Source organism: Bufo bufo, chromosome 1 (genome assembly GCF_905171765.1).
Source record: "Bufo bufo chromosome 1, aBufBuf1.1, whole genome shotgun sequence".
In the NCBI taxonomy this organism is placed as follows: domain Eukaryota; kingdom Metazoa; phylum Chordata; class Amphibia; order Anura; family Bufonidae; genus Bufo; species Bufo bufo.
The window spans coordinates 324383406-324671763 of record NC_053389.1 but is presented as its reverse complement, the minus strand read 5'-3'; the positions used below and the strand labels follow the sequence as shown (position 1 = coordinate 324671763).

The 288358-nt window shown below is 44.4% G+C and overlaps 1 protein-coding gene across 1 annotated transcript; it reads right to left on the bottom strand.

Moving 5' to 3' along the window:
- Positions 1 to 59370: 59370 nt before the first annotated feature.
- GABRA6 (gamma-aminobutyric acid type A receptor subunit alpha6) lies at positions 59371 to 188731 on the bottom strand. The gene is made up of 9 exons (XM_040404793.1): positions 188691 to 188731; positions 188446 to 188567; positions 188153 to 188220; positions 183177 to 183397; positions 179939 to 180021; positions 175265 to 175408; positions 166789 to 166941; positions 164656 to 164909; positions 59371 to 59661 (listed from the first exon to the last, which is right to left on the bottom strand). The coding sequence occupies exons 1-9, from the start codon at positions 188729 to 188731 to the stop codon at positions 59371 to 59373; spliced, it is 1377 nt and encodes a 458-aa protein (XP_040260727.1).
- Positions 188732 to 288358: the final 99627 nt, after the last annotated feature.

The window sequence follows — 288358 nt, the reverse complement described above, 5'->3', positions numbered from 1 at the left end:
GCCCCTGTCAGCAATGCAGAGCAAGGGTTCATTCACGGCAAAAGGGGGTACATGTCACCCAGGAATAGAACAGAGGATTTTGAGAGATTTAGGCCCCTGTCACCCAGGCACAGCAGGGGTTCATTCACGGCAAAAGGGGGTACATGTCACCCAGGAATAGAACAGAGGATTTTGAGAGATTTAGGCCCCTGTCACCCAGGCACAGCAGGGGTTCATTCACGGAAAAAAGTGGTTCATGTCACCCAGCAATACAACAGAGGATTTTGAGAGATTTAGGCCCCTGTCACCCAGGCACAGCAGGGGTTCATTCACGGCAAAAAGGGGTTCATGTCACCCAGCAATACAACAGAGGATTTTGAGAGATTTAGACCCCTGTCACCCAGGCACAGCAGGGGTTTGTATACGCCAAAAATTTAAAAATATCACCAGACAATTGAAAATAACAATTTTTTCAATTTAGGGCACTAAAATTGCTTTTTTTTTTTTATTAAAATGGCTCTAAAATAGTCCTTGAAAAGGCTAGAGGGATGAAAAAGGCAGTAAAAGGTGCTTAAGAGCATGGCAACTGCTCTGCAAACAAATGTGGATAGGGAAATAACTTAAAATGAAAAATTATTAACCTGCAACTCAGAGAAGGAGGTGGATATGGAGTCAGAGGTTGAGGAGGCGGTGAATGTGGTGTTGTAGGTGGAGGCAGCAATGGAGGAGGAACAGGTAGCCATTGCCAACAATGTTTTTATTTATTTTTTATTGGGTAGGTAGCCCCCAAAATATTGGGACAAATAAAAAAAAAAGAATCATTGCACTTGACTTGAGTACAAAAATGTATGTTTGATAATGGTATAAATGTCTATTCTGCACAAGGTACAGACAAGTCTTGTGGGTTCCAAGCCTGGTTCATTTTAATGAATGTGAGCTTGTCCACGTTGGCTGTGGACAGGCGACTGCGTCTGTCTCTAATGACGCCTCCTGCCGTGCTAAATACACGTTAAAAGAGTACACTGGCTGCAGGGCAGGCCAGCACCTCCAAGGCATACAGGGCAAGCTCTGGCCATGTGGACAATTTGGAGACCCAGAAGTTTAATGGGGAAGAACCATCAGTCAGTACGTGTAGTCGTGTGCACAGGTACTGTTCCACCATGTTGTTCAAATGCTGCCTCCTGCTAACACGCTCCATATCAGCAGTTGGGGCCGGTTGTTGCGGAGAGGTGACAAAGCTTTTCCACATGTCGGCCATGCTAACCCTGCCTTCTGAGGTGCTGGCGCTGACACAGCTGCGTTGGCGACCTCTTCCTCCTCCCCTGCCTTCGACTTGTGCTTCCACTTGTCCCCCTGGGTCAGTCGGGAATGCCCTCAGGAGCGCGTCTACCAGCGTGTGCCTGTAGTCGCGCCTCTTCCGATCACGCTCCAGTGAGGGTATTAAGGATGGCACATTGTCTTTGTAATGGGGATCCAGCAGGGTGGCCACCCAGTAGTCAGCACACGTTAAAAGTCGTTGTAGTCGCTCATGTGTGCCAGGCTGCCCAGAGGTAAGGACAAGCTGTCCTCTGTGGGAGGCGTATCGTCTGCATCCTCCGTATCCCCCCAGCCACGCACCAGTGATGGGCCCGAGCTGTGTTGGATGCCACCCCGCTGTGAACATGCTTCATCCCCATCCTCCTCATCCTCCTCCTCCTCGTCCTCCAGTAGTGGGCCCTGGCTGGCCAAATTTGTACCTGGCCTCTGCTGTTGCAAAAATCCTCTTTCTGAGCCACTTCTAAAAGACTGGCCTGAAAGTGTTAGAGATGACCCCTCTTCCTCCTCCTCGTCCTGGTCCACATCCTCTTCCATCATCGCCCTAAGTGTTTTCTCAAGGAGACATAGAAGTGGTATTGTAACGCTGATAATGGTGTCATCGCCACTGGCCATGTTGGTGGAGTACTTGAAACAGCGCAACAGGGCACACAGGTCTCGCATGGAGGCCCAGTCATTGGTGGTGAAGTGGTGCTGTTCCGCAGTGCGACTCACCCGTGCGTGCTGCAGCTGAAACTCCACTATGGCCTGCTGCTGCTCACACAGTCTCTCCAGCATGTGCAAGGTGGAGTTCCACCTGGTGGTCAACTCGCATATGAGGCGGTGTGCGGGAAGGCCGAAGTTACGCTGCAGCGCTGACAGGCGAGCAGCAGCAGGGTAAGAATGCCTAAAGCGCGCACAGACGGCCCACACTTTATTCAGCAGCTCAGACATGTCGGGGTAGTTGTGAATGAATTTCTGCACCACCAAATTCAGCACATGCGCCAGGCAAGGGCTGTGCGTCAAACCGGCTAGTCCCAGAGCTGCAACGAGATTTCGCCCATTATCGCACACCACCAGGCCGGGCTTGAGGCCAACTGGCAGCAACCACTCGTCGGTCTGTTGTTCTATACCCCACCACAACTCAAGAGCAGTGTGGGGCCTGTCCCCCAAACACATCAGTTTCAGAACGGCCTGCTGACGTTTACCCCTGGCTGTGCTGAAGTTGGTGAAGGAAGGTCTGTCGCTGACCGGATAAGGAGGTGGAAGAATAGGAGGAGGAAGCCGAGTAGGAAGAGGAGGCAACAGGAGGCAAAGAATAATGCCCTGCGATCCTTGACGTGCGCCAAACAGCTCTCTGCCTGGGGCCCAGCCGCCACTACATTTACCCAGTGTGCAGTTAGGGAGATATAGCGTCCCTGGCCGTGCTTACTGGTCCACGTATCTGTGTTTAGGTGGACCTTGCCACACATGGCGTTGCGCAGTGCACACTTGATTTTTTCCGATACTTGGTTGTTTAGGGAGGGCACGGCTCTCCTGGAGAAGTAGTGGCGGCTGGGAACGACGTACTGTGGGACAGCAAGCGACATGAGCTGTTTGAAGCTGTCCGTCTCCACCAGCCTGAATGATAGCATTTCAAAGGCCAGCAGTTTAGAAATGCTGGCATTCAGGGCCAGGGATCGAGGGTGGCTTTGTGGGAATTTACGCTTTCTCTCAAAGGTTTGTGAGATGGAGAGCTGAACGCTTCCGTGTAACATGGTGGAGATGCTTGGTGACGGAGGTGGTGTTGTTGGTGGCACATCCTCTGTTAGCTGGGCGGCAGGTGCCAACGTTCCTCCAGAGGTGGAGGAAGAGGCTGAGGCAGCAGCAGAAGAGGGAGCAGGAGGAGCCTGAGCCCTTTCTTGGTTTTGAAGGTGCTTACACCACTGCAGCCCGTGTCTCGCATGTAGATGCCTGGTCATGCAGGTTGTGCTAAGGTTCAGAACTTTAATGCCTCGCTTCAGGCTCTGATGGCACAGCGTGCAAACCACTCGGGTCTTGTCGTCAGCACATTGTGTGAAGAAGTGCCATGCCAGGGAACTCCTTGAAGCTGCCTTTGGTGTGCTCGGTCCCTGGTGACGGTGGCCAGTAGCAGGCGAACAGTTTTGGCGAAGGCTGCTCTGCTTTTGCACCCTGCTCCTGCTTTTGCTACGCTGTTGGCTCGGACTCACCACTGCCTCTTCCTCCGAACTCTGAAAGTCAGTGACTTATGCACGTGTAATCACAGATGTGCAGTATATCAGAGGTTTTTTTCACCCTAACCAAATAGCTGTATTTCTGTCCTAAATGTGACAGTGACTTATGCACGTGTAATCACAGATGTGCAGTATATCAGAGAGTTTTTTCACCCTAACCAAAAAGCTGTATTTCTGTCCTAAATGTGACAGTGACTTATGCACGTGTAATCACAGATGTGCAGTATGTAGCCAAAAAGCTGTATTTCTGTCCTAAATGTGACAGTGACTTATGCACGTGTAATCACAGATGTGCAGTATATCAGAGGGTTTTTCACCCCAGTAAGAAAAAAGCTGTATTTCTGTCCTAAATGTGACAGTGACATATGCACGTGTAATCACAGATGTGCAGTATATCAGAGGTTTTTTTCACCCTAACCAAATAGCTGTATTTCTGTCCTAAATGTGACAGTGACTTATGCACGTGTAATCACAGATGTGCAGTATATCAGAGGGTTTTTTCACCCTAACCAAAAAGCTGTATTTCTGTCCTAAATGTGACAGTGACTTATGCACGTGTAATCACAGATGTGCAGTATGTAGCCAAAAAGCTGTATTTCTGTCCTAAATGTGACAGTGACTTATGCACGTGTAATCACAGATTTGCAGTATATCAGAGGGTTTTTCACCCCAATAAGAAAAAAGCTATATTTCTGTCCTAAATGTGACAGTGACTTATGCACGTGTAATCACAGATGTGCAGTATATCAGGGGGGTTTTTCACCCCAGTATGCCAAAGCAGGATTTCTAGACTTAATGTGACAATCACTTATGCACGTGTAATCACAGATGTGCAGTATATCAGAGGTTTTTTTCACCCCAATAAGAAAAAAGCTGCATTTCTGGCCTTAAAGAGGACCTTTCACTAGAATAAAAAAATGTAAACTAAGTATACAGACATGGAGAGCGGTGCCCAGGAATCTCCCTGCGCTTACTATTATCCCTGGGCGCCATTCCGTTCTCCCGGTATAGGTATCTTCATATGTTCGGTTCAACTGGGTGGAGCCTGCCGGCGTCTCCTTTTCCCAGGCTGTAGCACTGGCCAATCGCAGCGCTCAGCTCATAGCCTGAGAGTTGTTTTTTTTTCTCTCAGGCTATGAGCTGAGCGCTGCGATTGGCCAGCACTACAGCCTGGGAGAATGAGACGCCGGCAGGCTCCACCCAGTTGAACCGAACATATGAAGATACCGGAGCCTATACCGGGAGAACAGAGCAGCGCCCAGGGATAATAGTAAGTGCAGGGAGATCCCTGGGCGCCGCTCTCCATGTCTGTATGCTTAGTTTACATTTTTTATTCTAGTGAAAGGTCCTCTTTAATGTGACAATCACTTATGCACGTGTAATCACAGATGTGCAGTATATCAGAGGGTTTTTTCACCCCAGTATGCCAAAGATTTATGGCCTTAATGTGACAATCACTTATGCATGTGTAATCACAGATGTGCAGTATATCAGAGTTTTTTTTTACCCTAACCAAAAAGCTGTATTTCTGTCCTAAAGGTGACAGTGACTTATGCACGTGTAATCACAGATGTGCAGTATATTTGAGGGTTTTTTCACCCCAGTAAGAAAAAAGCTGTATTTCTGTCCTAAATGTGACAAGCACTTATGCACGTGTAATCACAGATGTGCAGTATTTCAGAGGGTTTTTTCACCCTAACCAAAAAGCTGTTTTTCTATCCTAAATGTGACAGTGACTTATGCACGTGTACTCACAGATGTGCAGTATATCAGAGGGTTTTTTCACCCCAGTAAGAAAAAAGCTGTATTTCTGTCCTAAATGTGACAGTGACTTATGCACATGTAATCACAGATGTGCAGTATATTAGAGGCATTTTTCACCCCAGTAACCAAAAAGCTGTATTTCTGTCCTAAATGTGACAGTGACTTATGCACGTGTAATCACAGATGTGCAGTATGTAGCCAAAAAGCTGTATTTCTGTCCTAAATGTGACAGTGACTTATGCACGTGTAATCACAGATGTGCAGTATATTACAGGCTTTTTCACCCCAGTAACCAAAAAGCTGTATTTCTGTCCTAAATATGACAGTTACTTATGCATGTGTAATCACAGATGTGCAGTATATTAGAGTCTTTTTTCACCCTAACCAAAAAGCTGTATTTCTGTCCTAAATGTGATAGTCACTTATGCTGGTCTAATCTAAGATGTGCAGTATATTAGAGGGGTTTTTCACCCCAGTATGCCAAAGCTGTATTTCTGGACTTGCAGATAGCCTATGCTGGTGCACTATCGTTGCATAAAATGGCTGCCGATCAGGTATTGATATTGATGAAATGAAGAAAAAAAAGTTCGTTTTCAGCAATAGTTGGCTCAGGGCAGGCTTAAAAAAATTGTGCACTGCACCCACAAAACACTTTTTCTGTAGATCGCTGAGTACATAAACCAGTTCTTGATAAGATTGCTCCCTGATCTCTCCCTCACAGCAGCTGCAGCCTCTCCCTACACTAATCCGAGCAGAGTGACGGGCGGCGCTAAGTGATTCCAGCTTAAATAGAGGCTGAGTCACATTCTGCAGTTGGCCAATCACAGCCATGCCAATAGTAGGCATGGCAGTGATGGCCTTTTGGCACAAGTAGTATGACGCTTGTTGATTGGCAGCCTTTCAAAAAGCGCCATAAAAATCGCCGAACACCGAACCCGAACCCGAACTTTTACGTAAATGTTCGGGTCCGGGTGCCGAAAAACCTAAAGTTCGGTATGAACCTGAACTTTACGGTTCGAGTTCGCTCAACTCAAGCCTCTATACGAATTCAAGAGAAATAACTGCAGAAGTGAAATGAGAATATATTTTTCTTCTTGTACTGAACTACATCCCTATATGCTTTCACCAGAAATAACTGCAACAGTGCAGTACATATATATATATATATATATATATATATATATATTTTTTTTTAAATAAAGTACTCCCCTATACATTTTTTACCGAAATAACTGCAACAGTGCATTGCTTATATATATATTTCTTTTTTTACAGTAATACGCCCCTATACTCTTTGAACAGAAATAACTGCAGAAGTGAACTGAGAATATATTTTGCTTGTTTTACTGAACTATGCCCCTATATGTTTTCAACATAAATAACTACAACAGTGCAGTGCGTATATATTTTTCTTTTTTTACTTTAATACGCCCCTATACGCTTTCACCAGAAATAACTGCAACAGTGTAGTGCGTATATATTTTTCTTTTTGGACTGAAATGGGCCACTATACGCTTTGACTAGAAAACAATAAAGTACTCCCCTATGCGCTTTCAACAGAAATAACTGCAACAGTGCTTTGCTTATATATTTTTCTTTTTTTACTTTAATATGCCCCTATACGCTTTCAACAAAAATAACTACAACAGTGAAGTGCGTATATATTTTTCTTCTTTTACTGTAATATGCCCCTATACGTTTTAAACAGAAATAACTGCAACAGTGCAGTGCATATATATTTTTTATTTTTTACTGAAATATGCCCCTATACGCTTTCACCAGAAATAACTGCAACAGTGCAGTGCGTATAAATACAGTCAGGTCCATAAATATTGGGACATAGACACAATTCTAAAATTTTTGGCTCTATATACCACCACAATGGATTTGAAATGAAACAAACAAGATGTGCTTTAACTGCAGACTGTCAGCTTTAATTTGTGGGTATTTACATCCAAATCAGGTGAACGGTGTAGGAATTACAACAGCTTGCATATGTGTTTCCCACTTGTTAAGGGACCAAAAGTAATGGGACAATTGACTTCTCAGCTGTTCCATGGCCAGGTGCGTATTATTCCCTCATTATCCCAATTACAATGAGAAGATAAAAGGTCCAGAGTTCATTTCAAGTGTGCTATTTGCATTTAGAATCTGTTGCTGTCAACTCTCAAGATGAGATCCAAAGAGTTGTCACTAATAGTGAAGCAAGCCATCATTAGGCTGAAAAAACGAAACAAACCCATCAGAGAGTTAGCAAAAACATTAGGCGTGGCCAAAACAACTGTTTGGAACATTCTTAAAAAGAAGGAACGCAACAGTGAGCTCAGCAACACCAAAAGACTCGGAAGACCATGGAAAACAACTATGGTGGATGACCGAAGAATTCTTTCCCTGGTGAAGAAAACACCCTTCACAACAGTTGGCCAGATCAAGAACACTCTCCAGGAGGTAGGTGTATGTGTGTCAAAGTCAACAATCAAGAGAAGACTTCACCAGAGTGCATACAGAGGGTTCACCACAAGATGTAAACCATTGGTAAGCCTCAAAAACAGGAAGACCAGATTAAAGTTTGCCAAACAACATCTAAAAAAGCCTTCACAGTTCTGTAACAACATCCTATGGACAGGTGAAACCAAGATCAACTTGTACCAGAGTGATGGGAAGAGAAGAGTATGGAGAAGGAAAGAAACTGCTCATGATCCTAAGCATACCATCTCATCAGTGAAGCATGGTGGTGGTAGTGTCATGGCGTGGGCATGTATGGCTGACAATTGAACTGATTCTCTTGTATTTATTGATGATGTGACTGCTGACAAAAGCAGCAGGATGAATTCTGAAGTGTTTCGGGCAATATTATCTGCTCATATTCAGCCAAATGCTTCAGAACTCATTGGATGGCGCTTCACAGTGCAGATGGACAATGACCCAAAGCATACTGCAAAAGCAACCAAAGAGTTTTTTAAGGGAAAGAAGTGGAATGTTATGCAATGGTCAAGACAATCACCTGACCTGAATCCGATTGAGCATGCATTTCACTTGCTGAAGACAAAACTGAAGGGAAAATGCCCCAAGAACAAGCAGGAACTGAAGGCAGTTGCAGTAGAGGCCTGGCAGAGCATCACCAGGGATGAAACCCAGCGTCTGGTGATGTCTATGCGTTCCAGACTTCAGGCTGTAATTGACTGCAAAGGATTTGCAACCAAGTATTAAAAAGTGAAAGTTTGATTTATGATTATTTTTATGTCCCATTACTTTTGGTTCCTTAACAAGTGTGAGGCACATATGCAAACTGTTGTAATTCCTTCACCGTTCACCTGATTTGGATGTAAATACCCTCAAATTAAAGCTAACAGTCTGCAGTTAAAGCACATCTAGTTTATTTCATTTAAAATCCATTGTGGTGGTGTATAGAGCCAAAAATGATAGAATTGTGTCAATGTCCCAATATTTATCGACCTGACTGTATACGTATATATATATATATATATATATATATATATATATATACATATACATTCTGTAATACACCCCTATATACTATAAACAGAAATAACTGCAACAGTGCAGTGCGTATATATATTTCTTGTTGGACTGAAATAGTCCACTATACTTTTTGACTAGAATACAATCAAAGAGTGAAGTGCTTATATATATATTTTTGTACTTCTGAAATACGCCCCTATACACTTTCACCAGAAATAACTGCAACAGTGCAGTGTGTATAAATTTTTTGTTTTTTCTGTAATAAGCCCCTATACACTTTCTACAGAAATAACTGCAACAATGCAGTGCGTATATATTTTTCTTGTTGGACTGAAATAGGCCACTATACGCTTTGACTAGAAAACAAAGAGTTCAGTACGTGTATATTTTTCTTGTAGTTCTGAAATACACCCATATACGCTTTAAACAGAAAAACTGCAACAGTGCACTCCATAAATATATATTTTTTTTTTTATGAATTACGCCCTTTTACGCTTCACCAGAAATAACTGCAACAGTGCAGTGCATATATATTTTTCTTTTTTTTTACTGTAATACACCCCTATATACTTTCAACAGAAATAACTGCAAAAGTGAACTGAGAAAATATTTTTCTTGTTGGACTGAAATAGGCCACTATACACTTTGACTAGAAAACAAAGAGTTCAGCATGTATATACTTTTCTTGTAGTTCTGAAATACGCCCCTATACGCTTTCAACAGAAATAACTGCAACAGTGCAGTGCGTATATATGTTTCTTTTTTTTATGAAGTATGTCCCTACAAGCTTTTAACAGAAATAACTGCAGAAGTAAAATGCATATATATATTTTCTTTTTGAACTGAAATACGCCCCTATACGCTTTCACCAGAAATAACTGCAACAGTGCAGTGCGTATATTTTTTACTTTTTTACTTTAATACGCCCCTATACACTTTAAACAGAAATAACTGCAACAGTGCAGTGCATAAATAATTTTCTTTTTTTAATGAAAAACTTCAAACTGGTCTGAATGGTAGGCAAGGCATTCAATTCAGTTTTCAGGTCTATTTATATAGTATTCTCTTGTTGATTCCTGCTTCTATTTGTTAAAAGTTGACCCTAGTTTGTTCTTCAGATATGCGCAAAAATAGAGATTTCCTATGGGAAACTTTCTAACGGCTGAACTGTAAAGTGCAAATTCAGCAGAAATAAATAGATAGTATACACATACAGTCAGGTCTATAAATATTGGGACATCGACACAATTTTAACATTTTTGGCTCTATACACCACAATGGATTTGAAATTAAACGAACAATATGAGCTTTAACTGCAGACTTTAAACATTAATTTGAAGGTATTTACATCTAAATCAGGTGAATGGTGTAAGAATTACAACAGTTTGCATATGTGCCTCCCACTTGTTAAGGGACCAAAAGTAATGGGACAGAATTTAACTTTTTAATACTTGGTTGCAAATCCTTTGCAGTCAATTACAGCCTGAAGTCTGGAACGAATAGACATCACCAGACGCTGGGTTTCATCCCTGGTGATGCTCTGCCAGGCCTCTACTGCAACTGTCTTCAGTTCCTGCTTGTTCTTGGGGCATTTTCTCTTCAGTTTTGTCTTCAGCAAGTGAAATGCTTGCTCAATCGGATTCAGGTCAGGTCAAGCATTTGGCTGAATATGAGCAGATAATAATGCCCGAAACACTTCAGAATTCATCCTGCTGCTTTTGTCAGCAGTCACATCATCAATAAATACAAGAGAACCAGTTCCATTGGCAGCCATACATGCCCACACCATGACACTACCACCACCATGCTTCACTGATGAGGTAGTATGCTTAGGATCATGAGCAGTTCCTTTCCTTCTCCATACTCTTCTCTTCCCATCACTCTGGTACAAGTTGATCTTGGTCTCATCTGTCCATAGGATATTGTTACAGAACTGTGAAGGCTTTTTTAGATGTTGTTTGGCAAACTCTAATCTGGCCTTCCTGTTTTTGAGGCTCACCAATGGTTTACATCTTGTACATCTCTGTATTCAATCTGGTGAAGTCTTCTCTTAATTGTTGACTTTGACACACATACGCCTACCTCCTGGAGAGTGTTCTTGATCTGGCCAACTGTTGTGAAGGGTGTTTTCTTCACCAGGGAAAGAATTCTTCGGTCATCCACCACAGTTGTTTTCCGTTGTCTTCCGGGTCTTTTGGTGTTGCTGAGCTCACTGGTGTGTTTCTTCTTTTTAAGAATGTTCCAAACAGTTGTTTTGGCCACGCCTAATGTTTCTGCTATCTCTCTGATGGGTTTGTTTTGTTTTTTCAGCCTAATGATGGCTTGCTTCACTGATAGTGACAGCTCTATGGATCTCATCTTGAGAGTTGACAGCGACAGATTCCAAATACAAATAGCACACTTGAAATGACCTCTGGACCTTTTATCTGCTCATTGTAATTGGGATAATGAGGGAATAACACACACCTGGCCATGGAACAGCTGAGAAGCCAATTGTCCCATTACTTTTGGTCCCTTAACAAGTGGGAGGCACATATGCAAACTGTTGTAATTACTACACCGTTCACCTGATTTGGATGTAAATACCCTCAAATAAAAGATGACAGTCTGCAGTTAAAGCACATCTTGTTCCTATGGGAATGAGGAAGTCCTTGCTGATCCCTTGCTCACTACAGAGGGTGTGGAACAGGCTGAAGGAGATCCTTAAAGTCCCCGGTCCGTTTGTTTTAACCCCTCTGTGGGGGAACAGGGGGCTGGAGGAATTCTTCAAAATTACAGATTTTGGTTATTGGTCACGAAATGGCATCAATAGGGTGTCTCACCTTTTTCATGTAGGCCGTTTTAAATCACTTTCGGAATTTGGTTTTACCGATAGTTCACCATTAGATGTATTTATGTATGCACGTTTGAAACATATATTTGAAGCCTCTAGGAATGGGGGTCGTATTTTTCCACGAGAGAATATATTCTTTGATTACTGTGAAGCTCAGAAGGATGAGAAGGTGAAGATATCTAGATTATATGCTTATACTCCGAATGGCACTGGCAACTGTAACACCTTTTAAAAGCCCAAGTAAATGGGAGCAAGAGTTGAATTGCCCTCCTCTACAGTGGCCCACTATCTATAGGAATGTGAGAAAGGCGACAGTTTCCAGTGCTCATAGATTAATTCAATTTAAGATCCTCCATAGACTGTACTATACGCCCAAAACCCAAGGAAAATTTCCCCAAAATAGGGACCGGGACTGTTGCTGCCCTAAATGTGGATATGTTAATGCGAACTATGTCCATTTGCTTTGGAGCTGCAGTAAAATAAGAAAATATTGGGATGAGGTTTTCTCTGCCCTACAAAAGGAATATTCAATGAACTATAACCCGGGGATCTTGATAGTGATCTTTGGAGATTATGGCTCAGAAACGGAAGTCCCCCCCCAGGTTAGACGGATTTGGATGAGAGGATTGATGGTAGCGAAAGCTATACTGGTCAAGTATTGGGGTTCTGTCTCCCAGCCCTCGTCAAGGGAGTGGGGTCTATACCTTCAACAAATTAAAATATATGAGGATATTGAAAGGAATCGGAGAGTTGCACGCAGAGCTACGTAGATATATCTAATGTATTTAATGTATTTAATGTTCATAGTATGTTACACTTGATTGAACGGAGGGGACGACAGCCAATGGGGGGGAGGGATATAAGGTTGTTTATGATTGTTACATTATATACACTGATGTGATTAATATTGGTTTATGTACTAATTTTATGTTTTTCTAAAATAAAAATAAAGATAAATTTAAAAAAAAAAAGCACATCTTGTTCGTTTCATTTCAAATCCATTGTGGTGGTGTATAGAGCAAAAATGTAAAAATTGTGTCTATGTCCCAATATTTATGGACCTGACTGTATATGTACCACTATTAAGTCTTTGTACAGCATCTATAATAACTTACAAGAGTCTAAAAAAGACAGAGAAAAAGTACAAAAGAAAAGGTGATAGTTCAGAAAAAAAACACCCTTACACCACCACCACCAGCCTGCACAGTGGTAACAAGGCATGATGGATACATGTTCTCATTCTGTTTATGCCAAATTCGGACTCTACCATTTGAATGTCTCAACAGAAATCGAGACTCATCAGACCAGGCAACATTTTTCCAGTCTTCAACAGTCTTCAATTTTGGTGAGCTCGTGCAAATTGTAGCCTCTTTTTCCTATTTGTAGTGGAGATGAGTGGTACCCAGTGGGGTCTTCTGCTGTTGTAGCCCATCCGCCTCAAGGTTGTGCGTGTTGTGGCTTCACAAATGCTTTGCTGCATACCTCGGTTTTAACGAGTGTTTATTTCAGTCAACGTTGCTCTTCTATCAGCTTGAATCAGTCGGCCCATTCTCCTCTAACCTCTAGCATCAACAAGGCATTTTCGCCCACAGGACTTCCGCATACTGGATGTTTTTCCCTTTTCAAACCATTCTTTGTAAACCCTAGAAGTGGTTGTGCGTGAAAATCCCAGTAACTGAGCAGATTGTAAAATACTCAGACCGGCCCGTCTGGCACCAACAACCATGCCACGCTCAAAATTGCTTAAATCACCTTTCTTTCCCATTCTGACATTCAGTTTGGAGTTCAGGAGATTGTCTTGACCAGGACCACACCCCTAAATGCATTGAAGCAACTGAAATGTGATTGGTTGACTAGATAATTGCATTAATGAGAAATAGAACAGGTGTTCCTAATAATTCTTTAGGTGAGTGTATATACCAGCTAGTCTGGTGTTTATATATATATATATATATATATATATATATATACACACATACATAAACATACCCACATATAAACATACTAGCCGGTATATATATATATATATATATATATATATATATATATATATATATATATATATATTGGCCGATGAATTATATAATTGGAGTTTGTGCAGGCTGTTACATTTAACCCCTTAATGACTGGGCTCATATTTTGCATGAAGAGTTGATGTTTTTATTGGTGCAATTTTTGGGTACATATGATTTTTTGATCAATCATTATTACACTTTTTGGGGCAAGGTGACCAAAATTTTTATTTTATTTTTGCACATGTTTTATTTATTTATTTTTATTGCTTTCACCTGAGGTGTTAAGTCATGTGGTATCTTTATAGAGCAGGTAGTTACGGATGCGGCAATACATAATATGTATACTTTTTCTTATTTACTTAAGTATTACACAATAATAGCATTATTGAAACAAAAAAATAATAATATGTGTTACTGTCTCCATAGTCTGAGAGCCATATATATTTTTTGGACCAATTGTCTTAGGTAGGGTCTTAATTTTTGCAGGATGAAGTGGCAGTTTTATTGGTACTATTTTGGTGGGCATACATCTTTTTGATCACTTGGTATTGCATTTTTTGTGATGGTAGGTGACAAAAAATTGTCTTTTTGGAACTGTTTTTATATTTTTTTTACAGTGTTCCCCTGAGGGGTAAGGTCATGTGATATTTTTATAGAGCAGGTCATTATGAATGCAGCAATACCTAATATGTATATTTTTTTATAATTTATAAAAATTTTACACAAATATAAGCATTTTTCAAACTAAAATAAAATATGTTTTAGTGTCTCCATAGTCTGAGAGCCATAGCTTTTTTATTTTTTGGCAGATTGTCTTATGTAGGGTATAATTTTTGTGCGGGATGAGGTGGCGGTTTGATTGGTACTATTTTGGGGGGCATACACCTTTTTGATCGCTTGGTGTTGCATTTTTTGTGATGGTAGGTGACAAAAAATTGTCTTTTTGGAATTGTATTTATTTATTTATTTTTTTACAGCGTTCACCTGAGGGGTTAGGTCATGTGATAATTTTATAGTAAAAGTAGGGTAGGTAGAGTAGGTCATTACGAACGCACCAATACCTAATATGTATAATTTTATTATTTATTTAAATTTTACACAATTATAAGCATTTAAAAAAATAATAATAATGTTTTAGTGTCTCCATAGTCTGAGAGCAATAGCATTTTTTGCGGGATGAGATGACAGTTTGATTGGTACTATTGTGGGGGGCACTTGCCCTATCGCTTGGTATTTCACTTTTTGTGATTGTAGGTAACAAAAACAATAATTTTTTTGGCAATGTTTTTTTTTTTGTGTGTTCACCTGAGGGGTTAGGTAAGGTGATATTTTTACAGAGTAGGTTCTTACGGATGCAGTGATAACAAACCTGTTTAGGTTATTTTATTTTATAAATTTTTTGTAAATTATAAATATGCGTATATGGGAAATTGTTAGATTTTTTATTTAATTTTTTTACACTTTTCTTTTGCACTTTTGCATAGTTGGTTCTTGAAGATCCAGTGTGTCTGAGGGTTCTAAAATACACTGGAGTACACTGTATAGTGTACTGCAGTGTATTTTCCATTCATAGGAAGCCTGAGCAGACTGCTGCCTCTGGCAGTAGCCTGTCAAGCTTCCATACCATGGCAAGGCTGGATGCCTGTGTATGGCGTCCAGTTGCCATGGTAACCATCACACACTGCCACAGCAGAGCAACCTCTGCTGGGAGGGGGGAAGGAGGGAGCTCCCTCCTTCTTTTATGTGGAATCCGGAGCCTGCCGCGGCAGACAAGCGAAGCGCTGGGAGGTGAGGGGATGGGGGACGGGGGAGCTTCCTCACAATTAACCCCTTCCATTAAGCGGTCCCTATGGACCGCAGCAAGGTAGGGGTTAAACGGCAGACATCCACTGAAGTCCGCAGTTACAGTAGATTTACAGCTCTATATTACAGCTGACAATCTACTGAACCGCTCGGCAATCCTGTTCAATTGCAGGGGAGAGGAGGGGTGGGGGTATGGACTGCCTCCCCGTCTGAAATAAACATTCTTTGACTCAGCCATCCTGAACGGGAGATCAGGGCACAGAAACACAGCAGCACAGTCCGATCTCCAAAACACTCACTGAGGGGATCGGAGCCAAGCTGCTAAACTTCAGTGCAGGGGTTTATGTATATTTCCTTTTTTTTTACACGTGGCTGGGTACCTGGTGTAATGCTTAGAACATGATTTACAGCTCTCTATGCAGGAAGTAACTTCCTGGTTCAGACGGGAGCGAGCACGCAGGGTGAGGGACTGCCCACTTCTACCTCCTCCGTCTTCTGAATGAAGAAGCTGGGAGACCTAGCAACGCTCTTTTAGCAGCACAGCTAAAATGACAGAGGGAGGACCACGACATGCAGGATCTACATGGTAATTTAGTACCTAGCCAAAAGTATAAACTAGGGCACAAATTTAAACACAATGAGACAAATATAATTATATATAAAAAAATATATATGACAGTTATCCTTTAATGTTTGTGTATGTGTATGTCATTATAAGATATTCACAGTATCCTACTTAACAGTGACCTCTACAGCGCCCTGCCCCTTAACACTGACCTTTATAGCGGACCGCCTGTCACGACCGCTATCCCAGCAGCGGTCGTGTCGCACCAGACAGAGGGGAAGGGGGACCCTTATCTATGGATGGGAAATAGAATGGCCACCCCTGACTAACCCTCAGCTGGCACCTGTCTGCCCTGATACCCTAGACGGGGTGTGAACCCGTGCGGCGAGCAGGATACCTAAAACCCTCAGTCGCCCTAACTAGACTGGACTGAGGAAAGGCCGATGGGAGCGCTAGTCACCATCACTCACGTCTAGGAAAACAACAGGGGAAGACAGCAACAAACAATCTATGGCAGTGATAGACTTATCCAGTCACGAGCAGAGAAGGCGATCCCAAACACGACAGTCCACGCCGGAACAGAGCTCCACAGCAACACCATCAAACGATCTCCTTCCAAGGTCAGAGTAGCACTGGTAGTAAGGACTATATCTGGCAATGACTGAAAGTGAAAGTGAAACTAATATAGTAGCTGGGAGTGGCAGACAGGACTCACCTGAGGAGGATGCCTACAAACTCCCAGTCAGGACAAAAAGGTTCACAAGGCAAAACCCAGATGACATACCCTGAACCACGGAGCAAACTCACAAGCTATCGCGAGTAGCAAGTCGCTGCGACCTTCTCCTCCCAGACCTGTCTGGATCAGTCACAGTCGTGACAGTACCCCCCTTTCTACGAGGGGCCCCTGGACCCTCAAGACCAGGCCTCTCCGGATGGGAGCTATGAAAAGCCCGAATGAGTCTGTCCGCTTTTATCTCTGATGCTGGAACCCACATTCTCTCTTCGGAACCATAACCTTTCCAGTGCACCAGGTACTGAAGAGAGCGGCGAACATATCGTGAGTCAACAATCTTTTCTACCTGAAACTCAAGACTGCCATCAACAACCACCGGTGGAGGCGGTAGTGGCAATGGTTCAGGAGGTTCTTCATATCTCTTAAGCAGAGATCTGTGGAAGACATTATGGATCCTTAGAGTCTGAGGTAGCTCCAGACGAAAAGCCACCGGGTTAATGATCTTAATTACCCTATAAGGACCAATAAATCTCGGACCTAATTTCCACGAGGGAACCTTCAACTTGATATTTCTGGTAGACAACCACACCAAGTCATTCACCCCAAGGTCCGGACCTTCAGAGCGCTTCTTATCAGCCGCACGTTTGTATCTACCACCAATTCTCTTCAAACTTTCTTGCACACTCTGCCACACTGAAGAAAGTGAAGACGCAAATCGTTCCTCCTCGGGAATCCCAGACGGCCCCCCCTCACTAAACGTACAAAACTGAGGATGGAAACCATATGCACCAAACAATGGTGACTTATCGGTGGATTCTTGACGACGATTATTAATGGCAAACTCGGCTAACGGTAAATAAGATGACCATTCCTCCTGATTTTCGGAAACGAAGCATCTCAAATATGTCTCTAGGTTTTGATTGGTACGTTCAGTCTGACCGTTGGACTGTGGATGGAAAGATGAAGAAAACGACAGATGAACCCCTAAACGAGAACAAAAAGCTTTCCAAAATTTAGAAACGAATTGGGTGCCACGATCCGAAACAATATCGGAAGGGACCCCGTGAAGCTTCACGATGTGGTCAATAAAAACCTGAGCCAGTGTGTTAGCATTAGGCAATGCGGCAAGAGCAATAAAGTGCACCATTTTGCTGAATCTGTCAACAACTACAAGAATAACAGTCTTCCCCGCTGATACTGGTAGATCCGTAATGAAATCCATTGACAGGTGCGTCCAAGGCCTGTTGGGGATGGCCAGAGGTAACAGACGCCCTGCCGGACGAGTATGATCTACCTTAGAACGAGCACAGGTAGCACATGCAGACACAAAATTCAACACCTCCTGGCGCCATTTAGGCCACCAGAACCGACGAGACACTAACTCAGAGGATGCCCTACTACCTGGGTGTCCTGCCAGTGTGGAGTTATGGTGTTCTTTTAGTATCTCCAGTCGTAAATTTTCTGGCACAAACAGTTTCCCCGAGGGGCAGGAGGCCGGGGCGTCCCCCTGAGCTTCCAACACCCTCCCCTCCAAACCTGAGTGTAATGCAGAGACCACCACCCCCTTTTGCAAAATGGGCTCTGTTACCTCAACATCACCCCCTCCAGGAAAACTTCGAGACAATGCATCCGCCTTAGTATTTTTTGCCCCCGGGCGATAGGTTATTACAAAATTAAACCTAGTAAAAAATAACGACCACCGAGCCTGTCTAGGGGTGAGACGTTTAGCAGACTCCAGATACAATAAGTTTTTGTGATCAGTAATCACCGTGACGGGATGAACCGCCCCCTCCAAAAAATGACGCCACTCCTCAAAAGCCAACTTAATAGCCAAAAGTTCCCTGTTGCCAATATCATAGTTCCTTTCAGCAGTAGACAATTTCTTCGAAAAGAAAGCACACGGACGCCATTCACCAGGGGACGGGCCCTGAGATAGTACCGCTCCCACCCCCACCTCTGATGCGTCAACCTCTACAATAAAAGGAAGCGAGACATCTGGCTGTACGAGAATAGGGGCCGAGGTGAATCTCTCCTTCAGAGATGCAAAGGCAGTTTTGGCTGCATGTGACCATTTGGAAAAATCGGATCCCTTTCGGGTCATGTCCGTCAGTGGTTTGACCACCAAGGAATAGTTCTTTATAAACTTCCTATAAAAATTGGCAAACCCCAGGAAACGTTGCAATGCCTTCAGGTTCTCAGGCAGATCCCAGTCTATAATCGCCCGGACTTTCTCTGGATCCATGCGGAAACCTGAATCTGACAACACATACCCCAGAAATGGCAGTTCTTTTACGGCGAACACACATTTTTCTAACTTAGCAAACAATTTGTTGGCCCTTAATATCTGCAGCACTTGTCTCACATGGACCTTATGTGTATCCAGATCCGGGGAATAGACCAGGATGTCATCAAGATATATCACAACAAATCTCCCGATAAGGTGTCTAAAAATATCGTTGACAAAATGTTGGAATACCGCAGGCGCATTAGTAAGACCAAATGGCATGACCAGATTTTCATAATGCCCTTCCGGAGTATTAAAAGCCGTCTTCCACTCATCCCCCTCTTTGATGCGAACCAGGTTATAGGCTCCTCTGAGATCCATTTTGGAGAACCATTTAGCACCAGCAACCTGATTAAAGAGGTCGGGAATGAGAGGAAGAGGATAGGGATCTCGGATAGTTATCCGGTTTAATTCCCGGAAATCCAGGCAAGGACGTAGGCCCCCATCTTTCTTTTTAACGAAAAAGAACCCTGCAGCCACAGGTGAAGAAGAGGGTCTGATGTGTCCCTTAGCCAAACTCTCCGAAATATAATCTTTCATAGCCTTCCTCTCCGGGCCGGAAAGATTATATAACCGGGTTTTAGGTAGTTTTGCCCCAGGTAATAGATTAATCGGGCAATCATATGGACGATGAGGTGGTAACCCCTGACAACCCTTCTCAGAGAACACATCCATAAAATCTGACAGAAAGGCAGGTAAAGATGTTACAGAGAGTGTAGAGCACCTACTACTCAAGCAGTTGTCCTTACAATGTTCACTCCACTCCACAATCTCCCCGGCCTGCCAATCCACCACTGGATTGTGAGTCACCAGCCAGGGAAGCCCCAATACCATAGGAGCCGGAAGACCGTCCAGGACATAACACGAGATATGCTCTTTATGGAGGTCCCCTACCTGCAGATGGATATTATGAATGATCTGAGTTAACTCTCTCTGAGTAAGAGGGGAGGAGTCGATGGCAAACACAGGAATATTTCTGCATACCGGTTCCGGAGTTAAACCCAGAGCCTGAGCAAACCGTGAATCCACCAAGTTGACCCCCGCCCCACTGTCCAAAAAGACGGAACAGATCTCAGTCTTATTGCCCGCCTCAACGGTAGCGGACAACAAAAACTGAGACATGCGTATGGAGGAAACGAATACGCCCAGACTGTTCTCCTCCGCACAATCTGGGGACTCTAGTTTTCCGGCGGCTCCTTAGTTTGTGGTCTCTTGGGTTCCGAGGGACAAACCTTTACAAAATGACCCCTCCCCCCACAACGAAAACAAACCTCTGACCTACGGCGGAACTTAGGAGGATTCACCCGTCTAGTGGCGCCCCCTATTTGCATTGGTTCGACTGGACCATAACAGACCGATCCCTGCCCTATAGAGGCCTCCGTAAAATTAAATAGTCTCTCCCTGAGTCGTCTGTCGATTCTTATGGACAGAGACATAGCAGCCTCAAGAGACCCAGGGACCTCGTATACCGCCAGCGCGTCTTTTAATTTTTCAGACAACCCCTGGCAGAACTGACTCCTAAGGGCCGAGTCGTTCCATAAGGTATCAGTAGCCCACCTACGGAATTCGGAACAATATAGTTCAGCAGACTGATTCTCCTGCCGAAGTCCACGTAGCTTAGACTCAGCCAGTGAGACCCTGTCCGGGTCATCATATACGAGACCCAGGGCTTCAAAAAACTCCTCCACTGATCGTAAGGCCGGGGAGTCTGATGGTAGGGAGAAAGCCCAAGCCTGCGGATCTCCTTGCAGGAGAGAAATTACAATGCCCACCCGTTGTTCCTCACCGCCGGAGGATCTAGGGCGTAACCTGAAGAATAACTTGCAAGCTTCTCTGAAGGTTACAAATTGGTCTCTCCCTCCTGAGAACCTATCAGGTAAAGCCACTTTTGGCTCAGGAGTACCTTGGTTACCCGTAGCAACGGTGGAACCCAAGGATTGCTGCTGCAGCACTGTTGCTTTTAATCCTGCCACTTCAAGGGATAACCCCTGTAATTGTTTCGCCAAAACCGAAACCGGATCCATAGTGGAACAGACAAAATACAAAGCAAAACAGCAAGCAGAGAAAAAAATAAAAAAATAAAAAAAAGAAATGTCATTTTTTTTTTTTTTTTTAAAAGGCCAGATATACTGTCACGACCGCTATCCCAGCAGCGGTCGTGTCGCACCAGACAGAGGGGAAGGGGGACCCTTATCTATGGATGGGAAATAGAATGGCCACCCCTGACTAACCCTCAGCTGGCACCTGTCTGCCCTGATACCCTAGACGGGGTGTGAACCCGTGCGGCGAGCAGGATAACTAAAACCCTCAGTCGCCCTAACTAGACTGGACTGAGGAAAGGCCGATGGGAGCGCTAGTCACCATCACTCACGTCTAGGAAAACAACAGGGGAAGACAGCAACAAACAATCTATGGCAGTGATAGACTTATCCAGTCACGAGCAGAGAAGGCGATCCCAAACACGACAGTCCACGCCGGAACAGAGCTCCACAGCAACACCATCAAACGATCTCCTTCCAAGGTCAGAGTAGCACTGGTAGTAAGGACTATATCTGGCAATGACTGAAAGTGAAAGTGAAACTAATATAGTAGATGGGAGTGGCAGACAGGACTCACCTGAGGAGGATGCCTACAAACTCCCAGTCAGGACAAAAAGGTTCACAAGGCAAAACCCAGATTACATACCCTGAACCACGGAGCAAACTCACAAGCTATCGCGAGTAGCAAGTCGCTGCGACCTTCTCCTCCCAGACCTGTCTGGATCAGTCACAGTCGTGACACCGCCCCCTTAACTGTGACCTCCACAGTTCCCTGTCCCCTTAACAGAGACCTTCACAGTGCCCGCCCCCTTATCAGTGTACTTCATAGCAAACTGCCCCTTTAACAGTGACCTTGAAAGCATCCCGCCCCCTCAACAGTGACCTCCACAGCAGCCTGCCTCTTTAACAGTGACCTCAACAGTACCCCATCTCCTTAACAGTGATTTCCACAACATCCCGTCCCCTTAACAGTGCCCTCTACAGCAATATCCCCCTTAAAACTGACCTCTATAGCGGACCATCCCCTTAACTGTGACCTCCACAGCTGCCTTCCCCTAGGGTGGCCAGAGGTCCGGTTTTAGGCCAGACAGTTTCATACACCCTGTCCCCTGTCCTCCATCCGGCTCAGGGCCTGGACGGACTCAGGGATGTTCTTTTGAACAGCTCAACCTCAGACAGCAGCACTGTGCTGTCTGAGAATGAGCTGTAGGGAGAAAGTCACCCTCCCTCGATCCCCTGCAGCTGACAGAAGTTGATTTTTACCTTCATTTTTTCAATCCCCGTTGGCTGGAGAGTAGGAGGGGGCATCGCTTAGCAGGACCTGGGGGCAGGGTTTTAAAGTCTGTCGTTTGATGGTGGCCTGCATGGCCACCATACCTGCCCCTGAAATGTGACCTCCACAGCACTCTGCTCACTTAACAGTGTCATCCACAGCTCCCAGCCACTTTAAAGCTGGCCTATAGCAGTAAAGAAAATGGCTGGTTTGTTATGGAAACCTGGTGTAAAACTGTGTGTATTTGGAGACTAAGGGCCTGCAAGCTTCTATTGGCTGATAAGGGTCATGTGACCAGGCTTCTATTGGCTAATGCATTTTTTTAGGAATATCTTACGCAGGGATGTCCTTTTGAACAGCTCACACTCAGACAGCAGCACTGTACTGTCAGAGTGTAAGCTGCAGGGAGAAAGTCACCCTCCCTCCCACCCCTGCAGCTTATAGTTGATTTTTACCTTCATTTTTTCAATCCCTGTCGACTGCGGAGTGGGGCCTAACAGAAATGTTTGACCTACGGGCAGGGTTCTTGAGGGTGCCCCCTGAAATATCACCTCCACAGCACTCTGCTCCCTTAACAGTATCATCCACATCTCCCTGCCCCCTTAACTCCTTAAGGACCGGGCTCATTTTCACCTTAAGGACCAGGCCATTTTTTTGCAAATCTGACCAGTGTCACTTTATGTGGTGAAAGCTTTAAGACGCTTTGACTTATCCAGGCCATTCTGAGATTGTTTTTTCGTCTCATATTGTACTTCATGACACTGGTAAAATGGAGTACAAAAAAATCTTTTTTATTTATAAAAAAATACCAAATTTGCCAAAAACTTAGAAAAATTAGCAAATTTCCAAGTTTCAATTTCTCTACTTTTATAATACATAGTAATACCTACAAAAATAAAGTTATTACTTTACATTTCCCATTTGTCTACCTTATATTTGGATCATTTTAAAAATGACATTTTATTTTTTGGGGATGTTACAAGGCTTAGAAGTTTAGAAGCAAATCTTGAAATTTTTCAGAAATTTTCAAAAACCCACTTTTCAAGGACCAGTTCAGGTCTGAAGTCACTTTGTGAGGCCTACATAATAGAAACCACCCAAAAATAGAAATACACCACTCAAGGTATTCAAAACTGATTTTAAAAACATTGTTAACCCTTTAGGTGTTCCACAAGAATTAATGGAAAATAGAGATACAATTTCAAAATTTCACTTTTTTGGCAGATTTTCCATTTTAATATTTTTTTTCCAGTTACAAAGCAAGGGTTAACAGCCAAATAAAACTCAATATTTATGGCTCTGATTCTGTAGTTTACAGAAACACCCCATATGTGGCCATAAACCGGGCACACGGCAGGGTGCAGAAGGAAAGAAATGCCATACAGTTTTTGAAAGGCAGATTTTGCTGGACTGGTTTTTTGACACCATTTCCCATCTGAAGCCCCCCTGATGCACCCCTAGAGTAGAAACTCCAAAAAAGTGACCCCATTTTAGAAACTACGGTATAGGGTGGCAGTTTTGTTGGTACTATTTTAGGGTTCATATGATTTTTGGTTGCTCTATATTACACTTTTTGTGAGGTAAGGTAACAAGAAATAGCTGCTTTGGCACCGTTTTTATTTTTTGTTATTTACAACATTCATCTGATAGGTTAGATCATGTGGTACTTTGATAGACTCGGTTGTCACTAACGCGGCAATACCTAATATGTATACTTTTTTTTATTTATGTAAGTTTTACCCAATGATTTAATTTTTTAAACAAAAAAAAAATCATGTTTTAGTGTTTCCATAGTCTGAGAGCCATAGTTTTTTCAGTTTTCGGGCGATTATCTTGGGTAGGCTATGATTTTTGCGGGATGAGATGACGGTTTGATTGGCACTATTTTGGGGTGCATGCGACTTTTTGATCGCTTGCTATTTCACTTTTTGTGATGTAAGGTGACAAAAAATGGCTTTATTTAAACCGTTAGTTTTTTTTGTTTTTTTACAGTATTCACCTGAGGGGTTAGGTCATGTGATATTTTTATAGAGCAAGTTATTACGGATGTGGCGATACTTAATATGTATACTTTTTTTTATTTATGTAAGTTTTACACAATAATATCATTTTTTATACAAAAAAAAAATCATATGAGAGCCATAGTTTTTTCAGTTTTTGGGTGCGATTATCTTACGTAGTGTCTCATTTTTTGCGTGATGAGATGACGGTTTGATTGGCACTATTCTGGGGTGCATATGATTTTTTGATCGCTTGCTATTACACTTTTTGTGATGTATGGTGACAAAAAAATGGTTTATTTAGCAGGTTTTTTTTTTTACGGTGTTCATCTGAGGTGTTAGGTCATGTGATATTTTTATAGAGCGGGTCGATACGGAGGCGGCGATATCTAATATGTATACTTATTTTATTATGTAAGTTTTAGGCTACTTTCACACCTGCGTTTGGGTGTCCGCTCGTGAGCTCCGTTTGAAGGGGCTCACAAGCGGCCCCGAACGCAGCCGTCCGGCCCTAATGCATTCTCAGTGGAGGCGGATCTGCTGAGAATGCATCAGTCTGCCAGCGTTCAGCCTCCGCTCCGCTCAGTGAGCGGACACCTGAACGCTGCTTGCAGCGTTCGGGTGTCCGCCTGGCCGCGCGGAGGCGAGCGGATCCGTCCAGACTTACAATGTAAGTCAATGGGGATGGATCCGTTTGAAGATGACACTATATGGCTCATTCTTCAAACGGATCCGCCCCCATTGACTTTCAATGTAAAGTCTGGACGGATCCGCTCAGGCTACTTTCACACTTAGAAATTTTTCAAAGTTATAATGCAGACGGATCCGTTCTGAAACATCAGACGGACCAGCTCCGAACGTTAGTGTGAAAGTAGCCTTACACAATAACAGCTTTTTTAAAACAAAAAAAATTTATGTTTTAGTGTCTCCATATTCTGAGCCATAGTTTATTTTTTTATTTTTTGGGCGATTGTCTCAGGTAGGGGCTAATTTTTTGTGGGAGGAGGTGACGGTTAGATTAGTACTATTTTGGTGGGCCTAGGCCTTTTTGATCGCTTGCTGTTGTACTTTTTGTGATGTAAGGTGACAAAAAAATGGTTTATTTAGCACAGTTTTTATTTTTTATTTCTTACGTTGTGTTCATCTTAGGGGTTAGGTCATGTGATAGAGCCGGTCGATACGGACGCGGCGATACCTAATATGTCAACTCCCCCCCCCCCTATTTTTTACCAATTTTTTTTTACTTTATTTGGGGAAAATGACGGTATTGTTTATTTTTACTTGAAACTTTTATTTTTTTTTGGGGGGGGGAAACTTTATTTTTTCAACTTTATTTTGTGTCCCACTTTGGGACTTCAACTTTTGGGGGTCTAATCCCCTTTACAATGCATTCCAATACATCTTTATTGGAATGCATTGGCTGTATGAGCAATACAGTGTCTATTACTCATACAGCTTCCGGCCTGTGAGATCCAGGGGACTGGATCTCACAGGCTCATCACAGGAAGGCAGTGCCGATGCCTCAGGAAGGCATCGCGCTTCCTTCCATGAAATCGGGTCCCCCTACAGCCCCACGGGGACCCGATGGCACCGCCGCCCGCCTCAACCTGTAAAAGCAGCAAACCGCAGGTCTGAATTAATCTGCAGTTTGCTGACACGGGGGGTCACAGGATCCCCCCACGCATTGACTCAAGGTGCCTGCTCAATGATTTGAGCAGGCAGCCCAGGGTGCACAGGCACAAGTCCAGCTTGCCCCCAACAATATGGCTACCCCAGTAGGATACATCCCTGTAGGGGCACTGCTGCGTCATCTGCCAAAGTATGACGGTAACAACATGACATTACTGGACTGAAAGGGTGCGAAGTGCGGTTAAAATGTGTAACCTGACCCCAGAACTGCGAGGTTACATTGGGAGCCCTAGAGGGTGACGTCAGGCAGACAGTGATGGTAAGACCTGACTCTGAGAGAGATACCCTAGAGAAGATATCTCCCTGCTAGAAAGAGCCCAAGGGGGGCAGGCCAAAGTGGTACAGTTACGGAGTCACTTCTTTAACCGACCCCAGCGAGAGGGCGAGACCCTGATGCAATATTCCAATGCTCTACAGAAGACACTGAATGAGATACAACGACGAGACCCTGAGGCTATGGGAGCCTTCCGGGAGGTGGACCGGCTTATACGAGATCAGTTCATAGTGGGGCACTCCAATAAATTCCTACAAGATAAATTACAAGAGATGACCCAAACAATGGCCGATATGACATTCTACAGCATTTACTTAGCCGCCATAGAGAGAGAGGAAGAGCCCATACCTACGGCAGCGAGAGTGGTGAATAGCACGCATGTGACAAGGGACCGGTCGGGATCTGAAGAATCAGAGTCCTTAAAGGATGTGGTCCAGGCCCTGCGGGCGGAATTGAAAGAGCTTCGGCTGGAAGTGTCCCAGATAAAGGCAGAACCGTCCTGGCCTCTGGAAACTGTCCCCACACCTCGTGCCACTCCACCCAGAACAACCCCGTGAGGGGGCCGGGCAGAAGAGGACCCCTCTGTTGGGTTTGCCGAAAGTACGGCCATATGGCCAGAGAGTGCCCAGAACAGGTAGTGTCTGAGCCGACGTTAAACTTCCGACCGCTGCAGTAGCTGGGCGTCCTGCGGCGGTACACCAGAAGTTAAGCCCTCTGCGTGAAGAACGTGATCTGTATGCCAGCAGCCCCGTATTAGAAGCCGAGTTGGAAGGAAAAAATGTTTGCTGCCTAGTTGATACAGGGTCAGAATGCACTCTAATGCCTTTGGAGTTCTTCGAGAGGCACTTCGGGCATATGATGGAGCCCAAAGAGGGGAGCGTCATCAGGCTGACGGCTGACGATAATAGAGAGATGGATGTTTGCGGGATAGTCTGGATGCGGGTCCGACTGTCACGACTGCTATCCCAGCAGCAGTCGTGTCGCACCAGACGGAGGGGAAGGGGGACCCCTATCTATGGATGGGGAATAGAACGGCCACCCCTGACTAACCCTAAGCTGGCACCTGTCTGCCCTGATACCCTAGACGGGGTGTGAACCCGTGCGGCAAGCAGGATGCCTAAACCCTCAGTCACCCTAACAAGACTAGACTGGGGAAAGGCAGATGGGAGCACTAGTCACCATCACTCGTGTCTAGGAGAACAACAGGGGAAGACAGCAACAAACAAACAATCTACAGCAGAGATAGACTTATCCAGTCACGAGCAGAGAAGGTGATCCCAATGACGACAGTCCACGCCAGACAAGAGCTCCACAGCAATACCGTCCAACGATCTCCTTCAAAGGTCAGAATAGCACTGGAAGTAAGGACTATATCTGGCAATGACTGCAAGTGAAACTGAAACTATTATAGTAGCTGGGAGTGGCAGACAGGACTCACCTGAGAAGGATGCCTACAAACTCCCAGTCAGGACAAAAAGGTTCACAAGGCAAAACCCCGATGACATACCCTGAACCACGGTGCAAACTCACAAGCTATTGCGAGTAGCAAGTCGCTGCGACCTTCTCCTCCCAGACCTGTCTGGATCAGTCATAGTCGTGACACCGACTGTTTGGGCAAGACATCGGCAAGAAAAGGGTCGTGCTGGTGGACCATTCATCCCGGAAAGGAATGGACGTGACCCTGGGCATGAATATACTGAGAGACCTAGATCATCAACTCTATGCCAAGGAAGGGCCGAAGTACTGGCAACGGGCCACCGCACACCGGCCTACCGAGAAGGTCTTGCCACAAATGGTGAGGAGCTGTAGCCTGAAAAAGAGTAACCTGTCCGGACGGGCCATTGGAGACGTGAGGGTGCTACGGAGGACTCCGTTGAAGATCCCACCTCGACAGGAGCGAATATTGATGCTGCCAGTGGGGGCTGGACGACGACTGAATGGACTGGAGGTCCTGATCGAGCCCGCTTATCAAGAAGAGACGCAGATTCGCCCACTGGTAGCCCGGGCCCTTGCTGTTGTGAAAGACGGATGTGTGCCTATACGCTGCTGTAATGTTGAGGACTGCGAGTTAATCGTCCCTGCAAACACCCTGCTGGCCAAAGTTTATATGTCCGAAGGGGGTATCGCTCGACAAAGGGGCTTTACGCTGCAGCTGGATAGGAGATCAGCCTGGACCTATGCTGTGGAGACCCATTCAAAGGAAACCCCAACAGCGGAGTGGAACGGTCGAGTGATCATGGCCCGTATGGGGGTGGACTACAGAACCCTGACCCTGGGGGAACAAAAGCTGCTGGAAGACACCCTCTGGGAATTTCAGGAGGCCTTCTCAAGACATGATGAGGACTTTGGGTGTGCTACTGCCATCGAACATGAAATCCCAACCGGCGATGCTGCACTGATCAGGGAACGCTACCGGCAGATCCCACCTAAGATGTATCAGGAGGTGAAAGATATGATGGCCAGCATGTTGGAGAACCGGGTGATCCAGGAAAATCAAAGTCCATGGGCTGCTCCGGTAGTCTTGGTGCGAAAGAAAGACGGGAGTCTCCGGTTCTGCGTGGATTATCGGAAGCTGAATTCTCAGACCGTCCGGGATGCCTACCCCCTTCCGTGGATTGAAGAGTCATTATTAGCCCTAAGCCAAGCAAAGTTCTTCTCAACTCTTGACCTGGCTAGTGGATACTGGCAGGTGTCGGTGGCCAAGAAGGACAAAGCCAAGACCGCCTTCATTCTACGTATGGGACTCTATGAGTTCAACCGGATGCCCTTCGGCCTCTCCAATGCTCCGGGGGCATTACAGCGATTGATGGAACACTGTCTGGGGGACCTCAACTTCGAATCAGTATTGATATACCTGGATGACATAGTAGTGTTCGGGGCTTCCTTTGAAGATCACCTCCAGAAGCTACAACAAGTCTTGGGACGGCTACGAGACCATGGGCTCAAGATCAAGCCAAAGAAATGCCAGCTGTTCCGACAGCAGATAGAGTACTTAGGACATGTGGTCACCCAGGAGGGGGTAAAACCGGCCCCCAGCAAGGTGGAGGCCGTTCAGAAGTGGCCCCGGCCAAGTACGCTACAGGAAGTACGGGCATTTGTGGGACTGGCCGGCTACTACAGGAGGTTTATACCCAAATTCGCTCATCTGGTGGGCCTGTTAAACGAGTTGCTAAGAGGCACGACTGGAGGCCCAAAGAAACGCCCTGTCAACTGGGGGCCCCGACAACAAGAGGCCTTTGAAGCGGTGAAAGAGGCGCTGGCCAATGCCCCAATCCTGGCTTACGCGCGGTCTGATACCCCATTCCTGCTGTATACTGATGGAAGCCTACATGGTCTGGGTGCCGTTTTGTCCCAAGTCCAAGATGGACGGGAGAGAGTCATCGCCTATGGGAGCCGGTCCCTAAGAGAGAACGCAACCCTGATAACTATAGCTTCTTTAAACTGGAACTACTGGCACTGGTGTGGGCCATGACAGAAAGGTTTGCAGAATACCTGACTGGTGCAGAAGTGACCGTGATGACGGACAACAACCCATTGTCACACCTGGAGAATGCCAAGCTCGGCGCACTCGAGCAAAGATGGTTGGCCCGCCTCTCTAAGTACCAATACCGCATCAAGTTCCGGTCCGGTAGGGAGAACGGCAACGCCGATGCACTCTCTCGAGTTCCAGTAGGACAGTAGACTCAGCGAGCCGATGAGGAGTTAGAGGATACTGAAACTCCTGACCTTGGCCGCTTACCTCTGTTCCCGGATGTGGCACATTCAAGTGGGGTGGCGTCTGGAATGATGCTGGTGCTGGTGAAAACGTTGACTGATTGGGAGAGAGTGCAGGATAGCTGCTGGGATTTGTGTAAAGTAAAAGAATGGGTTCGGATAAATACCTGGTCTCGGCCAGAAGAACGAGCCCTCCTGACCCCAGAGGGTCAGAAGTTGTTAAGGCAGTGGGACAAGCTGACAATTGCCCAGGGCCTCCTGTGCCGGATCATATACTTACAGTCAGAGCTGCAGTACCGGCAACAGATTGTCATTCCCATGTCGTTGGGACCGGAGGCCGCCAGGGAAGCTCATGAAAAGGGAGCTCATTTTGGGAGCGACAAAACGTTCAAGTGGCTTCAATGGCTGGTATACTGTCCAGATCTGGCCGACATGGTGGCCGCGGCATGTCTTAAGTGTCGATCCTGTTGGTTGAGTAAGAGTACTGAACAGCGGGCTCCTGTGCAGACCATCCACACCTCAGCGCCCCTAGAACTTCTCATGATCGATTATGTACAGATCGGATATTCTACCTCGGGACACTCGTACTGTTATGACAGATCACTTTACCAAGTATGCGGTGGCTGTGCCCACCAGAGACCAAACCGCAGAGTCGGCCGCCGAAGCTGTCTGTAAACACTTTATACAGGTGTTCGGGTGTCCACGGAGGATAAATTCTGACCAGGGAGCATGCTTTCAGGGTACTCTAATGAATGAACTGTACCAACTGTATGGGATTGAACGCTCCCGAACCACTCCATATCACCCACAAGGAAACGGGGCGTGCGAACGCTTCAATCGCACAGTCAAAAAGCCCAGTGGCCCGCATACCTACCTGAGTTGATGTGGGCCTATAATAACAGAGTACACAGTACCACCGGATACTCTCCACATATGCTCATGTTTGGACGAGCCGACGGGAGATTGAAGATCTCCACATGCCTAACCCGATGGAGCCCCCACTGAGAAGTACCACCGCATGGGTGCAGGAGCACCGCCGCCGGCTGACAGCAGTCCACAAGGTTGTGGGGGAGCGCCTGGGACAGGTGGTACACCCTAACCCAAGACCAGTGCAGAAAGATTGGTATGTCCTGGGTGATCGGGTGATGGTCAAAGCCAAACGGCCGTCAGGGAAGTTGGATGGACGGTGGGAGGCAGTTCCATACACGGGGAAGAGAAGGGTAGACCCCGCTATTCCGGTCTATGAGGTAGAGCCAGTAGGGACAGGGGGACCCTCACGGAACTTACACCGTAATATGTTGAGACGTTGCAATTTTGATGAGCCGGTGTGCATAGAGGGGGTGCCTCTTCACGCTCAGGGTATGGAGGAAATTCCCTCAGATGAGGAAGAGGAGGAATGGTGGGTCATCCCTGCTCAAGTGTCCACAGAGGGAACCTGCTGTGGCAGGTTTGTCACCCAGATGCAATGCTGAGCAATCCACAGCTCCTCTCTTGTCAACTATGCCTGATGTCCCCAGTATTTCTGAAACCCCCAATCTGAGAAGGTCAACGAGGCCCAATGCTGGTGTGCCTCCACAGGATGAGTTTGTATGGGGAGAGTTGCCGAGGATGACAACTTCTAGTGGGGTGGCATGTGAGATTGTGAAACAGCTATTTTTGCATAATGTTTGTACTGAAACTGTCATTTAGCATTCCGGGCACTAGAGGCCACTGTTTTGCAGCTACAGCCAGCACACTCTGGGATTTGAATATGCAAAACATATGATGACTCATGCTGATGACTCATGCTGTGTGTGCCAGACAGAGCAGGAAGTGGTAATCTGACATGGTGGAAGGATTGTGCTGTGAGGGACTGAATCCGATTCCATCCTGGCTTGCAGATGGCCAGCAGTTAATGGACACTCAAAAGAAGGAGAGTAGCTGGTATACCCTGAATGAATCCAGCTCTATTGAAAGAGAGGTTGTCCCAGGAAGACCAGTTCAGTGTGTGGACAGAAGGCCTCATCATCAAGCAAGGCCGCACGGGTGCTGAGAGGTTGGTGGCCATCCCTGGTAGGCTGCATCCTCGGGCCCAGAACGGACGCAGGTCAGTGCACCCGGTTACTGATTGTAATATATTGTGTGGCGCCTGAAGTAACAGAGACTAGCATAGGCCTCGCATTAGTTAGTTCGTTTGTTAGGATTATATCGTTTGCTAGGCTTTTCTGTACTGGACTGCAGCGCAGTTATTGACTTGCAGGCTCTGCTACGTCTGCCACCGGCTAGGGATGTCCTCTGTAGCGGCACAGCACGACTTGCAGGCTCTGCTGTGTCCCCCTTCGGCTAGGCCTGTCCAGTGGGCAGGGACATTGACTGTGGGCCCGGGATATAGTGTTTTTCTATGTATGTTTGCATTGTTTTGGTTATGTTTGTGATATTACTTTTTTGCATAAGTAAAGTTTCTGTTCTTGCATATTAAGCTGGTGTCAGTTTCGCTTTCCTTGTCTGTGACTTTGCTGTATCCTGGGGAGCCCACCCTGGTACACGGCTTACACACATATTGGCGGGGAAAAAAGCACTAGGGAGGAAAAAGAAGGGTTCTCACATGACCTTGAGAAGTAGTGGGGATGGGAGGGCTTGCCATGATTGGCTCCCTGGCTGACTGATGGAAATCACTAACCAAATAACTGAAAGTGTGAACTAGGCCTAATTGTGCAGATTTGCCTTTCAGCAGCCTCAAAACCTGGGCAGTATATGTAAGTATGCTACAGATTAATCTAGATACAGTTGCAAGAAAAAGTATGTGAACCCTTTGGAATTATATGGATTTCTGCACAAATTGGTCATAAAATGTGATCTGATCTTCATCTAAGTCACAACAATAGACAATCACAGTCTGCTTAAACTAATAACACACAAAGAATTAAACGCTACCATGTTTTTATTGAACAAACCATGTAAACATTCACATTGCAGGTGGAAAAAGTATGTGAACCCTTGGATTTAATAACTGGTTGTACCTCCTTTGGCAGTAATAGCTTCAACCAAATGTTTCCTGTAGTTGCAGATCAGAAGTGCACAACGGTCAGGAGTAATTCTTGACCATTCCTCTTTACAGAGTTCAGCAATATTCTTGGGATGTCTGGTGTGAATCGCTTTCTTGAGGTCATGCCACAACATCTCAATCGGGTTGAGGTCAGGACTCTGACTGGGCCACTCCAGAAGGCGTATTTTCTTCTGTTTAAGCCATTCTGTTGTTGATTTACTTCTATGGTTTGGGTCGTTGTCCTGTTGCAACACCCATCTTCTGTTGAGCTTCAGCTGGTGGACAGATGGCCTTAAGTTCTCCTGCAAAATGTCTTGATAAACTTGGGAATTCATTTTTCCTTCGATGGAATTCATTTTTCCCTGATGCAGCAAAGCAGCCCCAAACCATGATGCCCCCACCACCATACTTCACAGTTGGGATGAGGTTTTGATGTTGGTGTGCTGTGCCTCTTTTTCTCCACACATAGTGTTGTGTGTTTCTTACAAACTCAACTTTGGTTTCATCTGTCCACAGAATATTTTGACAGTACTGCTGTGGAACATCCAGGTGCTCTTGTGCAAACTGTAAACGTGCAGCAATGTTTTTTTTGGACAGCACTGGCTTCCTCTGTGGTATCCTCCCATGAAATCCATTCTTGTTTAGTGTTTTACGTATCGTAGATTCGCTAACAGGGATGTTGGCATATGCCAGAGACTTTTGTAAGTCTTTAGCTGACACTCTAGGATTCTTCTTCACCTCATTGAGCAGTCTGCACTGTGCTCTTGCAGTAATTTTTACAGGACAGCCACTCCTAGGGAGAGTAGCAGCAGTGCTGAACTTTCTCCATTTATAGACAATTTGTCTTACCGTGGACCGATGAACAGCAAGGCTTTTGGAGATACTTTTATAACCCTTTCAAGCTTTATGCAAGTCAACAATTCTTAATCGTAGGTCTTCTGAGAGCTCTTTTGTGCGAGGCATCATTCACATCAGGCAATGCTTCTTGTGAAAAGCAAACCCAGAACTGGTGTGTTTTTTATAGGGAAGGGCAGCTGTAACAAACACCTCAAATCTCATCTCATTGATTGCGCTCCAGTTGGCTGACACCTCACTCCAATTAGCTCTTGGAGATGTCATTAGTCTAGGGGTTCACATACTTTTTCCACCTGCACTGTGAATGTTTACATGGTGTGTTCAATAAAAGCATGGTAACATTTAATTATTTGTGTGTTATTAGTTTAAGCAGACTGTGATTGTCTATTGTTGTGACTTAGATGAAGATCAGATCACATTTTATGACCAATTTGTGCAGAAATCCATATCATTCCAAAGGGTTCACATACTTTTTCTTGCAACTGTATATAGTTTATACTCACAATAAAGATGAGGAAACCAATTCGGACTGAACCAAGCTCGGTCCAAATGTAATTATTTTTCGGACGGAAGACGAACCCGAATATTTTCAGATTATTTTCGGATAAATCTGCTAAAATACTGTGTGGCACCATTTTAGTGCTCATGTTGTTGGGAAAATAAGCACTAGGGAAGATGAAGAATTGTCACATGACCCTGAGAGGAAGTAGGGGGAGAGCTTGCCCTGATTGGCTCCTAGGCTGACAGACAGCCTGGATGTGCAAATCAGTGGTGCAGCAGGCAAGGAGATGCCCTAGCAGAACATCATTCTGTGCTGGGTTGTGAATGAGGGTGGTTGGGTCTTACAGTGTCTGCCAGGAAAACAATCAGGAACAGTCAGAAATCGATCAAACTTGAAGTCTACTGCCAGTAACAGTGAAGGGAAAGAATTACAAGAAGAAGAATTGTGTGTGTAGAACAGGGACAAGCAGGAAAGCTGTCAGTCAGGGAGTGACAAGAGAGGAGCTGAGGCTGGCTGTGCCTCCTAGAAACCTGCAAATCTCAAAAGCAGCTTCCTGCAGGGACATTACTTTTTATTTTTCCCCATTTTCACAGAAATCCTATTTTTGGGTGGGTTTGGGGAGGGGGGAGAGGTGGAATAAGCGAAAACTGTAAAACATATGTTTTAACATCAATCTATCAAAGCATATAAAATACTGTTGAGACCTATGTGTCACGTTATCTCACATATTTATTTATTTATGGCAGATGTATTTTTGACAGATGTATGCGATCAGCCATAAGACTGATCACATACATTTAACCCCTCAGATGCTGTGGTCAAATGTGATCCCACTCCCGTAACAGCGTTCTCTGGCAGATATCGGGGAATCTGTTACATTAGTGTAACAGCTGGGAGCCTCAAGCAGGCTTTGGTAGCTATTACTAAAATAGGCAGGTGGCAGCAGTGTATTGTTATATTGTAATGCTACACATCCACACCTACTACCACTACTATTACACATAAACAGCATTTCAGATCAGACCCCCATGTCACACATCAGATCAGACTCCCATTTCACACCTCAGATCAGACTCCCGTATCACGCCTCAGATCAGACCCCCATATCATATCCTCAGACACCCATATCAGATTCTCAGATTAGACAACCATATCAAACCTCACATGATACACTCCATCAGACCTTCATGTTAGACCTCCCATGTTAGATCTCAGATCAGACCCATTTAGATTTTAGATTAGACCCCATTAGATCTCCCGCAATATCAGATCTCAGATCATAGTCCCATTAGACCTCTATGTCAGATCCTCTAAGTATCAGACCTTAAAATAACTAAAGTAACTTACCTCTCCTGCTCTGCAGCTCCTCTCTAGGTCTCTTCAGGGATTCTCATCTCTCTTGTCTGTTCGGGGCCCATGCTGTACTTATATCCGACTGGCTACAGCGTTACATCATATTGTGTGCACTACGTCCTATACACAGTTAGAATAAAAAAAAGCATAAAACATGCAACATTGTGGTGTGTTTTTAAACACACTGTTTGTTAATGCAGTCAAACATGCATTTACCCATAGCTATGTATATCAGTATAACTCTGACACAATTTACTATTGCTGTCATTGCGTTCAAGAGGGGGAGAGAAAAGCAAATATTCTTAATAAATTAACAAAAGAATAGCATATTTTCCTAAATGGTCGTAGGAGACTAGGGGTGTTATATACCAATTTCCAGGGCAAGTGGAGCCACTTTGGTTTGGGTAGAATTTATTTGGGACTGAATTGAACTTTTTTATTTTATTTGGCGAACCTGAACCAAACCAAATCTCAAAAGGTTTGCTTATCTCTAAAACCAACTCTTCTATTTGTATGGGTACATTAAACAGTACAAAGTTACTGACACTATAGAAAGTGTTATTCAGCTATTCCAGGTGTGTGAATGTCAAGTTTGCCTATATTAGGCAGGAAAGATTTCTTACTGTCTGTCTAGGCAAATTTGACATGTTTAAAAACACACTGTGCTGGTACATGTCTCATGCTTTTTCATATTCCAAAGCTTCCAAAAAGTGTCGCTTATCAGAGGCAGATGATTTTTAATCACACACGGTGTTATAAGATTTAAAAAAGAATGAAAAAAAAGGGCTTTGGGGACCAAGCATCAACAAATTATGCCTTGACAGGGTAGGAATGCCTGTCAATATGACACACACAAGTGTTGATTTTCAGAATAAAAGGTGTCTCGTTATGAACAAGCCTAAACAAATTATCACTTTTAACTGGGAGCAGCAGCAATGCAGTGTTGATGGGGAAAGGGTACAGTTACATTATAGTGGCATGCCACCGCAATGGTGGCAGCAGCAGAAGCAGTATAGCATGGAACACTCAAGGGGGATGTTTTGCGTTAATGGTGGTGACAGAAGGGGATTAACAATGAGGAGCAGCAGCAGCTGAGGCAGCAGCCGCTATATCGTACATGTTGGCAGAAAGGCAGCAGCCTTATGGAAGAGGGTGGTCGGCAGTTCGCAGCAGTGGCATGATGGCGGCAGTGGCAAGATAGCGGCTGCAGCAGCAGAAACTGTACAGAACTGATGGTTGGAAAGTGGCATAAGTGGCATGATGCAGGCCACAGCATCAGCTGTACAGAAGGTGATAGTAATTAGGCAGACAGACAGCAACAGTGGCAAGATGGTGCACTGCCAGCAAGGCAATGTGTAATCATTGGAATCAGCCTGAGCTATAAGAAAATGTTGGTATTAATGCAATAATCATGTACATATGCTGCTTCATGAAATGTAACTCCCACAACTGTGTGGAAACTGAATACATGTAAACGGACAATTGAGGCTTGACGCCCAATTTCACCTTAATGCACACATGTTGATTACTGACACACCTTGGGTATTGCTGCTATAATCACATGTTTATGCTGCTTAAGTAAACTGAACCCCCACAAAAACAAAAACATTTAAATTGCAACCATGTGGAAACTGAATATACATATAATAGAAGCTTGACACTCAATTTCACCTTAATACAAACAGGTATATTGGTGTCACACCAAGGGTAATGCTCCAGTAATGACATATATGCAGCTTAATTAAAATGAATTTCCCCTTAAAAAATTAAATCACAACAGTTTAGAAACTAAATATATGTAAACAGACAATTGACGCTCAATTTCACCGTAATACAATAATTGTGTGCTGCATTGCAAAATCTGCACTTCTGATAGCAGACACAGCCAGCCACAGCTCCTGTCTTTCCCTGGGTATCAGCTGCCCTGTTTGTCCGTATTCTACACAACACACTAAAATCTTCTTTGGAATCCTAGCCTTTCCCTTCACTCTCCCTGGCAATATGCTTAATTGATTTCTGACTGTCCCTGATTGATTTTTCACTCTCCCTGACTCCTTAAGGTGTTTTATTCTGGCAGACACTGTAACACCCAACCACCCTCACTCACAACCCAGCACATAATGGCATTCTGCTACATTCTCCATTCTGCAGCACTGATTGGCTCACCCAGGCTGTCTGTCAGCCTGGGAGCCAATCAGGGCAAGCTCTTCTACCACTTCCTTTCAGGGTTATGTGAAAACTATACATAAATTGGCGCTACCAACCATTTTAGTAGATTTGTCCAAAAAAAAGCTGAATTATTCAGATTTTTCTGCCGCCCGAAAATTAGCTACGTCCAGACTGAACTTGGTTCAGTCCAAACTGGTTTGCTCATTTTTATTGTGAGTATATACTATATATCTAGCTTGATCTCCAGAATATCTCCATATACTGCCCAGCTTTTCAAGGCTGCTTAAAGGCAAGTCTGCACAATTTGGCCTAGCTCACACTTTCAGTTATTTTATTAGTGATTTCCATCAGTTATTGTGAACTAAAAACAGGTGTGTGTCAAAAACACAGAACAGCAGGAAATCATTCCATTATACCTTATTTTTGAGTAGACCCTACCGGTTTTTGCTCACAATAAATTATGGAAATTACTGATTAATAACTGACGCATGAACTAAGTCTTATGCAGTAAAATTCAGTCACCTGTATGCACTATGGCTGATACTATGTATTTAATACAGCTGGTAATATTGGCGTTATAGCTGGTGCTATGTATGTACAGTACTACATCTGGTACTATAAGCACCATGGCTGGCACTGTTACCAAATCTATTTTGTACCAAGACAAGTTAGTAACAAAGAGGTCCCTTTCAACAAAATGGCCTCTCTCACAGTGTAGATAAAAAATATTCAGTCCAGCCCCTTCCTCCTAAATTTCCTGGCTGCATCAGGGAGGGAGAAGGAAAAGACATGGCTACAGTCTGAGAGAAGAATATACTGCTTTTCTATTTTATTTCCTACTCTATTTTATGGTCTACAATTGAGTACAAATAAAAAGACAAACAAGGAGACCATGTCATGTTTTGTTAGTTGTTTTTATGTTTTCTTTTTATTATAGGGTTAGTGATCCTTATTGTTCTTATTTTAGGGGAATGCCCCTTGTCTGCTGTCCTAAACAGGTTGAATTTTTTTAAATTATTTACGTCAATTACTTATATAGTGCAGACATATTCCGCAACAATTTACAGACACTATCACCACTCACTGTCCCCAATGTGGTGCACAATCTAAATTACAAATTTCTCTTTGCTTCTCTCTCTCTCTTCCTCTTTCGTTCTCTCTCTGTAACGGTCCAGGTCTGGTTCGGAGTCTTATATTGCGACTACTTGGGGTAATTGCATGGCTGATAAAGTAGTCAGGAGGAAGCCAGTGGTCGATGCACAGGATGAGCGTCAGGATTAGAGGAGTAGGCAAATACCATAGTCAGGAGAAAGCCAGTGGTCGATGCACAGGATGAGAATGAGTATTAGAGGAGTAGGCAAATACCGTAGTCAGGAGGAAGCCAGTGGTCGATGCACAGGATGAGCGTCAGGATTAACAACAGCGCAAGAGAAAGTAGCTTGATTACAGGCAGAGAGCACAATAATCTTGCAAAGCAGGAAGTGCAAAACTGGGTTTAAATAGGTTGTCCAAAATGGGAACAAGGTGGAGCAAACCAGGTAAGCGGGAACAGAACAAGAGGCACAGGGAGCTAGGCTTCAGTTGAGCATAGGAGCTGTCCAGAAAGCTGAATAGCTCAGTTGGAAGAGCTGCCACCTGGCACACAGGAGTCCTTGGGTTCAAGTCCAGACTCTCTATATATATATTTAGACAGGGGGAGAGAGATGGCTTTATAAATAGGTAATTGATACATTTATTTAAGTTTGGGCAGTGCACATTTTAGTTTTATAGATTATTTAAGAAAACTGAACCAATGCAATCCTGAACATGGTATTTTTTATATTAGTTTGAAATATATAGAAATTAATGGAGCTGTTTGTTATTTTCCTTATTTTATTGTTGGTTGTGAGGAAAAGACACAATAAATCATAAAAGCAAATGTGAAAACAATCATATTGAAGTATTATTTCTATTGGCCATGTTTTAGTGTAGCATAACATAAAATTTACTTGCAATATAATTTAGCCTTGTCATTATATATTTAAACCATGAATATCATTTTCTATCTTGAACAATGAATTACAGTACAAATATTAATCTGATTTAATAATTGGTGAAGTCAGAAAAGATCAGTTTTTAATTCATGTAAAAAGAAATTATGAATGCAGAAGTGATACAGTATATTCAGGAAATATCTCCACTTTTGGGAGAATTGAAAAAAAAACTATTTACATTTGTCAATAGAAGCTGTCTATTTAGGGTACTTTCACACTTGCAGCAGAGGATTCCGGCAGGCAGTTTCGTCGCAATCTGGACGCAAACTGATGGCTTTTGTCAGACGGATCCGGATGCGGATCCGTCTGACAAATGCATTGAAATACCTGATCTGTCTCTAAAGTGTCATCCGGAAAAACTGATCCGGTATTAAGTTCTTTAGCATTTTTAAAGGTCTGTGCATGCGCAGACCGGAATGCCGGATCCGTTTTTCCGGTACACTTAATGCCGGGTCCGGCACTAATGGACTTCAATGTAAATTAATGCCGGATCCGGCATTCCGGCAAGTGTTCAGTATTTTTGGCCAGAGAGAAAACTGCAGCATGCTGTGGTATTTTCTCCGTCCAAAAAACGCAAGAGGGACTGAACTGATGCATCCTGAACGGAATGCTCTCCATTCAGAATGCTTTAGGAAAAAACTGATAATTTGAGCTCCTGTGACGGTGTGAAATTACCCTAAGCATGTTTTTTCAACCGTAAAGTTAAAGGGAATGATCAGAAAATTACCTATTATTAAAATCACAATTTTATTTTTTATATTTTTTATATTTTGTCTATAATCTTGCAATTTTATACTGGCCACTAGGCCAAAATTATGTTTTTATGCTTTTCTGTCTTTAAAAAGCAGCTATATGGGCTATAGACACAATGGACAGGAAGGGTTTTCAATGACTTTTATGATATGCTCTGTGACCTATGCAGAGGTCAGAGTGAGCTGATAGACTTTGATAACACCAATTGTAAATGGTGGATCCTGTCTTCTATATAGAGAGGTGTTACTTGCCATTGTAATTCTGCCTGTGTTGATAATGATAATATCTAATGAAAAGTTAGGCCTCTTTCACATCAGCTTTTGATTTTTCCATTATTCTGTTGTTCTGTTATAGGAACAGAACAACAAAAATAATGGAAGTGCTGGACTCAGCACATAACTGAAGTAAATGGAGCCAAGCAGATCCCTTCGACTATAATGGGATCCATTCAGGTTCCATTCAGGAGAAGACTTTTATAATGGAGAAAAAAGGCCAACTTGCAGGACTTTTTTCTCAGCTATTTTTTAACAAATTCTGTGACTGAGGCCCTGATGCAGTTGTGAATGTAGCCTTATCTGTACAGAAAATCAAATCATGGCCTATTCTTAGGCCTAGTGCCCAGTGTAAAAATTGCAGGAGCATATATATTTTTATTAAATATAGATAGTGACATGAAAAAAATGTAACAAACCTCCAAAAATTCAAAAAAAATATGTTTAACATGAAAACATGATTTAAAAAATGTATTTTTCTAATTATATATTCTATTTAAGAGATTATAAAAGCATAGCATAATAATTCAACACATATAAGAATACATTATTAAACATACAAATGAGTCATTTAAAGGGCTTCTGTCACCCCACTAAACAGTTTTTATTTTTTTTGGTTACTTATAACGCCTATAATGCGATTTATGCATACATACTGTAATTAATCATTTTCGTTCAGCTGATTCTGTTAAAAACGTACTTTTAAAATATGGAAATTACCTTGCTACCAGCAAGTAAGGCGTCTACTTGCTGGTAGCAGCCGCATCCTCCTATCCTAAAAACGCCCCCTCCGCATGCTGATTGACAGGGCCAGCGGACGGGATCTCTCTCTGCTGGCCCTGTTTGCATTCAAAATCTGGCGCCTGCGCCGTACCTGTCTTCAGTCGGCGCAGGCGCACTGAGAGGAGGACGCTCGCTTGGTCGCTCCTTCCTCAATGCGCCTGCGCCGGGTGTAGATGTGACATCATCGGCGCAGGCGCATTGAGGATGGAGCGGCCGAGCGAGCGTCCGCCTCTCAGTGCGCCTGCGGCGACTGAATACCGTTACGGTGCAGGCGCGAGATCTTGATAGCAGACAGGGCCAGCCAGAGAAAGATCCCGTCCGCTGGCCCTGTCAATCAACATGCGGAGGGGGCGTCATTAGGATAGGAGGATGCGGCTGCTACCAGCAAGGTAATTTGCATATTTTAAAAGTACGTTTTTAACAGAATCTGCTGAACGAAAATGATTAATTACAGTATGTATGCATAAATCGCATTATAGGCGTTATAAGTAACCAAAAAAAAAAAAAAAACTGTTTAGTGGGGTGACAGAAGCCCTTTAATAGCTTCTGTCACAACTGTGTACATGTACAAGACATTTCAAATGCAGAGCTGTATTTAGAGTTTATGCTGCCCTAGGAACTTTTAGTACCTCCCCTCCCCCATTAGTTTGGCTAAAGCTGCCTACTGATTTAAGGGTATACAGTAGCTACATAAAATGATTTTGACCATGCAGTACAAAATGCTATTGAAAATGCACTGATTGCTGTGGTTTTGTGATGTGGTTATCAGAAAACAGTGAAGAAAAATCCGGCTCACTTCAGGTGAAGTATTTTAACTTTATTCCAGGGTGATAAAATCCGTATACAAGTGTACATAAATCGACGCGTTTCAGACCTCTTGGATATGTGGGTCCTTCCTCATGACAAACATGCATATGAAATGGGAGCACCTCCTTATATATCCCAAACTAACCCCAGGTTGATAGATATCACCTGGGAGGAGGAGACATAAGGTGGTGTTCCCATGCAAATTGACCAAGTTATAAAAAACCTTTTACAAGCCAGGATCAAAACAAACGCGAGAAAGAGACTGAGGTATAAATTCTAACAATAATTATAATAAGTGGAAATCAAGGTTCAAAAAGAGCAATAATCAAAGGGTGGATACACATATATAAAGGAAAAGAAACAGCCATGACCTCATGTCAGTATTGTAAGATGAGATCATGGCGTTTGTTGAGCCCATGGGGCTGACGGGATCCCAGCTGGAAGATCCAGAAGGCCTCCCTATTTAGGAGTTTCCTTCTGTAATCTCCCCCCCTAAGCAGGCAAATGGACCCTTTCTATTCCTTTAACCTGTAATAAGGACACATCTCCTGCATGTGCAATTGCAAAATGTAGGCTGGCTGCAGAGACATTACGGTCTCTATAATGCGGCACATCGGATATGTGTCTGCGGATCCGATTTTTTAACGGATTAGTAGTACAGCCCACATATTGCAAAGGGCACATTGTACATGTAATAAGATAAACCACATGTTTAGTGTTGCAGTTGATGTAAGACTGAATATTGTATTCCTTTCCACTAGTCATAGATTTAAACGTTTTCTCAATGGTCATGTGGTGACAAATACATTTTTTGTGTCCACATTTAAAGTTACCTTTGTATTGTAGCCATGTAGCTTGTGATCTTTTTCCATCCGAGAAAAAACTAGGGCTAATAATATTGCCCAAGGTGGGCGCTCTCTTAGCCACACACTTTATTCCGCTAGACACAATTTCAGACCAGTCGCCATCAAAATTGAGAACATAAAAATATTTTTTCATAATTTTACATATGGCAGAAAATTCTTGGCTGAATTTTGTAACAAAATAAGTCGCCTGTTTGCTGTTATTAGTATCTGCTGATTGTCTAGATGCTGTAGATTGTTTGGGAAAGATTAGGGACTGTCTATTCATATTTGAGACCGTTTTAGTGGCCTGTTGTATATTCGTACGTGAATAGTCCCTACGCAGCAATCTGTCAGTTATATTGGAGGCTTCCCTCTCAAACGCCTTCTGATCGGAACAATTCCGACGGGCACGTATCAATTCACCCTTAGGGATACTATGAATGGTGTGGGAGGGATGGCATGACTGGGCTAGTAATATAGTATTCCCAGCAAGCTGTTTCCGATGGGTAAACGTGTTAACTTTGTGGGCAGAAACCTCCCCCCTCAGGCACAGATCCAGAAATTGGATCTCAGTTTCATGAGTGTGGAAAACAAATTGTATGCAATCAACCTTGGAATTAAAATACTCCATAAGCTCCGGTATGGACGCCACATCGCCAGACCATACCATTAGCAGGTCATCAATGTAACGTCCATACCAGAGCAGGCGGTCCAATAGTGGAGAGGTGTCGATGAGGAGAAAGTGTCCCTCCCACCATGCCATAAATATATTTGCAATGGAGGGAGAGAACTTGGCCCCCATCGACACCCCCGACACCTGTAGGTAAAAATTCTCACCAAACAGAAAATAGTTGTGCCTGAGGAGGAAGTCCACCACCAGGACAACATATTCCCTAAGTACCTGAGTGTAATCGCTGTAATGCTCAAAAAACCACCTCAATGAGATAACAGCTAGATTGAGGGGAATATTAGTATAGAGAGACGTGATATCAGCTGTTATCCATGAGTATCCCTCCCTCCATTCAAAATCAACGAAGGCTTGTAACACTGCCCTCGTATCTTTCAAAAAACCAGGAATAAGTGGCATCAGGGGTTGTAACAGAGAGTCCACCCACTCAGAAAAGCGCTCAGAATAAGAGCTTATACCAGCCACGATCGGTCTGAGGGGTGGAGGGAATACATTTTTGTGGACTTTGGGTAACGCATGAAAAATAGGAGCTATAGGATGTTCCACAAAAATGTATTCCCTCTCTCTAGTACTGAGACAACCACGTGACAGCCCCAACTCCAGGAGATTCCTCATTTCTGATTGAAAAGCCCTTAACCTGCTCAGGACCGCCGTACGCAGTTACTCTGGGTGGACGCGCCGGTGCGTCCTCTCGCGAGATTTCGGGCAATGCGCAATGCGCATGCGCGGGCCGGCAAAATTTAAAAGACAAGTTTGTCATCAACCTGCCAGCCAATGATTGTCGCTGGCAGGTTGATGATTTTCAAAAAATCGAATCAGAAGCCACCTAACACATTATATTCATAAATATAAGGTGTTAAATGGCTTCTGTGCTCCTCTGCTGGTCCTTTTCGTCGGTTGGTTGCAGCAGAGGAGCACACATCACTGTGAGTACCCACCAACACCCCATTTAGCCCCCAGATCACCCTCCATCACCCTCCATCACCCCAATTAACCCCTTGATCGCACCTGTCAATCACCTAGTGAAAGGGAAAAAAGTGATCAGTGTAAACTGTCACTTTTTTTTTCCACTGGTATTGATTTATAGTTTTTAGGATAGTTTAGGTCCCTTGGTTAGGTAGTTAGCGTCGGTTAGCGCCCAGCCCAACGCACCGCAGTCACTTATTCGCTGATTAGCATATCGCTAATCAGCATTTGTACTTTTATAGTATCTGTAAGTGATCAAAACTGATCACAGTCAGATCTATAATTGTATTAGTGTCACCTTAGCTTGCCCTCCACCCAAAACGCAGTGTTTGCCCGATCAGGCCTAATCGGTCGCCCACACGTGCGTTCACCTACGCCCGCCCTGCCGCAGTGACAAAATTTTTTTTGTTTTTTTGATCACTGCACAATCACTTTACAAGCGCTGCGGCGATAAAAAAAATCAGTTTTGATATTTTTTATCAATCGCAGCGGCCTCCGGTACTTCGCTAGCCTCCCCTTTGTAAGACAGGCTTGCTTTTTTTCTTGGGTAGTCTCAGGGAATACCCCTAAATTTAGTAGTCCAAATGTCAAACAGGGGGTATTATTCTGAAGAGGCCTACAGGATTCTGACCCAGTCGGATGAGGAATGGGAAACCTCATCTGACGAATCTAGCGGGTCAGAATATGAACCTGTAGAAAGCAGTGGCAGTCTGACCCAAGGTACAGACGAGGAGGTTGAGGTCCCTGATAGCACCAGGCGTACCCGGCCCCTTGTTGCTAGACCACAGGTTGCGCAGGATCCGTTTCAAGGGAAGCAGAGTGGGGCTGGCGCTGTCGGATTACGTGGTGAGGCATACACCAGCAGCGCAGCCCATCCTGGACCTAGTACCAGCACTGCCGTACAACATGGTGAAGTTGCGAGCACCAGAAGGGCAGTTGAAGCTGGTACGGTGGCACGTGCAATAGTTACCCCGTCACAGCCACCGCAAAGACAGGCCCGTAGAGCCCCTAGAATCCCTGAGGTGCTGGCAAACCCTGATTGGCAGTCCCCAACTTCAGCCGCACCATTAGTTCCCCCTTTCACCGCCCAGTCTGGAGTTCAGGTTGAGACAGCTCAGATCGGTTCGGCCCTGGGATTTTTTGAGCTGTTCTTGACTGCGGAGCTCTTGGACTTGAAACGTGGCAGAAACAAATCGGTATGCCACTCAATTTATAGCCGCCAACCCGGGAAGCTCTTATGCCCAGTCTTTCCGGTGGAAACCAGTCCAAGTTTACGAATTTAACATTTTTCTGGGCCTTCTCCTGAACATGGGTCTAACCAAAAAGCATGAATTTCGGTCATATTGGTCCACAAACCCGATTCATCACATGCCCATGTTCTCTGCTGCTATGTCCAGGACACGTTTTGAGACCATCCTACGTTTCCTGCATTTTAGCGACAACACAACCTCCAGTCCCAAATGCCACCCAGCTTTTGACCGGCTCCACAAAATTCGGCCCCTCATAGACCACTTCAACCAGAAATTTGCAGATTTGTATACCCCTGGGCAAAACATCTGCGTAGACGAGTCCCTAATAAATTTTACCGGGCGCCTTGGCTTCAAACAATACATCCCAAGCAAGCGTGCCCGGTATGGGGTCAAATTGTATAAGCTCTGTGAAAGGGCCACAGGCTATACCCACAAATTTTGGATCTATGAGGGAAAAGATCAGACCCTGGAGCCGGTCGGTTGCCCTGACTACCTGAGGAGCAGTGGGAAGACAGTCTGGGACTTGGTGTCACCCTTATTTGGCAAGGCGTACCATCTTTATGTGGACAATTTTTACACAAGTGTGCCCCTCTTCAGGCATTTGTTCCTAGAACAGATTGGCTGCTGTGGCACCGTGCGACCTAGTCGCCGGGGCTTCCCCCAACGGCTCGTTACCACCCGTCTTGCAAGGGGGGAGAGGGCTGCCTTGTGTAACAAAGAACTGCTTGCGGTGAAATGGAGAGGCAAGCGTGACGTTTACATGCTCTCCTCCATTCACGCAGACACGACAATCCAAATTGAACGGGCAACCAGTGTCATTGAAAAGCCCCTCTGTGTCAACGACTATAATGCGCTCATGGGAGGGGTGGACTTCAATGACCAGATGTTGGCTCCCTATTTAGTTTCCCGAGGCACCAGACGCTGGTATAAGAAGGTGTCTGTATATTTAATTCAATTGGCTGCATATAATAGTTTTGTTCTCTACAGTAAGGCTGGGAGAACAGGATCCTTCCTCAAATTCCAGGAAGAGATCATCGAGCACCTCCTGTATCCAGGAGGTTCCGTGGCCCCAACCACCAGTGTAGTGAGCCGTCTACACGAGCGACATTTCCCCAGTGTCGTTGCTGGTACCTCAAACCGACCGCCACCCCGAAAAAAATGTTGTGTCTGTAGCAGGAGTGGAATAAGGCGTGACACCCGCTATTTCTGTCCTGACTGTCCTGACCACCCTGCCCTATGCTTTAGTGAGTGTTTCCGGAAGTACCACACACAGGTACACTTAGCATAGGGATTGCATCTCACAGGACAGGCACACAGGGCTATTAGGACCCTTTCTCTCACAGCTGCTGCAAACCTCTCCTTTCACCTAGGATAAAGTGCATAATGTACTTTGCCACATCTTTGGGCGATTTGCACTTTGCACATTGTCCCATGGGGAAGGAGAGGTTTGTCCTATAAAAGGTAAAAAAAACACCAGTAAGCAAAAAAGTTAACTTTCAGTTCAAAAAGTTAAAAAAAAGTGTATATGTTCTGTTCAAAAGTTATTATAAAGTTAATAAAATTTATTGCGTTGCGGCCTGGTTTTTTCTTTTTTGTTTTGTTTTTTTTACCTTCTAGGTGGACCAACCGATCGACTAGCTGCAGCACTGATGTGCATTCTGACAGAAGCATTGCGCTGCTCTCAGATTACACACAAGTCGGTGTATGCGGCGCTGCAAGACGAGATTTCTCCTCTGCAGTAAAAGATACGTTTGCCGAGGCATATGAGCTGAGGAGGCGGCAGTGTTCATATGCTTTGGCAAACACTTTGTATATATAAAAAAAAATTAAAAATCCCGGCAATGATTTATTCATCCACATCGATTGATGTGAATGGAGAAATCTGGTTTGCCAGGGCATACGGGCTAAGTGGGTATGGATGTTGGGCGGAGCTCCTATGTCCTGGCAGACGCCTTTCCCCTCCTTTTTTTTTTTTGGCAGAGATTTTTTCATCCACATTGATCGATGCGAATGAAGAAATCTGTGCCGTTCATTTTTTCTTTCAGCCCAGAGGCTGAACGAAAAAAAAAAATCTCATTACCCGTATGCTAAATATAAGGAGAATAGCAGAAACTCCTAATGCTGGCCATACATGTAATGATTGTGGAGACCCTCAAATGCCAGGGCAGTACAAACACCCCACAAATGACCCCATTTTGGAAAGAAGACACCCCAAGGTATTCACTGAGGGGCATATTGAGTCCATGAAAGATTGAAATTTTTGTCCCAAGTTAGCGGAAAGGGAGACTTTGTGAGAAAAAACAAAAAAAATAACAATTTCCGCTAACTTGTGCCAAAAAAAATAAAAAATCGATGAACTCGCCATGCCCCTCATTGAATACCTTGGGGTGTCTTCTTTCCAAAATGGGGTCACATGTGGGGTATTTATACTGCCCTGGCATTTTAGGGGCCCTAAAGTGTGAGAAGAAGTCTGGGATCCAAATGTCTAAAAATGCCCTCCTAAAAGGAATGTGGGCCCCTTTGTGCATCTAGGCTGCAAAAAAGTGTCACACATGTGCTATTGCCGTACTCAGGAGAAGTTGGGCAATGTGTTTTGGGGTGTCATTTTACATATACCCATGCTGGGTGAGAGAAATATCTTGGCAAATGACAACTTTTCCAATTTTTTTATACAAAGTTGGCATTTGACCAAGATATTTATCTCACCCAGCATGGGTATATGTAAAATGACACCCCAAAACACATTTCCCAACTTTTCCTGAGTACGGCAATACCACATGTGTGACACTTTTTTGCAGCCTAGGTGGGCAAAGGGGCCCACATTCCAAAGAGCACCTTTCGGATTTCACCGGCCATTTTTTACAGATTTTGATTTCAAACTACTTTGCACGCATTTGGGCCCCTAAAATGGCAGGGCAGTATAACTACCCCACAAGTGACCCCATTTTGGAAAGAAGACACGCCAAGGTATTTTGTGATGGGCATAGTGAGTCCATGGAAGTTTTTATTTTTTGTCACAAGTTAGTGGAATATGAGACTTTGTAAGAAAAAAAAAAATATAAAATCATCATTTTCCGCTAACTTGTGACAAAAAATAAAAAGTTCTATGAACTCACTATGCCCATCAGCGAATACCTTAGGGTGTCTACTTTCCGAAATGGGGTCATTTGTGGGGTGTTTGTACTGTCTGGCCATTGTAGAACCTCAGGAAACATGACAGGTGCTCAGAAAGTCAGAGCTGCTTCAAAAAGCGGAAATTCACATTTTTGTACCATAGTTTGTAAACGCTATAACTTTTACCCAAACCATTTGTAGAACAATAAATTTTGAGAAAAATTTATATATGGATGTCTTTTTTTTTTTTGCAAAATCTTACAACTGAAAGTGAAAAATGTCATTTTTTTTGCAAAAAATCTTTAAATTTCGATTAATAACAAAAAAAAGTAAAAATGTCAGCAGCAATGAAATACCACCAAATGAAAGCTCTATTAGTGAGAAGAAAATGAGGTAAAATTCATTTGGGTGGTAAGTTGCATGACCGAGCAATTAACGGTGAAAGTAGTGTAGTGCAGAAGTGTAAAAAGTGGCCTGGTCATTAAGGGTTTAAGCTAGGGGGGCTGAGGTGGTTAATGGATCGCTGGACAGACGAGTGTAAACCCTGGTGTCACCTAACATGGTGATCCCAAGAGATCTATATAAGCCCTTGTCCAATACAACCACGGACCCCCCGTTGTCCGCCTCTCTGATAATGATGTCCTCCCTCTCCCCTAAGTCACGAAGGGCAATTTTTTCTACTGCGGTCATATTAGAATATCCCTGTGCTCTAGTAGTATCATATAAAAGACATATTTCTTTCTCTACCAATTCCTGGTATTTATCTAGAGCTGTCGATTGGGACTGGATGGGGTAAAAATGCCTATTATGTGTAGTAAAATGTGGGGAAGTATTAATGTAACCCCCCTCATCGCTGATAGCAGTTTGAAGGGAAAAAAAAATAAAAATAAAATCTGATCCGCAGACACATAGCCGATGTGCCGCATTATAGAGACCGTAATGTCTCTGCAGCCAGCCTACATTTTGCAATTGCACATGCAGGAGATGTGTCCTTATTACAGGTTAAAGGAATAGAAAGGGTCCATTTGCCTGCTTAGGGGGGGAGATTACAGAAGGAAACTCCTAAATAGGGAGACCTTCTGGATCTTCCAGCTGGGATCCCGTCAGCCCCATGGGCTCAACAAACGCCATGATCTCATCTTACAATACTGACATGAGGTCATGGCTGTTTCTTTTCCTGTCACTACCAGAGCTTTGAGACGTTCTCACAGCTCTGTTTCTCCACCCCTGTGATGATGTCACTACTAGAGCTTGGAGGAGTTCTCACTGCTCTGTTTCTCAGCCCCTGTGATGAAGTCTTTACTTTCTGTTTCCTTCCTCCCAGCTGTTCCTCCTGCGTTTGATTTCCCTGCCTTTAAATCACCCCTCCTCCTATTGTAGGGTGTGGATTATATTTCTCATTTCAGTTGTATCTCTTGCTTGAGTATCTTCACTTGTAGCTATCAGTTCACTGGACCTGTGTTCTGCTGCAGCAAGCACTCCGGATATTGCCAGCTGTCCTTGGATCCGTCTTCTCTGCGGCTGCAGCTCCTTCAGCTAAGTGTGCAGACATTGTTGTGTATCTGGTTATTTTCTGACTGGATCTGAGGTGGCCACGGTTCCCTCCATATACTGAGCAGGGCACCGGTGGCCGTGCCCCTTCCACTATTGTAGGGGTTACAGTGGTCATCAGTCTTAGGTACGCGGGCATGCCTCGTTCCGCCATTTGGATCCGGGCATGTGCTTTAGCAGCATAGGGAGAGCTTTGAGGGTCTGATAGGGGTCACCCTTTATCCTCCCTAGTTTGGGTCCGGTCAGTAGCTCTTTTTACTGTGTATACTCTTGTTGCTCACCTACAGCCGTGACATTATAATCCACCAAAACCGTCCTTTTTTGACATGGATCCGCTTTCTGGCCTGGTTGACCGCATGCAGGGTCTTTCTTTGGAAGTAGCGGATCTCCGTCAATCTATGACTCAGCTTCTAGCATTGGGCTCTGCTCCGGCTCATGGAGTCTGTTGCGAGCCAAAGGTCTCACTTCCGGAAACGTTCTCCGGGGGCAGTGAGAATTTTGTTCGCTTCAGAGAGGCATGCAAACTCCATTTTTGCTTGTGTCCCCACTCCTCTAGTAAGGAGGAGCAGAGGGTGAGGATTGTCATCTCCCTGCTCAGGGGTAATGCTCAGACTTAGGCTTTTTCTCTGCCATCAGGGGATCCCTCCCTTCGATCCGTGGAAAGATTTTTTGTGGCCCTGGGGCAGATATATGATGACCCGGATCGTGTTGCTCTGGCCGAATCTAACTTACGTGTTTTATGCCAGAACAAACTGTCTGCGGAGCTTTATTGTTCTGAATTTCGGAGATGGGCAGCTGATTCAGGTTGGAATGATGCTGCACTCCGGAGTCAGTTCTGTCATGGTCTCTCAGAGAGATTGAAAGATGCGTTTGCTTTCCATGAGAGACCAACGTCCTTAGAGTCTGCCATGTCATTGGCGGTACGCCTTGACAGGCGTCTAAGAGAAAGAAACAAGACCTCTCTGTCCAGCCATTGTCAGTCTAGGGGCAATGGTGCGGACTCATTCAGTGTGCAGGGGTCTCATCCTGTCTCGCTCCCCTCTGAGGAGGAGCCCATGCAGCTAGGTCGACTTGCCCCTGATAAAAGAGGATTTAGTCCTCAGAGTATGGTGTGTTTTTGTTGTGGGGGCATAGGTCATTTGGCAAATGTTTGTCCGTCTAGGAGATTCTTGAACTGTACTAAGAGCGATAATAAGAGAAAAACCTCAAAAGGTAGATCATCAAATTCTGCTTCATCTGCTACTTTGGGCAAAGTTGATGTAGGAATTGATGCTTTTCCTCTGACCTGCAGTTCCCATTTTCTCCTGTCTGCCAGGGTGGCGCTAGAGAGCAGAGTCATTTCTTGTGAGATTTTTGTCGATAGTGGAGCGGCCGTCAATCTTATTGACACTCAATTTGTAGCCATGCATGGTTTTCAGGTTTGCACATTAGAAAAGGATATACCTGTTTTTGCTATTGACTCTGCTCCACTCTCACAGAGATCTCTGAAGGGCATTGTTCACAATATCCGGCTAGCTGTAGGTGACACTCATGTGGAGGATATATCTTGTTTTGTCCTTAACGGATTGCCTTCTCCTCTAGTTTTGGTGTTACCCTGGCTCACTAGACATAACCCCACTATTGATTGGCAAGGAAGGCAAATAAATGAGTGGAGTGACTTTTGTAGAGAGAATTGTCTCACAGCGACTTTTGCAGAGGTGTCTACTAAAACTGTGCCATCATTTCTCTCTGATTTCTCGGACGTGTTTTCCGAGAGCGGTGTTCAGGAGCTATCTCCTCACCGGGAGTTTGACTGTCCCATTAACCTCATTCCTGGCGCCAAGCTGCCAAAAGCACGCCTCTACAATCTCTCACAACCGGAAAGAATCGCAATGCGAACTTATATCTCCGAGAGTCTCGATAAGGGGCATATTCGTCCCTCAAAGTCACCTGTGGCCGCGGGTTTTTTTTTTGTTAAAAAAAAAGATGGCTCTCTGAGACCTTGCCTAGATTTTAGGGAGCTGAACCGTATCACGATTCGTGATCCCTATGCCCTTCCTCTGATCCCGGACCTCTTCAACCAAATTGTTGGGGCCAAGGTGTTTTCCAAATTGGATTTGAGAGGCGCGTACAACCTGGTCAGGGTCAGAGAGGGGGATGAATGGAAAACGGCCTTTAATACCCCTAACGGGCATTTCGAGAATCTCGTTATGCCTTTCGGCCTGATGAATGCTCCGGCCGTCTTTCAGCATTTTGTTAATAGTATTTTCTACCATTTAATGGGGAAATTTGTATTGGTGTATCTTGATGATATTTTGATTTTTTCCCCTGATGTTCAGACCCATCAGGATCATCTTTTTCAGGTTCTGCAGATTCTGTGGGAAAATAAATTGTACGCCAAGCTGGAGAAATGTCTTTTTATGGTATCGGAGATTCAATTTCTGGGTTTTCTCCTCTCTGCTTCTGGTTTTCGCATGGATCCGGAGAAGGTCCGTGCTGTACTTGAGTGGGAGCTTCCTGAGAATCAGAAGGCATTGATGCGCTTTCTGGGTTTTGCGAACTATTACAGAAAGTTCATTTTGAATTATTCCTCTGTTGTCAAACCCCTTACTGACATGACAAAAAAGGGGGCGGATTTTTCCTCTTGGTCGGAGGAGGCGCTTGCAGCCTTTTCTAAGATTAAAGAGTGTTTTGCGTCTGCTCCCGTCTTGGTGCATCCCGATGTTTCCTTACCTTTTTTTGTTGAGGTGGATGCTTCCGAGGTGGGTGTGGGTGCAGTTTTGTCCCAGGGCCCTTCTCCTTCCAAATGGCGACCCTGTGCCTTTTTCTCTAAAAAACTCTCCCCGGCAGAGAGAAACTATAATGTGGGAGATAGGGAGTTGTTGGCCATCAAGTTGGCTTTCGAGGAATGGCGCCATTGGTTGGAGGGGGCCAGGCACCCTATCACCGTTTTTACCGACCATAAGAATCTGGCATACTTGGAGTCGGCCAGGCGTATGAATCCGAGACAGGCCAGATGGTCTCTGTTCTTCTCCAGATTAAATTTTGTCGTTACATTCCGACCTGGGATCAAAAATGTGAAGGCTGATGCTCTCTCTCGCTGTTTTCCGGGAGGAGGAAACTCCGAGGACCCGGGTCCCATTTTGGCGGAGGGGGTAGTTGTTTCTGCTCTATATTCCGATTTGGAGGCCGAGGTCCAGGCTGCCCAGACTGAGGCACCTGCCCGTTGTCCTTCTGGGAAGTTGTTCGTGCCTCCTGAGCTACGTCACAAACTCTTCAAGGAGCATCATGATACGGTTCTTGCTGGTCACCCCGGGAGTAGAGCCACGGTAGATCTCATTGCTCGGAGATTTTGGTGGCCGGCTCTTCGTAAGTCGGTGGAGGGTTTTGTGGCTACTTGTGAGACGTGCGCTCGCGCTAAGGTCCCTCGTTCACGGCCTTCAGGTTCCCTTCTCCCGTTACCCATACCTTCCCGTCCTTGGACACACCTGTCCATGGCCTTTATCACGGATCTTCCTCGTTCCTTGGGGAAGTCAGTGATCCTGTTGGTGGTGGACCGTTTTAGCAAGATGGCTCATTTCGTACCTTTCCCTGGTTTACCCAATGCTAAAACGTTGGCGCAAGCTTTTGTCGACCATATTGTTAAATTGCACGGCATTCCCTCTGATATTGTTTCCGATAGAGGCACGCAGTTTGTGTCCAGGTTCTGGAAGGCTTTCTGTTCTTGCCTGGGGTTCGGCTGTCCTTCTCTTCTGCTTTTCACCCGCAGTAGAATGGTCAGACTGAGCGCCTCAATCAGAATCTGGAGACATATTTGCGCTGTTTTGTGGCAGTGAACCCGGAGGACTCGTCTTCATTTCTCCCTCTTGCTGAGTTTGCTCTGAACAACCGTCGTCAGCAATCTTCTGATAAGTCACCATTCTTTGGTGCATATGGGTTCCATTCCCAGTTTGGGACATTCTCAGGAGGGGCTCTTTCTGGTTTACCTGAGGAGGAGAGATTTTCCTCGTCTTTGTCTACCATTTGGCAAAAGATTCAGAGTAATCTTAGAAAGATAAGTGAGAAGTATAAGCGTGTGGCTGATAAGAGACGTGTGCCTGATCCGGACCTGAATGTGGGTGATCTGGTGTGGTTGTCTACAAGAAATATTAAACTGAAGGTTCCCTCCTGGAAATTGGGTCCCAAGTTTATTGGGCCTTATAAAATCTTGTCAGTCATCAATCCTGTTGCCTTCCGTCTTGATCTTCCATGGGTTTGGAAGATACATAATGTATTTCACAGATCTCTCTTAAAACCATATGTCCAGCCCACGGTACCCTCCTCTTTGCCTCCTCCTCCGATTTTGGTTGATGGCAATCTGGAGTTTGAGGTTTCCAGAATTGTGGACTCTCGCATTGTCCGCGGTTCTCTTCAGTACCTCGTTCATTGGAAGGGTTATGGTCCTGAGGAGAGGATGTGGGTTCCGGTGTCGGAAATTAAAGCCACTCGCCTCATCAGGGCATTTCATAGGGCTCATCCTGAGAAGGTGGGTCCTGGGTGTCCGGAGTCCACCCGTAGAGGGGGGGGGGGTACTGTCACTACCAGAGCTTTGAGACGTTCTCACAGCTCTGTTTCTCCACCCCTGTGATGATGTCACTACTAGAGCTTGGAGGAGTTCTCACTGCTCTGTTTCTCCGCCCCTGTGATGAAGTCTTTACTTTCTGTTTCCTTCCTCCCAGCTGTTCCTCCTGCATTTGATTTCCCTGCCTTTAAATCACCCCTCCTCCTATTGTAGGGCGTGGATTATATTTCTCATTTCAGTTGTAACTCTTGCTTGAGTATCTTCACTTGTAGCTATCAGTTCACTGGACCTGTGTTCTGCTGCAGCAAGCACTCCGTATATTGCCAGCTGTCCTTGGATCCGTCTTCTCTGCGGCTGCAGCTCCTTCAGCTAAGTGTGCAGACATTGTTGTGTACCTGGTTATTTTCTGACTGGATCTGAGGTGGCCACGGTTCCCTCCATATACTGAGCAGGGCACCGGTGGCCGTGCCCCTTCCACTATTGTAGGGGTTACAGTGGTCATCAGTCTTAGGTACGCGGGCATGCCTCGTTCTGCCATTTGGATCCGGGCATGTGCTTTAGCAGCATAGGGAGAGCTTTGAGGGTCTGACAGGGGTCACCCTTTATCCTCCCTAGTTTGGGTCCGGTCAGTAGCTCTTTTTACTGTGTATACTCTTGTTGCTCACCTACAGCCGTGACATTTCCTTTATATATGTGTATCCACCCTTTTATTATTGCTCTTTTTGAACCTTGATTTCCACTTATTATTATTATTATTGTTAGGATTTATACCTCAGTCTCTTTCTCGCGTTTGTTTTGATCCTGGCTTGTAAAAGGTTTTTTATAACTTGGTCAATTTGCATGGGAACACCCCTTTATGTCTCCTCCTCCCAGGTGATATCTATCAACCTGGGGTTAGTTTGGGATATATAAGGAGGTGCTCCCATTTCATATGCATGTTTGTCATGAGGAAGGACCCACATATCCAAGAGGTCTGAAACGCGTCGATTTATGTACACTTGTATACGGATTTTATCACGCTGGAATAAAGTTAAAATACTTCACCTGAAGTGAGCCGGATTTTTCTTCACTGTTTTCTATTTTTTACCGCATCCAGGTGCGGCATCCGTGCACCACAGGTGATCTAACCACTACAGGTGAGAGCTGCCTTACAATTTCACTACTGTGATGTGGTTATCAGCCATGCAGTTTATACAAGAGAAATATGTTTATGTTAAATTTTGAACCTGAAATAAATGCATAGCAAATAACCATAAACTCACAAAACCACAGCAAACCCAGTAAAACTGAGTGTAGCATTTGTAGACTTTTTAATGAACTTTTAACTTTGTGGGTAAAAATATCTAATTTAGGCCTCTCTCACACGGGCGTGTGCGCCCCGTGGTCGTGCTGCAATGCACAAGCACAGTCTGTGGGGCAGCCGCAGCGGATCGTGGACCCATGGGTCCGCGATCCGGCCGTTCCGCAAAAAGATAGGACATGTTCTATCTTTTTGCGGAACGGAAGTACGGGACGAAACCCTACGGAAGCACACTGTAGTGCTTCCATAGGGTTCCGTTCCGTGCTTCCGTTCCACACCATTCTGCATCTCCGGATTTGCGGGCCCATTGAAGTGAATGAGTACGCATCCGTGATGCAGAAGGCCCACAGAACGGCACCCATGTATTGCAGATCCACAAATGCGGTTTCGCAATACAGCAACAGGGCGCACACGCCCGTGTGAAAGAGGCCTTAACCTAATGAAGGTATCTCTATCAATAAATGGTGCATGCTATGACTGGAAAAATCATAGCATGCACCATCTAGTTCTGATTTTCCTTCAGGATTCATTTACTCTAGTAAGTGGGTCTTTCAGATACAGACAGGACACGGACATCATCTGTGAGTGGTCCATATAAAAATGTGTCCATATTCATAGGCTGGATTTTAACCATTTAACATCACTTATCTGGATGAGCCCTAACTGTTGCTATGTGTATGGACACCTTTACACTGAGACCAGTGCTTGTTTGTTTTTTTCAGTTATACAGAGGGGCTTTACTACAATGGTGTCAGTGTGTGGATTATGGAATGGTCTGCAGTGTGACAGAAAGAGAAATCCTCTCTCCTAATTGGTAATGTACAGTCGTGGCCAAAAGTTTTGAGAATTACATAAATATTGGAAATTGGAAAAGCTGCTGCTTAAGTTTTTATAATAGCAATTTGCATATACTCCAGAATGTTATGAAGAGTGATCAGATGAATTGCATAGTCCTTCTTTGCCATGAAAATTAACTTAATCCCAAAAAAAAACTTTCCACTGCATTTCATTGCTGTCATTAAAGGACCTGCTGAGATCATTTCAGTAATCGTCTTGTTAACTCAGGTGAGAATGTTGACGAGCACAAGGCTGGAGATCATTATGTCAGGCTGATTGGGTTAAAATGGCAGACTTGACATGTTAAAAGGAGGGACGCTACTGCAGTCCTGGTTGCCATGGTTACTTAGCAATTTTTAGAAGCATTATACTTACCTGCGAGCTGCGATGTCTGTGACCGGCCGAGCGCTCCTCCTACTGGTAAGTGAAAGGTCTGTGCTATAAGCAATGCACCGCACAGACCTTTCACTTACCAGTAGGAGGAGCGCCCGGCCGGTCATAGACATCGCAGCTCGCAGGTAAGTATAATGCTTCTAAAAATTGCTAAGTAACCATGGCAACCAGGACTGCAGTAGCATCCTGGTTGCCATGGTTACCGATCGGAGCCCCAGCGATTAAACTGGGACTCCGATCGGAACTCTCCACTGCCACCAATGATGGGGGAACGTTATTTTAACGATGGGGGGGAGAGGGGAGGCCGCACTGGCCACCAATGAATATAATATTGGGGAGGGAGGGGGTCTGCCCCCTCCTGCCTGGCAGCACTTGATCTCTTACAGGGGGTTATGATACGCACAATTAACCCTTTAGGTACGGCACCTGAGGGGTTAATTGTGCTGATCACAGCCCCCTGTAAAAGATCGGGTGCTGCCAGGCAGCAGGGGGCAGTCGTGTACACAGTTTGTAGGATATTCTAACTTGAAGCGTCCCCATCACTATGGGAACGCTTCTGTGTTAGAATATACTGTCGGATATGAGTTTCACGATCTAACTCAAATCCAATGGTATATTCTAACATAGAGGCGTTCCCATGGTGATGGGGACGCTTCAAGTTAAAATATACCATCGGATTGGAGAAAACTCCGATCCTATGGTATATTAACTCCTGACTTTACATTGAAAGTCAAAGGGGGACGGATCCATTTGCAATTGCACCATATTGTGTCAACGTCAAACGGATCCGTCTACATTGATTTGCATTGTAAGTCAGGACGGATCCGTTTGGCTCCGCACGGCCAGGCGGACACCAAAACGACTTTTTTTTCATGTCCGTGGATCCTCCAAAAATCAAGGAAGACCCACGGATGAAAAAACGGTCACTGATCACGGACCAACGGAACCCCGTTTTGCGGACCGAGAGAAAATACTGTCGTGTGCATGAGGCCTTAAGCTGTGCGGCCGGTCTGTCTTCTCCTTCAAAGTTAGTATGGGCCATAATCCTGGGGCAGGAGGCTGGCAAACAGCCCCCTCCAAAACACTGTGGCGAGGTTGGTTTCGCCACAGTAATATTTAATTCTTTGTGTGTTATTAGTTTAAGCAGACTGTGATTGTCTATTGTTGTGACTTAGATGAAGATCAGATCACATTTTATGACCAATTTGTGCAGAAATCCATATCATTCCAAAAGGTTCACATACTTTTTCTTGCAACTGTATATATTAAAAATGTGCAAAAAAGATCATTTAAGATTACCATAAAGTAGATATATTTAAAAATACTTTTGTAGATGTTTACTTTTTACTTTCTTGAAGTTCACATATTGCTATTTAGGTCCATTGTGTCTTTCGAGAGATATACAACCCAGTATACTAAATTAAATCCTGCAAATGCCACTGGGAATAATATTCTTGCATATTGGTCTATTTTGCTAGTTCCACTTAAAGTGTTTGATGACATTCCGAGCTGTGAAAAGTCTGCAGGAGGAACATTGATTTGTGGACAGTAAGATGCATCATATGATGGTAAGTTATCTTCCAGTGATACATTTCCTTGAAAAACCATTGAGTTGATTCTTTTCTTTAAGTTGCAGTTGGAATCAGAATGCTGTAGACAGAGCAAATAGTCTAAATTAATATTTCATGCATTACTTATTGTGACTCAGTCAGTTTGGAATGGTAATAAAATCACATATGGGGACATTTATCAAACTGGTGTAAAGTAGAACTGGCTTAATTGCCCAGAGCAATCAGATTCCACCTTTCATTTTTCACAGCTGCTTTGGAAAATGAGAGGTGGAATCGGATTGGTTGCTATGAGCAACTAAGCCAGTTCTACTTTACACCAGTTTGATAAATGAACCCAATAATGCTTATAACTCTCATGTTATTATATACAGATTTACATTTGACTTTACATCCACCTCAATTTCTTAGCATTTTATAGGTTCTAATTAACTCAGTTATATATATATATATATATATATATATATATATATATATATATATTTTATTATTTTTTTGAAACATGTCATTATACTCTACTTCCACATTTGGAAACTAGCAAAATGTTGCAATTGTGGCATTTTCCCACAGCTGCCCCACTTCTCTGGGGAAGCAAGGGCACCATTACTCCCACTGATCCACTTGCTCCAGCAGCCAGAACCTGCTTACCCTTTGCTACTCACCAACAGTGGATCTGGTCGCCAAAGTCCTATATGCTTTCTGCAGGCCGCAGCCTGTGCCTCTCAACAAAGGCCTCTTTGCCTCTCTATAGGGAAAACATGCTTCCCGACTCATAAAGGACCAGCACACTCACCCTATTTGCTTTCAGCCAATGGCTTACTACTTGCTACTTGTTTGCTTTAGGTTCCTAGCTTACTGGTTTATCCAGTGAAGGTTTTGCTATTCCGATTGTTTATCTGATTTAGATTCTCTGCTGCCTGCCCTGATCTAAGTCCCCATTCACACGACCATATGGTCGCCATGCCAGTGTTGCGGACCATAAACTGCATCACCCGTGCCACCCGTGTTAACTCCACATTGTGGTGCGGACCCATTGACTTGAATGGGACATGTCCTATCTTTTGTGGAGCAAAAACACAGTTTGCCTCAGTAAGATAAAGTTCACTCATGTATGGTGATTATGGGACTATTTAAAAAAAAAAATCCTCCAAATGTATGCTTTAAACATATGCATCTCTGTAGCTAAACAAATACACATATCTGATATAGTGATTAGGGATGAGCGAATCGACTTTGGATGAAACATCCGAAGTCTATTCGCATAAAACTTCATTGTACCTTGAAACCAAACCAGAGTTCGGGAAATTATTTTTTACAGTACAAATTAATTTATGAAGTTATTAACCAAAGTCTCACGTGACTTTGCAAAGCAATAACTTCGGCTCATCTGAGCCAATACATTCTAATACTGTACAGAGCTCCTGCTCCGTACAGTATTGGAACGAAGTTTTATGTGAATCCACTTCGGATGTTTCAGCCGTAGTCAATTCGCTCATCCATAATAGGGATGATAATGTCTGTAAAGCTCTGTGGTATAAGTCTGTGCTATATCATTGAGTAAAATTAATTGAAATATCTGCCAAAAACCCTGTTGCATTGCATATTAGTAGTCCATTGCACATTTTAGTACAGTTGCGGCAACCCAATGCTGAGGCTAACTTCTACTAAAAGAACATAGATAATGATAGTCTATGGGCACATTACAATTGTCTCTAGAGGTTGAATATATCTGTATTATGGTGCTGTACAAAAAGACTTAAAATGTCAAGGACCCTACAGTATGTGTCTCTGTACAAGCTTTATTGACAAGGCTGTGTAGTATGCATAGGGGGTCATGCACGAACATATTTTCTTTCCGTGTCTGTTCCGTTTTTTTTCAGACCGTATGCGGAACCATTCATTTCAATGAATCTGCAAAAAAAACAGAATTTACTCCGTGTGCATTCCTTTTCCCTATGTCCGTTCCGCCAAAAATATAACATGTCCTATCATTGTCCGCATTATGGACAAGGATAGTACTGTTCTATTAGGAGCCAGCTGTTCCGCAAAATACGGAATGCACACGGACGTCATCCGTATTTTTTGCAGATCCGTTTTTTGCGGACCGCTAAATACATACGATCATGTGCATGAGCCCTAAGGTCTTAAAGTAACCCTTCAATTCAAGAAATAAAAAAAAACATTAACTGGAGAATGGAGAGAACAATTATATGATTATTTCCTTTTCATCTTTTTAGCTACAAATCTGCTGATTCCCAGACTCATCTTTTGTCATCCAAGCTGGCCACATAGCTTCTCAGTCCACCTAATGTATACTGTGCATCAAGACACTTTCTGCTTGTCCTTGCCTGCTCTTGGATTGACCTAGATTTACCAGCACTGCTCATGTGAGTACAACCATGTTGAATAGGCAAAGAGGAGCCCAGCAATTTGAGGGTGTATTGGTGAAGTGTATTGTTCATTCTCCAGTTAATGTGATTTTTTTTTTCTTGAACTAGAGTCGCTTTGATGTGTAAACGTACCCAAAACAAGCACATATTAAATCATTGTGGCCCATTCCATAAAACTATTTGAAGAAAGATTTAGAACAGTAGTGCATAACCATTAGTAGGAACAGTCTATATTAAATGGCAAGGGAACTTGACGACACTGACTGGTGGCTGAGACTGGTGGCTGTGGCTGAAACTGCTGGCACTGACTGGTGGCTGTGGCTGGTGGCTGAGACTGCTGGCACTGAGTGCTGGCTGTGGCTGAGACTGCTGACAGCGTCTGGTGGCTGAGACTGCTGGCACTAACTGTTGGCTGTGGCTGAGACTGCTGGCTGTGGCTGAGACTGCTGGCCTTGATCGCTTGGTATTGCACTTTTTGTGATGTAAGTTTCTTTTTTCGGAAATGTTTTATTTTATTTTATTACAGCGTTCACCAGATGGGTTGGATCACATACTATTTTTATAGGGCAGGTTTGTACAGACACAGCGATGCCTAATATGTGCATTTTTTATTTTATTTTAGTTTATACAAAAAAAGCATTTTTGAAAAAAAAAATCATGTTTTTGTGTTTCCATTTTCTGAAAGCCATATTTTTTTTTGTTTTTGGGTGATTGTCTTAGGTAGGGTCTAATTTTTTGCTGGATGATATGACAGTTTGATTGGTAGCATTATGGGGCACATATTTATTTTTTATTGCTTGGTATTACACTTTTTGTGATGTAAGGTGATAAAAAAAAAAAATTGGCACTTTTTTTTTTATGGTGTTTACTTGATGGGTTGGATCACATGCTATTTTTATAGTTCAGATCATTACGGACATGATAATACCTAATATGTGCATTTTTTTACTTTTTTTTATTCAATAAAAGCATGTTTGAAAAAATTGTTTTTGTGTCTCCATTTTCTGAAAGCCATATTTTTTTTATTTTTTGGACGATTGGCTTATCTAGGAGCAAATTTTTTGTGGGATGAGGTCACGGTTTAATTGGTGCTAACTTTAGATACATATGACTTTTTTTTATCCCTTTTCATACCATTTTTGCGGAAATTCCATCATAGTTTAAAAAAAAAAAAAATTTATGGTGTTCACCATGCGGTAAAAGTAACATGATCCTTTTAATAAATCAGGTCCTTATGGACGTGGCGATACCAAACATGTTTAGTGTTTATTTTTAAAATTTTTAACCAATTATTAGGAAGGTTTTCTTTTTTATATTTTTATTTTTTTTACTTTTTTCATTTTATTTTTATTTTTTTTGGATCAAGACCCACTTGATTATTGAATATCCAGTGGGTATGATGGCTTATAATACACTGCAGTACACAATATAGTGTACTGCAGTGTATTGAACTTACACTAGGGCCTCATGCACACGACTGTGTTTTTTTTTTTTCCGTTTACAGGCCGTTTTTTGCGTTCCATATACGGTCTGTATACGGAACCATTCATTTAAATTGTTCCGCCAAAAAAAAAAAAAAACGGAATGTACTCCGTATGCATTCCATTTCCGTTTTTCCGTTCCGTTGAAAGATAGAACATGTCCTATTATTGCCCGCAAATCATGTTCCGTGGCTCCATTCAAGTAAATGGGTCCGCAAAAAAATGGAACACATACGGAAATGCATCCGTATGTCTTCCATATCCGTTCCGCTTTTGCGGAACCATCTATTGAAAATTTTATGCCCAGCCCAATTTTTTCTATGTAATTACTGTATACTGTATATGCCATATGGAAAAACGGAACGGAAAAACGGAACAGAAATGGAAACACAAAGGAAACAAAAAAAAACGAACAACGGATCCGTGAAAAATGGACCGCAAAACACTTAAAAAGCCATACGGTCATGTGAAAGAGGCCTAAGCCTGATCAGGCTCCTGCCTTTAGCAGGAGCCTGATCAGGCTTAGATATACCACAGCAAGCCGAATGCCTGTGAAGGCGTATGGTTGCCATGGTAACCATCGGGACACTGCCACAGTGCAGCGGCCTGATGGGAGAGGGAGGGAGCTCCCTCCCTCTGTTTACCTTTCAAGCATCGGCCGCTGCCAGGGCAGAGCAGCGGCCCGATGGTTAGCCCCTCCATATAACAGTCCCTAAGGACTACTGCATGGAAGGGGTTAAACGGACAAAATCGGTACCGATGTCGGCCGTTTCAAGCAAAGTGTTAGCTGTACATTGCAGCTAACACTCTAACCCGCTGCCGCTGTGCCATCCTAAAAGGTTGGGGGGGAGGGTGCTGCGCACTCTGCATCACCTGAGCCAAGAGAGGAGCGGACGGCGGCAGAGGTATCTATGAGCAGTCAGACTGCAGAGAAAGTTGTGTGTAGCGCTGTGTACTAGTGGAGCACTGTGTCCTGATTGGATGCCGCGCATGCCCAGTGCAAAACTGGTGACACAAACACACGGACACAGCACACTCACACAGGGATTTTATTATTATAGATGGCTTAAATTGTCATTGTATAATGATGTTAGTTAAGTCTCGGGAGCACCTATCCTTTACAACAGCGCAGGCGTGCGATTTAACCTAAAGTCAGGGCCTGGCAGGATGACGTGAATGAGGAAGAATGGACCCTCTAGGAGTAAACACCCCCATTGCTCCTAGAGGTTCATTTGCATAAAAATAAAAAATACTTCTGATATATATGAATGCATAATGTGTGTGAAACTACTACTGATGTTTGAGCCATAATATAATTAGATATATTTTAATATATTATATTTTCTAAATATATAATAATATATGTAAATATATTATGGCTAAAACTTATATATTTGTTTAAATTAAATGTAGCCTCAATTTCTGAAGTGCTTAGAACTCACAACATTCTACATTACAGCCTGGAATGTAAACACTACACTATAGATCTGCATGGCCAGTTACTGAAAAAAAATACAAATTGAGACTTCTGCTGTATAGGAATACTTACTACAAGATAGCATTCTGGCCTTTATTATTTTCAATTATTAATTGCCATGTTCTGCCTTGAAGCACTCTGTGGTCCATACTTCCACTGCATTGTTTGCGAACCATAATGCACGTGTCCCAGGCTTTGGCCAGTTTTAATAAAAATATAGACTCATCAAGCATGACTCCCATAGCTGTTTATTAGAGTTGAGTGAACCCGACCTGCAAAGTTCGGGTTCGTACCGAACTTTGCGAGTTCGGGGACCCAGACCCAAACTCAGATTTTTTCACTGAAGTTCGGTGTTTGGGTGATTTTATTATTTTCCGTTATAACATGGTTGTAACGGAAAATAATAGCATTCTTAAAACAGAATGCTAAATAAAATGTCTATTGAGGGGTTAAAAATAGTGTTAGGCGAGCATGCTCGGATGAACTCCAGTTCGGCTCGAGCATCGCTATGTATGAATGCTTAATGTGTGTGAAACTACTACTGACGTTTTAGCCATAATATATTTAGATATATTTTAATATATTATATTTTCTAAATATATAATAATATATGTAAATATATTATGGCTAAAAACTTATAGATTTGTTTAAATTAAATGTAGCCTTAATTTCTGAAGTGATTAGAACTCACAACACTCTACATTACAGCCTGGAATGTTAACCACTACACCACTACACTATAGAACTTAAAAAAAAAATAATGACTTCTGCTCTATAGGAATACTTACTACTAGTAAGTATTCCTATACAGCAGAAGTCTCACTTTATTTAAAAAAATAATAATAAAAAAAATAGCTATGCAGCTCTATAGTGTAGTGGTTAAGAGTCTTGACTGTAATGTAGAAGGTTGTGAGTTCAAACCCCACCAGAAACTTTTCAGAAATAGAGGCTAAATTAGATTTAAATACACTGGGGTATCCTCAAGAACTGACTTCATATATGGACATATCTATATATGGAGTCAGAGCAGGGACTCCTAAGCTGAACTAGACTGGTGACATAATGAGCGCGGTGACGTCACCACAGGTCCTGAAGAAAAGAAGATACCGGCTGGTGGATGAGGTGAGTTTTTTTATTTATTTTTTTAACCCCTCAATAGACATTTTATTTAGCATTCTGTTTTAAGAATGCTATTATTTTACGTTATAACCATGTTATAGCGGAAAATAATAAAGTGAAGTTTGGATCCCCATTGACTTAAATGGGGTCTGGGTTCGGGGTGAAGTTCGGGTCCCGAACCTGAACTTTGACCTGAAGTTTGGCTGAACCCGAACTTTCACAGGTTCGCTCAACCCTACTGTTTATGTAATTTTAGCGACTAGCTGAATTTTGAAATCTCGGCAAGCTGTACACTTGTGATTTGTATGTCTTTTTTCCATTCTGACCTTAATAGGAAAATGTAAAAATAAATGTGGTAACACATATGAGTGTTGGTATAACAATAGTTCAATATTGTTCATATATTGCTATTTTGGTTTAATTTTGAATAGATATTATGCATATTTAGTTCTTTAGCCAGAACCAACATAAGATCCAAATGGAGAAGTGAAACTCTTTCAGCAAAAGTGTCAGAACTAGGTATGAGTGAATCAGCCTTCAGATCTTATTTCTTTGTCTGGCTCACTGAGATGGCCGCACATGCTCAGTTTCATCCTTCAACTGCCTCCTGAGCTGTGATAGGGAGACAGATGTAGCAGAATGGACAAGACTCCTGAGCTGTAGCAGAAAAGACACTCTGCTTGAGCTGCCAGCTTGATATAAATCTAGCAGAGCAATGAACGTGGATATCTCTGGATCCATGTGAGGTACAGTGTTGGTTCTAGCTTTATTTTGTACTATATGATGTCTGATTTTCATGGGATAACCCCTTTAAATTTGCAGTATATTCGATCTTGCTCTAATCATGGAGGTCTTTTGGCAGAGTATAATTAGAGCAGACTGTCTGATTAAGGGCTTTTCCTATGGGAGAAGATATCGCTGTACAATCTGGTTTATCTTCAGCCTGTGTACAGACACATTGTATGCAGAGAACCAGCTGTGAGGCACACAGTGAGAGGATGGTCTGAGGAGACTGAAGACACTCTGAGGGACTGTTTCAGCTGCACTGTGTGGGATGAGCTCTGAACTGCTCATAGGGAGGACATTGACAACATTACTGAATGCATCATAGACTACATAAACTTCTGTGTGGAGATCACCATGCCAGTCATGAAGGTACAGTGTTTTTCTAATAATAAGCTTTGGATTAACCCAGAAATAAAGGCTCTCCTAAAGGAAAAGAAAGCCTTTAAATCTGGAAACAAGGAGGAGCTTAAAACTGTGCAGAAGGAGCTGAGAAGGAAGATCGAAGAGGGGAAAACCATCTACAGGAAGAAGATGGAGGACCAGCTGCAGCAGAATAACACACGCAGGGTCTGGAAAAGCCTGAAAACCATCTCAGGTCACAAACCGGGTCAATCCAGACTGCAGGTGACTTTGGGGTGGGTTAGTAAGTTGAACAAGTTCTTCAATAGGTTTAACCAGTTACCCACCCCTCCCCTGACCCAATCCCCCATGCTGCTACAAACAGTCCCCTCATCTTCTTCCCCCACCACTACTGTCACTGCCTATTCACCTCTTAGCAACCTACCACCACTCTCCCCCTCTACACCAGAGGACTCCATCGTTCACCCCCCTCCCCACATGCCCACCTTGTCCTTCATCACACTCCAGGTGAGGAAGGAACTACAGAAAATCAAAGTACGTAAAGCTGCAGGACCAGACGGCATCAGCTCCAGGCTCCTGAAGTGCTGCTCAGAACAACTGTGTGGCATCATGGGTCACATGTTCAACATGAGCCTGAGGCTGGGGAAGGTTCTACAGCTGTGGAAGACCTCCTGTGTGGTACCAGTGCCAAAGACCTCACATCTGAAAGACCTCAGCAGCTACAGGCTGGTAGCACTGACCTCACACTTGATGAAGACCCTCGAGAGGCTGGTTCTCAACCATCTCCGCCCCCTGGTGAGGTCTTCATTGGATACACTGCAGTTTCCCTACCAGCCTGGCATCGGGGTGGATGATGCCATCATCTACCTCCTGCACCGAGCTCTAACTCACCTGGAGAGGCCTGGAAGCACTGTGAGGATTGTGTTTTATGATTTCTCCAGTGCTTTTAACACCATCCAACCTGGACTTCTGAGGGACAAGCTGGAGATGGCAAAAGTGGATGACCACATGTCACATTGGATACTTGACTACCTCACAGAACACCCACAGTTTGTTAAATCTCAGGGTTGTGTCTCTGACAAGCTGATCTGAAGTACAGGGGCACCACAGGGAACTGTGCTGGCACCATTCCTCTTCACCCTCTACACTGCAGACTTCTCCATCAACTCCCCAGGTTTCCACCTACAGAAGTTCTCTGATGACTCTGCCATAGTCGGCCTTATCACAGGTAAGGACGACTCAGGAGTACAGACAGTGGACACAGGATTTTGTGGACTGGTGTCAGCGGAACCAGCTCCAGATCAATGCAGGCAAAACCAAGGAGCTGGTTTGGTTCCAGTGAACATAAAGGGAACGGACATTGAGGTGGTAGACTCTTATAAAAACCTGGGTGTGCACTTGAACAACAAACTGGACTGGAGCCATAACACTGATGCTCTTTTCAAAAAGGGTCAGAACAGACTCTATCTGTTGAGGAGACTGAGGTCTTTTGGAGTGCAGAAGACGCTCCTAAAGACCTTCTTTGACTCAGTGGTGGCATCAGCCATGTGGTTTGTTGGGGGAGCAGCTTATCTGTGGCTGAGAGACAGAGATTAGATAAACTCATTAAGAAGGCCAGCTCTGTCCTAGGTAGGGATGAGCGAACCCGAACTGTATAGTTCGGGTTCGTACCGAATTTTGGGGTGTCCGCGACACGGACCCGAACATTTTCGTAAAAGTCTGGGTTCGGGTTCGGTGTTCGGCGCTTTCTTGGCGCTTTTTGAAAGGCTGCAAAGCAGCTAATCAACAAGCGTCATACTACTTGCCCCAAGAGGCCATCACAGCCATGCCTACTATTGGCATGGCTGTGATTGGCCAGTGCAGCATGTGACCCAGCCTCTATTTAAGCTGGAGTCACGTAGCGCCGCACGTCACTCTGCTATGATCAGTATAGGGAGAGGTTGCAGCTGCGACGTTAGGGCGAGATTAGGCAGATTAACTCCTCCAAAAGACTTCATTCTGTGATCGATCTGCAGCTGTGGATCATTGAAGTGCTATTATTGACTTGCTCACTTTTTTGAGGCTGCCCAGAGCGTTTTTAGATCACTTTTTTTCTGGGGTGATCGGCGGCCATTTTGTGACTTGTGGTGCGCCAGCACAAGCTATCACCAAGTGTATTTAACCATCGATAGTGTGGTTATTTTGTGCTATATCCTACATCAGCTGCAGGCTGAGCCTGTGTCACCGAAGTGCATTTAACCATCAACAGTCTGGTTATTTTTTGGCCATATACTACATCAGCTGCAGGCTGAGCCTGTGTCATCGAAGTGCATTTAACCATCGACAGTCTGATTATTTTTTGGCCATATACTACATCTGGTGCAGGCTGAGCCTGTGTCACCCAAGTGCATTTAACCATCAACAGTGTGGTTATTTTTTGGCCATATATTACATCAGGGGCAAGTTGAGCCTGTCACCCAGCGCCTAAAAAATAGACCTGACATTTCTATTCAACCAAATCTGTACTGTTTTAGCTGGTCAAGTTATTTGTAGTGACCGTAAAAGCACACTTTTTTTTCTGGGTTGAAAAACCATTCCCAAATTTGCCATTCTCCAAATAACTAGTTTCTGGTATTTGAGGCCTACTTGAAATCTATCCCAAAAAGAATATCTTACATTGAAGTACTGATAGTGTCATTCAGAAAAACCTAAGACACACGCTAGCTAGCGTGCTGATAGAAATCTAATACAGATTCTGCGCTGACATAAGGCCAGATTCTCTGTTACGGGACCTCTCTCCTCTGCCTGGGTGCCTGGGCCTAAATGTGTGACAGTGGCCTGTTCCAGTGGTGGGTGACGTGAAGCCTGATTCTCTGCTATGACATGAAGACAGATTCCGCGCTGACATAAGGCCAGATTCTCTGTTACGGGACCTCTCTCCTCTGCCTGGGTGCCGGGGCCTAAATGTGTGACAGTGGCCTGTTCCAGTGGTGGGTGACGTGAAGCCTGATTCTCTGCTATGACATGAAGACAGATTCTGCGCTGACATAAGGCCAGATTCTCTGTTACGGGACCTCTCTCCTCTGCCTGGGTGCCTGGGCCTAAATGTGTGACAGTGGCCTGTTCCAGTGGTGGGTGACGTGAAGCCTGATTCTCTGCTATGACATGAAGACAGATTCTGCGCTGACATAAGGCCAGATTCTCTGTTACGGGACCGCTCTCCTCTGTCTGGGTGCCGGGGCCTAAATGTGTGACAGTGGCCTGTTCCAGTGGTGGGTGACGTGAAGCCTGATTCTCTGCTATGACATGAAGACTGATTCTGCGCTGACATGAAGCCAGATTCTCTGCTATGGCATGAAGAGACTGATTCTCTGCTGACATGAAGCCAGATTCTTTGCTATGGCATGAAGAGACTGATTCTCTGCTGACGGGAAGCCAGATTCTCTGCTATGGGACCTCTGTCCAATTGATATTGGTTCATTTTTATTTTTTTTATTTTTATTTTAATTCATTTCCCTATCCACATTTGTTTGCAGGGGATTTACCTACATGTTGACTTCAATAGGGTTCGGGTTCGAGACGAAGTTCGGATCGGGTTCGGATCCCGAACCCGAACATTTCCGGGAAGTTCGGCCGAACTTCTCGAACCCGAACATCCAGGTGTTCGCTCAACTCTAGTCCTAGGTTGTCCCCTCGATCCAGTGCAGGAGGTGGGTGACAGAAGAACTCTAGCAAAATTAACATCACTGTTAGACAATGTCTCCAACCCCATGCACGAAGCTGTTGTGGAGCTGGAGACCTCCTTCAGTGACAAACTGCTGCATCCTAGGTGCACTATGGAACGTTATCGGAGGTCCTTCCTCCAAGCAGCGGTTAAGATTTATAACCACCACTGTTCCCAGAAACCCAGTAGTGATTTTTTAAAGAAAATTTTGTGTTATGTTTTTCTGTATTTTAACTTTTCTAATTACTCTTATTTTTGCTCCTGTTGTGAATGTGATTGCTGCTGTTATGCCAAAATTTCCCCACTGAGGGACAATAAAGGGATTTTCTTCTTTTCTTCTTCTATTTATGAATGATATTTGGGAAGTGCACCATATTGTCCACATACATGGAGACTTTTGGGAGGTTGGGGAGTTTACCAGATTGGAATTAAATTGAAATAAGTCTCTTTTTTTACCCCTGGGGAATACCATGGATACTTGGGCATTACACCATGGGATAAGGGTAAAACATAGGATTCAATATTTGGGTATATGGATATATATATATATATATATATATATATTGTAGGAAGTAACAAGGGGCCATCATTGATGGTCGGTACGTGTCACCGAGGATCCTGGCCTCGGTGAGGTAAGAGCCGTTTTTCTTTCCTGAAGTGTCATTATTGCTTTGCTGTCTGACACTTCAACTGTTTAGTATGGCTGTAAAGCCGATCCGGGACGACTCTTACTGGGAGTAGCCAAAGTGCTGGGAGGGTGGCTACTCCCCACGTTTTAGGCTAGGTCTTGGGAGACTTATAAAAAGCAGTCACCATTAATCAGTTGGTGTGGATTATCCTCCATTTCACAGTGAAGCTGCGGAGTCTCTGTGGTTTGGGATTTGAAAATGTGTGCCGTGCAAACGGGCTGAAAGCCGCTGATGAAAAACTGCTAACAAGGTAAATGTTTGTGTTCTGTGGACTTTCCATCCCCACTATATATATATATATATATATATACACACATATATATACACTCACCTAAAGAATTATTAGGAACACCATACTAATACGGTGTTGGACCCCCTTTTGCCTTCAGAACTGCATTAATTCTACGTGGCATTGATTCAACAAGGTGCTGATAGCATTCTTTAGAAATGTTGGCCCATATTGATAGGATAGCATCTTGCAGTTGGTGGAGATTTGAGGGATGCACATCCAGGGCACAAAGCTCCCGTTCCACCACATCCCAAAGATGCTCTATTGGGTTGAGATCTGGTGACTGTGGGGGGCATTTTAGTACAGTGAACTCATTGTCATGTTCAAGAAACCAATTTGAAATGATTCGAGCTTTGTGACATGGTGCATTATCCTGCTGGAAGTAGCCATCAGAGGATGGATACATGTTCTTATTCTGTTTACGCCAAATTCGGACTCTACCATTTGAATGTCTCAACAGAAATCGAGACTCATCAGATCAGGCAACATTTTTCCAGTCTTCAACAGTCCAATTTTGGTGAGCTCGTGCAAATTGTAGCCTCTTTTTCCTATTTGTAGTGGAGATGAGTGGTACCCAGTGGGGTCTTCTGCTGTTGTAGCCCATCCGCCTCAAGTTTGTGCGTGTTGTGGCTTCACAAATGCTTTGCTGCATACCTCGGTTGTAACGAGAGGTTATTTCAGTCAACGTTGCTCTTCTATCAGCTTGAATCAGTTGGCCCATTCTCCTCTGACCTCTAGCATCCACAAGGCATTTTTGCCCACAGGAGTGCCGCATACTGGATGTTTTTCCCTTTTCACATCATTCTTTGTAAACCCTAGAAATGGTTGTGCGTTAAAATCCCAGTAACTGAGCAGATTGTGAAATATTCAGACCGGCCCGTCTGGCACCAACAACCATGCCACGCTCAAAATTGCTTAAATCACCTTTCTTTCCCATTCTGACATTCAGTTTGGAGTTCAGGAGATTGTCTTAACCAGGACCACACCCCTAAATGCATTGAAGCAACTGCGATGTGATTGGTTGACTAGATATTTGCATTAATGAGAAATAGAACAGGTGTTCCTAATAATTCTTTAGGTGAGTGTAGTATACCACCATTCCCAGGAGCGACTTTACTTGCCGAGTAGTGACAGGTCAGGGCCAATTCCAAATTGCCTTAATTTTGTTCAGCTGAGGTTTGATAATTCTGTGCCTAATTACATACCCCAGGTATTTGGTCTCTTCTAAACCTATCGTGCACCCAGTTGGTACTATGTATGACAATGTCGTCCAGGTAAGCCGAAGCGTACCGACAATGTGAACGAAGTACAACGTCCATGAGCCGTTGAAAAGTGGCAGGGGCGCCATGCAGACCAAAGGGTAACACCTTATATTGGTAAAGCCCTTCTGGTGTAATGAAGGCAGTTTTCTCTTTGGCAATCTCCGTCAAGGGTACCTGCTACCCTTTGGTGAGGTCCAAAACATAAAAATACAGAGTTTTGCCTAACCTGTCAATAAGCTCATCCACCCGAGGCAGGGGTAATGCATCAAATTTAGAGATTTTTTTTAGTTTGCAAAAATCATTGCAGAACTGTAATGTCCCATCCGGCTTAGGTATTAGGACTATCGGACAGGCCCATTCACTTTTGGACTCCTCAATAACGTCTAGCTGCAGCATTAGCTGCACTTACTCTGCGTCGGCTTGTCGCCGAGCCTTGGGTACCCGGTACAGTTTTAACCGGACTTTTGCCTGAGGCTCAGTGATAATGTCATGCCGGATTATGGACGTGTGTCCAGGGAGGTCCGAGAACACATCCGTGTTCCGACTATTGAACTCCCTGGTTTCCTGAGCCTGTTTAGAGGAGAGGCTGTCAGCAATTTTCACTGTGGCAGCCGCTTTCCTTGCTTCAGACAGAGGGGCCGAAACTGCCTGCCCAGAAACCCTGGTCGTGGGCTGTCTTCAGTCCAGGTTTCACTATCTTTCCATGGTTTGAGCAGATTCACATGGTACACCTGCTCCCGCTTTCAACTCCCTGGCTGGTGTACCTTGTAATCTACCTCTCCAATTTTTCCAAGTACCTCATAGGACCCCTGCCACCTAGCTAGGAACTTACTGTCTATGGTTGGTACCAGAACCAACACCCGATCACTCGGGTTAATGTTCCGGACCCGCGCCTGCCTATTATATACCTTACTCTGGGCTTGTTGCGCTGCCTCCATATGCTCCCTTGCCAGAGGTAAAACTGTTTCTATCCATCCTTGCATCTGGGTGACGTACTCAATCACACTTTTGTGCTGTATGGGTTGTTGTTCCCACGCCTCTTTGGCCACGTACAATAGACCGCGAGGATGTCTGCCATATAGCAGTTCGAAGGGTGAGAACCCAGTAGAGGCCTGGGGCAACTCTCGCACTGCGAACATGATATAGGGCAGAAGAAGGTCCTAGTCCCTCCCATCCTTAGACACCACTCTTTTTAACATATTTTTTAATTTTCGTTTAAACCTCTCTACCAGGCCATCTGTTTGCGGATGATACACGGACATCCGTAGCTGTTTTATGTGGAGCAAATTACAGAGTTCCCTCATGACCTTGCACATAAACAGGGTTCTTTGGTCAGTCAGCACCTCCTTAGGCAGACCCACTCGAGAAAACATCTCCATTAACTCCTTAGCTATGAGTTTGGCTGATGTATGACGCAGTGGCACTGCCTCGGGTAGTGATGTAGTTGAGGACGACCAAGATGTGTTGGTGCCCTCTAGCGGACTTCGATACCGGGCCTACGAGATCCATAGCGATTCGGTCGAACTGGACCTCGATAATCGGAAGGGGTACCAGGGGACTTTGAAAATGTGGCTGAGGGTTCGTTATCTGGCAGGTTGGGCAAGACTTACAATATTCTTCTACCTCTCTGAACACACCGGCCAGTAAAACCGTTGTAGTATCCAGTCCTGTGTTTTCTGAATTCCCAGATTTCCCCTGAGAACATGCTAGTGGGCTAACTAACACGAGTTTGTGATAAGCCTGGGGCACCACTAACTGTTCAATGGATTCACCTCGCAGCTGGTTTACCCGATACAACATACGGTATCTTGATGAACCACACAACAGGGAAACACTGACTCTGCCCCTGGTTGTTGTGGTCCCCTATATATTATTAATACATTTTCCCAGGCTCGGGATAGGATTGGGTGCCGGTGTTGTGCAGTACCAAAATTATCCCCGGAGACATTGAGGTCTGCCAGCTCAGGACCTGGTGGCAAGTCCTCCATGTCTCCCACCATCATACATTAGGCGGTTGTCTCCCCCTCTTCCACTGAAGTGGCGGTCACCCCTACCGCTGGCCCTTCGGACCCAGGTTCCCAGGGTTTTGGGATCCCCCCTGAGCCGGGCCACTCTGCTAGGGTTACATCTGTCTCACGGGTATCGGTAACTTTCGTATCCAGCCATAGTGCCGGGGAAATCTCTCCCAATTATTAGTTCGTACTGTAATTTTGTGGCGACGGCCACCTCATGAGTCCACCTGCCGGCCACCGTTGATAGAGACCAGTGCGGTGGGATAGTCCTTTAAATCACCATGAATGCACACAACGCCGACCTTTCGGCCAGTATACTTGGCGGGCCGCACCAGGGCAGCTCTTACCAGCGACACTAGGCTCCCTGAATCCAGCAGTGTCAACGCCAGAGTGTCCCCAACTTCCAGTGGCACAGGTGGCTATTGTCTATAGTCTAAGAGGTTCCTGTGGCACAAAGCTTCCTGGCATACAATGAGTGGCGGTAGCCATAAATGTTATCCATGGATTCACCCGATGGGGACAGTCGTCCCTTATGTGTCCAGGCTCCTGACACAGCCAGTAGACCACTGGGGCTGGGTATGCAGGGGGTACGTCCCGGGCAGGTATGGCTGGCACCAGCCACCGGGTCTGGGGTGGAGATTTCCGGGGTTTGACTGGCCCCCTCACAAAAGAAACCCCCTGCAGATTTCTGGTGGCCTCGGAGCACTCCATCAGGTCGACCATCTCTAAAGCATTACCAGGAGACACCTGGCCGATCCAGTGCTGGAGAAGGTACGGCAGAGCCCTCCAGTACACATCCACCAACAGATGGTCCAGCATAGCAGTGGGAGTCAGTATGTCAGGCTGCAGCCATTTTTGCAACCGGTGTAGCAGGTCATAATATTGTGGTCTGGCGGGTTCAGCCGGGATAAATTCCCACTGATGCACCCGCTGGGCCCAGACCAATACATTTACCCCCAGTCTCGCCAGGATCTCATCTTTTATGGTCGGGTAGTTGGCCGCTTGATCATCGGGGAGATCGAAAAACACTTGCTGGGGTCCAGACGCCACGAATGGAGTGACGACCTCAGCACACTGATCTCAGGGTAACTTTTCCCTCATGGCCACCTTTTCGAACACCGCCAGATAGGTCTCAACGTCAACCGAGGGGGTCATCTTTAGGGATCGCCGCACGGACATCTGTCCGGGTATCGTGGATGTTCTGGGACGCTCCTGCCGCTTGCAACGCCATCACATGTTGTAATAGCAGCTGGTTAGTTTTCTTGCTACTGCTTGTTAGCCTCCCGCTGCTGCAAGTTAGCCTCCATGAGGGCTTTAACGACCGCCTCCATTTTGTCAGGGGTCGTAACCTTGCCGGCTTATTATAGGACAAGCACTTGTGCCCGGGAAAACCAAAACATTTTCAGGCCTGCCTCACTGCGTTTGCCTGCATCCGACACCAATTATGAGGATTTGCTCTGATAGACAGGCTAGCGGATGCAGCACAGAGGCAACTCCAAAGTCTTTAACTTAAACAGTTCAGTGTTTTATTCACACATAAGGAAAAACAAAAAGTAAAGGTTTGCAGTCTTGGTGTTTGTTCACACCATAAAAAGTCCACAGAACAAAAGCCTTCACCTGGTCCGCAGTTTTTCCACCTGCAGTCCACAGCTTTAGGGCCTGTTTCCCAGCAAGCGTCTCTCAGCCCTTTAGCACGGTACAAGTTCTCAGTTCCCAAAAACACAGAGACTAACAGAGCTCCAATGTCAGAAAGGAGTAATCCACACCCAGCTGAGACTGCTGGCCGGGTTTGATATAGGCCAGTAAAGACCCATCCTGGAATGTGGGGAGAAGCCACCCACCCAGCACTTTGGCTACTCCCAGTAAGAGCCGGCCCGGATCGACTTTACAGCCATACTAACAGCGAACAGTGTCAATCAGCACTAGCTGCCGCTGACCCTTGAAATTACCGTCTCTTACCTCACCGAGGCCAGGAACCTCGGTGACACATACCTTCCGTTAATGACGGCCCCAAGCCCCTTCCTACTATATATATATATATATATATATATATAGATTTATTTATTTTTGTAAAAATTTTCTCCTGCAGTGGATTACCAAAGAGGAAGAGAGAAGGCAGACAAGATTTATTTTGAGTACAGCTTTTTGAATTGCATTGGCAAAAAAGGTGTTCCCAAAGACTTTGCACATTTTTGGCGTTTTGCTTCTAGACTTAAAGGGGTTTTCAGGGATTTAAATATCTATGACAAATTTTAATGATTGGTCATCAATAGAGATGAGAGGAGTTTTAAAAATTTTGATTCAGCAACTTTGCAAAAATTAGCCAAGAAACTTGATTTGTTATGAATTAATTTGTCACGAATCACTATAAATCAGGTATACCCAGGCCACTCTGCCTTAGGGTATGGCCACATGGAGCGGCCATGCTATTTGGCGGTTTTAGCCATGTTGCGGTGAATAACTGCATGGCCAATTAATAATGAAGACCGCACTGTATAGCGCATCTTCATTGTTAATGGCCGCCTGGCACCTTTTAACAGGGGCTGTTGCTGGTCTGGGGTTTGGCTGGTTAGGTGGGGAAGACAATATGCATATTATTGATGTTCTTGCCTGAAATCTCCTGCAGGTTACTTGACAGTAAACACTGACTATTAATTAGCTCTGGCATATCCACTTCTCCCACCCCAGCTCTTCTTCTGCCATCTGCTTTTCCTCCTTTTCCACTTCATCTAATATTGATGAGAATATGTCATCAAGAACATCCAGATCCTCTCTCTGCAGCTTGCTGTCTTTTCTAGGACATGTATAGACTTTGGAGGATGAAAGTAAAGCCAGCAAAAGATGAGGATGGTCATAAATAAGACCGGGGGGTGTCAATCTGCTGATTGGCTGGCTACACAGCATTATGGGTAATGTTTCGTTCCCTGGCTTCTTACTTTCATTTTAATAAACATGCAGCCATTTTTGGCAAAACTGAATCATTACCACGAAGCATGAGGACATTCGCATTTGTTGTGAATAAAAGTTTTCCTAAACTTTGAACCAAATTCCTCTACGAATGCTTCGCTCAACACAATATTAGATCAGCGGGGGTCTGACACCTGAAACCCCAGCTGATCAGCTAGTTGAAGAGAAGGTCGTGCTTGTGTGAGCACTGCCTTCCCTTCATTGTTTACCAGCTCGCCGTCGACATCTTAGAGGCGAGTAGGTGTACTTATAAGAAGCCGTCACATTCACTTTTGTGGCAGGGCTCCATCTTATTCAAGTGTATAGGAATAAACCGTCCCTTTGGAGTGAATAGGACGGCTTCTTGTAATTACACCTGCTGGTCGATTCAATCTGATAGCGAACAGGTAAACAATGACGGGAAGGCTGTGCTGGCACGCTGCTGGGCCTTCTCTTCAACCAGCTGATTGGTGGGGTCCGACACCTAGCACTCCAGCCGATCAGCTGGCTGAAGGATTGAGGATAGGTCATCAATAGATATGGCCTTTAAGTTCGCACGGCAGTCGTTTTGCGGCAAATTTTGCTCGTTCGCTGTACGCCGAACAGGCGAACATATGGCGATGTCTGCCAGCGCCATATTCTTTGCACTGTGCGGAAATTTGAACCATGATACATCCATCAGGTGGGACAGGACAGCCAATTGGGACGTTTCAGCACATGGACACACCCCCTAGCCTATAAGTAAAACCCGATCTGGTTGCCATTTTAAATTCTGTTTTTTGCCAGTATAGGGAGAGGTTGCTGTGTGGAGCAGGGACAGACTGTTAGAGAGTATAGAGACACCAAACACTAGCTAATAGGGCCACAATAGTCATTTTAAGAACTGGTATAGGTGTGCTATCGATAGGTTTGACATACTGAGGGGTGTAATATACTTATAATATACTTTCTAATAGTGATGGACGAACATCTGCCGGGACGGTTCGCAAACGCGATCAAATGTTCGCGAACCACAAGTTCTTGGCGGGTCCCATTCATTTGAGATGACTACCTCTTGAAGTTCATCAAGAGAATGCCAAGAGTGTGCAAAGCAGTAATCAAAGCAAAAGGTGGCTACTTTGAAGAACCTAGAATATGACATATTTTCAGTTGTTTCACACTTGTTTGTTATGTATATAATTCCACATGTGTTAATTCATAGTTTGGATGCCTTCATAGTCATGAAAATAAAGAAAACTCTTTGAATGAGAAGGTGTGTCCAAACTTTTGGTCTGTACTGTATTTGCAGCCAAGAAATAATTACTAGAAGTGCTCAAATAGTCCCACAACATGGACAGTGACATACCAGATGTATTATTCGAATTTGCAATCTCCATTCATTTTTTTTTTTTAATGCGAAATATCGGCAATATAATTTTCGCTTATGCGCATTCGCAAATGCACTATACAGTAACCAAATGCACTATAAAGAACGTATATTGGTATATAACACCCTGCTTCAATCTGTTTTTTTGGGGGACGACTGATATATCACACCAGTAGAAATTATTTGTTCCAATGACGCTTGTCCCTCTATATACCTGCAGTATCGCAGCAGAACTGCACACAACTGCCGCACAATACAAATGCACTATAATATACTTTCTAACATATAAGTATATTATAACATTGTACAACGAAGGCAATACATTAGAATATACATGAAGATAAAACGTAACCTTTAATAATTTTACTATGAGGGTACATTCACATGTCCGTAAGTGTTTTGCGGATCAGCAAAACACGGACACCGGCAATGTGCATTCCGCAATTTGTGGACCGCACATCGCCGGCACTATAATAGAAAATGCCTAATCTTGTCTGAAATTGCGGACAAGAATAGGACATGTTCTATTTTTTGTGGAAACGGAAGCACAGATACGGAAGTGCGGATCCGCAAATGCGGATGTGGATCCGCAAATGCGGACAGCACATTCCGGCCCCATTGAAAATGAATGGGTCTGCATCCGTTCCGCAAAATTGCGGAACGGATGCAGACCCATGTTGCGGACGTGTGAATGGAAAAGATATCCCTAAAAATTCAAATAAATGAAATTATTAAAGTTAAGCAAAAAGCATAGATGTGGTAGGCAATAACAAGTGCTCGGCGGCACTAAATCAGGTGCTCGGCGGCACCAAATCAGAAACCATATGTCCTACCACAATACGGGGGGTTCCAGGGCACATGGATGAATCCAGGAGGAAAAGCAAAAAAACATCCATCCCTGGGCTAGATGATGATGTGGTATTGAAGGACAGGGTGGGAAAAGAACTGTCCCTGATATTGCCCTACAGGGGGGTGCTATTCTGGCCCTGATAGCCTAACCACAGACCACCCGCCCTGATAAGAGCGACCTCGTCCGGGACCTTACCCTATATAAAAATGGCCCTAGTAAGCCCCTAGCCCCTAGGCCCCTTACTTCCAGGTGATCACTATATAGATCTATGTGTTTTTGACTCATTATAAAAGTATATTATAAGTATATTGCACCCCTCTGTGTATCACAAATATTGATAGCACACCTATACTAGTGCTTAAAATGACTTTTGTGGCCCTATTAGATAGCATTTGGTGCCCCTAACAGCCTGTCCCTGCCCCACACAGCAACCTATCCCATCACTGGCAAAACACTAAATGTAAAATGGTTTATTTCATATCAGGTTTATTTATAAGGTAGGGGGCATGTCCTGTACCACCTGATGTATGTGTCATGGGTCAAAGTTCTTCACAATGTAAAAGAATATGGCGGGCGCAAATTTCTCCATATGTTTGCATGTTCGAAGAATCGCGAACACGAAAAGCTCGCCTCAAAACGACCGCCGGGCGAACCGCAAGGCCATCTCTACTTTCTAACATAGAAAGTATACTATAGTGCATTTGTATTGTGCAGCAGTTGTGTGCGGTTCTGCTGCAATACTGCAGCTATACAGAGGGACAAACTCTATTGGAACAATTGCAACTGGTGTGCTATACCAGTTGCCCCCCAAAAAATCTGATTGAGGCAGGGGTGGGATATACCTATAATATAATTTCTATATAGTGCAGTTGTATTGTGCTGCATTTGTGTGCAGTTCTGCTGAGATACCTCAGCTATACAGAGGGACAAACGTCATTGGAATAACTAATTGCATCTGGTGTGATATACCAGTTGCCCCCAAAAAAATATGATTGAGGCAGGGGTGCGATATACCTATAATATAATATCTACATAGTGTATTTGTAATGTGCAGCATTTGTAAGCAGTTCTGCTGCGATTCCGCAGCTATACAGAGGGACAAACATCATTGGAACAACTAATTGCAACTAATGTGATATAACATTTTCACCCAAAAAAATATGATTGAGGCAGGGGTGTGATATACCTATAATATAATTTCTATATAGTGCATTTGCATTTTGCAGCTTTTGTGTGCGGTTCTGCTTAGATACGCAGCTATAAAGAGGGACAAACGCCAATAGAACAACTAATTGCAACTGGAGTGATATCCCAGTTGCCCCCAAAAAATCTGTTTGAGGCAGGGGTGTAATATACCTATAATATAATTTCTATATAGTGCATTTGCATTGTGCATCATTTCCGTGCGGTTCTGCTGAGGTACCTCAGCTATACAGATTGACAAAAGCTATTGGAACAACTAATTAAAACTGGTGTGATATAACAGTTGCCCCCCAAAAAATCTGATTGAGGTAGGGGTGTGATATACCTTTAATATAATTTCTATATGGTGCATTTGTATTGTGTAGCATTTGTGTGCAGTTCTGCTGAGATACCGCAGCTATAAAGAGGGACAAACGTCATTAGAACAACTAATTGCAATTGGTGTGACATAACAGTTGCCCCCAAAAAATCAGATTGAGGCAGAGGTGTGATATACCTATAATATAATTTCTATATAATGCATTTGTATTGTGTAGCATTTTTGTGCAGTTCTGCTGAGATACCGCAGCTATAAAGAGGGACAAACGCCAATAGAACAACTAATTGCAACTGGAGTGATATAACAGTTTCCCCCAAAAAATCTGATTAAGGCAGGGGTGTGATATACCTATAATATAATTCCTATATAGTGCATTTGCATTGTGCTGCATTTGTGTGCGGTTCTGCTGAGATACAGCAGCTATACAGACACACAAATGCCATTGGAACAACTAATTGCAACTGGTGTGATATAACAGTTGCCCCCAAAAAAATCTGATTGAGGCAGGGGTTTGATATTCCTATATTATAATTTCTATATAGTGCATTTGTATTGTGCAGCATTTGTGTGCGGTTCTGCTGAGATACCGTAGCTATACAGAGGGACAAACACTATTGGAAACACTAATTGCAACTGGTGTGATATAACAGTTGCCCCCAAAAAAATCTGATTGAGGCAGGGGTGTGATTTACCTATAAAATAATTTCTATATAGTGCATTTGTATAGTGCAGCATTTGTGTGCGGTTCTGCTGAGATACCGCATCTATACAGAGGGACAAATGCCATTGGAACAACTTATTGCAACTGGTGTGACATAACAGTAGCCCCCCAAAAAATCTGATTGAGGCAGGGGTGTGATATACCTATAATATAATTTCTATATAGTGCATTTGTATTGTGCAGCATTTGTGTGCAGTTCTGCTGAGATACTACAGCTATACAGAGGGACAAACGCCATTGGAACAACTAATTGTATCTGGTGTGATATATCAATTGCCCCTCAAAAAACTGATTAATGGGTTCTATATACCTGCTTCCACAAATACTGCTCTTCGCTAGGGACTTTGGCATAGGGTCATTTTGAAAATGACAGGCAGAGGATGGTGCAGGCCGTTCGGCAGGGGTGATAGGGATCGGGCAGATGCACTAGGCCAGAGCCTGAGTGGGAAGTTGGAGAATGTGCGTGCGATTACTTTAAAGGACGCACCAGAGTTGGTTAAGTGGCTCACTCAGCCTTCCGCTTCTGCACCCTCCTCTTCCTCTGTATCAGCACCCTCCTCACTCTCTGCTGTGCGCACCCCCAAAGACACCACCACCACCACCATAGCCCCATCACTCGAGTCAGAGCAATTATTCTCAGAAGGTGCCAATGCGCAGCCATTCTTGACATTAGATGAGGAGGCAGCAACGTCCGCCACCCAGCGGTCTAAGTACCCAGATCAGCCCAAGGAGAGAGGTCCCCTCTGTTGCTGCCTACTCCGAGATCTCTAATGTCAGTGGTGGTGAAGGTGACAATGATGACGTGTCGATGGACATCACGTGGGTGCCCACAAGAGAGGAATAGGAGGGAAGTTCAGAGGGAGAGATGGAGCAGTAGATAGGGGGGAGAAGGAGAAGAAGCAGGCAGAACTCGCAGTGCACAGGAGGCAAAAAGCAGAATTAAAAAAATGTATCTGGAGCCATCCAACATGCACAGTCACATCTTGCGCTCCCAGGACGCCAGCACATGGCTCCGCAGTGTGGGCTTTTTTTAACGTGTCAGCTGCTGATAATAGTGTTGCCATCTGCAGCCTGTGCTGTCAACGTATAAGTCGCGGTAAGCCCAACACGCACCTAGGGACGACCGCCTTAAGAAGGCACCTGGCCTCCCATCACCGAGCCCAGTGGGAGCAATGCCGTCAGAACCTCCAAAGCCACACTCCCGGCGCTCCACGTCCTGCCTCTTCTCCTTCTCCTCCCATTTGTCCTCCACTCCACCTTCCACCGAGCCGTCGTCACGTTCATCTGGCACAAGGCAGGCTTCCGTGGCCCAAATGTTCGAGAACTAAAAAATAATGGCGCCGGATAATCCTCTTGCCCAACGGCTGACTGCTGGCTTGTCAGAACTGCTAGCCCGCCTACTACTGCCATATACATTGGTGGACTTGGAGGCCTTTAGAGAATTTGTGGCCATTGACACACCATAAAGGAAGGTCCCCGGAAGGAAATATTTCTCCCAGAAGGGCATCCCTCAACTATATGGCCACGTTCAGCGTCAAGTTAATATCACACAGTGTCGGTGCCAAGATACATCTGACCACAGACACGTGGTTTAGCAAACACGTGCAGGGAAGGTACATAACTTTTACTGCCCACTGGGTGAACCTTCTGACGGCCGTCAAGCATGTAACCTGTGGCACCCGTGTGAATTTGGTGTTACCGCCACGGATTGCATGCAGGCCTTACTCTTCTTCTCCTCCTCCTACTCAATCCTCCGTCTCCTCCTTGGCTTACTTCTCCTTTTCCACTGCTACCGCCCCTTCCGCTGCACCCCCCAAGCTCCTCAGAACCTATTCGACGTGCCACGGAGATGTTGCCATGCTGTGCTGCGGCTGTTGTGCCTGGAAGGCAAGAGCCACACCGGTCCTGCACTCTTTTCAGCTCTGCGGTCACAGACTGATCAGTGGCTAATCCCGATTAATGTGACAGTTGGTAAAGTGGTGTGTGACAATGGTGCCAATATGCTGAGCACACTGAAACAGGGCAAAATTACACACGTGTCATGCATTGCACACATCCTGAATTTAGTCGTGCAGCGATTCGTTGCCAAATACCCAGGATGTCTTTCAGCAGGCCAGGAAAATCTCTAGCCATTTTAGAAGATCTTACACGGCCATAGCTTGCCTTGCTCACGTTCAACGGCGACACCACTTGCCCATCAGACGTCTATTTTGTGACTGCCCGATACACTGGAACTCCACCTTGTATATGCTTGATAGGCTGTTCCAGCAGAAATGTGCCCTTAATAACTACTTGTACAAACTCTGCGCCAGGACAGGTTCTGGGGAGCTTGTTTTTTTTTACACCACGCCAGTTGCTGTTCATGCGCGACACATGCAGACTTATGCGGCTATTTGAAGAGATCACCAAACTGATCAGTCACAGACAGGGTGCCATCAGTGGATGTCGAAAAAATAAAAAATGGAGACAGCACGTCCGAAAGGCGGAATTTTATTCCAGATGCAACGTTTCGGCTTAGTGATAGCCTTTGTCAAGCATGAATATACACCAGAGGGTCGGAATTAAATACCCACATACAAAACATGTTTTGTATGTGGGTATTTAATTCCCACCTTCTGGTGTATATGCATGCTTGACAAAGGCTATCACTAAACCGAAACGTTGCATCTGGAATAAAATTCCGCCTTTTGGACGTGCTGTCTCCATTTTTTATTTTTTTGACATCCATCAGTTACCTTTTGGGGGGCTTTTTACCACCCCCCTGGAGACGAGCACCCGCAGCATCATCACTTAAAAAGCAAAAAGGTCAAGGACCTGTACTGAGTGGCAACATACTTAGACCCCGGTACAAACACAAGATGGCGGACATGTTACCAGCATCACAGAGGGCTGTAAAAATGCAGCATTTCCAGGCCTTTCTGCTAGAGATGCTGCATTCTGCTGTTGCGGGCACTGGCAGAGGAATTTCCACCCACAGCAAAACAGTTGCGGGTGCCAATCCTACCGCACCTGCAAAAAGAGGGCGGTTTGAAGATGTGGTGGTTATTTCGGATATTAGATCATTCTTGCAGCCAACCTATCGACAGCTGCCCTCCATATCAAGCCTCAGGGAACGCCTAGACCGACAGGTGTCCGACTACATCGGGTTAACGGCTGATGTGGAGGCTCTGAGAAGCGAGGAACCCCTTCACTATTGGATGTGCAGGCTTGACCTGTGGCAAGAGCTGGCACAATTTGCCCCGGAACTCTTGGCTTGCCCCTCTTCAAGTGTCCTGTCCGAAAGCACGTTCAGTGCAGCAGGGGGGGATCGTGGCCGATAATCACACTCGCCTAGCTCTCGACAGTGTGGACTACCTCACATTTAAAAAAAATTATTAGGCATGGATCTCGGAGGAATTCAACACCTGTGATGACCACGTGTAATTGAATTTCCTCATGCCAGCCCACACATATCCGCCACCACCCAGAACAAAGAATGGTCCTTGCCTTATGTATATGCAGTGGCATAAAAGGCCTTTTATGTTAGGTGAATGCCTTATTTTTGGGGCCTGTACTGGCCGACAGCCCGACAGTTACATATTTTTCCTGTGACCGCTTAATGCACCTCTAGCCACAGAATCAAAAGTTCTGTGCTGTCAGGTGAATGCCTATTGGCTAATTTTTGGGGGCTATACTGGCCGACAGTTAAATTTTTATCCTTTGACAGCCTAATGTACCTCCAGCCACAGAACTTAAAGTTCTTTGCTGTCAGATGAATGCCTATTGCCTAATTTTTGGGGCCTGTACTGGCCGTCAGTTACATATTTATCCTGTGTCTACCTAATGTACCTCCAGCCTAATTTTCTACCATGGAACTGTATGGTGAACGGACGCCACTTTACGGCATAAGTCTGAGTCATCTGTTAACGCATACATTTTTGGTATGCATTAAATGAATGGCAAAAATAGGATGTGAACCCAGCCCTAGTGTCAGAATAAGCACCAGTACACAGTGGAGCAGCGTGGCGGAGAGTGGAGTCCGCCATGTACTGACAGAGCGCTACCTGGTCCTGGTGGTCAGGGATGAGGACAGTGTTTCCCAAGGATCATTTTCTCCTGGGAAATACAGGGCACAGTATAATACACTAGAATCTATAAAATATAAAGATATTAGCCCTACCCCCGAATAATAATACAATTAGGTGGTCATTTATTATATAGAAATACCTCTATGTTAGGCGTATTTCTGACACAGATTGTGGCGCAAAAGTCCTTAGCACCGCAATCTGCATTTTTTTCTCGCTCATGCCAGTTCTAAAAAAGGATGGTGTGGGCAGGGAATGGGATACAGTTATGGCCATCCAGTTATTGGATACCACCGCCATACATTGACCTGATAACACTTCTGTACAGTGACCTGATAACACCGACATACCGTGACCGGATAAAAGGGTATAAGAGGGCACAGTACAGGGAATGACTAGGGGCACTAGGGGTTAATTTTTGAGGCCTGTACTTCACGAAATAAAGTTACATATTTATCCTGTGACCGCCTAATGTACCTCCAGCCACAGAACTTAAAGTTATTTGCTGTCAGGTGAATGCCTATTGCCTCATTTTTTGGGCCTGTAGTGGCCAACAGTTAAATGTTTTATGTCTAGTCACATAATCACACCCTTGTCTCACTCCTCTGCCTCTCATTATGGTGGAGTATGAACCGCATTCACGATAAGGACCTTCTAATGTCACAGGGTCATGGGACTGTGCCCCCAACCCCGTACTGTGCCCCTCACCCTGTACTGTGCCACCTATAATGCTGCATTGTGCCCTCTTACCACACCCTGTACAGTGCCCCTAGTCATTCCCTGTACTGTGCCCTCTTATACCCTTTTATCCGGTCACGGTATGTCGGTGTTATCTGGTCACTGTACAGAGGTGTTATCCGGTCAATGTATGGCGGTGGTATCCAATAACTGGATGGCCATAACTGTATCCCTTTCCCTGGCCACACCATCCTTTTTTAGAACTGGCATGAGCGGGAAAAATATGCAGATTGCGATGCTAAGGACTTTTGCGCCACAATCTGTGTCAGAAATACGCCTAACATAGATGTATTTCTATATAATAAATGACCACCTAATTGTATTATTATTCGGGAATAGGGCTAATATCTATATATTTTATAGATTCTAGTGTATTATACTGTGCCCTGTATTTACCAGCAGAAAATGATCCTTGGGAAACACAGACCTCATCCCTGACCACCAGGACCAGGTTGCGCTCTGTCAGTACATGGCAGCCTCCCTCTCCGCCACGCTGCTCCGCTGTGTACTGGTGCTTATTCTAACACTAGGGCTGGGTTCACATCCTATTTTTGCCATTCATTTAATGCATACTAAAAATGTATGCCTCAGACTGATGCCGCCGCTCACCATACAGTTACATGGTAGAAAAAAAAATTATGTTAACGTATGCATTTTTTAAATGGACTTCAGGATACAAAAATGTGGCGTGCTGCACATTTGTATACATCAAACCGATAGGAAATAAAAATTTTCTAGGCTCCAGCAAGGCACATTTTGGAGAGTTTCCCTTTAAGATGCATAAAAATGGCTCCTGATTAAAATACATATTTTTTGTGGAAATTGTTGCCAATGATCCCCCTCTGGTATATCATTGTCTATGTTGTGATTCTATTTGTGTACTTATAGTAAGTGTTTGCTGGCTGCAAATATGACCTGAAGGTTTTTCAGGTTCGCCTGCCATAAAAGTGTATGGGGCCCGCGGTGAACGCGCGTTCGCTAATCGTCCCAGCCGATGTTCGTCCATTACTAAGGGGAAATGATCCCGGCGGCAGAGCCATGGACACTTCCATACCCGGGCCAAGGCAAGCTGGTTCCTCACTGGCTTCTGTGCTCTGATGGGCAGAGGACGGCTGGGTGCTGCCGATGGCTGAAGCACGGCGTGTGTGTGTGGTGCTGATCATGTATGGGTCATGCGAGCGTCGGTAACCATGACTCTTAACAGACAAAAGGAGGATGAGAGAGCCGCTTCTAAACCCCGCCAGTCCTGCTGCCCTCTGGCTTGGAGAAATCAGCACACGGCGCGGCAGGCTGCATTACCGCAGTGTTCTTTTCCAGGCTCGATGTGCCCGATATGTAAACTGAGAGCAGACTGGTGTGGGCAGCGTGTGGAGCGCTGTGTGCCAATTGGTATCTGAGAGGTCTATTTTCCAGTATGTTTTATGTATGGAGGGCTTTGTCCAGAGATCACACAGAGGACTAAGGGTTACACTATACTAGGGCTAAAACGATTAATCAATTTAATCGAGTTATTCGACACAAAAAGCCAATGTGGTTAAGTTCCCTTGACAATTAAGATCTAATGTTCCTACTAATGTTTATGCACTACTGTTCTAGAGCCCGTTATTCTAACGGGCTTAATGTGTAGTATATATATATATATATATATATATATATTTTTTTTTATTTTTTTTATTTTTTTTATTTAGTTTTTTTTTTTTTTATTTGTTAAATGAATGAATACTTAAAATCAATAAGAGGTTTAATAAATTAATGAAAAAATATATAAACTCCTTGATTGGAAAAAAAATATGGTTCGCCAAAAAAATATGGAAATAAATTCAACAATAGAGAAATATATAAATAAAGTCATCAATAAATAAATATAAAAATGCATACATAAATAAATAAAAACATAAATAAATTAATCAATAAATACATAAATAAATTCATCAATACAGAAATATATAAATATAGTTATAAATAAATAAATATATTAACCCCTTCCAGACACATGACGTACTATTGCGTCATGGAAGCCACTGCATTCCCACAATTTGACGTAATAGTACATCATGGTGATTGGGCGGGCACCAGAGCGTTGCGCGCGCGATCACTACAGGGTCCCGGCAGTCCCTGCTAGCTGGGCCCCTGCTGTATCCACCAGCATCACTGTAAAAGCAGATGCCGGCAGATTAACCCCTTCTATGCTGCTGTCCAGGGCTGAACGCGACAAAGAATGGATTTGTATCGGGTGAGGAGCGCATCGAGTCCCCGCGCTGCTGTGGCGGGGACTCGATGTGTCAGAAGGCAGCCCGATGCGGTACAGACGCTGCCTAATCCCTTGCATGGCATTGGGACCTGCCTTATATTGGTGCCGAGGAGATCCAGCCTCAGGCTGGGTCTCCTAGGCAACCTGTTAGTGTACTACTCACTGTAGTACAAAAATAGGCAATACATTACAATACAGATGTATTGTAATGCATTGCAGAGGGGATCAGACCCCCAAAAGTGAACATCAGAAATAAAGTGAAAAAAAAGTGAAAAAAGGGTTTTTAATAAAATTTGTAAAGTAAAAAAAGAAAAAAACGCCTCTTTCCCCTTATTTTATAATAAAAAAAAAACAGGAAAAAAAATTCACACATATTTGGTATCGCCGCGTCCGTAATGAGTGACTCTATAAATATATCACATGATCCACCCTGTCCAATAAACACCATAAAAATAATAAAAACGGTGTAAAAAAAAGCCATTTTTGTCAACTTACATCACAAAAAGTGCAACACCAAGCAATCAAAAAGGCGTATGTCCCACAAAATGGTATCAATAAAACCATCACCTCATACTGCAAAAAATGAGCACCTACCTAAGACAATCGCCCAAAAAATAAAAAAACTATAGCTCTCAGAACATGGAGACACTAAAAAAAATTTTTTGATTCAAAACTGCTAATATTGTGCTAAAGTAAAATACCTAAAAAAATATACATATTAGGTATCGCCACATCCGTAACAATCAGATCTATAAAAATATCACATGACCTAACCCCTCAGGTGAACACCGAAAAAAAAAGTGTAAAAAAAAAGCCATTTTTGTCACATTACATCACAAAAATTGCAACAGCAAGTGATCAAAAAGGCATATGCCCCCAAAATAGTACCAATCAAACTGTCACCTCATTCGCTAAAAATGAGACCCTACCTAAAAGAATCGGTCAAAAAAAAACAAAAAACACTATCACTCAGACAATGGAGACACTAAAATATGATTATTTTTTGCTTCAAAACTGCTATTATTGTGCTAAAGTGAAATAAAAAAAAAAAAGTATACATATTAGGTATCTACACGTCCGTAACAACCAGCTCTATAAAAATGTCACATGACTTAACCCCTCAGGTGAACCCCGTAAAAAAAAATTAAATAAAATTTGTCACCTTACATCACAAAAATTGCAATACCAAGCGATCAAAAAGGCATATACCCCCAAAATGGTACCAATCAAACCGTCACCTCATACCGCAAAAAAATTGTCCTTACCTTAGACAATTGGTAAAAAAAAAAAAAGCTATGGCTCTCAGACTATAGATACACTAAAACATCATTATTTTGGTTTCAAAAATGCAATTATTGTGTAAAACTTAAATAAATAAGAAAAAGTAGACATATTAGGTATTGACACGTCCATAACGATCTGTTCTATAAAAAAGTCATATGACCTAATCCCTCAGCTAAAGGCTGTAAAAATAAATAAATAAAAACTGTGCCAAAACAACCAATTTTTTGGTCATCTTGCCCTATAAAGTGTAATAATGAATGATAAAAAAATCATATTTACCCAAAAATGGTACCAATAAAAACATCAACTCTTCCTGCAAAAAAACGAGCCCCTGCACAAGACAATCGGCAGAAAAATAAAAAAATAGGGCGTTTAGAAAATGGAGATACAAAAAACAAATTTTTGATTTAAAAAATGCTTTATTATGTAAAACTAAAACAAACATCATAGAAAGTAGACATATTTGATATCATTGCGTCTGTAACAAACTGCTTTATAAAAATAGTGCTTGATCTATCCTGTCAGATGAATGTTGTTAAAAAAATATATATAAAAACGGTGCCAAAACATCAATTTTTTGGTTACCTTGCCTCATAAAAAACGCAATACAGAGCAATTAAAAATTATATGTACCCCAAAATACAGGGTGGGCCATTTATATGGATACACCTTAATAAAATGGGAATGGTTGGTGATATTAACTTCCTGTTTGTGGCACATTAGTATATGTGAGGGGGGAAACTTTTCAAGATGGGTGGTGACCATGGTGGCCATTTTGAAGTTGGCCATTTTGAATCCAACTTTTGTTTTTTCAATAGGAAGAGGGTCATGTGACACATCAAACTTATTGGGAATTTCACATGAAAAAAAATGGTGTGCTTGGTTTTAATGTAACTTTATTCTTTCATGAGTTATTTACAAGTTTCTCTTTGTTTACAGCCATTGACATGTCGCCGAGGTTAACACGTGAGGAGCGGATAGAAATTGTGTTGATGTCTGGTGAACGCAGTAACCGGGTCATTGCAGCAGATTTCGATGCAAGACACCCTATGAAACCACCCATCTCCCATGCTACAGTTAGCAAACTGCTTGCTAAGTTTCGTGAAACTGGTTCAGTGTTGGATTTGCCAAAATGTGGACGCATGAAATCTGTCTCTAATGAAGAAACATCAGTGGCTGTCCTAGCTTCATTCAGCAAGAGCCCACAGCGTAGCACTCGCCGCATGTCACTGGAGAGTGGCATTAGTCGAACATCCCTTCGGCGGATTTTAGCTACTCACAAAAGGCACCCTTACAAACGCCAGCTACTGCAGCATCTCAATGAGGATGACCCAGATCGGCGCACTGAATTTTCAGAATTGGCAAAACAAAAATTGGAACAGGACCCTCAGTTTACGCAGAAGATTTTGTTCAGTGATGAGGCAAACTTTTATGTGAATGGTGAAGTTAACAAACAAAACTACCGCTATTGGTCTGACACTAACCCACATTGGATAGATCCCTCCAAGACTGTTGGAACAAAAAAATTGATGGTATGGTGTGGTATATGGGGTACAAAGATAGTGGGGCCATTCTTCATCAATGAAAACCTCAAGGCCACTGTATATGCGAAATTGCTACATGATGATGTGTTTCCCTCTTTATGCACTGAAGCTGGCACGTTCCCTGAGTTTTTCCAGCAAGATGGTGCACAACCACATTATGGGTGTCAGGTCCGAGCATTCCTATATGAACAGTTTCCTGGAAAGTGGATTGGTCGTCGTGGGCCAGTTGAATGGCCCCCAAGGTCTCCCGATCTGACCCCCTTAAACTTTTATCTTTGGGCAATTGTCTATGCTGTGAAGATACGAGATGTGCAGCACCTGAAACTACGGATACTGGAAGCCTGTGTGTCACGACCGCTACCCCAGCAGCAGTCGTGTCGCACCAGACGGAGGGGTAGAGGGACCCTTATCTACGGATGGGAATAGTATGGCCACCCCTGACTAACCCTAAGCTGGCACCTGTCTGCCCTGATACCCTAGACGGGGTGTGAACCCGTGCGGCGAGCAGGATGCCTAAACCCTCAGTCACCCTAAAGCCTAGAGTGGGGAAAGGCCGATGGGAGCACTAGTCACCATCACTCATGCCTAGGAGAACCGCAGGGGAAGACAGCAACAAACAAACTTATATCAGAGATAGACTTATCCAGTCACGAGCAGAGAGGGCGATCCCAATCATGACAGTCCACGCCGTCAAGAGCTCCACAGCAACACCATCAAACGATCTCCTTCAAAGGTCAGAATAGAACTGGAAGTAAGGACTATATCTGGCAATGACTGCAAGTGAAAGTGAAACTAATATAGTAGCTGGGAGTGGCAGACAGGACTCACCTGAGAAGGATGCCTACAAACTCCCAGTCAGGACAAAAAGGTTCACAAGGCAAAACCCAGATGACATACCCTGAACCACGGAGCAAACTCACAAGCTATCGCGAGTAGCAAGTCGCTGCGACCTTCTCCTCCCAGACCTGTCTGGATCAGTCACAGTCGTGACAGTACCCCCCTTTCTACGAGGGGCCCCTGGACCCTCAAGACCAGTCCTCTCCGGATGGGAGCTATGAAAAGCACGAATGAGTCTGTCCGCTTTTATCTCTGATGCTGGAACCCACATTCTCTCTTCGGAACCATAACCTTTCCAGTGCACCAGGTACTGAAGAGAGCGGCGAACATATCGTGAATCAACAATCTTTTCTACCTGAAACTCAAGACTGCCATCAACAACCACCGGTGGAGGCGGTAGTGGCAATGGTTCAGGAGGTTCTACATATCTCTTAAGCAGAGATCTGTGGAAGACATTATGGATCCTTAGAGTCTGAGGTAGCTCCAGACGAAAAGCCACCGGGTTAATGATCTTAATTACCCTATAAGGACCAATAAATCTCGGACCTAATTTCCACGAGGGAACCTTCAACTTGATATTTCTGGTAGACAACCACACCAAGTCATTCACCCCAAGGTCCAGACCTTCAGAGCGCTTCCTATCAGCCGCACGTTTGTATCTACCACCAATTCTCTTCAAACTTTCTTGCACACTCTGCCACACTGAAGAAAGTGAAGACGCAAATCGTTCCTCCTCGGGAATCCCAGACGGCCCCCCCCCTCACTAAACGTACAAAACTGAGGATGGAAACCATACGCACCAAAAAATGGTGACTTATCGGTGGATTCTTGACGACGATTATTAATGGCAAACTCGGCTAACGGTAAATAAGGTGACCATTCCTCCTGATTTTCGGAAACAAAGCATCTCAAATATGTCTCTAGGTTTTGATTGGTACGTTCAGTCTGACTGTTGGACTGTGGATGGAAAGATGAAGAAAACGACAGATGAACCCCTAAACGAGAACAAAAAGCTTTCCAAAATTTAGAAACGAATTGGGTACCACGATCCGAAACATTATCGGAAGGGACCCCGTGAAGCTTCACGATGTGGTCAATAAAAACCTGAGCCAGGGTGTTAGCATTAGGCAATGCGGCAAGAGCAATAAAGTGCACCATTTTACTGAATCTGTCAACAACTACAAGAATAACAGTCTTCCCCGCTGATACTGGTAGATCCGTAATGAAATCCATTGACAGGTGCGTCCAAGGCCTGTTGGAGATGGCCAGAGGTAAAAGACGCCCTGCCGGACGAGTATGATCTACCTTAGAACGAGCACAGGTAGCACATGCAGACACAAAATTCAACACCTCCTGGCGCCATTTAGGCCACCAGAACCGACGAGACACTAACTCAGAGGTTGCCCTACTACCTGGGTGTCCTGCCAGTGTGGAGTTATGGTGTTCTTTTAGTATCTCCAGTCGTAAATTTTCACAAATTTGGCACAAACAGTTTACCCGAGGGGCAGGAGACCGGGGCGTCCCCCTGAGCTTCCAACACCCTCCCCTCCAAACCTGAGTGTAATGCAGAGACCACCACCCCCTTTTGCAAAATGGGCTCTGGTACCTCAACATCACCCCCTCCAGGAAAACTTCGAGACAATGCATCCGCCTTAGTATTTTTTGCCCCCGGGCGATAGGTTATTACAATATTAAACCTAGTAAAAAATAACGACCACCGAGCCTGTCTAGGGGTGAGACGTTTAGCAGACTCCAGATATAATAAGTTTTTGTGATCAGTAATCACCGTGACGGGATGAACCGACCCCTCCAAAAAATGACGCCACTCCTCAAAAGCCAACTTAATAGCCAAAAGTTCCCTGTTGCCAATATCATAGTTCCTTTCTGCAGTAGACAATTTCTTCGAAAAGAAAGCACACGGACGCCATTCACCAGGGGACGGGCCCTGAGATAGTACCGCTCCCACCCCCACCTCTGATGCGTCAACCTCTACAATAAAAGGAAGCGAGACATCTGGCTGTACGAGAATAGGGGCCGAGGTGAATCTCTCCTTCAGAGATGCAAAGGCAGTTTTGGCTGCATGTGACCATTTGGAAAAATCGGATCCCTTTCGGGTCATGTCCGTCAGTGGTTTGACCACCAAGGAATAGTTCTTTATAAACTTTCTATAAAAATTGGCAAACCCCAGGAAGCGTTGCAATGCCTAGAGGTTCTCAGGCAGATCCCAGTCTATAATCGCCCGGACTTTCTCTGGATCCATGCGGAAACCTGAATCTGACAACACATACCCCAGAAATGGCAGTTCTTTTACGGCGAACACACATTTTTCTAACTTAGCAAACAATTTGTTGGCCCTTAATATCTGCAGCACTTGTCTCACATGGATCTTATGTGTATCCAGATCCGGGGAATAGCCCAGGATGTCATCAAGATATATCACAACAAATCTCCCGATAAGGTGACTAAAAATATCGTTGATAAAATGTTGGAATACCGCAGGCGCATTAGTAAGACCAAATGGCATGACCAGATTTTCATAATGCCCTTCCGGAGTATTAAAAGCCGTCTTCCACTCATCCCCCTCTTTGATGCGAACCAGGTTATAGGCTCCTCTGAGATCCATTTTGGAGAACCATTTAGCACCAGCAACCTGATTAAAGAGGTCGGGAATGAGAGGAAGAGGATAGGGATCTCGGATAGTTATCCGGTTTAATTCCCGGAAATCCAGGCAAGGACGTAGGCTCCCATCTTTCTTTTTAACGAAAAAGAAACCTGCAGCCACAGGTGAAGAAGAGGGTCTGATGTGTCCCTTAGCCAAACTCTCGAAAATATAATCTTTCATAGCCTTCCTCTCCGGGCCGGAAAGATTGTATAACCGGGTTTTAGGTAGTTTGGCCCCAGGTAGTAGATTAATCGGGCAATCATATGGACGATGAGGTGGTAACCCCTGACAACCCTTCTCAGAGAACACATCCATAAAATCTGACAGAAAAGCAGGTAAAGATGTTACAGAGAGTGTAGAGCACCTACTACTCAAGCAGTTGTCCTTACAATGTTCACTCCACTCCACAATCTCCCCGGCCTGACAATCCACCACTGGATTGTGAGTCACCAGCCAGGGAAGCCCCAATACCATAGGAGCCGGAAGACCGTCCAGGACATAACAAGAGATATGCTCTTTATGGAGGTCCCCTACCTGCAGATGGATATTATGAATGATCTGAGTTAACTCTTTCTGAGTAAGAGGGGAGGAGTCGATGGCAAAAACAGGAATAGTTCTGCGTATCGGTTCTGGAGTAAAACCCAGAGCCTGAGCAAACCGTGAATCCTCCAAGTTGACCCCCGCCCCACTGTCCAAAAAGACGGAACAGATCTCTGTCTTATTGCCCGCCTCAACGGTAGCGGACAACAAAAACTGAGACATGCGTATGGAGGAAACGAATACGCCCAGACTGTTATCCTCCGCACAATCTGGGGAATCTAGTTTTCCGGCGGCTCCTTTGTTTGTGGTCTCTTGGGTTCTGAGAGACAAACCTTTACAAAATGACCCCTCCCCCCGCAACGAAAACAAACCTCTGACCTACAGCGGAACTTAGGAGGATTCACCCGTCTAGTGGCGCCCCCTATTTGCATTGGTTCGACTGGATCATAACAAACCGATCCCTGCCCTATAGAGGCTTCCGTAAAATTTAATAGTCTCTCCCTGAGTCGTCCGTCGATTCTTATGGACAGAGACATAGCAGCCTCCAGAGACCCAGGGACCTCGTATACCGCCAGCGCGTCTTTTAATTTTTCAGACAACCACTGGCAGAACTGACTCCTAAGGGCCTAGTCGTTCCATAACGTATCAGTAGCCCACCTACGGAATTCGGAACAATATAGTTCAGCAGACCGGTTCTCTTGCCGAAGTCTACGTAGCTTAGACTCAGCCAGTGAGATCCTGTCCGGGTCATCATATACGAGACCCAGGGCTTCAAAAAACTCCTCCACTGATCGTAAGGCCAGAGTGTCTGATGGTAGGGAGAAAGCCCAAGCCTGCGGATCTCCTTGCAGGAGAGAAATTACAATACCCACCCGTTGTTCCTCACCACCGGAGGATCTAGGGCGTAACCTGAAGAACAATTTGCAAGCTTCTCTGAAGGTTACAAATTGATCTCTCCCTCCTGAGAACCTATCAGGTAAAGCCACTTTTGGCTCAGGAGTAACCTTGGTTTCCCGTAGCAACGGTGGAACCCAAGGATGGCTGCTGCTGCTGCCGCACTGTTGTTTTTAATCCTGCCACTTCAAGGGATAATCCCTGTAATTGTTTCGCCAAAACCGTAACCGGATCCATAGTGGAACAGAAAAATACAAAGCAAAACAGCAAGCAAAAAAAAAAAAAAAGAAAAAGAAATGTCACTTTTTTTTTTAAAAGGCCAGATATACTGTCACGACCGCTACCCCAGCAGCAGTCGTGTCGCACCAGACGGAGGGGTAGGGGGACCCTTATCTACGGATGGGAATAGTATGGCCACCCCTGACTAACCCTAAGCTGGCACCTGTCTGCCCTGATACCCTAGACGGGGTGTGAACCCGTGCGGCGAGCAGGATGCCTAAACTCTCAGTCACCCTAAAGCCTAGAGTGGGGAAAGGCCGATGGGAGCACTAGTCACCATCACTCATGTCTAGGAGAACAGCAGGGGAAAACAGCAACAAACAAACTTATATCAGAGATAGACTTATCCAGTCACGAGCAGAGAAGGCGATCCCAATCACGACAGTCCACGCCGGACAAGAGCTCCACAGCAACACCATCAAACGATCTCCTTCAAAGGTCAGAATAGAACTGGAAGTAAGGACTGCAAGTGAAAGTGAAACTAATATAGTAGCTGGGAGTGGCAGACAGGACTCACCTGAGAAGGATGCCTACAAACTCCCAGTCAGGACAAAAATGTTCACAAGGCAAAACCTAGATGACATACCCTGAACCACGGAGCAAACTCACAAGCTATCGCGAGTAGCAAGTCGCTGCGACCTTCTCCTCCCAGACCTGTCTGGATCAGTCACAGTCGTGACACTGTGCTAGCATTTCTCCTGCAGTGTTGCTATCAGTGTGTGAAGAGTCGGAGAAGAGGGTTGCATTGACAATCCAACACAATTGAACACATTTTATAAGTGAACACATTTTGAACACATTTTATAAGTGGTCAGAAACTTGTAAATAACTCATGAAAGAATAAAGTTACGTTAAAATCAAGCACACCATTGTTTTTCTTGTGAAATTCCCAATAAGTTTGATGTGTCACATGACCCTCTTCCTATTGAAAAAACTAAAGTTGGATTCAAAATGGCCAACTTCAAAATGGCCACCATGGTCACCACCCATCTTGAAAAGTTTCCCCCCTCACATATACTAATGTGCCACAAACAGGAAGTTAATATCACCAACCATTCCCATTTTATTAAGGTGTATCCATATAAATGGCCCACACTGTAGTACCAATAAAACTGGCACCTTATCCCATAGTTTCCAAAATGTGGTCACTTTTTTGAGTTTCTACTGCAGGGGTGCATGACAGGGGCTTCAAATGGGACATGGCATCTAAAAACCAGTTCAGCTAAATCTGCCTTCCAAAAATCATATGGCGTTCCTTTCCTACTGTGCCCTGCCGTGAGGCTATACAGCAGTTTCCGACCACATGTGTGGTGTTTCTGTAAACCGCTGAATCAGGGTAATAAATATTGTGTTTTGTTTGGCTGTTAACCCTTGCTTTGCTACTGGAAAAAATGAAATTCTGAAATTTTATCTCCCTTTTCTATAAATTCTTGTGGAACACCTAAAGGGTTAACGACGTTTGTAAAATCAGTTTTGTATACCTTGAGGCGTGTAGTTTCTAAATTGGGGTCATTTTTGGGTGGTTTCTATTATGTAAGCCTCACAAAGTGACTTCAGACCTAAACTGGTCCTTAAAAAGTCGGTTTTGGAAATTTTCCAAAAAATTTCAAGATTTGCTTCCAAACTTCTAAGCCTTCTAACGTCCCCAAAAAACATAATGTAATTTTCAAAACGATCCAAACATGATGTAGACATATGGGAAATGTAAAGTAATAACTATTATATGAGGTATCACTATCTTATAAAAGTAGAGAAGTTTAATTTAGAAAATTTGGGAATTTTTAAATTTTTTGGGCAAATTTGAGATTTTTTTACAAATATAGGTGAAATATATTGACAAAAATTTATGACTATCATGAAGTACAATGTGTCACCAGAAAACAATCTCAGAATGGCTTGGATAAGTAAAAATGTTACAAAGCTATTACCACATAAAGTCAGATTTGCAAAAAATTACCTGGGCAGAAGAGCAAAAACTGGCCCGGGGTAGAAGTGGTTAAGAAATTCATCAATAAATAAATAAATATATAAATAAAAAAAATCATCAAGAGAAATATATATGTTAAAAAACAACGAAGTTTGGGAGGGAGAGCCAAGGAGAGGGATTGACAAGGGACCCTTCAGCGCCTGGAACCAACGGCGGGGGTCAAGAAGTCGCTGCCGATCCAGGACTTGTTCATTTTGATAAATGTCAGTCTGTCCACAGAGTCAGTGGACAGATGGGTCTGCTTATCAGTGACCACCCCACCAGCCGCGCTGAATGTCCGCTCAGACAGTATGCTGGAGGAGGGGCAAGACAATACTTCCAGCGCATACTGAGAGAGCTCACAGCAGGTGTACAGCCTGGCAACCCAGTACTCCATGGGGTCGTCGGTGCTCATGCTGTCGGAAGCACCGACGGACCCCATGTAGTCTGCCACCATGCGGGCCAGCCGCTGGTGGTGACTGCTGCTGCTGCTACTGGATCGCGCAGACTGGTAGAACCTCATCTCACCCATAAAATCACCTACTCGGCTGAAGCTGCTTGGGCCAGCCACCTGCTAGGTGAGATGGGTGAGGAGAACTGGAGCTTGAGGTTGAGGGTTTGCCTGCTCCAGCCGGAGGATCAGACAGGCCCACAGGTTATTCACACGCGCATCCCTCCGGCTGGCTGGGATGAACTGCTCCAGTTTCCCCTTGCAGCGAGGGTCTAAAAGAGTGGCCAACAAAAATCATCCCTCTCCTTAATTTTTTGATCCAGGGGTCCCTCCTGAGGCATCGCATGATGTGGGCAGCCATGGGGAAGAGGACATCCCACTGTGACTCTTCTTGGCTGCCCGGGACCATGACATCTTGGTTCTACTGCTGCTCCCTGTGGGAGCCGCCCTACCCCCGGACTAATGGTGCCTTCAGCACCGGCTCTCCCTCCTGACCAGGCCCAAACTCATGGACATCGCCAAACTCCTCAACAAAATCTCCCTTTTCCTCCTCCTCGTCCTGGACCTGGTCTTGGTGAAGCATTGTTGCCTCTTCTTGCTCAACCAAGGCACTCTCCCCAGCCTCAAGCAGGCGATCTCGCAAACTGTCCAGCAGGAACACTATGGGGAGCACGTCATTATGGCCCAGATGCTCCCCGCTGACCATATTGGTTGCCTGCTCGAATGGGGCCAACACATGGCAGACCTGGTCTATCTGCCCCCACTCTGCATTGGTGATGTAGAGGAGTGGGTGTGATGGCCCAGAAGTGCCTTGGTCCAGCAGGTATTCTTTCACCGCCCGTCGCTGCTCCCACAACCTCTCCATCATGTGGAGGGTGTAGTTCCACCGCGTCACGCTGTCCACAATCAGCCTGTGAGGTGGCAGACTGTTGTCCTGCTGCAGTTTGGACAGGGATGCAGTGGCAGTTGGGGAGCTTTGGAAGTGGCTGGCAATCCTACGTACCCTGGCACGATGTCGCTCAACCTTGGGTATGTGCGTAGGAACTTCTGTACCACAAGGTTGTGGACATGTGCCATGCAGGGCACGTATGTGAGACTGCCAGCATGAAGGGCAGCGAGGAGGTTGCTGCCGTTTTCACAGACAACCATACCTGTCTGGAGCCTTCGGGGTGTCAGCCACTTGTGGACCTGAACCTGGAGGGCAGTCAGAACATCAGGTCCAGAGTGTCTCTGTGCCCCTAAGCTCACAATCTGGAGCACGGCCTGGCAGCAGATGTGCCCCACACTTGCATAGCTACAGGGACGCTTGCTGTGGGGCTCAGCAGTGGGGGAGACAGTGGCTTGAGGGAGAGCAGAAGTTCTCCCGTGGACACCCTGGGGCAGCACCACAAACTGAGATGCCGCCACATCTGATGATCTGAAGGTACACCCAGTGGGCAGTAAAGCTAATATATTGTTCCTGCCCATGTCTGCTGGTCCATGAATCCATTGTCAGATGTACCCTGTCGCTGACAGCATGATCCAGTGACAGGGATACACATTGTACTGGTTTAGGGCAGGTCCTGCAAAGAAATGGCGGCTGGGGACACGCCATATGGGTTGGGCCTGCTTCAACATCTGCCAGAATTGATTTACAGTCCACAAAATTGAAGGGCAGCAGATGTTGGGGCAATAACCCTTTCCAGGAGCACATTGAGTGAACGCACGCGTCGGTCCCCGGGGGCGAAGGGCGTGGTGGGTTCAAATGCGTCGGCAACCGACGGCTAGCGCCGGACGGCAGTGGAGGCGATAGAGGAGGGTCCAGAGGAGGCAGAGATCTGGCTGCCGGTACCAATACCTCTAGGAGAGGGAGTGGGGGAGTGGGAATGCATTGTTGGAAGGGGGTGGGGTGGCTGCAGGACAGTGGTAAGAGTTGCTGTCCCCTGCGCACCGCTGCTGGCTCTGCTACAACCACCCTGCATCTGTTAACACTCTCGTCAGTGGTTGACTCTCAGGTAAGGCCAGTGGTACCCAGCTGAGCAACAGACCTCCTTCTCCTCACCCTGGCATGGCACAGCTGACGGATGGCAATTGTAACATAGTCTGCTGCCAGGGGGAAGTAAGCCCAAACAGGCAACTTACGCACTGACCTCCTGTCAGATAGGGTGGTGCTGGCTTGCGCCTGTATGGGGACGGTGTGCACAGGTGAAGCCGGCACCTGCTGCTGCTGCCGCCTCCTGCTGTCATTACCAGTGGAGCCCCTGCCACTGGGATCCCTGGTGACTTGGCGCACCGTTTGCCTCGGGTGCCTAGCTTCCTCATCAGTGCTGCTGTCACCCGACAAGGGAGGTGGCGCCCATTCTAAGTCACCCTCCTCTTCATCCCCTGTAATGTCATACCCAAGATCGACCAGTGGTTGACTGAGGGGAACAGCAGACGTGGAGCCCCTGACCTGACTCCGCTGTCCCCTCACTGACGCCTGGGTCTGACTAGGTGCGTGGTTCTGTGGCTGAAACCACCCACACCAGTTGAAAGGGATGTCACTGGGGTACTGACGGGCGGTACCCCCTCCTCCTCCATCCCTTCCAAAAGGTCCTGAGCACCTGGACCAAGCTCTAGCTCACTCTCCTGCATTACCACCCCCAAGATGTCCCTCTCACTGTCACTGTCAAACAGCATCAGGGTCGATTCTTGGGGGCTGGGGGCTGGTCCTGCATGAGGCGGAGAGCTGCTGCTGCTCAGAGCCGCGGCAGTGGACTCCGTGCCACTAGCTTGTGTCACGAATGATACCACTGCCTCGGCGTCCTGAGATTAAATTAGGCGGCTGCCACGCCAGAATAAATCACGGATGAGGCGGGCTCCCCTGCCACCTGCGCCCGCCCCTCCGTGGGTAGAGGAGTGGCCCCGTGCTGGCAGCGGTCCAGCAATGAAACCAACTCCCCTACCATGACCATGGCTGCCGGCACGCCCACGTGCACTCATGATCTGTTTTAATATACAAAAAAGATATATAAGGAACATAATGATGGAATTTGTTCAAACTTTATTGGGTTGGGGACAATGGGGCAAAAAAGATAAAATAAAATATACACGAAAACCTGAAACACAGAAAAATACTTTATGTTTTTTTTGCTGACACTAATCACTACCCACACGAAACCCTAAAACACTAACCCTAAAACACAGAAAAATACTTTTTTTTTTTACAGACAAAGGACGCTGACACAAATCACCACCCACACAAAACTCTAAAACACTAACTCTAAAACACAGAAAAATACATTTTTTTGTTGTTTTTTTTCAAAGCCAAAATACGCTGACACTATACACTACCCACACGAAACCCTAAAACACTAAAACACAGAAGCAAACTTTATTTTTTCATAGACGAAACAGACAGCAAAAGCCTACACTATACTATATCTCTATCTAATTAGTGCAGAAACAGGTTACATAAAGAATGGCGTAAAAGAACAATAAAGCCCCTAACTAGAGCTTAACTCAGAAGATAACTAGATAACCTATAAAGAAACACTGAGAACTATCAAGCTAAGTATATGTGCTGCTGAAGCAAGTATATGTGCTGCCGAAGCATATATCTCTATCTAACCTACACTATACCCTGAACTGGACCCCATCAGCTACACTATTCACTCACTAACCTACACTGACTATCTAACACTAACTATCTGGATTATATATATGAGCTACTTAACTAATGTACCTAACACCCTACACTGGAACATATCAGCTACACTATTCACTCACTAACCTACACTGACTATCTAACATAACTATCTGGATTATATATATGAGCTACCTAACTAATGTACCTAACACCCTTCACTGGACCCTATCAGCTACACTATTCACTCACTAACCTACACTGACTATCTAACACTAACTTTCTGGATTATATATATGAGCTACCTAACTAATGTACCTAACACCCTACACTGGAACATATCAGCTACACTATTCACTCACTAACCTACACTGACATCTACCACTAACTATCTGGATTAGATATATGAGCTACCTAACTAATGTTCCTAACACCCTACACTGGACCCTATCAGCTACACTATTCACTCACTAACCTACACTGACTATCTAACACTAACTATCTGGATTATATATATGAGCTACCTAACTAATGTACTTCACACCCTTCCCTGGACCCTATCATCTACACTATTTGCTCACTAACCTACACTGACTATCTACCACTAACTATCTGGATTATATATGAGCTAACTATATAACGTCCTTAACACCCTGCACTGGAACCTATCAGCTACATTATTCACTCACTAACCTACACTATCTAACACTATCTAGATTATATATATGAGGTATCAGAAGTCACAGGAATTCAGCACAGCACAAAGATCACACTCCTCCCTCTCTCACAACTACATGAAACAGCACAAAATGGCTGTGGGGAGATTCTCTTATATAGTAAGGGGTAGGCAACTATCCTATTGGTTGCTAGAGAAGTTGCTAAGCTTTTGCAGCCTTCTCATTGGCTCACAAGCTAGAAGCAGAAAGGAATCATGTGTACTGTAGAAAAAAAAAAAAATTCAAATTTACGAATATATAGCGCTATATTCTAAATATTCGCAAATTCTCAAAGTGCCGATATTCGCTATTAAAATTTGCTATTCGAATATTCGCGCTCAACACTATTCAGCAGTCGCTCCTTTCGTCTTTACTTTGGTCTCTGCAGCACCTGGGGACTTCATGTCCGCCAACACACCGGCCTTAGCTTGTTCGGTCCTTGTCTTTTTTGAGTTTCCATTCTTTTCGTTGGCATTCTCATTCTTCTTGGGCACAGCAGCATAAACTTGCCCTCTTGACGACTCCTCCTCTTTCTCACTGCGGTAGGAGGCACTGGGGACTTCACCAGACTTGTAGTCTTTTGGTATTTTCTCCATAGCCTCACCCAGGATATTGTTCTGCTTTCGGGCAGGATTCAGGAGAGCCAGCCCGTCATAGTAGACCGGAACCGCATACTGGTCGTCTATAGAGTTGAGCGAACACCTGGATGTTCGGGTTCGAGAAGTTCGGCCGAACTTCCCGGAAATGTTCGGGTTCGGGATCCGAACCCGATCCGAACTTCGTCCCGAACCCGAACCCCATTGAAGTCAATGGGGACCCGAACTTTTGGGCACTAAAAAGGCTGTAAAACAGCCCAGGAAAGAGCTAGAGGGCTGCAAAAGGCAGCAACATGTAGGTAAATCCCCTGCAAACAAATGTGGATAGGGAAATGAATTAAAATTAAAATAAAAAAAATAAAAATGAACCAATATCAATTGGACAGAGGTCCCATAGCAGAGAATCTGGCTTCACTTCAGCAGAGAATCAGTCTCTTCAGGCCATAGCAAAGAATCTGGCTTCATGTCAGCAGAGAATCAGTCTCTTCATGCCATAGCAGAGAATCTGGCTTCAAATCAGTCTTCATGTCATAGCAGAGAATCAGGCTTCACGTCACCCACCACTGGAACAGGCCACTGTCACACATTTAGGCCCCGGCACCCAGACAGAGGAGAGCGGTCCCGTAACAGAGAATCTGGCCTTATGTCAGCGCAGAATCTGTCTTCATGTCATAGCAGAGAATCAGGCTTCACGTCACCCACCACTGGAACAGGCCACTGTCACACATTTAGGCCCAGGCACCCAGGCAGAGGAGAGAGGTCCGTAACAGAGAATCTGGCCTTATGTCAGCGCAGAATCTGTATTCATGTCATAGCAGAGAATCAGGCTTCACGTCACCCACCACTGGAACAGGCCACTGTCACACATTTAGGCCCCGGCACCCAGACAGAGGAGAGAGGTCCCGTAACAGAGAATCTGGCCTTATGTCAGCGCAGAATCTGTCTTCATGTCATAGCAGAGAATCAGGCTTCACGTCACCCACCACTGGAACAGGCCACTGTCACACATTTAGGCCCAGGCACTCAGGCAGAGGAGAGAGGTCCCGTAACAGAGAATCTGGCCTTATGTCAGCGCAGAATCTCTATTCATGTCATAGCAGAGAATCAGGCTTCACGTCACCCACCACTGGAACAGGCCACTGTCACACATTTAGGCCCCGGCACCCAGACAGAGGAGAGCGGTCCCGTAACAGAGAATCTGGCCTTATGTCAGCGCAGAATCTGTCTTCATGTCATAGCAGAGAATCAGGCTTCACGTCACCCACCACTGAAACAGGCCACTGTCACACATTTAGGCCCAGGCACCCAGGCAGAGGAGAGAGGTCCCGTAACAGAGAATCTGGCCTTATGTCAGCGCAGAATCTGTCTTCATGTCATAGCAGAGAATCAGGCTTCACGTCACCCACCACTGGAACAGGCCACTGTCACACATTTAGGCCCAGGCACCCAGGCAGAGGAGAGAGGTCCCGTAACAGAGAATCTGGCCTTATGTCAGCGCAGAATCTGTCTTCATGTCATAGCAGAGAATCAGGCTTCACGTCACCCACCACTGGAACAGGCCACTGTCACACATTTAGGCACAGGCACCCAGGCAGAGGAGAGAGGTCCCGTAACAGAGAATCTGGCCTTATGTCAGCGCAGAATCTGTCTTCATGTCATAGCAGAGAATCAGGCTTCACGTCACCCACCACTGGAACAGGCCACTGTCACACATTTAGGCCCCGGCACCCAGACAGAGGAGAGGTTCATTCAACTTTAGGTTGCCCCGCAATATAATGGTAAATTAAATTAAAAATAGTATTGAATGAGGAAGTGCCCTGGAGTAGAATAATATATTGTTAAGGGGAGGTAGTTAATATCTAATCTGCACAAGGGATGGACAGGTCCTGTGGGATCCATGGCTGGTTCATTTTTATAAACGTCAGCTTGTCCACATTGGCTGTAGACAGGCGGCTGCGTTTGTCTGTAATGACGCCCCCTGCCGTGCTGAATACACGTTCAGACAAAACGCTGGCCGCCGGGCAGGCCAGCACCTCCAAGGCATAAAAAGCTAGCTCTGGCCACGTGGACAATTTGGAGACCCAGAAGTCGAATTGGGCCAAACCATCAGTCAGTACGTGGAGGGGTGTGCACAGGTACTGTTCCACCATGTTAGTGAAATGTTGCCTCCTGCTAACACGTTCCGTATCAGGTGGTGGTGCACTTAGCTGTGGCGTGTTGACAAAACTTTTCCACATCTCTGCCATGCTAACCCTGCCCTCAGAGGAGCTGGGCGTGACACAGCTGCGTTGGCGACCTCTTGCTCCTCCTCTGCCTTCGCCTTGGGCTTCCACTGGTTCCCCTGTGACATTTGGGAATGCTCTCAGTAGCGCGTCTACCAACGTGCGCTTGTACTCGCACATCTTCCTATCCCGCTCCAGTGTAGGAAGTAAGGTGGGCACATTGTCTTTGTACTGTGGTTCCAGCAGGGTGGCAACCCAGTAGTCCGCACACGTTAAAATGTGGGCAACTCTGCTGTCGTTGCGCAGGCACTGCAGCATGTAGTCGCTCATGTGTGCCAGGCTGCCCAGAGGTAAGGACAAGCTGTCCTCTGTGGGAGCGTATCGTCATCGTCCTGTGTTTCCCCCCAGCCACGCACCAGTGATGGGCCCGAGCTGCTTTGGGTGCCACCCCGCTGTGAACATGCTTCATCCTCATCCTCCTCCACCTCCTCCTCATCCTCGTCCTCCTCGTCCTCCAGTAGTGGGCCCTGTCTGGCCACATTTGTACCTAGCCTCTGGTGTTGCAAAAAACCTCCCTCTGAGTCACTTCAAAGAGACTGGCCTGAAAGTGCTAAAAATGACCCCTCTTCCTCCTCTTCCTCCTGGGCCACCTCCTCTTCCATCATCGCCCTAAGTGTTTTCTCAAGGAGACATAGAAGTGGTATTGTAACGCTGATAACGGCGTCATCGCCACTGGCCATGTTGGTGGAGTACTCGAAACAGCGCAACAGGGCACACAGGTCTCGCATGGAGGCCCAGTCATTGGTGGTGAAGTGGGTCTGATCCACAGTGCGACTGACCCGTGCGTGCTGCAGCTGAAACTCCACTATGGCCTGCTGCTGCTCGCACAGTCTGTCCAGCATATGCAAGGTGGAGTTCCACCTGGTGGGCACGTCGCATATGAGGCGGTGAGCGGGAAGGCCGAAGTTACGCTGTAGCGCAGACAGGCGAGCAGCGGCAGGGTGTGAACGCCGGAAGCGCGAACAGACGGCCCAAACTTTATGCAGCAGCTCTGACATGTCGGGGTAGTTGCGAATGAACTTCTGCACCACCAAATTCAGCACATGCGCCAGGCAAGGGATGTGCGTCAAACCGGCTAGTCCCAGAGCTGCAACGAGATTTTGCCCATTATCGCACACCACCAGGCCGGGCTTGAGGCTCACCGGCAGCAACCACTCGTCGGTCTGTTGTTCTATACCCCGCCACAACTCCTGTGCGGTGTGGGGCCTGTCCCCCAAACATATGAGTTTCAGAATGGCCTGCTGACGTTTACCCCGTGCTGTGCTGAAGTTGGTGGTGAAGGTGTGTGGCTGACTGGATGAGCAGGTGGAAGAAGAGGAGGAGGAAGCTGAGTAGGAGGAGGAGGAGACAAGAGGCAAAGAATGTTGCCCTGCGATCCTTGGCGGCGGAAGGACGTGCGCCAAACAGCTCTCCGCCTGGGGCCCAGCCGCCACTACATTTACCCAGTGTGCAGTTAGGGAGATATAGCGTCCCTGGCCGTGCTTACTGGTCCACGTATCTGTGGTTAGGTGGACCTTGCCACAGATGGCGTTGCGCAGAGCGCACTTGATTTTATCGGACACTTGTTTGTGCAGGGAAGGCACGGCTCTCTTGGAGAAGTAGTGGCGGCTGGGAACAACATACTGTGGGACAGCAAGTGACATGAGCTGTTTGAAGCTGTGTGTGTCCACCAGCCTAAATGACAGCATTTCATAGGCCAGTAGTTTAGAAATGCTGGCATTCAGGGCCAGGGATCGAGGGTGGCTAGGTGGGAATTTACGCTTTCTCTCAAATGTTTGTGAGATGGAGAGCTGAACGCTGCCGTGTGACATGGTTGAGATGCTTGGTGACGCAGGTGGTGGTGTTGGTGGTACATCCCATGTTTGCTGGGCGGCAGGTGCCAACGTTCCTCCAGAGGCGGAGGAAGAGGCCGAGGCGGTGGCAGCAGCAGCAGAAGAGGCCGAGGCGGCGGCAGCAGCAGAAGAGGCCGAGGCGGCAGCAGCAGAAGAGGTAGCAGGGGGAGCCTGAGTGACTTCCTTGTTTTTAAGGTGTTTACTCCACTGCAGTTCATGCTTTGCATGCAGGTGCCTGGTCATGCAGGTTGTGCTAAGGTTCAGAACGTTAATGCCTCGCTTCAGGCTCTGATGGCACAGCGTGCAAACCACTCGGGTCTTGTCGTCAGCACATTGTTTGAAGAAGTGCCATGCCAGGGAACTCCTTGAAGCTGCCTTTGGGGTGCTCGGTCCCAGATGGCGGCGGTCAGTAGCAGGCGGAGTCTCTTGGCGGCGGGTGTTCTGATTTTGCCCACTGCTCCCTCTTTTGCTACGCTGTTGGCTCGGTCTCACCACTGCCTCTTCCTCCGAACTGTGAAAGTCAGTGGCACGACCTTCATTCCATGTGGGGTCTAGGACCTCATCGTCCCCTGCATCGTCTTCCACCCAGTCTTGATCCCTGACCTCCTGTTCAGTCTGCACACTGCAGAAAGATGCAGCAGTTGGCACCTGTGTTTCGTCATCATCAGAGACGTGCTGAGGTCGCATTCCTATGTCCTCATCATCAGGAAAAATAAGTGGATGTGCGTTAGTGCATTCTATCTCTCCCACCCCTGGGGAAGGGCTAGGTGGATGCCCTTGGGAAACCCTGGCAGCAGAGTCTTCAAACAGCATAAGAGACTGCTGCATAACTTGAGGCTCAGACAGTTTCCCTGATATGCATGGGGGTGATGTGACAGACCGATGGGCTTGGTTTTCATGCGCCATCTGTGCGCTTTCTGCAGAAGACTGGGTGGGAGATAATGTGAACGTGCTGGATACACTGTCGGCCACCCAATTGACTAATGCCTGTACCTGCTCAGGCCTTACCATCCTTAGAACGGCATTGGGCCCCACCAAATATCGCTGTAAATTCTGCTGGCTACTGGGACCTGAGGTAGTTGGTTCACTAGGAGGTGTGGCTGTGGCAGAACGGCCACGTCCTCTCCCAGCACCAGAGGGTCCACTAACACCACCACGACCATGTCCACGTCCGCGTCCGCGTCCCTTATTAGATGTTTTCCTCATTGTTCCCGTTCACCACAATTTTGAGAATGGCAAATTTGGGAATGCTTTTTCAACCCAGAAAAAAAAGTGTGCTTTTACTGTCACTACAAATAACTTGACCAGCTAAAACAGTGCAGATTTGGTTGAATAGAGATGTGAGACCTGTTTTTTTTTTGCGCTGTGTGACAGGTATAGGTTTAATCACAGAATCACACTTCTATCCGCACGCTAGCGTGTGTCTTAGGTTTTTCTGAATGACACTAGCAATACCTTCAATGTAAGATTTTCTTTTTGGGATAGATTTCAAGTAGGCCTCAAATACCAGAAACTAGTTATTTTGAGAATTGGCAAATTTGGGAATGCTTTTTCAACCCAGAACAAAAAGTCTGCATTTACGGTCACTACAAATAACTTGACCAGCTAAAACAGTGCAGATTTGGTTGAATAGAGATGTGAGACCTGTTTTTTTTTTGCGCTGTGTGACAGGTATAGGTTTAATCACAGAATCACACTTCTATCGCACGCTAGCGTGTGTCTTAGGTTTTCTGAATGACACTAGCAATACCTTCAATGTAAGATTTTCTTTTTGGGATAGATTTCAAGTAGGCCTCAAATCCAGAAACTAGTTATTTTGAGAATGGCAAATTTGGGAATGCTTTTTCAACCCTGAACAAAAAGTCTGCTTTTACGGTCACTACAAATAACTTGACCAGCTAAAACAGTGCAGATTTGGTTGAATAGAGATGTGAGACCTGTTTTTTTTTGCGCTGTGTGACAGGTATAGGTTTAATCACAGAATCACACTTCTATCAGCACGCTAGCGTGTGTCTTAGGTTTTTCTGAATGACACTATCAATACCTTCAATGTAAGATTTTCTTTTTGGGATAGATTTCAAGTAGGCCTCAAATACCAGAAACTAGTTATTTTGAGAATGGCAAATTTGGGAATGCTTTTTCAACCCAGAACAAAAAGTCTGCTTTTACGGTCACTACAAATAACTTGACCAGCTAAAACAGTGCAGATTTGGTTGAATAGAGATGTGAGACCTGTTTTTTTTGCGCTGTGTGACAGGTATAGGTTTAATCACAGAATCACACTTCTATCAGCACGGTAGCGTGTGTCTTAGGTTTTTCTGAATGACACTAGCAATACCTTCAATGTAAGATTTTCTTTTTGGGATAGATTTCAAGTAGGCCTCAAATACCAGAAACTAGTTATTTTGAGAATGGCAAATTTGGGAATGCTTTTTCAACCCAGAACAAAAAGTCTGCTTTTACGGTCACTACAAATAACTTGACCAGCTAAAACAGTGCAGATTTGGTTGAATAGAGATGTGAGACCTGTTTTTTTTTGCGCTGTGTGACAGGTATAGGTTTAATCACAGAATCACACTTCTATCAGCACGCTAGCATGTGTCTTAGGTTTTTTCTGAATGACACTATCAATACCTTTAATGTAAGATTTTCTTTTTGGGATAGATTTCAAGTAGGTCTCAAATACCAGAAACTAGTTATTTTGAGAATGGCAAATTTGGGAATGCTTTTTCAACCCAGAACAAAAAGTCTGCTTTTACGGTCACTACAAATAACTTGACCAGCTAAAACAGTGCAGATTTGGTTGAATAGAGATGTGAGACCTGTTTTTTTTTGCGCTGTGTGACAGGTATAGGTTTAATCACAGAATCACACTTCTATCAGCACGGTAGCGTGTGTCTTAGGTTTTTCTGAATGACACTAGCAATACCTTCAATGTAAGATTTTCTTTTTGGGATAGATTTCAAGTAGGCCTCAAATACCAGAAACTAGTTATTTTGAGAATGGCAAATTTGGGATGCTTTTTCAACCCAGAACAAAAAGTCTGCTTTTACGGTCACTACAAATAACTTGACCAGCTAAAACAGTGCAGATTTGGTTGAATAGAGATGTGAGACCTGTTTTTTTTTGCGCTGTGTGACAGGTATAGGTTTAATCACAGAATCACACTTCTATCAGCACGCTAGCATGTGTCTTAGGTTTTTCTGAATGACACTATCAATACCTTTAATGTAAGATTTTCTTTTTGGGATAGATTTCAAGTAGGTCTCAAATACCAGAAACTAGTTATTTTGAGAATGGCAAATTTGGGAATGCTTTTTCAACCCAGAACAAAAAGTCTGCTTTTACGGTCACTACAAATAACTTGACCAGCTAAAACAGTGCAGATTTGGTTGAATAGAGATGTGAGACCTGTTTTTTTTTTGCGCTGTGTGACAAGTATAGGTTTAATCACAGAATCACACTTCTATCAGCACGCTAGTGTGTGTCTTAGGTTTTTCTGAATGACACTATCAATACCTTCAATGTAAGATTTTCTTTTTGGGATAGATTTCAAGTAGGCCTCAAATACCAGAAACTAGTTATTTTGAGAATGGCAAATTTGGGAATGCTTTTTCAACCCAGAAAAAAAAGTGTGCTTTTATGGTCAATACAAATAACTTGACCAGCTAAAACAGTACAGATTTGGTTGAATAGAAATGTCAGGTCTATTTTTTAGGCGCTGGGTGACAGGCTCAACTTGCCCCTGATGTAATATATGGCCAAAAAATAACCACACTGTTGATGGTTAAATGCACTTGGGTGACACAGGCTCAGCCTGCACCAGATGTAGTATATGGCCAAAAAAAAAATCAGACTGTTGATGGTTAAATGCACTTGGGTGACACAGGCTCAGCCTGCAGCTGATGTAGGATATAGCACAAAATAACCACACTATCGATGGTTAAATACACTTGGGTGACACAGGCTCAGCCTGCAGCTGATATAGTATATGGCCAAAAAATAATCAGACTGTTGATGGTTAAATGCACTTGGGTGACACAGGCTCAGCCTGCAGCTGATGTAGTATATGGCCAAAAAATAACCAGACTGTTGATGGTTAAATGCACTTCGGTGACACAGGCTCAGCCTGCAGCTGATGTAGGATATAGCACAAAATAACCACACTATCGATGGTTAAATACACTTGGTGATAGCTCGTGCTGGCGCACCACAAGTCTCAAAATGGCCGCCGATCACCCCAGAAAAAAAGTGATCTAAAAACGCTCTGGGCAGCCTCAAAAAAGTGAGCAAGTCAATAATAGCACTTCAATGATCCACAGCTGCAGATCGATCACAGAATGAAGTCTTTTGGAGCAGTTAATCTGCCTAATCTCGCCCTAACGTCGCAGCTGCAACCTCTCCCTATACTGATCATAGCAGAGTGACGTGCGGCGCTACGTGACTCCAGCTTAAATAGAGGCTGGGTCACATGGTGCACTGGCCAATCACAGCCATGCCAATAGTAGGTATGGCTGTGATGGCCTCTTGGGCCAAGTAGTATGACGCTTGTTGATTGGCTGCTTTGCAGCCTTTCAAAAAGCGCCAAGAAAGCGCCGAACACCGAACCCGAACCCGGACTTTTACGAAAATGTTCGGGTTCGGGTCCGTGTTACGGACACCCCAAAATTCGGTACGAACCCGAACTATACAGTTCGGGTTCGCTTATCCCTAGTCGTCTACCTCATCATATTTCTTCCCCAGCAAGCTGCTGGCTACTTGGAAGGGCTTGTAGGCGGAGGGGACATCTTTTAGGCCCGGGCTACACTCTACCATGAGTCTTTTGGCTTCTGCAGCCCTATCAGCCTCATCAACTTGGTCAGCAGAGACCTCTTCTATCTTTTCTGCTTTGGCTGGCACCACAACATCACGGTTTCCAGACCTATTCTTAACAGGCCATAGTTTGTACTTATCTAACTCATGGACGTTCTTGACAATGCATCCTTTGAGCTTATATCTTCCAATTCAGCTCTAAGGTGTTTTTCCTGTCCTTCACCTTTACTTCGCTCTTTAGGCACTTCCTTCAAGGGCCCCTGCCAGAGAGATAGCCTTATTTCCTTCTCTTGAACATTGGCAGACACAGGAGTACCCACATTTTCTTTTGGCAACCCTGTGGGAGTTCCACTTAGGGACTCTTCAAGCCCTTTGTCGATGTCTACTGTAGTCCTTTGTGTTTTTCTGGAGTCTTTACTCTTCTCCTGGACATCAGGCAGTAGACCATTCAGTTCACTCATCTCTTTCTGGGTCTCCTCCTTTGACCCCTCTGAAGCCTTTTTCAGTTGCTCTGTGAAGACAGCTAGTCCCTTGTCTATCATATCTAGGGACCGTGTGGAGAGAGAGACATCATCCTCCTGATTGCAGCTGTACTGACATGTCAGGTCACCTATCACTGCCTGGGCATGGGTCTCAGACACTAGGCTGACGTCTCACCACTTATACTCTCGTCTCGTCAGGTATAACTGTCGTCTGGTCGCTACTAGTAACTACATTAGTTTTGCAGGACCTTGACATGGTAGCTTCACTCTCTGAGTTGCTATCGGTCACAGCACATACGTCACATATACCACTCATGTCATTATTAATCCTGACCTCTAGAGGCACCGATGAGCTAATCCCCACCTGGGTTATTTCCTTATTAAACATAGAACACTGGAGAAACTGCACACTCTCCTCTGTTACGTGTGGTACATACTCTAGCCCTGCCACTTTTTCATAATGAGTTCCCCAGCTGCGATCTCTCAACATTTATCAGCACTTCTGCATCCTTTATAATTTTTTTTCCCCAGGGGGCGCTTCTCCCCTGATCACAACCTGCAACGGAAAAAGGCAGGTCATCATCACCACATATTTCACCATGACATCACAATTTCATTATGCATTTCCACAAAACTTGGCACCATCACTTTGCACCTTATCGGTACCACTGTTCTTCAAATGGTCATATCACTTAAAGGGTTGGCACAGGTTCTGCAGAAGGTTCGTCACTAAATGCAGAAGTGGTTCCACTTCCCCCCCAACTCACAGAACAATGGGAAATCACAGCCCAACATTCCCTCATGCATGAGCGTATTTCTACCAGCAAGTCCATAAGTCCCAGTTCCCACTGGAGTCTCACACTCAGTGATAACCACTGGATAGTCCTTATTATCGGATGACTGTCCAGCACATATTATCATTTTACCAGTCTCAGGTTTCACTATCGTGCTACCTCTTACCCGGGCTAGCATAGGATCTCTGAGTTTTGCCATCCCAAACCTAGCTTTTGTTAGGGGCAATTTAGGCAACACAGTAACCTGCTCCCCTGCAGAATCCTGTGGGGGAGCAACCACAACAGGCTTACCCGCCTGTTCAGACACGCTTTTTTCTAATTGTCACATATTTTTCTAGCAGTTTCGCGACTGTCTGTCTTACACCCTACCGCCCAGCAAGTAGCAACTGCAGCTGGCTCACTGTCATGGGTCTGCCACACAACCAACAACAGGAACGTTCTTACCCCCTGTTGTCACGGGATTCGGCAGTCTCGGAGACGAGGACATTCCAGGGACATTTCTACCGAGATCATCATCCTTCTTCTGGACCTTGGAAACCTTCCTTGGTTCCTGGTACCACTATCACCTGCAGACTCCGTGATGCAACCGTTTGCTATGCTTTAGAAACACCCTGGCCTTGAGTCCAGACTTTTCCTGGATGGTCACTCCAGCCGCATATTTGCAGAAAATATAGGAACTCCTGAGAGCCGAACCGCTCTCCACCTCTTTTTCTTCCCTTTGAGTGCCCTTGGCAATCGCACATATCTTTGTCTCCGGAACTCCAACCGCAGAACTTGAAGCACTCTTGCCGCTCCATATCTGCCAAAAGAACGGAAAGTCCTTGCCCAGTATGAACTCTACCCTTACGGTCTCACATTTCAAGTGCTCCCACTTTATGTAGCCATAGTCCATTTCAAAGGTCAGAGACACGGTGGCATCTGTCTCTTGCCCCCTCTTTAGAAAGTCCATACTTCGGGCATAACTCGGGACACTGGTTGGCGGGAATCTAAAGTGACCCACAGCGGGATTCCCCCAATCACCAACTTGCAGGATCTTTCATACTTTTTTTAGTTCTCCTGTTTAAACAATCATCCTCAGACTTCCTGACCAAAGGACAATAAGGTGCACACCTTCCCACTTGACGGCATCTCCAGCAGCACTCTCTCTGTTGCTGGACAGCTGCATGCCGTCATGGTTGGTTGCTCTTAGCAATGGTACACATAACCTTTTCCTCTTGATCTCCAGGTATATTACTGACACCTTGGACCTTTACAAAGTGTCCAATTAATGTTGAAGACTTTCTCTTCAAAGCCAACTGCAGTTGTGCCTCCAAAGCCTCCCGCTCTGCATCAAAATGTATTATTTAACTTTGGGTACAACCCATCTGTTTGGCCAGGTTTTCTTGCCGTTTTATCTGCCACAACCGTCTGACATATTCTTCGCCGAGACCCATGGCAACAGACTTTTTAGCAAACAAGTCCACTTTAATCAGAGACCACAGTCTCCAGGTGTCTCTCTTTAACTAGAGACAATTTCAGCAGACACATTTCTTTTGCACCGCAGGCATCACAGTGTGAGAGACCTCTGTTTCTTTAAATTGGGCTTCTGGCCCTTTAAGCTCCAATACAACCTTCAGCAGTTTTCAGCAGCACCTGCTATTTCTGCCATGCCATTGCCCCTAGCAAACTCTTTACCTTTTTAGCATGGACAACATCCGAGTGCCCTTTTTTCCGCATCATCCACCAATTGTCAGGGATCGATTTACTTCAGGGGGGGGTCGCACTACAGTTCTTCGCCAGACACCAAGTTTAGGTCCAAACTTGTGATTTATTACTGCACTTCAGCATCAACAAAACAAAACAAAATAAACACCTGCTCGGGGGGCGGAGCTTGCGCCGGATGAAGATGGTCGCATAGCTCTCTGCTCTGTGAAGAGAATCGTCCCAAACGCCAGCTAACATAAGCTCTCAGTGGCAAAAATGGTGAAAATCGGAAACGCCAGACACGGAGACACCCCTGCTCCCTCCAAAAATCAGATTGCTAGCGGGGACATGGAGAAATTTCTCAAGAAAGCCGCTTCAACAGTAGCTGCAAGAGAACCTAAGATGGCGCCGACACCACAGATCAAAGCTCCGAAGCACACATCAGCACAATCGGAAGAAGACAGCAACTCAGAAGACACACAACCCAGCGCAGATCTCCCGATCACAAGGAAATACCTTGACAGTGCTCTGAATAGAGTAATGGAGCCGATCCTCGCAGAGCTGTCAGCATGCAGGCATGAGGTGAGACAGATTGGGGACCGTGTGGAAAACTTGGAGCTGCACCAAACAGAGATCTTAAATCATCAGTCTGCGGTGTCGGATTCCCTCCGCCGGTGTGCTGTATATCTAAATGATCTCCATAGTTCACTGGAAGACCAGGAAAACAGGGGGCGCCGAAACAACCTGAGATTCAGAGGAGTGCCAGAATCGGTCCCCCTGGTGATATTTCAGCTACCATCATTGAAATCTGCGGGTCATTGCTGGGTCCTGATTTCCCACAAGAAGTAATTATAGAACGGGCACACAGAGCCCTGAGACCCAAGCCCAAACCGCCCGAACCGCCCAGGGACATAATATGTAAGTTCCTCAATTTTCAAGTTAAAACGGCCATCTTGGAAGCCGCACGTAATCACCCTGACTTATCATTTGAAGATGCCAAGATTGATATCTATCAGGATCTAGCCCCTTCAACCTTGAGGAAGCGCAGGTCCCTCAAGCCTTTAACAGATTGGCTCCGGTCCAAAAAAGTCCTATATAGATGGTCCTACCCATTTGGCCTGACCTTCACTTATGCAGGCAAAAGGGTCAACATCTCCTCATTCACAGATCTTACGGCCGCCTATGATCTACTAAAAGTGCCTCCTATGTCGATTGAGAATTGGGAACTTTTCCAAGATCTAAGCACCCTGCCTGATATTCCCAAAGTGGCCCCTTTTGAAGTGTTACGTACACCGAAGTCCTCCCGCTCCAAAAAAAGAAGCCTACAGCTCACCCCAAGAAGTCTCTCTCAAGAACAATAGATGGACTTACTTGTCTATTTTTTGTAATCCTAGGCTATGTTAGCATTTGAATGTCATGATCTAGTATTTACCTAAAATATGCGACTTCACTGCTAGCACGATCTCATCTATATAGCCTGCTTTTCTATCTCCAAAGCCTTCCCCATTTTTGCCTTAGCATAGCCTTTTTTGGGCGTTATACGTTCTCCTAATCGGTCTACAGACCAACTAACCCCCTCCTGATTAGGATTATGATATTTCTCATTTTGTCTGTTTTTTCATTTTTTGTTTGTTTAACAAGTTTTGTTCTGTCCCCTTTTCCTTCTTCCAACCCAAGGTATTTGTCTCTTCTATGATATGGAGTGAATCTCTCTCTTACACAGCCTCTTTGATACATGGGACAGCGGACCCTCATAAACCTGACGTTTTCTCGATAGTCAATAAGACCACATCAGCTACAAGGTAAACCCACACACACCATATTAAATGGCTGACTTGTCAGTAGCTTCTTACAATGTCAAGGGTTTTCACTCCCCTCAAAGCGGAGTCAAATCTTTGCCATTCTAAGAAAAGCTGGGGCTGGAGTGCTATTCTTACAAGAGACGCACTTCCGCTTCAACCGCTACCCTGACATGCAGTTCTCTCACTATTCCAATTGGTACCACTGCGGGAGTAGCTCTTCAGCTTCTTGTGGGGTCAGTATAGGGCTGCAAAGGAAAATCCCTTTTAAATTTATCAGTCAAAACTTAGACCCAGAAGGCAGGTTTATTTTGCTTAAAGGCACTATAGGGCCGCAAACATATACTTTTATTAACATATACGCCCCAAACTCCAACCAATCCCGTTGGTTCTCTGATGTCTTCCCTATCATAGAATCCTTCAAGGAGGGTATAGTGATTGCGGGGGGTGATCTAAACGTGGCACTTTTTCCACAACTAGACATTTCTTCTCATAAATCAGTCCACTCTAAAAAATTCCTAAAAACTATTAGAAATACCCTCTGGGATTTGCATCTGATAGACGTTTGGCGATCTCACCACCCTAATACTTTAGTTTTTACGTTTTACTCCCCAACGCATGGTACTTATCACAGATTAGACTACCTGTTCATTTCCAAAGAGCACATACACCTGTGCAAGGAGACATCCATTGGATCTATTCATGTGTCAGATCATTCCCCTATATATATTACAGTCTTGGCCCCTAATGAAACGCCTTCGTGTTTTAACTGGTGCTTAAATGAATCCCTTTTGGGTTACCAGGACTCGGTCGAGCGGATCTCCAAACATATCACTAAATATTTTTCCTAAACAAAAGTTCCGAATTAGCAGTCAACACTCTATGGGACGCTCACAAGCCTGTAATCAGGGGACAATTCATCAACATAGGCACACACTATAAGAGAGTGAGGGAAAGAGAAATAGATGATACTCTAGAAAATATTCAGAGGCTCGAATCCCAACACAAAAATAATTCCTCTGTCACCAAACTCCAGGAGTTATCGGAATATAGGGCCAAACTTAAATCCCTTCTAACCTCTAGAGCAGCCAAATACTACATGAGCTCCCAGCACAAATTCTTCGCACATGGTGACAAAGCCACCAAATTTGTAATGAACAGGATTAAAGGGAGGAAGTCCGCAAACTACGTTCACCAATTATCCTCACAGGATGGGACTCCTATTTTCTCGGTTAATCAGATTGCAGCCCAATTTCGTTCCTTTTATAAGGATCTTTACAATCTCCCCACAACAATAGAACCAGAAGCTGTCACAGATGGTGTACAGGAAACAAGACAATACAATATAAACAATGACTCACTGGATCCACAACTAAGGAACAAAAGGGAGACCCTGCATGAACCTGCCGCTCTCCCTTATTGCTCAGCCTATGCGACCACCCCAAAGGTGGATGGGCCGCATATCCACGTACCCTCGACTATCTACACCTGAAGACCCTACAATAGTGAGGGGATACGACCACCCGCTCCCTACACAGACACGGAGGGAGTCAGGGTCACCTTGGATCCAGAAAACAGAAAATCATAAATACATAAACACAACTTATCTTGCAGACGACTGTGGACTGAGAACTAGGAACAGCATGCACACACACTCCAGGAAGTTGTATAAGCCGCACACTACTGCATTCTGGGGAGGAACTTAAAGGGCAGCAATCAGTCCTACTGCATGACAGCTGAGATAGACTAACGAGATGAGGAACTTAACCAAAACAAAGAAATTCAAGGAGGAGGATCTGAAAGGCTCCTGTCAGAGCTTCTCAACTGTCTGGTTGTGACAGTACCCCTCCCTCTACGAGTGGACTCCGGACACTCAGGGCCCACCTTCTCAGGATGGGACCTATGGAAAGCCCTGATGAGACGAGTGGCCTTAATGTCCGTCACTGGGACCCACATCCTCTCCTCAGGACCATAACCCTCCCAATGAACGAGGTACTGGAGGGAACCGCGGACAAGACGAGAATCCACAATCCTAGAGACCTGAAATTCAAGATTTCCATCAACCATAATCGGAGGAGGAGGCAAAGGCGAGGGTACAATAGGTTGAACATAAGGTTTCAATAAGGACTTATGAAAAACATATGGATCTTCCAAGTCTGAGGAAGATCAAGACGTAGGCAACAGGATTGATGACAGACAGGATCTTGTAAGGCCCATAAAACTAGACCCAACTCCAGGAGGGAACCTTCAATTTGATATTCCTTGGTAGACAACCACACCAGATCACCAACATTCAGGTCCGGACCAGGCACACGTCTCTTATCTGCCACAACTCTTATATCTCTCACTCATGCTCTTTAGATATATCCTGATAATCTTTTGCCAAATAGATGACAAAGACGAGGAGAATCTGTCCTCATCAGGTAAACCAAAGACCACTCTCCCGAGAAAGTCCCAAACTGCGGATGAAACCCATATGCACCAAAAAATGGTGACTTTCAGAGGACTCCTGACGACGGTTATTTAAAGCAAACTCAGCAAGGGACAAAAAAGAACACCAATCCTCCTGATTCTCCGCCACAAAACAGCGCAGATATGTCTCCAGATTCTGATTGACGCGCTCTGTCTGCCATTCGACTGCGGATGGAAAGCAGAAGAGAATGACAACCGAACCCCCCAAGCGAGAACAGAAAGCCTTCCAGAATCTGGAAACAAACTGCGTGCCCCTATCAGAGACTATGTCTGAAGGGAATACCATGCAATTGACAATGTGGTCAATAAATGCCTGCGCCAGCGTCTAGCATTGGGCAAACCAGGAAAAGGGATGAAATGCACCATTTTGCTAAAACGGTCCACCACCACCAGAATCACAGTCTTCCTCGAGGAACGAGGCAAGTCCGTTATGAAGTACATGGACAGATGTGTCCAAGGACGGGAAGGAATGGGTAAGGGAAGGAGAGGACCTGATGGCCGTGAATGAGGGACTTGATTGGCACGAGCGCAAGTCTCGCAAGCTGCCACAAAACCCTCAACCGACTTACGAAGCGCAGGCCACCAGAATCTCTGAGCGATGAGATCCATGTGGCTCTTGCCCCCGGGTGCCCAGCAAGGACCGTATCGTGGTGTTCCTTAAAAATCTTGTGTCTCAAAGCGAGAGGCACAAACAACCTCCCAGGAGGACAAAGATCAGGAGCTTCTGACTGGCTGCTGCACCTCTGCCTCCAATTCAGGAAAAAGAGCAGAGACCACCACAACCTTCATCCCAAAATGGGACCCCGGGTCTTCAAAATTCCCACCTCCCGGAAAACAACGTGACAGGGGCATCTGCCTTCACATTCTTAACCCCAGGGCGGAACGTGACAACAAAATTAAACCTTGAAAAGAACAAAGACCATCTGGCCTGTCTCGGGTTCAGACGCTTGGCTGACTCCAAGTAGGCCAGATTTTTATGGTCAGTAAACACGGTAATAGGGTGTCTGCTCCCTCTAGCCAATGGCGCCATTCCTCAAAAGCCAACCTTGATGGCCAACAATTCCCTATCTCCCACATCATAATTTCTCTCTGCGGAGGAGAGTTTCTTCGAGAAAAAGGCACTGGTTGCCATTTGGCAGGAGAGGAACCCTGAGACAAGACCGCTTCCACCCCTACCTCAGAAGCATCAACCTCAACTATGAAGGTAACAAAATATCATGTTGTACCAGGATGGGAGCAGAAGCAAAACTCTCCTTGATATAGAAAAGGCCTTACGCGCCTCTACCGACCAGGAAGAAAGATCTACCCCCTTTCTGGTCATATCAGTGAGTGTTTAACAACAGAGGAATAATTCAAAATAAATTTCCTGTAATAATTGGCAAAGCCCAAAAAACGCATCAGCGCCTTCTGATTCTCAGGAAGCTCCCACTCAAGCACAGCGCGGACCTTCTCGGGGTCCATGCAAAAAACCAGAAGCGGAGAGAAGAAACCCCAGAAATTGAATTTCTGGAACCGCAAACACACATTTTTCCAGTTTCGCGTATAAGTTTATTCTCCCGCAGGATAGCAAGACCTGACGTAAGTGTTCCTTATGAGTCTTGAAATCAGGAGAAAAAATCAAAATGTCAACCAAATACACAAATACAAATTTTCCCATTAAATGATAAAAAATGCTGTTCACTGAAATGCCTGAAAACGGCTGGGCATTCATCAAACCAAAAAGGCAATAACCAAATTCTCAAAATGGCCCTCGGGGTATTGAAAGCCGTCTTCCATTCGTCTCCTTCTCTGACCCTGACCAGGTTGTATGCCCCCTCTTAGGTCTAATTTGGAAAAGATTTTAGCCCCAACAACCTGGTTAAACAGTCCGGGAATCAAGGAAGCGGATAAGGGTCAGAATAGTGATACTGTTCAGCTCCCTGAAATCCAGACAAGGTCTTAAAGAACCATCTTTTTTCTTAACAAAGAAAAAACCAGCGGCAACAGGGGTGACTTCGAGGGTCGTATGTGTCCTTTTCTCAGACTCTCAGAGATATAGCACGCATAGCGACCCTTTCAGGTTGGGAAAGATTGTATAAACGAGATTTAGGCAGTTTGGCGCCTGGGATGAGATTAATAGGGCAATCGAACACCCTGTGCGGGGGGCAAATCCTGAACTCCACTCTCAGATAGAACATCCGAAAATTCAGAGAGGAAAGGTGGTACAGTCTTAGTAGAAACCTCAGAAACAGATGTCATGAGGCAATTCTCTCTGCAAAAGTCACTCCAACCATTTATTTGCCTCGCTTGCCAATCAATGGTGGGGTTATGTTTAGTGAGCCAGGGTAGCCCCAACACTAGAGGAGTAGGCAAACCGCTAAGGACGAAACATGACACATCCTCAACATGAGCATCACTCACAATTAAACGAATATTGTGAACTATGCCCTTTAATGATTTCTGAGAAAGTGGAGCGGAATCAATAGCAAAAACAGGAATATCCTTTCCCAAAGTGCATACCTGGAAACCATGAGTTATTGCAAATTGATTATCAATGAGATTGACAGCTGCTCCACTATCCACAAAAATCTCACAAAAAATGCTCTTGCTTTCTAGCGCCACCCTAGCAGGCAGGACAAAACGGGAACTACAAGCAAACGGAAAACCTTCAATTTCCGCCTCAACCCTGCCAATAGTAACAGACGGAACATTTTTTAAAGATTTTTTTCCTTTTTGTTTCTTTATTACTCCCAGAAGACTGCCTGAATCTCCTAGAGGGAAAAACATTTGCCAAATGATTTATACCTCCACAACAAAAACAAACCCTCCCATGCGGGCTGAATCTTCTATTGTCAGAGGCAATGAACCCCAGCTGCATGGGCTCCTGCTCAGAAGGGGCTGACAGCGACTGAGACCCCTGCGCACAGAAAGAGACCGCTGCACTGTCCCGGGACTGAGTATGACAGGAATGAGAGATCTCTCCTCTCTCTCTAAGACGCCTGTCAATACGAACAGCCTGAGACATAGCAGAATCCAAGGAGGTAGGTCTCTCATGAAAGGCAAATGCATCTTTCAATCCCTCTGAAAGACCATGGCAAAATTTACTTCGGAGTGCAGCATCATTCCAACCAGTATCAGCTGCCCATCTCCGAAATTCTGAGCAGTATATCTCTGCGGATTGTTTACCCTGGCATAACAGACGTAGTCTAGACTCAGCCAGAGCAATACGATCCGGATCATCATATATCTGACCCAGGGCTAAAAATAATTCATCCACTGAACGGAGGGGCCGTGCCCCCTCCGGCAGCGAAAAGGCCCAGGATTGAGCGTTACCCCTGAGCAGCGATATAATGATCCCCACCCTCCGTTCTTCATCACCAGAGGAATGGGGAAGAAGGCGAAAATGGAGTTTGCAAGCCTCTCTAAAACGCACAAAATACTCACTACCCCCCGGAGAACGTATCCGGGAGCGAAATCTTAGGCTCAGAACAAACTCCATGAACGCAAGCTGAACCGGTCACTTGAAACTGAGAAAAAGTCTTACGGAGATCAGCTACCTCCAATGAAAGACCCTGGAAGCGCTCAGCCAAAAGTGAAACCGGATCCATGCTTGAGACGGTTTTGGCGGCTTATAATGTCACGGATGGTGTACAGTAAACAAGACAATACAATATAAACAATGACTCACTGGATCCACAACTAAGGAACAAAAGGGAGACCCCTGCATGAGACCTGCCGCTCTCCCTTATTGCTCAGCCTATGCGACCACCCCAGAGGTGGATGGGCGCATATCCACGTACCTCGACTATCTTACACCTGAAGACCCTACAATAGTGAGGGGATACGACCACCGGCTCCCTACACAGACACGGAGGGAGTCAGGGTCACCTGGATCCAGAAAACAGAAAATCATAAATACATAAACAGCACTTATCTTGCAGACGACTGTGGACTGAGAACTAGGAACAGCATGCACACACACTCCAGGAAGTTGTATAAGCCGCACACTACTGCATTCTGGGGAGGAACTTAAAGGGCAGCAATCAGTCCTACTGCATGACAGCTGAGATAGACTAACGAGATGAGGAACTCAACCAAAACAAAGAAATTCAAGGAGGAGGATCTGAAAGGCTCCTGTCAGAGCTTCTCAACTGTCTGGTTGTGACAGAAGCTCGCGTTTCAATTACATCTTCATTCCTGACAGCCGCCAAACTACCTACCATTTCCCCAAATCAAAAGTCGAGTTTAGAAGCCCCTTTCTCCCTAAACGAGCTCAAAAAAGCAATGCATCAAATGCCGACAGGAAAAAGCCCAGGACCTGACGGCCTTCCGCTAGCATACTATAAAACGTTTCAGAAACTTCTTCTCCCCCACCTCCTGGAAGTCTGTAATCAGACTCTTAAGGGAATTCCTCTTTCAAGGGATATGACGGCGGCCCAAATTACCCTAATACCTAAAGAAGGGAAAGATGCCAAACTATGCTCCAGCTACAGACCCATTTCCCTCCTAAACATAGATCTCAAGCTCCTGGCCAAAATGTTAGCTAACAGACTAGCTGTACTTCTTCCTCACCTTGTTCATGGGGATCAGGTGGGCTTTGTCCGCAACAGAGAAGGCAAAGACAATACCACCAGAGTGATTAATACCCTCTGCCATGCTAAACGGATTTCCTCTCCTCTGCTTTTACTCAGCACAGATGCTGAGAAAGCATTCGATAGGGTTAACTGGTCATATTTATAGCATGTACTACCGAGTTTTGGCCTACCTGATCCCTTTATCAAAGCTACCTTTTCGATGTATGAACAAGCAACAGCATCAGTTTTAGTTAACGGTAATCTATTCTCCCCTTTCGCTATTAGAAATGGACTCATCAGGGTTGCCCCCTATCACCCCTCTTATTTATTCTGGCTCTTGAACCATTGCTTGCAACCATAAGATTGGACCGGGAGGTGGTAGGTCTATGTTTGGGAGGTAGAGAACAGAAAATAGCTGCCTTTGCGAACGACGTACTTATGATGACGACTAACCCGAAGGTATCCCTTCCTCGAATTCAGTCCCACCTTAATATATACAGCACCATTTCAGACTTTAAAGGGTTTCTGTCACCCTGCAAAACTCATTTTTTTTTTTTTGGATAGTTAGATTCCTCATAGTGCGATATAGCAGAATATAATGCTCTTACTTACTTTCATGCGGCCGATTCTTTATAAAACGAACTTTTATAATATGTAAATGAGGGCTCTACCAGCAAGTAGGGCGTCTACTTGCTGGTAGCTGCTGCAGAAATCTGCCCCCTCGCCGTGTTGATTGACAGGGCCAGCCGTGATCTCCTCCTCCGGCCGGCCCTGTCAGTAATTCAAAATCGCGCGCCTCGCGTCATTCGGCGCAGGCGCTCTGAGATGAGGAGGCTCGTATCCTCAGCACTCCCTCAGTGCGCCTGCGCCGATGACATCACCGAAAGAGAAGACGTCATCGGCACAGGCGCACTGAGGGAGTGCTGAGGATACGAGCCTCCTCATCTCAGAGCGCCTGCGCCGAATGACGCGAGGCGCGCGATTTTTGAATTACTGACAGGGCCGGCCGGGGGAGGAGATCACGGCTGGCCCTGTCAATCAACACGGCGAGGGGGCGGATTTCTGCAGCAGCTACCAGCAAGTAGACGCCCTACTTGCTGGTAGAGCCCTCATTTACATATTATAAAAGTTCGTTTTATAAAGAATCGGCCGCATGAAAGTAAGTAAGAGCATTATATTCTGCTATATCGCACTATGAGGAATCTAACTATCCAAAAAAAAAAAAAATGAGTTTTGCAGGGTGACAGAAACCCTTTAAAATTAATGCCAGTAAAACATTAGCCCTTTGTTCAGGTATCCCCCAGACAACCAAACGTTGATAGATCAACTGATGATAGATTCCCCATTCAACTGGTCCTCTCCCAATATCACATATTTGGGGGTCAAGATTAGCCCTGAAATAAACAAACTTTTTTCTCTTAATTACACTCCCTTAAATAAATCCCTTATTGAATCAATTGATAATCTGGCCCGATCCAATCCAACACTATCTTGGTTCGGTCGCAAAAACCTTCTCTCCTCATTAATACTTCCCCGGCTCACCTACCTACAGCAAGTCCTCCCCATCCCTGTCCCTAAACATTATTATGATGCAATTATGAAAAAGTTCAGATCTTTCATCTGGAGTGGAAAGAAAGCGAGACTCTCGACTGCTCTCCTTACCAAGCCTAGACATGCAGGGGGAATAGGCCTACCAAACCCTGAGATGTACGGGAAAGCTATTCTTCTTCCACGTGCAATAGCTTGGTTAAGCACCTCTCCACCTTCCGCTGTGGTTCAGATAGAACTAGGCATATTGAATAGCCCAGCTAGAGCACTTATCCTGGGACATGAGACGGTTTTCCCTGGCCACATGTCTCATTACCCAATTGTTAGAGCTACTTTGGAGGCATGGAAATGGTTATTATCCACACATTGCTCTATCCCATTCCCTTCGCCCATACTGTCTGTAACAGACATTATAAATACAGCTCCCCCTACCTTAAGAGGCTCAACTTCATTAGGGTTGATCTCCTCCTCAATCCCAATAATTTCCTTAGCTCTACCTACTGGATTATGGATGGACTCAAAAGACACTAATGCTCTGTTAAACCCTCACCCGCAAGATTTTCTCTCTGTGGCTTTTCTCAGAGCCTACCTAAAACAACACATTAAAGTGGGTGACCTTATTCGTCCTCTAGTTTGGCTAGAGGCTCTGATTTCCTCACAAACAATACCCAGAAAACTCATTTCACTTATATACAGTAAACTGCGTTTACCTCCTATGATAGCTAAGCCATCCTTTATCAGGCAATGGGAACTAGATCTAAACATCATAATTCCTCATGAATCCCTACCTAAATTACTAGAATCTCCTCATAGTGCCTCCCGCTGTGTCAGAATTCAGGAAAACAGTTACAAATCCTCACCAGATGGTATAACACGCCGGATAAGACAGTAAGATATGCTGGGTCCACTTCTGATACCTGCTGGAGGTGTCTTGGAGAGAGGGGAATTTTCCTTCATATTTGGTGGACATGTCCCCTTATACATAAATGGTGTTGTGAGGTTTTCTCAATTGCTAACAAAGTCTGTGGTTCATCGATCCAACCTTCTCCGCAAATTGCCCTTTTATCATTCTCTCAAGAAAAGGAGACTATCAAACTGCCATTTGTATTTTCACAAATGATACTGGCGGCTCGCCTCCTACTCCCTAAATATTGGCTACAACCGATAATCCCTTCCCTAGATCAGTGGATTCAAAAGATTGATCAGATCCACAGGTTTGAGGAACTATCTTCTTGGGAAACTCGCACACATATGATATTCCTGAAAAAATGGATTAAATGATCCAACTACAGAACCCCTAAATCTCAGAGTACTATTGATGTCTAAATAGTTTGGTACACACATGCAATCACCTAACACATCCTCTCAACATGTCATATGCCCCGATTGAGAGACTTCTACACCCTAAATAGTAGAATAAAATACCTCTACACTTGGTTTCGCTATACTCCTGTGTTTCCAGTATTACATTCTCCTCAACTTTTGTAAGTCTGTCTCAAAGCCCCTAATGTCTGACTTGTATGCTAACTCATGTTTTGAGCTATATAGGGTTATTTGCTATGTATTCACTCTGTACTTAATATTAATATTACTATGAAGTAGCCTGCGAGCCTATACCTTGGTATCCTGTTACCTCCTGTTATATTTTGAAACTTACAATAAAAATATAATAAAAATAAATAAATAAACACCTGCTCTTCTGGGCACTATCTATGCAAAATACGTCCCTACCTCTCTTGTAGAGCACCGTTCACACGTGCAAGTTGGTCCAGCTTTCCTTTGGTTTGGCCAAATAGTCCACCCAGGGAAGTGATCAGGCATAGCATAGCCTTGTGGCCCCTCAGTTCTCCTGACTGACACCAAGCAGAGCCTCGAAAAGTCTCTGCTTCCAAGTCACTCTCTCTTCCCCAGACTGACACCCTGGGAGTTGCTTATCCCAGTCTGATTATCCCACAGCTCACCTGCAATCCTCTCTGGACCAAGGGAACACCCGTCCTGGAAGGCTGTGGATTGGCAAATCTCACTTCCAGTTCTATCTGCCAATCTAACTAAAATCCAGCCCAGAATATACCAAAAACAACCTTGTCTCAGCAGCCTACAGTACATTGCATCCCGGATTTTAGCTATCCCATCCAGCTAAGGTATCTGAGTGGGATATACACACCTTCCAGCACTGTCCACGTTATCACAGTAAACATAATTATTATATTTCAACATAAATATATGACAGATTATACAAAAATGAGGACAAGAACATAAGACAAATACTGTGCTAAGTGTGAAACCCTCCACATACACATGCTCCCACAAAAGAAGAAAATACATGCAACTAATAACTAATATGGGGGTTACCAATCCCATAACAATCCATGAAATAATTCAGTAGCTGGGGTAAAAACATCCTACGCAGTGGACCCAAAACTGTAGTGGAGCTAGATACACACTTTAAAATCCCTTCACTCCCCAGTCACTGTAGAACAAAGAGGAAGTCCCTGTACATATCAACAAAATCATATAAATCAGGGAGAAAACCAACCTTGTAGACATGTTTGAAGGAGCCTGAAGCAGAGGGATCAGACCACATCTCGACGCATAAGCTTTGTCAGGAGGCTTGATATTAGCAGTCTAGGGCCAATTATAAAAAGAGGCATGGCACCAATCTGCCATCAGGTTTGCAGTCACGTGTCCAGTAATGGGCGCATGGCCAGTGTCAGATCGCCACGTCATGTTGACTTCCGCCCCAGCCCTGAAGCCGGCCACACCAAGGGCAGCCTGCCCAAAAACTTTGCCTCCCAGGTCACGACTGACGTCATGGAGCTCTCATCTGTGGACAGATGCAGAAGTGCCAATGGTGCTCACACCGTGCTATGCTTACCCTTGGTACAACAATAATGACAGAACTATATAGGGGCAAGATAAAGCATACATACATAAATTATTTAATTATAATGGACATAGTAAAATTCAGATATGACTTCATACATCCGCCCACCCTCCATGGCACGATTTGTCATACTGTTAGTGGCCAGTAACATACTGGTTAGTTTAGGTGTCTGAAGTTACTATGACAGCATAGGCGGACCTCTATTTACAATAATTAGTTTATCTACGTCCACCAGTATGTTACTGTATGTATGCTTTATCTTGTCCCCTATGTAATCCATTTTACAAGGTCATTTTTACTGACCAAATACTGACTGTCTGACAGAGGCGTTATGCTCAATTTGCATCCATTTTGGCCATGTACATCTGAAATCAATTTTTTTAACAAAGAAAAATGCAGGACTTTAAGGGCTTCTTTAACACGGTTAGTATTTGGTCATTCTTTTGCATCGGTATTTGATGAGTATTGTTAAGGCAAAAACAAGAGTGGGTCCAAAACAGAGATAATGTGAAATAAATATTTACATGTCGTCTGTGTTTTGGACCTACTACTGCTTTTGGCTTCCAAATCATGATGAAATCCTGATGCAAAATACTGACCATGTGATATAGGCACAGCGCAGGTTTTCAGGTTCGCTTTGAACAAATCCAGTAAAACACTGCGCAGCGCCATTTTACCTGTTGGAGAGAAAAAGCACTAGTGAGTTAGAAGGATGCTCATATGACCCTGAGAAGAAATGGGGGGAGAGCTTCTTCTGATTGGCTAGCAGGCCGACAGACAGCCTGGGTCAACCAATCAGTACTGCAGATGGCAGGGTGGTGCCTTTGCAGAATGAATAGAATCTCATTCTGTGTTAGGATATGAATAAAAGGAGAATGGGTGTAGAAGAGTCTGACAGAAAATTATCTTAGGGACAGTGTAAAGTCACAATCAAGGTTCTATTCTAGAGTCAAGGACAGTGAAGGGAAAGTTTAAAAAGAAGAATTGTGTAGAGAAGAGAAAGGCAGGGAAATATTTCAGCCAGTGATTGAGAAGTGATCTGAGGCTGGATGTGTCTGTCAATGTTTTCTAGCTGCAGTTAATGCCTTATAACACAGCTGCAGCTGCTGCAGAAACTCATGATAACATGAAATCCTAGTCTGAAATCTGTGTCAGGGCATACCCAGAGAGTTCAAGTTTTATTTGTTGTGAAATATAACAATACAGAATACAAGTGTGCAACAGTTGTCTTACAATACAGAGGGTGGCATTTGAAATCTCTAAGTGTTAACAAGAAATATTAGGCCAAAATCCATGTCAAAGCATCTCCAGACAGTTTTTTTGTTTTTGTTTTGAGAAATATAGCAATACAACTTTGCCACATGTGTTTAGCAATACAGAGGGTAGCGGTTTAAAGCATGAAATACTAGACCAAAATCCATGTTAGGGCATCTCCAGATAGTTCAAGATAGTTCCAGAAAGTTCAAGATAGTTCAAGAGTAGAGTTGAGCGAACACCTGGATGTTCGGGTTCGAGAAGTTCGGCAGAGAATCAGTCTTCATGTCATAGCAGAGAATCAGGCTTCACGTCACCCACCACTGGAAGAGGCCACTGTCACACATTTAGGCCCTGGCACCCAGACAGAGGAGAGAGGTCCCGTAACAGAGAATCTGGCTTCATGTCAGCACAGAATCAGTCTTCATGTCATAGCAGAGAATCAGGCTTCACGTCACCCACCACTGGAAGAGGCCACTGTCATACATTTAGGCCGTGGCACCCAGACAGAGGAGAGAGGTCCCGTAACAGAGAATCTGGCTTCATGTCAGCACAGAATCAGTCTTCATGTCATAGCAGAGAATCAGGCTTCACGTCACCCACCACTGGAACAGGCCACTGTCACACATTTAGGCCCTGGCACCCAGACAGAGGAGAGAGGTCCCGTAACAGAGAATCTGGCTTCATGTCAGCACAGAATCAGTCTTCATGTCATAGCAGAGAATCAGGCTTCACGTCACCCACCACTGGAACAGGCCACTGTCACATATTTAGGCCCCGGCACCCAGACAGAGGAGAGAGGTCCCGTAACAGAGAATTTGGCTTCATGTCAGCACAGAATCAGTCTTCATGTCATAGCAGAGAATCAGGCTTCACGTCACCCACCACTGGAACAGGCCACTGTCACATATTTAGGCCCCGGCACCCAGACAGAGGAGAAAGGTCCCGTAACAGAGAATCTGGCTTCATGTCAGCACAGAATTAGTCTTCATGTCATAGCAGAGAATCAGGCTTCACGTCACCCACCACTGGAACAGGCCACTGTCACATATTTAGGCCCCAGCACCCAGACAGAGGAGAGAGGTCCCTTAACAGAGAATGTGGCTTCATGTCAGCACAGAATCAGTCTTCATGTCATAGCAGAGAATCAGGCTTCACGTCACCCACCACTGGAACAGGCCACTGTCACACATTTAGGCCCTGGCACCCAGACAGAGGAGAGAGGTCCCGTAACAGAGAATCTGGCTTCATGTCAGCACAGAATCAGTCTTCATGTCATAGCAGAGAATCAGGCTTCACGTCACCCACCACTGGAACAGGACACTGTCACATATTTAGGCCCCGGCACCCAGACAGAGGAGAGGTTCATTCACCTTTGGGTTGCCCCGCAATATAATGGTAAAATGAAAATAAAAATAGGATTGAATGAGGAGTACAATAATATATGGTTAAGGGGAGGTAGTTAATGTCTAATCTGCACAAGGGATGGACAGGTCCTGTGGGATCCATGCCTGGTTCATTTTTATGAACGTCAGCTTGTCCACATTGGCTGTAGACAGGCGGCTGCGTTTGTCTGTAATGACGCCCCCTGCCGTGCTGAATACACGTTCAGACAAAACGCTGGCCGCCGGGCAGGCCAGCACCTCCAAGACATAAAAGGCTAGCTCTGGCCACGTGGACAATTTGGAGGCCCAGAAGTTGAATGGGGCCGAACCATCAGTCAGTACGTGGAGGGGTGTGCACAGGTACTGTTCCACCATGTTAGTGAAATGTTGCCTCCTGCTAACACGTTCCGTATCAGGTGGTGGTGCAGTTAGCTGTGGCGTGGTGACAAAACTTTTCCACATCTCTGCCATGCTAACCCTGCCTTCAGAGGAGCTGGCCGTCACACAGCTGCGTTGGCGACCTCTTGCTCCTCCTCTGCCTTCGCCTTGGGCTTCCACTGGTTCCCCTGTGACATTTGGGAATGCTCTCAGTAGCGCGTCTACCAACGTGCGCTTGTACTCGCGCATCTTTCTATCACGCTCCAGTGTAGGAAGTAAGGTGGGCACATTGTCTTTGTACCGGGGATCCAGCAGGGTGGCAACCCAGTAGTCCGCACACGTTAAAATGTGGGCAACTCTGCTGTCGTTGCGCAGGCACTGCAGCATGTAGTTGCTCATGTGTGCCAGGCTGCCCAGAGGTAAGTACAAGCTGTCCTCTGTGGGAGGCGTATCGTCATCGTCCTGTGTTTCCCCCCAGCCACGCACCAGTGATGGGCCCGAGCTGCTTTGGGTGCCACCCCGCTGTGAACATGCTTCATCCTCATCCTCCTCCACCTCCTCCTCATCCTCGTCCTCCAGTAGTGGGCCCTGTCTGGCCACATTTGTACCTGGCCTCTGCTGTTGCAAAAAACCTCCCTCTGAGTCACTTTGAAGAGACTGGCCTGAAAGTGCTAAAAATGACCCCTCTTCCTCCTCTTCCTCCTGGGCCACCTCCTCTTCCATCATCGCCCTAAGTGTTTTCTCAAGGAGACATAGAAGTGGTATTGTAACGCTGATAACTGCGTCATCGCCACTGGCCATGTTGGTGGAGTACTCGAAACAGCGCAACAGGGCACACAGGTCTCGCATGGAGGCCCAGTCATTGGTGGTGAAGTGGTGCTGTTCCGCAGTGCGACTGACCCGTGCGTGCTACAGCTGAAACTCCACTATGGCCTGCTGCTGCCCGCACAGTCTGTCCAGCATGTGCAAGGTGGAGTTCCACCTGGTGGGCGTGTCGCATATGAGGCGGTGACCGGGAAGGCCGAAGTTACGCCCTAGCGCAGACAGGCGAGCAGCGGCAGGGTGTGAACGCTGGAAGCGCGAACAGACGGCCCGCACTTTATGCAGCAGCTCTGACATGTCGGGGTAGTTGCGAATGAACTTCTGCACCACCAAATTCAGCACATGCGCCAGGCAAGGGATGTGCGTCAAACCGGCTAGTCCCAGAGCTGCAACGAGATTTCGCCCATTATCGCACACCACCAGGCCGGGCTTGAGGCTCACCGGCAGCAACCACTCGTCGTTCTGTTGTTCTATACCCCGCCACAACTCCTGTGCGGTGTGGGGCCTGTCCCCCAAACATATGAGTTTCAGAATGGCCTGCTGACGTTTACCCCGGGCTGTGCTGAAGTTGGTGGTGAAGGTGTGTGGCTGACTGGATGAGCAGGTGGAAGAAGAGGAGGAGGAAGCTGAGTAGGAGGAGGAGGAGACAGGAGGCAAAGAATGTTGCCCTGCGATCCTTGGCGGCGGAAGGACGTGCGCCAAACAGCTCTCCGCCTGGGGCCCAGCCGCCACTACATTTACCCAGTGTGCAGTTAGGGAGATATAGCGTCCCTGGCCGTGCTTACTGGTCCACGTATCTGTGGTTAGGTGGACCTTGCCACAGATGGCGTTGCGCATTGCACACTTGATTTTATCGGACACTTGGTTGTGCAGGGAAGGCACGGCTCTCTTGGAGAAGTAGTGCCGGCTGGGAACAACATACTGTGGGACAGCAAGCGACATGAGCTGTTTGAAGCTGTCTGTGTCCACCAGCCTAAATGACAGCATTTCATAGGCCAGTAGTTTAGAAATGCTGGCATTCAGGGCCAGGGATCGAGGGTGGCTAGGTGGGAATTTACGCTTTCTCTCAAATGTTTGTGAGATGGAGAGCTGAACGCTGCCGTGTGACATGGTTGAGATGCTTGGTGACGCAGGTGGTGGTGTTCGTGGTACATCCCATGTTTGCTGGGCGGCAGGTGCCAACGTTCCTCCAGAGGCGGAGGAAGAGGCCGAGGCGGCGGCAGCAGCAGAAGAGGCCGAGGCGGCAGCAGCAGAAGAGGCAGCAGGGGGAGCCTGAGTGACTTCCTTGTTTTTAAGGTGTTTACTCCACTGCAGTTCATGCTTTGCATGCAGGTGCCTGGTCATGCAGGTTGTGCTAAGGTTCAGAACGTTAATGCCTCGCTTCAGGATCTGATGGCACAGCGTGCAAACCACTCTGGTCTTGTCGTCAGCACATTGTTTGAAGAAGTGCCATGCCAGGGAACTCCTTGAAGCTGCCTTTGGGGTGCTCGGTCCCAGATGGCGGCGGTCAGTAGCAGGCGGAGTCTCTTGGCGGCGGGTGTTCTGATTTTGCCCACTGCTCCCTCTTTTGCTACGCTGTTGGCTCGGTCTCACCACTGCCTCTTCCTCCGAACTGTGAAAGTCAGTGGCACGACCTTCATTCCATGTGGGGTCTAGGACCTCATCGTCCCCTGCATCGTCTTCCACCCAGTCTTGATCCCTGACCTCCTGTTCAGTCTGCACACTGCAGAAAGACGCAGCAGTTGGCACCTGTGTTTCGTCATCATCAGAGACGTGCTGAGGTGGTATTCCCATGTCCTCATCATCAGGAAAAATAAGTGGTTGTGCGTTAGTGCATTCTATCTCTTCCACCCCTGGGGAAGGGCTAGGTGGATGCCCTTGGGAAACCCTGGCAGCAGAGTCTTCAAACAGCATAAGAGACTGCTGCATAACTTGAAGCTCAGACAGTTTCCCTGATATGCATGGGGGTGATGTGACAGACTGATGGGCTTGGTTTTCATGCGCCATCTGTGCGCTTTCTGCAGAAGACTGGGTGGGAGATAATGTGAACGTGCTGGATGCACTGTTAGCCACCCAATTGACTAATGCCTGTACCTGCTCAGGCCTGAACGGCATTGGGCCACACCAAATATCCCTGTAAATTCTGGCGGCTACTGGGACCTGAGGTAGTTGGTACACTAGGACGTGTGGCTGTGGCAGAACGGCCACGTCCTCTCCCAGCACCAGAGGGTCCACTAACACCACCACGACCATGTCCACGTCCGCGTCCCTTACTAGATGTTTTCCTCATTGTTCCCGTTTACCACAATAAGAAAAATATTATTCGGGCCAATGTATTGAATTAAAATTCAGGCCTTTTTTTACAGACACCTAACACTGTCTGGCTATCTATTTATGTACCGTATTACACTAATACAGGCACACCAGTAATGACAGATTTAGCTGAATATAAATGTGAGGCCTATTTTTTAGGCGCTGTGTGACAGATATACGTTTAATCACAGACTTGTATCTTAGACTTAGACTTGTACCTGCACTGTAGCGTGTGTGTTAAGTTTTTCAGAATGACACTATCAGCACCTTGAATCTAATATACCCTTTTTGGGATAGATTTAAAGTAGGCCTGATATAGCAGAAACTACTAAATTTGAGAATGGCAAATTTGGGAATTGTTTTTCAACCCAGAACAAAAACTGTGCTTTTACGGTCACTACAAATAATTTGACCAGCTAAAACAGTACTGATTTGGAGGAATATAAATGTCAGGCCTATTTTTTAGGCGCTGCGTGACAGGTATACCTTTAATCACAGAATTTGACTTGTATCTGCACTGTAGCGTGTGTGTTAAGTTTTTCAGAATGACACTATCAGCACCTTGAATCTAATATACCCTTTTTGGGATAGATTTAAAGTAGGCCTGATATAGCAGAAACTACTAATTTTGAGAATGGCAAATTTGGGAATTGTTTTTCAACCCAGAACAAAAACTGTGCTTTTACGGTCACTAAAAATAACTTGACCAGCTGAAACAGTACTGATTTGGAGGAATAGAAATGTCAGGCCTATTTTTTAGGCGCTGGGTGACAGGCTCAACTTGCCCCTGATGTAGTATATGTCCAAAAAATAACCACACTATTGATGGTTAAATGCACTTGGGTGACACAGGCTCAGCCTGCACCTGATGTAGTATATGGCCAAAAAATAACCACACTATTGATGGTTAAATGCACTTGATGAAAGCTTGACCCTGATGTAGGATATAGCAAAAAATAACCACACTATTGATGGTTAAATGCACTTGGGTGACACAGGCTCAGCCTGCACCTGATGTAGTATATGGCCAAAAAATAACCACACTATTGATGGTTAAATGCACTTGGGTGACACAGGCTCAGCCTGCAGCTGATGTAGGATATAGCAAAAAATAACCACACTATTGATGGTTAAATGCACTTGGTGGTAGCTTGTGCTGGTGCACCACATGCCACAAAATGGCCGCCGATCACCCCAGAAAAAAGTGATATAAAAACGCTCTGGGCAGCCTAAAAAAAGTGAGCAATTCAATATCAGCACTTCAATGATCCACAGCTGGAGATCGATCACTGAATTAAGTCTTTTGGAGGAGTTAATCTGCCTAATCTCTCCCTAACGTCGCAGCAGCAACCTCTCCCTACGCTTGTATCAGCAGAGTGACGTGCAGCGCTACGTGACCCAAGCTTATATAGAGGCTGGGTCACATGCTGCACTGGCCAATCACAGCCATGCCAATAGTAGGCAAGGCTGTGATGGCCTCTTGGGGCAAGTAGTATGACGCTTGTTGATTGGCTGCTTTGCAGCCTTTCAAAAAGCGCCAAGAAAGCGCCGAACACCAAACCCGGACTTTTACGAAAATGTTCGGGTTCGGGTCCGTGTCACGGACACCCCAAAATTCGGTACGAACCCGAACTATACAGTTCGGGTTCGCTCATCCCTATTCAAGAGTAGTGTTGAGCGTGAATATTGAAATCGCAAATTTTTATTGCGAATATTGACACTTAGAGAATTTGCGAATATCTAGAATATAGTGCTATATCTTCGTAATCGCTAATATTCTATTTTTTTTTAACAGTACCCATGATCCCTCACTGCTTCTTGATTGTGAGCCAATGAGAAGACTGCAATATCTTTGACTTTAGGAGTAGTGTTAATCGTGAATTTTGTTATCGCAAATTTTTTGATTGCCCATTTTCGCAATCAAGAAAATAATGACTGGAGATCACGAATTCTCGAATTTGCGAATATATGACGAATATTCACCCAAATATTTGCAAATTATCGTGAATTCAAATATTGCCCCTGCCATTCATCACTGTTCAAGCGTAATGCTAGACGAACATCGGCATGGATGATTCGTGAACGCGATCAAATGTTAGCGAACTGCAAGGTCACGGCGGGCCCCCTTCATTTTAATGACAGGCGAACCAGAAAAACCTTCAGGTCATTATTACAGCCCCAAATACTTACAAGAAGTGCACATATAGTCCCACAACATGGACAGTGACAGTGACATACCAGAGAGAGATCAATGGCAAAACTTCCCACAAAAAATATGTATTTTAATCAGGGGCCATTTTTATGCGTCTTAAAGGGAAACTGTCAAAAATGTGGCCTGCTGGAGCCTAGAAAAAATTTATTTTAGGCCAGTGGAGTACAGGCCCCCAACATAAGGCATCCAATGTTCAGAAAAGAACAAGTGATTGTGTGGCTGGAGGTATATTAGACGGTCATTGGATATCAATTTTACTGCAGGCCAGTACAAATAAATGTCAAATATATATGTCTAAAGGAACTAAAAATGTAAAATTTGATTAAAAACATGGTTAACAAAATCCCCCGTATTGAATAAACCACAAATGATATAGGTGAAATTTGATAACACGTTGTCTTCACAGGTGTTGAATTCCTCCGAGGCCCCAACAATTAGGCATTCACCGTACAGCAAATATGAAGTGATTATGTGGCTGGAGGTATATTAGACAGTCAATGGATATCAATTTTACTGCAGGCCAGTGGACTACAGGCCCCAAAAATTATTAATTAACCGTACAGAAAAGAACAATTGATAATGTAGTTGGAGGTACATTAGGAGGTCACCATATAACAATTTTACTGTTGGCCAGTTAGATTACAGGCCCCAAAAATAGAGTTGAGCGGACACCTGGATGTTCGGGTTCGACGGGTTCGGGAAAAAAGTTTGAGTTTGGGACCCGAACTTGACCCGAACTTGACCCCGAACCAGAACCCCATTGAAGTCAATGGGGACCCGAACTTTTGAGCACTAAAATGGCTGTAAAAATGTAATGGAAAGGGCTAGAGGGCTGCAAATGGCATCAAAATGTGGTTAAGAGCATGGCAAGTCTGCAAACAAAAGTGGATAGGGAAATGACTTTTAATAATATAAAATACGCAAAAAAAATAATAATAATCGTGATCTAAGAGGACGAGGTCCATATGGAGTAGGAGGTTCAGGAGACGTTGGATGTGACGGTGTAAGTGGAAGCGGCAGTGGAGGAGGAGGAGGTAGCCTACACTGCTTTTCGGTTTTTTGTTTTTATTTTAAATTTGTTAATTTTTTTTTATTTAAATTAGGGTACTGTCACGGCCTATGGTGTGCCCTTTGACACTGTTGCTACACTTGCGGTTGCCCGCGGCAACGTTTTGCTGTGTGTGCATGCGGTGGCAGTGTCTCGGCCTTCTGGGTGATTGCCATGACATGGTTGCCACGCATGTTGTTGCCTTCGGCAACGTGTAGCTTTATTTGCTTGCACTTCCCCTTTAAGTGGCTTCCTTCCTCTGTCTGGTGTTGGAAGGGTTAACTCCCTTCCTAGTGTTTTGTGAACACTGGCTTTATGTGTGTGTGGGTGTGGCTGCTTGGGCTATTTAGCCTCTGCTGGATGCCTGAAGCCATGGTGTATGCTGGAGTTATCCTCCTGGTCTTCATATGCCATCTGTCCAGTGAGGGCCACCCTTGTGGTCATAGAAGATGTTAGATATTTTTATGGTGTCTCAGGTTTATTGCAGCTATGGATGTCCTGGGTCCCTGTGTGGTTTGTGGTGTGTGCTGTGTCCTTTTAATGTTGGTGTGGACACCAGCACTTGTGCACGGGTTCCAGTCAGTGTGTCTGTGGCAGGTAAGTGTGTTATTGGTTTTGCTTACCTGCCATCTCTATAGCTGTATGTGTTCCCCTCTCCTTGCAGCCTGGCCTCAGATAGAGACTCCTGTTCCTCCATTACTGGGATGAACAGGTTGTCTCTTCCCTGCTCCTAAGTGAGGGATTACCAGGGCGACTTAGGGTCTCTAGGAATCCAGAGTATGAGTCGTCCTACCATTGGGGTCCGCTCATACGGTGAGGAGTCAGGGAGAGGATTAGGGATGTTGTAGGAGGTGACCTGCTCCCTTATTACTCCTTTTGGCCAGGCTGATCCCCTTTACCCTTTGATACCGCACGGTGGGGGATTTCCCCCACTCCCCGCCGTGACAGGTACACCCCAAAACATTGGGAAATATAACCTGTGATAACCCCCTCCAGTCGTGCTAAACACACGTTCAGACAATACACTGGCTGCAGGGCAGGCCAGCACCTCCAAGGCGTAAAGGGCAAGCTCAGGCCATGTGCCAAATTTGGAGACCCAAAAGTTGCAGGGGCAGACCCCTGTCAGTCAGTTCATTTAGGCGTCTGCTCACATACTGTCCCACCATGTCGCACGTCCCCGTGATGTTCACGATCCAATTGGATATCTGCTCTATCAACTTTTGATGTTCTTTTCTGCGCCTACCATGTTGATCACGGTTATCGGCAAATCAGGGTTCTACCCTAGAGAGGGAGCGTGAGAAAGAGAGACCACATCCAAGGGAGATCAATGGATAAAATTTAATTGGGATCGAGTGGAAATGTGGGAGAAGCTATTAAAACGGAAGAATTTTGAGGAAAGTAGTGGGCGCGCGGCAATTACCCACTCCCGACTCGAGGAGGTAGTGAAGATAAATAACAACTTTTAAGATGCCCTGTTATTGGAATGATTAATAAAAAAAAATATAGGGAATGTCACTGTGGTATTTTGGATTTGGAAACATTAGCCAGGAGAGGCCCTGCTGCCGCTTTGTTGACGCTAGATAACTTCTGCCTGATCGCACGTCCCTGTGACGTCCACCATCCATTTGGATATCTTCTCTATCAACTTTCGATGTTCTTTTCTGAGCCTACCATGTTGATCATGGTTATAGGCGAATAATGGTTCCACGCCGGAGAGGAAGCGTGAGAAAGAGAGACCACATCCAGGGGAGATTAGTTGTTTCAAATTAAATATGATAGAGTGGAAATATGGGACAAAGTATTAAAGCGCAAATGTGGGACTTGTTAAAGTATAAGCATTGAGGGCGTGGCTAGCCGAGGAAAGAGGAAGACGTCTTGTAGCACAGCTCTGCTGAGAGTTCTTTAATCTAAGCCCACCCTCAGCCTACCAAGGCTAAAGAGTTCCCATTATAGGCATTTTGGGACTGTGGACACAGTCGCCATCATTTTGAGACCTTTCTGGGGTAGCAGACTGGTCCCTGGCCTGAACTATCATTGCGGCCTAGTGGTGAGGTGCATCCGCGGCCTAGATTTGATCTGATGTGGCCGTTTCCGGGGACTCACTGACCGCTGGAGGCCATAAAGCCATATACTCAGCTCCCAAACAAGCGTTACACCTTAGCCCGGTACCGTACACAGCTCCGGTGAGCTTCTGCAGCTGACGGGACATTGCGCCTGAAGCGTCCATCTGCAAGCAGGCGCCATTTTGTGACCCGAGCACCGGAACGTACATCAGCGGAGTAGCCTTCAGTGGGCATCAGGACTCAAGCCTTAAGACATGACTGGTCCAGCAGTGGACACCCAAGCTATACTCCAGGGAAGGGGCTGGGCACCCCTATATGTCGAGGCAGCGCCCCCCCTCCGGAAATGCCAGATATGTACACTTGGAAGGTTCCCTGACTGGTATCATTGCGGAGCTGGGGGCGCTGCATCGAGGGGAGTAAGTATTGGCTTTAACAAGGGCCTGGCCTTCCAATACAAGACCCATGCTCAGGATCCAGAGGGTAGATTCTTAATACTTAAAGGACTTATTGGTCAAACACTCTACACTTTAGTTAACATTTATGCTCCAAACTCTAACCAAACTTCCTGGCTATCCTCCTTATTTAAACTTGTAGAGACACTAAAAGAAGGTATACTAGTAATAGCAGGAGACTTCAATCTACCCCTGAATCCTCTTATGGATACCTCTAAGAAAAAGTCTTCTATCCCTGCTAGCGCCCTTAAGGCACTTCACTCCTCTCTCCATAAACTAGGGGTATTAGACACCTGGCGATGTATTAACCCTAACTCGATTGACTACTCTTTTTACTCAACTCCAAACAACTCGTATAGTAGAATAGACTATATCTTTATTTCAAAAGAACACCGACAACACTGCTCCTTAGCCAGAATTGGGGACATCACCCTCTCAGATCATTCCCCGGTATTCTGTGACATCCACCCCCCTGGAGAGAGGAAAAGAACTGCTAACTGAAGGTTCAATGAGTCCCTACTGGGTAACCCAAAATATGTTTCCCAAATCACTGCTTACCTGGACGAATATTTTTTAACTAACAACACCCCAGACATTTCCCCTCACGCATTATGGGATGCTCATAAGGCCTATATCAGAGGCAGGCTGATTGGACTCTTCCTTACTAGCTAGGATACATACCCTTGAAAAAGCCCACAAGCAATCTCTTCTGGCTCGACAGCTGGACGAGCTTACTTCTCTCAGAAATGAACTGAAAAACCTCCTAAATGAGCGATCTGCAAAATATTTTCTGTCTGCGCAGCAAAAATTCTATGCTCACGGAAACAAGGCATCCAAATTTATGATGCAGAGGATTAAACAGAGAAGGAGCTCTAGATATATTAATTCCATCAAAAGCTCAAGCGGAGAAATGGTTTTCAAAGCAGAAGAGATTGCTGAGCAATTCAAACTCTTTTATGCTGAGCTATACAATCTGCCTCCCTCTGATCTACCTGAGCCGTCCCTGGGGAGAGAGGCCAACATCAATAAGTTCCTTGACTCACTCCGCCTTCCGTGCCTGACGCCAACCCAACGTGAATCCTTGACAAAACCTTTCACTACCCAAGAGCTGGTGAGAGCCATTAAATCCACACCCAAAGGTAAATGCCCAGGCCCTGATGGCCTCCCCATAACCTACTACTCAACTTTCAAAAATTCTCTTCTCCCTTTCTTGCTTCCCCTTTGCAACTTATCGTTGCTTAACCAACCTCTTTCAGCAGACATGACAAGAGCCACTATCACACTGATACCCAAAGAAGGGAAAGATCCCTCAGCTTGCCCTAGCTATCGACCAATCTCCCTACTTAATGTGGATCTCAAATTAAAAGCCAAAATGCTAGCCTCCAGAATTCAGAAATTTTTGCCCCTTCTAATTAATCCAGACCAAGTAGGATTCGTCAAGGGTCATGAGGGAAAGGATAACACTACGAAAGTTCTGGATGCCCTTTTTTATGCTTCCCATAACTCTATCCCCCTGGTCATGATGGGCATGGATGCCGAAAAGGCGTTTGATAGGGTTGACTGGACTTACATCAGGTTAGCCATGACTAAATTCGGGTTCCCTGAGCCCTACATCAACGCAGTATTTTCTATGTACTGCCGCTCTTCGGCATCCGTGTCCGTCAATGGTACCTTATCTTCCCCCTTCCGAATCAGAAATGGTACGAGGCAAGGGTGCCCCCTCTCCCCCCTTTTATTCGTCATAACCATGGAAACCCTATTGCAAACTCTCAGAGAGGAGAGTGATATTAGGGGTCTTCATTAAACTAGCTGCCTTTGCAGACGACTTGCTCATTCTCACGACTAACCCAGGTAAATCTATAGGCATTATTCTATCAACTCTAACCCGCTTTGGCTCCCTGTCCAATTTTAAAATTAATCCCTCCAAATCTCAGGTCCTTCATGTTGGCCTCTCTCCCCTGACTCTCTCTACACTTCAAAAAGACTCCCCTTTCAACTGGCTCTCCCAACAACTAACTTACCTAGGAGTAAGGCTCACTCCCTTCCTATCAGATTTATTCAATCTAAATTATAAACCGCTCCTAATTTCCATAATTGCTCAGCTGGACTCATTGGACCTCCCTTATCTATCGTGGTTCGGGCGGAAGAACATACTAATGTCCTTGGTCATCCCGAGGTTAACTTACCTGATGCAGGTTTTACCCATCGAGATCCCCAAGTCATTCTTTACTTCCCTAAACAAGACAATCCGTAAGTTTATATGGCAAGGGAAGAGCTCACGTATCTCCTTTCAAACGCTCACTAAGTCCAGACCACAAGGGGGAATAGGTCTACCGGACCCCGAAATTTACATGAAGGCCATCCAGCTCTCCAGGGCAGTGGATTGGATAAGAAGCCCAACTCATAAAATGTGGACTACTCTGGAGAATTCATTCTTACCCTCCCCTGCCCGGGCCCTACTCTTAGCCAATAAGCCGCTTCCGCCCTTCAGCTCTATAGCTAACCCCATGATCCGTAACACTCTGAAAGTTTGGAGATGGTTCTTGACTACTGGCCGAGCCCTATCGGTACCATCTCCCCTTCTACTTCTAAAGGATATTCTAGATCTAGCTCCCGTGGAACTCAGAGACAGCTGTTCTGTCAATCTGAGGTCGTCTAGGCTCCCTATCTCTGACATTCTGGACTCTGAGGGCTGTGTTCCCTCTGACCCAGAGCTTTGCGTTAAATTAGGTATATCTGCCCAAAATTTTATGCTGACACACTTTATAAAGAAAGAAACCCTCAGACTTATAGGTGATCCCCCCTACCCATCAGACGCAGAATGGTTTGAGAAGTTGATAGTAAGTTTACACCCCCCAACTAAAGTAATATCAACAATATATAAGTCCCTTAAATCCCCCCTTTCCAGTACCAAACCTGCGATCATTGGCTTATGGGAGAGAGATTTAAAGAGAGCCTTGACAAATTCAGAAATTGCAAAGGCTCTAATCACCCCTCATAAGATCTCCAGATGCACCCGCCTACAGGAGAATAGCTACAAGGTACTGTCACGCTGGTATAAGACCCCAGATAAAACTAGCTTGTATAACCCTAACTCTCCCGATACTTGTTGGAGATGCCAGGAAGAGAAGGGCACTTTCTTCCACATTTGGTGGTCCTGCAAGGTAATATGTCCTTGGTGGGCGGAAATAGTGGAGCTCAGTAATCAAATATGTAAAACATCCTTCCCATGTACCCCAGAACTGGTATTGCTTACTCTGGGTTTGGAAGGTAGCAATAAATTCAAATCCTCCCTCTTTTCTCTCCTCTTAGCGGCAGCCAGAACCCTTCTACCATCCTGTTGGCTCTCATCAGAAGTCCCAACAACTCAACATTGGATCAACAAGGTTGATCAGATCTATAGATTAGAAGAGATTTCACATTGGGAGTTGAGATCGAGACACACTTTCCTCCTAATTTGGTCTCCCTGGAGAGAGTTTAGGAAATTCTCCTAGCCCACCCCCATACACTGAATATTTATCCCTGTGAGTCACTATAACGCCGACTGCTTAGTAATTAAATTACACTGATATGCTGGCACCACCTCATGTCTTATTTCAGTTATTACAGTTATGTTCTCAAACGTAATTTAGCAATAACTCATATCCCCATTGTGAGACGGATAGAGGCGTTTCCCCGCCCTGTCCATTCATGTATATAACTCATATGTCTGTATTTCATTTGTCTGAGATATGACCTCATTTTTATGGATATGTGTGATCATTTGATAAAAACAAAAATTGTTAATTAAAAAAAAAAAAAAAAAAGTATAAGCTTTGAATGAAAGGAGGTGGCGCGCATCAATTAAAGAAGAATTTCTTAAATTTGATTCCCTGTCAACTATGCAGAGCAGGGGTTTATATCCGTCAAAATTTTAAAAATGTCACCTGACAATGTAACAGATGATTTTTTTTAAAATTTATGTTCCTGTGCAGAGGTGCCCTAGTGACATCCACCATCCATTTTGATATCTTCTCTATCAACTTTCAATTTTCTTTTCTGAGCCTACCATGTTGATCACGGTTATCGGCGAATCAGGGTTCCACGCCGGAGAGGGAGCGTGAGAAAGAGAGACCACATCCAAGGGAGATAAATGGATTCAATTTTTTTTGGATCGAGCGAAAATATGGGAAAAGTTATTGATGCGCAAATGTGGGACAAATTATTGAAGCGCAAATGTGGGACAACTTGTTAAAGTTTAAGCATTGAATGAAAGGAGGTGGTGCGTATCAATTAAAGAAGAATTTCTTAAATTTTATTCCCTGTCACCTATGCAGAGCAGGGGTTTATTCTCGTTCAAAATTGTAAAATGTCAACCCAAGAATGTAACAGAAAAATTTGTGAAATTTATTAACCTATCTACTTGGTAGAGCAGGGGTCTTGAAAAGAAAAAAATTGTTTAATGTCACCCGAAAATGTAAAATCAAAATTTTTGAAATTTATTAAGCTGTCAACTAGGTAGAGGAGGGGAATATTTCACCTTAAAATGTAACAAACAAATTAGTGAATTTTTTTAAACCTGTGTACTAGGTATAGCAGTGGTACGTCACACCCAAAAATTGGTGAATTTCACCCGAAAATGTAACAGACAAATGTGTGAATTTTTTTAACCTGTCTACTAATGTGGATAAACAGAACTGTAAAGAAAGCAATAAATGACAAAAAGAAAGCATATAAAACACTAAAACAGGAGGGTAGCACGGAAGCACTGAAAAACTATAAGGAAAAAAATAGAACATGTAAAAAACAAATAAAAGCGGCCAAACTAGAGACCAAGAGATTAATTGCCAAAGAGAGTAAAACTAACCCTAAAATGTTCTTCAATTATATAAATGTTAAAAAGTATAAATCTGAAGGTGTCGGCCCTTTAAAGAGTAATGAGGGTGGAGTCGCAAAGAGCGACGAGGAGAAAGCAAAGCTGTTAAATATTTTTTTCTCCAATGTATTCACTGAGGAAAATAAACTGTCAGATGAAATGCTGAATGTTGAAATAAATTCCCCATTAAAAGTGTCCTGTCTGACCCAGGAAGAAGTACAACAGTGACTTAAAAAGATTAAAATAGAAAAATCGCCAGGACCGGATGGCATACACCCCCGTATCCTAAGGGAATTAAGTAATGTCATAGCTAGACCCTTATTTCTGATATTTGCGGACTGTATACTGACAGCGAATGTCCCACAGGATTGGCGCATGGCAAATGTGGTGCCAATATTCAAAAAGGGTCCAAAAACAGAGCCTGGAAACTATAGGCCGGTAAGTTTAACATCGGTTGTGGGTAAACTGTTTGAAGGTTTTCTGAGAGATGTTATGTTAGAGCATCTTAACGGAAATAAGCAAATAACGCCATATCAGCATGGCTTCGGGAGGGATCGGTCATGTCAAACTAATTTAATCAGTTTCTATGAGGAGGTAAGTTCTAGACTTGACAGCGGCGAATCAATGGATGTCGTATATCTGGACTTCTCCAAAGCATTTGACACTGTACCTCATAAAAGGTTAGTATATAAAATGAGAACGCTCGGACTGGGAGAAAAAGTCTGTAAGTGGGTAAGTAACTGGCTCAATGATAGAAAACAGAGGGTGGTTATTAACGGTACATACTCAGATTGGGTCACTGTCACTAGTGGAGTACCTCAGGGGTCAGTATTGGGCCCTATTCTCTTCAATATATTTATTAATGATCTTGTAGAAGGCTTGCATAGTAAAATATCAATTTTCGCAGATGACACTAAACTGTGTAAAGTAATTAACACTGAAGAGGACAGTATACTACTACAGAGGGATCTGGATAGATTGCAGGCTTGGGCAGATAAGTGGCAGATGAGGTTTAACACTGACAAATGTAAAGTTATGCACATGGGAAGGAATAATGCAAGTCACCCGTACATACTAAATGGTAAAACACTCGGTAACACTGACATGGAAAAGGATCTAGGAATTTTAATAAACAGCAAACTAAGCTGCAAAAAACAGTGTCAGGCAGCTGCTGCCAAGGCCAATAAGATAATGGGTTGCATCAAAAGGGGCATAGATGCCCGTGATAAGAACATAGTCCTACCACTTTACAAATCATTAGTCAGACCACACATGGAGTACTGTGTACAGTTCTGGGCTCCAGTGAACAAGGCAGACATAGCAGAGCTGGAGAGGGTCCAGAGGAGGGCAATTAAAGTAATAACTGGAATGGGGCAACTACAGTACCCTGAAAGATTATCAAAATTAGGGTTATTCACGTTAGAAAAAAGAAGACTGAGGGGAGATCTAATTACTATGTATAAATATATCAAGGGTCAGTATAGAGATCTATCCCATCATCTATTTATCCCCAGGACTGTGACTGTGACGAGGGGACATCCTCTGCGTTTGGAGGAAAGAAGGTTTGTACACAAACATAGAAAAGGATTCTTTACAGTAAGAGCAGTGAGACTATGGAACTCTCTGCCTGAGGTGGTGGTGATGGTGAGTACAATAAAGGAATTCAAGAGGGGCCTGGATGTATTTCTGGAGTGTAATAATATTACAGGATATAGCTACTAGAAAGGGGTCGTTTATCCAGGGAGATATTCTGATTGCCTGATTGGAGTCGGGAAGGAATTTTTTATTCCCCTAAAGTGAGGAAAATTGGCTTCTACCTCACAGGTTTTTTTTGCCTTCCTCTGGATCAACTTGCAGGATGACAGGCCGAACTGGATGGACAAATGACTTTTTTCGGCCTTATGTACTATGTTACTATGTTACTAGGTATAGCAATGGTACATCACACCCAATAATTGGTGAATTTCACCCGAAAATGTAACAGACAGATGTGTGAATTTTTTAAACCTGTCTACTAGGTATAGCAGTGGTACATCACACCCAAAAATTGGTGAATTTCACCCGGAAATATAACAGACAAATTAGTGAATTTTTTTAACCTGTCAACAAGGTATAGCATTGGTTTCAAATTATTGAATAGAACCACAGTATCTAAAGGGTGTATCTCACATGTACTGATCCAGACTAGACCTGAAATTAAATTTTGTGCACAAAATGGCGTTTTTTTCAAATAACTGAATATAACCACAGTATCTAAAGTGTGTATCTCACAATGACATATGCAGCAAAGGCTGCAAAAAAAATTTTTTTGCCCAAAACAGGTTTTTGTTTAATAACTGAATATGACAGCAGTATATAACCCTTGAATTTCACACATGCTGAAGCTGCAAGGGCGATAAAATTATGTATTTTGCCCTAAAAGGGTGTTTTATTAATTGAAGAATATAACCACAGTATCTAAAGGGTGTATCTCACACATCCTGATCCAGACTAGGCCGGAATTTAAGTTTTTTGCACAAAATGGCTGTTTTGTAAATATCTGAATAGAACCACAGTATCTAAAGTGTGTATCTCACAATGACATATGCAGCAAAGGCTGCAAAATGTACTTTTTTGCCCATAATGGGTGTTTGTATATGACAGCATTATATAACAATTGAATTTCACACGTCCACATGCAGCTAGGGCTGTAAAATAGTATATTTTGCACAAAAAGGGTGTTTTTAAAAACCCAGCAAATTATGGCTGTATTTCTAGCTTAAATTGCACACTGACTAATCCAGATGTTGGATATTGCCAAAAAAAGCTGTGTTTTTTTACTAACAGAATATGAAAGCTGTATATAACGCTTGAATTTCCCACGTGCAGATGCATCAAGGGCTGTAAAATAGTGTATTTTGCCAAAAAAGGGTGTTTGTAAAAACCCAGAAAATTATGGCTGTATTTCTAGCTTAAATTGCACACTGACTAATCCTGCAAATGCAACAGATGTTGTATATTGCCAAAAAAGGGTGTTTTTTTAAAACCAGATAATTAGTGCAGTATTTCAAGGTTAGAGTTGAACGTCACAAAAGCTCAGATGCAGTGCTGGTGCACTGAGCTTGCATAAAATGGCTGCCGCCACCGCCCACCTAACTAACAGATGGATAAAAGTTATTTTTTTCTGTCACTGGGCTCGAGGCCGGGTAAAAAGATTGTGCACTGCACCCACACAACTAAATGTATGTAGAACGCTGAGTTATATTGGAGTTCTGATCACAGATTCAGTCCTATTCTCTCCCTGAAATCACCAGCAGCATCCAATCCCTACACTAGTAACAGCAGAGTGACGTGCAGCGCTACGTGACTCCAGCTTATATAGAGGCTGGGTCACATGCTGCACTGGCCAATCACAGCCATGCCATTAGTAGGCATGGCTGTGATGGCTTCTAAGGTCACACAGTTAAACACTTGTTGATTGGCTGCTCTGCAGCCTTTCAAAAAGCACCAAGAAATCGCCGAACACCGAACCCGAACTTTTACTGAAATGTTCGGGTTCGGGTCCAAAAATCTTAAAGTTTGGTACGAACCCGACCTTTACAGTTCGGGTTCACTCAACCCTACCCAAAAATTATACATTCACCCTACATAAAAGATAAAGTGATTATGTTGCTGGAGGTACATTAGGCAGTGCATAACAATTTTACTGCAGGTCATTGGAGTATAGGCCCCAAACATTAGGCATTCACCATACAGAAAAGAACAAGTGATTATGTGGCTCGAGGTATATTAGACGGTCAATGGATATCAATTTTACTGCAGGCCAGTGGACTAAAGGCCCCAAAAACTATTCATTCATTGATAATGTGGCTGAAGGTACATTAGGCGGTCACCGTCTAACAATTTTACTGTTGGCCAGTTAGATTACAGGCCCAAAAATTATGCATTTACTGTACATAAAAGATCAAGTGACGGTCAATGGATATCAGTTTTACTGCAGTCCAGTGGAGTACAGGCCCCAACATTTGGCATTCACCGGACAGAAAACATCAAGTGATTATGTGGCTGGATGTATACGGTCATTGGATAACAATTTTACTTCAGGCCAGTGGAGAGTACAGGCCCCAAAAATTATTCATACAATGTTCAGAAAAGAACAAGTGATTATGTGGCTGGAGGAATACTAGACGGTCATTGGATATCAATTTTACTAGAGGCCAGCAGCTACAGGCCCCATAAATATGGATTCACCATACATAAAAAGATAAATGATTATGTGGCTGGAGGTAAATTAGACGGTCAATGGATATCAATTTTACTGCAGGCCAGTGGACTACAGGTCCCAAAAATTATCATTCACCGGATAGAAAACATCAAGTGATTATGTGCTAGCAAGTATATTAGACGGTCATTGGATATCAATTTTACTGCAGGCCAGTAGACTACAGGGCCCAAAATTATGCAATCCCCGTACATAAAAGATCAAGTGATTATGTGGCTGGAGGTATATTAGACGGTCATGGATATCAATTGTACTGCAGGCCAGTACAAATAGATGTCAAATACATATGTAAAAAAGAACAAAAAATATAAAATTGGATTAAAAACATGGCTAACGAAATCCCCCCCTCTTGAAAATAAACCAAATGATAATAGTTGAAATTTGATAACACGTGGTCGTCACAGGTGTTGAATTCCTCCTAGGTCCCAAACATTAGGCATTCACCGGACAGAAAAGGCCTTTTATGCTGCTGTATTTACATAAGACAGGGACCATTATTTGCTCTGGGTGATGGCGGATATGTGTGGGCTGGCATGAGGAAATTCAATTAAGCGTGGTTGTCAAAGGTGTTGAATTCCTCTGAGATCCATGCCTCATAAATTTTTAGAAATGTGAGATAGACAACACTGTCTTGAGCTAGGTAAGTGCGCTTATCGGTCACGATGCTCCCTGCTGCGCTGAACGTGCTTTCGGACAGGACACTGGACGAGGGGCAAGCCAGAGCCAAATTGTGCCAGCTCTGGCCACAGGTCAAGCCTGCACACCAAATAGTCAAGAGGTTCCGCGCTTCTCAGGGCGTCCACATCGGCCGTTAATCCAATTTAGTCAGACACCTGTCGGTCTAGGCCTTCCCTGAGGCCTGATCCGGAGGGTAGGTGTCGATGGGTTGGCTGCAAGAATGATCTCATATCCGAAGTGATCAACACATCTTCAAACCGCCCTCTTCTTGCATGGGCTGTAGGATTGGTACTCGCAACTGTTTAACTGTGGGTGGAAATTCCTCTGCCAGTGCCCGCAACAGCAGAATGCAGCATCTCTTTAAGCAAGGCCTGGAAATGCTGCATTCTGACAGCACTCTGTGATGCTGGTAACATGTCCGCCATTTTGTGTTTGTACCAGGGGTCTAAGTACGTTGCCACCCAGTACTTGTCCTTGCCCTTTATGCTTTTTATACGGGGGTCCCTCTTCAAACACTGGAGCATAAAGGCTCCCATTTCCAGTAAATTGGAAGTGGTGGAGCGGCCTAGCTCCTGCTCATCGCCCAGGAGATTGTTGTCCTCTGTCTCATCCTCCCATCCATGGACAACACCAGGGATCCCAGAAAAGTTTAAAGCCTGCTCTTCTTGCTCCTCCTCCCCCAGGCACCATACTCCTCTGACTCTTCTTCAGAATCCTGCTGACTTGTCTCAGATGGAGTAGCCCCCTTGGGAATTCATTCAGCATTGCAACTTCCTCATCTTTCTGCTCCTGCCCCTCGACGGCTTGATCTATGACACAACGCAATGCACGCTCCATAAAGAAGGCATAAGGTACGATGTCACTGATGGCGCCCTGGCTGTGACTGACCAGTTTGTTGATCTCATCAAATGGCCGCAGAATTCTGCATGCGTCACGCATGAGCAGCTACTGGAACGGTTAGAAAAACAAGCTCCCCAGGACCTGTCCTGCTGCAGAGTTCGAACAGATAGTCGTTAATGGCACGTTTTGCTGGATCAGCTAATCAAGCATATACAAGGTGTAGTTCCAGCGCCTTGGGCAGTCACAAATCAGACGTCTGAAGGGCAAATGGTGTCGCCGCTGAACGTCAGCAAGGCGAACCATGGCCGTGTAAGATCTTCTAAAATGGCCAGAGATATTCCTTGCCTGCAGCAAGACGTCCTGGACCCCGGGGTATTTGGCAACGAATCACTGCACGACTAAGTTCAGTACGTGTGCCATTCATGGCCCGTGTATCATTTTGCCCTGTTTCAGCGAGCTCAGAAGATTGGCACCGTTGTCGCACACCACTTTACCAACTGTCAAATTGAGCGGGGTTAGCCACTGATCAGTATGTGACCGCAAAGCTGAAAGGGGTGCAGGACCGGTGTGGCTCTTGGCTTCTAGGTGCAACAGCCGCAGCACAGCATGGCAACGTCTCACCTGGCACATCGAATAGGTTCTTGGGAGCTTCGGGGGCGCAGCGGAAGAGGCAGTAGCAGTGGAAAAGGAGGAGTCAGCCGAGGAGGAGACGGAGGATGGAGTAGGAGGAGGAGAAGAGGCAGGCCTGCATGCAATCCGTGGCTGTAAGACAAAATCCACACAGGTGCCATGGGTTGCATGCTTGACAGCCGTCAGAAGGTTCACCCAGTGGGCAGTAAAGGTTATGTACCTTCCCTGCCCGTGTTTGCTAGACCACGTGTCTGTGGTCAGATATATCTTGTCACTGACACTGTGTGCTAGAGATGCATTCACTTGCCGCTGAACAGTCCACCAGTTTATATGTCAGTATGGCAAGAGGGTTATCTGGCATCATCACCTTTTTAATTTCGAACATTTGGGCCACTGAAGCCTGCCTTTTGCCAGATGAACGCGGCGACGGCACGGTAGAAGGGGGAGTGGAGGACAAATGGGGGAGAGAGGAGAAAAAGAAAGAGAAAAGGCAGGACGTGGAGCGTCGGGAGTGTGGCTTTATGGGTTCTGACGATGTTGCCCCCACTCGATGATGGGAGGCCAGGTGCGTTTTTAAGGTGGCCGTCCCTAGTTCAGTGTTGGGCTTACCGCGACTTATGCGTTAACAGCACAGGCCGCAGATGGCAACACTATAGTCAGCAACTGAGATGTTAAAAAAAGCCAACACTGCGGAGCCATGTGCCGGCATCCTGGGAGCACCAGATGTGACCGTGCATGGTGGATGGCTCGCTCCAGATACATTTGCAGTCTGCTTTTTGCCTCATGTGCACTAAAAGTTCTGCCTGCTTCTCCTTCTTCTTTTCCCTATCTGCTGCTCTGTCTCTCCCTCTGAACTCCCCTCCTCTTTCTCTTTTGTGGGCACCCACGTGATGTCCATCGACACGTCATCATCGTCACCTTCACCACCACTGACATTAGAGATCTCGGAGTAGGCAGCAACAGCAGGGTCCACCCTCCTTGGGCTGATTTGGGTAATGTCGTCAGACCGCTAGGTGGCGGCCGTTGCTACCTCCTCTTCCTGATCTGATGTCAAGAATAGCTGCGCAGGGAATGGATGGGAAAATAATTCCTCTGACTCGAGTCGAGGGGCTATGGTGGTGTTGGGGTCTTTGGGGGTGCACACAGCAGAGAGTGAGAAGGGTTCTGATACAATGCTCTGTCAGACAATCAGGGCCAATTTGCAACATTGTATCCAAATACCCTGGACTGCAACAGTTCAGCAACAGTTTCTCTTCCAGGAAAGCAGCTACAAGGGAGATATAATCTCCACATCGATAATACTGAGCCCCCACAGACTAAGGGCAGGATACGACCTAGGACTGTGACCGATCATTTTATTACCTAGAACACTATTTTCACTGCTGGATTTATATGCATGCTAAACAAACAAATTATTTGTTATACCACGGTTACACACGGATGGACTTTGGTTTTATTACTAGTGATTTTTTACACTACCAGGATTTTTGATAATCATTTCTCCTACTAGGACCCTCACGCTGCCTACACACTCTGAAAAGGCTTACCCGCATTTACAAAAGTGGCGACCCCTCTTGGGGGCCACCACACCAAGCACCTGCACTTTTGGCACAATTTACAATTTACAATTTTTTTCGGAATGCACCTGCACCTTGTGTATGATACCTAAATAATGCAGGATATTTGATTTGAAATGCTCTGTTAGACAATCAGGGCCAATTTGCAACATTGTATCCAAATCCCCTGGACTGCAACAGTTCAGCAACAGTTTCTCTTCCAAGAAAGCAGCTACGAGGGAGATATAATCTCCACATTGATAATACTGAGCCCCCACAGACTAAGGGCAGGATACGACTTAGGACTGTGACCGATCATTTTAGTACCTAGAACACTATTTTCACTGCTGGATTTATATGCATGCTAAACAAATTATTTGTTATACCACGGTTACACACGGATGGACTTTGGTTTTATTACTAGTGATTCTTTACACTGCCAGGATTTTTGATAATCATCTCTCCTACTAGGATCCTCACGCTGCCTACACACTCTGAAAAGGCTTACCCGCATTTACAAAAGTGGCGACCCTTCTAGGGGGCCACCACACTAAGCACTTGCACTTTTGGCACAATTTACAATCTACAATTTTTTCGGAACGCACCTGCACTTTGTGGAATCTGCCTAAGAACACCCCTAAGCCCGGCTCCAGCGCTGCGGCACGACAAGGGGAGGGCCGGAGCCGTCAGAGGGACGGCGCTCGGCGTCTTTACGCCGCATCACACATAAAAAAATAAAAATAAAAAAAAATAAAAATGTACATGTACCACGGACGGGTCCGGCGGACGGGTCCGGTGGTCCAGGGGACACGCCCGTCTGAGCCCGCCCGGGCCAGAAGGGACCAGAGAAACCAGAGCGGTCACCCTGGGTCGCATACCTCAGATCTGCGAATCAAGTACGACCCACAACAACTGCTGGCACTACAAAACAGGGGCACAGATATCCCTGGTGCTATTTTAACTAAAGCTTTTAAACTTAAGATTTTAAAAACACCTATTTTTAACCATTCGCCACAAACCATAGATAGCATAGACCTAAAATATCCAGAACAAAATAAACGGCCCCCGGAAAGAAAATCCCTCCACATTGACCTAAGATGTGCCTTAATAAATGCCAGATCGGCAGTTAAGAATAAATATGAAATTCGCGATCTATGCATAGATAAAAACTATGAATGTCTGTTCATTACGGAATCATGGTTTACAGAAAAGTCCAGGGTAGACATCGGGGAAATTCTCCCACCAGACTACAACATCATTATAAAGAATAGGCCTAACAAACAGGGGGGAGGGATAGCGATTGTACATAAAAACACAATAAAAATAACAGAAATTAACCTTCCCACGGAAAACCCATCATGGGAAACACTCATAGCACGTCTGACGTTAGAAAATAAATATACAATAATAACAGCGTTATGTTATAGAACCCCAGGACCCCGCACTCATTTCACAGACAACTTCATAGAATGGGCCACGGATCTCACAATAAAACATCATAGACTTCTTATTCTAGGGGACCTTAACCTTTGGTTCAACGACAAACAAGATACCTCAGCCCAAAAAGTCATCATACAGCTCGACTTAGCCCAGCTCACTTTAAGGGTTGACAAACCCACACATAAAGCGGGTCACCTGCTCGATCCGATTTTTGAAAAAAATCTAAAATTAACGGTAGAAGATCCCGAAGAATTGCTCTGGACTGACCATAGACTCATAGCCTTCGAACTCCACATCCCAATTAATACGAAGCAGCTAACTACAGGAGAAAAAAATTGGCGAAGAAATAACAACAACCTGACATATGACAAAATTCTACCTACCCTAGAAGAACACATCAGCAAAATTGACCTCAAACTGCCCTGTGAGAAACTCACATTACAATTTGACGACATCGTCAAAAAAACGGCGGACCAACATGCCCCGTTGAGATTGGTAAAGAAATCAGGGAAAAAAGCACCGTGGTATACGAGAGAACTAAAAATAGTGAAAATAGAATGCAACAGACTAGAGAGGGCATGGAGGAAAAATCCAATAGAAGAATCACAGCTAAAATATAAGACCCAACTGACGATTTATCACAAAGCAATCTTCAAGGCCAAACAAGACCATTTTGCTAGCGAGATCGAAAACGCTGCTCAAAAGCCTAAAAAGATCTTTCAGATCATTTTCGATCTAGCTAACCCTGATGGACTCAAAACCACCATCCCCGAATCCCAAGACCTCTGCAACGACATCTTGAAATTTTTTAAACAAAAAGTTGATGACATCCAAAACGACATCCTGCTAGCTCAACAGCCATGGAGAACAACGTGACAAACCCTACCCACACCTTCACTCTATGCCCATTAAAACTTGAGGACCTAACTAAAAGCATGAAAAACATGTCCAAAGCAACTTATCCCCTCTCCAATATCCAAACTAAATCTCTTATTGAATGCACGACCACCATTGCCCCGTTAATTCTAACAATTATAAATGACTCCTTTCTCAGTGGTAACGTCCCCGAGACTCTCAAGTTAGGAATCATAACCCCCCTCCTCAAGAAACCAGGAGCAGACATAAATATGATGGCCAACTTCAGACCGATTACCAACATCCACCTAATAGCTAAAATCATGGAGATAGCAGTGGCAAGCCAACTCCAGCTGCACGTAGAAAAGCATCGACTTCTAGATGAACATCAGTCGGGCTTCAGGCCAACACACAGCACGGAATCAGCCCTGGTCAGCCTTTGGGATGAAGCCCTAGGGGTCGCTGACGAGGGAGGGGGGACCTGGCTGGTTCTCATAGACATGTCGGCAGCCTTCGACACTATCAGCCATCCCATCCGCCTAAATAGATTAAAAGCTGACATTGGAGTAGATAACCACGGACTTGCCTGGTTTGACTCTTTTCTGAAAAACAGAACTCAGAGAGTCAAACTGGGCTTATTTTTCTCCCCAGTCGAGAAGGTGGAGTGGGGAGTCCCTCAGGGATCTCCCCTCTCGCCATTACTTTTTAACATTTATGTCCGACCTCTGCTCGCCATTCTGAAGGAGTATAACATCAGCTATGAGTCCTATGCGGACGATACACAGATCCTTTTGAGAGTATCGAAATCCGCTGATGACTATAAACTCACGCAAGAAGGACTAAATAAGGCCAGGAACTGGCTAGCACATAACCACCTCAAACTCAACCCGACCAAGACTGAGCTTGTTGCACTACATAAAACACCAGAGGCTGCTGCCCCGTCTATCTTTGGGGAAAACGTTGCCATCGCCACACAAGGAAAGAGTCTGGGGATAATTTTGGATCAAGAAATGAGCCTCCGTCCCCAGATTAAAGAAGTAATACGGAAAGCAAACTTCGCCCTATTCCTTCTAAAAAAAGCCCTACCGTTTCTCCCCAACACATGCAGACAGGTCGTGGTGGGAGCGCTAGTCAACTCTCACCTGGACTATGGCAATGCAATGTATGCGGGGCTACCAGCGAAAGATCTGAGAGCTCTGCAACTCTGTCAAAACAGAGCCATCCGGCTCATCAAGAAACTAGACTGGACAGACTCTGTTACAAAAGCACGCAGGGAACTCCACTGGCTCCCAGTGAAAGAGAGAGTGCAGTTTAAGCTGTGCTGCTTAACACATAAAGCTCTCTACAAAACAGGCCCCATTTATCTGCAAAAAAAGATAACACGTTACCATCCTCCTAGAGAACTGAGATCCACCTCAGCCTCCCTTTTGTCGGTGCCAAGAACCCACCTCAAGACAAGGGGGGACAGACGTTTCTCAGTATTAGCCCCCAAGATCTGGAACTCCCTCCCAGAACATATTAGAACTGTACCAGATTACCTGGAATTCAGGAAGCTGGTTAAGACCTGGCTATTTGTGTAGGATGACGTAGGGGCCCACCAATGCAGCCGTCCACAAGCGCTTCGATCGGATTAAGTTCCTCTAGAGCGCTATATAAGGACTTAGTAACATAACATAACATACAGAGCATGAGGAGGGTGCAGAAGCGGAAGGCTGAGTGAGCCACTTATCCAACTCTGGTGCGTCCTTTGAGGTAATCGCAGGCACCTTAGGCCTGCTTCCTACTTAGGCCTGGTGCAACTGCCCGACCCCTACCACCCCTGCCTCTCCCTCTGACTTTCATTTTTAAAATGACCCTGTGACAAAGTCCTTATAGAAAAGCAGTATTTGTGGAAGCAGGTATATAGAATCATTTAGTGAGTATTTGCTGGGGCAACAACAGGTATATCACACCAGTTGCAATTAGTTATTCCAATTGTGTTTGTCCCTCTGTATAGCTACGGTATCTCAGCATAACCGCACACAAATGTTGTACAATACAAATGCACTATATAGAAAGTATATTATAGTTATATCACACCCCTGCCTCAATCAGTATTTTTTTGGGGGCAACTGGTTTATTACACCACCAGTTCCAATTAGTTGTTCCAATAGCGTTTGTCCCTCTGTATAGCTGCGGTATCTTAGCAGAACAACACACAAATGCTGCACAATACAAATGCACTATATAGAATAGTTTATTACACCAGTTGCAATTCGTTTTTCCAATAGCGTTTGTCCCTCTGTATAGCTGCGGTATCTCAGCAGACCCGCACACAAATGCTGCACAATACAAATGCACTATATAGAAAGTATATTATAGGTATATCACACCCCTGCCTCAATCAGTTTTTTGGGGGGCAACTATTATATCACACCAGTTGCAATTAGTTGTTCCAATAGTGTTTGTCCCTCTGTATATCTGCAGTATCGCAGCAGAATTGCACACAACTGCTGCACAATACAAATGCACTATAATAATCTTTCTATGTTAGAAAGTATAAATATATTACACCCCTCAGTATGTCACACCTATCTATATCACACCTAAACAAGTCCTTAAAAGGACTTTTGTGGCCCTATTAGCTAGCGTTTGGTGTCTCTTACAGTCTGTCCCTGCTCCACACAGCAACCTCTCCCTACAATGGCAAAAGACTGAAAGTAAAATGACGACTAGATCGGGTTTATTTATAGGGTAGGGGGTGTGTCCATGTGCTGAAACGTCTCAATTTGTTGTCCTGTCCCACCTGATGGTTGTGTCATGGGTCAAAGTTTGGCACAATTCAAAAGAAAATGGCGCCGGCGGACATCGCCATGTGTTCGCATGTTCGTCGAACTGTCAATGAGCAAAGTTTGCGCGAAACGACCGCCCCGCGAACCGCAAGGCCATCTCTATTTAAGAGTAGCCACATAGGCAAACAGTTGCTTAAATACATCAAGGAGCAAACATCTGCTGGCTGTCACCCAACCCAACCAACTCCTCCTGGGCAAGGTAGTCAGTAGTGTTGAACAAAGTTTAGCAAAATTTGATTTGGCTGCTTCGCTAAATTTCACAAACAAATTAACTTTTTGTCAAAGCACTTTTTTTCTAAGTAGCGGAACAGCTCCTGTCATTGAACCCCTCAGATTCCGCGTTCATCACTGATCGCTGCAATTGAGAACAGTCGTGAGGGCGAAGTTAACGAATATGGAATATAGCAGTGCTAAGTTGAAATCGCAATTCGATTAATTCAAGTTATAATAATCGAATTGCGATTTCAACTTAGAGCTGTGTTTCTAATGGGTCTGCTTGCTAGAATTAACGAAGTTAACGAATATGGAATATAGCAGTGCTAAGTTGAAATCACAATTCGATTAATTCAAGTTATAATAATCGAATTGCAATTTCAACTTAGAGCTGTGTTTCTAATGGGTCTGCTTGCTAGAATTAACAGAGTTAACGAATATGGAATATAGCAGTGCTAAGTTGAAATCGCAATTCGATTAATTCAAGTTATAATAATCGAATTGCGTTTTCAACTTAATTCTCACATCTGACAGTACATTCTAGTATGGAGGCATTCCCATGGTGATGGGGACGCTCCATGAGCACGGAAGTCGGCAGAAGCGGCAACGGGCACTGACTGGAGCAGCCAGGAAGCCAGGATTCCTCAGGACAGGTAAGAACTACTTTTGGGAAGTGGGAAAGAAAAAAATATAACAATACATTTAAAAAAAAAAAAAAGAATATTCGAAATAGCGAATTTATGGTGCTATATTCGAAATATTTGCGAATTAGCGAAGTGCCGATATTCGCAAAAAAAAATTGATATTCGAATATTCACGATCAACATTACTACTAATGTCCAGGAGACTGTCCTCACAATTCAGCCATTCTTACTAGGCAGGGAATGTTCTCCTGGATTTGTAATAACAGAACAGTCTGCCGCTATATTCCAGAAGCGAATTTGTCATGCAACAGACTGCTTCAGCAGGGAGCATGTGTTGTTTCAAGATCAGGCAGTGGCAGCCTGTTGGGTGCTGGAGCCCTTCATAGAGGCCACAAAGTTTGCCAGCAGGGACAACTGTGGCAAGAACGATCACATCCTCTCATATTTATCTTAGAACAGACACTAACGCTCGTGCAGCAGGGGACGACAGGAGAAGTACAGCTAAGGCATCTTGCTGTCTACCCTGTAGCTGTTGGGGACCCACAAGGAGAAACTCCCATAAAGGAGGATAATAGTAAGCTATATGCTAATTTTCTAACACACAGACAGCCGTATCATTGACATTAAGCAGTCTGATGACTGGATAGTCATGCTTTTAGACCAACACTCTCAAATCAAATTAGAGAATGCTTTCATCCCTCCAAAAGGGTGCCAAATTTGGTGAAGATTGGTCCAGTCCTTTGGTCTCGCACAAAGAACAGACAGACAGAAACTAATTTTTAGATATATAAGAGACTAGCACGATGACTTGGTTTTGCACGGGTATATTTTCACTATTTCATTAAATGTTTTTGTGTTAAGTTTAATGATATCCACAGTGTCCCCATAACAGTGACCTCTACAGCACCCCGCCCCCTTAATAGTTATCTCCATGGCAAGCCACCTCCTTAACTTTAACCTCTACAGCAGCCCCCCCACCTTTAACAGTAACCTCCACAGTGCCCCACCCCGTTAACTGTGAACTTCACAGCCCCAACCCCCATAACAGTGTTCTCCACAGCAGCTCATACCTTTAACACTGACCCTCCATTGCATTGCACCATAACATTGACCTCAACAGCAGCTCACCCCCTTAAGTTTGACCCTCACAGCAGCCTTCCCACTTAACAGTAACCTCCACAGAGGCCCACCGCCTTAACAATGACATCCACAACATATCATCGCCAACAGTGACCTCCAAAGTACGCCACCCCCTTAACAGTGACCATAACAGCAGCTTTCCCCTTTAACAGTGACCTCAACAGAACCCCTCCCCCTTAACTGTGACCTCCACAGTTTCTTTCCCCCTTTAAAATGACCCACATAGTGTCCCGCCCCTTTCAAAAGAGTGGACCCTTTCAAAAAGTGACCTCTACAGCACCTTGCCTCCTTAACATTGACCTTCACTGTACCTGGCCACCTTAACTGTGACCTCCACAGTGCTTGCTCCCTTAACAGTGACCTCTACAGCACCCACTTCCTTAATATTCATCTCCACAGTGGACTGCACCTCCGCAGTGGACTGCACCCTTTACAGTGACCCTCCACAGCGATCTATCACTTAACAGTGACCGCCACAGGGCCCCACCCCCTTAACATTGGCCTCTACAGCAGCCCACCCCCTTAACAGTGACACAGCAGCGGCCCACCCCCCTTAACAGTGACCTCCACAGCATTTTTCCCCCTTAACAGTGACCCCCCCACACACTGCCCTGCAAAGCAGCCCACCTCCTTTAGTCTACTTTCACCCTAGCGTTAATATTTTCCTGTACTGAGATCCATCATAGGGTCTCAATACCGGGAAAAAAAAAATGCTTCTGTTTTGTCCCCATTCATTTTCAATGGAGACAAAACATAACTGGACAGAAAGGAATGCTTCAAAATACATTCCATTCCATTTGGTTGCATTCTCATACAGGAGAGAAAACCGCAGTTTGCTTTCCGTCATGGGATGCGGAGCAAGACGGATCTGTAATGACCCACAATGCAAGTCAATGGGGACGGATCAATTTTCTCTGACACAATTTGACATGATAGAAAACTGATTCATCCCCCATTGACTTTCAATGGAGTTCATGACGGATCCGTCTTGACTATATTACAGATAAAACAACCTGATCTATTCATAACAGGTGCAGATGGTTGTATTATCAGTAACGGAAGCATTATTGCTGAACCCTGCCGGATCCAGCAAAAGCGCTAGTGTGAAAGTTGCCTAACATTGACCTGTACAGGGCCCCTTCCATTTAAGAGTGTCCCCTCCACTGCAACACACACCCTTAATATAAGACCTCCACAGCACCCTGTCTCCTTAATATTAGACTTCCACTGCACCCTGCCACCTAACAGTGAAGAAAAATGGTTGTTATGGAAACCTGGTGTAACTGTATATGTCAAGACTGAAGATCCTGCGAGTTTCTATTGGATAATAAGGGTCATGTGACTGTGTGAAAGACAGAATTTGAGCGAAACTGTGAGCCCCTATTGGCTAATAAATTTTTGGGGGAAATTACTCAGGATCGATATGTCTTACAGAGCTGGAAATCTGATGTACCTATGTGCCAAATTTGGTGCAGATTTGTCTAGTGGTTTGGCCGTGCATAAAGAACAGACAGACAGAAATTCATTTTTATATATATAATATATATATATATACAGTATATGTGAAACTCGAAAAATTGGAATATCATGCAAAGTTTATTTATTTCAGTAATGCATCTTAAAAGGTGAAATTAACATATGAGATAGACTCATTACATGCAAAGAGAAATATTTCAAGCCTTTATTTGTTATAATTTGGATGATTATGGCTTACAGTTTATGAAACCCCAATGTCACAATCTCAGGTACCCTTTGCTCAGGGGGCATGGATTAATTAGCTGACTATAGTGTGATACCTTGAGCCTAGAATATTGAACCTTTTCACAAAATTCTAATTTTAATCTGCATTAATACAATTCCTTTTAATTTGCATTACTGAAATAAATGGACTTTTGCACGATATTCAAATTTTTTGAGTTTCACCTGTGTATATATATATATATATATATATATATATATATTTATATGTTCAAATCACCCCCCTTATTCCAAAATAGCAATACTTAACCAATAAAAAAGAATCAACATCATGGGCATTGCAAAAATATAACAATATTAATTACATACGGCAAATGGTGTAATGGAAAAAAACTGTCAATTTGCCATTTTTGGTCACTTCAACTCCCCTATTTTTTTTTTTTATGATCTAAAAGTCACACACACTTCAAAAAGGTATCACTGTAAAGTAAAGATTGCCCTGTAAAACATGAGCCCTCACACAGCTCAATACTCATAACTACAAAAAAGTTATAAGGGTCAGAATATGGTTTCAGTGTTAAAACACAAGAAAAAATATACAAGTGTACTTTCGTTATAATCACACTAACCTAGAGAATGAAAGTAACAGCTCAATTTTACCCCATAGTGAATGCCATAAAAAAAAAAAATTCCAAAAGCTATGAAAAATGAAAGGTGTAATCTGATTGGTTGCTATGGGCAACTAAGCTAGTTCTACTTTAAACCAGTTTGATTAATCTCCCCTATAGTTTGATAGAAACCTATGGATTTTACGGAAACTTAACCATAACATATTTGAAAAAATGTCCCTGTTTTGTAACACCCATGGTTATTTACAACAGCAAATCTGATGGTTGAGTCATGAGACCACCTCCCATGGCAGTAGTGCAGTATTAAAAACTCTTAATGGAACTGGATGCAAAACCTACCGTGACAATTTCTCCTTCGGCTGATGCGGTTATAGCCACAGTTGATAGTGCAGATTCTTTAGCTGCTTTTGCCATTGCCTGTTGTGTCTGACGATTGGTAAAATAATTTACTGCAGCAAACTCAATAAGGGCAGAAAAGACAAATGCGAAGCAGACAGCTATGAACCAATCCATAGCAGTTGCATAGGACACTTTAGGAAAGGAATGTCTTGCGCTGATTCCTAAAGTGGTCATTGTTAGAACTGTTGTAATTCCTTCAAAACAACATTAAGAAAAAAATTACAGAATCAGAATTGACGTTATAATTGAAAAAAAGGAAATAATTTGTATTATCGAGAGATTGCTGTAAGGGGGAAATGTTTTCAAACTGATAATTATTGGTTACATTTGTGGCCCATGTCCGTCGCTGCCCCACTATTTCAATTAAGAACATTATTCATTGAACTACTACTAGTCCTATTTTTGCCTTGACCACCACTCTTCTCTCTTTCCTCTGTCTGCAGATATACAGCTGCTTCTAATTGTTGGACTGCCTTCTCATTTCTTGTTTGAGGTTAGGTTTCTAGTTTAGCAGTTTACTAGTGAAGGTGTGCTATTCTGATTATCTGCCCATGTACTAAACTTCTGACTGTTACGTAAATAAACTCTTTGGTTTATTCTCTAGTGCACTTACTGTCTACTGTACTCACCCTTTTCTGACTGCCTTGACCTTGTATTTTTTAAATGGATCTGCCTGTTTACCGACTATGAGTATTGCTTGACCCCTTGGTGCTTTGCACCAGGTCTATGAACCCCATGGGTCAGCTGGCAACTACACCGCAACTATTCCAAGTGGTAGTGGTCTAGTGGTTCCCCTGCAGTGAAGGCCAGATCCCTGTATATGGATCCAAGGTTGTAAACCAGGGGATTTCCAGAATAATACCCTTAAGACTAGCCCAAAGCCAAACTTGTTAGTAGGTACAGTTGGTCCACACTGACTGCCTGTTATATCCTCATTATGTCAGTATGTGTAAAATTAGAATGACAGTATGACATGTATTGTTTGGTTCAAGTGATGGTTTCACTGAAAAAGTTAGCAAGACTGCAAAAGTTTAAACAGCAACAAAACAACAAAGTTAAAGAGAACAGGAGGTAGAATACATGGAATGACTTCAAAATTTTATCCAGAGTTTTTTTTTTTTTTACGAAAATAAAAGAATACATAAAATTGTCACATATGGAAGGTCGCTAATATGTGTTAAAATTGTGATGGAGCTTTCTCTTATTGTATTGCAAGCCTGAAAGGGTATATGAAGACATTGTTTTTCTTTAAAAAAAAAAAAATGCAGCACTGCCATTAGGGCATAGTTACATATTTCAAAGTAGAGAGATACTGGCTACTGAGGCAACTGGCCATGGCAGTCATATGTTACACTGTTAAAAAAATACCAATCACATGATGCCAGTGGAATCCATTAGGCTCCAATATTTTAATATAACTTCTCTCAAAATGCTTTAAATACTTACTATAAAGTACCGTAATAAGCATTTGAGAGATAATACACAGTCCTGATCAGTAACATTTGCTTTGCTATTGAATAGTGGGAATTTGTGCATGACCACCCTTTACAGACAGCAAAAAAGATGTTAGAATGAACATTAAGAAAGGGGGGACTACCCTCTCCAGACTAGCTAAATTATGAGGAAACAAAGAGGTGTGCATGAACGTTAGGAATAAATCATGGAGAAGTACCAGACCCTTCTGTCCTAGGTAGAATATTCAGGCACCATAAGTAGATGTTGTCATGCTAAAATGCAAGAGATATAAGAAAACTACTATTTACTATAGTGGTTTGATATATCCCTACACATACAGCATCTACATCTGACAGCAGCAAAGGGATGGATAGGTTGTTTAAGATTAGAAAATCATGGCTGCAATCCTCTAGAAATAATTCATTTTCTTGTTCATATACTGGCCTTGGTTTTGCAACTTAGCGCCTTTCTGTTAAATATCTATCTGCAAAGAGTATTCATGTTGCTGGAAGAAGAAAGCTTTTTCTAACAATCTCAAACAACCTGTTTACTAGTTTAATGCTTCTATTATACTAACAACATCTCAACATAGATACATAACTAGTCTAAGATCCGTACCAGCAACAGTCCTCGCTGGAACCGATTCTTTGTTGATCCAAAAGACAACTTGAGACAAGACAACAGTCATGCTACATGGGATGTATGTATGAATGATATAATAACCTATTTTCCTTCGTAGATAGAAGAGCACTACTTGTTGAGAATATTCACCTAAAACAGATAAGCAGTGACAAATGAGTGGTGAAATGGAGATTATGGAAATACCATTGAACACAAGTCATACCAAAAACTGTTCTAGCTGGCACAGATTCTTTGTTGATCCAAAAAGAAACCTGGGAAAGAACGACGGTCATTATGCAAGGGATATAGGTTTGTATCACAAAATAGCCCATTTTTCTTTGGAGATGGAAATGTACCGTCATTACAATATATTCACCTGTTGATGAGAAATAATACATAGCCACAAGGATTTTAATAATCTCAAACAGAAAGCTTTAATTACTAACAAATTATGTTATTAAAAATAAACCTGAATCAACTTCCACTTGGTCCTCATGCAAAGGTGCAAGTAGTTTGTGGTAAGTCATATAGTGCTCCATGCTTCTGTTCTACCGTGCTTCTGCAATACAGCTCGTTTAACTTAGTTGTTAAACAAATTTTACTAGGAATTTAGTTATTTTGTTGTTAAAGGGGTTATCCAATCCTATAAAAAGCCACCTAATATGCTGGGCCCCCCCCACTGAATATACTTAACTGGGTTCCTGCTCCCCGCGCCGCCCCTGTTCCCTGCACCGCTGCTGCTGCTTCTCCCCGTGCGTGGATGAAAACATCCGGGGTTGGGGGGAGCAGCCAATGGCAGGTGGGGTCAGGGACGAGCCTCCCTAGCATCGCGAGTGACGGTAGGGAGGCTCGTCCCCCTCCCTTCCTGCCATTGACTGGTCCCTCCTTCCCCGACTCCGGATGTTTTTATATACTCATGGGGAGAAGCAGCAGCGGTGGTGGGTGGACCAGGAGCGGCACAGGTAGCGAGTACCTAGTTAAGTATATTTAATGTGAGGGGCCCTACATATGGGGGGTTGATTTTAGAGAATTGGCTAACCCCTTTAAATTATACATTTATTTTCATTTTTTGAAGAGAGGAAATGCTTTTCAATATTGTCATTTTTAGGTTTGTAAAAGTCACACGGCAGCTATTTATTGCAGCCCAAATCCACTGGGATATTGCAAATGTATTTTCAATTTGGTATTATAGCTTGCTGCCTATTCACATAAGGCTACTTTCACACTTGTGAGTTCCGTTTGAAGGCTCTCACAAGCAGCTCCGAACGGATCCGTACAGCCCCAATGCATTCTGAGTGGATGCGGATCCACTCAGAATGCATCAGTTTGGCTCCGTTCTGCCTCCATTCCGCTAAGCAGGCGGACACCCGAACGAAGCTTGCAGCGAAAACGGATCCGTCCAGACTTACAATGCAAGTCAAAATGACCGACCCCCCATCATTGGTGGCAGCGGAGAGTTCTGATCGGAGTCCCAGTTTAATCACTGGGACTCCGATCGGTAACCATGGCAACCAGGACGCTACTGCATTCCTGGCTGCCATGGTTACTTAGCAATTTTAGAAGCATTATACTTACCTGCGATGTCTGTGACCTGCCGGGCGCTCCTCCTACTGGTAAGGGAAAGGTCTGTCTGGCGCGATGCGGCGGGGCCCCCCCTCCCTCCCTGTTTTTAACTCATTGGTGGCCAGTGCGGCCGGCCCCCCCTCCTTTCCCCCACTGTTTTTAACTCATTGGTGGCCAGTGCGGCCGGCCCCCCCTCCTTTCCCCCCCTGTTTTTAACTCATTGGTGGCCAGTGCGGCCGACCCCCCTCCCTCCCCCCCTCCCTCCCCCACTTGTTTTTAACTCATTGGTGGCCAGTGCGGCCGGCCCCCCCTCCCCCCCCCTAATTAAAATGACCGACCCCCCCATCATTGGTGGCAGCGGAGAGTTCCGCACTGGCCACCAATGAGTTAAAAACAAGGGGGGGAGGGAGGGGGGACCGGCCGCACTGGCCACCAATGAGTTAAAAACAGGGGGGGGAGGGAGGGGGGCCAGCCGCACTGGCCACCAATGAGTTAAAAACAGGGGGGGAGGGGGGGGGCCGGCCGCACTGGCCACCAATGAGTTAAATATAGGGGAGGGAGGGGGGGGGCCGGCCGCACTGGCCACCAATGAGTTAAAAACAGGGGGAGAGGGGGGATGCCGGCCGCACTGGCCACCAATGTGTTAAATATAGGGGAGGGAAGGAGGGGGGGCCGGCCGCACTGGTCACCAATGAGTTAAATACAGGGGGGGTCTGCCCCCTGCTACCTGGCAGCACCTGCCAGGCAGCAGGGGGCAGTCATGTACACAGTTCTTTTAGTATATTCTAACTTGAAGCGTCCCCATCACCATGGGAACGCCTCTGTGTTAGAATATACTGTCGGATCTGAGTTTTTACGAAGTGAAAAATCAGATCTGAAAAAAACAGTTATGCAGACGGATCCGTTCTGAACGGATGCAAGCGTTTGCATTGTAGGAGCGGATCCGTCTGTACAGACACCAGACGGATCCGCTCCTAACGCAAGTGTGAAAGTAGCCTAAAACTGTTGTGTAGACATAAAGCAGAAGCAACACATGCAATAGGCATTTTATGGAAGACAGGCAAAAATCTGTATAAAGACATGAAGACATCATAGAATATTCAGATACCATATAATATATTTAAACGTATGGAAATGTACATATATTTAGTAAGCATACGTTTGGCAGTATTAAATGGGTTGTCAAGGATAAAGGATAGTATAGCTGTACAAGGTTAAATAAAAGGCACTCACCATTTCACAGTCCAGATTCCCCATTTCAGTGTTATGACATCTCTCCATGCTGCTTCTAAGAGCTGCCAGACCGAAATGATGACATGTACATGAATGGTGGGAATGGAAGCCACAGCAGGAACTCTGGAAAAGGGGAGTGCCTTTCTTGTGTTTGGAACCTTGTTCATTTGGCCTATAAATAATGTTGGTTCTAGACAACTCATTTAATATTTTGCACCCATAGCAATGTTGCATTTTTTTTATTGAAAGATGACAACCTAAGATTTGTTAATGCATAATTTTCTGCTAGAAAAAAGTTGTGGCCAAAAGTTTTGAGATTAACACAAATTTTTATTTAAAAAGTTTGATGCTTCACTGTTTTTAGATCTTTGTCAGATGTTTTTATGGTATATAGAAAAAAAATATAGGCATTTTATGTTTTAAAACTTAGATCCGAGCTCGGCTTTTGTTCCAATGTACCAATCAGAACTGAAGCCGAGTTCGGATCCAAGTTTTAAAATGGTTTTCCAGTTTAAAAATCAAATACCGAAGTTATTCACAGAAGTCTCATGAGACTTCGAGAATAACTGACTTCACCTCATCGGAGGATGGATCTCCATACATCATTAATCCGAAGTTTTGAGTGAAGCACCTTCGGATCTAGGATCCGAAGCTAGCTTCACTCATGCCTAAAAATAAATATATTCCAGTCCTCTGCAGAAATTCTTTGCACCTCCTGCAGAATGTCAGTTTGTTTTTGATGTTTTTTCTTGGAGAAAAGTAGCTTTTTTGCTGCCCTTCTTGAAACCAGACCATCCTCTAAAAGCCTTTGCCTCACTATGAGTATAAATACACTCACACCTGCCTGGCTGAACAAGTTCTGCACTGGTGGTGACCTGATTCTGTAGCTGAATTCCCTGTAGGAGACTGTCCTGGCACTTGCTGGACTTTCTTGGGTGCACTGAAGCATTCTTCACAGAAAGTAAACCTCTCTACTTGAAGTTCTTGATGATCCATCATACAGTCCTGATCAAAAGTTTAAGACCACTTGAAAAATGGCAAAAAATCCTATTTAGCATGGCTGGATCTTAACAAGGTTCCAAGTAGAGCTTCAACATGCAGCAAGAAGAAATGGGAGTGAGACAAAACATTTTTTGAGCATTCAATTTAATGAAAACAAAGAATAAACTGAAACAGGCTGTTTTTCAGCTGATCAAAAGTTTAGGACCACACCTCCAAAAAAAAAACTAAAGCCCCCCCAAAACAGAAATCCAACTTCCAAACATGAGCTCAGGATTGAGTAGCTCCGTCGTTATTGGTGATCACTTCAAAAATTTGTTTCGGCATGCTTGATGCAAGCGTTTCCATAAGGTGAGTGGGAACATTTCTCCAAGTGGTGAAGATGGCCGCACGAAGGCCATCTACTGTCTGGAACTGTTGTCCAATTTTTTAAACTTCCCTTTCCAGCCATCCCCAAAGGTTCTCAATTGGATTTAGATCAGGGGAACACGCAGGATGGGCCAAAAGAGTGATGTTATTCTCCTGGAAGAAGTCCCTTGTCCTGCGGGCATTGTGTACTGTAGTGTTGTCCTGTTGAAAAACCCAGTGGTTACCACACAGACGAGGGCCCTCAGTCGTGAGGAATGCTCTCTGCGACATCTGGACATAGCCAGCGGCTGTTTGACGCCCCTGCACTTCCTGAAGCTCCATTGTTCCAATGAAGGAAAAAGCACCCCAGACCATTATGGCGCCCCCTCCACTGTGGCGCGTAGAAAACATCTCAGGTGGGATGTGCTTGTCATGCCAGTAACGTTGGAAACCATCAGGAACATCAAGGTTAAATTCTCTCATCAGAGAATAAAACTTTCTTCCACCTTTGAATGTCCCATGTTTGGTGCTCTCTTGCAAAGTCCAAATGAGCAGTTCTGTGGTGTTCAAGGAGACGAGGTCTTTGAAGACTTTTTTGTTTTTGAAGCCCTTCAGTCTCAGATGCCGTCTGATGGTTATGGGGCTGCAGTCAGCACCAGTAAAGGCCTTAATTTGGGTCGAGGATCGTCAGTGTCTTGATGGACAGCCAATTGGATCCTCCGGCTCAGTGCTGGTGAAATTTTTTTGGGTCTTCCACTTGATTTTTTTGTTCCATAACCCTCAGGATCATTTAAGAAATTCCAAATGACTGTCTTACTGCGTCCCACCTCAGCAGCGATGGCGCACTGTGAGAGACCCTGCTTATGCAGTTCAACAACCCGACCACGTTCAAAAAGGGAGAGTTTTTTTGCCTTTGCCATCACAACGTGTGACTACCTGACAGAAACTGACAATGAATCCACATCTTTGCATAGATTTGGCCTTTTAAAGGCATGTGGTCCTAAAATTTGGATCAGCTAAAAAACAGCCTGTTTCAGTTTAATCGTTATTTTCAATTAATTGAATGCTCAAAAAATGTTTTGTCTCACTCTCATATCTTCTTGTTGCATGTTGAAGCTACTTGGAACCTTGTTAAGATCCAACAATGTAAAATATGATTTTTTGCCATTTTTCAAGTGGTCTTAAACTTTTGATCAGGACTGTACATGGTTCATTTAGCTACAATCTAACAAGCAGTAATGTCCTTGCTTGTGAAGCAATTTTGATGTAAAGTAATAATGAATGCATATGTTTCCTTGGAGTTAACCATGGTTACCAGAAGAAGACAACAATGATTTCAAACATCACCCCCTTTTAAAGCAACCAGTCTGCTTTTCTTATTCAATAAGCATGACAGTAATATCAGCTGCCTTGTCTTTACTAGCACTTTGTCAAAAGATAACTGAAATGATGTTAGCATATCATTTTGTGGCAGGGCTGAAATGCAGTGGAAATAATTTTTTTTGTGATTTTTATGGCAAGGAATAGTTTTACAGTTACCGTATTTTTCGATCCATAAGACGCCCCCCCCCCTTAAATGGGGGGAAAACGCTAGTGCATCTTATGGGGTGAATACAGGGCAAAAAAATATAAAATGTGTGGCGCATTGCATGGTACATTGCAGGCTGCACTACATAGAAACAGCAGCCTGTGATGTATCAGACATCCGTGTACCTGGAGAGGGAGAGCCCAGTGGCCACAGCGTGTGCTTGTTGATCGGGATGGCCGCTGGGTGGTAGGGTCAGGTGGTGTGGCTGGTGCATGGTGATAGAGAATGGCCGGCCCCGTCTGGTGGAGGTTGGCAGGGACTGGCTGGCCAGCAGATTTGTGGTGAAAATGTTGGTGGGTGTGTGGGAGTAGGCAGATGAAGGGCGGAGCAGGCTTTCCTGGCAGACATGCCTGCTCCGCCTCTAAGTCTACACACATGCCTGCTCCTGTGTATGTGCCATGGCGTGGAAGCAGATAAGAGTCTGGGGGCTGATAAGAGGTTTGAGGGCTGATAGGATGCTTGGGGTCTGATAGGAGGCATAGGGTATTATAGGAGGCATGGAATCTTATAGGAGGCATGGGGTATGATAGGAGGCATGGGGTATGATAGAAGGCATGGGGGCTGATGATAGGAGGCATGGGGGGTTGATCTGAGGTCTGAATGGGGGTCTTATTTGTGGTCTGACCTGAGGTCTAATGAAACATTTTTTATTATTGTCCTCCTCTAAAACCTCCGTGCGTCTTATGGGCCGGTTCATCTTATAGGTCGAAAAATACAGTCATTTAATTTCATCTGATTGCCACCATAAAAACTGAAGCAGCAAACTTCATAAAAACAAAAAATTGTGTCAGTCTCAAAACTGACCATGACTGTAGATCATATCCTGAAGCATATGTTTCTATAGTTTGATTCTGTCTCATGTGAATAATAATAAGGGCAGACACCTTGTTTGACTTGCAGCTGTGAGCAGCAGTTCAGAAATTTTCATTACTGAAGTCAAATGGGCATGAAAATGAACTTACATCATGGGAGACTGTTATGAAGATGTGATGTGATCCTATGTTATCTGTCTCCAGCTTTATTTAAATGCACCTAAACGTTCAAGAAATATATATTTTTTATTGTTAGAAATAGCCTAACAATTTTTGTAATATACTCTATGTATTGATTTTATTGTTTTACAAGCAAAAGAGGCCCCCCTGCCTGTCCTTTCTTAGGTTCACTAAATCCTGGCATAGCACATTGTGCATGGTATCCTGTCCTGATGTATGATGCACAGGTTTCAGTGGAGGTCAAAGGCAGGAACAACAATGGCCCAGATTCAGGTAGATTTGCCCATTACTTACACCTGAGCCGCTCAGCTGAATTTCTCTGCGCTGGAGCAATTTTGCCAAATTGCCACCTGATTCAGGAATCGTTTGTTCACTTAATTTGCTCCTGTTTAAGGCAAAGCTGAGGGCGCAAGGCCGTGCAAGTCAAAGTGGGTGTGCCCCTATGTAAATGAGGAATTTTCGGCTCAGCAGAGGTTTGCTAGCATAATTTCAGGGCAAATCCTGCTCAGCTGCATGCACAGAGCAAATAAATAGGAGCAGACTTGCGCAGGTTCTTTGCTGAATTGCATCCTGCTTTTTCCTCCCCCCCCCTCCTCCCCCCACCCCTCCATCCCCACCCCATGCCTCCTCCGCACCACGGAGATTGAGGAGCCAGAGCCGGGGCACCCTTGGACCAAAGAAAAAAAATAATAATAATTTTATGTCTACATTTTTTTGCTCAACACAATATGATTTTTTTATTATTTTTCTATATGCTGAGGGTATGAGATTATATTTTTTTTATATGCTCAGGATATGAGTTTTTATATTTATTTGTAGTCCCCGAAAATGTGGGTGCTCTGCTTGTTCAGATCGTCTGTCTAGGTGCTGCTGAAGTTGCGCGCTCCTTCAGATGACATTTGGCCATCTTTTGCTAACTTGCCCCTGCTTTTAACAGGAGCAAGTTTGCCCAGGGAAAAAAGCTTGCACGCTTCCAGCGCAAGATGCGCATCACACGCGCATGTTTCTGAATCATCGGCAGTACCTAATTTGCATATTCGCTGAGTGAATTCCATGAAGGCGCAACTTACACCCCGCGCAAAATTGCGCAGGAACAGCTAGGCTGCGTGCGCGGGAAAATGGCAGCATTTCAGGCTTAACTGGTTTACAGAATCAGCCGCAAATTTGCATAGGAGCAAATCAGTACTTGCGCGGCGCAAATCACACTTGTTCCCGCGCAAGTGCTTCTTGAATCTGGGCCAATGTGTTCTTCTTCTAGTACAGCACTCACTATAGCGCATACTGTAGAACTCAACATCCATACACCGCATATATGGCTCCTCTGTATGGATTCTATAAGCACTATAGTGAAAAGTGCATCAGGAAGGACCAAAATCAGGGACCTCTTTTGCTTGTAAAACAATAAAATCAACAATTAAAATATATAAAAATTTGCAAATAAAGTAACAAAAATAATAAGGATATTGCTAACAATTTAGAAAATATTTCTGTAAAGTTTAAGTGCAATTTAAATAATTGTTGCTCCTCATCATAATCCTGCCTGTGGAAATTGAAGTGTCAGACTATCGTGAAGCTCAGAGGTCAGTGTGAAAACAGCAAGATTTTAGGATTTATGGTTACATGCTATATATAATGACATAAAATTTTTAAGAATACCAAAAAATAAAAGATAATAATGTTTACATGAAAACATGACTTAAAAGATAAACTCATATTTATAAAAATATTTTATTTTTTTCCTTTAAATTACCTGTATTAGACTTCAATGTTTCACTGGAAACTGTTTGCCCAACGAGATCATACTGTAGAAGACTTGAAGATTCTTCTGGCACTTCAACTGAGTACAAAGGACCCTTTTTCCATGTATAAATAATTTCACTTTTGGGATAAGCATCTGTATATGAGGAATAATAATAGCTACAAGATGCTGCTAATATGATGTACTTAATAACTCTTCAAAGTATAGCATCTACTGAAGTATTTTAAGACATGACTGCATTAAGTATTGGGACAATGATTAATGTAACAAAATTTTTATATTGTTTTGAAAAACTGTTACATTTTTCCTAAAGATAAGCCAACGGATTCTAAACAAATAGGATTTGTTATGAATTTCATTTAAAAAAATTGCCAACGGTATCCACAATTATTTTTTTTGTAATTTCAGATAAACTGCACAAAAACTGCCCAGCAGCATTATAATGTACAAATTGATGAAGGGTGAAGGATCACATGACACTGGGAAGTGTGGTGAGGGCTTGCCCTGATTTGCTCAGAGGCTGAAAGACAGCCTGATCAGCCAATCATAGGGCAGTGTAGAGGCTTGTAAAAGGATGTCTTCTGTCAGTGTCTGCCAAGAACAATTGCAGAAACAAGCCAGTTACTACAATAGGTTACTATAAGGGCACTATAGGGATAGAATATGGAGAAGAAATGCATATTTTTATGTACGAACTGCCACACAGCTTCATAGGCTTATTGCCAGCTCCCCAGTAGTATACATTCGGCTGCAAACACTAAGAAATATCCATGATATTGAACACATTGTATATTATTGTAAGATACCGTTCAGTGTTACAGCAAACACATTTTACTGCAATAATGACATTATTATACCCATGCTTTTAACCCTTTCCTGACATGGCAATTCCCTGAGCCATAATTTTTTTTTTCTGCCATATGAGGGTTTGTTTCTTGCAAGACTAGTTGTTCTTTCTAATGGCACCATTTAATATTGAATATGATGTAATGGGACGCTGGAATAAAATCCAAATGTTGGTTCAGTTGCTGCCATACCACTTAGTTGTGGTAAATGTGGTGCAGTTCTGTTCCTTTTCTTAAATATAATTATGTCTTATAGTATTACTACTTCTGCCCAGCTGTCTGTAAAAATTGTATTATTTTTAAAATGTTGCGGAGTGCTACACACATAAGCCAACATCACCAGATCCAGTGGAAACAAAGAACAGGCGAGCAGACGGAACAAGTCTGTCCTCCTACTCCAGGTTTTCTTTGAGGCAGCCAGACCATATCCTAAACCAGTAGTGTCCTTATCAGCATCCTCATCAGTTACTTGTTCTCTTGCTCAGATTCCGCCTCGATAATTGAATGTGTGTTCAGAAAACTTTTACAACTACAATGCACTCTACAATGCGGTTGTGAGAAAGCTGAACTTCCACCTGGCCATGTTGCTGGCCTAGCAGTTGCTGCTTTACGACTTACTTGTGGTAATTGTGGAACGTTTCCACGCCTTCACTGAAATTTTCATCTTCTCTGAAATATTATTCTTCTCTGTGCTATCTGCCGCAGTTTTTGCCATATACCACCCATCACACTTTTGGCCAGGTGTATGGCACATTCCCATTCTTTTAAAAAATTACATTCTTTTTTATGCCATCAGCTGCAGTTTTTGCCATTTCCTATCTGTCAAACCTTTGGCTAAGTGTCTATAGTGGCACAGTTCTGCATCTTTAACAAAATTGAATTATTTTCAAAAATTGAATTCTTCTGTATGCCATCAGTTGGACTTTTTGCCAGGCAGGTAGACTTAAAAATTATCTCCTCGTTATGCAAATGTGACACAGTTCAGCCCCTTTACCCAAATTGAATTCTGCTGTATGATATTCATACTTCTGCCCAGCTGTAATTTAATTATTATTTTTTTTATGTTTAAAACTGTCTCGTTTTCTAAGTGACTGTGGCCTTTCCTGGCACATACCATATTTCCTAACTCCCAAGGCCAGCCATATTGAAAGAGCTGCTTAAATAAGCCCAGTTTAGTTTTGCTGTGCTGTCACTGTTTTCAGTGCAGCAGGTGGCGTCATCACACCAAAACAGACAAAGTTTTCTCCTGCCAGTGTACAAAACATTGCTTTTGTCGAATTGAATTGACATGGGTCTATGAGAATTTTCACTCCTTTTTGGCTGAGTCTCTTGAATATGTCATTGCTAATGGTGGCTATTGATCATTGGCCTCATTACATCACTGCAGCTGTCTGCCTGCCTACCCTCATGTTCCATACCATATGGCTGCTGCCACAGCCATAGCTGCTACTCCCTGCTATTTATCCCCCTACAGCCACTTCCCTTATACCTACTACCATTACCCCTAAACAGCTGTCACTATTTCACCTAGTACCCAAACACATCCACACACTTGTTGCCTTGTCTGTTCCATACAGAATTTCTACTACTGGTGCTACTATTACTGCCACTATTAGCCCTACACCTCTTACTCTTTCCAAATCCATACTATACTGCTGCCTCTCCCAAATAATCGGCAACATTTTTCCAGGCTTTTTCAACTTCATAACAACCACTGTTTCTTCTGACAATTAAAAGAGATGTATTGGATCCTAAAAAAATATTTATTTTTTGTATAAACCTCATCTAGTATCCTACAGAGCATAATAATGTACCTGTCAACTTTTGCTAAGTCTTCACTTCAATCTTCATGCTCCTGCTGTGCTCTATTGTATACAATCCGAACTTCCAGGTTGTGTGAGTAGATGAGCTGCAGCTACAACACTTCCCATAGTGCTGTGTGCTGACAGATCAGCCAGAAATGTAAACATCTACTACACCTTTCCCTGGGTCAAAAATTCTGCTTACTACACCCTCTATCATCCTCTTGCTGACTCCTCTTAATATTTCTTCCCACACAGCTTAAATATGACAAGCAGTGCACTCAGCTTATACTGCTTGTTCATTCAGCGTATTGACCTGACCATTTTAAGATCACATGGGCCTGACATCATGACCATTTGGGGGGATATTATGAAAGAGGGTACCATAAGAGGCCTGGTCATGATGTCAGAGGAAATACAGTTTTCATATAGGGAACAGTCATGTGATTACTCTCCCAATTTCCGGAGTGAGACAGAAAAAGTAGCACAGGTGCATTAGTAAATTGTTGGGCCTATCAGGGGAAGCACAGGCAAAGGGAAAAATTTATACTCAGATAATGCCTTTAACACTTCTGTGTGTATAAATACAGACAGACATTCTACCCTAATTTACACTTAATTTTTGGATGCTTGTGCAGAGAAAGCCAATATTTCAATATGTCAGTGTCACTAGTGTCACCAGTAAAATCAATGGAAAAGATAATAACAGATCATATAACTCATTTAATAAACTAACTTTTAATATTCTGTGGTTAGTATATAACAAAACCACAGTGCCATTATAACCAGAAGTTAATCCAGTTAAGCTCTGTTCACAAAATTTTCAAGCTGCTCTATTCTTTCTAGTAAAACAAATGCCTACTGGACCACAATCAGCTCTGTAAAAATAGAAGCCATGACTACAGTGTTAACAGTGCTATTCAAAGTCTGGATAGTGCAGTTAGAATGAACAAATATTTACAGGGGTTGTCTGACCCATAAAAACTAAAGCTAAAATGTAGGGACTTTCAAAAAAGTGTTTTGTTTTCTTTCTTTTACACAGTTTCCTTGAGCTTCCAATTTTTTGGGGTTATCGGAAAAAAAAAACATTTAAGAAAAAAAATGTTTGTATATGTATTTATAAGATCATTCAAATAATCTGCAGCACATAAAATATGTCATAACTTATAGTTTAACCCTTTTTATGACTGGATCTAAAAAAGGCCTAAATGTGCAGGCAATTTTTCATGAGTTTGTGCACATGGTGGTTTAGTGACCCAAACTTTTTTTATTTGTTTAACTATCAAAATAATTTTTGTGATTTTTTTACTTGACACTTAGGACTTTTTATTAGCATGTTTTTTTATATTTTTTTATTACTTTTTTTAGGTTTAATTTGGGGAAAACGGATATTTCTTATTAAAAAGTCATTTTTTATTATACCTTTTCTTTCTTAAATATTAAAACTGACACGAAATGTATTATTGCAGTGGTGACTATGCTGACGGTTTCTGTTAGCGATGGCATTTTTAATATTAATTTTTACCTTTTTTATTTTTATTATTATTTTTTACTTATATTTTAATTCATTTTTGGAACATAAGACTTCTAGAGGACACTGCCTTTTTTTTTTTACTTGCACTGTTTCCACTGTAACTGGGCATCCACAGAAGCCTGAGTTTTTGGAGAAAACAGCCCCCTGTGGGTCTCCTAAAACTCTGCAGCTCTTCTCCTGCCCCGAGACACCTGGCAGCCACGTAACCGTCAGGACTAATAGAGGAAGCTGCTCAGCTGCTTCCTACTCTCCCTCCTGGCACTATTCCCACGATCTCCTGCCGGCACTGGAGAAGGCAAGAGTGGTATGAAACCACTCCTGTTTTCTCCTTAGGGTCCCCGCTGTGTCTAGATTGCAGGAGCTTTAATCCCAGCGAGGTACACACTATCTGCATGGGGTTTGTGCAGATTGGACCTATATAGTCAATGGGCCGTCGGGAAGGGGTTAAAGTTTTCACAATGAAGGATGAATTCATTATACTTACAACTGCCAAACTTAAGTGGGCATGCATGTCCGTCCATAGGAAAATTCATTAACCTCATTGGACATTCTGCTTTTATTGTCAACCTGGAATAAAGATAGTATTATTTAGTATACTATTAGTATGATTTTTATAGTATAAGTAGTCCTGCTATTTATATAGCCTTTTACCTTCCTGTGATGGTTTATTATTGTAAATATTGATTTAAAGTTAAAGTATGTCCATGGCCCTTCTTTCCTTGGCTGGCTCGGTGGGTCAATGGATGGACCCTGAGTAAGTTGTTTCTTATTAATCAGTAAAGACAAACAATAGCTAATGTGATTGTACAAACCATAGTGTCATTGGCATTTCCTGCACTACACTAATCCTATAGGACTGTGTGTGGTGTGGCACTGTTTAGCATCATGTATCCTACTTCAGAAAAGAGTACATTTTAATACCAAATGAGATTCCAATCTATGCATTTCAATAATAGTAAAGTAACCAATATTAGATTTGTGTGAGCTGGTGCCTGGGCCCCCATCTATTGCTTACATAGGATCCACTTGTTCACCACCACCATTCACTGTAATCCAATTGGTCACAGAAGATGGAGGAATGAAGGTTTCTCCAGTATAGTCCATTGGAGGTTTAATTGCTTCCTTCTAGTACACAGCTGTACAGTTTCTTGGAAACTCTTGTTTTGTGCAATTCTCAGTAGCCAGCTGTTTCAGTAACTCTATTATAAAATAGCACAAGCCAAGTGCATTCATTTATAATCTTTACTCATGTTCAACAGCCAACTGGATCACAGTAAAGGAGGTTTCCAGTCTAGTGATTTATGTGAGTTCCAACAGTCTGAACACCATGATATATGAATTATCACCTCTACAGTGGTGGGGCTACCTCTAGGTATGAGCAAACCCAAGGAAGTTGGGGTTCGCCAGGTGCGGTCAAAGTTCGGGTTCGGTGCCCAAACTTGACCCTGAACCCGAGCCTCATTAAAGTCATTGGGGACCCGAACTTAACTTTATTTTCCATAATAACATGGTTATATCGGAAAATAATAGCGTTCGTAAGACAGAATGCAAATCAATATGACCATTTAGGGGTTAAAAAAAACAAAAAAAAGCTCACCATCCACTTGATCTCTCTGCAGCAGCTTCTTCTATGTTCACTAAACAGGACCTGCCAAAGGACCTGCAATATGCGTGTTAACATCACCATGTGGGAGAGCACGGTGACGTCATGGCGCACAGGACAGGTCCTGTTCAGTGAAGCTAGAAGAAGCTGCTGCAGCGCGATCAGTAGTGATGGACAAACATCGGCCGGGACGGTTCGCGATTGCATGAACGTGATCAAAGGTTTGCAAACCGCAAGTTCGTGGCGGGCCCCATTCACTTTAATGGCAGGCAAACTTGAAAAACCTTCAGCTCATATATGCAGCCACCAAATACTTAGTAGAAGTGTACAAATAGTACCACAACATGGACAGTGACATACTAGAGGGGGATTAATGACAAAAATTCCAACCAAAAATATGTATCTTAATCAGGGGACATTTTTATGTGTCTTAAAGGGAAATTCTCTGAAATGTGTCCTGTTGGAGCCTAGAAACATTTTATTTTAGGCCACGGGAGTACGTTGTTCCAATGTCGTTTGTCCCTATCTGTATCTGCGGTAATGCAGCAAAACCGCAAACCAATTCGGCACTACCTAAATGCACTATATAGAAAGTATATAATTGGTATATAACACGCCTGCTTCAATCAGTTTTTTGGGGGGAAACTGGTATATTATACCAGTAGAAATTATTTGTTCCATGGCGTTTGTCCCTATCTGTAGCTGAGGTAACGCAGCAAAACCACAAACCAATACTGCACTACCCAAATGCACTATATAGAAAGTATATAATTTTTATATAACACCCCTGCTTCAATCAGTTTTTTGGGGGGCAACTGTTAAATCACAGCAGCTGAAATTATTTGTTCCAATAGCGTTTGGCACTCTGTGTAGCTGCAGTATCGCAGCAGAAACGCACACAACTGCTGCACAATACAAATGCTATAATATATTTTCTATGTTAGAAAGTATATTATAAGTATATTACACCCCTCAGTAAGTCACACCTATCGATAGCACACCTATACCAGTCCATAAAATGACTTTTATGGCCCTATTAGCTAGCATTTGGTGTCCCTAATAGTCTGTCCGTGCTCCACACAGCAACCTCTCCCTACACTGGCAAAAGACTGAATGTAAAATGGCGGCCAGATCAGGTTTATTTACAAGGTAGGGGTTATGTCCATGTGCTGAAACGTCTCAATTGGCTGTCCTGTAACACCTGATGGATGTGTCATGGGTCAAAGTTTTTCACAATGTAAAAGAATATGGCACCGGCAGACATCGCCAAATGTTCGTCCATTCGGCGAATCGTGAACGAGCAAAGTTCGCCGCAAAACGACCGCCTGGCGAACCGCAAGGCCATCTCTAGCAATCAGGTGGATGAGGTGAGTTTTTCTTTAACCTCTTAAATGGCCATATTGCTTTGCATTCTGTCTTAAGAATACTATTATTTTCCGATATAACCATGTTATAACGGAAAATAATAAAATCACCTGAACACCAAACCAGTGAAAAAGTCCAGGTTCGGGTCCCGGTATCCGAACTCACATAGTTCGGTACGAACTCGAACTTTGCAGTTCACATACATGCCATTACCTTGGGAAGGTAAAGGGGATAACAATCACTTCCTGCTTGCCCTGCCCTGTAATAGTGAATTATCATGCCATTAACCAGGAAAGTGTAAGCACTTCATGAGAAAGGTGCATAATGTATTCCAATATGGGTCTGTCAGGTAATCATATGAGACATTTTTTTAATCTTGATTCTTCAAAATATAGATTCTTGGAAGAATTAAGTAGTCTATTTATTCTGTGGCTGTTAATGACCACTAGAGCGCCACTATTTATGCTTGCTATCATAACTGATTTTCATAATTTTGTCCAAATGTGTCATCTTCTAAATTAATTAATTGGTTGTCCACTGTAATAAAGCCTTCCAGATGACCTATTTTTGTCTGCCTTTTAACACTAATTATTAAGGTCAACTAAAGTTTAACATCATGTTACGCTTGGATATTTACGGGTGATTTAGTATATACCACTTAAAAATGTCAAATAGAGACAGAAAAAATGCATTTTAAATGTACAGAAATGATTTCAGCATAGGCCTAAAGCTGTTTGAAATTCAGTTTTCTCACCTCATTGTGTAGAGAATTGTCCCATTCTGCATGATTCTGAAGAGTTTATTGGGGGTTGTCATATTGTGAGAGATAGATCTTTTTCCATTTCTGAAAAAAGTGTCTGGAGTCCAAATCTTACTGAGCATTAAGTTATTTAACCTAAGTATTTCTGTGGGGCCATCAAATTTTAGGCGCTCATCAATCCATGTCTGTCGGAAGAAAACATCCATTGTGTATTCCTGGAGGAAAATTAAGACCATTAAAGGTTTCAGGCCAAAACACCAGACCTAGTAATTTAATTGACAACTTAACTAGCATGTTAGCCACACTTCTGTCACTGCTTGATGATTTTAATCCTATTACCATTAAGCAGTTACTTAAAAAAGCTACTACAAGGGCAGGGGGAATGAGTCTTTAACTTAACGTCTCAGTGAACAAAAACTTAATCAAGCAGTACAAAATGACTTGAATGTTCTCAGGCAAATTAGCTGAAAACCTGTAGAATAATTCTATGCAAATATATAATACTTAAAAAATATGAAGATTTATTATACCGTGTATTACTTTGGTGACTACTGATTGATTATCAGTTTAATAATCTAATATGTAATATAATCAGATAACATTATAATATCAGTTAACAATATTTTTCATATTGTATTCAGAAAACATCACTTTTGTTCTACTCTACAGAATAGGAACTCATATGTCGCCATATCTAGCCTCTATGTAGCATCAAGTTCTGGAGGTATTCTCACCCAGAAGCAAATCTTTTAGGGCACAACCACTGTAATAGGGCATCCAATGAAATGTGAAACCATTTTTTATCTCATATTCTATATGAATCTAAGGAAAAAACATAGAGTATCTTAAAACTATTTATCTTAAGTTTTATTTAATTATACATGTCCTGTTCTAATAGAGACCATAACTTGTTGACTGTGGCGGCTCTTTCATTGGCTTTCTGTCTCTTAATGCAAACAATTCTTATCTTTAAAACAATTTCTGATCTGGCACAGATCTGTCAGGGCTTCTTGAACTGTAAGGAGAGCCTCACTCACAAGAATAATCATATGTGGATCATCCTTGCAGAATGAGCTTTTATTTGAAGGCAAGACTATCTCATTTAGCATCATAATTTACTCTTGTTTGTTTTTATTTCAGTGTTAACTTAGATTTAGGAAACCTTTAGATATAATATAAATTAAGTAATATTTTTATGTAATGAACTTTGTCTACTGGTGAGGTCTCACCAGTAGACAAAGTTCATTACATAAACTCATATTGCAATGTTCATGCTGGTGGAGTCCCAGTGAAAAAATCTTGAGAGGCCATTTTAGACAATAATAATGCCTTTGCCATACTTCTACACATTTTCCTGAGACTTATTTCATGGTGAACATATGCCCTATAACTACAGCAATCACAAATATTTTCTTTATGACTGAACATCATTTTCATGTGTAGACATTTTCTTATCATGGGCACAATTTATACTTGACTTTACAAATTTCTACAACCATTGCAAAAACATTTTCATGGCCACCTGTGGGCATGGCGAACTTCACGAATAACTGATCTCTTTTATAAAATGCCATCTCAACAAACTAAATTAATATAAGCCACTTATTTCTATGTAAATAGTTCAGCATTATGGCCTTGGTTTATCAACAGGGGACAAATAGAATGTGTCTTCACGTTTGTCTATTCTTGTAAATGTAGCAGTCTGTGTGCCAAATTTGTCAAAGCACTTGTTAAAGTTAGCACAGGCAAATGATCACATTCTGACTTATTTTCACCCACCACAGCTACAGCAGGTCAGGATTGGAGTGCAGTTGAAACAATTTTTAGGACTTTTCCTATGATAAATAATACCAAAAACCAATGTACTCCATAGGAACTCCCACAAAAAAGCTGTATTTATGAAACTCACTTATCAGGCACAAAAACAATAGTTGTAAAACTACTGATAAATGTTTCTTACAATGAAAACAACAAGAAAGTCACACTCTATTCCAAAATAAAGACAAAACTAGTTTGATGAATTATGGCCTATATTCCTTACAAAATATACATAATTAATGGAATATTTGTGACACTCACCAAAAGTCTATAAAGTAAGACATCTTTATTCCAATCCATATCGTAACAGATGATATGGTGGTCCATATTGTAACAGATGACAAGGTGAATACCAGAGATGAGAAAATTTCCCCAAATTTATTTTGGGTTTGATTGCCTGAATCAGCCATCAAGTCTGAACTGAATAAATTCAGTCCAAAATAAATTGCCCTGAAAAGTCATGTATAACACTCTGAAGTCTCCTTGGACTGTATCCATCCTCATTCAGACTCTTTACTGCCAAGATAATGACTGCAATAAAAATGGCTATGGGTAAATGGATAGTAGCTGATGGTAACAAATAGCCGCTTAAAAATATATTGCATTGTCAGATTTTTTTAAAATTAACAATGTTCTAAAATTATCCCTTTTTTGTGGAAGATTTCCTATACTCTGTTTTCTGAATTGTGAAATAGTGGCTGCCATTTTGTGCAATTCATGTGTTCCCAAAAAATTCTGATTCAGTGGAAACTGGAGTTTTTGAGAAATTCATAACACATTTGACTAGTCTAGAATCGATTCACTCATCTCTAGTGGACAGATACAAGGTTAAGCCAGGTAACTGTCCTGTCTCACGCTTCTCTCCACATATCTGCTCATGTCTGTTGCCTGCATTAACCTTGCTACTTGCATGTATCCACTTCATTATTTATTTTAATATGGATTGGAATAATGATGTCTGCTTTATGGACTTTTGGTGAATGCTACAAGTATGGCTTTCTTCTATGTGATTACATTTTTGAACTACCTTTTAGAAGATGTAGAGCACCACCCTTGCATTTCAGTTTCCAGCACAAACTAGTACTTAATTGAGCTCAACTGTGCCATTGCAATAGCACTACAATTTGTGGACTTCATAGACAACAGGGTTGCATTAGTTTCACCTACTATTTAACTATAAGGTAGTTTTTGTATATTACTCATATATACTGAAAACAAACAGGATCTGTACCAATTAAGCATTTACTAGAATATACCAATATTAAGTAAGCCAACAATTTGTTTCTCAGACATCAGTAGTGATGAGCAGCAGGGGTCATATTTGAATTTGCAATATTTTGAAAATATTTCGTAGAATATTCGCGAATTCGAATATTCGTTAGGAGTAGTGTTGACTGCGAATTTTCGTAATACAAATTTTCATAATGAGAATTTGTGTGATGCAAATTTTTGTAATGAGAATCAGTGAGATCGTGAAAACTCAGATTCCATGGTATATTCTAACCCCCAGGTGTTCCCATGGTGACAGGGACGCTTGTCGGGGAGTAGTATGCCAAAGTAGAACAACTGTACAGATTTAAAAAAAAAAGACGAATATTCTAGAAAACGAATATATTTGTTTTTTAGAATATTCGTAATATTCAAAAACAAGAATATATAGCAATTTAGCGAATATTCGAAAAAAAAGCCGAATAAAAAGCAATCAAGCTAATATAGTGCTATAATCTTCTTTGTCCAATAGTTGTAATTTTTTTCTCATCTGAAGTTCAGATTGGAAAAAAATTACAACTATTAAAAAAAACATTATATTATATTAGCTAAATTGTTCTACATTCGTTTTTTTTTATATTCGCTATATTGCTATATATTCATAATATTCTAAAACAAGAATATTCGGAAAACGAATATATAGCACTATATCGAATATATTATTTTTTTTAGAATATTCATCTTTTTTTCCATCTGAAGTCATGATTCCTTCCTGCTTAAGACAAATATTCTAAAAAACTAATATATTCAATATAGTGCTATATATTCGTTTTTCAAATATTCGTAATATTTTAAAACAAGAATATATAGCAATATAGAGAATATTTGAAAAAAAACGAATGTAGAAAAATTTAGCTACTATAGCGCTATAATCTTTTTTTGATAGTTGTAATTTTTTTCCAATCTGAACTTCAGATGAGAAAAAAATTTACAACTATTAGACAAAGAAGATTATAGCACTATATTAGCTAAATTGCTCTATATTGTTTTTTTTTCCCGAATATTCGCTATATTGCTATATATTCTTGGTTTTGAATATTATGAATATTTAAAAAAACTAATATATTAGTTTTTTTGAATATTTGTCTTTTTTAAAAATCTGTACAGTTGTTCCACTTTGGCATACTCCTCCCCGACAAGAGTCCCCATCACCATGGGAATGCCTGGGGGTTAGAATATACCATCGGATCTGAGTTTTCACGATCTAATTGATTTTTATTACGAAAATTTGCATTACGAATATTCTCATTACGAAAATTTGCATTACGAAAATTCACACTCAACACTACTCCTAAAGTCAAAGATATTGCAGCCTTCTCATTTGCCCACAAGCTAGAAGCAGGGAGGGATCATGTGTACTGATTAAAAAAAATAATAATAATATTCGAAATTACAAATATATATCACTATATTTTAAATATTTGCAAATTCTCAAAGTGCCAATATTCACGATAAAAATTTGCAATTCGAATATTCGTGATTAACACTAGTCATCAGTAGAATAACATGCATTGTTCAAAGACATATGTTTTAATTTTCTTAGTTAAAAGCATGTAAATTGAACTTTTTTATTAGGTAGGTATTGAAATTGATCCATGACTTTGAAAACCTTAAGTTTCTAACAATTTTTATCTATTTTATGTTGACCCTAATAAAAAGCTAGCATTGTTTTATTATGTAATCATTTACATTAGTTAACAGTTATGTCTATATAAAGCACATTTGTAGAATTACGGTACAAATACCATCTGTGGCATATACTGGCAAGAAGATTATACTGAGTAATCTTTTCTAATCATTGTTCTTAAGCACTACTGACGTAACGTGAAAGAACACAGTAACTACAAATATTTACTAGTCTAGAAGATAAAAAAAAATCTTACCATTTCCACATCTGAAACTGGACCAAAGCTTGTTACGTAGATATCAGTTTTGACTTCAGTGACACGACCTAATAGATTTTAAAAAAATTATATTAGTGATTAAAGGAGATAACACAATTTACATAAAATGATAGCTCATAAAACAAAATAAGTAACAAAATAAATAAATAAAGCATGCATGTTTCTAATAATTTTTCTCTGAGAACACTAATATTACAGTTCTGACATAGATAGATAAGATAGATAGATAGATAGATATCACTATCTATCAATAGAAACTAAAATAAAATTACCTCCAAATCCAGGACGTAGTCTGTTGTCATAACCATCCAATAATGTATCCAAGATGCGTGTGATATTTTCAGAGAAAACATTGTCATTGACAGAAGAATCTCCAATACCTGCTTTATTTGTCCTATGAACACATGAATGTTGATATATGTATTTCGTTCTGAATTCATAAAAGCTTTTTTACAATGCCTAGACATCACTAATTGTAAGTATACCATATATATCTTAATTTAATTTCTTCACTTACCATAAAGCAACGTAGTAAATCCATAAGATCAGCCAAGCCATGCCTCGGTGCTGATGAAATGTTCAGTAAAATTTCTCTAAGCAGTCACCCGTGGTAAGCTTCACATGCCATAGGTTTCCCTTTTCTTTTTCAATAATCCATCTAAATTTTGATGAAGAACTGTGTAGTGCAGATGGAGGTTTTCTCCCCCTTTTTTGCTCTTTGATTTCCCTCTCAAGGCAAAGACTCAAATGACTTGCTCAGCTGAGGGAATTAGATGTTTGAAGGGACAGTACACGGTTGGAGAACATTGACAATAATCGAATAAGGCATTATGGGAGATTAAAAGGAAGATATCCACAGCTAGTTTTGGCATAGAATTAGCAGGGACCCGTTAGGAAATCTGGACAAGCCATGGTATCTCGCTGATAAAGAAATGGCCCTTGCTCTGGTCATGTGTATTGAAATAGTTTTGTATCCAATATGTTTAATTCTCATTTCAATGTGTAGAAAAACAATCACCTCTAACCGTTTTTAAAACATTGGATGCCAAACTGATTTTATATAATTTTGCATATTTATCTAGGCGTAATAAAGCAGTCATTAGTTTTAACATCATATTTTTTTTTTTTATGATACTAAATTGTTATTAATCCCAAAGTAATATAACATTATTAAAGGGTAGCTTGAGAGTAAATGGGGCTGAAATGCAACAGCAGACACAGCAAATGGCAAGTATGGCGCTACTTTTGGAAAAGGCAACCATATTTTTGGGATATCATATAACCTCTTTTAATCTCATGTAAATTATTTATTGTTGTTAATTATCATATCGGTATGTCATGACATGTACAACCATTCAAGTGCAACCACTGAATCATCACTGATGGCAGGATCAATTTATTTGGTTTTATACTAGGAAGTCAAATAGGTATTTTAGAAACAAACTTATCTCTATTCATTTCACATCACATATTTCAGTAGTAGCTTATTATACAGGGTGGGCCATTTATATGGATACACCTTAATAAAATGGGAATGGTTGGTGATATTAACTTCCTGTTTGTGGCACATTAGTATATGTGAGGGGGGAAACTTTTCAAGATGGGTGGTGACCATGGCGGCCATTTTGAAGTTGGACATTTTGAATCCAACTTTATTTTTTTCAATAGGAAGAGGGTCATGTGACACATCAAACTTATTGGGAATTTCACACGAAAAACAATGGTGTGCTTGGTCTTAACGTAACTTTATTCTTTCATGAGTTATTTACAAGTTTCTGACCACTTATAAAATGTGTTCAATGTGCTGCCCATTGTGTTGGATTGTCAATGCAACCCTCTTCTCCCACTCTTCACACACTGATAGCAACACCGCAGGAGAAATGCTAGCACAGGCTTCCAGTATCCGTAGTTTCAGGTGCTGTACATCTCGTATCATCTGAAGGCAATTGTCTATGCTGTGAAGATACGAGATGTGCAGCACCTGAAACTACGGATACTGGAAGCCTGTGCTAGCATTTCTCCTGCGGTGTTGCTATCAGTGTGTGAAGAGTGGGAGAAGAGGGTTGCATTGACAATCCAACACAATGGGCAGCACATTGAACACATTTTATAAGTGGTCAGAAACTTGTAAATAACTCATGAAAGAATAAAGTTACGTTAAAACCAAGCACACCATTGTTTTTCTTGTGAAATTCCCAATAAGTTTGATGTGTCACATGACCCTCTTCCTATTGAAAAAACAAAAGTTGGATTCAAATTGTCCAATTTCAAAATGGCCGCCATTGTCACCACCCATCTTGAAAAGTTTCCCCCCTCACATATACTAATGTGCCACAAACAGGAAGTTAATATCACCAACCATTCCCATTTTATTAAGGTGTATCTATATAAATGGCCCACCCTGAAGAATAAATAAAAAAAATAGCCATAAATGCTATAAAAACACTATTCACCTCTTCAATCTCCCTCTGGTCTACTGAAGATGCTCCAGAGGTCTCCCTTCCCTAGGTATTTCTTTAAAATTGGTCATCATATGAAAGCTTTAACTAAATCAGTTGCTTCAGCAGTCACATTCTGTACAGTTAGCCAACCAGATTTTTTCTTTTTTCTGGACAACTTATCCCAAAATCACGGACAGTCAATATTTTTCCCAGACAAATTGGAAAACCATAAGGAATGATAAAGATTATAAGTAATCCATGTCTATAGCTCAATATACTGATAAGATCTCATTTGCAGCATTTACTGTGAGCTGTAAAATGATGATATTACCACCAAAATAATCTAGTCAAGTACCAACAACCTAAAAAAATAAAAATAAATGATGGACACGTCTATTTTTCACAGACACAGGAAAAAGTCCCCTGTTTTAACAGACTGACCAGAATTTTCTGGACTTTTGACAATCCTGATGCTTTACTACAAGCATCATGGCTTTCCTAACAGCAGTAATGGGAGTCATGTGCTGGGTAGCTATAAACACAAATACCTGGGGGGGGGGGGCTCAGAGAATCTACGTATGCTAGATCAGACTAGATCAGATGAGGATTGAACAGGTAAGTACTGTTTTTTGTTTTTTTTATAGCATCTGTGTGTCTTTTTATTTTATTTTTAGAAACTCAATAACCCCTTTCAGGAACTAGAATACAGCATCCATAGATGTCTGTGAGGCTCTAGTTTACCTATGTATGCCTCTGGTTTCATAAGGAGACATATGGAGGACTTTTTTAAGAAATGTCTGGTTATCCTGACATATGCATGGATTAGAACAGAGACTGAAATAGGCATAGCATCATTTTTTGCATTATACTTGCATCAATTAGGAAATGAGCTGATTCATTTCAAAGATTACTAATTTATAACTACTTTGCTTAGTTAACTGGTATTTTAAAATGCTCAAATGTAAATCTACAAACAGACAAAGTAAACATTTAGTCACACTCAAAGTAGATATAAAGAGGATAATTACTACTGGGATTGTTAAAGTGAAAACAACAGCTTTTATTACTAAGTAAACAAAGATAAACAAGTAATCATCAAATTCATCTAAAATGTATATAGCTTCTTTAGTATGGGCTATGCAATTTGCAGAAAGGCCTACTTTAATCTTTTTTTATATTGCTAGTGAAACTACATTGCTGGATTTTAGTGCTCTTCATTGAAAGGCAATAGATTTGCAATTGCGCGACTCCTACTGAGTTAGCCAGTGGTGGACATTTTTAATGATTTTATGTATATGAAGCTTGTTTAGACTAAGCTTTGTAGAAACAAGATGGTTAGACACTATGGTGAGAACATTGCAAGAACTTAAAAAGATGCCTTTATTTTGTTGATATCCCTTTGATAATTTTGAAATTTTGAGCAGTGCATTATGGTTTAAATGATAAAGGACATTTACAGTGCTTTGTTGAAAGAACACTAAACCTAGAAACAAATGCTAAAAGAAAACAAGAAATATAGTTGTTCTTATTGTTTGTAAGTCTGCAGCATTTTATACATTTTAATGATAATCGATTGGTTGATTCGCCGAACCTCAATAATAAAATGTTCGCAAACCGCAAGTTCGCGGCGGGCCCCATTCTGTGGCTGGAGGTACATTAGGCGTTAACATGATAAATATGTAACTGTAGGCCAGTACAGGCCCCAAAAATTAGTCAATAGGCATTCACCTGACAGCAAAGAATTTGGGATTCTGTGGCTGGAGGTACATTAGGTGGTCACAGGATAAATATGTAACTGTCGGCCAGTACAGGCCCCAAAAATTAGCCAATAGGCATTCACCTGACAGCAAAGAACTTTGGATTCTGTGGCTGGAAGTACATTAGGCGGTCACAGGATAAAGATGTAACTGTCGGCCACTGCAGGCCCCAAAAATTAGCCAATAGGCATTCACCTGACAGCAAAGAACTTTGGATTCTGTGGCTGGAAGTACATTAGGCGGTCACAGGATAAATATGTAACTATCGGCCAGTACAGGCCTAAAAAATTTGGCATTCAACGGACATAAATGGCCTTTTATGCCACTGTATTTACCTAAGACAAGGGACCATGATTTGTTCTGGGTGGTGGCGTATATTTGTGGGCTGTCATAAGGAATTTCAATCAAACATGGTCGACTCGTCACTAGAGCTGAGCGGACACCTGGATGTTCGGGTTCGACGGGTTCGGCCGAACTTCACAAAAAAGTTTGAGTTCGGGACCCGAACTTGACCCGAACTTGACCCCGAACCCCATTGAAGTCAATGGGGACCTGAACTTTTGAGCACTAAAATGGCTCTAAAAATGTCATGGAAAGGGCTAGATGGCAAATGCCAGCAAAATGTGGTTAAGAGCATGGCAAGTGCTCTGCAAACAAATGTGGATAGAGAAATGACTTTAAATAACATAAAATATGTAAAAATAAAAAAATAATAATCTTGATCTAGGAGGACGAAGTCCATATGGAGTAGGAGGTTGAGGAGGCAGTGAATGTGGCGGTGTAGGTGAAAGCGGCGGTAGAGAAGGAGGAGGTAGCCTACACTGATTTTTGGTTTTAAATTTATTTTATTTATTTAAATTAGGGTACACCCCAAAATATTGGGAAATATAACCTGTGATAACCCCCTCCAGTCGTTCTAAACACACGTTTAGACAATACACTGGCTGCAGGGCAGGCCAGCACCTCCAAGGCGTAAAGGGCAAGCTCAGGCCATGTGCCCAATTTGGAGATCCAGAAGTTGCAGGGGGCAGACCCATCAGTCAGTTTGTGTAGGCGTGTGCACACATACTGCCAATTGGATATCTTCTCTATCAACTTTCGATGTTCTTTTCTGAGCCTACCATGTTGATCACAGTTATCGGCGAATCAGGGTTCAACGCCGGAGAGGGAGTGTGAGAAAGGGAGACCTCATCCAAGTGAGGTCAATGGCTGCAATGGGATGGAGCGGAAATGTGGGACAAGTTATTAAAGCAGAAGGATCAAATAAAAGGGCCAATTAAAGCCGAATTTTAGAAATTTAAGCCTCTGTCAGCTTTGCAGAGCAGGGGTTTTTCATCGCTAGAAATGAGTTTGTCACCCACCAATGGAACAGATTATTTTAAAAAAAAAAGTCGGTCCCTGTCACCTATGCAGAGCAGGGGTTTATTCACAGCAAAAATGGTAAAATGTCACCCAAGAATGTAACAAAAAAATTAGCGAAATTTATTAACCTGTCTACTAGGTAGAGCAGGGGTATATCACAGCCAAAAATTGTTGAATGTCACCCGAAAATGTAACAGAAAAATTAGTGAAATTTATTAAGCTGTCAACTATGTAGAGCAGGGGTATATCACAGCCAAAAATTGGTGAATTTCACCTGAAAATATAACAGACAACTGAATGATATTTTTTTTACCTGTCTACTAGGTATAGCAGTGGTATATCACAACCAAAAATTGGTGAATTTCACCTGAAAATGTAAGAGACAAATAAGTGCATGTTTTTTACCTGTCTACTAGGTAGAGCAGGGGTATATCACACCCAAAAATTGGTGAATTTCACCCGAAAATGTAAGACAAATTAGTGATTTTTTTTTACCTGTCTACTAGGTATAGCAGTGGTATATCACACCCAAAAATTGGTGAATTTCACCCGAAAAATGTAACAGACAAATTAGTGAAATGACATAAAATGACATAAAATAAAATAATATTCCTTACAAAAAAAAACAACAACTTGATTTATGAGGTGGAGGTCCATATGGAGTAGGAGTTTGAGGAAGCGGTGGACGTAGCGGTGTAGGTGGAAGCGGCGGTGGAGGAGGACGAGGTAGCCAACACTGGTCTTTGGTTTAATTTTTTTATTTTTTTTTATTTGGGTACACTCCAAAAGAGTGTGAAATATCCAAAATACAAGAATGAGCAATTGCGCTGTAGTATAACAATGGCTGGTTAAGGCCGGTATACATGTCTATTCTGCACAAGGTATGAACAAGTCCTGTGGAATCCATTCCTGGTTAATTTTATTAAACGTGAGCTTGTCCACATTGGCTGTGGACAGGCGGTTGCGCTTGTCTGTGATAACGCCCCCTGCCACGCTAAACACACGTTCAGATAATACACTGGCCGCAGGGCAGGCCAGCACCTCCAAGGCAAGCTCAGGCCATGTGCCCAATTTGGAGACCCAGAAGTTGAATGGGGAAGACCCGTCATTCAGTTCGTGTAGGCGTGTGCACACATACTGCTCCACCATGTTGGTGAAATGCTGCCTCCTGCTAAGACGTTCCATATCAGCTGGTGGTGCTGGTTGTTGTGGCGTGCTGACAAAGCTTTTCCACATTTTGGCCATGCTATCCCTGCCTTCTGAGGTGCTGGCGGTGCCCAAGCTGCAATGGGGACCTCTTCCTTGTCCTCTGCCTTCGCCCTGTGCTTCCACTGTGCTACCGCTGGCAGGTGGGAATGCGAACAGCAGCGCGTCTATCAGCATGCGCTTGTACTCGCGCATCTTACGATCACGCTCCAGTGAGGGAATTAAGGACGGTACATTGTCCTTGTAACGCGGATCCAGCAGCGTGGCCACCTAGTAATCAGCACAAGTTAGAATGTGGGCAACTCGGCGGTCGTTGCGGACACACTGCAGCATGTAATCACTCATGTGTGCCAGGCTGCCCAGAGGCAATGAAAAGCTGTCCTCTGTGGGAGGTGTATCGGATGTGTCCTCTGTATCCCCCCAGCCACGCACCAGTGATGGCCATGAGCTGGTCTGGGTGCCACCCTGCTGTGAACATGGTTCCTCCTCCTTCATCTCCTCCTACTCATCCTTTACCTCGTCATCCTCCAGAACTGTGCCCTGACTGGACAATTGTGTACCTTCGGTTTGTGGATGAAGGAACCCACCCTCGGAGCCACTTGGAAATGACTGGCCGGAAACCCTACGAAATGATCCCGCTTCCTCCTCCTGTTCCACATCCTCTTCCATCATCGCCAGGAGTGTTTTTTCAAGGAGGCATAGAAGTGGGATAGTAACGCTGAGAACGGCGTTATCGGCACTGGCCATGTTGGTGGAGTACTTGAAACAGCGCAACAAGGAACACGGGTCTCGCATGGAGGCCCAGTCATTGGTGGTGAAGTGGTGCTGTTCAGCTGAGCGACTCACCCATGCGTGCTGCAGCTGAAACTCCACTATCGCCTGCTGCTGCTCGCACAGTCTGGCCAGCATGTGCAAGGTGGAGTTCCACCTTGTGGGCACGTCGCATATGAGGCGGTGAGCGGGAAGGCTGAAGTTACGCTGCAGCGCTGACAGGCGAGCAGCAGCAGGGTGAGAACACCGAAAGCGTGCACAGACGGCCTGCACTTTATGCAGCAGCTCTGACATATCGGGGCAATTTTTAAGAAATCTCTGCACCACCAAAATCAACACATGTGCCAGGCAAGGGATGTGCATCAAACCGGCTAGTCCCAGAGCTGCTACAAGATTTTGCCCATTATCGCACACCACCCGGTCGGGCTTGAGGCTGACTGGCACAAACCACTCATTGGTCTGTTGTTCAAGGCCTGTCCACAGCTCCTGCGCGGTGTGGGGTTTGTCCCCCAAACAGATAAGTTTTAAAACTGCCTGCTGTCATTTACCCCTGGCTGTGCTGAATTGGTGGTAAAGGTGTTACGCTGACTGGATGAGGAGCTGGTAGAGGATGGGGAAGCAGAGTAGGAGGAGGAAGCAACAGGAGGCAAACTGAAGCGCCCTGCAATCCTCGGTGGTGGAAGGACATGCACCAAACTGCTATCCACCTCAGGCCCAGCCGCCACTGCATTTACCCAGTGTGCTGTTATGGAGATATAACGTCCCTGATCATGCTAACTGGTCTACGTATCTGTAGTGAGGTGCACCTTGCCACAGATGGCGTTGCGCAGTGCACACTTGATTTTGTTCCCTACTTGGTTGTGCAGGGAAGGAATGGCTCTCCTGGAAAAGTAGTGGCGGCTGGGCACGATGTACTGTGGGACACCCACCGCCATAAGGCCTTTAAAACTATCCGTCTCCACCAGACGGAATGACAGCATTTCAAAGGCCAGTAATTTAGAAATGCTGGCATTCAGGGCTAGAGATCGCGGGTGGGTAGGGGGGTACTTCCTCTCCCTCTCCAGCGTTTGGGAGATGGGAGCTGAACGCTTCCGTGGGACAATGTGGAGATGCTTGGTGACCCAGGTGGTGGTGTTGCTGGAAGATCCTCTGTTTGTGGGGTGGCAGGTGGCACTGTCACTCCAAAGGTGGAAGAGGCCGAGACTGCAGCAGAAGAGGAAGCAGGAGGAGCAAGAGACAATTCTTGATTTTTGAGGTGTCTACTCCACTGCAGCTCGTGCTTAGCACTTAAAAGCCTGGTCATGTAGGTTGTGCTCAGGTTGAGAACGTTTATGCCTCACTTCAGGCTCTGATTGCACAGCATGCAAACCACTCGTGTCTTGTTGTGAGCACATTGTCTGAAGAACTGCCACGCCAGGGAACTCCTTGAAGCTGGCTTTGGTGTGCTCGGTCCCTTGCTGCGGTGGGCAGTAGCAGGCGTACTGTCTAGAGGACGGCTGCTCCACTTTTGCACCCTGCTCCCTCTTCTGCTGTGCTGGTGGCTCTGTGCGACCACCGCCTCTTCCTCCGAACTACATAGGCCACTCACACGACCTTGATTCCATGTGGGGTCGAGGACCTCATCGTCCTCCACATCATCTTCCACCCAGTCTTCACCCCTGCCTTCCTTGTCGGTCTGCACACTTTCGAAAGCCCCAGCAGTTGGCACCTGTGTTTCGTCATCATCCGAGACATGCTGCGATGGTCCTCCCATGTACTAATCTTGAAAGATAAGTGGTTGGGCATCCGTGCACTCAATCTCTTCAACTTCTGGGGCAGGGCTAGGTGGATGGCCCTGGGAAACCCTGCTAACAGAGTCATCAAAAAGCAGAAGAGACTGCTGCATGACTTGGGGCTCAGACTGCTTGGCTGATTTGCAAGGGGGTGAGGGGAAAGACATCGGCTGCAGGTGCCAACTGTGGTCTTTCAGCAGGAGAGACAATGTGAAGGAACTGGATCCACTGTCAGCAACCCAATCTACTATCGCTTGTACTTGTTCAGGCCTCACCATTCGTAGAGCCGCATTAGGCCCGACCAAATACCGCTGCAGGTTCTGTCGCCTACTCGCACCTGAAGTAGGGTTTTCACTTGTGCGTGTAGCTGGCACAGATCGACCATGTCCTCTCCCTGCAACAGTAGCTCCACCAGCAGCACCATGACCTGGGCCACGTCCCTTATTTGACGCTCTCCTCATATTTCTTGAATTTCGGATATTGCCCTAAATGGGTGTTTAATTAATAGTAGAATATAACGACAGTATGTAAAGGGTGTAACTCACACGGCCTGACACACAGTAGGCCTCAAATAAAGATTTGTTTGCCAAAAATGACTGTATTTTAAATACCTGAGTCAAACCCCTGTATTTAAAGAGTGTATCTCACACGGCCTGACCCACAGTAGGCCTCAATTAAATATTTGCCCAAAATGGCTGTATTTCAAATACCTGAATCAAACCCCAGAATGTAAATAATGTATCTCACACGGCCTGACCCACAGTAGGCCTCAATTAAACATTTGTTTGCCAAAATGGCTGTATTTCAATTACCTGAATCAAACCCCAGTATGTAAAGGGTGTATCTCACACGGACTGAACCACAGTAGGCCTCAATTAAACATTTGTTTGCCGAAAAATGGCTGTATTTCAAATACTTAAATCAAACCCCTGTATTTAAAGGGTGTATCTCACACAGCCTCACCCACAGTAGGCCTCAATTAAAGATTTCTTTGCCCAAAATGGCTGTATTACAAATACCTAAATCAAACCCCACTATGTAAAGGTTGTATCTCACACGGCCTGACCCACAGTAGGTCTGAATTAAACATTTGTTTGCCCCAAATGGCTGTTTTTCAAATACCTGAATCAAACCCCTGTATTTAAAGGGTGTATCTCATACGGCCTGACCCACAGTAGGCCTGAATTAAAGATTTCTTTGCCCAAAATGGCTGTATTTTAAATTCCTGAATCAAACCCCAGAATGTAAAGAGTGTATCTCACACGGCCTGCACCACAGTAGGCCTCAATTAAACATTTGTTTACCCAAAATGGCTGTATTTCAAATACCTAAATCAAACCCCTGTATTTAAAGGGTGTATCTCACATGGCCTGACCCACAGTATAACTCAATTAAAGATTTCTTTGCCCAAATTGGCTGTATTTCAAATACCTAAATCAAACCCCACTATGTAAAGGTTGTATCTCACACGGCCTGACCCACAGTAGGCCTCAATTAAACATTTATTTGCCCAAAATGGCTGTATTTCAAATACCTAAATCAAACCCCTGTATTTAAAGGGTGTATCTCACATGGCCTGACCCACAGTATAACTCAATTAAAGATTTCTTTGCCCAAATTGGCTGTATTTCAAATACCTAAATCAAACCCCACTATGTAAAGGTTGTATCTCACACGGCCTGACCCACAGTAGGCCTGAATTAAACATTTATTTGCCCAAAATGGCTGTATTTCAAATACCTGAATCAAACCCCAATATATAAATGGTGTATCTCACACGGCCTGACCAACAGTAGGCCTGAATTAAAGATTCATTTGCCCAAAATGCCTGTATTTCAAATACCTGAATCAAACCCCTGTATTTAAAGGGTGTATCTCACACGGCCTGACCCACAGTAGGCCTGAATTAAAGATTTATTTTCCCTAAAATGGCTGTATTTCAAATACCTGAATCAAACCCCTCTATGTAAAGGGTGTTTCTCACACGGCCTGACCCACAGTAGGCCTCAATTAAAGATTTGTGCACCAAATGGCGGTATTTCAAATATCTGAATATAACCCAAATGTATAACGTGTGTTCGTTTAATAACTGATTTTGACAGCAGTATATAAGCCTGTAATTTCACACGTGCTAATGCTGCAAGGCCTAAAAAATAGTGGAATCTGGCAAAGAAATGTGTTTTTAAAAAATCAAGAAAATGATGGCTGTATTTCTAGCTTAAATTGCACACTGAGTAATCCAGATGTTGTATATTGCATAAAAAGTGATTTTTTTTGTAACAGAATATGAAAGCTGTATATATTAAACTTAAATGTAACACTTGCAGATCAGGAAAATAGTGGTTTTTGGCCAAAAAAGTGTGTTTTTAAAACCCCAGAAAATGATGGCTGTATTTCTAGCTTAAATTGCACACTGACTAATCCAGATGTTGTATATTGCCAAAAAAGTGTTTTTTTGGTAACAGAATATGAAAGCTGTATATATTAAACTTAAATTTAACACTTGCAGATCAGGAAAATAGTGGTTTTGGGCAAAAATGTGTGTTTTTAAAACCCCAGAAAATGATGGCTGTTTTTTTAGCTTAAATTGCCCACTGACTAATCCAGATGTTGTATATTGCATAAAAAGTGTTTTTTTTAGTAACCGAATATGAAAGCTGTATATATTAAACTTGAATTTAAAACTTGCAGATCAGGAAAATAGTGTTTTTGGCAAAAAAGTGTGTTTTTAAAACCCCAGAAAATGATGGCTGTATTTCTAGCTTAAATTGCACACTGACTAATCCAGATGTTGTATATTGCCAAAAAAGTGTTTTTTTGGTAACAGAATATGAAAGCTGTATATATTAAACTTAAATTTAACACTTGCAGATCAGGAAAATAGTGGTTTTTGGCAAAAAAAGTGTGTTTTTAAAACCCCAGAAAATGATGGCTGTATTTCTAGCTTAAATTGCCCACTGACTAATCCAGATGTTGTATATTGCATAAAAAGTGTTTTTTTTAGTAACAGAATATGAAAGCTGTATATATTAAACTTGAATTTAACACTTGCAGATCAGGAAAATAGTGTTTTTTGGCAAAAAAGTGTGTTTTTAAAACCTTAGAAAATGATGGCTGTATTTCTAGCTTAAATTGCACACTGACTAATCCAGATGTTGTATATTGCCAAAAAAGTGTTTTTTTTGGTAACGGAATATGAAAGCTGTATATATTAAACTTAAATTTAACACTTGCAGATCAGGAAAATAGTGGTTTTTGGCAAAAAAGTGTGTTTTTAAAACCCCAGAAAATGATGGCTGTATTTCTAGCTTAAATTGCACACTGACTAATCCAGATGTTGTATATTGCATAAAAAGTGTTTTTTTGGTAACAGAATATGAAAGCTGTATATATTAAACTTGAATTTAACACTTGCAGATCAGGAAAATAGTGGTTTTTGGCAAAAAAGTGTGTTTTTAAAAACACAGATAATGATGGCTGTATTTCTAGCTTAAATTGCACACTGACTAAGCTGCAAATGCACCAGATGTTGTAAATTGCCCAAAAAAATTGGGATTTTCAATGTCCCAAAAGCTCAGATGCAGTGCTGGTGCACTGAGTTTGCATAAAATGGCCTCCGCCGCCGCCCACGTAACTGACTTATTAAAGTTATTTTTTTTCAGTCACTGGGCTAAGGGCAGGATAAAAAAGTGTGCCCTGCACCCACAAAACACTTTTACTGAAATGTTCGGGTTCGGGTCCGGGGTCCAAAAATCCTAAAGTTCGGTATGAACCCAAACTTTACAGTTCAGGTTTGCTCAACCCTAGTCATATTCTAAGACAAGAATATATAGCAATATAGCAAATATTCGTAAAATACATATACCATTATCAAACCAATAGGAAAGTTGCCTTATACAGTTAAAAAAAATTGCAATACGCGAATAATTAAATCACATATTAATCGTGATAAATGGAATAATGACGAATATTCGATTTTGCCAAATATTCAATCAATATTGTAAAATCGAATATGGCACCTCCCGCTCATCACTAGTCGTTGCCTTTCAAGTCAACTGCCAGTATCCACAAGCGAGGAGTGGGCATTGATGTCAGACCTCTGTGAGGTTTTAAAAAACTTAGATTAATCCACACAGATGGTTAGTGGCGATAATGCTATTATTATCGCAACCATCCCACTGCTGTGTCTACTCAAACGATCGCTGCTCACAATTCGACGTCTTGCCTGTTGGTACTCTTGCACACATGGCTGACTTTATGTTAGGCTGCCTTTCCAGTGACCCTCGCGTGATACGGATTTTAGATAACACGGATTACTGGGTGTTCACCCTTCTTGACCCCCGCTACAAAGAGAACTTCTCATCCCTCATTCCTGTTTTGGAGAGGACGAGTAAAACAGTGCAATATCAGAAGATACTTGTTGAGAGATTGCTCCAAAATTTTCCATCTGATAACACTGGCGGCAGAGTCCGTACTTCCTTAGGCAACCGAGGAAGGGAGACAAGGGGAACACACAGCAGTTCCAACAAAGGCAGGGCAACACTCTGCAAGGCATTGGACACTTTCATGACACCCCGCCAGCAACCTCACCCTGAAGCGCGGCCAAGGAGGGAAAAAGTTTTGGAAGATGGTGAAGGAATACATAGCAGACCATGTCAGCGTCCTAAATGATCCCTCAGTGCCTTACAACTACTGGATGTCCAAGCTGGACACGTGGCACAAACTTGCACTCTACGTCTTGGAGGTGCTGGGCTGCCCTTCCGCCAGCGTTTTGTCTGAGCGTGTATTTAGTGCTGCTGGTGGCATTATAACAGATAAGAGTATCCGCTTGTCCACTGGCAATGCTGACAGGTTGACTCAGATAAAAATAAAGAAGGCCTGGATTGCCCCTGACTTATCAACTCCACCAGAGGAGAGCTGAGTTGATGATGAACATAAAGGCAATTTCAATCTATCATTTATAATGTACTCAATCTACTGTAGTGTATTCCCATGCACCTTTTCCACCACAAAAAAAGAGTATATGGTTGAATCTTGTTTTCTCCTCCTCCAGATTGTATATATTCCCTCCACTCTAATTTTTTTAATAGTGTCAGCTCAACTGCAGGCCCTCGCCCCTAATGTTTTAGAGGGACAGTTCAGCAGCAGGCCCTCGCCCCCAATGTTTTAGAGGGTCCGTTCAGCAGCAGGCCCTCGCCCCTAATGTTTTAGAGGGTCAGCTCAGCAGCAGGCTCTCGCCCCTAATGTTTTAGAGGGTCAGTTCAGCAGCAGGCCCTCGCCACTAATGTTTTAGAGGGTCAGTTCAGCAGCAGGCCCTCACCCCTAATGTTTTAGAGGGTCAGATCAGCAGCAGGCCCTCGCCCCTAATGTTTTAGAGGGTCAGCTCACCAGCAGGCCCTCGCATATAATGTTTTGGAGCGTCAGTCCACCAGCATGACTCACATATAATGTTTTAGAGCGTCAGCTCAGCAGCAGACCCTCGCCCCTAATGTTTTAGAGGGTCAGCTCAGCAGCAGGCCCTCGCATATAATGATTTACAGGGTCAGCTCACCAGCAGGCCCTCACCCCTAATGTTTTAGAGGGTCAGCTCAGCAGCAGGCCCTCAAATATAATGTTTTAGAGCATCAGCTCACCAGCAGGCCCTCGCATATAATGTTTTACTTGGTCAGCTCACCTGCAGGCCTGCAACTCAAATCTTTTACAGGGTCAGCACACCTGCAGGCCCAAACCTAAAATCTTTTACAGGGTCAGCTCACCTGCAGGCCCGCAACTCAATGTGAATATACAGGTTGTGATATACAGGTTGTATCGGAGTGCCTCTTCCTTGTAATTTTTGGCAGCACTTGCGCTTTATATACAATTAAATATACAGGAAAGAATGTTTTAAATCAATTTTTCCTATAAAATCGATTTTTTACTCTGGTTTTGTGCGTAAAACCATAAATAGATTGTGAGCCTGGTGATCACTTTAAAGCCCTTTTAAGCTGCATCAGCAGCAGCATTTTGATAAAAATGAGTGGCAAGATGACATGGTGTGGAGATGGCAGCATGAGGAGGCCACATAGTGGCACAATGACTGAGTCTGGATAAAATACTAAGGCCACAGATTGTTTAGAAAGATGTAGATGGAAACAATTGGTGGAGCAGATTAATTCAGACCAGGGGCGTAGCTATAAGGGAAGCAGGGGAAGCTGCAGCTTTGGGGCCCTGACCCAGAAGGGGCCCATCCAGGAGGAGGAAGACTAAAGGATTTGGTCAGGGCCCCCTCAACAGTATTACACAATGAAATTAGATACAGTGACAGTATAGACAGTGTATAAAACTGATGGAACAGCTGCCGGCCCTGGTCTGAGAGAGCGATATTTACTAGCCACAGGAATGGGGGCGGCATGAAAGGAAGGGGTCTCAAAAAAATGACTGTGGGATGGAGCCCCATTCAAAAATTTGCTGTGGGGCTCAGTCAATTCTTGCTACGCCACTGATGCAGCCCACAAAAGCAAGTTGGCTAAAGCAGACTCCCTATGCGTGTTACTGCAAGGCACAGTGTTCTACACCATTATAAAAGCTCTCTGCAGTACAATAGCCGTTAAAGTAACGTAATTCGGATCAAACCAAATATTTCCCAAACAATTTGGTAATCCGGCGAATCAAATTTTTGAAAAATTCGCTCATCTCTAATTCTGAGGCTTGGGTTTTTTATTTTTCACTCTGATTTTCCAGATATTTCAAAATGAGACCTATAAATGAAAAGTTACACATACACACAAGTTATTAAACGGGGGTGATTGTTGTTAAAATAGTCAGCACCAGTCGCCCTCAAGGTTAGACAGGGAACACCAGTGTTTGGCGTCCCCTGTCAGCACTGCAATTGACTGGTACATTCTTCAGTGCTTCTTCTGTGTTCATGTGAAAAGAAGATAGTCAAGGACTGCTGCAGTAATCATTTTATCCCTGTTCCTTCTAACCAAATCCAGTCCGACATCCCCCACCGTGTGCTTTTGGAGGACACCAAATAATCTGTGACTGCTTTTTCTTCCCCAGCTCTGCACCACTTTTTCTGTGTGGGAGTTGTAACCACCAAGCACTGATCAGCAGGTATATCACTGATTAGCACCTCTTCTTTTTTTTTTGCGCATATCTTTTTTCCTAATCTGTGTTTTTTTTATTTTTTTGTGTGCAAAATAGTGATAGAAGAACATCGGCCCGGACGGTTTGCGAACGTTATCAAATGTTTGTGGACCGCAAGTTTGCGGTGGGCCCCATTCACTTTAATGGCAGGCGAACCTTAAAAACATTCAGCTCATATTTGCAGCCACCAAACACTTAGTAGAAGTGTACAAATATTCCCGCAACATGGACAGTGGCATACTAGAGGGGAATCAATGACAAAAAATCCAACTAAAAATATGTATCTTAATCAGGGGACATTTTTATGCGTCTTAAAGGGAAATTCTCTGAAATGTGCCCTGTTGGAGCCTATAAAATTTATATTTTTGGCCATGGGAGTACGGGCCTTAAAAATTTGGCATTCACCTGACATAAAAGAAATTCAGATTATGTGGCTCGAGGTACATTATGCGGTCAATGGCAAAATTGTTTACTTTAGGCCACTGGACTACAGGCCCCAAACATTAGGCATTCACCAGACAGAAAAGATCAAGTGATTATGTGGCCGGAAGTATTTTACACAGTCAATGGATATAAATTTTACTGCAGGCCTTTACAAATACAGGTCAAATACATATGTTTAAAAGAACTAAAAATATAAAATTGGATTAAAAACATGGCTAATGAAATCCCCCCTCTTGAAAAAAACCCTAATGATAATAGTTGAAATTTGATGACACGTGGTCGCCACTGGTGTTGAATTCCTCCGAGGCCGCAACAATTATTCATTCACCGTACAGAAACGAACAAGTAAGTATGTGGCTGGCGGTAGAATACACGGTCATTGGATATCAACTTTACAGCAGGCCAGTGGACTACAGGCCCCAAAATATATGCATTCAGCGTACATAAAAGGCCAAGTATGTGGCTGGAGGTAGATTACACGGTCATCGTATATCAATTTTACAGCAGGCCAGTGGACTGCGGGCCCCAAAAATTATGCATTCAGCGGACAGAAAAGAACAAGTAAGTATGTGGCTGGAGGTAGATTACACGGTCATTAGATATCAATTTTACAGCAGGCCAGTGTACTACAGGCCCCAAAAATTATGCTTTGTACCCCTAATGATAATACCCACTAGATTTGATCACCGGGTTATAATGAATATATAGTGCTGAGAGCAGCCCAAACAATTCAATGTACTAAACACACCAAAAATTAGCACCAAACACATGTATATATAAACATGAAAGAGTCTTTATTTAACATACATTAATTTAACATGTATAAAAATATACAAAATGGAAAAAACAACCCTAGAGGAGGCTAAGGGGTCAACACACAAGGGTATATAGATTGCAGAGAGAAGCAACACACAAGCAGGCCAATAGGACAATAGAAGCCATCAGACATAAAAATCCTAAGTAAGGCATAAACAGACCTATGTGTGGAAAGGATAAGCAAATAACTACCCAAGAATACGTGTGGAACCCTCAGCCGCCTCCTCCCGACATCGTTTCGCCAGTAACACCTGGCTTCTTCTGGGGATTCTTCTCTGGTGTTACTGGCGAAATGACGTCGGGAGGAGGCGGCTGAAGGTTCCTCAAGCATTTTTGGGTAGTTATTTGCTTATCCTTTCCACACATAGGTCTGTTTATGCCTTACTTAGGATTTTTATGTCTGATGGCTTCTATTGTCTTATTGGCCTGCTTGTGTGTGGCTTCTCTCTGCATTCTATATACCCTTGTGTGTTGACCCCTCAGCCTCCTCTAAGGTTGTTTTTTAACTATATTAACTATATTTTTATACATGTTAAATTAATGTATGTCAAATAAATACTCTTTCATGTTTATATATACATGTGTTTAGTGCTAATTTTTGGTGTGTCCCTAATGATAATAGTTGTAACACATGTTCGTCACTGGTGTTGAATTCCTCCGAGGCTCAAAACATTAGGCATTAAATGGACAGAAAAGGCCTTTTATGCCGCTGTATTTACCTAAGAAAGTAACCATTATTTGTTCTGTGGTGGCAGATATTTGTGGGCTGTCATGAGGAAATTCAATTAAACATGGTCAACTCGTCATGTGTGGAATTCCTCTGAGATCCATGCCTCATTCATTCATTCGTGAGCTAGGCGAGTGCGCTTATCGGTCACTATCCCCCCTGCCGCATTGAACGTCCTTTCGGACAGGACACTGGACGAATGGCAAGCCAAGAGTTCCATGGCAAATTGTGTCAGCTCTGGCCACGGGTCAAGCCTGCACACCCAGTATATGTTGTCCAAATCAGTCGGCCCTGTGTGTAATAAATTGGGGTGCTCAGTCAAAGGGTCGGATTCCCCAATGAACAAAGAAAGGTAAAAGACCAGCACTCCCAGGTTGCTGATAGTTGAAGCTTTATTGGTCACTTTTCAAGCATCAGTGACGCGTTTTGGCACGTATAGTGCCTTTCTCAAACTGTGAATAAGTGGCAATAACATACAAAGTAAAAAAACTAATTTAAATAGCCTGCCCTGTATCATGTGGTTCTGACGTCATGTTGTCATAGCAACCGTGTACGCTACAGAGAACTCACGGGGCGAGTTATGCATAATGAAGATCAGCTGTTGCAGGTGGTAAGTATCTTATTCGCCATACTTCAAATGCACTGTAAAAACATATTTAAAAACATAATGAAAATCTATGTACAGTTCACAAGAAGCTATTGAATGCATATTCTCTATTGAGTCCTTTGGGTTCCAAGGTCTCAAGACGGTGGATCCAGTATGCTTCTCTTCTCATCAACATTTTCGTCCTACTTCCTCCTCAACTGGGCAACGGTATTTCTTCTATAATTTGAAATCGCAATTGTGCAATATTATGCTTGTGCGTATGAAAGTGGTGTGGAATCGGCAAAAGTGTAACTTCTTTTCATATGGTGAATTTATGCTTACTGAAACGATCTTTCATATGCATCGTTGTTTCCCTCACATAGGCAAGGCATTGCCTATGTGGGGGAAACAACGATGCGTATGAAAGATTGCACAATTGCGATTTCAAATTATAGAAGAAATACCGTTGCCCCGTCGAGGAGGAAATACGACTGAAATGTTGAGAGTTCGTACAGGTAGTCGTTAACTGCACGTTTCTGCTGGAGCAGCCTATCAAACATATACAAGGTGGAGTTCCAGCGCGTCGGGCAGTCACAAATCAGACGTCTGACAGGCAGGTGGTGTCGCCGCTGAACGTCAGCAAGGCGAGCCATAGCCGTGTAAGATCTTCTTAAATGGCCAGAGATTTTCCTGACCTGCTGCAAGACGTCCTGGACCCCGGGGTATTTGGCAACGAATCGCTGCACAACTAAGTTCAGGACGTGTGCCATGCACGGCACAGGTATCATTTTGCCATGTTTCAGCACGCTCAGCAGATTGGCACCGTTGTCGCACACCACTTTACCAACTGTCAAATTGAGCGGAATTAACGGCCTGTGAATGCGAAGCTGAAAGGAGTGCAGGACCAGTGTGGGTCTTGGCTTCCAGGCACAACAGCCGCAGCACAGCATGGCAACATCTCACCTGGCACATCAAATAGGTTCTGGGGAGATTTTGGGGCGCAGTGGAAGAGGAGGTAGCAGTGGAAAAGGAGGAGTCAGCTGAGGAGGAGCTGGAGGATGGAGTAGAAGGAGTAGAAGGAGGAGAAGTGAAAGGCCTGCATGCAATCTGTGGCGGTAACACCAAATCCACACGGGTGCCAAGGGTTGCATGCTTGACAGCCGTCAGAAGGTTTACCCAGTGGGCAGTAAAAGTTATGAATAGGGATGAGCGAACCCGAACTGTATAGTTCGGGTTCGTACCGAATTTTGGGGTGTCCGTGACACGGACCCGAACCCGAACATTTTCGTAAAAGTCCGTGTTCGGGTTCGGTATTCGGCGCTTTCTTGGCGCTTTTTGAAAGGCTGCAAAGCAGCCAATCAACAAGCGTCATACTACTTGGCCCAAGAGGCCATCACAGCCATGCCTACTATTGGCATGGCTGTGATTGGCCAGTGCAGCATGTGACCCAGCCTCTATTTAAGCTGGAGTCACGTAGCGCCGCACGTCACTCTGCTATGATCAGTGTAGGGAGAGGTTGCAGCTGCGACGTTAGGGCGAGATTAGGCAGATTAACTCCTCCAAAAGACTTCATTCTGTGATCGATCTGCAGCTGTGGATCATTGAAGTGCTATTATTGACTTGCTCACTTTTTTGAGGCTGCCCAGAGCGTTTTTATATCACTTTTTTTCTGGGGTAATCGGCGGCCATTTTGTGACTTGTGGTGCGCCAGCACAAGCTATCACCAAGTGTATTTAAAAATCGATAGTGTGGTTATTTTGTGCTATATCCTACATCAGCTGCAGGCTGAGCCTGTGTCACCGAAGTGCATTTAACCATCAACAGTCTGGTTATTTTTTGGCCATATACTACATCAGTGCAGGCTGAGCCTGTGTCACCCAAGTGCATTTAACCATCAATAGTCTGATTATTTTTTGGCCATATACTACATCTGGTGCAGGCTGAGCCTGTGTCACCCAAGTGCATTTAACCATCAACAGTGTGGTAATTTTTTGGTCATATATTAAATCAGGGGCAAGTTGAGCCTGTCACCCAGCGCCTAAAAAATAGACCTGACATTTCTATTCAACCAAATCTGTACTGTTTTAGCTGGTCAAGTTATTTGTAGTGACCGTAAAAGCACACTTTTTTTTCTGGGTTGAAAAACTATTCCCAAATTTGCCATTCTCAAAATAACTAGTTTCTGGTATTTGAGGCCTACTTGAAATCTATCCCAAAAAGGATATCTTACATTGAAGGTGCTGATAGTGTCATTCAGAAAAACCTAAGACACACGCTAGCGTGCAAATAGAAGTCTGATTCTGTGATTAAACCTATACCTGTCACACAGCGCAAATAAAAACAGGTCTCACATCTCTATTCAACCAAATCTGCACTGTTTTAGCTGGTCAAGTTATTTGTAGTGACCGTAAAAGCACACTTTTTGTTCTGGGTTGAAAAACCATTCAAAATTTGCCATTCTCAAAATAACTAGTTTCTGGTATTTGAGGCCTACTTGAAATCTAACCCAAAAAGAATATCTTACATTGAAGGTACTAATGGTGTCATTCAGAAAAACCTAAGACACACGCTAGCGTGCTGATAGAAGTCTGATTCTGTGATTAAACCTATACCTGTCACACAGCGCAAAAAAAACCAGGCCTCACATCTCTATTTAACCAAATCTGTACTGTTTTAGCTGGTCAAGTTATTTGTAGTGACCGTAAAAGCACACTTTTTTTTCTGGGTTGAAAAACCATTCCCAAATTTGCCATTCTCAAAATAACTAGTTTCTGGTATTTGAGGCCTACTTGAAATCTATCCCAAAAAGAATATCTTACATTGAGGGTACTGATAGTGTCATTCAGAAAAACCTAAGACACACGCTAGCGTGCTGATAGAAGTCTGATTCTGTGATTAAACCTATACCTGTCACACAGCGCAAAAAAAAAACAGGTCTCACATCTCTATTCAACCAAATCTGCACTGTTTTAGCTCTTCAAGTTATTTGTAGTGACCGTAAAAGCACACTTTTTGTTCTGGGTTGAAAAACCATTCCCAAATTTGCCATTCTCAAAATAACTAGTTTCTGGTATTTGAGGCCTACTTGAAATCTATCCCAAAAAGAATATCTTACATTGAAGGTACTGATAGTGTCATTCAGAAAAACCTAAGACACACGCTACAGTGCAGATAGAAGTCTGATTCTGAGATTAAACCTTAACCTGTCACACAGTGCAAAAAAAAACAGGTCTCACATTTCTATTCAAGCAAATCTGTACTGTTTAATCTGGTCAAGTTATTTGTAGCGACCGTAAAAGCCCTATTTTTTTTCTGGGTTGAAAAACTATTCCCAAATTTGCCATTCTCAAAATAACTAGTTTCTGGTATTTGAGGCCTACTTGAAATCTATCCCAAAAAGGATATCTTACATTGAAGGTACTGATAGTGTCATTCAGAAAAATCTAAGACACACGCTACCGTGCAGATAGAAGTCTGATTCTGAGATTAAACCTTAACCTGTCACACAGTGCAAAAAAAAACAGGTCTCACATTTCTATTCAAGCAAATCTGTACTGTTTTAGCTGGTCAAGTTATTTGTAGCGACCGTAAAAGCCCTATTTTTTTTCTGGGTTGAAAAACTATTCCCAAATTTGCCATTCTCAAAATAACTAGTTTCTGGTATTTGAGGCCTACTTGAAATCTATCCCAAAAAGGATATCTTACATTGAAGGTACTGATAGTGTCATTCAGAAAAACCTAAGACACACGCTACCGTGCAGATAGAAGTCTGATTCTGAGATTAAACCTTAACCTGTCACACAGTGCAAAAAAAACCAGGTCTCACATTTCTATTTAAGCAAATCTGTACTGTTTAATCTGGTCAAGTTATTTGTAGCGACCGTAAAAGCCCTATTTTTTTTCTGAGTTGAAAAACTATTCCCAAATTTGCCATTCTCAAAATAACTAGTTTCTGGTATTTGAGGCCTACTTGAAATCTATCCCAAAAAGGATATCTTACATTGAAGGTACTGATAGTGTCATTCAGAAAAACCTAAAACACACGCTACCGTGCAGATAGAAGTCTGATTCTGATATTAAACCTTAACCTGTCACACAGTGCAAAAAAAAACAGGTCTCACATTTCTATTCAAGCAAATCTGTACTGTTTAATCTGGTCAAGTTATTTGTAGCGACCGTAAAAGCCCTATTTTTTTTCTGGGTTGAAAAACTATTCCCAAATTTGCCATTCTCAAAATAACTAGTTTCTGGTATTTGAGGCCTACTTGAAATCTATCCCAAAAAGGATATCTTACATTGAAGGTACTGATAGTGTCATTCAGAAAAACCTATGACACACGCTACCGTGCAGATAGAAGTCTGATTCTGATATTAAACCTTAACCTGTCACACAGTGCAAAAAAAAACAGGTCTCACATTTCTATTCAAGCAAATCTGTACTGTTTAATCTGGTCAAGTTATTTGTAGCGACCGTAAAAGCCCTATTTTTTTTCTGGGTTGAAAAACTATTCCCAAATTTGCCATTCTCAAAATAACTAGTTTCTGGTATTTGAGGCCTACTTGAAATCTATCCCAAAAAGGATATCTTACATTGAAGGTACTGATAGTGTCATTCAGAAAAACCTAAGACACACGCTACCGTGCAGATAGAAGTCTGATTCTGAGATTAAACCTTAACCTGTCACACAGTGCAAAAAAAAACAGGTCTCACATTTCTATTCAAGCAAATCTGTACTGTTTTAGCTGGTCAAGTTATTTGTAGCGACCGTAAAAGCCCTATTTTTTTTCTGGGTTGAAAAACTATTCCCAAATTTGCCATTCTCAAAATAACTAGTTTCTGGTATTTGAGGCCTACTTGAAACCTATCCCAAAAAGGATATCTTACATTGAAGGTACTGATAGTGTCATTCAGAAAAACCTAAGACACACGCTACCGTGCAGATAGAAGTCTGATTCTGAGATTAAACCTTAACCTGTCACACAGTGCAAAAAAAAACAGGTCTCACATTTCTATTCAAGCAAATCTGTACTGTTTTAGCTGGTCAAGTTATTTGTAGCGACCGTAAAAGCCCTATTTTTTTTCTCGGTTGAAAAACTATTCCCAAATTTGCCATTCTCAAAATAATTAGTTTCTGGTATTTGAGGCCTACTTGAAATCTATCCCAAAAAGGATATCTTACATTGAAGGTACTGATAGTGTCATTCAGAAAAACCTAAGACACACGCTACCGTGCAGATAGAAGTCTGATTCTGAGATTAAACCTTAACCTGTCACACAGTGCAAAAAAAAAACAGGTCTCACATTTCTATTCAAGCAAATCTGTACTGTTTAATCTGGTCAAGTTATTTGTAGCGACCGTAAAAGCCCTATTTTTTTTCTGGGTTGAAAACTATTCCCAAATTTGCCATTCTCAAAATAACTAGTTTCTGGTATTTGAGGCCTACTTGAAATCTATACCAAAAAGGATATCTTACATTGAAGGTACTGATAGTGTCATTCAGAAAAACCTAAGACACACGCTACCGTGCAGATAGAAGTCTGATTCTGAGATTAAACCTTAACCTGTCACACAGTGCAAAAAAAAACAGGTCACACATTTCTATTCAAGCAAATCTGTACTGTTTTAGCTGGTCAAGTTATTTGTAGCGACCGTAAAAGCCCTATTTTTCTTCTGGGTTGAAAAACTATTCCCAAATTTGCCATTCTCAAAATAACTAGTTTCTGGTATTTGAGGCCTACTTGAAATCTATCCCAAAAAGGATATCTTACATTGAAGGTACTGATAGTGTCATTCAGAAAAACCTAAGACACACGCTACCGTGCAGATAGAAGTCTGATTCTGAGATTAAACCTTAACCTGTCACACAGTGCAAAAAAAAACAGGTCTCACATTTCTATTCAAGCAAATCTGTACTGTTTTAGCTGGTCAAGTTATTTGTAGCGACCGTAAAAGCCCTATTTTTTTTCTGAGTTGAAAAACTATTCCCAAATTTGCCATTCTCAAAATTGTGGTGAACGGGAACAATGAGGAAAACATCTAATAAGGGACGCGGACGTGGACATGGTCGTGGTGGTGTTAGTGGACCCTCTGGTGCTGGGAGAGGACGTGGCCGTTCTGCCACAGCCACACGTCCTAGTGTACCAACTACCTCAGGTCCCAGTAGCCACCAGAATTTACAGCCATATTTGGTGGGGCCCAATGCCGTTCTAAGGATGGTAAGGCCTGAGCAGGTAAAGGCATTAGTCAATTGGGTGGCCGACAGTGCATCCAGCACGTTCACATTATCTCCCACCCAGACTTCTGCAGAAAGCGCACAGATGGCGCATGAAAACCAAGCCCATCAGTCTGTCACATCACCCCCATGCATATCAGGGAAACTGTCTAAACTTTAAGTTATGCAGCAGTCTCTTATGCTGTTTGAAGACTCTGCTGCCAGGGTTTCCCAAGGGCATCCACCTAGCTCTTCACCAGGGGTGGAAGAGATAGAATGCACTAACGCACAACCACTTATGTTTCCTGATGATGAGGACATGGGAATACCACCTCAGCACGTCTCTGATGATGACGAAACACAGGTGCCAACTGCTGCGTCTTTCTGCAGTGTGCAGACTGAACAGGAGGTCAGGGGTTAAGACTGGGTGGAAGACGATGAAGGGGACGATGAGGTCCTAGACCCCACATGGAATGAAGGTCGTGCCACTGACTTTCAGAGTTCGGAGGAAGAGGCAGTGGTGAGACCGAGCCAACAGCGTAGCAAAAGAGGGAGCAGTGGGCAAAATCAGAACACCCGCCGCCAAGAGACTCCGCCTGCTACTGACCGCCGCCATCTGGGACCGAGCACCCCAAAGGCAGCTTCAAGGAGTTCCCTGGCATGGCACTTCTTCAAACAATGTGCTGACGACAAGACCCGAGTGGTTTGCACGCTGTGCCATCAGAGCCTGAAGCGAGGCATTAAAGTTCTGAACCTTAGCACAACCTGCATGACCAGGCACCTGCATGCAATGCATGAACTGCAGTGGAGTAAACACCTTAAAAACAAGGAAGTCACTCAGGCTCCCCCTGCTGCCTCTTCTGCTGCTGCCGCCTCGGCCTCTTCTGCTGCTGCCGCCGCCTCGGCCTCTTCTGCTGCTGCTGCCGCCACCTCGGCCTCTTCCTCTGCCTCTGGAGGAACGTTGGCACCTGCCGCCCATCAAACATGGGATGTACCACTAACACCACCACCTGCGTCACCAAGCACCTCAACCATGTCACACGGCAGCGTTCAGCTCTCCATCTCACAAACATTTGAGAGAAAGCGTAAATTCCCACCTAGCCACCCTCAATCCCTGGCCCTCAATGCCAGCATTTCTAAACTACTGGCCTATGAAATGCTGTCATTTAGGCTGGTGGACACACACAGCTTCAAACAGCTCATGTCACTTGCTGTCCCACAGTATGTTGTTCCCAGCCGCCACTACTTCTCCAAGAGAGCCGTGCCTTCCCTGCTCAAACAAGTGTCCGATAAAATCAAGTGTGCACTGCGCAACGCCATCTGTGGCAAGGTCCACCTAACCACAGATACGTGGACCAGTAAGCACGGCCAGGGACGCTATATCTCCCTAACTGCACACTGGGTAAATGTAGTGGCGGCTGGGCCCCAGGCGGAGAGCTGTTTGGCGCACGTCCTTCCGCCGCCAAGGATCGCAGGGCAACATTCTTTGCCTCCTGTCTCCTCCTCCTCCTACTCAGCTTCCTCCTCCTCTTCTTCCACCTGCTCATCCAGTCAGCCACACACCTTCACCACCAACTTCAGCACAGCCCAGGGTAAACGTCAGCAGGCCGTTCTGAAACTCATATGTTTGGGGGACAGGCCCCACACCGCACAGGAGTTGTGGCGGGGTATAGAACAACAGACCGACGAGTGGTTGCTGCCGGTGAGCCTCAAGCCCGGCCTGGTGGTGTGCGATAATGGGCGAAAACTCATTGCAGCTCTGGGACTAGCCGGTTTGACGCACATCCCTTGCCTGGCGCATGTGCTGAATTTGGTGGTGCAGAAGTTCATTCGCAACTACCCCGACATGTCAGAGCTGCTGCATAAAGTGCGGGCCGTCTGTTCGCGCTTCCGGCGTTCACACCCTGCCGCTGCTCGCCTGTCTGCGCTACAGCATAACTTCCGCCTTCCCGCTCACCGCCTCCTAAGCGACGTATCCACCAGGTGGAACTCCACCTTGCATATGCTGGACAGACTGTGCGAGCAGCAGCAGGCCATAGTGGAGTTTCAGCTGCAGCACGCACGGGTCAGTCGCACTGTGGATCAGACACACTTCACCACCAATGACTGGGCCTCCATGCGAGACCTGTGTGCCCTGTTGCGCTGTTTCGAGTACTCCACCAACATGGCCAGTGGCGATGACGCCGTTATCAGCGTTACAATACTACTTCTATGTCTCCTTGAGAAAACACTTAGGGCGATGATGGAAGAGGAGGTGGCCCAGCAGGAAGATGAGGAAGAGGGGTCATTTTTAGCACTTTCAGGCCAGTCTCTTCGAAGTGACTCAGAGGGAGGTTTTTTCAACACCAGAGGCCAGGTACAAATGTGGCCAGACAGGGCCCACTACTGGAGGACGAGGAGGACGAGGATGAGGAGGAGGTGGAGGAGGATGAGGATGAAGCATGTTCACAGCGGGGTGGCACCCAAAGCAGCTCGGGCCCATCACTGGTGCATGGCTGGGGGGAAACACAGGACGATGACGATACGCCTCCCACAGAGGACAGCTTGTCCTTAACTCTGGGCAGCCTGGCACACATGAGTGACTACATGCTGCAGTGCCTGCGCAACGACATCAGAGTTGCCCACATTTTAACGTGTCCGGACTACTGGGTTGCCACCCTGCTGGATCCCCGGTACAAAGACAATGTGCCCACCTTACTTCCTACACTGGAGCGTGATAGGAAGATGCGCGAGTACAAGCGCACGTTGGTAGACGCGCTACTGAGAGCATTCCCAAATGTCACAGGGGAACCAGTGGAAGCCCAAGGCGAAGGCAGAGGAGGAGCAAGAGGTCGCCAACGCAGCTGTGTCACGCCCAGCTCCTCTGAGGGCAGGGTTAGCATGGCAGAGATGTGGAAAAGTTTTGTCAACACGCCACAGCTAAGTGCACCACCACCTGATACGGAACGTGTTAGCAGGAGGCAACATTTCACTAACATGGTGGAACAGTACCTGTGCACACCCCTCCACGTACTGACTGATGGTTCGGCCCCATTCAACTTCTGGTTCTCTAAATTGTCCACGTGGCCAGAGCTAGCCTTTTATGCCTTGGAGGTGCTGGCCTGCCCGGCGGCCAGCGTTTTGTCTGAACGTGTATTCAGCACGGCAGGGGGCGTCATTACAGACAAACGCAGCCGCCTGTCTACAGCCAATGTGGACAAGCTGACGTTCATAAAAATGAACCAGGCATGGATCCCACAGGACCTGTCCATCCCTTGTGCAGATTAGATATTAACTACCTCCCCTTAACAATATATTATTCTACTCCAGGGCACTTCCTCATTCAATACTATTTTTAATTTCATTTTACCATTATATTGCGGGGCAACCCAAAGTTGAATGAACCTCTCCTCTGTCTGGGTGCCGGGGCCTAAATGTGTGACAGTGGCCTGTTCCAGTGGTGGGTGACGTGAAGCCTGATTCTCTGCTATGACATGAAGACAGATTCTGCGCTGACATAAGGCCAGATTCTCTGTTACGGGACCTCTCTCCTCTATCGGGTGCCTGGGCCTAAATGTTTGACAGTGGCCTGTTCCAGTGGTGGGTGACGTGAAGCCTGATTCTCTGCTATGACATGAAGACAGATTCTGCGCTGACATAAGGCCAGATTCTCTGTTACGGGACCTCTCTCCTCTGCCTGGGTGCCTGGGCCTAAATGTGTGACAGTGGCCTGTTCCAGTGGTGGGTGACGTGAAGCCTGATTCTCTGCTATGACATGAATACAGATTCTGCGCTGACATAAGGCCAGATTCTCTGTTACGGGACCTCTCTCCTCTGCCTGGGTGCCTGGGCCTAAATGTCTGACAGTGGCCTGTTCCAGTGGTGGGTGACGTGAAGCCTGATTCTCTGCTATGACATGAATACAGATTCTGCGCTGACATAAGGCCAGATTCTCTGTTACGGGACCTCTCTCCTCTGCCTGGGTGCCTGTGCCTAAATGTGTGACAGTGGCCTGTTCCAGTGGTGGGTGACGTGTAGCCTGATTCTCTGCTATGACATGAAGACAGATTCTGCGCTGACATAAGGCCAGATTCTCTGTTACGGGACCGCTCTCCTCTGTCTGGGTGCCGGGGCCTAAATGTCTGACAGTGGCCTGTTCCAGTGGTGGGTGACGTGAAGCCTGATTCTCTGCTATGACATGAAGACTGATTCTGCGCTGACATGAAGCCAGATTCTCTGCTATGGCATGAAGAGACTGATTCTCAGCTGACATCAAGCCAGATTCTTTGCTATGGCATGAAGAGACTGATTCTCTGCTGACGTGAAGCCAGATTCTCTGCTATGGGACCTCTGTCCAATTGATATTGGTTCATTTTTATTTTTTTAATTTTTATTTTAATTCATTTCCCTATCCACATTTGTTTGCAGGGGATTTACCTACATGTTGCTGCCTTTTGCAGCCCTCTAGCTCTTTCCTGGGCTGTTTTACAGCCTTTTTAGTGCCCAAAAGTTCGGGTCCCCATTGACTTCAATGGGGTTCGGGTTCGGGACGAAGTTCGGGTCGGGTTCGGATCCCGAACCCGAACATTTCCGGGAAGTTCGGCCGAACTTCTCGAACCCGAACATCCAGGTGTTCGCTCAACTCTAGTTATGAACCTTCCCTGCCTGTGTTTGCTAGACCACGTGTCTGTGGCCAGATGTATCTTGGCACCAACACTGTGTGCCAGAGATACATTCACTTGCCACTGAATATGGCCATATAGCTCCGGGTTGCCCTTTCAGGAGAAATATATTCTTCCGTGGACCTTCCATTGTGGTGTGCCAATAAAGGCCTCCGAGTCCACCAGTTTATATGGCAGTAGTTGGCGGGCTAGCAGTTCCGACAAGCCAGCAGTCAGCCGTTGGGCAGAAGGGTTATCCGGCGTCATCATCTTTTTTTCGCTCGAACATTTGGGCCACGGAAGCCTGCCTTTTTCCAGATGAATACGACGATGGTATAAAGGAAGGTGGAGTGGAGGACAAATGGGAGGAGAGAGGAGAAGGAGAAGAGGGAGGACGTGGAGTGTGGCTTTGTGGGTTCTGACGGTATTGCTCCCACTGGGCTCGGTGATGGGAGGCCAGGTGCCTTCTTAAGGCGGTCGTCCCTAGGGGAGTGTTGGGCGTACTGCGACTTATGCGTTGACAGCACCGGCTGCAGATAGTACCACTATTGTCAGTAGCGGACACTTTAAATAAAGCCCACACTGCGGAGCCATGTGCCGGCATCCTGGGAGCACCAGATGTGACCGTACATAGTGGATGGCTCGATCCAGATACATTAGCAGTCTGCTTTTTGCCTCCAGTGCACTGTCAGTTCTGCCTACTTCTCCTCCTTCTCCACCCTATCTGCTGCTCCGTCTCTCCCTCTGAACTCCCCTCCTCTTCTTCTCTTGTGGGCAGCCACGTGACGTCCATCATCATCACTTTTGACACCACTGACATTAGAGGTCTCAGAGTAGGCATCTACAGTGGGGGCCACCCTCCTTGGGCTGATCTGAGTACTGTTGTCAGACTGCTGGGTGGCGACCGTTGATACCTCCTCTTCCTGATCCAATCCCAATAATGGCTGCGCATCGGTAAGGTCATGTAATGAATGGGAAAATAATTCTTCTGACTCGAGCGTAGGGGACATGGTGGTGGTGGTGTCTTTGGAGGTGCACACAGCAGAGAGTGAAGAGGGTGCAGATAGAGAGCATAAGGAGGGCGCAGAAGCGGATGGCTGAGTGAGCCACTCAACCAAGTCTGTTGCATCCTTTGACGTAATCGCACCCACCATCTTCCAACTTCCCACTTAGGCTCCGAACTGGTGCACCGGCCCGGCCCCTGCACCGGCCCGACCTGCGGAATAGCCTGCCTCTTCTTCTGCCTGTCATTTTCAAAATGACCCTGTGCTAAAAGTCCCTATAGAAGAGCAGTATTTGTGGAAGAAGGTATATAACACCTCTGCCTCAATCACTTTTTGGGGGGGCAACTGGTACAGTATATCACACCAGTTGAAATTATTTTTTCCAATAGCGTTTGTCACTATGTGAGGCTGAGAAAATGCAGCAAATCCGCAAACAAATGCTGCACTACCCAAATGCACTATATAGAAAGTATATAATTGGTATAGCACACCCCTGCTTCAAACAGTTTTTTGGGGGGGGCAACTGGTATATCACATCAGTAGAAATTATTTGTTCCAATGGCATTTGTCACTATCTGCAGCTGAGGTAACGCAGCAAGAACGCAAACAAATGCTGCACTACCTAAATGCACTATATAGAAAGTATATTATTGGTATATAGCACCTCTGCTTCAATCAGTTTTTTTTGGGGGGCAACTGGTATAATACATAAGTAGAAATTATTTCTTCCAATAGCGTCTGTTAATCTGTGTAGCTGCGGTAACGCAGCAAAACCGCAAACAAATTCTGCACTACCTAAATGCACTATATAGAAAGTATATAATTGGTATATCACACCCCTGCTTCAATCAGTTTTTTTGGGGGGCAACTGGTATATCTCACCAGTAGAAATTATTGGTTCCAATAGCGTTTGTTACTCTGTGTAGCTGCAGTATCGCAGCAGAACCGTACACAACTGCTGCACAATACAAATGCACTATAATATACTTTCTATGTTAGAAAGTATATTCTAAGTATATTACACCCCTCAGTGAGTCGCACCTATTGATAGCACACCTATACCAGGACTTTTGTGGCCCTATTAGCTAACGTTTGGTGTCCCTAACAGTCTGTCCCTGTTCCACACAGCAACCTCTCTCTACACTGGCAAAAAGACTGAATGTAAAATGGTGGCCAGATCGGGTTTATTTATAAGGTAGGGGGTGTGTCCATGTGCTGAAACATCTCAATTGGCTGTCCTGTACCACCTGATGGATGTGTAATGGGTCAAAGTTCTTCACAATGTAAAAGAATATGGCGCCGGCGGACATCGCCATATGTTCGCTGTGAAACGACTGCCTGGCGAACTGCAAGGCCATCTCTAGTGTAAAACAACAGATAGATAGATAGATAGATAGATAGACAGATAGATCTGCATATCTCTCTATATATACTGTATACAGTAGATAAAAGATCAATTTTTAGCTAATGTTCAGATTTGTTTTAAACCCTTAAGGACCCTGGGATTTTCCATTTTTGCGTTTTCATTTTTCTTTCCCCTTCCTTCCCCTTTCCATAGTCCTAACTTTTTTATTTTTCCATTCACATAGCCTTATGAGGGCTTATTTTTTGCGGGACAAGTTGTACTTTCTAATGGCACCATTTATGGTTGCATACCATGTAGTAGGAAGCAGTAAAAACTTCCAAATGGGGTAGAATTGAGAAAAAATGCAATTCTTATAAAGGTTTTATTTTTTTTACACTGTACACTATGCGGTAAAATTTACCTGTTATCTTCATTCTCCAGGTCAGTACGGTTCCAACGATACCACACTTTTATAATATATCTTGCGTTTTAATACTGGAAAAAAATAAAACATTTGAGGAAAAAAAACTGTTCATAACCATATTCTGACTACTATAACTTTTTTGTATTTATGTGTACGGGGCTGTGTGAGGTCTCATTTTTTGCAGGACAATTAGTTTTTTTCAGTGATACCAATGTTAAGTGTGAGCGACTTTTTGATCACTTTTTATAAAAAAATTATTGGGTAGTTAAAGCGACAAAAAATGGCAAATTGGCTGTTTTCATTTTTTTTCACGCTACACCATTTGCCGTATGCCATTAATATAGTTAGATTTTAATAGTATGGGCGTTTTTGCACGCTGCGATGCCCATGATGTTTATTTTTTTATTGGTAAAGTATTTTTATTTTTATTTTAAGGAAAGGGGGGGTGATTTGAACATTTTATTTTAATTTTTTTTTTACTTTTTTTAAGTCACCTTTTGTGACAATAACTGTCAATCATTTGATTGCCCATATTCTTTATTGATGGGTAAATATTCATCAGTAAAGACTTCTTTTGCACTATACCCATACAAGCCTGCCACCTGGTGGTCTGTATTGGTATATACATCTAATTGAAACGGAAGCCTGCTTGAGGCTTTGGTCAATTAGCACAGGGTAACAGGCTCCCTGATCTCTGCCGGGGATCGCTGTTACCGGACCAGAAGCGTGCGACTTCTGGGTCCAGTCTGCGCAGATGCTGTGGTCACATTTGACCATGGCATCTGAAAGGTAAGATGTATGCGATCAGCCTTATGGCTGATTGCATACATGTGCCGTGGGTTGCTGCACGAGCGAGCGGGCGCAATGTTTAGGGAACGGACCCATGACGTACAGCTACGTCATGGGTCCTTAAAGGGTTAATGGTAATTAATTTTTATACTACAGTTTTTGCACACATGCACACAACATCTACTTGCTTGTGTCCTGCACCCACTGAGTGCCAACCACTATCATACATTTTATTAATCGTGTCTGCTCAGTTTTCAGTGCATTTTTTTGGTGGGAGGTGGGTGGTGGAAGTAGAAATTGCAGTTAATGTTAGATTCAGAGTTCACCATACACACCCTTGATAAATAAAATTACCGTATTTTTCACCCTATAAGATGCACCAGCCCATAAGACGCCCCTAAGTTTTAGAGGAGGACAATAAGAAAAAATATTTTTCATTAGACCTCAGGTCAGACCAGCAATCAGACCCCCAATGTTAATCAGACCTCAGATCACAGCTCCAATCAGATCCAGAATGTTAATAAGACCCCAATAAGACCTCATATCAGACCCACAATCAGACCTCAGATCAGACCCAAAAGTGAATGACCCTCAATCAGACCTCAAATATGAGCCCCAATATAAATAAGACCCCATTCAGACCTCAGATCTGACCCCTAATCTCAATTCAGCCCCCCATGCCTCATTTGATCAGTTCTCAGTCTCATATTATCCCCATGCCTCTTTTGATCAGCCCTAGTCTCATATTAGACCCCATGCCTCTTTTTATCAGCCCCCCATTGCCTCTTTTTATAAGCCCCATTGCCTGTTTTTATCAGCCCCCATTGGCTTTTTTCATCAGCCCCATTGCCTCTTTTTATCAGCCCCCATTGTCTCTTATGTGCCCCATGCCTCAGATGACATAAAGTTAAAAAAACACTTACCTCTCCTGCTCCTGGATGCCGCCGCTCCTCACCGCCCGTACTCTTCTTCCTCCTGCTGTTGGCTGTGCTGTGAACTGGCGCGCACAGCGTGAGCTCACAGAGTGCCCTCACGCTGTGCTCAGCCTTTACAGTCGACAGCCGAGGACCAGGAAACGGCGAGTAGAGAGCCTTCACCACTTTCCAGTCCTCCTATAATGGAAGCGCTCATTAGTATTAACCGGATAAGACGAAAGGAAATTTTCCCCCCACTTTGGGGGGAAAAACTGCATCTTATGGGGCGAAAAATACGGTACACATTTTACAATCACATACATTACACACCCCAATAAAAATGGCCCATTCATCCATTCAAGGAATGTATTCAGGAGACATGCTTTATTCTTGCCTCTGAAACTGAAACTTCCTTCTCCTCTTTATCATCATCATCCATTGATGAAGGACAATTTAGAATCTGCTCCAGGACAACAGCTAAGTCAGGAACCTAAAGTGATGCCATATGGACCCTACCCCCTGAAGAATATAAGCCCCAAATTCCAGAGTTTGTGTGGGCATCTCCGGAATCCAGATTGAAGGTGCAGGCTTCACAGAAATTCATTTTTTCAAAAACATTTTCTCAGAAAATTTTTATGGTGGCCCAAACAAATTTAGATGCCCAACAAGTTATTGAGACAATGAAATTAGACACTATTGGAGTGCAGATGTTTTGCACCAAAATCCAAAATACAGTATTTCCATGACCCACACAAAATAAGAAGCAATTTTAAAATGTTTAGACCCAAAATGTGTTTGTCTATTCAAAATTAGGCCAGTACTCTATCATTTTAGCACCGAGTTTGCTCAGGTGTGCACCCCTGAAAAAAATATTTGCATAGACAAGCCCTAATTCATTTCAAACAAAGGGTAATATTCCACCAGTACCTGTCAATAAATGGGCAAGTTATGGCATTGAAATATATAAGTTATGTGAGAGTATACCTCTGGATACACCCCCTAGGTTCTGAGTTTATAAAGGAAAAGACTCCTGGATTGAATCCCCATAATGTCCCCCTGTCCCAGGAGTTAGTAAAAAAAAAGTGTGTTTAAGTACATAGGGGGTCATTTATGATACTGAAATATGTCTATATTAGGCATATTTCAGGCGTAGATATCTGCTACTTCTCCCCACTCATGCCAGGTTTAAAATTGTGGGCAGGCAGGGCCAGTAGGCCCATCACATTCAACATTTTCTATGCCTGTTTTAGGTGTAGAAAATGGTCTAAATGTAAGACAGCTAGGAAGCTGGCTTACATTTAGATGGCCAGTGGATGTGCCAAAGTTATGGAGAGGCTTTAATTTTTTTTAAATTGCTTCTAAAAGTTTAAGCCTTCTAATGTCCTAAAAAGTAAAACTACATTTAGAAAATTATGGCAACATAAAGTAGACATATAGGGAGTGTTAATTAATAACTATTTTATGAGGTATCACTGTCTTAAAAACAGAGAGGTTCAAGTTTCATAAATTGTGAATTTTTGTAAAATTTTCTATAAATTTATTTTTTATTTTTTAAATAAACATATTAACTCTAATTTACCACCAACGTGAAGGACAATGTGTCTCGAGAAACCAAATTTACCCAGAATGGCTTGGATAAGTAAAAGCATTCCAAAGTTATTACCAAATAAAATGACACATATCAAATTTACTAAAATATATTCAGTGAATAAAGAAAAAATGGTTGTGTCAGAAAGGGGTTAAACAAACTATTATATCTTTGCATGTATTTTATTTTTATCATTCTCACATTCTTAAAAATGTCCCTAACACATCCCAAAATACAATAGTATTTTAGCAACTGCATGACATTGAAGTGTGACATTAAAGACTAAGCTGAGAAATCAGCTCAAGAATAACTCAGAATATATATAGCATTTTTTTTATGTTTTTGGAAAAATATATATTTTTGAAACTGCTTCTATTTTTCTTTTTTCTATTGAGCTGAACTACCTAGTATTTCCTGGTGTGGGTATAGAGTTTTTATGCTTTACAGTCTAGAAAGCAAATTATTTATACCTGGCAGCGATAAGCAAATCGATTCCACATAAACCAAATTCACTACCAATAACTCCAAATTAGAGTTGAGCGGACACCTGGATGTTCGGGTTCGACGGGTTCGGCCGAACTTCACAAAAAAGTTCAAGTTTGAGACCCGAACTTGACCCGAACTTGACCCGAACTTGACCCCGAACCCGAACTCCATTGAAGTCAATGGGGACCTGAACTTTTAAGCACAAAAATGGCAGTAAAAATGTAATGGAAAGGGCTAGAGGGCTGCAAATGTGGTTAAGAGCATGGCAAGTGCCCTGCAAACAAAAGTGGATAGGGAAATTACATTAAATAACATAAAATACCTAAAAATAACAAATAATAATCTTGATCTAGGAGGACGAGGTCCATATGGAGTAGGAGGTTGAGGAGGTGGTGGATATGGCGGTGTAGGTGGAAGCGGCGGTGGAGGAGAAGGAGATAGCTTACACAGTTTTTTGGTTTTAAATTTATTTATATTTTTTAAATTAGGGTACACCCCAAAACATTGGGAAATATAACCTGTGATAACCCCCTTTTTTTGACGCTAGATAACATCTGCCTGATCGCACGTCCCTGTGACGTCCACCATCCATTTGGATATCTTCTCTATCAACTTTCGATGTTCTTTCTGAGCCTATCATGTTGATCACGGTTATCGGCGAATCAGCACAGAAGAAGCCAGAAGAAGGAGATGCTGGGCTGCGCAAACAAGTGGACTAAGCTGAGTTAAATTTTAATTTTATTTTTTTAACCCCTCCAGCGCTATTTTACTATGCATTCTGTATTCAGAATGCTATTATTTTCCCTTATAACCATGTTATAAGGGAAAATAATAATGATCAGGTCTCCATCCCGATCGTCTCCTAGCAACCGTGCGTGAAAATCGCACCGCATCCGCACTTGCTTGCGGATGCTTACGATTTTCACGCAACCCCATTCACTTCTATGGGGCCTGCGTTGCGTGAAAAACGCAGAATATAGAGCATGCTGCGATTTTCGCGCAACGCACAAGTGATGCGTGAAAATCACCGCTCATGTGAACAGCCCCATAGAAATGAATGGGTCGGTATTCAGTGCGGGTGCAATGCGTTCACCTCCCGCATTGCACCCACGCGGGATACTCGCCCGTGTGAACGCAGCCTAACAGTTGCCTGGCTGTCCAGCTGATCCTCTTCCCTGAAAACATTAGCCATAGGCCCTGAACAAGCATGCAGCAGATCAGGTGTTTATCAGACATTTTTGTCAAATCAGATAAGATTACCTGCATGCTTGTTTCTGGTGTGATTCATACACTACTGGTGCCAAATAGACAAGCAGGGCTGCCAGGCAACTGGTATTGTTTAAAAAAGGAAAAACATGGCAGCATCCATATACCTCTCACTTCAGTTGTCCTTTAAAGCACCTGAAGTTAGGGGGATTTGGAGGCTGACATGTTTTCTAAACAATACCAGTTGCCTGGCTGTCCAGCTGATCCTCTGCCTGTGATGCTTCTGTGAGCAACTCAGACTCCCCAACCTGCAAAAACTCATTTCAGGGAGGTGCACTTCTCATTTCAGGGAGGTTTTCTTTTTTTTTCTTTCACAAACTTTTTATTACATTTTCCAAACATATGCAGTATCTGCACACTTTGCTCTATGGTGTGGAGGACTGGGCTCATTACCCTGCCCCAAATTATCCTATTTATGTATATGATTAAAGGGATTCTGTCACCACCTATAAGCCCCGTGAGCTAAACATATGCTCATGTCCAGGGCAGCATTCTGATTTCTAAGGTGGCCTTATAAAAGCTATTTGTGGCTTTATTCTGCGGAAAAACAGGTTTTACTAACCTGTCAGTCATTGAATTAAGGTGCCCAAGCAGGGGAGGTCTGTGGATGCATGGTGCCCAGCCGCACGCATCGCCGTTCGTGCCCAGTGCCGCCTTCTACTCCTCAGTGCCGCCTCTCCCTCCCCTCCTCCCGCTTTGAGATCCTGCGCGTGCGCACAGGCTCAGCCTGATGTGCCGTTGCGGACTGCTGGCATCCGCTTCTTCTTGCACTGTGCGCACGCGCCGAGAAGGGGACACTGCTACAGGTTGCCGGAAAGGTTTACTGCGAGTAAACTAGAGATGGGAAGTTCGGATCTTTCACATGAATCGGTCCATTTGAATCAGTTCATTCAAATGAACCGATTCATGAATCAAATCTTCGGTTCATTCGCTGAGCTGACAAGAAGCAAGTGAACTGAAGCTTAGGTTGCGCAATGCGCATGCGCGGATGACGGATGCTTCGATTCACTTGCTGACTTGCTGAGTCGGCTCTTGGTCTGAGTCAGGAAGTTTATTCTTTAAAACCCTGTGTGTAATTATCTACCCCACTGTAGGAAAAAAACAAGCATCCAGGGGGGGGTGAATTTAACACTGGGGTAAATAATATTATTAAAATGGAGGGTTAAATGTGTTTAAAAAAAATACATCTCTCTCAATAGTTCTATAGCTACTGAATGAGACAGAAGAAGAGATGCCTTTAACATATATATCTCCTTGAGAAGCCAATTTGACCCTAAAGGGTTAATTCAACCTGTAATCTAAACTCTGTCCTGTCACTTCTCTTATCTCTCTGCTCTGCTATCAGTAAACCTTTCCCGCTATCTAATAGTGGGAGACTCCCTGAACCTCCAGGAGACTTGAGATCCCTGGCAACTATACCAGGCTACCTAATAGTGTGGCCTACTATACCTGGCTACTTATCCGTGTGGGCAACTATACCTACAGGCTACTATAACAGGCTACCTATACCAAAATTCAAGTGATATAGCTTACTACTGCACTTGAATTGCAAATGCACCTCGACCTGTTCAACTACCAGGGTATATCTTATGTGTTTTGACTGGGAGGTTTATATTGCTGTGTTACTTACTAGAGTGGGTTCTATACTGAGGGGCAGTATCTATTCTACTAAGGGGGCATTATATTGAGGTAGCAGGCCTGAGAAGAAGAGAGCAGTGACAGGGAGCAATACAAAATGTAGGGTTAAAGACTTATTATTATTTTTTTCTTCATGTCACTTTCAGGCAGAGTGTGCCAATAGCACCCCATATGATGGCATCATCTCAACCAGCATCAAACATCTGGAACTTTTTCAAAATATCACTGAAATGCAAATTGCACCCTGTGCCTAGCAAAGACGCCCATACCACCTCAGCTATTTAGACATAGGCCCTGAGGAAGCAGGCAGTTGGATTTTCTATCTACTTGAGACTGAAGTTTTACAGGAATTTTAAAGATCATGTTTGCACCTACTGGTATGTAATTAAGAGATGCAGGAAAGATCAACAGGACAACAGGCAACCCGTATATAAACATGGCACACTCCATATCCCGGCCTCAAGCTAAAACAATGCACCCTCCTCCATATCCCAATTTACTAAAGTTGTTCGTTCAAGGAAGATTTTTGTTCAGGAAAACCAGCATACGAACTCGTTCTGGGTCCAGTCTACTTCGTTTCCTATCAACTATGATGCCTGATGTGCTGAATAGTCTTTCTGAAATTACAGTGGAAGGAGGTGTAATTAAGAATTTTTTAGAGAGTGTTCTCAAATTCTGATATTTTTTGTTTTCTTTCCAGTACTTGAAAATATCAGAGGATGGTTGAATCAGTGGTTCTGCTAAGTAGGCATTTATTTCTTCCTCCGGAGATAGAGAATGCTCGCTGCTGCTGGAAGATGGTACCATCAATTGAGAATAATAACTCCACATGCTATGACCTCCTTGTTGTTCAGTTTGTGATGTTTGACTGTTATTTGCTCCTAGTCCTTGTGCTGATGAATGTCGATCAGTGTCCTCGCCTTGCATACTTAGATCTGAATCTGTAATCTCAATGGCCAGTGTGGATTTAGCTTCCTCAAGTTTTTCTCTATTGATAAACACAATTCCCTTGAATCGGGGATCCAGTAAAGTACCAAGAGCATAGAATTTTTCAGACTCAACAGAGTGATAGCGCCTTTTCATTGATGCAAGCAAATCATTTCTGAATCCCTGTATGGAAGCTATAGTGGATTTGAAATTCTGCAAAGCACGAATTGTACTGTTGACTAAAGGAATTATTTCAGAGATTGTTACTTGGCTTGAACTGGCCACAAAAGTAGCTCTATCAAACACATCAAAGATTCGTATCACTTCTTCTATAATTGTCCACTGCCGAGCACTAAGATCTACCTGAAAATTTAGGTCAGAAGCAGATAGTAAAACAGCTGGCTTTTGTTCCAGGAGACGAGCTAGCATGTGAAGCTGAGAGTTCCATCTAGTTGGTTCGTCTTGTATGAGACGATGAGGTTTCAGATTTAACTTGTCTTGAGCGGATCGTAAGATTTTCATGGCTTTTGAAGAGTGTTTGTAATGTCCTACAATACTCCGGCAGGATGCCATAATTTCCTTAATTTCACTCTTGTTCAATAAACCATCTTTCAGAACTAATTGAAAGGTATGAGCCAGGCAAGGCAAGTGGTGAAACGGACTGCGCTGTAAAGCTGCTACCACATTAGGACCATTGTCTCTCATGACACACACAACTTTTTGTGACAGATTCCATTCTGTCATAGTGCTGGTGATGAAAGCTTCTATGGCAGATGCTGTATGTGCAACCTCAGGAAAGGGAATACATTCCAAGCACAGGTGATGATACAGAAAGTTGTCATCTATTAAGTGAACTGTCAAACTGAGATAATCATCATAAGATGTAGATGTCCACATGTCTGTTGTTACTCGAATAAAATTGGTTTTCACTAGAAGGTCCTGAACTTTTGTCTTTACCTCTTCATACATTTCTGGAATTACCTTTTCTGCAATGTGTTTCCTGCTTGGGATGACATATCTTGACTCTAGGTGGTTTATCAACTTTCTGAAACCATTATCCTCTACTATGGATAGTGGTTGGTTGTCCTGACAGATCATTTCAGCGACTAATCGTGTAACTGTTTTAGCTCTTTTGTCTCCTGGTTTGAAAATTTGCTTTTTGTCTAGAAAGGCTGGCATAGGCCATTGCTGAGAAGGTGGTGTTACTGCTTTGCGTTTCACTGGGGGTGGTTTGAACGGACTTTCAGTAAACGATGACCATGCTGATCCTGGACTAGGAGCTGGACTAGACGTTGATGCCGGACTGTGAACAAAAGCAAATTCTTCATCTAGGTCTTCGGTTGTTAAATCCTCACTGACAGACCGAGGGGCTGAGGGTGGAGCTGGAGGCAATAGTGGCGATGGTGAACGTGTGCCTTTCAGTTCCTGAAATTTGGAGTAATGTTTTGTTTTCAAATGTTTCCACATAGCTGAGGTGGTATGGGAGTCTTTTCCTCTGGATATTTTAGCCGGGCACAGGTTGCAATTTGCATAATTTTCATTCAGTGATATTTTGAAATAGTTCTAGATGTTTGATGCTGCTTGAGATGATGCCATCATATGGGGTGCTATTGGCCCACTCTGCCTGAAAGTGACATGAAAAAAAAAAGTCTTTAACCCTACATTTTGTATTGCTCCATGTCACTGCTCCCTTCTTTTCATGCCTGCCACCTCAATATAATGCCCCCTTAGTAGACTAGATACTGCCCCTCAGTATATAACCCCCTCTAGTAAGTAACACAGCAATATAAACCTCCCAGTCAAAACACATAAGATATACCCTGGTAGTTAAACAGGACCTGCACAGAAGAGGTGCATTTGCAATTCAAGTGCAGTAGTGAGCTATATCACTTGAATTTTATTTTGTTATTGGTAGCCTAGTATAGTTGCCCCCAGTATAGGTAGCATGGTAGGTATAGATGACCCCATTTGCAGGTAGACAAAAAAATGGGTTAAGCAGCACTCCAGGTCCTAATCTGGGGACAGTTGCCAGTAGAAAAATAGATAAGTCGGTGGTCGCGGATGGGGATCCTGGCTGGTGGTCCCATAAGGTTACAAATAAATAGAAAATCCACAGCACTCCTCAGTTCTGGTGAAAACGCTGGTTACTTTATTGATAACAGAAGCATATAGAAAGCATGGTTGAAACGTTGCTTTCTATATGCTGCTGTTACCAATAAAGTAACCCATTTGTAGGTAGCCAGGTATAGTTGCCCCCAGGATAAGTAGCCAGGTATAGTAGCCGACACTATTAGGTAGCCTGGTAGAGTTGCTCACAGTATTAGGTAGCCATGTATAGTTGCCCACAGTATTAGGTAGCCAGGTATTGGTGTTGTCAAAAGTACCTACCTGCACAACAAACCAGAAGGACCAGCTGTGTTGCTCCAGGCAAGGTCGATTGCCTGCTTGGCGGCTCCAAACAAGGTCGGGTCTCCACTGCAGGCAACAGCGGTACTTGAGCGGGACCTGGACAGAAGATGTCAATATATGCAATTGAGAATAGTGCAGTTAGCAACAGCAAGCTTAGCTATATCTCTTCAATTTTGGTATAGGTAGCCTGGTATAGATGCCCCCATTTGTAGGTAGCCAGGTATAGTTGCCCCCAGGATAAGTAGCCAGGTATAGTATCCCACACTATTAGGTAGCCTGGTATAGTTGCTCACAGTATTAGGTAGCCATGTATAGTTGCCCACAGTATTAGGTAGCCAGGCATTGGTGTTGTCAAAAGTACCTACTTGCACAACAAACCAGAAGGACCAGCTGTGTTGCTCCAGGCAAGGTTGATGTCCTGCTCGGCGGCTCCAAACAAGGTCTGGTCTCCACTGCAGGCAACAGCGGTACTTGAGCTGGACCTGCACAGAAGATGTCAATTTGCAATTGAGAATAGTGCAGTTAGCAACAGCAAGCTTAGCTATATCACTTGAATTTTGGAATAGGTAGCCTGGTATAGTAGCCCCCAGTATATGGAGCCTGGTATAGATGCCCCCATTTGTAGGTAGCCAGGTATAGTTGCCCCCAGGATAAGTAGCCAGGTATAGTTGCCCACAGTATTAGGTAGCCAGATATAGATGCCCCAGTATAGGTTAGACAATAGCCAGCTATAGTGCTTTAGTATAGGTTAGCCAGGTATAGTATCCCAGTATAGGTTAGCCAGGTATAGTACCCCAATAAATATAGGTTAGCCAGGTATAGTGCCCCAGTATAGGTTAGACAGGTATAGTGCCCCAGTATAGGTTAGCCCAGGTGAGTGGCGTACACACATTCCATGGGGCCCTAGTGCGAAACTGATCCATGGTGCCCCTTCTCCATCAAAGCCACCCCCCCCACTGCAACTGCGACCCCTGTATGTACGCGCCTGCTCCCATGTGCCATACAGTTCCCTTGTTTGCCCTCATGTGATATACAGTGCCCCCATGTGCCATTCCTTGCCCCATGTGTCATTCCTTGCCCCCATGTGCCATTCCTAGCCCCCATGTACCATACAGTGCCCCATGTGCCATTCCTTGTCCCCATGTGCCATACAATGCCCCGCATGTGCCATACAGTGCCCCCATGTGCCATTCCTTGCCCCATGTGCCATTCCTTGCCCCATGTGCCATTCCTTGCTCCCATGTGCCATTCCTTGCCCCATGTGCCATTCCTTGCCCCATGTGCCATACAGTGCCCCCATGTGCCATTCCTTGCCCCCATGTGCCATACAATGCCCCCCATGTGCCATACAGTGCCCCCATGTGCCATTCCTTGCCCCCATGTGCCATACAATGCCCCCATATGCCCTCATGTGCCATACAGTGCCCCCATGTGCCATTCCTTGCCCCATGTGCCATACAGTGACCCTATGTGCCATTCCTTGCCCCCATGTGCCATACAATGCCACCCATGTGCCATACAGTGCCCCCCATGTGCCATTCCTTGCCCCCATGTTCCATACAATGCCCCCATGTGCCCTCATGTGCCATACAGTGTCCCCATGTGCCATTACTTGCCCCCATGTGCCATACAGTGCACCCATGTGCAATACAGTGCCCCATGTGCCATTCCTTGCCATTCCTTGCCCCCATGTGCAGTTTGAGGAGGTGGTGGACGTAGCATTGTGGGTGGAAGCAGCGTTGGAGGAGGACGAGGTAGCCAACACTAGTTTTTGGTTTACATTTTTTTTATTTTTGTTATGGTACACTCCAAAAGAGTGTGAAATATCCTAAATACAAGAATGAGCGATTGCGCTGTAGTATAACAATGGCTGGTTATACATGTCTATTCTGCACAAGGTACTGACAAGTCCTGTGGGATCCATGCCTGGTTCATTTTATTGAACGTGAGCTTGTCCACATTGGCTGTGGACAGGCGGCTGCGCTTGTCTGTGATGACGCCCCCTTCCGTGCTAAACACACGTTCAGATAATACACTGGCTGCAGGGCAGGCCAGCACCTCCAAGGCGTAAAGGGCAAGCTCAGGCCATGTGCCCAATTTGGAGACCCAGAAGTTGAAGCGGGCAGACCCGTCAATCAGTACGTGTAGGCGTGTGCACACATACTGCTCCACCATGTTGGTGAAATGCTGCCTCCTGCTAAGACGTTCCATATCAGCTGGTGGTGCTGGTTGTTGTGGCATGCTGACAAAGCTTTTCCACATTTCGGCCATGCTAACCCTGCCTTCTGAGGTGCTGGCGGTGAACCAGCTGCTTTGGCAACCTCTTCCTCTGCCTTTGCCTTGTGCTTTCACTGTTCCCCCGTTGTCAGGTGGGAATGCCACCAGCAGCGCGTCTACCAGCATGCGCTTGTACTCGCCCATCTTACGATCATGCTCCAGTGAGGGAATTAAGGACGGTACGTTGTCCTTGTACTGGGGATCCAGCAGCGTGGCCACCCAGTAATCAGCACAAGTTAGAATGTGGATAACTCGGCGGTCGTTGCGGAGACACTGCAGAATGTAATCGCTCATGTGTGCCAGGCTGCCCAGAGGCCATGAAAAGCTGTCCTCTATGGGAGGTGTATCGTCTGTGTCCTCTGTATCCCCCCAGCCACGCACCCGTGATGGCCATGAGCTGGTATGGGTGCCACCCTGCTGTGAACAAGGTTCCTCCTCCTCCATCTCATCCTCCTCATCCTCCACCTCCTCATCCTCCAGAATTGTGCCCTGGCTGGACAATTGTGTACCTGGCGTTTGTAGGTGCAGGAGTCACTTGTGAATGACTGGCCATAAACCCTATGAAATGATCCCTCTTCCTCCTCCTCCTCCTGTGCCACATCCTCTTCCATCATCGCCAGCAGTGTTTTTTCAAGGAGGCATAGAAGTGTGATAGTAATGCTTAGAACGGCGTTATCGACACTGGCCATGTTGGTGGAGTACTCGAAACAGCGCAACAAGGAACACAGGTCTCGCATGGAGGCCCAGTCATTGGTGGTGAAGTGGTGCTGTTCCGCAGAGCGGCTCGCACTTTATGCAGCAGCTCTGACATGTCGGGGAAATTTTTAAGGAATCTCTGCACCACTAAATTCAGCACATGCGCCAGGCAAGGAATGTGCGTCAAACTGGCTAGTCCCAGAGCTGCTACGAGATTTCGCCAATTATCGCACACCACCAGGCCAGGCTTGAGGCTCACTGGCACCAACCACTCATTGGTCTGTTGTTCAAGGCCCATCCACAGCTCCTGCGTGGTGTGGGGTTTGTTCCCCAAACAGATAAGTTTTAAAACTGCCTGCTGTTATTTACCCCAAGCTGTGCTGAAGTTGGTGGTGAAGGTGTTGCACTGACCGGATGAGGAGCCGGTAGAGGAAGCGGAGTAAGAGGAGGATGCAACAGGAGGCAAACTGAAGCGTCCTGCAATCCTCGGTGGTGGAAGGACATGCCCCAAACTGCTATCCGCCTCAGGCCCAGCCGCCACTGCATTTATTCAGTGTGTTGTTATGGAGATATAACGTCCCTGAACGTGCTTACTGGTCCACGTATCCGTAGTGAGGTGCACCTTGCCACAGATGGCGTTGCGCAGTGCACACCTGATTTTGTCCCCCACTTGGTTGTGCAGGGAACGGATGAAAAGTAGTGGCGGCTGGGCACGACGTACTGTGGGACAGCCACCGCCATAAGGCCTTTAAAACTATCTGTCTCCACCAGACGGAATGACAGCATTTCAAAGGCCAGTAATTTAGAAATGCTGGCAACTGTTAAAGATGCCCCTAATCAAGGCCGATCACGTTTGCTCTACTGCTCCAAATTTGTAGTAACCCAAGGGTTTTACCTGCACGGAAGAAAATAACTATGAAACAAACCATGGAGTCAAAGCAAATTCTTGTTTATTACAGGAAGTACAGCAGTTTATATAGACATCAGAGAGGCATTCCCCCTTAGGCATGTGGCATTGTTACATTGGCTGAAATATGAAAATAAGAAAAGAGATAAGACTTGGCATCTGTTCAGTGTGCATTGTTTTACTAACTCTGGTATGTAAATATCTAGCTATAGCGGCCATCTTGTAATGGAGTCTGTAATAACAACAGAAAAGCTTATATGATGCAGCAAGGAGGCGTGTTCTCTTCGGTAGGATGGAACCTTTGTGCTCTGGAGAAGATAAGGTGTTGACTGAGAGCTAAAGTATGTGGGAGCTTTCTTAGCTGAATTCAAAGAATGTAGTCCACATCTCTATCAGTCCCCACCTTGGACCTCATTCTTTCCCTAATGAAAGCCTAGCACATTCGCCCCATGCTTCGAATCCTCTTAGCCAGCTTCCATGACAACCTAGCCTAGTGTATAGCCTCCCATGACACTGGAATTAGCATTGGAAAGTCAGATGCTGTCCCTATGGTCGATGATCTCCAGGTGGCGTTGTAAGCATGAAGGGGGACCAACAGAGCTAAGTGGACTTTGTCTCCCATCCTCACGGAGGTCTCCCATGAGCATCTCTGGGATAGCCCCAGCTACGACTTTAAACAAAAACCTTCTAATGCAGGGGATGACACATCAAACAATTAACGCAAATAGCAGAATTAAAGATAAAATTCAGGAATAGGAAGTAAGTCCTTTTAGGGCATTCATGACCTGGTCATTGATTAGTGTGAACATAAGAACTATCAATACTGGGAGTCTTTGGGCTATACTATTAATGTGTCACTGGGCTAGAAGTATCGGACTGTATCAACTTTGTTCTTCCTTTTGCACACCTTTTCCCTAGCCCAGAAACCTATTTTTACTATTTCAATAAGAACCCATATTCTTTTAGCCAGGATCAGCAGTCACACAAGGGGGAACAAGAAACATCCTTTCAAGTCTCCCGACTCAATACTTTCTTGAAATGACTCGAATTAGGTTTTCCCTCAAGCTTCACTGATGTGGTTGTGGTCAAGAACACTTGGAATGGACCATCGTACCAGGATTTGAGGACAGGACTTTTCTAACGTGTTTTTTTTACCACCACCCAATCTCCAGACACAAGTGGGTAGGTTTCTGGTGCTTTATCAACATCTGGAAGTGAAGCAAAAACTTGAGAATGTATTTTATTTAAACGCTTGTGCAAACTGATCACATAATCTGTCAGACAACCATGTTGCCTCTGGAGCCACTGTGGGAAATACAATCCTGTCCTAGGGCCTGACCCACAAAGGACCTTATAGGGACTAAGGCCTGTCTCACGGTTAGGGGTATACATTACTGAAAATACGGATACCAGCAGGCACTCTGTTCATGGCTTACCAGTCTCTGCCATGGCTTTTTTAATCTTTACCTTTAGTGTCCCGTTCAGTTCCTTTTTTTCCTACTCTACCGCTGCTTTGTGGATGGTATGAAGCATGTAAGGCCTGTTCTATACCCAAAACCTTCATTATCTTCTGCATCACTTCACCTGTGTAGTGAACACCTGTGTCACTTTCAATGGTCTCAGGTACCCCATACCTGCATACAACTTTGGACATACAGTACAGACCAAAAGTTTGGACACACCTTCTCATTCAAAGAGTTTTCTTTATTTTCATGACTATGAAGGCATCAAAACTATGAATTAACACATGTGGAATTATATACATAACAAACAAGTGTGAAACAACTGAAAATATGTCATATTCTAGGTTCTTCAAAGTAGCCACTTTTTGCTTTGATTACTGCTTTGCACACTCTTGGCATTCTCTTGATGAGCTTCAAGAGGTAGTCCCCTGAAATGGTCTTCCAACAGTCTTGAAGGAGTTCCCAGAGATGCTTAGCACTTGTTGGCCCTTTTGCCTTCACTCTGCGGTCCAGCTCACCCCAAACCATCTCGATTGGGTTCAGGTCCGGTGACTGTGGAGGCCAGGTCATCTGGCGCAGCACCCCATCACTCTCCTTCATGGTCAAATAGCCCTTACTTTCAAAGTTTTCCCAATTTTTCGGCTGACTGACTGACCTTCATTTCTTAAAGTAATGATGGCCACTCGTTTTTCTTTACTTAGCTGCTTTTTTCTTGCCATAATACAAATTCTAACAGTCTATTCAGTAGGACTATCAGCTGTGTATCCACCTGACTTCTCCTCAGCGCAACTGATGGTCCCAACCCCATTTATAAGGCAAGAAATCCCACTTATTAAACCTGACAGGGCACACCTGTGAAGTGAAAAACATTTCAGGGGACTACCTCTTGAAGCTCATCAAGAGAATGTCAAGAGTGTGCAAAGCAGTAATCAGAGCAAAAGGTGGCTACTTTGAAGAACCTAGAATATGACATATTTTCAGTTGTTTCACACTTGTTTGTTATGTATATAATTCCACATGTGTTAATTCATAGTTTTGATGCCTTCATAGTCATGAAAATAAAGAAAACTCTTTGAATGAGAAGGTGTGTCCAAACTTTTGGTCTGTACTGTAATCTTCTTTGCTGTGGTCTTAGCTACCAGGTATGCTTCTGGCCAACTTGAAAACAAGTCATCACACACCAATACATACTCATACATGCCCATCTTGGGTAGTTGAAGGTACTCTGCAAGCGTTGAAACAGATACAAAGGGCAAGACATGTGTTTCTGGGGTACCCTAACCACCTTGTCTCATGTTGTTCTGGGCAAAAATCATACATCCTTCAGTATATCTAACTGCTACAGTGCTAAACCCTGGGGCGTACTGTGCGCTATGTACTAAATCAAACACAGCAGCTTCTGACTGGTGCGTCACCCCATGGGTTGCCTGTGCCATCGTGGATTAGAGGGACCTGGGAAGACATAGTTTCCCTTGGAACTGTGTTAGGCCTTCCTCATTCGCAGTCCCCCCTTTTTACATCCACTGGTCCCTTTCCTCCTTCCTCACCTGGTTCTGTAAGGTCTTAAGAACTTCCAGCGAAATAGGAGGAGTTATTTCAGGGACCTCAGCTGTGGCCACTTAAAGCAGGGGTCTGCCTAGGCAATTTGGCAGCCTTTTTTGCTGCCTGATCTGCCTTGGCTTTTCCCTTTGCCTCCTCTGAGTCTGTTTTACAGTAACCTTTGTTTTTATCACCGCCACTCAAGTTGGCGACATGAGGGCTTCTATAAGAGACCTCACTGCTTCCCCATTTTGATGGTTTTACCTGAAGCGGTCAGGAAGTCTCTTGCTTTCAAAATGGGCCCATACCTGGAATGTTGGCTGATGTGTCTACTCCACTGCAGCTCGTGCTTTGCACTTAAATGCCTGGTCATGCAGGTTGTGCTCAGGTTGAGAACGTTTATGCCTCGCTTTAGGCTCTGATTGCACAGCGTGCAAACCACTTGTGTCTTGTCGTCAGCACATTGTCTGAAGAACTACCACGCCAGGGAACTCCTTGGAGCTGGCTTTGGTGTGCTCGGTCCCTTGCTGCGGTGGGCAGTAGCAGGCGTACTGTCTAGGGGACGGCCGCTCCACTTTTGCACCCTGCCCCCTCTTCTGCTGTGCTGGTGGCTCTGTGCGACCACCAACTCTTCCTCCGAACTACACAGGTCACTCGCATGACCTTGATTTTATGTGGGTTCGAGGACCTCATCGTCTTCCACATCATCTTCCACCCAGTCTTCACCCCTGCCTTCCTTGTCAGTCTGCACACTTTTGAAAGCCCCAGCAGTTGGCACCTGTGTTTCATCATCATCCGAGACGTGCTGTGATGGTCCTCCCATGTACTCATCTTGAAACATAAGTGGTTGGGCATCGGTGCACTCAATCTCTTCCACTTCTGGGGCAGGGATAGGTGGATGGCCCTGGGAAACCCTGCTAACAGAGTCATCAAAAAGCAGAAGAGACTGCTGCTTGATTTGGGGCTCAGACTGCTTGTCTGATTTGCAAGGGGGAGAGGTGAAAGACTGATGGACATCGGCTGCAGGTGCCAACTCTGATCTTTCAGCAGGAGACTGGGTGGCAGACAATGTGAAGGAACTGGAGGCACTGTCAGCAACCCAATCTACGATCGCCTATACTTGTTCTGGCCTCACAAATTCGTAGAACCGCATTAGGCCCGACCAAATACCGCTGCAGGTTCTGTCACCTACTCGCACCTGAGGAAGGGGTTTCACTTGTGCGTGTAGCTGGCACAGATCGACCACGTCCTCTCCCTGCAACAGGAGCTCCACAAGCAGCACCATGACCTGGGCCACGTCCCTTATTTGACGCTCTCCTCATATTTCTCAAATTTAGGATCTTGCCCTAAATGGGTGTTTAATTAATAGCAGAATAGAACGACAGTATGTAAAAGGTGTATCTCACACGTCCTGATCCAGACTAGGCCGCAATTAAAGTTTTTTGCCCAAAATAGTTGTTTTGCAAATATCTGAATAGAACCGCAGTATCTAAACGGTGTATCTCACACGTCCTGATCCAGACTAGGCCGTAATTAAAGTTTTTTGCACAAAATGGGTGTTTTGCAAATATCTGAATAGAACCACAGTATCTAAAGGGTGTATCTCACAATGACATATGCAGCAAAGGCTGCAAAATATTTTTTTTTGCCCAAAATGGGGGTTTGTTTAATAACAGAATATGACAGCAGTATATAAACCTTGAATTTCACACGTTCGGATGCAGCAAGGGCTGTAAAATTGTGTATTTTGCCCAAAAAGGATGTTATATTAATAGAAGAACATAACCACAGTATCTAAAGGGTGTATCTCACACGTCCTGATCCAGACTAGGCCGCAATTACATTTTTTTGCCCAAAATGGTTGTTTTTCAAATAACTGAATAGAACCACAGTATCTAAAGGGTGTATCTCACACGTACTGATCCAGACTAGGCCAGAATTTAAGTTTTGTGCACAAAATGGCTGTTTTTCAAATAACTGAATAGAACCACAGTATCTAAAGGGTGTATCTCACACGTACTGATCCAGACTAGGCCGGAATTTAATTTTCCTGCACAAAATGGCTGTTTTTCAAATAACTGAATATAACCACAGTATCTAAATTATGTATCTCACAATGACATACGCAGCAAAGGCTGCAAAATTAACTTTTTTACCCAAAACAGTTGTTTGTTTAATAACTGAATATGACAGCAGTATATAACCCTGAATTTCACACGTGCTGATGCTGCAAGGGCTGTAAAATTGTGTATTTTGCCAAAAAAGGGTGTTTTTTAGTGATAATCGAGCATGCTCGGCCGAGTACCGGTTCGGCTCGAGCATCGCTATGCTCGGCAGATCCGAGCGCTCTGCCGAGTACCACATGTGCTCGAGTGCCATGCTCGAGTCTCCTCCCCGGACGTTTGGCGCCTTCTACGCAGCCAATAAACATGCTGGTAAGTATTGCCATCACTGTAATGCCATTTTGACTGGAACCGCACTAAATAAAGCTTTATACTGAAATTCAAAGTGGAGTACAGGAGTCCTTTTACACTGTAATGCCATTAGACATGTTTTCTACTGGAATTACAGTGATTGGCTGGCCGGTACACGTCATCGGGTGCTATATAGCACAAGGTCACGTGAGTTCGGCTCATTGCGAGTCAGGGAGAGCTGCTGTTAGGAAGGGACAGAGCGAGTGTAGAGCGAATTTGATCTCAAACCTTTCAGAGACCCAAAAGTCCTTTTAAGGACTATTGTTAGAGGTGGCAGCAAAATTTATTTTGGGGGAATATTTTTTTTGTGTCAGGGCGACCGTTAGTGACATTCAATTTCTGCATTCTACAAACGCTGCTTGCTGTGACCAGTTAGAAGCAAATCAGCACTGATACCTAGGCCGTGTGTGACATCTATATTTAATCCAAATTGCAGTTACAGTCAGTTTTAGTATTATACAAACTCTGCTTGCTGTGACCAGTGAGAAGCAAATCAGCACTGATATCTAGGCCGTGTGTGACGCCTATATTTAATCCAAATAGCAGTTACAGTCAGTTTCTGTATTGTTCAAACTCTGCTTGCTGTGACCAGTGAGAAGCAAATATACACTTATTTCTAGACAGTGTGTGAGGCCTATATTTAATCCAAATATCAGTGACATCCAGTGTCAATATGAAGAAGGCGAGTATTAAGGGACGGGGAAGTGGATGTGATTCTGATGGTTAACGCAGAGGCCGTGGCTCAGGGTGCGTTGCAACTGTGCCTGCTGCCAGAGCACAAGGAAAACAGTCATCCACGATACCTAGCTTCATGTCCCAGTTTGCAGGACGTCGCAAGACAACACTTGAAGTCAGACCAGTGCGACCAGGTGGTCGGTTGGATTGCAGCAGATAATGCTTCCACTGGGTTAAGCACCACCCTGTCTTTCACCAAGTCCAGTCTCAGTAGCCAACAGTCTGGTCAACAACACAATCCTCACCCTGATCATCCTTCCTCCCACAATGTAGATTCTGGCCAAACAAGCGATCTGGTACTCGGATGTTCCGAGGAGCTGTTTTCACCCCCATCACTTAATTTGGCCCTCTCCCCAAGCACTCTTGAAGAGGGACATGAGATCTTGTGCCCTGATTCTCAACCTCTAGATCCTTCACACTCACAAGATGATGTGTTTAAGGGGGTGGATGATGACGAGACACAGTTGCCATCAAGTCAACCACAATTACTGTCTGCAGAGGTTGATGAAGAGGATGATATACCATTGCCAATCACTGAAGTTGGGTTGGGGTCAGCAAATGAGGAGGATGAACGGCGTGGGGAAGTTGAAGAGGACTTGGTGGACGATGAGGTCACTGACCCAACATGGAAAGGCGGAAACGCGAGCAAGGACAGCAGTTCCGAGGGGGAGCGATCTGCAGCACCGCAACAGGCTGGAAGAGGCAGTGGGGTGGCAACAGGGAGAAGGCGGGCCACGCCAAACAGGCTCGCAAGTGTTCCACGGGGCACCCCCTTGTGGAAATCTCCCTTGCCAAGGGGCAGGTGTTCCGCGGTATGGCACTTTTTTGCGGAAAGTGCAGACAACAAAAGAATAGTAGTTTGCAACCTGTGCCACACCAAAATGAGCCAAGGTGTGAACAGTAGCAACCTCACCACCACCAGCATGATCTGCCACATGGCAGCCAAGCACCGCAATAAGTGGGATGAACGCCTGGGTCCACAATCTGTGTTCGCGGGTCACACCACTGCCTCCTCTTCCCCTATGTTGGGTGACGACCAATCGCCTGTCGAAGGCACAGGCCCGGATGCCTCCCGCGCTGCACCTGTACCGTCGCAAGCACCATCAGCAACCAAATCCACTTCCCCGTCCCAGCACAGCGTCCAAATGTCTTTACCCCTGCAGGCATTTGAACGCAAGTGCAAATACCCAGCCACCCACCCACAGGCCATGGCACTAACCGCCCAACTTTCTAAGTTACTGGCGGTTCAAATGTTGCCATTTAGGCTTGTGGATACCGAGGCCTTTCGCGGCCTGATGTCGGCGGCCGTCCCTCGGTACTCAGTCCCCAGCCGCCACTATTTTTCCCAGTGTGCCGTCCCCGCCTTACACCAGCATGTGTCTGCTAACATCACCCGTGCCCTGACCAACGCAGTTACTGCTAAGGTCCACCTAACGACTGACACATGGACAAGTGCTTGTGGCCAGGGACGCTACATTTCCCTGACGGCACACTGGGTGAACGTAGTGGAGCCTGGGAGCGACCCTGGGATGGCACAGGTGCTACCGATGCCCAGGATTGCGGGCCCTACTTCCATCAAGGTTACCGCCAGCACCTATGTAAGTGGCTCCTCCTCCTCCACCTCCTCCTCCACTTCCACCTCCGAATTCTCCGTGTGCAGCACCAGTCAGCCATCAGCTGGTAGCTGGAAGCAGTGTAGCACTGCTGTGGATATGTGTCAACAGGCCGTGCTGAAGATGATATGCTTAGAGGATAAACAGCACACCGCCGCAGAGCTGTGGCAGGGGATAAGAGACCAGACTGAGCTGTGGCTCTCGCCACTCAACCTGCAACCAGGCATGGTTGTGTGTGATAATGGGCATAACTTGGTGGCGGCTTTGGAGCTCGGCAAGCTCACACACATCCCATGACTAGCCCACGTCTTTAAGTTAGTGGTTCAGCAGTTTCTGAAAACCTACCCAAATTGCCCGAGCTACTGGCGAAGGTACGCCACGTGTGTGCACATTTCCGCAAGTCATCAACAGCTTCAGCCGGTCTGTTGACGCTGCAGCAGCTCTTGAAATTGCCAGCTCACCGGCTGTTGTGCGACGTGAGCACGTGCTGGACTCCATTTTACACATGTTGGCCAGGCTTTGTGAGCAGCAAAGGGCAGTAATGGAATACCAGCTGCAGCACGGTTGTCGCCTTTCGAGTCAGCTTACGCTCTCACAAGCGAGGAGTGGGCATGGATGTCTGACCTCTGTGAGGTGTTAAGAAACTTTGAGGAATCGACACAGATGGTGAGCGGCGATAACGCTATTGTCAGTGTAACCATCCCACTTCTGTGTCTACTCAAACGCTCGCTGCTTACAATTAAGGCCGACGCTGTTCGTGGGGAAGAGTTGGAAATGTGGGAAGACATGACCCTGGGTGATAGCCAGAAAACCCTCAGTCACAGTAGCTTGCACGCATAGTACAACTAATCTAAAAAAAATGACAGGCAGAGGCAGGCCACCCCGCAGGGGCCGTCGTGGTCGTAGTGCTGTGATTCCCTTTGGCCCTAGAATAATGCCCAGTGTTCAGAGGCCACGTACCCTGAACTCAAAAGGTTCTGAGGACATAGTTGACTGGCTAACACAGGACACCCAATATTCTACCGCTTCCGCTCGGAACCTTGACGCACCATCATCCTCCAGCTCAGCTTCGGGCACCTCTCAAGTTACCACTCGCCCGCCTGCAGCCACCGCCAACACTAGCACCACAGCTGCTTCACTTGATCTGTCAGAGGAGTTATTTACACCAGTTGGAAGAAATGAGTGATGCGCAACCATTATTGCCAGAGGATGTAGATAACAGGGATATGTCTCAGTCAGGCAGCATTACACACATGGACGTATGGTGTGATGATGATGATGTTGTATCCGCTGCTGCTTCCTTTGCAGAGTTGTCAGATACAAGTGAAGCGGTTGATGATGATGATGTGTCCGTGGATGTCACGTGGGTGCCCGCTCGAAGCGAAGAAGAACAGGGGGATAGTTAAGATGGGGAGACAGAGAGGAGGAGGAGGAGACGAGTTGGAAGCAGGGGGAGGTCGTCGCAAGGAGCTAGTGGCACAGTCAGACAGCATGTATCGGCACCCAGGGTCAGCCAGACAGCACGCCAATCAACGCATGCTGTTGCCACCACCAGAATGCCGTCATTGCAAAGCTCAGCAGTGTGGCATTTTTTGTGTGTGTCTGCCTCTGACAACAGCGATGCCATTTGCAACCTGTGCCAAAAGAAACTGAGTCGTGGGAAGTCCAACACCCACCTAGGTACAACTGCTTTGCGAAGGCACATGATCTCAAATCACAAACGCCTATGGGATCAACACATGAGTACAAGCAGCACACAAACTCAAAGCCGCCATCCTCCTCCTGGTCCAGCATCTTCAGCCACGTCAACCACTGCTGTCCTCCTTGCCCCCTCTCAACCATCCGCCACTCCGCCTCTCGCCTTCAGCAGTTCCTGCTCATCTGCCCACAGTCAGGTGTCTGTCAAGGAAATGTTTGAGCGTAAGAATCCAATGTCACAGAGTCACCCCCTTGCCCGCGTCTGACAGCTGGCTTGTCGGAACTCTTAGCCCGCCAGCTTTTACCATACAAGCTGGTGGAGTCTGAGGCCTTCAAAAAATTTGTAGCTATTGGGACACCGCAGTGGAAGGTACCTGGCCGAAATTTCTTTTCACAAAAGGCAATCCCCAACCTGTACTCTATTGTGGAAAAGGAAGTAATGGCATGTCTGGCACACAGTGTTGGGGCAAGAGTCCATCTGACCATTGATGCCTGGTCTGCAAAGCACGGTCAGGGCAGGTATATCAGTACACTGCGCATTGGGTAAACCTGCTGACGGCTGCCAAGCATGGAATGCGTGGCTCTGCAGAGGAGTTGGTGACACTGCCACGACTTGCAGGCAGTCCTGCTGCCACCTCCTCTACTCCTCCTACTCCATCCTCTCGGCTGAGTCCTCTTCTGCTGCTGCGTCTTGCTCCACATCAACTGCACCCCCCCAGGGGATATTCCACATCCCGGATACGACAGTGTCACGCCGTCTTGGGGTTAACTTGCCTGAAAGCAGAGAGTCACACCGGACCAGCACTCCTGTCCGCCCTGAACACACAGGTGGATCAGTGGCTGACCCCGCACCAACTGGAGATCGACAAAGTGGTGTGTGACAACAGAAGAAATTTGTTGGCAGCATTGAATTTGGGCAAGATGACACATGTGCCGTGCATGGCACATATGTTGAATCTGATCGTACAACACTTTGTGCATAAGTACCCAGGCTTACAGGACGTCCTCAAGCAGGCCAGGAAGGTGTGTGGCCATTTCAGGCGTTCCTACACGGCCATGGCGCACTTTTCTGATATTCAGCGGCGAAACAACATGCCAGTGAGGCGCTTGATTTGCGACAGCCCTACACGTTGGAATTCAACACTCCTAATGTTCGACCGCCTGCTCCAACAAGAAAAAGCTGTCAACGAGTATTTGTATGACCGGGGAGCTAGGACAGCCTCTGCGGAGCTGGGTATTTTTTTGCCACGTTACTGGACGCTCATGCACAATGCCTGTAGGCTCATGTGTCCTTTTGAGGAGGTGACAAACATAGTCAGTCGCACCGAAGGCACCAGCAGCGACATCATCCCATTTGTTTTCTTCCTGGAGCGTGCCCTGCGAAGAGTGCTGGATCTGGCCGTAGATGAGCGTGAAGAGGAAGAGGAAGAGTTGTGGTCACCATCACCACCAGAAACAGCCTTATCATCATCGCTTGCTGGACCTGCGGCAACGCTGGAAGAGGAGTCTGAGGAGTGAGAGGAGGAATGTGGCTTTGAGGAGGAGGAAGACCAACCACATCAGGCATCCCAGGGTGCTCGTTGTCACCTATCTGGTACCCGTGGTGTTGTAGGTGGCTGGGGAGAAGAACAGAGCTTCAATGAAATCAGTGGGGATGAGGAACGGCACATGAGTAGCTCGGCATCCAACCTTGTGCAAATGGGGTCTTTCATGCTGTCGTGCCTGTTGAGGGACCCTCGTATAAAAAGGCGGAAGGAGAATGACCTGTACTGGGTGGCCACGCTACTAGACTCCCGGTATAAGCAGAAAGTGGCTGAAATGTTACCGAATTACCGGAAGTCGGAAAGGATGCAGCTGTTCCAAAACAAGTTAAAAAGTATGCTTTACACAGCGTATAAGGGTGATGTCACAGCACAACGGGAATCTAACAGGGGAAGAGGTGAAAGTAATCCTCCTCCTACCATGACCACGCCGGCAAGGACAGGACGCTTTACAGACGTGTTGTTGATGGAGGACATGCAGAGCTTTTTTTTTTATTTATTTTTTATTAATTGCCATCTGTGCCATTTGCCCCCTTCCTGACCAGGCCTAATTTTGCAAAACTGACATATCTCACTTTATGTGGTAATAACTTTGGAACACCTTTACTTATCCAAGTCATTCAGAGATTGTTTTCTCGTGACACATTGTACTTCATGATAGTCATAAATTTGAGTCAAAATATTTCACCTTTATTTATGAAAAAATCCCAAATTTACCCAAAATTTTGAAAAATTTGCAATTTTCTAAATTTCTATTTCTCTGCTTTTAAAACAGAAAGTGATACCTCATAAAATATTTATTAATTAACATTCCCCATATGTCTACTTTATGTTGGCATCATTTTGGAAATGTCATTTTATTTTTTTAGGACGTTAGAAGAGTTAGAAGTTTAGAAGCAATTCTTCAAATTTTTAAGAAAATTGCCAAAACCCACTTTTTAAGGACCAGTTCAGGTCTGAAGTCACTTTGATGGGCCTACATAGTGGATACCCCCATAAATGACCCCATTGTAGAAACTAAACCCCTCAAGTTACTTAAAACCGATTTTACAAACTTTGTTAACCCTTTAGGAGTTCCACAAGAATTAAAGGAAAATGGAGATCAAATTTTTAAATTTCACTTTTTTGGCAGATTTTCCATTTTAATCAAATTTTTTCTTTAACACATCGATGGTTAACAGCCAAACAAAACTCAATATTTATTACCCATATTCTGTGGTTTACAGAAACACCCCACATGTGGTCATAAACTGCTGTATGGGCACACGGCAGGGCGCAGAAGAAAAAGAACTCCACATGGTTTTTAGATGCCATGTCCCATTTGAAGCCCCTTGATGCATCCTTACAGTAGAAACTCCCAAGAAGTGATAGCATTTTGGAAACTAGGGGATAAGGTGCCAGTTTAATTGCTACTATTTTTGGGTACATATGATTTTTTGATCATTCATTATAACACTTTATGGGGCAAGGTGACCAAAAAATTGGTTGTTTTAGCACAGTTTATATTTATTTATTTTTACAGTGTTCACCTGAGGGGTTCAGTCAAGTGACATTTTTATAGAGCAGATTGTTACAGACGTGGCGATACCTAATATGTATACTTTTTCTTGTTTATTAAAGTTTTACACAATAATAGCATTTTTGAAACAAAAAAATTATATTTTAATGTGTCCATGTTCTGAGAGCTATAGCTTTTTTATTTTTTGAGATATTTTCTTATGTAGGGGCTCATTTTTTGCGGGATGAGGTGACGGTTTTATTGGTACCATTTTGTGGGACATACGCGTTTTTGATCACTTGGTGTTGCACTTTTTGTGATGTAAGGTGACAAAAATTGCTTGTTTTGACACAGTTTTTTTTTTTTTTTTTCTTTTACAGTGTTCACCCAAGATCATGTACAGCCTCAGTGCAGGGCTGATCGAGTTCTGTGAAAGACCTCACACAGCTCCTGCACTCTCCGGTCCCGGCGGTCATGTGACCGCCGGGCCGGAACAGGAAGCGCATAGCGCTTTCTGTACTGTATACACAGCGCTCGGTGAGCGCTGTGTATGCAGCGATCCAGAAGGCAGGGACACCTGGGCACTGTCCCTGCCTTCTCTCTGGGTTGCCCTGCTGTCACTGACAGCGGGCAACCTGATCAGCAGCTGCACGATTAGCGTGCAGCTGCAGTTTCTGAACCGACGTTCTGGAACGTCCTTTCAGAAATAGAGATCCACCTCCCGGACGTTTATAGTCTATGGGCAGACGGGAGGTGGTTAAGATTTTTTATTTAAAGAACATAATGTAACAAGGTACACATATAGGTATCTTGAACGTCAAACATGACGTTGAGGTTATACATAATATGCTTCATTCCATAATGACATATACGATAATGACATGTATTAAGGCAATTTGCCTGGATTTGTGGGAGGGGCTGAGTTCCGCCTCCAGCCTATTTAAGGCACTCCCCTTACCTGGCTCCTGCACCGTCTGAGGTCTGAGCTTTTGGAGAGAGAGTCACTTGAGGAGTCACTGGAGAGTTACTTGCGAGTTGCTGATTTTCTGGAAGTTCGTTGCCATCTGTGTTCTGGATTTTGGAGCATACCTGTTTCCACTCGTCCTGCTTTACCCGGTTTCACTGTGGGTCGTGTTTGCCCGTTAAACTGTGAGTCATCCACACGGTACAGCATGGGGCCTCACCATTTTGTCCCCCTGTACCAACTCATTTTCATTTCACCACCGTTGAACTCATGTCAGGCTTCTCGCTTACAAGTCAGTTGCCAGTTTTCCTATGTATGTCATGCCTTCCAGGATCATGCATAAGAACGCGATTGCACAGGAGTTCCGCTCCATTTACTAACCCACCACAGGGGTATTGTTTTCAGTATGTAATTACCACCCATTCCAGTCCTCATTCAGTCCACCAACCTGCAAACTAACACACATCCATGCCCCTTTTTCTGGATAAGCTAGTACCCTGACCTGGAAGTTTATACACTTGTACATGCCCATCGGTTGCTCATAATAACACATGTCACACTGCAACACACCCTTCCTTTCCATGGACTTCACCGCTCGACATGCGCCGCAGACACAGGGCCCCCTCTGCCTCCGGTCGGATCCTCCGCCCCTCCTGTCACGCTGCCGATGGCGGCCGGCCGCGTCTATATGGCTGGTGTGCGCACGTGCGGCCCGGCGGTACTGCGCATGCGCGGCGGATTCCGTCAGCGCATGCGCAGTGTCCCGACAGGCATCCGCTGCCGCAGCTAGTACAGGGAGCCGCCGGAGGCTCTGTCCGGCCTCCCGGCTAGCCGGCGGAGCTCCGGAGCCCCAACACAAATATAATTTAAAGATGGTATGTCATTATTCCTGATATTGTGTGCATTGATTGAATTTGGAACTACTGACTCAGAGGTCCCTTTCTAATTTATGTACACCTTAACATATCGACCTGGGACATAGCAGGGGGGCTTTAGGGCCTTGCACATCCTACCCACCCACTTAGGCAGCACGGTTCGTGGGGGCATCCAAGCCTGGTTGCTTTCAGGAACCACTTCACGTCAAAGCACTGCCATCAGGTCTAGCAGCTCTCATGGGGGACCGCTTACCCAGCTAACTTGCACCCCGGTTGTCAGGCCAGATCCCGTCTTAAAAAACAAAAAACAAAAAAAAAAAACGCCTTATAGTCCTCACGGGCACACGTTCCACAACGGTAATTCAAGCCACGGCACAGGCCTCATTTCACACGTCATCCGCGGGTCGCCGCACAGGCATGGCATTGTTTCATACTCACGTTGTGATCCTCTCAAGGTCATGCTGCTGTTCGTACCACAGTCCACTCTCGTCATACTACTTTCTGTCTACCCCCTTTTAGGGGGTCAAGCTTAGACATATTTGCGCTACACGTGTGTCCTGTGAATTTTTCTTGCTACCAGGTACGTACACCTGCTCGTAAACAAGTGTTCTCCTTACATTTCGGATGGTCCAGTTAGGGTCAGTGAGCTGGCATTAGGGGCACAGTAATCCCACTAGGTTACCCCCTCTTGGCTTCGGCATCAGTTAGAGGTCCCGCGAGGCCAACACCCCGCCTCAAACATTCAGAGGCAGCTGCCCATCGAGCCACACGTTAGTAAGCCGCCTCGCATGTTGCATAGAGAGGGCCTCACCTGTCACTCCCTTCCCCTAGTTCTGTCTTACAGTCACCGAGAGGCCTCACACTCCTGCCACTACGACAAGTGGCCTCATTAACCCCTCGCGCCAACACATAGATAGAGCCTCTCAAGCCACTTGGCAATTAGCAGGGCCTCATCTGTCACCATGCGAGTATAATATTTTCGCCTTACAGCCTAGCTAGCTTGCCAGCACAATCCTTTGTTTCCCAACACTAATCAACTGTTTTGTTTTAGCATGTCTCTGGAAGGGATAGAGAACTTCTCCCTACCTGGCACCCCTGCTAGATCCGTTACTTCAGCCCAGGGAAACGGTCTAGCCAGTCCAGCATCCATCAGATCCTGGACAATCCCGCGCATAACAACGGAGTTGAGGAGACGGCAAATCCTCTTCCCCGCCACGGCAAGGAAAGCGGAGCTTTTCCGGCTTCTGCGCATGTCAACTAATAACATGGAGGCAGGGGAAGGACCTACCCAGTCCAGTGCAGGGGATATACATGCCATGCTATCATCTCTAATGACATCCATGACCAAGGTCAACGCCAGGTTGGAGAGGCTGGAGTCGGTCACCACGACCCTCTCCTTGGCGGGGCCACCACCGGCGGCGTCACTGGCACCATCCGGATTGCCAGCGATCACGCTAACCGTTAACCTGGATGACCAAGAAGTCAGCCCGGCGCACATGATACCGGAGCACATAAAAAGAGATATCCTGGAAGGTAAGGATGTAAACCTGGCTTCCCTTCTGATTGCCTCCCAGGATGTGGTCGAGAACAAAACCTATGCCTACGACGATGTTTCGGTTGTGGTCAAGTCCAGGGATGCTTGCCAGCACAATCCTTTGTTTCCCAACACTAATCAACTGTTTTGTTTTAGCATGTCTCTGGAAGGGATAGAGAACTTCTCCCTACCTGGCACCCCTGCTAGATCCGTTACTTCAGCCCAGGGAAACGGTCTAGCCAGTCCAGCATCCATCAGATCCTGGACAATCCCGCGCATAACAACGGAGTTGAGGAGACGGCAAATCCCCTTCCCCGCCACGGCAAGGAAAGCGGAGCTTTTCCGGCTTCTGCGCATGTCAACTAATAACATGGAGGCAGGGGAAGGACCTACCCAGTCCAGTGCAGGGGATATACATGCCATGCTATCATCTCTAATGACATCCATGACCAAGGTCAACGCCAGGTTGGAGAGGCTGGAGTCGGTCACCACGACCCTCTCCTTGGCGGGGCCACCACCGGCGGCGTCACTGGCACCATCCGGATTGCCAGCGATCACGCCAACCGTTAACCTGGATGACCAAGAAGTCAGCCCGGCGCACATGATACCGGAGCACATAAAAAGAAATATCCTGGAAGGTAAGGATGTAAACCTGGCTTCCCTTCTGATTGCCTCCCAGGATGTGGTCGAGAACAAAACCTATGCCTACGACGATGTTTCGGTTGTGGTCAAGTCCAGGGATGCCTGCCTTAATAGGAAACTGACTATTCCCGAATTTGTTTTGGCCTTTGGCATCTATAGGGATGTCATCTGCGCGGTCTACTCCAACAGAAGGGAGGAGTTCGACCTCTACATGCACAAACTGGTAGACCTGGGAAACAAATATGGGGGGTCAGCCTTCTATGATTATCATAGATCTTTTTCGGCGAAAGTGGCGGGGGCCTTCTCCCAGTACGGAGTCCGCTCCAGCTGGGCAAGGATCGACACCGTCAGATTTTGTTTGCCGACACTTCGCAGGCCTGAGGACACCAGCCTGTGCATATTGCTCCTCCACAGCCCACACCACGAATTTCTGTCCCAACTCGGCAGACAGACATGCCCTCTCACAAGGGGCCGGTCCCTCTGGGGTTTCGGACAAATCAGACCGTGACAAACTTGGACGGCCAATCAAGTTTCTGGGCAAATCCCAGATTTGCAACAATTTCAACGAGGGGTCCTGCAATTACAGCGGGTGTAGATTGCTACATATATGTACCAAATGTTTCAGGGCACATGCCAAGTCCATGTGTCCGAATAAAATGTTTGCAAAGCCGTATCTAACGACCATCAATATGCCAGTTTTCACTGCGTTCATGTCACAACACCCATCCAGGCATCTCACAGATTTCCTCGTTTCAGGGTTGACAGAAGGCTTCCACACGGGTATCCTGCACATGCCAACTGGCACCCTGGAATGTCCAAATCTTCAATCCGCCCAACACAACCCCACTGCAATTGACGCCCTCATAACCCAAGCAGTAACAGAAGGCTTTGTGTTAGGGCCTTTCAAAACCCCCCCCTTTCGCCACATGGCGCACCGACTCCATTGGCATCGTCACTGGGAAATCTTCCCTGAAACAGAGGCTCATCGTCGACTTTTCGGCGCCCCACGGTTCAGCCAACACCAGTCTCAACTCCCTCATTCCCTCTGAGGAATTCTCCCTGCAATACACTACCATAGACCATGCCATCACCGCCATCACACAAGCAGGGGTTGGAGCATGGCTCAGCAAGACCGACATTGCCAACGCCTTCAAATTACTACCTATACACCCTACACTGTGGCACCTTCACGGCATCAAGTGGTCTGGAGACTACTATTTTTTCTCCCTGTTAACCTTTGGATCCAAGAGCAGCCCGGCCATTTTTGACACATTTGCTGAAGCATTATGCTGGTTGCTTCTAAACATATCAAGTTGCCCGATGGTATTACATTACCTTGATGATTTCCTTCTGGTGGAAGAAAACACTTCCCCCCCTCCAGTCTCAGAGCCACCATCAAGCTGTTCAAGGAACTAGGGGTACCCATCTCCCCCAAGAAAACAGAGGGGCCAGACACAGTCATCACCTTCTTGGGTATTCAGTTGGATTCAGCCACAATGCAAGCCAGTTTGCCATCCGGGAAGATTCAGGACATCCTCGCCCACATAGACAACTACCTTCAACTCGGCACCTGCAACCGCAAAGAACTACAGTCCTTGCTGGGCTCCCTGAACTTTGCCAGGCGTATCATACCTCAGGGTCGCTCATTCATATCACGACTTCTGCACCTCTTCCCTTTTTTCCTACACGACTCGCACAGGTTGTCCCTGGAGGCCCACGCTACGGCAGATCTGGGCATGTGGAAAAGATTTATATCCACCTGGAATGGCAGGAACATGTTGCTCCCCCAGCTATCGGACTCTTCCCCCTCTATCTGGTCAGATGCGGCATCTACCACAGGCTTCGCGGCCATTTTTGGGAACAATTGGCTGTGGGGCAGCTGGCCTTCTGCAGTCCGGGATTTGGAAGGATTTTCCACTACCTCAGCTCTCTTCGAGATCTATCCCATCGTGGCGGCTGCCGTGGCGTGGGGTCATTTATGGGCAAACATGTCATTCCGGTGCTATTCAGACAACCAGGCGACCTGTCAGATCATCAACAAAGGTCGTTCCAAATCCCTCCCAATCATGAGATTCCTGCGGAAACTCACTTGGTTGGCAGCTTGCAACAATTTTTTCTTACATTGCTTCCATGTCCCAGGGGTGTGCAATACGGCAGCTGACAATCTGTCTCGCTTCAAATTTCAGGCATTTCATCAGGCTCTCCCGTCAGCGACGCCCGCGGCCACCATCACTCCATCATTTCCACAGCTCATTCTGGACTAGAAGTCATCATGCGGCATAGCCAGACTTTGTCCCGATTAGCACTATCAAACAATACGCATAGAACATACAATAGAGCGTTCACACTATTCAACAGGTTCTTGTTGGAACACAACATCACGCTCCCTTTTGTCATGACTTCTCTTCTGGGGTTTGCTTCTTTCTGCCACCTTAAACTCAAAATGTCATACAACACCATCAAACTATATCTCACCGGCATTCAACACCATATGCTAATCCTACACCCCAATAACATCAGTTTCATGGCCTCGCACCAAGTCAAAACCATACTCAGAGGTATTCAGAAGGCGGAACCCGCACGTTCAGACCAGAGGCTACCCATAAACAATCATATTTTCAAGGCTTTATCTGACTTACTAGACGCCAGGCCTTTTGAAGCAGATACCAACTCCATCATCAAAACGGCAATTTACTTGGCCTTCTACGGATTCCTGAGGCCCGGGGAATTCACTACAACCTCCACGACCCAAACCACACCTTGTCTCCTTTTTTCCCACTTGGTGAAACACATGGATCATTACATCCTGACCTTACCTCACTCCAAGACCAGCCATCATATACCCGTCAACATTCCGTATTACCCCACGCACAACAGATGGTGTCCAGTCAGGGTTCTGGATGCTTTCATGCAACGTCACAAGTTTCTACCCTCTCAACCGCTACTTCAACTACATGGTTCGGTTCTCACCACCACCACCTTCATGACTCATGTTAGGTCGTCCCGCACACAACTGGGCCTCAACGCAGCCAATACTCAGGGCACTCTTTCCGCATAGGAGCTGCATCCACAGCCTCCAGTGCTAACATCCCGACGCATGTCATCAAGAATTTGGGGCGCTGGAAATCATCCGCTTACTCGCGATACATTCCCAACCCAGTACAGGAGTTAAGGGATGCTTTCCAAAACATGTCGGGTTGAGCTATTTATGTATTGATTGACTGCAATAAACTGGTCACTTCCATTTTTGCCCTCTTCTTTCTCAGGCCTACCTCATCCTCGGTTTCGGCACACCACAACCGACTGCGCTTATTTCCCTGCTTTCCTAGGGCTCCTCACTGTACTATTGTAAGCACCTGACACAAGTATTAAGGCAATTTGCCTGGATTTGTGGGAGGGGCTGAGTTCCGCCTCCAGCCTATTTAAGGGACTCCCCTTACCTGGCTCCTGCACCGTCTGAGGTCTGAGCTTTTGACCCTCCCACCACTCCACTTATTCACACACATTTCTTCCATATCTTCTTCCTTGGGTGGGCCCTCTTCTTTCTCAGGCCTACCTCATCCTCGGTTTCGGCACACCACAACCGACTGCGCTTATTTCCCTGCTTTCCTAGGCCTCCTCACTGTACTATTGTAAGCACCTGACACAAATGTAGGCATACACAATGGTTCAGTATAATTGTGTTCCTGGACACATGTTGTTGTTTATGCATCTGACATTGTAAAAAGCAACAGAGTGAATTATAAGTCATCCTAGCTATCAAAGGTGATGTGAGTTTCTCTATAAATTTATTGGGGTGTCTAAATTCATGCCATAAGCGCCATTGTTTTTGGAATTTGTTATGATTACGGGCTTCCCAAGAGGAGAGTTCCTCAAATCTGTATAATTGGTCAATTTTTTACTTCCATTGTTCGAGGGGAGGGGGTGAAGTTGATAACCAATATTTTGGCACTAGAAGACGTGCTCCTATCAGCAGTTGTTTAATGAGGAAGGGACAGGGGGATGGCTCCGTATGATCATCTAAGTTAAGTAATGCTTTCAAAGGGGACATCTGCACCTTAGTGTGGCAAATTTGGTTGCTTATATCGAAGATTTCTTTCCACCATTTAATGATTATAGGGCACATACACCATATGTGGAGAAATGTTCCTCTATTCTCGAAGCATCTCCAGCATCTATCTGTGGCTGTTTCCGAGTACAGAGAGGTTATATCTGGTGTTGTGTACCACCTAGTTAGTATTTTGTAACCGTTCTCCTGTATACGGACCCAGCGGGATGACCTATGGGGAGATAAGAATATATCTGGTAGAGTAAGTAAGGGGAAGTCTTGGCCTATATCTCTTTCCTAATGTCTAATGAATGCAGGCTTAATGAGTATGGAGAGATTGTTCAATTTTTTATATAATTGTGAGATTAGCCTTTTTGGGGGGCTAGGGTTAGTTATAAGTGATTCAAACCATACAAGTGGTCGAAACCAATCACTGCTGGATATATTTTGCGAGATATATGAGTGTATGTAAGATATGGCAGGTAAGGATTGTTTGTGTGGAGCAAGTATTATCTGGACTTCTTTAATGGATAGTACTGAACCTTCAGGCTTAAAAAGTGAGAAGATGGATGTGGTCGAATCCCTCACTTCACGTGGTGTGCAATCGATTACTACAGGGAGAGCTGGTCCTAGAACGTCTCTCACTGAGAGAATTGGTGAGGGGAAGGGTATTGCGCAAAGGAGAAAGGGGACATCCCTGACGGGTGACATTTTGTATGCGAAATGTATCAGATAGGTCCCCATTGATTAATACTGAAGCTGATGCTTGAGAGTACATTGCAAAGGTGGCTTGCACATAGGGACCAGGCAGACCAAACCCATACAGGATTTGCTTCAGATATGTCCAATTGATTCTATCGAATGCTTTTTCCGCATCTGTACTCAGAAGGAGCAAAGGTTTAGAGCGGAAGTTAGAATGATATATTAAGTTTAGGACCCTGGACGTATTGTCTCTGCCTTCTCTTCCTCTGACGAAGCCTACCTGATCCCCATGTACCAGCAAGGGAAGAAGGATTGTGAGGCGGTTTGCTAGCATTTTCGCTAATAGTTTGAGGTCTATGTTGAGGAGTGAGATGGGTCTATAATTTGCGCATTGTTTGGGATTTTTCCCTTCTTTGGGTATCAGGGTTATATGAGCCATTGTCATATCTCTGGAAAGTTGCTTCCCCTGTAAAGCCAGGTTGCAAACCGAGAGCAGATGAGGTAGGATAAGTTGTTGGTAAGTTTTGTAATAATATACTAGTAGTCCATCCGGACCTGGACTTTTACCATGAGGGGACTGTTTCAAGGCCATAGTGAGTTCTTCTAGTGTAAACTGGGATGCCAGTTAAAGTTTTTGGCTGGGTGAGATGTTTGTTAAGGTAATTGAGTTTAGGAATGACGCTAGTAGAGATGAGTGGGCTTCTGGGTTCAATGTTGGTGGAAGGTTATATAATGATTCATAGAATGTACTGAATTGAGTACCTATTAGTTTTGAGGAATATAGGGGGTTGCCCTGGGGGGAGTCTAATTAATGAATATAATTCTTTGATCTTCTATTCCTGACACTACGCATCATAAATTTAGGCGCTTTATCTCTGTGCGCAAAGAATTCAGGAAGTATTTGGCTGTGGAGTGTTGCAAAAGGGATTTCAGTTCTGCTCTAAGGTTTGATAATTCCATAAACTGTAATTCTGAAAGGGAGTGTTTATGTAAGGATTCTAAGGAGTATATCCTACCACTTAAGGAGTCAATCTTTTTGTTCCTTTCTTTTTTTAAAAAGGCTCCAAGACTTATGAAATGTCCTCTGATGTAGGGTTTATGGGCGTCCCATAGGGATTGGTCTGATATCTCTGGTTGTTTATTTAGGGAGAAATACTCCTTGAGAAGCTCTGAAATCTTTTCTTTGATATTCTGGTTGTCTAACAGGGACTCATTTAAGCGCCATTTAAATTGATTTGGGCTGGGAATGGGTGCGGAGATCGAGAGGAAGATAGGGTCATGGTTTGATAAAAGAATGGAGCCTATTTTTGACCCGTGACAGAGCTGGAGATGTTCCTTGGACACAAAAAGGTAATCCAAGCGATGATATGTTGGGGATGGGAATAGAACGTATAATCAATCGTATCAGGATTTAATGTACGCCACGCGTCAATAAGGTGCAAATTCCAAAAGCCCTCTCTTATGAAGCGTAAAGTTCTGTGAGCTAAAGCTGATTTACGGGTTGATGAGTCAAGCTGTGGATTTAATGTGGCATTCAGGTCACCTCCTACGATTATCAAGCCCTCAGCAAAGGATTCTATAATGGGAAAAAAAAATTGAAAACCATACATGTTGTCTAATGTTAGGGGCGTATAGATTAATTATTGTATAAGTTTGGGGGCCAATAAAACCTTTGACTAATAGGTATTTACCTTCTGGATCTTGTAGGTGGGAGATATATTTAAAGGGAACCTTCCTCTGGAATCCAATGCTCACCCCCCCAGAGGCAGCAGAGTCACCTCCACAGTGATACCACTGGGGATAGCTTGAGAAGGATAAGTTAGTATAATGATTGAATTTGAAGTGCGTTTCCTGGAGGAGAAGGACACTGGCCCCAGATTTGCGCAGCAATGCGAAGACTTGGCTCCTCTTAGAAGGGGAGTTAAAGCCCCTAACATTGTAAGACGCAAATGATAAATCAGCTATATTGTCTATTGTAAAAGGGATTACCTTGCTGGAGCCAGGTCCCCCTCCCAGAAGTCAGCTTTTGAATAAGTCTGCTATGAGAAGTCTGGGAGGGTGAGATAGGAGCCAGAGGGTTTCTTAGTGTTGTCATTTGCATTGGAATGGAGAAGACCAGTATCTTAAACATAAAGAAAACAAAAGAACATGGAACAAAAAAATAAACTTTTGAGTAACAAAACCCATTAGGATGGGTCATTCTGAAAGTTAGAGTAAGGATCGCAAGGGGGGAAATGGTTTATCAACCCTATTGTGACCCTCACAGCACTAGAGGAGGCCTCAACAGTGAGGCATGTCAACAGACGAATAGAGAGATGTTAAAGGAAGGAGGGGGAGGGTAGATCAGGAATAACAGGGTAGGGTGAATTGGGTGTAGGTTGCAGCCATCAATGAAGAATCAATAGTATACGGAGGGGTTAGGTGAGTGGTGGGAGGAAGGTAAGTTGGAGGGAACGATGGGAAAGAGAGTTTGTAAGTTGTCAGAGCAGTTCTGATGCTTAAGTTACAGTATTGAAGCCAGATTCTACGGTGTCATCTGTGTGGTCCTCCGCTTGAACCTCTGAGACTTAGGAGTGCGTGGTGGCTCAAAGGGTGAGATCTTTGGTATTTCTGGCAGATCTGTCAGATCTTGGTATAGTTCCCAATTTTCAATCTCCAACGGAGCTATTTGGAGATGATCGGCGAATGAAGTGATGGTGAGACGGCGCCCCTCATAGAAGAACGAGATTCCAAATGGGAAAGTCCCAATTTGCGATAGAACTTCTGGCCTGCCCCGCTTCAAGTGTCCTGTCAGAAAGGACCTTCAGCGCAGCAGGAGGTATTGTCACTGAGAAGAGAAGTCGCCTAGGTCAAAAAAGTCTAGATTACCTCACCTTTATTAAGATGAATGAGGCATGGATCCCGAAGGGACTGACAGTGGGGGATGCATTTGACTAAAAAAGGCCTGATGAGATGCCTTGAGCTAAAAATGGCCCCCACGCTGCTGTATTTAATCTCTGCATGCCGGATGACTTGCGTGACTTCTCCGCTACCAACTAGGGTTCAAGCCGCAATGCTTTAGTGTATTTTCTGCCTGGAAAACATAAATTTTTCCGGCCGCTGCTACAGAAGCGGCTGCAACAATACCTAATTTTTCAGGCATGTGTACATGCCTAATTTTTCTGGCCTCTGGTGCTGCACTGTGGCTGCAAAAACAAAACAAAAAAAAAGGCACATACATGTGTCAATTCCCCTTCGTGATCGTTACCTTGTTGTGGTGAAGAAGCTTGCGTATCACAATGAAGCGATCACCTTTATGAGTGTGTTGGCAATGTTGGCACACCCCAGATGATAAGGTCGTTGCTTCATTGTAAACAGACCAAAAGCGATTGGCTGGATAATTTTTCATAGAAAAAACATTAATTTTCTTTGTGATCATATAAGGTGATCATTAAAGCCTAATAGGCCAACAGGGACCGACCAACCATCTTCTTCCAACTCCCGGTACCTAAAATCTATTCCATACACCGGCCCCTGACAGGGGACAAAACAAAGATTAAACTGGTAAGAACAGATTTTTTTTAATTTAAAAAAAAGAGCTGCGGAGCTGGGTATTTTTTGGCCGCGTTACTGAACGCTCATGCACAATGGCTGTAGGGTCATGCGTCCTTTTGCGGAGGTGACAAACCTGGTCAGTCAAACCCAGGGCAACATCATCGACCTCATCCCATATGCGTTTGTTCTGGAGCGTGCCCAGCGAAGAGTGCTGGATCAGGCCGTAGATGAGCATGAAGAGGAAGAGTTGTGGTCACCATCACCACCAGAAGCAGCCTTGTCGTCATCGATTGCTGGACCTGCGGCAACGCAGAGAGAGGAGTCTGAAGAAGAGGAGTCAGAGGAGGAAGGTGGCTTTGAGGAGTTGGAAGACCAACCACAGCAGGCATCCCAGGGGGCTTGTTGTCACCTTTCGGGGACCCTTGGTGTTGTATGTGGCTGGGTGGAGGAAGAGACCTTCAATGACGTCAGTGAGGACAAGGAACGGGACATGGCTAGCTTAGTATACAACCTTGTGCAAATGGGGAGTTTGCGGTTGTGCAAATGGACTGTTTGCGGTTGTTTGCGATGCGTTAAACGGGGAGTTTGGTCTGTCAGAGTTTGGTCTGTCACAGTGAAGCGGGCGTAACCCTTACACTACCTGATCAATACAACATCATACCTGATCGTATACACACACTGGATGTTTTAAAGCACGTTATTCCAAACAATTTAGGAATGTTAGGTGATTTATGCCCTTTATGGATTAAAACCTGACTCTGCGTCAACTACGTAATTTTCCATGGGAGTTTTGCCATGGATCCCCCTCCGGCAGGCCACAGTCCAGGTGTTAGTCCCCTTAAAAACAACTTTTCCATCACTATTGTGGCCAGAAAGAGTCCCTGTGGGTTTTAAAATTCGCCTGCCTATTGAAGTCTATGGCGGTTCGCCCGGTTCGCCCGTTCGCAAACACTTGCGGAAATTTGCGTTCGCCGTTTGCGAACGGAAAATTTTATGTTTGCGACATCTCTATATGTCACCTTTTAACTTTGTGTAATCCTCCCGCTGCTGTTGCTGCCATATTCACATTATGTCAACTTGCCATTCTGTTGTATGCTTCTTCTTCTGCTGCTGCTGCTACTGCCATCTCAACACTGTCACCTTTCCACTCTATTCTATCTTCCTGCTGCTGCTATCTCCACACTATATCATTTTGCCACTCTTGGGCATCCTCCTGCTACTACTGCCATCTCCACACTATGTCACCATGTCACTCTGTTGTCTCATGATGCTGCAGCTGTCACCATCCCCACACTATGTCACCTTGCCACTCTGTGGTCTCCTGCTGCTGCCATCTCCATACTATGTCACCTTGCCTCTTTGTAGTATCCTCCTGCTGCTGATGCCATCTGCACACTATGACAACTTGCCACTTTGTGGTCTCATGATGCTGCTGCTGTCACCATCTTTACTCTATGTCACCTTGCCACTCTGTGGTTTCCTGATGCTGCTGCTGGCATCTCCATACTATGTCACCTTGCAACTCTGTGGTATCCTCCTTCTGCTGCTGCCATCTCCACAGTATGTCTCCTTGCCACACTGTGGTCTCCTGATGCTTCTGCAGCCATCTCCACACTATTTAACCTTGCCACTATGTGGTATCCTCCTGCTGCAACTGCCATATCCACACTATGTCACCTTGTTACTTTGTGGTATCCTCCTGCTGCTGTCATATTCTCACTATGTCACCTTGCCACTCTGTGGTGTCCTGATGATACTGCTTCCATCCCCGTACCTTGCCAACCTGTGGTATCCTCCTGCTGCTGCTGCCATCTCCATACTATGTCAACTTACCACTCTGTGGTGTACTCCTTCTGCTGCAATATCCACACTATGTCAACTTGCCACTCTGTGGTATCCTCCTGCTGCTGCTGCCATATCCACACTATGTCACATTGCCACTTTGTGGTATCCTGATGCTGCTGCTGATGCCATCTCCACACTATTTCACCTTGCCACTCTGTAGTATCCTGATGCTGCTGTTGCTGCTGCCATCTCCACACTATTTTACCTTGCCACTCTGTGGTATCCTTCTGCCGCTGCTGCTGCTGATACTGCCATCTCCACACTATGTCACCTTTCCACTCTGTGGAATTGTAACAGAAAAACTGCAGCACTCTCCAGCCTTGATCCTTAATGCTTTATTTCACCAACAAATGCGACGTTTCGATCAGTGTGATCTTTCTCAAGCAATCTAACAATGTGAACTAAAAAGCGGATACATATACCCTACAAAGTTGGTCACTTGACCTAATCAATTATGCAAATACATCATTAACAAAGGCTGTGAGTACCACCCCTTTCACTGTTCATCTTGCAGCAAAATTAACTTAATATGTCTTTCTAAAACCTCATACAGTGTGTATACATCAAAACATCATAAATAACATTCCATCGACTTACTGAGATGCAGGGTGTGAACTGGGGAATGTTGTCACTGCGGTAACTTCTGTTATTTCAACCTTATGTGAGGCCGATCTCCTCGCTTCCCTCGGCGTTCCTCCATGTCAAATGCGCTCGCGCGTCTGCCTCATGACGTCAGCCTCAGGACGCTCAACAGTCGCCCAGGGAACCAGACGCTTCCCATCCACGTCACAACTAGGCTAAAACGCGCATGCGCGCCCGAACCCAGCGGCGACAGGACCCGGCGCCAAGTCTCCCTCCATGTCAAAAGCGCTTGCGCGTCTGCCTCATGACGTCAGCCTCAGGACCCTCAACAGTCGCCCAGGAGACCAGACGCTTCCCATTCACGTCACAACTAGGTTAAAACGCGCATGCGCGCCCGAACCCAGCGGCGACAGGACCCGGCGCCAAGTCTCCCGTCACTGTGTAACGCACCTTCGGCCGTTGCCATGGTATCCTCACATATTGTATCGTCCTCTATACAGAGCGCAAACGCCAGACTTCTATGTTGTCATATATGTGCTCCATATTCCACCCATAACGAGGGGCAAAGTCGGTCTATAATTAATATTACTGTGGGTTGATTAAACTTAGATGTTTACTTATATGACCTTTGACCAAAAAGTTATGAATGGCTACATGTACCAGGTGTCCATTACTCGCCCAAAACTCGGGATTAGAGTACCCAGTCACTAGTTTGAGTTTAGCCTCATGGTAATTGATTTGGGGTCCAAAAACTCATACAAGTAGGGCGGCAGCATTTAAATCAGATCACTGAGTGAAAATCACTTCCGTCCTAGAATATGCCAGCACCTACCCTCATCAGACAGTCCTGATGGTCACAATGGTAACACGTCTCCCCCTCTCGAGGGGTTGATAGATGCAGCCATGGACCATCCCAAACAATTCTAGGGGGGGCATACCCTCCTATCTGGAGGGACGTCCGTCCCATATATCCAACCATTCCAACCTATCTAGTCAGATAATAGACACTCCCGTCTCCGGGTGTACATCCATAATTCTGACCACTAGGTCATATCATACAATTCAACCCCCCTCCACTGTATATACCTATACACCATACGGCTGCTCCACAAGGGCCATGTATCTCATTCTCCCATATATATGGAGCAAGCAGTGGAAACCATATGTTATAGTCCAGTGTAACTTAAATAGATCCGAAAATTTGCCCCCCTCATGGGGCGAATACAGAGATAAATTCAAGTATTATTTAACAAGTGACTACCTTTCAATTGTCTATATTATGTCACCTCAGTCCGCACCCCCAGGTCACACCCGCATATACAGTCATCTATAAAAAAGAAGACAGAAATTGTGTAAGTATGTGACACATAAAAAGTTACAAAATTATTATAAATAATCTCAACCATTCAGATTGGGTACTAGCTTCATTAATTAAAAAATCCAATTAATACTTAAGTGGAGCATAGTATTAATAGACAAGTGGGGAGGCTATTAGATTCTGTGAGGTCAGTAGAGTGAGCCAATCCTAAATTCCCTGTTGAGGCCTTTGGGTTCGAGTGTTTGTAACTCGTAAATCCACCTCAACTCCATTCTTTTTAAGAGTTTCTCCCTATCCCCCCCTCTCCTTTGGGGTGGAACTCCATCTATGATGCGGAAGCGTAGCTGCGAAACATTATGGTTACAGTTGAGGAAATGTTCTGGGACAGGTAATTCCGTCCTGGAACTATCAGTCTCCTTGACTCCTCGTAACAGTTTACGTATGTCATACCGATGTTGATTTATTCTCTTTCTAAATTCTTGGGTTGTTTCTCCCACGTAGAGAAGTCCACATGGGCACTGTAGTACGTAGATCACGTACTCAGATCTGCAAGTGTAGTAATTCTTAATCTGATATGTTTTTCCTGTCCTGGGATGTGAAAAGGAACTTCCTTTTAAAATTCCATTGCAGTTACAACATCCCAGGCAGGGAAAACAACCTTTTCTCTGTATAAGGGGTGGGCTACGCTGTTTAGTATCAGCATTAACCAGCTTATCCCCTACATTGCGTGGTCTTCTATAGGACATGAGAGGTGTAGTACAAAATGCCTCGATATCCAGGAGTGGGACCAAACCAGAGATTGCTAAGTTTGTTCTCTCCCTTTTGGAGATAGTCCTGACGTGCAACTACTTCCTCTTTGAGGATATCTACTATGTACAGCAGCGGGGAACCGCAATGGGGTCCAATGTGGCCCCAACTTATGCAAACATTTATATGAACAGACTTGAGGAATGTTCTGTATACCCATCCAGCCATTTTACTTCAGTGAAAGGCTGGATGAGGTATATAGATGACATATTTTTTGTCTGGACCGGATCCCTTGAGAACTTACTTAAGTTCCAGGGAGACATTAATTCAGTCCATGCAGAATTACAGTTTACGGCTGTGTACTCCCAAACCAGTTTACAATTCTTGGACACGACAGTGTATTGTGTAGATGGGAAACTATATACTGATCTGTTTGTAAAACCAATGGACAGGAACAACATGTTGCTATTCCAGAGTGATCACCCTGGGTTCATGAAAGAGTCACTGCCATATAGCCAGTTACTCAGGGTTAAAAGAATAGTTACAGATAATGATAAATCAGAGATTAGACTCAGTGAGATGTGCAATAAGTTTCATGAGAGGGGCTATCCGAGGCCTATGGTACAGAGGCACAAACGGAGGGTAAACCAATTTAGAAGGGAGGACCTCCTGAAGCAAAAGGAATCAGGAGAGGAGAACAAGAGGATTCCCTTTGTGTCGACACACACAGCGGTTAGCAAACAAATAACACATGTCCTCAGGAGCTATTGGCACATTCTCACTGAGTCTTTTCCTGATATCGAGGCATTTTGTACTACACCTCTCATGTCCTATAGAAGACCACGCAATGTAGGGGATAAGCTGGTTAATGCTGATACTAAACAGCGTAGCCCACCCCTTATACAGAGAAAAGGTTGTTTTCCCTGCCTGGGATGTTGTAACTGCAATGGAATTTTAAAAGGAAGTTCCTTTTCACATCCCAGGACAGGAAAAACATATCAGATTAAGAATTACTACACTTGCAGATCTGAGTACGTGTTCTACGTACTACAGTGCCCATGTGGACTTCTCTACGTGGGAGAAACAACCCAAGAATTTAGAAAGAGAATAAATCAACATCGGTATGACATACGTAAACTGTTACGAGGAGTCAAGGAGACTGATAGTTCCAGGACGGAATTACCTGTCCCAGAACATTTCCTCAACTGTAACCATAATGTTTCGCAGCTACGCTTCCGCATCATAGATGGAGTTCCACCCCAAAGGAGAGGGGGGGATAGGGAGAAACTCTTAAAAAGAATGGAGTTGAGGTGGATTTACGAGTTACAAACACTCGAACCCAAAGGCCTCAACAGGGAATTTAGGATTGGCTCACTCTACTGACCTCACAGAATCTAATAGCCTCCCCACTTGTCTATTAATACTATGCTCCACTTAAGTATTAATTGGATTTTTTAATTAATGAAGCTAGTACCCAATCTGAATGGTTGAGATTATTTATAATAATTTTGTAACTTTTTATGTGTCACATACTTACACAATTTCTGTCTTCTTTTTTATAGATGACTGTATATGCGGGTGTGACCTGGGTGTGCGGACTGAGGTGACATAATATAGACAATTGAAAGGTAGTCACTTGTTAAATAATACTTGAATTTATCTCTGTATTCGCCCCATGAGGGGGGCAAATTTTCGGATCTATTTAAGTTACACTGGACTATAACATATGGTTTCCAATGCTTGCTCCATATATATGGGAGAATGAGATACATGGCCCTTGTGGAGCAGCCGTATGGTGTATATGTATATACAGTGGAGGGGGGTTGAATTGTATGATATGACCTAGTGGTCAGAATTATGGATGTACACCCGGAGACGGGAGTGTCTATTATCTGACTAGATAGGTTGGAATGGTTGGATATATGGGACGGACGTCCCTCCAGATAGGAGGGTATGCCCCCCCTAGAATTGTTTGGGATGGTCCATGGCTGCATCTATCAACCCCTCGAGAGGGGGAGACGTGTTACCATTGTGACCATCAGGACTGTCTGATGAGGATAGGTGCTGGCATATTCTAGGACGGAAGTGATTTTCACTCAGTGATCTGATTTGAATGGTGCCGCCCTACTTGTATGAGTTTTTGGACCCCAAATCAATTACCATGAGGCTAAACTCAAACTAGTGACTGGGTACTCTAATCCCGAGTTTTGGGCGAGTAATGGACACCTGGTACATGTAGCCATTCATAACTTTTTGGTCAAAGGTCATATAAGTAAACATCTAAGTTTAATCAACCCACAGTAATATTAATTATAGACCGACTTTGCCCCTCGTTATGGGTGGAATATGGAGCACATATATGACAACATAGAAGTCTGGCGTTTGCGCTCTGTATAGAGGACGATACAATATGTGAGGATACCATGGCAACGGCCGAAGGTGCGTTACACAGTGACGGGAGACTTGGCGCCAGGTCCTGTCGCCGCTGGGTTTGTGCGCGCATGCGCATTTTAACCTAGTTGTGACGTGGATGGGAAGCGTCTGGTCTCCTGGGCGACTGTTGAGCGTCCTGAGGCTGACGTCATGAGGCAGACGCGCAAGCGCTTTTGACATGGAGGGAGACTTGGCGCCGGGTCCTGTCGCCGCTGGGTTCGGGCGCGCATGCGCGTTTTAGCCTAGTTGTGACGTGGATGGGAAGCGTCTGGTCTCCTGGGCGACTGTTGAGCGTCCTGAGGCTGACGTCATGAGGCAGACGCGCGAGCGCATTTGACATGGAGCAACGCCGAGGGAAGCGAGGAGATCGGCCTCACATAAGGTTGAAATAACAGAAGTTACCGCAGTGACAAAATTCCCCAGTTCACACCCTGCATCTCAGTAAGTCGATGGAATGTTATTTATGATGTTTTGATGTATACACACTGTATGAGGTTTTAGAAAGACATATTAAGTTAATTTTGCTGCAAGATGAACAGTGAAAGGGGTGGTACTCACAGCCTTTGTTAATGATGTATTTGCATAATTGATTAGGTCAAGTGACCAACTTTGTAGGGTATATGTATCCGCTTTTTAGTTCACATTGTTAGATTGCTTGAGAAAGATCACACTGATCGAAACGTCGCATTTGTTGGTGAAATAAAGCATTAAGGATCAAGGCTGGAGAGTGCTGCAGTTTTTCTGTTACAATTGCATCTGGATTTGGGGAAGCTGAGGACTGGCTTCTGACACAGCGAGCACAACCACAGTAAGGAACAATCTATATTTTTCGTAGTGCTGCTACACATTTTTTCTTTTTATTGCCAAACTTTCCACTCTGTGGAATACTCCTGCTGCTACTGTTGCTACTATCTACACACTATGTCAACTTATCACTCTGTAGCATCCTACTGCTGCTGATGCCATCTCCACACTATTTTACCTTGCCACTCTCTGATCCCATGATGCTGCTGCCACCATTTCCACACTATGTCAACTTGCCACTCTGTAGTGTACTGATGCTGCTGCTCCTGCCATTTCCACCCCATGTCCCTTTTCCACTCTGTGATATCTTCCTGCTGCTGCCATATGAACACTATGTCATATTGCCTCTCTATGGTCTCCTGATGCTGCTGCCATCTACACACTATGTCACCTTGGCACTCTGTGGTATCCTCCTGCTGCTGACATATGAACACTATGTCATATTGCCTCTCTATGGTCTCCTGATGCTGCTGCTGCCATCTACACACTATGTCACCTTGGCACTCTGTGGTGTACTCCTTCTGCTTTTGCTGCTATCACTACACTATGTCACTTTGTCTCTCTGTGGCATCCCCCTGCTTCTGCTGCCATATCTATACTATGTCAGCTTTCCACTCTGTGGTATCCGTCTGCTGCTGCTCCTGCTACTGCCATATCCACACTATGTCACCTTTATACTTTGTCGTGTCCTGATGTTAGTGCCATCCCCACACTATTTCACCTTGTCCCTCTGTGGTTTCCTTATGCTGCTGCTACTGCCATCTCCACACTATGTCACCTTGCACTCTGTGGTGTCCTCCTGCTGCTGCTGCCATACCCACACTATGGCACCTTGGCACTTTATGGTTTCATCCTGCTGCTGACATCTTTACACTATGTCACCTTGCCACTCTGTGGTCTCCTAAAGCTGCTGCTGCCATCTACACACTATGTCACCTTGACACTCTGTGGTTTCCTCCTGCTGCTGCCATTTCCACACCATGTCAACTTGCCACTCTGTTGTATCCTGATGCCGCTACTGCTACTGCCATCTCCTTACTATGTCACCTTGCCACTCTGTGGTATCCTCCTGCTGCTGCTGCCATATCCACACTATGTCACCTTGTAACTTTGTGGTATCCTCCTGCTGCTGCTCCTGTTACTGCCATCTCCACAATATATCACCTCTACACTCTGTGGTATCCTTCCGCTGCTGCTGCCATCTCCACACTATGTCACTTGCCACTCTGTGGCACCCTTATGCTGCTGCTGCCATCTCCACACTATGTCACCTTGCCACTCTGTATTCTTATGATGCTGCTGCTGGCACCATCATCACACTATGTCACCTTGCCACTCTGTTGTGTCCTGATGATGCTGCTGCCATCTCCGTACTATGTCACCTTGCCACTCTGTGGTATCCGCATGTTGCTGCTGCTACTGCTGCCATTTCCACACTATGTCACCTTGTCACTCTGTGGTATCCTCCTGCTGCTGCTTCTGCCATCTCCATACTATGTCAACTTGCCACTCTGTGGTATACTCCTGCTGCTGCCATATCCACACTATATCACCTTGCCAATCTGTGGTGTCCTCCTGCTGCTGCCATATCCACACTATGTCAACTTTTAACTTTATGCCATCCTCCCGCTGCTGCAGCTGCCGTATTCTCATTATGTTAACTTGCCATTCGGTGGTATTTTTCTGCTGCTGCTGCTACTGCCATCTCAACACTGTCACGTTTCCACTCTATGGTATCTTCCTGCTGCTGCTAGCTCTACTTTATGTAATCTTGCCACACTGTGGCATCCTCCTGCTGCTTTTGCCATCTCCACACTATGTCACCTTGCCACTCTTTGGTCTCATGATGCTGCTGCTGTCACCATCTCCACACAATGTCACCTTGCCACTCTGTGGTCTCCCGCTGCTACCATCTCCATACTATGTCATCTTGACACTTTGTGATATCCTCCTGCTGCTGATGATGCTGCTGCTACTGCCATCTCCACACTATGTCACCTTTCCACTCTGTGGTATCTTCCTGCTGCTGCTATATCCACACTATGTCACGTTTTCACTTTGAGGTATCCTCCCGCTACTGCCGCAGCTGTAAATTCACACTATATCAACTTGCCATTCTGTGGTATCCTTCTGCTGCTGCTGCTGCTACTGCCTTCTCCACACTATGTCACCTTTCCACTCTGTGGTATCTTCCTGCTGCTGCTATCTCCACAATATGTAATCTTGCAAATCTGTAGCATTCTCCTGCTGCTGCCATCTCCACACTATGTCACCTTGCCACTCTGTGGTCTCCTGCTGCTGCATTCTCCGTACTACGTGACCTTGACACTTTGTGATATCCTCCTGCTGCTGCTGATGCGGCGGCTACTGCAATCTCCACACTATGTCACCTTGCCAACCTGTGGTATCCTCCTGATGCTGCTGCTATATCCACACTATGTCACTTTTTCACTTTGAGGTATCCTCCCACTGCTGATGCTGTCTATTCACAATATATCAACTTGGCATTCTGTGGTATTCTTCTTCTGCTGCTGCTGCTACTGCCATCTCCGCACTATGTCACCTTTAAACTCTGTGGAATCTTCCTGCTGCTGCTGCTATCTCCACAATATGTAATCTTGCCACTCTGTGGCGTCCTCCTGCTGCTGCCTTCTTCACACTATGTCACCTTGCCACTCTTTGGTCTCATCATGCTGCTGTAACCATCTCCACACTATGTCACCTTGCCACTCTGTGGTCTCCTGCTGCTGCCATCTCCATACTATGTCACCTTGACACTTTGTAGTATCCTCCTCCTGCTGCTGCTGCCATTTCCACACTATGTCACCTTGCCACTCTGTGGTATACTCCTGCTGCTGCTGCCATCTCCATACTATGTCACCTTGACACTTTGTAGTATCCTCCTGCTGCTGTCATCTCCACACTATTTCAATTTGCCAATCTGTGTTTTCCTCCTGCTGCTTCTGCAGCAGCTACTGCCATGTCCACACTATGTCACCTTGCCACTCTGTGGTATCCTCCTGCTGCTGCCATCTCCTCATTCTTTCACCTTGCCACTTTGTCATATCCTCCTTCTACTGCTGCTGTCGTATCCACATTGTGTCAACTTGCCACTCTGTGATATCCTCCTTCTGCTGCTGCTGCCATATCCACACTATGTCACCTTGCCACTCTGTGGTCTCCTGATGCTGCTGCCATCTTCACACTATGTCACCTTGGCACTCTGTGGTCTCATGATGCTACCACCATCTCCACACTATGTCACCTTGCCACTCTGTAATATCCTCATGCTGCTGCCACTGACATCTCTACATTATGTCACCTTGCCACTCTGTGGTCCTGTGACTAGAGATGGGCTTGCGGTTCGCCCGGCGGTTGTTTCACGGCGAATTTTGCGTGTTTGCGATTCGCCGAACATGCGAACATATGGAGAAATTTGCGCCCGCGTATTCTTTTACATTGTGAAGAATTTTGACCCATGACACATCCACCAGGTGCTACAGGACAGCCAATTGAGACATTTCAGCACATGGACATACCCCCTACCTTATAAATAAACCTGATCTGGCCGCCATTTTACATTCAGTGTTTTGCCAGAGTAGGGAGAAGTTGCTGTGTGGAGCAGGGACAGGCTGTTAGGGACACAAAACGCTAGCTAATAGGGCCACAAAAGTCATTTTAAGCACTAGTATAGGTGTGCTATCGATATGTGTGAGTCAAAAACACATAGATCTATATAGTGATCACCTGGAAGTCAGGGGCCTAGGGGCTTACTAGGGCCATTTTTATATAGGGTAAGGTTCCGGACGGGGTCGCTCTTATCAGGGCGGGTGGTTTGTGGTTAAACTATGAGGGCTGGAATAGCACCCCCCTGTAGGGCAATATCAGGGACAGTTCTTTGCCCACCCAGTCCTTCAATACCACATCATCAAAATGGGTCTGCATCCGTTCCGCAATTTTGCGGAACGGTTGCAGACCCATTAATTTTCGATGGGGCTGGAATGTGCTGTCCGCATCCGCATTTGCGGATCCACATCCGCATTTGCGGATCCGCACTCCCGCATCTGTGCTTCCATTTCCACAAAAAAATAGAACATGTCCTATTCTTGTCCGCAATTGCAGACAAGATTAGGCATTTTTTATTATAGTGTCGGCGATGTGCGGTCCACAAATTGCAAAATGCAGATTGCTGGTGTTCATGTTTTGCGGATCCGCAAAACACTTACGGACGTGTGAATGGACCCTCATAGTAAAATTATTAACCCCTTAAGGCCTCAGCCCTATTTCAACTTAAGGACTTGGCCATTTTTTTGCAAATCTAATTTAAGTGCTGATAACTTTAAAACGCTTTGACTTACCCAGGCCATTCTGAGATAGTTTTTTTTGTCACATATTGTACTTCATGACACTGCTAAAATTGGGTCAAAAAATAATATTTTTTTTGCACAAAAAAATACCAAATTTACCAAAAATTTAGAAAAATTTGCAAATTTCTAAGTTTCAGTTTCTCTACTTCGGTAATACATAGTAATACCCCCAAAAATTGTGATGACTTTACATTCCCCATATGTCTACTTCATGTTTGTATTATTTTGGGAATGCCATTTTATTTTTTGGGGATGTTACATAGCTTAGAAGTTTAGAAGCAAATTTTGAAATTTTTAAGAAATTTTCCAAATCCCACTTTTTATGGACCAGTCCAGGTCTGAAGTCACTTTGTGAGGCTTACGTAATAGAAATCACCCAAAAATGACCGCATTTTAGAAACTACACCCTCAAGGTATTCAAACTTTGTTAACCCTTTAGGTCTTCCACAAGACTTCATGGCAAATGGACATAAAATTTAAGAATTTTTATTTTTTGGAAACTTTTCCAATATAATCCATTTTTTACAGGAACAAAGCAAGGGTTAACTGCCAAACAAAACTCAATCTGGGTTGCCCTGATTCTGTAGTTTGCAGAAACACTCATATGTGGTCGTAAACTACTGTTTGGCCAACTGGAGGACAAAGAAGGAGGGAAACGCCATATGGTTTTTGCAAGGCAGATTTTGCAGGACTGGTTTTGTTTATACCATGTCCCATTTCAAGCCCCCCCGTTGCACCCTAGAATAGAAATTTTAAAAAAGTGATTCCAACTAAGAAAGTACACCCCTCAAGGTATTTAAAACTGGGTTTACAAACTTTGTTAACCCTTTAGGTGTTCCACAAGAGTTAATGGCAGATGGAGAAACAATTTTTAAATTTCAATTTTTTGGGAAATTTTCAATTTTAACCCATTTTTTCCAGTAATAAAGTAAGGGTTAACTGCCAAACATAACCCAATATGGGTTACCCTGATTTTGTAGTTTGCAAAAACACCCCATATGTGGTCATAAACTACTGTTTGGCCAAACGGGAGGACTTAGAAGGAGGGAAACGCCATATGGTTTTTGCAAGGCAGATTTTGCCGGACTGGTTTTGTTTATACCATGTCCCATTTCAAGCCCCCCGTTGCACCCCTAGAATAGAGATTCCTAAAAAGTGACTCCATCTAAGAAAGTACACCCCTCAAGGTATTCAAAACTGGGTTTACAAACTTTGTTAACCCTTTAGGTGTTCCACAAGAGTTAATGGCAGATGGAGAAACAATTTTGGAATTTCTATTTATTTATTTTTTTCCATTTTAACCCTTACTTTATTAACATAGTACATAACATAGTATATAAGGCCGAAAAAAGACATTTGTCCATCCAGTTCGGCCTGTCATCCTGAAAGTTGATCCAGAGGAAGGCAAAAAAAAACTGTGAGGTAGAAGCCAATTTTCCTCACTTTAGGGGAATAAAAAATTCCTTCCCGACTCCAATCAGGCAATGAGAATAACTCCCTGCATCAACGACCCCTCTCTAGTAGCTATAGCCTGTAATATTATTACGCTCCAGAAATACATCCAGGCCCCTCTTGAATTCCTTTATTGTACTCATCATCACCACCTCCTCAGGCCGAGAGTTCCATAGTCTCACTGCTCTTACCGTAAAGAACCCTTTTCTATGTTTGTGTACAAACCTTCTTTCCTCCAAACGCAGAGGATGTCCCCTCGTCACAGTCCTGGGGATAAATAGATGATGGGATAATAATGGGATTATTACTGGAAAAAATGGGTTAACAGCCAAACAAAACTCAATATGGGTTGCCCTGATTCTGTAGTTTGCAGAAACACCCCATATGTGGTCGGAAACTACTAATTGGCTAAACGGCAGGACATAGAAGAAGGGGAACGCCATATGGTTTTTGGAAGGCAGATTTTGCTGGACTGGTTTATTTACACCATGTACCCTTTCAAGCCCCCTGATGCACCCCTAGAGTAGAAACTCCATAAAAGTGACCCCATCTAGGAAACTACGGGATAAGGTGGTCATTGTTATGGGACTATTTTAGGGAAAATATGATTTTTGGTTGCTCTATATTACACTTTTTTGAGGCAAGGTAACAAAAAGTTTAAATTCTAAAATTGTTTCTACATTCGCTATTTAGTTTTGTGGAACACCTAAAGGGTTAACAAAGTTTGTAAAGTAACTTTTGAATACCTTGAGGGGTGTAGTTTCTTAGATGGGGTCACTTTTTTGGAGTTTCTAGTCTAGGCTACATCAGGGGGGGCTTCTAATGGGACATGGTGTAAATAAACCAGTCTATCAAAATCTGCCTTCCAGAAACCATATGGCGTTCCCTTCGTTCTATGCCCTGCCGTGTGTCTATATAGCCATTTACGACCACATATGGGGTGTTCCTGCAAACTACAGAATCAGGGCAATAAATTTAGTTTTGTTTGACTGTTAACCCTTGCTTTATTACCAGAAAAAAAGGATTCAAATGGAAATTTTGCCAAAATATTGGTGTTTTGGCACCGTTCTTATTTTATCTTTTTAGTGCTGTTCATCCGAGAGGTTTGGTCAAATGTTATTTTTATACGGCAGATTCTTACGGACGCGGCGATACCTAATATGTCTACATTTTAAAATTTATTTAGATTTTACACTATATTATCATTTTAGGAACCAAAATAAATTATTTTTGTATCTCCATAGCCTGGGAGCTACAGTTTTATTTTTTTTGTTGGGCGACTATCTAATGTATCATTTTTTGCGGGTTAAGATGGCGGTTTTATTGGCACTAATTGGTGGTGCATATGACATTTTGATCGCTCGCTATTACACTTTTTGTGATGTTAGGTGACAAAAAATTTCTTTTTTTAAACGCTGTTCATCCGGGGGGGTTGGGTTAAATGTTATTTTTATAGAGAAGATTTTTACGGACTCGGCGATGCCCAATATGTATGGCTCTCAGACTTTGGAGACACTAAGCAGGCATCCTAAAACTGTGGCCCTCCAGATGTTGTAAAACTACAATTCCCACCATGCCCTGCTGATGGCTGTAGGTTGTCTGGGCATGCTGGGAGTTATAGTTTTACAACATCTGGAGGACAACAGTTTGAGGATGCCTGCACTAAAACTAATATTTTTGGGGAAAAAAATTGTTTCCGTGTCTTCCAAGTCTGAGAGCCATAGTTTTTTATGTTCTCTAGGGGACTGTTGGAGATTATAACAATTTAGTACTCCATGGAAGTGTGATACTCCCTGAAGCAATCGATAACGCAGAGGCCCGGATGATCGGGGCAAGTGTCACATTGAGTGGTGGTGCCCTTCCGTATCCCCCTCCTCTGACACACTCTGCACTTTTTTGGGGTTTGTCCCTTCTTTCCAGTATGGGGGACCACACCTGGAAAATGTTGGCCAGGGACAATCCGGGAGCCTCCAATTCCCGAGGTACTCCGGCCTGCTCTTTCCCGGTCTGAAAAGATCAGGTCCTTGAGGACTGCCTCATAGAATTGGAGGAATGTCCCTGTGCTGCCAGCGCTTCGGGATAGTACAAAAGCGTTGTACAAGGCAACCTGTACCAAGCAGACCGCAACTTTTTTGTACCATGCCTGGGTTTTGCGCATGGCGTTATATGGCTTGAGGACTTGATCAGAGAGATCAACTCCTCCCATATACCGATTGGCGCACGGATCGTCCCTGGCCAACATTTTCCAGGTGTGGTCCCCCATACTGGAAAGACGGGACGAATCCAAAAAAGATGCAGAGTGTGTCACAAGAGGGGGATACGGAAGGACACAACCACTCAATGTGACACTTGCCCCGATCATCCGGGCCTCTGCGTTATCGATTGCTTCAGGGAGTATCACACTTCCATGGAGTACTACATTTTTATAATCCCCAACAGTCCCCTAGAGAACATAAAAAACTATGGCTCTCAGACTTTGGAGACACGGAACCATTTTTTCCCCAAAAAAATACAAACCGGATTCCCAAAAAGCTGGGACACTATACAAATCGTGAATAAAAACTGAATGCAATGATGTGGAGGTGCCAACTTCTAATATTTATTCAGAATAGAACATAAATCACGGAACAAAGTTTAAACTGAGAAAATGTACCATTTTAAGGGAAAAATATGTTGAATCAGAATTTCATGGTGTCAACAAATCCCCAAAAAGTTGGGGACAAGGCCATTTTCACCACTGTGTGGCATCTCCCCTTCTTCTTACAACACTCAACAGACGTCTGGGGACCGAGGAGACCAGTTTCTCAAGTTTATAAATAGGAATGCTCTCCCATTCTTGTCTAATACAGGCCTCTAACTGTACAATCGTCTTGGGCCTTCTTTGTTGCACCTTCCTCTTTATGATGCGCCAAATGTTCTCTATAGGTGAAAGATCTGGACTGCAGACTGGCCATTTCAGTACCCGGATCCTTCTCCTACGCAGCCATGATGTTGTGATTGATGCAGAATGTGGTCTGGCATTATCTTGTTGAAAAATGCAGGGTCTTCCCTGAAAGAGATGACGTCTGGATGGGAGCATATGTTGTTCTATTTTTCTGCATTGATGGTGCCTTTCCAGACATGCAAGCTGCCCATGCCACACGCATTCATGCAACCCCATACCATCAGAGATGCAGGCTTCTGAACTGAGCGTTGATAACAACTTGGGTTGTCCTTGTCCTCTTTGGTCTGGATGACATGGCGTACCAGATTTCCAAAAAGAACTTTGAATCGTGACTCGTCTGACTCGTCTGACCACAGAACAGTCTTCCATTTTGCCACACTCCATTTTAAATGATCCCTGGCCCAGTGAAAACGCCTGAGCTTGTGGATCTTGCTTAGAAATGGCTTCTTCTTTGCACTGTAGAGTTTCACTGGCAACGGCGGATGGTGTTCACTGACAATGGTTTCTGGAAGTATTCCTGAGCACATTCTGTGATTTCCTTTACAGTAGCATTCCTGTTGTGGTGCAGTGTCGTTTAAGGGCCCGGAGATCACGGGCATCAGTATGGTTTTACGGCCTTGACCCTTACGCACAGAGATTGTTCCAGATTCTCTGAATCTTCGGATGATGTTATGCACAGTTGATGATGATAGATGCAAAGTCTTTGCAATTTTTCGCTGGGTAACACCTTTCTGCGCAACATTGTGGGAATTGGTGATCCTCTACCATCTTGGCTTCTGAGAGACACCTGCCACTCTGAGAAGTTCTTTTTATACCCATCATGTTGCCAATTGACCTAATTAGTGTTAATTGGTCTCCAGCTCTTCGTTATGCTCAAATTTATTTTTCAGCCTCTTATTGCTACTTGTCCCAACTTTTTGGGGATTTGTTGACACCGTGAAAATTGGAATCAACGTATTTTTCCTTTAAAATGATACATTTACTCGGATTAAATTGTTTGATCTGTCATCTACGTTCTATTACAAATAAAATATTGACATTGTCATCTCCAACTCATTGCATTGTTTTTATTCACAATTTGTTTAGTGTCCCAACTTTTTTGGAATCCGGTTTGTATTAGTTTTAGTGCAGGCATCCTCAAACTGCGGCCCTCCAGATGTTGTAAAACTATAACTCCAGCATGCCCAGACAACCTACAGCCATCAGCAGGGCATGGTGGGAATTGTAGCTTTACAACATCTGGAGGGCCGCAGTTTGAGGATGCCTGCTTAGTGTTTCCAAAGTCTGAGGGCCATACATATTGGGCATCGCCGCGTCCGTAAAAATCTTCTCTATAAAGATAACATTTAACCCAACCCCCCCGGATGAACAGCGTTAAAAAAAATGCATTTTTTTGTCACCTAACATCAAAAAAGTGTAATAGCGAGCGATCAAAATGTCATATGCACCCCCAATTAGTGCCAATAAAACCCGCAAAAAATGAGCCCCTAGATTAGATAGTCGCCCAAAAAAAAAACTTTAGCTCCCAGTCTATGGAGATACTAAAATAATTTTTTTGGGTTCCTAAAATGATAATATAGTTGTAAAATCCTAAATAAATTTTAAAATGTAGACATATTAGGTATCGCCGCGTCCGTAAAAATCTGCCTACAAAAATAACATTTTACTGAACCCCTTGGATGAACAGCGTTAAAAAGATAAAATAAAAACGGTGCCAAAACACCAATTTTTGGACAAAATTTCCATTTGAATCCTTTTTTTTCCGGTAATAAAGCAAGGGTTAACAGTCAGAAAAAAAACTAAATATTTATTGCCCTGATTCTGTAGTCTTCAGAAACACCCCATATGTGGTCGTAAATGACCTATATAGCCACACGGCAGGGCATAGAACGAAGGGAACGCCATATGGTTTCTGGACGGCAGATTTTGATGGACTGGGTTTATTTACACCATGTCCCATTAGAAGCCCCCCTGATGTAGCCTAGACTAGAAATTCCAAAAAAGTGACCCCATCTAAGAAACTATACCCCTCAAGGTATTCAAAAGTTACTTTATAAACTTTGTTAACCCTTTAGGTGTTCCACAAAACTAAATAGCGAATGTAGAAACAATTTTAAAATTACATTTCTTTTGTTACCTTTGCCTCAAAAAGTGTAATATAGAGCAACCAAAAATCATATTTACCCTAAAATAGTCCCAAAACAACAACCAACTTATCCCGTAGTATTCCTAGATGGGGTCACTTTTATGGAGTTTCTACTCTAGGGGTGCATCAGGGGCTTGAAAGGGTACATGGTGTAAATAAACCAGTCCAGCAAATCTGCCTTCCAAAAACCAATATGGCGTTCCCATCTTCTATGTCCTGCCTTTTAGCCAAAATAGTAGTTTACGACCACATTTGGGGTGTTTCTGCCAAGTACAGAATCAGGCAAACCCTATTGAGTTTTTGTTTGGCTTTAAACCCATTTTTTCCAGTAATAAAGTAAGGGGTTATAAAATGGAAAATTTTTCCAAAAAATAGAAATTCCCAAATTGTTTCTCCATCTGCCTTTAACTCTTGTAGAACACCTAAAGGGTTTAAAAAGTTTGTAAACCAGTTTTGAATACCTTGAGGGGTGTACTTTCTTAGATGGAGTCACTTTTTGGAATTTCTATTCTGAGGGGTGCAACGGGGGGCTTGAAAAGGGGACATGGTATAAACAAAACCAGTCCTGCAAAATCTGCCTTCCAAAACTCATATGGCATTCCCCTCTTTCTATGTCCTCCCGTTTGGCCAAACAGTAGTTTAGGACCACATATGGGGTGTTTTTGCAAACTACAGAATCAGGGCAACCCATATTGAGTTTTGCTTGGCAGTTAACCCCTTACTTTATTACTGGAAAAATTGGGTTAAAATTGAAAATTTCCAAAAAATTGAAATTACAAAATTGTTTCTCCATCTGCCATTAACTCTAGTGGAACACCTAAAGGGTTAACAAAGTTTGTAAACCCAGTTTTGAATACCTTGAGGGGTGTACTTTCTTAGATGGAGTCACTTTTTTGGATTTCTATTCTAGGGGTGCAACGGGGGCTTGAAATGGGACATGGTATAAACAATAACAGTCCTGCAAAATCTGCCTTCCAAAACCCATATGGCATTCCCCTCTTTCTATGTCCTCCGTTTGGCCCAAAACAGTAGTTTACGACCACATATGGGGTGTTTTTTGCAAACTACAGAATCAGAACAACCCATATTGAGGTTTTTTGGCAGTTAACCCTTACTTTATTACTGGAAAAAATTGGTTAAAATGGAAATTAAAAAAAAAATTGAAATTCCAAAATTGTTTCTCCATCTGCCATTAACTTCTTGTGCAACACCTAAAGGGTTAACAAAGTTTGTAAACCCAGTTTTGAATACCTTGAGGGGTGTACTTTCTTAGATGGAGTCACTTTTTTGGAATTTCTATTCTAGGGGTGCAACGGGGGGCTTGAAATGGGACATGGTATAAACAAAACCAGTCCTGCAAAATATGCCTTCCAAAACCCATATGGCGTTCCCCTCCTTCTATGTCCTCCAGTTTGGCCAAACAGTAGTTTACAAACACATATGGGGTGTTTTGCAAACTACAGAATCAGGGCAACCCATATTGAGTTTTGTTGGCAGTTATCCTTACTTTATTACTGGAAAAAAAGGGGTTTAAAATGGAAAATTTTCCCAAAAATGAAATTCCAAATTGTTTCTCCATCTACCATTTACCTCTTGTGGGAACACCTAAAGGGTTAACAAGGTATGTAAACCCATTTTTGAATTCCTTGAGGGGTGTACTTTCTTTAGATGGAAGTAACTTTTTGGAATTTCTATTCTAGGGGTGCAACGGGGGATTGAAATGGGACATGGTATAAGCAAAACCAGTCCTGCAAAATCTGCCTTGCAAAAACCATATGGGCTTCTCCTCCTTCTATGTCCTCCCGTGTTGGTGTTTCTGCAAAACTACAGAATCAGGGAAACCCATATTGAGTTTTGTTTGGCAGTTAACCCTTGCTTTGTTCTGGAAAAAATGTATTATATTGGAAAATTTTCCAAAAAATCGAAATTCTTACATTTTATGTCCATTTGCCATGAAGTACTTGTGGAAGACCTAAAGGGTTAACAAAGTTTGTAAAAATCAGTTTTCAATACCTTGAGGGGTGTAGTTTCTATTACGTAAGCCTCACAAAGTGACTTCAGACCTGAACTGGTCCATAAAAAGTGGGATTTGGAAAATTTCTGAAAATTTCAAAATTTGGTCTAAACTTCTAAGCTATGTAACATCCCCAAAAAATAAAATATCATTCCAAAATTATACAAACATGCAGTAGACATATGGGGAATGTAAAGTCAATCACAAATTTTTGGGTTATTACTATGTATTACAGAAGTAGAGAAACTGAAACTTTGAAATTTGCAATTGTTTGTAAATTTGGTATTATTTCATGCAAAAAAATTAACTTTTTTGACCCAATTTAGCAAGTGTCATGAAGTACAATATGGTTCACAGAAGATATCACAGCAGTATGTCCAGAGTGACTTTTATTGGGGACAGAGTGCACACACAAATACGACGTTTCGGCTACGCAGTAGCCTTTCTCAAGTATACTGGTACAGAGTCAATCAAACCATATAAATAGCATAAATGCCCCCCCCCATGTGACTAACATATGACCAATGACCACATACTATCAATCAAAAACACCTGTGTATAAGTTAAAATGATCGCTGCTGCCAAAAGAAGTATTGCTCTACCAATCAAATGTACCTGGTGTTCACTAAATCGGTTCCAAAAAAAGAGCTGAAATGGATTTTTTACCTTACAAGCTTCTACAACACCCAGGGACTGGATTATAGAGTTTAAATGCTAACAATGTAGACAGATAAAATGCTTCCTTACATGCTCATGCCCTTTTCAGTGTATTTTGTTTTTACTTTGGATTTATGTATATGGGACGGCATTGGATAGGCTGTTCCTCCACGGACTGGTGCATTCCAGACAGGCCAGAAGGTCCATTTTGTGCTGCTCTACAACTATTTTTATCACTGCTATGAAGTACAATATGTGACGAAATAAACTATCTCAGAATGGCCTGGGTAAGTAAAAGCTTTTTATAGTTATCAGCACTTAATGTGACACTGGTCAGATTTGCAATAATGGTCAAGTCCTTAAGGTAAAATAGGGCTGAGTCCTTAAGTGGTTTAAAGTTAGGACGTACCGGTACGTCCCTGAGTCCTTAAGGCCTCGGCAAAACGTAAGCGTACCGGTACGTCTAAGTCCTTAAGGGGTTAAAAGGTTACATTTTATCTTCATGTATATTCTAATGGATTGCCTTCCTTGTACAATGTTATAATATACTTTCTATGTAGAAAGTATATTATAGTGCATTTGTGCTCGGATCGGCTCATGCTGAGAGGGTACCCTTCCTAAGCTATACTCCACCCCCCCAACCTAGAAGCAGCAGAGTTAGTGCCGGAAACTGCTTATCGAAGGGTAGCCAAAGGTGGGCTACCCCAATGATGAGACCTGAAAGAAGGGAGGGGCTCCTGGGTGGGTTGAAATCGTCGAACCGAAAAGTGGGGGGAGGAGGGCCAGGTTTAAATAGTGAACGCCCCGCCTCCCTCACACAAATGCGGCACTCTTAATTGCCTACCACTTGTGCTCGGATCGGCTCATGCTGAGAGGGTGCCCTACCTAAGCCTATACTCCACCCCCCCAACCTAGAAGCAGCAGAGTTATGCCGGAACTGCTTATCGAAGGGTAGCCTAAAGAGGCCAAAAGAACCATGCATAGGAGTTAGAAAACTTGATAACAGAAACTACAGACCAAAACTCGAAAGCCAATGATATTTCGTATAAGGATCCGGGATATTACGCATGGAACACGCGGAACTGCGACGACCCAACCATTTGATGACATGTACTGGCACCTAATGCATGGACGCCGCCGCTGCCGCACCCATGCGGAAGGAATGTCCTGTGATCCAGTGAGGACCGACCCCTGAACCTGTCAACTAACCTGAATGTACGTAAGAAAGGCCGCGGAGGTTAGCCGGGCATTGCCTAGTTCGAGTACGGGAGAACATGCCGCTTGGACTAAATACTACGCAGCCAAGCCTCCAAGGCCTGCACCGGACACCATCTGCTGTCCGTGGGAAAGTATCTGACCGCCACTGGTTGCCCCGGCCGTGACGTCTTGGACGAGGCCAAGGTGAGGACATAGATGGACCCGCGCCGGATGAGCTGACCTTTCCGCAGGCACCCAGCCAGCGTATTGGTGCCCATGAGCTCGCCTGACCTGAGGAATCCATGGAAGGCCAGGTACAAGGCTGTTTCTACCAGAGCGCTAACCTGTGGCCCGAACGGTTTGCCCCTGCAGTTTGCCTGTCACGGCCTGAACAAGCTACCGGTAAATGGCTGACGCCCATGTCGTTTCACAACAGACATCTTGCGCAAACCCTTCAACGCCGCTTTGATCGGGTGGGCGGAGAAGAGTGACGGTAGGTCCGGATGTAGGATGTACCAATGGTGCTGAATACCTGCCAGGTATAGTTAACAATGCTATAGGACAGGTTTAATTGAGAGTGGCAAAAACCCAGACAAAGCCCAATAGGTGAGTGATAGGCCCCCCTTTTTTTTTATCTCCATGCGTGAGAGACTCTAATGGCGGAGTCCTGTGTGTAAACCTAAAGCGGAGAAGCCATGCGTGAGAGACTAATGGCGGAGCCATGCGTGAGAGACTAATGGCGGAGTCATATGTGTAAAACTAAAACGGAGAAGCTCTGCGTGAGGGACTCTAATGGCGGAGTCATATGTGTAACCTAAAACGGAGAAGCCATGCGTGAGAGACTCTAATGGCGGAGTCATATGTGTAACCTAAAACGGAGAAGCCATGCATGAGAGACTCTAATGGCGGAGTCATTTGTGTAACCTAAAACGGGGAAGCCATGCGTGAGAGATTCTAATGACGGAGTCATATGTGTAACCTAAAACGGAGAAGCCATGCATGAGAGACTCTAATGGCGGAGTCATTTGTGTAACCTAAAACGGAGAAGCCATGCGTGAGACTCAGATGGCGGAGTCATATGTGTAACCTAAAACGGGGAAGCCATGCGTGAGAGATTCTAATGACGGAGTCATATGTGCCAACCTAAAACGGGGAAGCCATGCGTGAGACTCTAATGGCGGAGACATATGCGTAAACCTAAAACGGAGCAGCCATGCGTGAGAGATTCTAATGGCGGAGTCATATGTGTAAACCTAAAACGGAGCAGCCATGCGTGAGAGATTCTAATGACGGAGTCACATGTGTAACCTAAAACGGAGAAGCCATGCATGAGAGACTCTAATGGCGGAGTCATAAGTGTAAACCTAAAACGGAGAAGCCATGCGTGAGAGACTCTAATGGCGGAGTCATATGTGTAACCTAAAACGGAGAAGCCATGCGTGAGACTCAGATGGCGGAGTCATATGTGTAACCTAAAACGGAGAAGCCATGCGTGAGAGACTCTAATGGCGGAGTCATAAGTGTAAACCTAAAACGGAGAAGCCATGCGTGAGAGACTCTAATGGCAGATCCGTATGTGTAAAACTAACACGGAGAAGCCATGCGTGAGAGACTCAGATGGCGGAGTCATATGTGTAAACCTAAAACGGAGAAGCTCTGCGTGAGAGACTCAAAAATGTATATTTTTTTTTTTTATTTATTTATTTTTTTTTTCACTATCAACCACTTAAGCAGCTCCCGTATGGGCACAGCTCTGAGTACGAGCATGAATAGCATGGTATAACGCAGATCACCTGCACGGACTAACTAACATCCTGTGCCTAAATAACCCCCTTGGAACCTAATGTACGGCCGGCAGCAGGAAGCCACCGCCTATGATCTGCTCCCTCTGACCGAGCCAAGTACTCCTTCCCCTGATCCCTGCCTACCTAACGGCACGGCGGCCCGTGCCAGACTTTATTAAAGATGAGGAGCCTTTACCCCCAGCCGCGTGGGGAGCTCACGCTGCTCCCTGGCAGAATGCACCAGTGCGGGGGAGCCCCCCTCCTCAGCTAGGGCCGACCCACCGCCGGCTGGACACTCGTACCGCGTGGGGAGCAGCGCCACTCCCTGGCAATGTGCACCGGATCAGAGGGAGCCCTTCCTTTACCGTGGGCCCCGGCCCCCGCTGGTTTGAACCGTGTGCCGCGTGAGGAGCCGCACAGCTCCCTGGCATTGTGCGCCGGTGCGGGAGTGCCCCCCCTCACCTAGGGGCTGGTTATTGTGACTGGAACCCGCTGGGAGACTGAAGCCTAACTGGACCTACCTGTGACCGTGAAGGCTGACCTCCCAGGCCGTGGCTGACCCACGTGCGTAGTCGTGACGCAACTACCCGTAGATGCCCACCCAGTGCCTGTAGTTAACGGGAGTGCGACCGAGTCTGTGGATGTGACCGACTAGCCCCTGTAGTCGTGAGGGGACCCTACATCGAGAGTAGCGGTAACGGACCATCGCCTGTAGACGTGGTAGTATTACCTCATGAGTCTGTTGACATGAGACTAATGCCTGCAGTCGTGGCCGGTCTTAATAAGGAGTCTGTAGTCGTAACGGATTTGTGCCTGCAGTCGTGGCAGGGCTTTAGAGCGGGTCTGTAGTCGTGACAGACTGATGCCTGCAGTCGTGGCAGGACTTTATAACGAGTCTGTAGTCGTGACAGACTGATGCCTGCAGTCGTGGCAGGGCTTTATAACGGGTCTGTAGTCGTGACAGACTGATGCCTGCAGTCGTGGCATGACTTTATAACGAGTCTGTAGTCGTGACAGACTGATGCCTGCAGTCGTGGCAGGGCTTTATAACGGGTCTGTAGTCGTGACAGACTGTTGCCTGCAGTCGTGGCAGGGCTTTAGAGCGGGTCTGCAGTCGTGGCAGGGCTTTATAAGGAGTCTGTAGTCGTGACAGACCTGGCAAAGCAACATTCCTATCTATACCATTATTATTATTATTATTTTTTATTTTTTTTATTTTCCCCCCCACCAAAGGCCACGACTGTAGGCGCCACCCTGTAAGAGATGCGCCAGAGGCCTGGACATAATAGTCCACCATCCCCCGTCCCCCAAGCCTATGCAGGAGAAAAGAGGGGGTTGGCCCCCGCATGCACCACCCCTGACTCACCTGGCGGCCATGACAGCCACGAACCCCACAGTATCGCAAGTTAGCCCACCACCTGTGGACCTGAACAACCAAGAACAGACGTGTGAGTGAGCGCACGCCAGCTGGGTGACACTTCACTCATGCCACCGCTCCCTAGCTAACCACCGGATTATTGTGTGCCCGAACCAACCCCCTGACTGACCGTATGGGCTTACGGGCGGCCCGGCTGCGTGCGCAAAGTGACGTGGCCAGCCCCCCTCCTTGAACCCCTCTTTATATTTGATCCTTGAACATATTCCAAATTTTATTTAAATATTTTTTTTTTATATTTTTTTTTATACTCCTGCCTTAGTACCTAGCCACTGTGCCTGAGCAGAGGAGCCCTGCACCTGGACTGCAGTACCAGTATGGGCCTGTAGGTGTCGACCATCCCCCGCCCTCTCTCAAGCCAGGACCTGCTGGAGCGCAGCAAGCCAGTGATTCCCTTCTAGGTTAGAATTAACCATTGAAATCCTAACTTGTTATACAGTGCACATGTCTGAGTATCTGCTTATCTTGTCTTGCCTGAGTTTGGCGCAGTAAAGAAGATGAGTTTATTCTGCAGCGGATTCCTAGACATGACTGAAAGTCACATAAGCATGTCCACCTTAACAGCCTCGCTAATTGTAATTACCAGGAGAACGTGCATCAGGATCGGCTGTGAGGGATTTGCGCTCCGCCATGTGGAACATTGCATCCCGTGCCCACCGCTATCGACTATTTGTACAGGGAAAGCCGCGGCGTATTAATCGCCTATAGGTTTCGGCTTCCGTCCCCTGATCCTGCAGCTGGACCTCCGCTTACTGATTGCAGCTAATGAATAGATCCCTGTGTGAGCGGACGGCGTTTTCCTCTACGGCGGAACGTTCTGATACGGGAGTGAGTAATATATAACGCTGCGTCGTGGAGCCGACGGCCGGCGTGACCGATGCTCAGGGTATGCGAGCGGACGTCGTGACCCGTCGCTGCTGAGCCACAGGTGAGGGGTGCCTGCCTGGGGGACGCTGCATGTGGGAGCGGGGGTGCTTAGAGCAGGGCCTGGAGCGGATCGGGGTGCCTGTCTCGGGGTGCCGGAAGCGATCGGGAGTGCGGGCAGTCTCCAGCGCAGCTGGGGGCCGGCGGCACGCTCGGCAGCCCCACATGTTATACATAGCGAGACGGGTGTGCAAGCCACCCCCTGCCTACCTAAATCACCGTAGCGACGAGCTCGACGCAGCCGATCCCCTGATCCTCCAGTGACGCATGCCCTTCTCTGGCACCAACCCACAAGCCGATTCGAAATCGTTCGAACCGATAAGTGGGGGGAGGAGGGCCAAGGTTTAAATAGTGAACGCCCCGCCCTCCCTCACCAAATGCGGCACTCTAATTGCCCTACCACTTGTATTGCGCCGGCAGTTGTGTGCGGTTCTGCTAGTGATACTGCAGGTATATAGAGGGACAAGCGTTATTGGAACAAATATTTCTACTAGTGTGTATATACCAGTCGTTCCCCAAAAAAACTGATTGAAGCGGGGGTGTTATATACCAATATACTTTCTATATAGTGCATTTGGGTACTGTATAGTGCATTTGCGATGCGCGTACGCGAAAATTATATTGCAGATATTTTGCATTGAATTATTTTTTTATGGAGATCTCAAATTCGAATAATACATCTGGTATGTCACTGTCCATATTGTGGGACTATTTGTGCACTTCTAGTAATTATTTCTTAGCTGCAAATATGAGCTGAAGGTTTTTCTGGTTTCGCCTGCCATTAAAATGAATGGGACCCGCTGGAACTTGTGGTTTGCAAACATTTGATCGCAGTTCGCGCGCTCGTGTTCGCGAACAGTCCAGCAGATGTTCACACATCATACCCGTGACATTATTTTGTGTTCCCGCGTTGATCACATAACCGGATATCCGGGCGGCGGTAAGCACTCCGGCCGCTTACGAGCTTTGATTGTCTACTATTGGCTCACATTAGGACCGTACGCATCCTTGTCTCTCCCTTCCACACTTTATATATTGCCGCCAATAATTAGGTCCATTTTAGGCACTTTGGAACGATCATAGGATATTGTGGGAAGTGACGTTGTGCGTTCAACGTGGAGTGCACGCCATCTACTCCTACACATGTATAGCCAACACATGTACAGTCAGGTCCATAAATATTGGGACATCGACACAATTCTAACATTTTTGGACTCTATACACCACCACAATGGATTTGAAATTAAACAAAACAGATGTGCTTTAACTGTAGACTGTCAGCTTTAATTAACCCTCTTCTTATGTTAGCTTTCTGTTACTATCCATGATGTTAACGGGTCGGTTTTGACCCGTGTCTTAAATCAGCCATAAAATACCCTCTGAACAATTATTTATCATCCAATTTGTTTCTTACCTCTTGGTTACCTTGTTAGGCTTCTTTATCCTTGAAAAGATTGGTTTTAATATTTTTGGTGTGACCCCTTAGACCTTTCTTTTGATAGATACCTCTCACTTTCAATTTAAAAAAATTGTAAAATAAACCTCAATAGCAATATTTACTTTATTTAGAGAAGCAGACAAGCAGGCAAAGAGATCGGCACCTCCCTAACTACAGCTCACAGGTTTGAGAGGTGGTTGGCAGTCAGAGTTACTAAGCCAGAGAGAGTAATTTTCACCACAGTATTTTATAATTTAGTGAAAAGGATTCTTTTTCTATTACATTGTTTAAATAGAGGTTCCCTGACAAAGTAAAAAAATCTTGATGCAATAAACAATTTATGTGATATTATAGACATTCAAAACCTGAAAACGGGTCGGTTCTGACCCCTACAACAAGAGGAGGGATTTAAAGGGTATTTACATCCAAATCAGTTGAACGGTGTAGGAATTACAACAGTTTGTATATGTGCCTCCCACTTATTAAGAGACAAAAAGTAATGGGACAATTGGCATTCTCAGCTGTTCCGTGGGCCAGTGTGTGTGTTTTTCCCTCATTATCCCAATTACAATGAGCAGATAAAAGGTCCAGAGTTCATTTCAAGTGTGCTATTTGCATTTGGAATCTGTTGCTGTCAACTCTTAAGATGAGATCCAAAGAGCTGTCACTATAAGTGAAGCAAGCCATCATTAGGCTGAAAAAACA

Coding starts and splice junctions, on each gene's coding strand:
- GABRA6 (XM_040404793.1), bottom strand. CDS start 188,731: ATGGCTTGGCTGATCTTATGGATTTACTACGTTGCTTTATG. Junction 188,221..188,445: donor ACTACGTCCTGGATTTGGAG/GTAATTTTATTT, acceptor AAAATCTATTAG/GTCGTGTCACTGAAGTCAAA. Junction 164,910..166,788: donor TCCAGCGAGGACTGTTGCTG/GTACGGATCTTA, acceptor GTTGTTTTGAAG/GAATTACAACAGTTCTAACA.